General features: G+C 43.6%; 6 protein-coding genes and 2 long non-coding RNA genes across 15 annotated transcripts; 4 read left to right on the top strand and 4 right to left on the bottom strand.

Moving 5' to 3' along the window:
• Positions 1 to 58,549: 58,549 nt before the first annotated feature.
• LOC115151811 (uncharacterized) lies at positions 58,550 to 61,710 on the bottom strand. The gene is made up of 2 exons (XR_003867360.1): positions 61,502 to 61,710; positions 58,550 to 60,446 (listed from the first exon to the last, which is right to left on the bottom strand). It is a non-coding gene; the product is annotated as an uncharacterized LOC115151811 (long non-coding RNA).
• A 476-nt stretch (positions 61,711 to 62,186) lies between these two features.
• On the bottom strand, positions 62,187 to 91,937 carry LOC115151810 (midnolin). The gene is made up of 8 exons (XM_029696059.1): positions 91,632 to 91,937; positions 88,925 to 89,153; positions 87,397 to 87,484; positions 87,111 to 87,173; positions 76,499 to 77,035; positions 75,208 to 75,340; positions 74,059 to 74,388; positions 62,187 to 65,807 (listed from the first exon to the last, which is right to left on the bottom strand). Exons 1-8 carry the CDS (start codon positions 91,705 to 91,707, stop codon positions 65,545 to 65,547), a joined length of 1,719 nt encoding a protein of 572 aa, XP_029551919.1. The 5' UTR covers positions 91,708 to 91,937; the 3' UTR covers positions 62,187 to 65,544.
• A 15,511-nt stretch (positions 91,938 to 107,448) lies between these two features.
• Positions 107,449 to 122,368, bottom strand: LOC115151812 (ATP synthase subunit delta, mitochondrial). Its single transcript, XM_029696060.1, has 5 exons — positions 122,120 to 122,368; positions 120,975 to 121,128; positions 113,777 to 113,865; positions 109,755 to 109,898; positions 107,449 to 107,585 (listed from the first exon to the last, which is right to left on the bottom strand). The coding sequence occupies exons 1-4, from the start codon at positions 122,234 to 122,236 to the stop codon at positions 109,776 to 109,778; spliced, it is 483 nt and encodes a 160-aa protein (XP_029551920.1). The 5' UTR covers positions 122,237 to 122,368; the 3' UTR covers positions 107,449 to 107,585; positions 109,755 to 109,775.
• A 686-nt stretch (positions 122,369 to 123,054) lies between these two features.
• Positions 123,055 to 143,236, top strand: LOC115151813 (voltage-dependent calcium channel beta subunit-associated regulatory protein). 2 transcript variants are annotated; one of them, XM_029696061.1, is made up of 10 exons: positions 123,055 to 123,194; positions 126,049 to 126,121; positions 127,872 to 128,020; positions 130,615 to 130,676; positions 134,425 to 134,596; positions 137,477 to 137,648; positions 138,030 to 138,200; positions 139,030 to 139,264; positions 139,981 to 140,182; positions 141,212 to 143,236. In XM_029696061.1, the coding sequence occupies exons 2-10, from the start codon at positions 126,074 to 126,076 to the stop codon at positions 142,722 to 142,724; spliced, it is 2,724 nt and encodes a 907-aa protein (XP_029551921.1). In that variant the 5' UTR covers positions 123,055 to 123,194; positions 126,049 to 126,073; the 3' UTR covers positions 142,725 to 143,236. The 2 variants fall into 2 exon arrangements, with proteins under 2 accessions (XP_029551921.1, XP_029551923.1); XM_029696063.1 differs by lacking the exons at positions 123,055 to 123,194; positions 126,049 to 126,121 and having other exon boundaries at positions 127,886 to 128,020; positions 134,430 to 134,596.
• Positions 143,237 to 145,824: 2,588 nt separating this feature from the next.
• LOC115151814 (uncharacterized) lies at positions 145,825 to 147,439 on the top strand. The gene is made up of 2 exons (XR_003867361.1): positions 145,825 to 146,882; positions 146,930 to 147,439. It is a non-coding gene; the product is annotated as an uncharacterized LOC115151814 (long non-coding RNA).
• A 3,226-nt stretch (positions 147,440 to 150,665) lies between these two features.
• LOC115151815 (serine/threonine-protein kinase stk11) lies at positions 150,666 to 186,947 on the bottom strand. 5 transcript variants are annotated; one of them, XM_029696064.1, is made up of 11 exons: positions 186,656 to 186,947; positions 184,778 to 185,672; positions 184,292 to 184,375; positions 182,236 to 182,325; positions 180,407 to 180,539; positions 180,104 to 180,240; positions 179,882 to 180,009; positions 179,319 to 179,376; positions 164,324 to 164,523; positions 155,849 to 156,129; positions 150,666 to 151,239 (listed from the first exon to the last, which is right to left on the bottom strand). In XM_029696064.1, the coding sequence occupies exons 2-10, from the start codon at positions 185,056 to 185,058 to the stop codon at positions 155,891 to 155,893; spliced, it is 1,350 nt and encodes a 449-aa protein (XP_029551924.1). In that variant the 5' UTR covers positions 185,059 to 185,672; positions 186,656 to 186,947; the 3' UTR covers positions 150,666 to 151,239; positions 155,849 to 155,890. The 5 variants fall into 5 exon arrangements, with proteins under 5 accessions (XP_029551924.1, XP_029551926.1, XP_029551927.1 ...); XM_029696065.1 differs by lacking the exon at positions 150,666 to 151,239 and adding an exon at positions 161,510 to 161,622 and having other exon boundaries at positions 155,923 to 156,129; XM_029696066.1 differs by lacking the exons at positions 182,236 to 182,325; positions 184,292 to 184,375.
• Positions 186,948 to 188,991: 2,044 nt separating this feature from the next.
• On the top strand, positions 188,992 to 196,567 carry LOC115151816 (follistatin-related protein 3-like). 2 transcript variants are annotated; one of them, XR_003867362.1, is made up of 6 exons: positions 188,992 to 189,251; positions 190,040 to 190,225; positions 194,019 to 194,234; positions 194,402 to 194,629; positions 194,777 to 195,561; positions 195,625 to 196,567. XR_003867362.1 is itself a non-coding variant. In XM_029696069.1 (5 exons), the coding sequence occupies exons 1-5, from the start codon at positions 189,179 to 189,181 to the stop codon at positions 194,827 to 194,829; spliced, it is 756 nt and encodes a 251-aa protein (XP_029551929.1). In that variant the 5' UTR covers positions 188,992 to 189,178; the 3' UTR covers positions 194,830 to 196,567. The 2 variants fall into 2 exon arrangements, 1 of the variants encoding a protein (XP_029551929.1); XM_029696069.1 differs by having other exon boundaries at positions 194,777 to 196,567.
• Positions 196,568 to 222,709: 26,142 nt separating this feature from the next.
• LOC115151818 (E3 ubiquitin-protein ligase RNF126) lies at positions 222,710 to 229,506 on the top strand. 2 transcript variants are annotated; one of them, XM_029696071.1, is made up of 9 exons: positions 222,710 to 222,892; positions 226,232 to 226,290; positions 226,497 to 226,557; positions 226,825 to 227,075; positions 227,257 to 227,325; positions 227,449 to 227,518; positions 227,685 to 227,778; positions 227,964 to 228,079; positions 228,311 to 229,506. In XM_029696071.1, exons 1-9 carry the CDS (start codon positions 222,818 to 222,820, stop codon positions 228,458 to 228,460), a joined length of 945 nt encoding a protein of 314 aa, XP_029551931.1. In that variant the 5' UTR covers positions 222,710 to 222,817; the 3' UTR covers positions 228,461 to 229,506. The 2 variants fall into 2 exon arrangements, with proteins under 2 accessions (XP_029551931.1, XP_029551930.1); XM_029696070.1 differs by having other exon boundaries at positions 222,711 to 222,892; positions 226,777 to 227,075.
• The last annotated feature ends 1,029 nt before the right edge of the window (positions 229,507 to 230,535 follow it).

Raw genomic sequence — 230,535 nt, forward strand, 5'->3', positions numbered from 1 at the left:
AAAGGCAGATTACCTCAGACCTTGTAAATTCCAGCAAGAGATAGCAAAGCATTGTTTTCCATAGTATCCAGTGTAGTTATGTGTGTGGTTTATGCTCGGACCATTAGGTGTGAGTAGAGCATGCTGAGCATCTGCTGAATGCCTTTTAGATCGCAGGATGGGGCTTGGGTGGGTGTAGTGGTGGGGGTTGAGCCTGTTGCTCTGCTCACGGACTGGGCATATGTGTGGCTGTGTAACGGCTGTCTTCTTCGTCAGACGAAACAGAGAAGTCATCGTCTGAGAAAGTGGACCAATACGCAGCGGAGTTAGTGTTCATCTTTGAATTTAATTACAGAAAGAACACTATACAAAACAAAACAAGAAAACCGACAGCCAAACAGTCCTGTCAGGTGCAAAACACTAAACAGAAACAATCCCCCACAAAACCCAAAGGAAAAACATGCTCCTTATGTGTGACTCCCAATCAGCAACAACGAACTTCAGCTGTGCCTGATTGGGAGCCACACACGGCCCAAAACAAAGAAATACAAAAAACCTAGAAAACGAACATAGAACGCCCACCCAATGTAACACCCTGGCCTAACCAAAATAAAGAACAAAAAACCCCTCTCTATGGCCAGGGCGTTACAGGCTGACATGTTGAGGTCCTTGTTGCAGGGTTGGGGGGAATAAATGCATAAGCCTGATTTGGGGGGGCCTATCTCTCTCTCTCTCTGCAATCATTTTGGTGCAGTTTATAATCCCACCACCACCTCCACTCACACACACACACACACACACACACACACACACACACACACACACACACACACACACACACACACACACACACACACACACACACACACACACACGCACACACGCACGCACGCACGCACGCATACACTCTCTCTCTGAGTTTTCTACTACTACATCAATCAACTCCCAAAGGCACAATGAGATGACCTTGTTTGGAACATCCTGGCCAGCCTCACAGAACGGGTTTCAAAGGCTACAGGAGTCAGGAAGAAAGATTTGAGGGAACACAATGGATGTGTTTGTGTATCTGGGTGAAACACATGGCATAACAGCGGTTGGATATCAAACAGGCCCAAAGTGTACTGTAATCAAACATTTACTCTGTGGGGTGACAAGGTAACCTACAATTAAGGAACATGGACTAGCATGTCATTTGTGGAAGGACACAGTGTCAGAGTTATACGTACATCATTATTTTGCCAGGAACAATCTGTTGTTTGGTAGTCTTTACCATACATTTACATGTTATGTTTTATGGATGAACTGTAACTGACTTGGAGACAAATTAGAGACTGTACAGTACTGTATAGGAAACTGCAAAGGGAGTATTTCAAAAACACAAAGCAATGTGACAAATATGTCCTCTACGTGCAGTGTCTTTTCTTAGTTTGTGAGCTGCTAGGAGAGGGATGTTTTGGACAGAAGCACAATGGTCCTTTTTCTAACGGACTGAGAGGGGGCGGAAGTGTGAAGGGTAGGGGTTGTGGGGGTGGTTTTGGGAGGTGTGTGTATGCCTGCCTGTCTACGTATATGTGTAGGAGTGTGTATTGTAGGTGTGTGTGTCAGGTAGGAGTGTGTACTGTAGTTGTGTGTGTCAGGTAGGAGTTTGCTTTGTTCTTGCTGACATTCAGGTCCTGCTTTAGTTAGCGTGCGCTGTACACTGCAAGCCTGAATGAGGACTGCGTGGGTCTGATCTGCACTCTCCCCACCCACACAAACACACACAGCCCGCCGGTTGGAGCTGTCTTTATTTTCTCCTTGGCAAACGTGCAAGTGTGTGTCTGTGTGTATAGCAGAGACTGAGTTTCTATCTCCCGTGTTTGTCCAAGGCAAATACAATTCATACCTTCATGCATTGTTTTACATATTCCTCAGGAGAAAGAAAGGCTTCAGCTGTACCTATGACAACCTCAAACCATCTGTCAATCAGCAAGCTTACCTAATTTTCTGACTATGTGTCTGTCTCTTCAGGGTTGACCGGTGTGCAATTGGCGCCACACAAAAACAATAACAAGAACATGGTAACGTACATACAGCACTGTACACTGCATTCTATGTCACAAACATTCATTTTTTGATTCCTTTATGAGCTTGACTCATAGTTCTATGAGGCTAGTATCATTCAGCCAAACCCCATTGGAATAAACAGGATCTTTAGAAGCCCTGAGACAGGACAATGATAGGACTTGATATGACGCACAGCATCACGCAGAACTATACTGAACATGCCACGATTTCAACAATTTTACTGAGTTACAGTTCATAAGTAAATCAGTCAATTGAAATAAATGCATTACGCCCTAATCTATGGATTTCACATGACTGGGCAGGGGCGCAGCCATGGGTGGCCCTGGGAGGGTATAGGCCCACTCACTTGGGAGCCAAGCCCACCGACTGGGGAGCCAGGCCCAGTCAATCAGAATGAGTTTTTCCCCACAAAAGGGCTTTATTACAGACAGAAATACTCCTCAGTTTCATCAGCTGTCCTGGTGGCTGGTCTCAGACGATCCCGCAGCTGAAGAAGCCGGATGGGGAGGTCCTTGGCTGAAATGGTGGCTCCCTGCAGGGAGACAGCGTTGTGGAGCCGGTCCGAGTCTCCTGGGTCAGTCATGACCAGTTTGCACTATAACGACACAGGGCGAAACCCAGATGCAGACACAGGAGGCAGATGGTTCGAGTCTCTGATATTTATTGAAATACAAGGGGCAGGCAATGGGCAGGTTGAGGACAGGCAGAAGTTCATTTGTGGCATTGTGCTGTGTGACAAAACCTTTTATCGTCCCCAGCACAGGGTGCACCTGTCAAATCAAATCAAATCAAATCAAAGTTTATTTGTCACGTGCGCCGAATACAACAGGTGTAGACCTTACAGTGAAATGCTTACTTACAGGCTCTAACCAATAGTGCAAAAAAGGTATTAGGTGAACAATAGGTAAGTAAAGACATAAAACAACAGTAAAAAGACAGGCTATACAGTAGCGAGGCTATAAAAGTAGCGAGGCTACATACAGACACCGGTTAGTTGGGCTGATTGAGGTAGTATGGACATGTAGATATGGTTAAAGTGACTATGCATATATGATGAACAGAGAGTAGCAGTAGCGTAAAAGACGGGGTTGGCGGGTGGTGGGTGGGTGGTGGGACACAATGCAGATAGCCTGGTTAGCCAATGTGTGGGAGCACTGGTTGGTTGGCCCAACTGAGGTAGTATGTACATGAATGTATAGTGAAAGTGACTATGCATATATGATAAACAGAGAGTAGCAGCATCATAAAAAAGAGGGGTTGTGGGGGGCACACAATGCAAATAGTCCGGGTAGCCATTTGATTACCTGTTCAGGAGTCTTACGGCTTGGGGGTAAAAACTGTTGAGAAGCCTTTTTGCCCTAGACTTGGCACTCCAGTACCGCTTGCCATGCGGTAGTAGAGAGAACAGTCTTTGACTGGGGCGGCTAGGGTCTTTGACAATTTTTAGGGCCTTCTGACACCGCCTGGTGTAGAGGTCCTGGATGGCAGGCAGCTTAGCCCCAGTGATGTACTGGGCCGAACGCACTACCCTCTGTAGTGCCTTGCAGTCAGAGGCCGAGCAATTGCCGTACCAGGCAGTGATGCAACCAGTCAGGATGCTCTCGATGTTGCAGCTGTAGAACCTTTTGAGGATCTCAGGACCTATGCCAAATCTTTTTAGTTTCCTGAGGGGGAATAGGCTTTGTCGTGCCCTCTTCATGACTGTCTTGGTGTGTTTGGACCATTCTAGTTTGTTGTTTATGTGGACACCAAGGAACTTGAAGCTGTCAACCTGCTCCACTACAGCCCCGTCGATGAGAATGGGGGTGTGCTCGGTTCTCCTTTTCCTGTAGTCCACCATCATCTCCTTAGTCTTGGTTATGTTGAGGGAGAGGTTGTTATTCTGGCACCACCCAGCCAGGTCTCTGACCTCCTCCCTATAGGCTGTCTCGTCATTGTCGGTGATCAGGCCTACCACTGTTGTGTCGTCTGCAAACTTAATGATGGTGTTGGAGTCGTGCCTGGCCATGCAGTCATGGGTGAACAGGGAGTACAGGAGGGGACTGAGCACGCACCCTTGGGGAGCTCCAGTGTTGAGGATCAGCGTGGAAGAAGTGTTGCTACCTACCCTCACCATGTGTTGCTACCTACCCGGGCCGCCCCGTCAGGAAGTCCAGGATCCAGTTGCAGAGGGAGGTGTTTAGTTCCAGGATCCTTAGCTTAGTGATGAGCTTTGAGGGGACTATGGTGTTGAACGCTGAGCTGTAGTCAATGAATAGCATTCTCACATGTGTTCCTTTTGTGCAGGTGGAAAAGGGCAGTGTGGAGTGCAATGGAGATTGCATCATCTGTGGATCTGTTTGGGAGGTATGCACATTGGCGTGGATCTAGGGTTTCTGGGATAATGGTGTTGATGTGAGCCATTACCAACCTTTCAAAGCACTTCATGGCTACGGACGTGAGTGCTACGGGTCTGTAGTCATTTAGTCAGGTTGCCATTGTGTTCTTGGGCACAGGGACTATGGTGGTGTGCTTGAAACATGTTGGTATTACAGACATAATCAGGGACATGTTGAAAATGTCAGTGAAGACACCTGCCAGTTGGTCAGCACATGCCCGGAGCACACGTCCTGGTAATCCGTCTGGCCCCGCAGCTTTGTGTATGTTGACCTGTTTAAAGGTCTTACTCACGTTGGCTACAGAGAGCATGATCACACAGTCGTCCAGAACAGCTGATTCGCTCATGCATGCGTCAGTGTTGCTTGCCTCGAAGCGAACATAGAAGTGGTTTAGCTCGTCTGGTAGGCTCGTGTCACTGGGCAGCTCGTGGCTGTGCTTCCCTTTGTAGTCTGTAATAGTTTGCAAGCCCTGCCCCATAAGATGAGCATCGGAGCCGGTGTAGTATGATTCGATCTTAGCCCTGTATTGACGCTTTGTCTGTTTGATGGTTCGTCGCAGGGCATAGCAGGATTACTTGTAAGCTTCCGGGTTAGAGTCCCGCACCTTGAAAGCGGCAGCTCTACCCTTTAGCTCAGTGTGAATGTTGCCTGTAATCCATGGCTTCTGGTTGGGGTATGTACGTACAGTCACTGTGGGGACAACGTCCTCGATGCACTTATTGATAAAGCCAGTGACTGATGTGGTGTACTCCTCAATGCCATCGGAAGAATCCCGGAACATGTTCCAGTCTGTGATAGCAAAACAGTCCTGTAGTTTAGCATCTGCTTCATCTGACCACTTTTTTATAGACCGAGTCACTGGTGATTCCTGCTTTAATTTTTGCTTGTAAGCAGGAATCAGGAGGATAGAGTTGTGGTCGGATTTACCAAATGGAGGGCGAGGGAGGGCGAGGGAGAGCTTTGTACGCGTCTCTGTGTGTGGAGTACAGGTGATCTAGAATTTTTTTCCCTCTTGTTGCACATTTAACATGTTGATAGAAATTTGGTAGAACTGATTTAAGTTTCCCTGCATTAAAGTCTCTGGCCACTAGGAGCGCCGCCTCTGGGTGAGCGGTTTCCTGTTTGCTTATTTCCTTATACAGCTGACTGAGTGCGGTCTTAGTGCCAGCATCTGTCTGTGGTGGTAAATAAACAGCCTTGAAAAGTATAGCTGAAAACTCTCTAGGCAAGTAGTGTGGCCTGCAATTTATCACAATATACTCTACTTCAGGCGAGCAAAATCTAGAGACTTCCTTAAATTTCGTGCACCAGCTGTTGTTTACAAATATGCACAGACCACCCCCATCGTCTTACTGGAGTGTGCTGTTCTATCTTGCCGGTGCAGCGTATATCCCGCTAGCTGAATATCCATGTCGTCATTCAGCCACAATTCCGTGAAACATAGGATATTACAGTTTTTGATGTCCCGTTGATAGGATATTCGTGATCGTACCTCGTCTAATTTATTGTCCAATAATTGCACGTTGGCAAGTAGTATTGACGGTAATGGCAGCTTTCCCACTCGCCTTTTCCGGGTCCTGACCAGGCATCCGGCTCTTTGTCCTCTGTACCTGCGTCGCTTCCTCTTGCAAATAACGGGGATGTCGGCCCTGTGGGGTGTTTGGAGAATGTCTTGTGTGCCCTCCTTGTTGTAGTAAAAAAATCTTTGTCTAATCTGAGGTGAGTGATCGCTGTCCTGATATCCAGAAGCTCTTTCTTGCCGTAAGATACGGTTGCAGAAACATTATGTACAAAATAAGTTACAAATAACACGAAAAAAAACCACATAATAGCACAATTGGTTGGGCGCCCGTAAAACTGCTGCCATTTCTTCCGGCGCATTTTAATAATGATCATGCTGTTTAATCAGCTTCTTGATATCCTACACCTGTCAGTTGGATGGATTATCTTGACAAAGGAGAAATTATCACTTACAGGGTTGTAAACAAATTTGTGCACAAAATTGGAGAGAAATTAGCTTTTTGTGCACATGGAATATTTCTGGGATCTTTAATTTCATGAAACATGGGACCAACACTTTACATGTTTATATTTTTTGTTCTGTAATAGATGCATCCACAACCCCAGTGTGTTTGTACTGACTGACTGCCTGCCTGCAGAGTGTACTCACTGTGCCTAACTGTTCTGTAATAGATGCATCCACAACCCCAGTGTGTTTGTACTGACTGACTGCCTGCCTGCAGAGTGTACTCACTGTGCCTAACTGTTCTGTAATAGATGCATCCACAACCCCAGTGTGTTTGTACTGACTGACTGCCTGCCTGCAGAGTGTACTCACTGTGCCTAACTGTTCTGTAATAGATGCATCCACAACCCCAGTGTGTTTGTACTGACTGACTGCCTGCCTGCAGAGTGTACTCACTGTGCCTAACTGTTCTGTAATAGATGCATCCACAACCCCAGTGTGTTTGTACTGACTGACTGCCTGCCTGCAGAGTGTACTCACTGTGCCTAACTGTTCTGTAATAGATGCATCCACAACCCCAGTGTGTTTGTACTGACTGACTGCCTGCCTGCAGAGTGTACTCACTGTGCCTAACTGTTCTGTAATAGATGCATCCACAACCCCAGTGTGTTTGTACTGACTGACTGCCTGCCTGCAGAGTGTACTCACTGTGCCTAACTGTTCTGTAATAGATGCATCCACAACCCCAGTGTGTTTGTACTGACTGACTGCCTGCCTGCAGAGTGTACTCACTGTGCCTAACTGTTCTGTAATAGATGCATCCACAACCCCAGTGTGTTTGTACTGACTGACTGCCTGCCTGCAGAGTGTACTCACTGTGCCTAACTGTTCTGTAATAGATGCATCCACAACCCCAGTGTGTTTGTACTGACTGACTGCCTGCCTGCAGAGTGTACTCACTGTGCCTAACTGTTCTGTAATAGATGCATCCACAACCCCAGTGTGTTTGTACTGACTGACTGCCTGCCTGCAGAGTGTACTCACTGTGCCTAACTGTTCTGTAATAGATGCATCCACAACCCCAGTGTGTTTGTACTGACTGACTGCCTGCCTGCAGAGTGTACTCACTGTGCCTAACTGCTTCAGTAATTGCTTTTTCTTCTCTAAATTTATCATCATCATCTGCCTGGCCTGTCATGTTAGCTGAGCTGAAGTACTGGACGACGAAGGAATCTGCTAGTGAGCCGGCACCAGGGTAGAGAACCGCTCTACTGCCTGAGGGGAGGGAGGGGAGGACTGGTTCCCCAACAAAATCTAAGTGACGGACCTCCGTAGATTACGGATAGTCATGAATGTATCGTTAATAGTGATGAGTGATGCTAGCATCCACATTAATGTAGAAGTGTTCAGAAAAATATTATATTCATATTTACAATGAAAGTGACTCCAAAATGACACAATACACTACTTACCATCAATTTCTATTGGGCAAAACATAATTAGAAACAGAACCAAAACAAACTGCAAATGCATCCAACAAGTTTGAAGAATCACAAACTGGATGTAATCATTGTGTTTAGGAATATGGGACCGAATACTAAACTTTTGACAAAATGTTTTACATTATCAGTGAATTTGTCCAAATGCTTATGACACATTCATATCAGGAGACTAGATACATTAAGTGATTTCATTTCTAAACATATATCTATGAAAATACCCTCAAATAAAAAGGTGGGTGACATTCCACATTTCTGGATTTTTAAAGTTTTTTTATTTAACCCTTCATTTACCAGGTAAGTTGACTGAGATCACATTCTCATTTACAGCAATGTTACAGGGGAGAGGAGGGCGGATGAATGAGGAGTATAGAGCCAAATGAAACATTTTAGCTTCACTGTCCAAATAAATGCGCAGGGGAGTGTATGCTGTTTGAGTGTGTGTAGACAGAGCGTCTGCCTGTGGCTGGTGGGGGTTTGATGCTGATAATGCTCTTTAATAGGAATGAACAGGGAAGACAGAGCGTCTGCCTGTGGCTGGTGGGTGTTTGATGCTGATAATGCTCTTTAATAGGAATGAACAGGGAAGACAGAGCGTCTGCCTGTGGCTGGTGGGGGTTTGATGCTGATAATGCTCTTTAATAGGAATGAACAGGGAAGACAGAGCGTCTGCCTGTGGCTGGTGGGGGTTTGATGCTGATAATGCTCTTTAATAGGAATGAACAGGGAAGACAGAGCGTCTGCCTGTGGCTGGTGGGGGTTTGATGCTGATAATGCTCTTTAATAGGAATGAACAGGGAAGCGTGAGGGGAAGAGATTGGCAGTTCATTTGGAGCCAAGCCATCTATGAGCAGTGTGGTGCGCTCTCCTATTTATTCCCCCTGCCACCGTGGCTCGGCTCTGACCTTTCTTATCCAATGACAGTAATGTCACATTGACACTAGGGCGTTTAACCTTTGTGTGGTGTTCATGTTTTTGTTATTCACCCAATGTTCGCGGGTCTGATAAACCCACAACATTACTGGGTTTTTAAAACAATACAGTCATAACAATTTACGTAAAAATACTTAATACTTCGATGTTGACTTATATTAATTACAAGCAATATAGACAGCATACATGGTTAATATTTGTCATTTACCTCTGCTAGATCACATGTATCAATAAAAGCACTATTCGTATTTTTTTTATATAATGTTATTTAAAAACATGTTTTATTATAATCAAGACATGGGTGAAATAAATCATGTTAATCTTGAACAAATATAAATGAAACAAGGTTTTCATCACTATTGATTGTTTATTTTCTTTGAAATGAACTAATTGGAAGGATATTTTACATACAGTATTTTCTGGAAATGGAAATGGGCCCCACTGAACACAAATTAAGGCCTGTTTACACACCAGATGAGGGACAGAGTTTTAATGTGTGTGTGTTGCAAATATATTTCTTACACTTGATGCATGTGTTCTGTGTCTTCCTGTCCGTCTTGGGTCCACACACATCGCAGTGCTTCTTCTTGTTGCTACCAGCTGCAATCTAGAATGATGAAAACACTTAGTTCAGGAATTTTACTAACCTCTCACTCACTCACTCACTCACTCACTCACTCACTCACTCACTCACTCACTCACTACTCACTCACTCACTCACATATTTAGTTACAGCAGGCCAAGGTAGGAGAGTCAGACACACACACAAACACAAGCAACAACATCCCTCACATTTACTTCCGGTATTGGTGTTGTTGGTTCTGTGGGTTGGGCGGATGAGGCACCAGCATCCTCCTCCTGAATCCTCCTCACGATGGCTGCAGAAGCTGGGGTCCTTGGGATGTTGCCTCCTCTGGATTTGAGGTCTTACCAATGCCTTGCCCAGCTCCTTAAGAAAGAGTCATCTCCTCTGGAGCTTCTCTCTGTTCCAATTTGGGTTCAATGCCATCCAGATGACAAACGCGTTGCACGTCAAGATGTTGAAGAATATCAACATTGGCCAGCGTAGGGTTCTTCTTTTGCAGCTGTAGCCAGTCACCAGCTGGGCTAAATTGTCCACCCTTCCTTAGTGGCATTGTAATCCATTATGATTTATGGTTTTTGATATTCCTGGCCACAGATTCTCCCATCCACATGCAGAGTACCACATTTTTGCCTTACTTTGGCACGTAGGACACTCGTGCCAACTTAGAGGAATTGATAGGCCTGTTCCGTGTATTCAACAGCTGAAGTGGGAGCGCTGGCTTGTTTTTTCGTACTGTTCCTACCATCGTCAGCTTCCTCTTGAGGAGTTCCTGTCCCAGCTTGTGCGAAGTAAAAAAGTTATCACATGTGATGTTACGGCCACTGAGTCCCTGTGTCACGTCCAGGACAACCCGCATCCCTTGGTTCTTCTCCCGAGTGAAGCAGCGGTCTACGGAAATCATGTAACTCACACCAAATACGTTGTGAAGAAAATCGTGTAATACACGAATTTCACAACTTTCGAATAAGTCATTTGGGTGGCACGGTCCATGTCTTCAAAGTGGGCTCCTGAGTGGCGCAGCGTTCTAAGGCACTGCATCTCAGGGCAAGAGGTGTCACTACAGTCCCTGGTTTGAATCCAGGCTGTATCACATCCGGCTGTGATTGGGAGTCCCATAGGGTGGCGCACAATTGTCTGGGTTTGGCCGGGGTAGGCAGTCATTGTAAATAATCATTTATTCTTAACTGACTTGCCTAGTTAAATTGAGGTTAAATAAAATAATTATCAGGGGCTCCTCCCTCTGGCTTCCCCGTACAGACTTGCAAGTTCCACGCATATGATGAAGCAGCATCGCAGTCCAGGTCTTGATTCCCTATTTTGCGGGTTTAGGCGGTATGTACTGCCTGAAGGGGCACTGGCCCCTAAATGGCATAAGCTGCTCATCAACAGTAATGTTGGGCCCATGGTTGTAGTACAGGGGAAGGTGTTCCACCCTCTTGTCCCACACTGACCTGATTGCAACTAGCTTGTCTCTCTGCCACCAAGCTGGTCTGGTGTCTCAGTTATTAAAGCGAAAATAACATTGTGCAGATTCCAGCAAGACATTTTGCAGTTTCACACATTACAAAGTGTAAAGAGTGCGAGAAAAGCAGGAGACAGGCAGGGTGACAGACAGGTTCTTGGTGCTATGTTGAAAGAGCAGGCACAGGGAGCAGGAAGATAGAGTGAAGGCACACAGCAAACCTTTTTGTTTCATTATTACTTGCTTTGACCTACACACACACACTTTTAACACCACATATGTAAAAGAAATGTGTTGGGGTGTATACAGTGTGCACTCAATGAAAACTTGTTATTTTACACAATCTTCACAGAAAATGAACAAGGCCAATGAGTCTCAGGTTGAACAAATTATTCATTGTATCATTTTTCTTTTAGTAAACAATGAAAATGGGTCCCACAGAACACCACACAAGGGTTAAGATCCCATTGACACTAGGGTGTTTATAAGCCTCAAAGCCCTCATACGATTTTCAAAATTCAACAGCCATATCTTGTCACAGCCAGACAGAGACAGACCAACCACCCTTCAGACAGGGCCGGTAAACACTCCCAATTGAAATGAATTGTGCGCATGTAAAGTATTCCAGGTTTGACTATGCAAAACCAGGGATTAGGAAAGAGAAAAGGAAGAAAGGAAAGGGAGGGAAATAATTGTGTTGGTTATCGGGAACATCAACTGTATTTTCAAGGCTTGAGCCTATCTATACATCTGCACGTAGCAACGACAAAGACACGAATAAGACAAAAGCAAAAAAGAATGACAGTGCTATGTAAACATTGAAGAACCGGCAGCCATTGTGTACTACTACTCCAGATGGCCAAAAAACGACCATATACAAAAAAACAGACACGACGTCATACATGAGACATCAAAATTCCAACAAAAAGCACACATTCAGCCAAAACAAACAGATAACACTCCCTCCTCCCTCCTTCATCCTATACCTCTCCTCCCTTCTTCCCCCCTCTCTTCCCTTCTCCCCTCCCTTCTTCCTTCTCCCCACAAAGCCATCGTCCTATGCGGTTGGCTCTGTGGAAGCAGTGTTCACCCAGAGAAAAGACTAGAATGAAAGCAGCCCTGCATTATAAGAAATCTAAAAATAAATGAGTCCTTGGTTGCCGGAGAAGCAGGAAGAAATGTTCTGCAGCTTAAAATAGCTGGCCAAACACAAAGGCATGAATAAGCGAGAATTCCTCTCTCTCTCTCTCTGGCTTTCTCTAGGGCTCCCTCTCTCACAGCTTCCCTGCGGTTGCTAGGTTACGTCACTTGCAGCCGTCCGTACGCTGGAGGTGCTTGACAACGGCGAGAGACACGAGAGGCAGCCTGGCTTTTAATCCATCATTTGAAACATAGGAACACATGGATCTCAATTAGGGGAATGCCAGACAGTCAGTGACACCCAACACAACTATTTTTACAAACACATCTTGGTTTTTAGATGGTGTGGAAGCATATTTTCTAGCACTAAAGCTGTCTTCACAAGGATTGGTGATACATTTAGTGGTGCCAAATTAAAAAGCTGCAGTCAGTCCAATGTGTTTTAACTATGCAGTGTTTATTCGTCTTCATGGAAACCATTTTCTTAATGAAAACCCTATTAAACATCATATTCTCTGTTTAATGTTAATACCAGTGAATTTCTTCCAGTTTCAGAATGTGGCTCTCTTTTAATGTGAGATTCCCCTCAAAGCCTCAAATGTTTATTCCAGTGGATTCCTCATTCTCTACTTTGTCATGTTATTGTAATAACGTCAAAACACTGAGAAGTGATCACTACCACTGGCCGAAATGATCAATGAACAAAAATGAATTTAGGATGTTTTGGAGGTAATATACTCTGGATCAGTGAAGCTATTCTATAGACATGCTCCATTGACTAACACAATGGTCTGCCTGAAAGCAAGATGCCCCAGTAACGCTTCACAAAAACCAAAATGTCACAGTTCAATTTGACAAAGCAATTTTAATCAATAAATCTTCTTACATGAATGGATATTATTGCAGCTGTATTACATTGTGCATTGTTGACTGATCATCACGTCTCATTTGTTACAAAGTAAACCTCATGTCAGTTATATCAGCATCAATCTGCCCTGTGCACACGTACCCTTATCCACCTCACCCTCTCACCCTGACTTCCCCTCTCAGTCATGACACTTTAAACATACAGTCACATGCAAGCACACAGACACACACACCCATTAAAGACTCCATCCTGTTCAAACAAAACCATGCCCCAAACCCAGACCTATAGACCTGGAGCCCACATTTCATGAGGCAGGGGTCAAAGTTGAAGCCCCAAGGACATGGTGCTTCCCTTTCCTCCCTGGGAGACAGAGGGAGTAGCGGACATTGTTTGCAGGATAGGAGGTCTCTGGCCTCACTGGGACTGGTGGGAGTGTGCCTTTGCCTGCCTCCTTTAGAGCACAGAAATCAAGGTGATTTAAAACTCCTAAGTCCCTAGCAATAGGATCCAGGCCCATTCCCCATTCCCCCAGTTCCTGCCTTTCATTCATCCCCAGTAAAATGATCACAGTGCCTGTCACCCAGTGTTTTGGGGGCTGTTATGGTGTCCTTGAGCAGCTGATTTACAGGGTAACCTTGTGTGCAGAATTGCAGAGAGCTGCTGTGGCTCTCCATTAATTGTGGGGCTGAAACAGAGACACAAAACTCTGTTTTTTGGGGAAGGGGAGAGGCTTCTCTGGCCAGCAGGCAGGAGATGAAATGTCTTATTAGGGAGTCAATAGAAACCAGACGGGCCTGAGCCGAGCCAGGGCCTCCATTAACCTGTCCTCCAGGAAAGGGGCTCGTAAACAAGGCTGTGATGGCAGGAAGGGCATGGGGTGCTGGGGGTACGGGGGCAGGGGGCATTTAGGGAGGTCAGAGGCCTACAAAGAGTAGACTGAGCGGAGGCTTAGAGGAAATCCTAAGGGTAGTGAAACTACTAGCAGTCATTCTTTGAAAGGGAGACATGAGAGCGACAGAAAGAGTAATTGATCTTCTCTCGTACTCAGATACCTACTAAACCTAAGCCAAAAAAGTAATGCTAACAGAAGCCTGTCAATGCCAAGCTGTTGTATTCTCATGCTACTGTGGCACTGGCTGGGAGATATATTCCCTGAATGCTAACTAGGACCCCTCCTACACTAGGCATGGCTGGGCCCCCTCCACAGCCCTGAGGCACTTCAGGGATGCGGGCCAAGGCTGGGTACGGAAACGGGAACAGGAGTGCTGCTCTAGCCCCCACAGCCTCCGGAGCTCAGCTGTCTCCATGGCTGGGCTGTTTTCTCTGACAGGCGGCGAACGCCAGGAACAGGAAGACACAAGGGACCCGGACACCTCGACAACACGCGCCCCCTCAATCTGCTCACAGCGACCGTACCCCCACTCTCCTTCTCTCGCCCTTTCTCTCCTTTAATCACTTTCTCTCTCTTTCCCAGACTTATTTCTCTGCCTCGCTGTCATCTCTTGTTTTTGCTACAGCCATAAATCATTTCTTCAAAAACAGCAACGAGAGAAAAAACCTGTGGCTGAAAGAGCGGAGGAGGTTAAAAAAGCATGTGAAATGAGATGGAGGCAGCGTGAATAACCTGCCTATCAACTGGCTGCAGAGAAGCAATTGATAGGCTGGCTGGGATTTAATAAGCACTTCTCTGGCATTAGTAGACTCTGTTTGCCTCGATGTCAAAGCAGAAACATTGCATGGTTTCCACCATTCTCAGACCCAGATGGGGGAGAGAAAATGGCTGAGGGCTATGGGGGGCTTTTTACTTCTGCCTTTTCCCTGGCTGGCTGAAGATGGAGCTTGGGACCACGGTGATGCTGAGTGCCTGAGGGGGAGCGATGGAGCTGGGGGACAAGGTTGGGAATGAACTCCCCTGGAAGGCCTGGAGGTGGGAAGCTTGCACGGTAAATAAACAGCCAGCTCTCCCTGCATGATGTGTATGTACTCTTCTCTCCTCCTCTCTCTTCATTTTAAACCCAGAAGGACAGTTTCACATCACCGTGGACTCCCCCACTCCCTCCTTCTCTTTCCCATGACACACCTCTACACATACACCAACATCCAAACACACTAGATCAAAGGGGGTTGAAAATGGGATCATTGTAATTCAATTTTTTTCCTGCCAACCCACACCATTGTGAATTTTTTGTGTGCCTTTTTTAAAAGGAGAGGAGAACAATGAACAATGTGGGATCTGTCACCTAACCTTGTACCCTGGGAGAGCACTTCAGAGGGGCTCCTCTAAGGATGGGGGATGAAATGCTACAACACTCCCAGTAAATTAACAAGCTTTAAAGTGTAACACTGGCACAAATTCAGGGGTGGTAGCCAAAACTTGTGTGCATATTAAACTTCTGTAATATTAGATTTGTAAGGATTTGTGATGGGTTCAATATTTGTTTGACAATATTGAACCAAGCAAAATGTTCTCAACCCTCCATTGCCATATTAGATTTGGTAGAGGATTTGTGACTGGTTCAATATTTTCAGCAACATTGAAATAAAGAAAATGTTTGCAAAACTCACTATTAGATTCATTTATTTTCATTACATACAGGTCTTTTCAAAATCATTTGTCTTATCCATTACATCAAAACAAGTTATTTGTTTCCCAAACCCCTTGTGTCCTTCAAAACACATCTTAGTCAGACAACCACTGACTCTGACAGGGCATTGGGTTTAGATGCACGAAAGTGACAGACATCAAAATAGCATTTCTAGGACATAGTTATACAACCTTTACTTCACCATAGACAAATCACATCCGATCAGCCCATTTCTCAGCCTACCCACACAATGTACAGAAGCTATACCCTAGTCGTGACTGTCATATTGTGTATGAATCTAAATAGCATCTCTAATATAGCAGTTGTATCTCTGCATGGCTTTATTTCTCCAAGTACTCCTAGACCTGTCACTGTGCTCCTCAAACTACACGAGACAATGGGCTTGACCCAGTTTTTGATGGTGACGTCCCCCACCCCCACAGTGTCTTCCTTCACTACACACCATCTACTGATGAATAAAACATGTCATTATTTGGACTTAATAATTCTATAAATTAAGCATGTTCATGAGGACCTTTCACGTCACTGAAGATCGCTGCACCTGACAGGCAGCGCACACACACAGGCTCACCACACCGTCTCTGCTAGACTGGCCTCATTTTGCAGTCACTTCCCTTGTGCATATGCTGTCAATGTGCGGGGGAGGCTGTGTGTGTGTGTAAGTGCATGTACTGCTCGCTCTAACTATCCGCTGTGCATGCCCACTTTCTTTTATATAGTGTTCCTATTCCACTTCACAATAACATGTCAAACAGGTTCAGCGGATCCCAGGCCACCACGCAGACAGTTTTAAAAAAGGCAATAATGTTAACTGTAAGACTTGGAAAGGTTACAAATCTTAAAAAACACAAAAGAGTCTCTCTCTCTCTCTCTCTCTCTCTCTCTCTCTCTCTCTCTCTCTCTCTCTCTCTCTCTCTCTCTCTCTCTCTCTCTCTCTCTCTCTCTCTCTCTCTCTCTCTCTCTCTCTCTCTCTCTCTCTCTCTCTCTCTCTCTCTCGCTCTCTCGCTCTCTCTCTCTCTCTCTCTCTCTCTCTCTCTCTCTCTCGCTCTCTCTCTCGCTCTCGCTCTCTCGCTCTCTCGCTCTCTCGCTCTCTCGCTCTCTCTCTCTCTCGCTCTCTCGCTCTCTCGCTCTCTCGCTCTCTCGCTCTCTCTGTCTGACATTACAGAAAGAATTCTCGACCCCGCCACCTCTCTGGCTGTGTCTCCCCCCGATAGAGAGGCTTCTCCTGGCCTGAAGCCTAGTGTTCTGAGCTGAACTGACAGAGCTTTCCCCCAGGGCAGGTTTAGCTCCAAACACACACTCACCACAGAGAAAATGCACCGCATCACACACATTCTCACATGGCACAGACACACAGCCATGCCCCCCAGAGACATGCAGCCCTATACGGCTCTATATCGCAGAGGGCAGTGTGTGTGTGTGTGTTGTGTTGGGGGCAGAGAGTGCATTGGGTGTGCCAGGGGAAAGGTCACTACAAAGGCATCCATGCGCAGCTAAGGCCTTCCATGTACTGAACCACTCTTGAGATGTGGCCTACAAACAGGAGGTGGGCCACAACTAAAGAGCGGTTCAGTACATGGAAGGTCTTAGCTGCACACGAGAAGAGAAGAGCCTCTCATAAAGTGTCTGCTGTTGAATGTGTAGGCTTAAAGTGAGTCTAGCGGGGTGCTGAAGATGGCTGCGGGTGCAGACGAGATTTCAGCTTGCTCCGAGTAACCTTAACTTATATCCCTCTCAAACTGACTTAAATGTAACGGAACTTCGCTTATAGTAAACACAATGGAGAACAACGCTTAGTTAACCGTTAATTTGATCTGAAACTTCGAGAAATGGAAGGAAAAAATGTGCAAAAGAGCAAAGGGAGGAGAAGGCAGTTGCTAGCTGAGCACTCATAAGTTGGAGAAAAACCGCCACCTGACTCCTTAGGAGAAGAAATGGAGGATTCTGGACACTCGGTTGATTCTGAAAATCCAGTCAATAGTCCCGCACCCAAAAAGACACAGAAAGAATTGTCTTTGCGCGAACTACAGGTCAACATAATCGATGCTGTCTCTGCAAAGATAAACGAAAGAGCCGATGGTCTGGAGAAAATGATACGCGAAAACACATCAAAAATAGTTGACCTCGAGACCTCTCTGAATCATGCATACAAGAGTATCGAAGAGCTTAAACTTGCAAACCCTGCTACTTCTGAGAAATGCACTGCACAGGAGAAGACCATTGCAGACATGCAAGAGGACTTGGTAAAAGAAGAGCGATACCGGAGAAGGTGGAGGCTATGGCTTTACGGTGTCCCGAGAGAATGTGAAGTGCTTAGTAAGAGACATCTGTAACCGTGTGGCACCGGACTTCCCCGATGGATATATGGATATGGCGGTGGATGTCGCTCATCGTATTGGGAAGAAACAAGATGTCATCGTCAGCCGCTTGATCATCATCCAGTTTGCTTTTCGCACAGCGAGAGATGCAGTTTGGAAGAAAGCAAAGGAAAGCGCCTTTTTAGATTTGGTGAGGACTTGACTGCAGCAGACAAGGCAGCAAAGGCAAAATTGTGGCCTCTTGTACAACAGACCCAAAATCAAGGAAAGGGTGGATACTACAGGGGAATCAGAGCCTTTTTCGCCAACGGTAAAGAAATACGACCGGGGTGATTTGTTCTGTCGGTAGGTTTACAAGGTAGCTCCTTCCCCACTGCAAACTGAGCATTCTAGTTTTGAATTATGGTGTTACTGTTTACAAGTTAAGACTTCTGTTAATAGATATATGAAGCAACTTTTTATAGAGGGTAGAGTTGAGATTGCATAGGATTTTTCTTTCTATTCTATAGATATGGACTTGAAGTTTATGTCAATCAATGCCAGGGGGATATGAAACCTGTTGAAGAGAAAAGCTTTTTTTTGTAAGGACTGCAACGCAGATCTTGTATTCGTTCAAGAAACACATTCATGCAAAGAGGACTATACTTATTGGAAAAATCAGTGGGGCAACGGACTAATCATTCAGCTGGGGTTGCAATTTTAGCACACAATTTCAAAGGGAAATTTGTGTTTACGCAAATGGACTCCAATGGACATTGGCTAGTAGCGGTCATCAACCACATGGACAGATTATTTGTCTTGTGTAATGTATATGGATACTGATCTAGTCCTCCAAATAACTTACTTCTAGAGGAAATTGAAGAAATTCTTAAAAGTCTTCTGAGAAAATATCCATCCAGTCAGATTATAGTTGGTGGAGATATTAATATGGCTTATTCTAATGAGACTGATAGATTGCCCCATAGGCCTAACATTGGTGTGAACAAGTTGGTGAATTTCTGCCAAAGCCTGGACTTAATTGACATATGGAGAGTTAAAAACCCTGGAGAGAAACAATACACATGGAGTAATAAAGATCGTTCTTTACAATCAAGAATTGATTTGTGGGTGATAACCTCTAGTCTTGAGCCCAACACTGTAGAGGTAAAAATACTGCCTGCAGTCCTGACGGATCATAAAGTCATATGGTTGACTGTAAGAAATACTCTGGTGGTTATTGGAAATTAAATAACTCATTGTTATTGCATGATGATTTCAAAAATGTGAACAAGAATCTAATTTCTGTTTACTGGAGTTTAGCTACATCTAATGCAGAATATGGGAAATATTGGGAACTGCTGAAATTTAAAATCCGCTCAGCCTGTATTACTTATGGAAAATGGCTTACTTTAAGAAGGAGATGTGAGGTAGCTGAACTCTCTAAGACAATTGCGGATATCACAGAGATTGAGCATCTTGATCTTAATGAGAAAGCTAAATTGAATGATTTACAGAATCAACTAGATACATTGTATGAGGAAAAGGCTAGAGGAGCTTTCATAAGATCTAGAAAACAACGGCTTGAAAAAGGTGAAAAGAACAGTAGATACTTTTTTAATTTGGAAAAGAGGAGAGGGGAACTCAACACACTTCGGAAATGTAAGATTAATGGGGTTACCACTGAGGATAGAGAGTTGTTATCAGACTTTACCACTAAGTTTTATGAGAATCTTTACTCCTTAGATAACAATTTGAGTGACTCTAAGGATCTCCTTGATTCTATAGAGAATGTTAATTCGGTTAGTGAAGAGTTCAATCGGTCTTGTTGTCAAGATGTATCCATTATGGACATCCAGTACGGGGTTGCTCAGTTAAAAAATTACAAATCTCCAGGTTGTGATGGATTAACCTCTGAATTTTACAAAACCTTCTTTGAAGAAATAGCACCTTTTTTACTTGAAACCTTTAAGGAGGCTATAAAGAAGGGAAAACAACCTGCCTCTCTGAAGCAAGGGGTTATTACTCTTATACCTAAACCACACAAGGATCTCTTAAATATTGATAATTGGCATCCAATCACACTCCTACATAACGACTACAAAATTATAGCCTTAATCTTTGCAAAAAGGTTAAAGTCTTGCTTGAATGATCTGATTGATGAATGTCAATCAGGGTTTATGAAAGGGCGCCATATATCTAATAATCTGAGGCTGGTGTTAGACTTGGTTGAGTATTGTTATCTATTGGATGACTTCCCTGTTATCCTATTTTTGGATTTTCAGAAAGCATTTGAGTAAGTCACAATTTTATCTTTGATTGTCTTAATCATTTGAAATTTGGTCGTTTTTTTGTTGATGCTATTAGAACTCTGTATAATGGTGGCAATGGCTGTATCAAACTCTGTCATGGAACATCCTCAAGGTTTAACATTTAGAAAGGAATATAACAAGGTTCTCCAATTTCACCTTTTTTATTTTTGTTAGTATCTCAAATTTTATGCTCATTAGTTCATAAAAGTCCATTTGAAGGCATTACATTCCAGGCCAGAGAGATCAAGATATCCCAACTGGCGGATGACACCTCATATTTTTTGTAAATGTGTCACAAGCTAGATTAGCATTGGATATCGTGAAGCAGTTCTCCAAAATCTCAGGTTTGGCATTCAATCTTTCCAAATGTGAGATGTTTGTTTTGAAAGAAGCTGTCAATCCAGCAGATTGTAACATCTCTGAAAAAGGTACTGTAACCTACCTTGGTGTAAAGATCACCAAAAATCTTAAGGCTGTGAATGATCTTTATTTGAACCCTGTAACTGAATCTGTCAAAAAAAATATATCCTCATGGTTAGGGAGGGATTTAAGTCTTCAAAGAAGGGTGCTTTTATCCAAAGCTGAGGGGCTATCTCGTGCATCCTATCTTTTTTCATCTATTGACATTCCCAAATCCACTAGCTGTACTTTAGATAGACATTTAGATAGGCTTTTGTACAACTTCATATGGAAAAACAAGCCACATAAGATAAAAAGAGACAGGGTTTGTGATGGCGGTCTAAATGTCTTAGACTTCACTCTCTTCAATCAAATATCAAAGGTCAACTGGATTAAAAGGTACATAAAAAATCCTCATAGTTTCTGGGATATTATACCTCATTTTGTTTTTCAGAAGTTCGGAGGGCTTAATTTTTTACTACAATGTCCATATATTGTGGGTTAACTTCCTGTGAAACTGGCGGCTTTTCACAAGCAGTCTTTAATGTGCTGGGCTTTGTTGAAAAAAAAAAACTTTTCACCTCATAAATGTTCAGTATGGAACAATGGGTCGATATTACATTGAAACAAGATGTTATTTAACCATAAATGGTTCTCAAAAAACATTGTCCTTGTCAGCCAATTAGTTAATATTAGTGGGAATCTATTTACACGGAGAGAATTTATGGAAAGATACAACTTTGAGGTTTTTATTTATTTTATTTTATTTCACCTTTATTTAACCAGGTAGGCAAGTTGAGAACAAGTTCTCATTTACAATTGCGACCTGGCCAAGATTAAGCAAAGCAGTTCGACACATACAACAACAGAGAGTTACACATGGAGTAAAACAAACATACAGTCAATAATACAGTAGAAACATAAGTCTATATACAATGTGAGCAAATGAGGTGAGATAAGGGAGGTAAAGGCAAAAAAGGCCATGGTGGCAAAGTAAATACAATATAGCAAGTAAAACACTGGAATGGTAGATTTGTAGTTTAAGAAAGTGCAAAGTAGAAATAGAAATAATGGGGTGCAAAGGAGCAAAATAAATAAATAAATACAGTAGGGAAAAAGGTTGTGGTTTGGGCTAAATTATAGATGGGCTATGTACAGGTGCAGTGATCTGTGAGCTGCTCTGACAGTTGGTGCTTAAAGCTAGTGAGGGAGATAAGTGTTTCCAGTTTCAGAGATTTTTGTAGTTTGTTCCAGTCATTGGCAGCAGAGAACTGGAAGGAGAGACGGCCAAAGGAGGAATTGGCTTTGGGGGTGACCAGATAGATTTACCTGCTGGAGCGCGTGCTACAGGTGGGTGCTGCTATGGTGACCAGTGAGCTGAGATAAGGGGGGACTTTACCTAGCAGGGTTTTGTAGATGACCTGGAGCCAGTGGATTTGGCGACGAGTATGAAGCGAGGGCCAGCCAACGAGAGCGTACAGGTCGCAGTGGTGGGTAGTTTATGGGGCTTTGGTGACAAAACGGATGGCACTGTGATAGACTGCATCCAGTTTATTGAGTAGGGTGTTGATGTACACAGAGGAAAGAGTTGGCCCAAGAATTGAACCCTGTGGCACCCCCATAGAGACTACCAGAGGCCCGGACAACAGGCCATCTGATTTGACACATTGAACTCTATCAGAGAAGTAGTTGGTGAACCAGGTGAGGCAATCATTTGAGAAACCAAGGCTATTGAGTCTGCCGATAAGGATGTGGTGATTGACAGAGTCGAAAGCCTTGGCCAGGTCAATGAATAAGGCAGCACAGTATTGTTTCTTATCGATGGCGGTTACGATATCGTTTAGGACCTTGAGCGTGGCTGAGGTGCACCCATGACCAGCTCTGAAACCAGATTACATAGCGGAGAAGGTGCGGTGGGATTCGAAATGGTCAGTAATTTGTTTGTTGACTTGGCTTTGGAAGACCTTAGAAAGGTAGGGTAGGATAGATATAGGTCTGTAGCAGTTTGGGTCAAGAGTGTCCCCTCCTTTGAAGGAGCAAGGAATATGACACTGTTATTAAAGCTATACCTAGTGGGATAAAAACTTTACTTCAGAATAATGGATATTTTGGAATATCTCCGATTGTAAGCGATATCCAGGTGAATGGCATTGGTCTACTAGATACGAAATTCAACAATCGTTTATTAAGGGATATTTTCTACAGGAAGTCTATTCCCTCTGTGATATTTTGTTGGGCTTCATTGTTTGATGTCAACTGGCGCCGTGCTTGGCTCACTCCACACAAATTTATGGTGACCAATAAAGTAAAGGAGATCTCCTTTAAGATTATCCATAGATTCTATCCGTGTAATAGCTTGATTTGTAAGTATATACCTGATGTTACCAGTGAATGCATTTTTTGGGAACTAGAAACTGAATCTATTGAACACTTATTCTGTTGTTGTTTATATAGTGAAGTGTTCTGGACTGATGTAAAACTATATCTTGGCCTTAAATTGCATACAACCATTGAAATGTCTAAGTTTGACATATTATTTTACTACACTGATTCCACAATTGAACGTGAGTATGTCATAAATCTCTTTATTTTATTAGGAACATTTTTCATACACAAATCAACATTTATGAAGAAAAAGCCCCTTTTCTTAATTTGTTTATCTAATTTGGAAAACTATTTAGAGTTTTTAAAATGTATACAAAACAAAATGTCCAAAAAATGTATTCGCTATATGTCTGTATGTAACGGGCGTCGTACGTAGCGGACCAAGGCGCAGCGGGTTGAGTGCTCATCTTAACTTTTATTGGAACACGTAACAAACAAGAAAACAATCGAACGAACAGTGTTGCATGCTAACACACAGCAGTACAACAACAACTTCCCACAAAGGGACAGGTGAAACAGGGCTACCTAAGTATGACTCTCAATCAGCAACAACGATGTACAGCTGTTCCTGATTGAGAGCCATACCAGGCCAATACAAAGGAATACACAACATAGAAAACCATAGAAATACAAAACAAGAACAAGAACATTACCCCAAAACCCCGGAACACATAAAGCAAACACCCCTACTACATAAATACATATACCATTAAACCCCGAACCACATAAAACAAATACCCCCTCCACGTCCTGACCAAACTACAATAAACAATAACCCCTTATACTGGTCAGGACGTGACACTGTACTTGAATTGATATAATGTGGATTCGTTTTTTTTCTCATTTCTTTGTGGAATCCCTCTGGCTGTTATGTTTATGTTTTGCATGTTACTGTTATTAATTTTTTTTTTTTAAATAATACTTTTTTTTTTTAAGAAAAAAAAAGTGAGTCTATGATGAATCAGGAGAACAACGGTGATCTGACCGACCTCAACATACGTGACAACTATTTGTGCTTGGCAGCCTACGCAGCCAGAGACTTTGTGAGGGGTGACTAACAAATACAGGATCGAGAGAGGAGATGAGAGGAGAGGGAGTAGGAGGGAGGTAGGGCACAGGAAATGGACAGAGAGAGAAAGAGAGCTAGAGAGAGCGAAAGAGGGGAAGGAAACAAAGAGGATGACTACAACAACAATCACTTCCTCTAATTGTGTGTCTCCCCCTTGGCTGTCTGCTGAGAACTGTGGCATTTCAGTTCTGTCTTTATCAGTCAAAAAAAGAGAGGCTAACTAATTTAGGTCCAACGCCCCACTCGTTAGCGATGAGGGGTCAGAGAACATCCTGCTTTCTCAGAACCAGTAGTTACGCCACTATACCCCTCCTTCCTGCCTGACGGGAAGGAAGGATTATTTGTGAAAAATGGAGAAGTACTGAATGTCAACACGCATCTTACCCCGCCCACACAGACTGTGACAGGGCTGAAACCCACAGCCGATTCTGCTTGAATGATCCCATCAAACCAACCAGGGGCAGGCTCCCTACCAGCAGGCCAGCCTCCAGCTACTGCCAGCAGGCAGCCAGCCTGGTATGTCAGGTATATAGGGAGGAGAGAGATGGGGGACCATTCTAGAGCTACAAGCAAGTCAAGACGATGCAAAATTGGTTCACATTTCAAGAATCCATGGTGCAATTACATTGTACACTCTATGCAATTATATGGTCACACTATGATCTACAGATGGTCATACTATCAACAAACTATCTGTTGATAGGCATCTGCTTGCTAAGATCACGTTTAGGTTTAGAATAAGGTTTAGGGTAAGTGTTAAGGTTCGGATTAGGGCTAGGGCTAGGGTTAGTGTCTACTTTGTTGAAATGTTTTTGACAGTTACTGAACATCTATGGAACATCTACCGTACTTGGGACTATCCAAAAGAAGTGCTACCTGACAGGATATTATTCACTCACAGTCCAAATTAACGTTAGATTTTTAACTCAGTGAGTCAGTTTGGACAAATGTTAACTTTGGTTCAGTTCTGCAACATTAGGTAAACATTGTTTCAGGGTCACGGAATGACCGAAGTATTTTCTGATTAATTATGGAAAATATTGAGCTGTCAGATAGGGTTTGTGAAGTTTCGATAACGTGCCGTTTGCTCCTCACCCAGTTCCCCTTTGCGAGTCTCAGAAAAGGGAACTTGGCCAACAAGCACTCATGCATTCTCAAACTTAAACAAAGGAGCCAGCCTGCACAAGAAATTTGAGGAAGCACACAAATGATTGCATCTATGAACTCCAAACAAACCAAATTGCAGGTGTGTTATGAATTTAAGAATGCTATCGAAATGTCATTTGGAGTCAAACGTTTGTTTTGGAAGCTGTCAAACAAATCTCCCAATCAGTATTTCACTTTTTGCTATTTTCCATCCTGGACTTTCCATTCAAATGTGTTTGTTGTTCTCATTCCTATACTTCCCCCAGAAAACTCTTCCTCACTTTAAGATGCCTGTGGAATTTACAGGGTAAGTTCAATAGATGTGTGGTATATTGATTTATTCAAAATCAATAACTTTATATAAATATTATTCAATGACCCCATGCATCATGAATACGTTGTAGAGTATTTTGCACAAGGCAGATGAGTCAATGCCATGTGAAATCTATCTCGTTTTGAGAACATGTAGTATTTGATATCTATTACGCAGGTTCTCCATTTTCAAGTGGGAGAGGAGGACAAGGGTTTAAAAAGCCACAGAGGCATGTGCCTAGCAAACTATCACACACTCACTAGAAGCACTCTACTGAGATGGGTGTGTAATCCCTCGCCACTTCACTACCCCTCCATACACTCGCACACACACACACACACACACATGTTTTCTTCTGGATCAAATGGAGGCATGACTATGGGCATTGCCAATGGTGCAGTTGACGACTGAACACTTGAGGCCCTCATGTTGACCGCAGTAACAAAAATGAACTGTTTTAAAGCTAGTTTCCTGCTACACATGTTGCCATGTGGTGGATATAAAGTGTTTAAGTTTTAAAGCTAATTTTGTGCAATTCTACACATTTTGCCGTGGCTTATGCCATCTGAGTGACTCAAACATTATAACAAAATCAATGGGGGCCACATTCAATGACAGAAATACTCCGGAATGCATAATTAAAAAAAGATATATTCTCCTTGACTGTCTAGCTTTTATTTTGGTGATTGTTAGTTCTCAAAGTTTACATTATAAAAAAGTATATAGGTCCATTATCTTTTCTACACACTTTATATCTGGTTTTAATCATTTACAATTACACTGAAAACGTTTTACCATCCGGAAAATATTATTTTTCAAAATCATAAAAACATTTTTACTGTTTGGACTTTTCTGTGCAGAAAAAACCCTGAAACACACACATACGCACACACACACTATGTACGCCAAAATCATTAGTTAGAAGTGCTCACAATTTACGGAACCTTCAGCTCCCAGCTTTCAGCATAGGCTTTTTCCATTTGTGGTGGCATGTTTGGGTGAGCTGAGCCCCTTGTTAATGTAAAAAATGTACCCTTACCTTTATCCTGATGGAATCTTAATTGTGCTTCTCTGGGCCGCCTGAAAGCCATTCATCAGCGTCACACTCGCCCAGGAAAAGAGACAGGTCCTGTCGAAGATAATTTTTTTGATCATATCAGTCTCTGAAACATGAAACAAAGTGATATACACTGCTCAAAAAAATAAAGGGAACACTAAAATAACACATCCTAGATCTGAATGAATGAAATAATCTTATTAAATACTTATTTCTTTACATAGTTGAATGTGCTGACAACAAAATCACACAAAAATAATCAATGGAAATACAATGTATCAACCCATGGAGGTCTGGATTTGGAGTCACACTCAAAATTAAAGTGGAAAACCACACTACAGGCTGATCCAACTTTGATGTAATGTCCTTAAAACAAGTCAAAATGAGGCTCAGTAGTGTGTGTGGCCTCCACGTGCCTGTATGACCTCCCTACAATGCCTGGGCATGCTCCTGATGAGGTGGCGGATGGTCTCCTGAGGGATCTCCTCCCAGACCTGGACTAAAGCATCCGCCAACTCCTGGACAGTCTGTGGTGCAACGTGACGTTGGTGGATGGAGCGAGACATGATGTCCCAGATGTGCTCAATTGGATTCAGGTCTGGGGAACGGGCGGGCCAGTCCATAGCATCAATGCCTTCCTCTTTCAGGAACTGCTGACACACTCTAGCCACATGAGGTCTAGCATTGTCTTGCATTAGGAGGAACCCAGGGCCAACCGCACCAGCATATGGTCTCACAAGGGGTCTGAGGATCTCATCTCGGTACCTAATGGCAGTCAGGCTACCTCTGGCGAGCACATGGAGGGCTGTGCGGCCCCCCAAAGAAATGCCACCCCACACCATGACTGACCCACCGCCAAACCGGTCATGCTGGAGGATGTTGCAGGCAGCAGAACATTCTCCACGGCGTCTCCAGACTCTGTCACGTCTGTCACATGTGCTCAGTGTGAACCTGCTTTCATCTGTGAAGAGCACAGGGCGCCAGTGGCGAATTTGCCAATCTTGGTGTTCTCTGGCAAATGCCAAACGTCCTGCACGGTGTTGGGCTGTAAGCACAACCCCCACCTGTGGACGTCGGGCCCTCATACCACCCTCATGGAGTCTGTTTCTGACCGTTTGAGCAGACACATGCACATTTGTGGCCTGCTGGAGGTCATTTTGCAGGGCTCTGGCAGTGCTCCTCCTGCTCCTCCTTGCACAAAGGCGGTCCTGCTGCTGGGTTGTTGCCCTCCTACGGCCTCCTCCACGTCTCCTGATGTACTGGCCTGTCTCCTGGTAGCGCCTCCATGCTCTGGACACTACACTGACAGACACAGCAAACCTTCTTGCCACAGCTTGCATTGATGTGCCATCCTGGATGAGCTGCACTACCTGAGTCACTTGTGTGGGTTGTAGACTCTGTCTCATGCTACCACTAGAGTGAAAGCACCACCAGCATTAAAAGTGACCAAAACATCAGCCAGGAAGCATAGGAACTGAGAAGTGGTCTGTGGTCACCACCTGCAGAACCACTCCTTTATTGGGGGTGTCTTACTAATTGCCTATAATTTCCACCTGTTGTCTATTCCATTTGCACAACAGCATGTGAAATGTATTGTCAATCAGTGTTGCTTCCTAAGTGGACAGTTTGATTTCACAGAAGTGTGATTGACTTGGAGTTACATTGTGTTGTTTAAGTGTTCCCTTTATTTTTTTGAGCAGTGTATTAGGCTACACACACTGGCACACACACACACTCACATCATACACACAGATGTGAGGATTCACGTACACACAGACATAAGCAATATAAGCAGTTGCTTAGGGACGCAGGCCACTAGGGGAGAGTTAGAATAGTAGAAGTTGGACATTTGGTTGCATCGGCAAATGTTCTATTGTTACATCAGTCAGTGATAGTCACTCAATTGGCCATGTCAGCTAACAATTTTGTTGATTGGGAAGTTAGCTGGCAAGTCTTTTAGTAATCATTGCCGAATACGAAGCGGTCAAGCAGGGCAAGTGCCCAGGGCCCCTGACCTCCAGGGGGCGCCCATTGATTTTGTTAGTCACTCTCACTCAGATATCATTAACATGGCACAAGTCATGGAAAATGTGTAGAATTACAGGAAATTAGCTTTAAACTGAAAAAATTGTCTCTCCACCCCATGGCAAAGATAGTAGAATTGCTTGAAATTTTACCAAATCTCGCTTATTGCCCCTAAAAGTCTGGAGCCGGCCCTGCGGGTGTACACACATTTCTCCCCAAATGAAATTAGTGTTTGTTGTTTCCATTCGATTCTACTGGTCATCTATTGTCTTTTGATATTGATCTTGATTTCAATGGATCGAACAGAGAACACAACACTGAACAATATCATTACAAAGGGTCCTGGGCTACGTTAGTCAAGGAAGATTTGAAGGTTTACTGGTGAATCCAATTCATTCACTCCAGTGCAGTTTATTCAATGTAGCCTGATATTGATAAATGCAAAGACGAGGGCTGCGTGCACATATGGGCTGTGGAGACTTTCAGAGGGTAGTGGCTGTGTGTGTCTGTCAGGGGAGGGACTATTTTTCATGTTTGCCATATCAGCCAACCACTGAGGACAACACCACAGTGGCACTGTAAAGAACCATGCATCTGAATCATGCGACTCTGAGGACAACACCACAGTGGCACTGTAAAGAACCATGCATCTGAATCTTGTGACTCTGAGGACATCATCACAGTGGCACTGTAAAGAACCTTGCATCTCAATCATGTGACTCAGTGTAATTGATAGCCTGCCTTTCAGCTTCGAAATGAAAGTAAGATTTGGCCATTTTTTAACACAGAGGGCTAAAACGAGACTGCAATCCACCACTTCCCTTTGTGAGAAATCTCCCCATACAGCGTACACCCACTTCTGTTTTACCAGAAGCCATTAAGCAAAAGCAGCAGTCACTAAGTAAGGTGCTATAGGCCTGTCCTGCACCTGTACAAGTAAATATACTGATGCTTACACAGCCAGGTTCCCTGCAGTCTCTTCTGTCATGCCAATGCAGATTCACTGACTGATTCTTATTCTGTTGTATGATTGTTTTTGTCATATCTTGTAGCCTACAGCTTCACTAAGTTATTCAGATTTCAGAGAAAATATACATTCTGCTTTTGCTTATTGGGAGAAAAATAGACAACCATTGTATTTGTGACAACCATTGTAAAGCAATTGCCCTTTTTCTTTTGGACGTTGTTCACTTTCTGTTCCGACTTCACTTCTGCCAGCCATCTGCAAGCTCAGGGGGAAATGACCAATGTTCCCTCTAAGCTGCGCTCGTGCGCGGTGTGCGCAGTAGACTGCCGTGCAGAAGAAATATCAGCCCACAGAGAGAAACACTACAATGAGTTTCACTCAACTTTCTTGAGCAGTGGTCATCAACTGGTCAATCGCAATCCAAGGCATTGCTAGTCGATCACCCAACCTTTCTGTAAAAAAAACAACAATAAAACCTGTTGGCAGTAGGTGTACCCGAATTCAGCTGCCCTGCATGCCGGGTAGGCGAACTGTTGCCATTTTGAACCATTTCATGTGTCTGAAGGTACAAACTCTGCCTTCCCAGCGGGCGGGCCCGGAGAGCAAATCAAGTGCACTATAGGCCTATCGCTGGCCAATCGGATGGCTCAGATTACCGTGTCTGCAGTAATGTAGCAGGCATAACAAAAAGCTATAGAAAATTTGATACTGAGATTTCAAAACATTTAAAACCATTACTAAGAGAGAGAATGTCAACAAATACAGCAAAGAGCTTCTGTTTTTATTAGTGAGTTCATGATTAAGTTTTTACTCAGCACTGTCAACACTTTGTATTCAACACTTTTATAAGCCATAAAATGCGTGTTCTTTCTATTTCAACAGCGCTACAACAAGCACTGCAGCAGTAATGAATGAGTAGGAAAGTGTACTTATAGGCTTGCATTGTTGTTATTATTAGCGGCTTGGGTTTTTTTTAAATATATTTAACTTTCTCTCTTCATAGGAGTAACAACATGAATGCGCGCATGAGGCAGAATGAAAGTGGTGCGACTCGAGTTTCGCAATCAGCTGGAAGACAGTGTCCCTTTTTAGTCAGTGTCAGTGGAGGAAAGGGAGAGCGGAGGGATGCTGAGGGTCCTGTTCTCTCCCTCCATTGAGACTGACCATCAGATGCAGGCACCATCAGCCCAGTAAAATCGAGTTTTTAATTGTTAACACTCAACATGCCCTTTTACTGTGAGAATTGTGATCGAATCAACGCAATATTAGCAACTTTCAATGCAACATACCGAAACAAAAATAACTAGGCAAGAAATGTTGTTGTAGGCAGAACGCATTGGAGCAGACTTCTATTACACTGACACGCACAACTCAGCCCATACTCTACACAGACCTGTGTGACATAAACAAACAGAGCTGCAGTAGACCTATATGCAAATAGACCATTGTCATATATGGATCTGTCCCATTTACTTTGAACTGGACTGTGTTTACAGCATGAGCCGTCATGAGTAGATGCACTTGTTTTGAGATCAAAGCAAGAGATGCATGTAGCCAGGTGTGCACATTGTGTTCATATCCATTGGTGGTTAGTGAGTTATTAGCCCAGTTATAGATCATTAGTAGTCAGCAATAGGGAAGTGATTGCTTCCGACAAAAGCACAAAACGTGTATATTTCTAGACATCTTTGAAAGCAGGTCAGGTAAAGAGCTTTTTTTGTCTTGAAGGGGCAGTGTTGTATTTTGAGACAGGCTTGATTAAGCTAAGTGGCCAATAGGCAGATGTTAGCATAATTTGTCTGATTCACTGTAATAATGACATGGGAATAATAATGCATTGAATTTTGTAAAGTGGTTTCTTGCATCAAACAACACAACAACATTTGCAGTCAACTCCTTGTCTGAAGGACAAGTGAATAAATTGGTTAATGTTTTTTTCAAAAGGCTCATGGAATGTAGGCCTACATTGAACACCACACATTGGCTGCTACTGTAGGCTGATGCATGAAGTGAAAGGTTGAGGTGAGTGTCTATGCATGCATGCGTGCCTGTGTGTGTGTCCGTGTGTGGGGAAAACAGGTGACATGGCAGGAGTCCTGATGAGGGCCAGGGGAAAGTCAGCCAGATCAGGTTAAACACCACATGGGTTCCCATTGATCCAATCAGCCATCCACAACCTCTCTGATATACTGTTGTTTCGCAATTTAACATTTATCTAAACCAGGGCTCTCCAACCCTTTTCCTGGAGAGCTACGTTCCTGTAGGTTTTCACTCAACCCTAATTTAGCACACCTGATTCTAATAATTAGCTGGTTGATTAGCTAAATCAGGTTAGTTTCAACTGGGGTTGGAGTGAAAACCTACAGTACGGTAACTCTCCATGAACAGGGTCGGAGAGACCTGATCTAACCTCATGCTCAGAGGCCCGCAATCTTTCTGTGTCAGAGTTCCTTATTGAGCTGTATGAGAAGGGTTCATCAGTACTTGCCAGCAGGCCTGCATGCCTCTCCCCTCCACCTGCTCTGACCTCTACTCAGACTACCTGCAGCCATGTGTGCTGTCACCAGGCTCTATCTATCTATCTATCTATCTATCTATCTATCTATCTATCTATCTATCTATCTATCTATCTATCTATCTATCTATCTATCTATCTATCATCTATCTATTTATTTATTTATTTATCTATCCCTCTCCTGACTACCACTCCCTTCTTCTCCTCTCCTCCCCTCTTCCTCCACTCCTCCCCGCTGTGCACACCTGCTTTGGGAGCCTCTTGCCCAGGCAGGGTGGAGGAACAGACACTCTCTGTTTTCTTCCAGATAATCATCACATTGCTCACATGCTTACTCTTCTCTTGCTACCTGGCCTGCCTCCAAGCTTACCTCAGCCAAGACCGATGCTGCATCTGCCCCGCCATACACGGGCCCCACTAATAGCCTCTGAGAGCACACAATACAGCCTCTCTCTTTCTGTCTTCACCTCTACTCCACCTCTCTTTCTCAATGTTTCCACCTCCTTCCCACTCCAACCACACCGCTGCATCTCCTACCGCAGGTGTCCCCAGGCTAAGGGAATAGCAGGGTTCATTACGCTGTTGAGGTACAGCTAGGGTTGTAAATCCACCCCCCCCCCCCCCACCTCCACCACTTATATACTGTAGCTATTCAAAGAAAAGAATGCAAAGAGATAAAGAGATGCAGTTCTTCCCCAACACACATGGCAGATCATCCACCATGTCTCATACCCACAGTACATTTGGAGGGTATATCATCAATCGTATTGTCACTATCTGACCTTATTCTCAATGGTCCAGGCATGTTTGGTGTTCAAGTGCCTCTTATCCAGGGGTCTGTTCATCTCTTCAGTGAACAACTAGCCCTATGGGCTCCAAAACAGCCATTGTGACTGTGTAAGCAAACCCCAGTGGAACAGAGTGGCCCAGTGTAGAAGAAATAGGAGAAATTGTTCATTTATTAATTAATGCTATCAGGTTGCCCAGTTCATGTTTTACAAAAAGCCAGGCAGAGGCAGATTAGTTATCAGTGCCAGCTGTCCAGTCTAGACTGGCCTCCTTCTCTCGCTCTCTCGCTCTCTCTCGCTCTCTCTTGCTCTCTCTCACTCTCTCTCTCGCTCTCTCTCTCTCTCTCTCTCTCACGCTCTCTCTCTCACACTCTCTCTCTCCTTCCCTCCCTCACTCCTTCCTTGAGTTTTACTGTGGCCAGAGTCTCAGTGCAGATGGATAGGGCCCTGATCAATCAAGGAGGATCAATAGCTCCAGACTGGTGTGGGGTGAAAATTGTGGGCTGACTGACATGTGAATGGTTGTCTGGGTGCAGAGGGGAGGGGACTAGGGAGTGGAAAGGGGAAGGGCCCGTGTCGGGTAGTGCCACAGACTGTATTCTCTCAGCAGGGGACATGAGTGAGATGGATGGAGAAACAGTGGAGCCAGTCGACACTACTACCTACCGACCTGACTGTCACTCCTCTCTGTTCACGATTCATTAAGTCAACAACCAGTTTGGTAAATGTCACCGTGCTGGAGGGGGAAAACACAGAAAAAACCTCTTTAACTGTTGTGCTTTCTTAGCGTGTGACACCGTGCACTGTACTTTCTAAACATGTAGGGAGGGAGTATTCTTATGTTTGGCACATAGCCAAATTACTAAATATTAGTTTTTCCTATTATGTATTCCTTTTTCTGTTATCCTAGATTACATAATGTGTTGATCTAAATGACCTGATTTATGGTTAAGTGGTATCCGACCCTTATTTGTTATCAAGCACTTCGACACTTGAAGTCAACATTGAATCTGGTATTTCCCTCCCCAAAAACAAAGTTCAAACGAAGCACAACAGAAGACCCTGGCACATTGAAACAAACCAGATATGACTTAACAGCTTAAATCAGCATAGAATCCCATCCATCTAGCTGAGAGGCGTGAGGCCTCTGTGAGGTGATGGTGGTGGACAGGGTCACTGCTCTGTACTCTGCTTTATTGTTTCTGCTTGTCTTCCGGCCGGTTGCTGGCTCTGGTCTATGTATGATTCAGTCCAGACTCTGCCGTGTGTGGTGTGTGTGCCTCATACTAAGCCCTGTGACACTAGACACAGACAGTCACCAACAAGAAGGAAGGAAGTACAACTCAGAGTCCAATCAGCCAACTGGCCGACCAGCAGCTGGCACGCACTAGTGAAGAGTTCAAGGGGTTCGTTCTGCTTTCACAGGCCACCTACTGTAAAAGAGGAAATGGTTCAAAAATGGGGAGTCAACAAAAATAAACTCCAGGTTAAACTGTTAACTTATGAAATAAGGACCTAAAAACTAAGGACAGAAAAATCCAGTAAGCCAAATCTCCAAGCTACAAATCAGATACATCTCACATTCACACACCTACTCACAGACCTACTTCTGTATATATTGGGTATGAGCTGAGGGTTGAGTTTTGGGCGGCAGTCAGTCAGAAGTCATGGCGGTGTTTCCTGTTGTAGGGCGAGGAGGTGCCTCATGGTTGCATGCAGAGACAGGAAGTGGAGGGTAAATAGAGAGAATCCCATCCCTGCCGCCACCTCACACCAGTGCGGAGATTTCACAATAGCTTCCACTGAGGGATCCCGTCCCCTGGCCTCTCGTAATGACAAAGGAAGTTTGTGTGTCTGTCTGTCCGGCCAGCTCAGCCAACGAGACAGAGAGGAGGATTTAAAACTTATTTTGTATTCAGATGTTGAAATTCAATCAAACCATATGTATATGCTGTGTATTTGTTTCCAGACTAATTGTAAACCTAAAGAGGGTAAAGACCTATGGCGTCAATGTTGCAATGCAAGTTTGATTGAATTAAGCCCCAAGTTTTTCCTGATGCCATCATATGAAACTTTCAATCACAACAAAGAAAACACAGCGAAGAGATATGTTTCATTCTAACTCTACAGGTTCAGGGTTATTATTTGCGGGCCCTTTGGTGTGGTTCGTAAAAATGGACAGTGTGCAGAACGATGACAGATACAAGACTAAGAGAAAGTATGTGAACATATCATTATGATGCAATGGTGTGTAACCATGGAATGTTCTGGGGAATTAGCCTAGTTTGGGAAATGTCATAGTCATTGCTCACCTCCGCACAAAGCACTGGCTTCCCTTAGATGGTGACCTTATTTTTTCTTGTCTTTGCCTTCCATGTGAGACCTTGGGTTCACACATTTATAATTCAAAATTATTTCCCGAGGATAAATATTGCTCTGAACTGCCATCCTGTACGACGGTAGCATCATTTGTATTGACAACGTTGTAAAACCGCAGATCTGCTTAATGGTGAAGTGATATGCTGCTCCTGAATATTTGATGTCAATTTTATAGGAAAGTCATAAAAGATTTTCAAATCTCAATTTATCCTGTCAAACAAATATTGATTTAACCTGTGAATTTACGGAACCTTTCCTCCAGTTCCTGGAGGGCTAAAGGATGAATGGTTGGACCGTAAATAGCATGTCGAACTCACAATTACATTTTTTTCACTTTTTATATTCCAATAGGGCTTAACTATCTCATTTGAATTTATTTGCGAGTATGATGGAGTGCCTCAGGGAGAAATATTGATTCCACAGATTTAGAACCTGCTGCCTGGATAAATGGAAGCCCAATACCAGCAGTTGACGCTATTGAGTCGTTTAATCCTACCATCCAAAGGTAATACATGCAGCTATACACTCGTATCTCCCGTGGACCAGTTTATACATTCTCTATTCAGGCTGCAAAGGTGACAATTTCCTCCTTCACTGGATTTAATGGTGAGAATACAGGTAAAAAAAATATGCATTCTTTCTAAATGAAATACTATTTTCCACCACAATGCTAGAGTAGCAAATGTTAGTCCTGGATGTTGCGTATCGCATTCAGCCAATCAGGTGAAAGTCACCCAGTAAAATACTACTTGAGTAAAAGTCTAAAAGTATTTGGTTTCATGTATACTTAAGTATCAAAATTAAATGTCATTGCAAAAATATACTTACATTACCAGTCAAAAGTTTGGACACACTCATTCAAGGGTTTTTCTTTATTTTTTACTATTTTCTACATTGTAGAATAATAGTGAAGACATCAAAGCTATGAAAAAAACATATGGAATCATGTAGTAACCAAAACATCCGACACTACGGTGTGCCTGAGGATATAGTGTTTGATCGGGGTCCCCAGTTCACGTCTAGGGTCTGAAAGGCATTCATGGAGCGTCTGGGGGTCTCGATCAGCCTTACTTCAGGTTTTCACCCTGAGAGTAATGGGCAGGTGGAGAGAGTAAACCAGGATGTGGGTAAGTTTCTGCGGTCCTATTGCCAGGACCGGCCGGGGGAGTGGGCGGCGTACGTGCCCTGGGCCGAGATGGCACAGAACTCACTCCTCCACTAACCTCTCTCCCTTCCAGTGCGTACTGGGGTACCAGCTGGTTCTGGCACCTTGGCATCAGGGTCAGACCGAGGTTCCTGCGTTGGACGATTGGTTCAGGTGCGCAGAGGAGACATGGGAAGCCATCCGTGTCTCCCTTCAGCAGGCCGTGACCCGTCAAAAGAAGAACGCAGATCGCCACCACAGTGAAACCCCTATGTCCGCACCGGCGGACCAGGTCTGGCTCTCGTCCCGAAACCTGCCCCTCCGCCTGCCCTGCCGGAAGCTGGGCCCGCGGTTTGTGGGGCCATTTAAAGTCCTGAGGAGAGTGAACGAGGTTTGTTATAGGTTACAGCTTTCACCCCATTACCGTATTAACTCCTCGTTCCATGTGTCTCTCCTCAGGCCGGTGGTGGCTGGCCCGCTCCAGGAGTCTGAGGTGCGGGACGTTCCTCTGCCCCCTCTGGACATCGGGGGGCCCCGGCGTGCTCCGTTCACTCCATACTGGATTCGAGGCATTGGGCGAGGGGCCTTCTGTATCTCGTGGAGTGGGAGGGGTACGGTCCAGAGGAGAGGTGCTGGGTTCCGGTTGAAGACATGTTGGACCCTTTTATGCTGCAGGAGTTCCACCATCTTCGTCCGGATCGCCCTGCGACTCACCCTACGGGTCATCCCCAAGGCCAGTGTCGACGCGCGGGTCGGGGGGGGTACTGTCACGACTTCCGCCGAAGTCAGTCCCTCTCCTTGTTTGGGCGGCGTTCGGCGGTTGACGTCACCGACCTTCTAGCCATCGCCGATCCACTTTTCATTTTCCATTGGTTTTGTCTTGTCTTCCATCACACCTGGTTCCAATTCCATCAATTACATGTTGTGTATTTAACCCTCTGTTCCCCCCATGTCCTTGTCTGTAATTGTTTGTTGTCAGTGCTTGTGCACGTTATGTTCTGGTGTGCGTCGGGTTATGTACCTATTTATTTTCATTGTTCTGTATCCAGTGGGTTTTGATGATTAAACGGAGCCGTTGGAAACACAGTTTTGCTCTCCTGCGTCTGACTTCTCTGCCGCCAGTACGCGCCCCTGACAGTTTCTGACAAGCAGGGCCTGACCCAGGCATAAGCGGTCGCTTAGGGTGCCAGGTTGCTAGGGGGGCCCCCGACAACTATTGAGAGTAAAAATAGAGGAATACACCTGGTGCAATTTTGAAATGTGATTTTAAACTGCAAAAATGTCTCTCCACTCTGTGGCAAAATGGGTAGAATTGTAGGATATTAGTTCTAAAACTGCATATTTATCTGTTTGCCCCATGGCAAAATGTGTAGGAAGTGCAGAAAATGTGCTTTAAAACTGCAGTATTTCTCTATGCCCAATGGCAAAATGTGTAGAATTGCAGGAAATTAACTTCTTGGCGTCAAATCTCGCTTAGGGCCCCCAAAAGGCTTGGGTCGGCCCTGCTGACAAGCAAGAGATCCAATCCAGACCACTCATTATATGTTCCAGATCGTGCCTGTTCAAACAACAATATTAATCCACATTCAAACGGACAGCTGGATCTTGTTTAGTATCCGTTCTGTCCATGTATCTGTCATCAACAACAACTGTATCATAATAGTGTAGCAGAAGGAACATCACTGACCTGATCTGATCGAGAGTTAAGATGGAGACTGAGACACTGATGATCAGGCCAGTCACACTGGTAGGTCAAGGATCGTCCTTCCTGTGTGGGGGCCAATGCACACAGATCAATACATAATATCGTACAAATTGAATTTGACCTGGATCGACCCAGACGGCGTGTGCGGCTGGCTGTGATCTGTGGACGAGTGCACAGTAAATCCTAATGATCAGCATGCGGAGGGGGAGTGAGGCGCGGTTGGGGGTGTAGTATCAGTCCATCACATCCAGCCAGGAGGTCAGCCAGATTCCCTACTATTACCTTCCAGAGGGTTTCACTAACATACAGCTCTGGAAAAAATTAAGAGACCTCTGCAAAATTATAAGTTTCTCTGGTTTTACTGTTTATAGGTATGTGTTTGGGTAAAATTAACATTTTTGTTTTATTCTATAAACTACTGACAACATTTCTCCCAAATTCTAAATAAAAATATTGTCATTTAGAGTATTTATTTTCAGAAAATGACAACTGGTCAAAATAACAATGCAAAGAAAATGCAAAGAAAATAAGTTCATATTTTAGCTAACTCCCATATTTTAGCTAACTCCCATCTCCAAGGGAGAGGAGTCTACAATAAATCAATTAGAAAGCACAAAAGGAGGGAGAGGCAGTGCAAACCATAGAAATTCATGCAAATTAGAAGTAGGCACGTATAATATGGTAAATAAAGATCGACAAATTCCAAATAATCATTTAACACACAAAAAGGGCTGGTCTCCATTTGGGGGAAAAACAAGGTAGGGCAACATGTGATACGTGTCTGTTTGTATTACTTTTACCCCCATCTCTACTGGAAATAGCTGACAGGGTCAGTTGTAATCTTGTGCTTTTCAAACAGGCCCCCAGACCATGGTATGGCATTTTTGTATGTAAGTAGAACAGTAATTCCACATAAATGAATAGAAATGAAAAGGCTGGTTGTTTTTATCCAAGTAAAGACAAAGGAGATGATTGTGGACTACAGGAAAAGGAGAACCGAGCACGCCCCAATTCTCATCTACGTGGCTGTAAAGGAGCAGGTTGAGAGCTTCAAGTTCCTTGGCGTGCACATCACCAACAAACTAACATGGTCCAAGAACATCAAGACAGTCGTGAAGAGGGCACGACAAAACCTATTCCCCCTTAGGAGACTGAAAAGATTTGGCATGGGTCCTCAGATCTTCAAAAGGTTTTACAGCTGCACCATCAAGAGCATCCTGACGGGTTACATCACTGCCTGGCATGGCAACTGCTCACCTCCTACCACAAGGCACTAAAGAGCGTAGTGCGTATGGCCCAGTACATCACCGGGGCCAAGCTTCCTGCCATCCAGGACCTCTATACAAGGCGTTGTCAGAGAAAGGCCCTAAAAATTGTCAAAGACTCCAGCCACCCTAGTCATAGACTGTTCTCTCTGCTACCGCACAGCAAGCAGTACCGGAGCGCCAAGTCTAGGTCCAAGAGGCTTCTAAACAGCTTCTATCCCCAAGCCATAAGCCTCCTGAACAGCTAATCAAATGGCTACCAAGACTATTTCCACCCCCCCATGCTGCTGCTACTCTCTGTTATTATCTATGCATAGCCACTTTAATAACCCTACCTGCATGTACATAATTATCTCAATTACCTCGACACCTGTGCCCCCACACATTGACTCTATACCGGTACCCCCTGTATATAGCTCTGCTATTGTTATTTACTGCTGCTCTTTAATTATTTGTTTTTCTTATCGCTTACTTTTTGTTGTATTTTCTTAAAACTGCATTGTTGGTTAATAAGGGCTTGTAAGTAAGCATTTTACTGTCAGGTCTATACCTGTTGTATTCGGCGCATGTGACAAATACATTTTGATTTGATTTGATTTAAATATGTATTTGAACAAAGCTTTACTTCTGTTTTTTCTTAGCAAGATTTGTTTGTCTTGCTGTATGTAATAATCTCGTTCAGTAGAGATAATATAGATGTGTTTGTCTTTGCTGTATGTAATAATCTCGTTCAGTAGAGATAATATAGATGTGTTTGTCTTGCTGTATGTAATAATCTCGTTCAGTAGAGATAATATAGATGTGTTTGTCTTTGCTGTATGTAATAATCTCGTTCAGTAGAGATAATATAGATGTGTTTGTCTTTGCTGTATGTAATAATCTCGTTCAGTAGAGATAATATAGATGTGTTTGTCTTTGCTGTATGTAATAATCTCGTTCAGTAGAGATAAAATAGATGTGTTTGTCTTTGCTGTATGTAACAATCTCGTTCAGTAGAGATAATATAGATGTGTTTGTCTTTGCTGTATGTAACAATCTCGTTCAGTAGAGATAATATAGATGTGTTTGTCTTTGCTGTATGTAACAATCTCGTTCAGTAGAGATAATATAGATGTGTTTGTCTTTGCTGTATGTAACAATCTCGTTCAGTAGAGATAATATAGATGTGTTTGTCTTTGCTGTATGTAGCAATCTTGTTCAGTAGAGATAATATATACAACAGTTTGGGTGCTTTTTATCCCTTCCTAATTTAATTTATATCTGATGCAACATAACATAAATGTATCATAATTGATGCTGATGAATAACTCAGTGAATGTTAACGTTTATGTCAAGATTTCCACGACAGCTATGACAGGGGGCCACATGGTTATTTAAAGTTCTGCTGAAAGTTGTTTACTAGAAAAGTCAGCAGTAATCATAAAGAGAATGAACCGAGTCTCTTTACCAGGAACAAAAACACACAGCTAATTTGGCCAACAACAGATGACTACGTGTGTTTTTACAGAATCTGCGTCTGTTAAAGCAGTAGGCGAATATATTTGTGTATCTGACAGCCTTCACAGGGTCAAAGTGAAAAACAATCTGTGGAAAAAGCTCTCATTCAATTCCACCCGGCAACACAGCTCTTGTGAAGGCTATTGTGTTGGTGTCGTTTACATGGACAGTTTCTGCATATACTGGGGGAGTTTAAGGGCACATTTATTTGAGTCCATCTAATTGACGTTTGCAGATCGATGAATCAGAAAGCTTCTCTGCAGAGCCCGCCAATACAGACCTATTCCCCTGAGTGTCCCGGGTCCCCCCCAACATGCGTACGAGGCCAGGCACATCATCAGTCACAACTATTGGTCCAGTCACAACATTCTGCACCTGCCCCACCACACAATCCCCATTGATCAGCAGGGGCACCTACCCCTCCTCCATGAGGCTCCATATTGTTGGAGGGACAGCTCACCGGCATTAGTGGATGTGTCACTGGTGGTAATGCCTTGTCTATTGTCGACCAATTCCATGGGTATACGTCAGCTATGATAGAATGAAATCACCTTGTCAGGATTCCCTACGATAAGTCATAAGAACCGCTGGCCCTTTGATGATTAGTGGGCCTGTGTAACCTGATGATGTGGACTAGTTCTAATGACAGTCCATTTGGCAGTACCAGCTCTGAAGCATAAGACCATGCTGAACAGAACACACAGATGTTTTCTGAAGATTGGTCTTCTGAGTGGAGTTATGTTCGTGGTTGGAGCATAACTGACAGTCAGTGTAACACTTGTCACAAGACGCAGGCCTCCTAATTGTCCCTAGAATTTCTAAGCAAACAGCTGGAGGCAGGGCTTTCTCCTATAGAGCTCCATTTTTATGGAATGGTCTGCCTACCCATGTGAGAGACGCAGACTCGGTCTCAACCTTTAAGTCTTTACTGAAGACTCATCTCTTCAGTAGGTCCTATGATTGAGTGTAGTCTGGCCCAGGAGTGTGAAGGTGAACGGAAAGGCTCTGGAGCAACGAACCACACTTGCTGTCTCTGCCTGGCCGGTTCCCCTCTCTCCACTGGGATTCTCTGCCCCTAACCCTATTACAGGAGCTGAGTCACTGGCTTACTGGTGCTCTTCCATGCCGTCCCTAGGAGGGGTGTGTCACTTGAGTGGGTTGAGTCACTGACGTGGTCTTCCTGTCTGGGTTGGCACCCCCCCTTGGGTTGTGCCGTGGCAGAGATCTTTGTGGGCTATACTTGGCCTTGTCTCAGGATGGTAAGTTGGTGGTTGAAGATATCCCTCTAGTGGTGTTGGGGCTGTGCTTTGGCAAAGTGGGTGGGGTTATATCCTGCCTGTTTGGCCCTGTCTGGGGGTATCATCGGATGTGGCCACAGTGTCTCCTGACCCCTCCTGTCTCAGCCTCCAGTATTTATGCTGCAGTAGTTTATGTGTCGGGGGGCTAGGGTCAGTCTGTTATATCTGGAGTGTTTCTCCTGTCTTATCCGGTGTCCTGTGTGAATTTAAGTATGCTCTCTCTAATTCTCTCTTTCTCTCTTTTTTTCTTTCTTTCTTTCTTTCTCTCTCTCGGAGGACCTGAGGCCTAGGACCATGCCTCAGGACTACCTGGCATGATGACTCCTTGCTGTCCCCAGTCCACCTGGCCGTGCTGCTGCTCCAGTTTCAACTGTTCTGCCTGCGGCTATGGAACCCTGACCTGTTCACCGGACGTGCTACCTATCCCAGACCTGCTGTTTTCAACTCTCTAGAGACAGCAGGAGCGGTTGAGATACTCTCAATGATCGGCTATGAAAAACCAACTGACATTTACTCTTGAGGTGCTGACATGTTGCACCCTCGACAACTACTGTGATTATTATTATTTGACCATGCTAGTGATTTATGAACATTTGAACATCTTGGCCATGTTCTGTTATAATCTCCACCCGGCACAGCCAGAAGAGGACTGGCCACCCCTCATAGCCTGGTTCCTCTCTAGGTTTCTTCCTAGGTTTTGGCCTTTCTAAGGAGTTTTTCCTAGCCACCGTGCTTCTACACCTGCATTGCTTGCTGTTTTGGGTTTTAGGCTGGGTTTCTGTACAGCACTTTGAGATATCAGCTGATGTAAGAAGGGCTATATAAATACATTTGATTTGATTTGAACACTCTGGTACTGTTGACTTACATCCCTTCCTGGTGGACTCCCAGAGTGTCTGGTTCTTCAATGGTGGGGATGTTTTGAGAGTGGAAGACATGTTCTGAGAGGAGTGAAACCCAGGCCACCCCAGCACCCAGAACACCCCTGGCTGTTTCAGGAGAAAGAGGGTCTGGGTGGGGAGGAGAACTGTCTGTCTGGATGATTATAGGAGGCAAACAAGCAGACGTGCAGGGGGTGAGTAGTTGAGGGGCAGGGTGTGTGTGTCTGTGTGTTCTGCGGGGTGGGGGGTTCCTGGAGAGATTTCGGTGGCATTTCAGAGGAGGCTCAGCGTGGGTGGCTCAGGGTTAAGTCAACCCCCCCTCCCCCCTCCCCCCCCCCCTCCTCCTCCGCACCCCAGACCCCCCCAGTCCCTCCTCTGCACCCCACCACCTCCACTGCATGCCCAATTCACAATCATTTCCTCCACTCTACCCCTACCAACGATACCCCCCGCCCTTTGCCTAACACACAATCTAAGTAGAGTCTCTCTCATGGATTCAGCCTTGAGAGCCAAACAAAGTCTGAGCCCCATCTCCAAGCCTCCATGCTAATAGACCAGTAGCCTCATCAGCATTAGGGCATAATTACCATCAGTGAAGCCATAATTAGTGAGGAATTTTTGTAGCGTTGGTGTGAATGCTGCTGGTTTAATGAGCCAGTGGGGAGAGAGGTCAGGCGAGGAGAGCAGATACAATAGGGAGCATCAGCCTCAGAGCAGGCTCAACCACTCAGGGTCATACAGCATACAGCCGCTCTAAAGGGGGGGGGGGGGTTGATCTGCTTTAATATTGCAGATAGATTGTGGCTTCCATCAATGTAATATATTTCTTGGTACAAATATAGATATGCACTACCGTTCAAAAGTTTGGGGTCACTTAGAAATGTCCTTGTTTTGAAAGAAGGCCAGCATCCCGGAGTCGCCTCTTCGCTGTTGACGTTGAGACTGGTGTTTTGTGGGTAGTATTTAATGAAGCTGCCAGTTGAGGACATGTGAGGCATCTGTTTCTCAAACTAGAGACTCTAATGTACTTGTCCTCTTGCTCAGTTGTGCACCGGGGCCTCCCACTCTTCTTTCTATTCTCGTTAGAGCAAGTTTGCTCTGTTCTGTGAAGGGAGTAGTACACAGCGTTGACGAGATCTTCAGTTTCTTGGCAATTTCTCGCATGGAATAGAATTAATTTCTCAGAACAAGAATAGACAGACAGGTTTCAGAAGAAAGTTCTTTGTTTCTGGCCATTTTGAGCCTGTAATCGAACCCACAAATGCTGATGCTCCAGATACTCAACTAGTCTAAAGAAGGCCAGTTTTATTGCTTCTTTAATTAGAACAACCGTTTTCAGCTCTGCTAACATAATTGCCAAAGGGTTTTCTAATGATCAATTAGCCTTTTAAAATGATAAACTTGGATTAGCTAACACAACGTGCCATTGGAACACAGAAGTGACGGTTGCTGATAATGGGCCTCTGTACACCTATGTAGATATTCCATTAAAAATCATCCGTTTCCAGCTGCAATAGTCATTTACAACATTAACAATGTCTACACTGTATTTCTGATCAATTTGATGTTATTTTAATGGACAAAAAAATGTGCTTTTCTTTCAAAAACAAGAACATTTCTAAGTGACCACAAACTTTTGAACGGTAGTGTTTATATATTGATAAAAGTCACCTTGTCCACAAGAGATTTACATGGTTATCAAAATGTCACGCAAGGTAAGACTACACGAAATACAGCCCTTATTTTAAGTGTTTCTAAAATGCTTTCCTTTCAAAAACAAGGACATTTCTAAGTGACCCCAAACTTTTGAACGGGAGTGTATACTGGGAATAGTGCCTTTCCTCAGCCACAGTGTGTTATGTTTGCAAAAGTACTATCTCACAACTCAATGAAACCTTCACTCTTGTGCAGACATTTAGAAACAAAACATGCCAATTTGAAAAATAAACCGCAGGAGTTTTTTGAGCGAGAATTAAGACGACTTTCAAGTAGTAAGACATGTATAAAAGCAACAGATACCATTAATAAAAAGGGCAAGAAACGTCCGAGTGGCTAGGACAGGCAAACCCCATGCTATTGTGGAGGAGTAAATTCTTCCTGCTACCGCGGATATAGCTGGGACAATGGTGGGGGAAAAGGCCAAAAAAACTACACAAACAATGCCTTCATCAAACAACACTGTTTCATGATGCATCAGTGACATGGCAGGAGATGTTTTGAAACAATTACTGCTTCGCATACAAGCCAGTGAATTCTATGCGTTACAGATGGATGAGTCAACAGACTTGGCAGGCCTGTCACAGCTCCTGGTATATGTCCGCTACGTTTATGGGGGTCAAATAAGGAAGACATCCTCTTCTGAAAACCACTGGAAACCAGGACAACAGGAGAGGATATTTTTAAAGTACTGGAAAGCTTTGTGACATCAAATGGACTTTGGTGGTCAAGATGTGTTGGTATCTGTACTGATGGCGCCAAAGCCATGACAGTTCTACATGACATCTTGTAGTTCCAAGATGGTGTAGCAGTCGGACGTGTGTGTTTGTCTTTGTCTTATACCGTGTCTTATCCAATGTAAATAGCCGGTCTTTTTCATATATATCTTAATTTCACTTTCCATCTACGAACTAAAAATACTTTCCTGCAACCCGCCTCACCCAATGTGGTATGGATCTGCTATTTTTATTCCATATAACTGGAACTTCCATCAGGAGCTAGCCAGCTAACTAGCTACTAGTCTTTGTTAGCCACGGCTAGCGGTCTTCACCTTTTTCTCGGTCACCAGCCAGCCTTAGCTCAGTCAACACCTGCCAGTCTGCACAGCGCGATTTTAACCCAGAGCATATCGGATTGCTTCTCTCTACCTCATCAATGGATTCCTGCCTCTCTGGATCATAACACCGGATCATCACAGCTAGCTAGCTGCAAATGAGTGGCTACTGTTAACTAATGCCTCTGTCCCGAAGCAAGCACCAGCTAGCCTTGAGCTAGCCTCGAGCTAGGCACATATAACAGCTAATTCTAGGGTTATAATACTTCCTTTGCCAATTGGCCTGTACCCTTTATTGTCGACACAGAGTCCTGCCGATCCATCACGACTGGACTGCCAACGTGATCGACAGATGTGGTCTCAACAGGCTATTCTGTTACGATGTTTCCGAAGAACCATCTACTATTCCCGGCCCGCTAGCTATTCTGAATGCTGTGTCCCCTGCTCGCCTAGCGTATTAGTGACTACCGAACGGCACCCTGACTCACCTATTGCTACTCTTTTGACCCTATGATCACTCGGCTACACAGTTGATGCCCCCTGGACTATTTCAATAATATGGTACCTCATTTTGTTTACCTGTCGGCCCCAGGCTCAAACTCAGGTCCTGTATGTATCTAAGTGACCCGCTCTGCCCATTCATCGCCATTTACCCGTTGTTGTCTTAGCTCTCCTGATCAACAACTGAGATTGCTTTATGCCTCTCTCTAATGTCAATATGCCTTGTCTACTGCTGTCTTGGCTAGTTCTTACTGTTTTATTTCACTGTAGAGCCCTCAGTCCCGCTCAAAATGCCTTAGATAGCTCTTTTGTCCCACCCCACACACATGCAGACTTCACCTGGTTTAACTGGTGCCTCCAGAGACGAAAACTCTCTCATCGTCACTCAAGACCTAGGTTTACCGCCACTGTACTCAGATTCTACCGTACCATTGTCTCAACATTATGCCCTGAATCTATTCTACCACGCCCAGAAATCTGCTCCTTTTATTCTCTGTCCCCAACGCACTAGACGACCAGTTCTTGTAGGCTTTAGCCGTACCCTTAGCATACTCCTCCTCTGTTCCTCTGGTGATGTAGAGGTTAACCCAGGCCCTGTAGCCCCCAGTTCCACTCCTATTCCCCAGGCGCTATCATTTGTTGACTTCTGTAATCGTAAAACTCTTGGTTTCATGCATGTTAAAGATAAACTTCTCCTTAATATAACCGCTGTGTCAGATTTCAAAAAAGCTTCACGACGAAAGCACACCATGCCATAATCTGAGTACAGCGCTCAGCCACCAAAACAAGCCATACAGATAGCCGCCATGTTGTGGAGTCAACAAAAGTCAGAAAAAGCATGTTCTTCATCGGAATGCACTCCCAGGAATTGTTTGTTTTGTTCGATAAAGTTCATCTTTATGTCCAAATACCTACTTTTTGTTTGCGCATTTAGTTTACTAATCCAAATGCACAAGGTGCGGGCACAAAGTCCAGACAAAAAGTCCAAAATGTTCCATTACAGTTCGTAGAAACTTGTCAAACGATGTATGTAATCAATCTTTAGGATGTTTTTATCCTAAATCTTCAATAATATTCCAACCGGACAATTCCGTTGTCTTTAGAAAGTTAAGGGAACGGAGCTCGCGCTCACGGCTGCGCACGATCAATAACTAAAGGCTTTCACCTGGGCCATCTGCTTAGAGGGGACTTTTTCGCTTCCCTTTCACAGTAGACGCCTAAAACAACGTTCTAAAGACTGTTGACATCTAGTGGAAGCCTTAGGAAGTGCAATCTGACCCCATTTACACTGTATATTGGAAAGGCAATCACTTGAAATACTACAAACCTCAGATTTCCCACTTCCTGGTTGGATTGTTCTCAGGTTTTCGCCTGCAATATGAGTTCTGTTATACTCAAAGACATCATTCAAACAGTTCTAGAAACTTCTGAGTGTTTTCTATCCACATCTACTAATAATATGCATATCCTAGCTCCTGGGCCTGAGTAGCAGGCAGTTTACTCTGGGCAAGCTTTTCATCCGAACGTGAAAATACTGCCCCCTAGCCCAAAATAGGTTAACATCAGAAGCCTCCTCCCTAAGTTTGTTTTATTCACTGCTTTAGCACACTCTGCCAACCCTGATGTCCTAGTTGTGTCTGAATCCTGGCTTACGAAGACCACCAAAAATTCAAAAATGTCCATCCCAACTACAACATTTTCCGCCAAGATAGAACTGCCAAAGGTTGTGGAGTTGCAATCTACTGCAGAGATAGCCTGCAGAGTTCTGTCATGCTATTCAGGTCTGTGCCCAAACAGTTCGAGCTTCTACTTTTAAAAATCCACCTTTCCAGCAATAAGTCTCTCAATGTTGCCACTTGTTATAGACCCCCCTCAGCCCCCAGCTGTGCCCTGGACACCATATGTGAATTAATTGCCCCCCATTTATCTTCAGAATTTGTACTGTTAGGTGACCTAAATTGGGACATGCTTAACACCCCGGCCGTCCTACAATCCAAACTAGATGTCCTCAATCTCACACAAATTATCAGGGAACCTACCAGGTACAACCCTAAATCCGTAAACATGGGCACCCTCATAGATATCATCTTTCCCAACCTGCCTTCTAAATACACCTCTGCTGTCTTCAACCAGGATCTCAGTGATCACTGCCTCATTGCCTGCGTCCGTTATGGGTCCGCAGTCAAACGACCACTCCTCATCACAGTCAAACGCTCCCTAAAACACTTCAGCGAGCAGGCCTTTCTAATCAACCTGGCCCAGGTATCCTGGAAGGATATTGACCTCATTCCGTCAGTAGAGGATGCCTGGTTATTCTTTAAAAGTGCTTTCCTCACCATCTTAAATAAGCATGCCCCATTCAAAAAATGTAGAACTAAGAACAGATATAGCCCTTGGTTCACTCCAGACTTGACTGCCCTTGACCAGCACAAAATAATCCTGTGGCGTACTGCATTAGCATCAAATAGCCCCCGCAATATGCAACTTTTCAGAGAAGTTAGGAACCAATATACACAGGCAGTTAGAAAAGCAAAGGCTAGCTTTTTCAAACAGAAATTTGCATCCTGTAGCACAAACTCCAAAAGGGACACTGTAAAGTCCATGGAGAATAAGAGCACCTCTTCCCAGCTGCCCACTGCACTGAGGCTAGGAAATACTGTCACCACCGATAAATCTACGATAATCGATCATTTCAATAAGCATTTTTCAACGACTGGCCATGCTTTCCACCTGGCTACCCCTACCCCGGCCAACAGCCCTGCACCCCCTACAGCAACTTGCCCAAGCCTCCCCCAATTCTCCTTCACCCAAATCCAGATAGCTGATGTTCTGAAAGAGATGCAAAATCTGGACCACTACAAATCAGCTGGGCTAGACAATCTGGACCCCCTCTTTCTAAAATTATCTGCCGCAAAAGTTGCAACCCCTATTACTAGCCTGTTCAAACTCTCTTTCATATCGTCTGAGATCCCTAAAGATTGGAAAGCTACTCCGGTCATCCCCCTCTTCAAAGGGGGACACACTCTAGACCCAAACTGTTACAGACCTATATCTATCCTACCCTGCCTTTCTAAAGTCTTCAAAAGCCAAGTTACCAAACAGATCACCGACCATTTCGAATCCCACCGTACCTTCTCCGCTATGCAATCTGGTTTCTGAGCTGGTCATGGGTGCACCTCAGCCAGGCTCAAGGTCCTAAACAATATCATAACCACCATTGATAAAAGACAATACTGTGCAGCCGTCTTCATCGACTTGGCCAAGGCTTTCGACTCAATCACCGCATTCTTATTGGCAGACTCAACAGCCTTGGTTTCTCAAATGACTGCCTCGCCTGGTTCACCAACTACTTGTCAGATAGAGTTCAGTGTGTCAAATCAGAGGGCCTGTTGTCTGGACCTCTGGCAATCTCTATGGGGGTGCCACAGGGTTAAATTCTTGGGCCGACAACTACAAATACCTAGGTGTCTGGTTAGACTGTAAACTCTCCTTCCAGACTCACATTAAGCATCTCCAAGCCAAAATTAAATCTAGAATTTTCTTCCTATTTTGTTGCAAAGCATCCTTCACTCATGCTGCCAAACATACCCTCGTACAACTGACCATCCTACCGATCCTTGACTTCGGCGATGTCATTTACAAAATAGCCTCCAACACTCTACTCAGAAAATTGGATGTTGTCTATCACAGTGCCATCTGTTTTGTCTCCAAAGCCCCATATACTACCCACCACTGCAACCGGTATGTTATCGTTGGCTGGCCCTCGCTTCATATTCATTGCCAAACCCACTGGCTCCAGGTCATCTATAAGTCTTTGCTAGGTAAAGCCCCACCTTATCTCAGCTTACTGGTCACCATAGCAGCACCCACCCGTAGCATGCGCTCCAGCAGGTATATTTCACTGGTCATCCCCAAAGCCAACACTTCCTTTGGCCGCCTTTCCTTCCAGTTCTCTGCTGCCAATGACTGGAACAAATTGCAAAAATCACTGCAGCTGGAGACTTATATCTCCCTCACTAACTTTTAGTATCAGCTGTCAGAGCAGCTTACCGATCATTGCACCTGTACACACCCATCTATAAATAGCCCACCCAACTACCTCATCCCCATATTGTTATTTATTTTTTTGCTCCTTTGCACCCCAGTGTCTCTACTTGCACGTACATCTTCTGCACATCTATCACTCCAGTGTTTAATTGCTAAATTGTAAACATTTTCCCATTATGGCCTATTTATTACCTTACCTCCCTAATCTTACTACATTTGCACACACTGTATATAGATTTTTCTATTGTGTTATTGACTGTACATTTGTTTATCCCATGTGTAACTCTGTGTTGTTTGTGTCGCACTGCTTTGCTTTATCTTGGCCAGGTTGCAGTTGTAAATGATAACTTGTTCTCAACTGGCCTACCTGGTTAAACAAAGGTGAAATAAAATAAATAAAAAACTTGGAGACATAGTGGAGAGGTAACGCGCGTGCAAGCAGTTGCTTCCGATGCCACTTGATTACACTGCAGGTTCCACGAAGAGGCTCTTGCTGCCAAGGGAATGCTTGACAGCTTGAAATAAGTTTTGGTCACTACAGTGAAAATGGTTAAAGCAAGGCCTCTGAACTCGCATGTATTTTCTGCACTATGCAATAATATGGGCAGCGACCATGCAACACTTTTACAAAATACAGAAGTGCACTGGTTATCAAGGGGCAAAGTATTGACCCGTTTCTTTTAAATTGAAAGACGAGCTTAAAGTTTTCTTTACTGACCATAATGTTCACTGACTGCTTGCATGATGACGAGTTTCTCACACGACTGGCCTATCTGACTGATGTTTTTTCTCACCTGAATGATCTGAATCTAGGATTACAGGGACTCTCCGCAACTATATTTAATGTGCGGGACAAAATTGAGGCTATGGTTAAGAAGTTGGAGCTCTTCTCTGTCTGCATTAACAAGGACAACACACAGGTCTTTCCATGATTGTATGATTTTTCTGTGTGCAAATGAACTCAAGCTTACGTTCAATGTCAAATGGTTGCGCAATTACGCAGGTACTTTCCCGAAACGGATGACACAAACAACTGGATTCGTTATCCTTTTCATGCCCTGCCACCAGTTCACTTACTGATATCTGAACAAGAGAGCCTCATTGAAATTGCAACAAGCGGTTCTGTGAAAATGTAATTTAATCAGAAGCCACTGCCAGATTTCTGGATTGGGCTGCGCTCAGAGTATCCTGCCTTGGCAAATCACGCTGTTAAGACACTGATGCCCTTTGCAACCACATACCTATGTGAGAGTGGATTCATGGCCCTCACTAGCATGAAAACGAAACACAGGCACAGACTGTGTGTGGAAAACGATTTAAGACAGAGACTGTCTCCAATACAACCCAATATTGCAGAGTTATGTGCATCCTTTCAAGCACACCCTTCTCATTAACCTGCGGTGAGTTAGTCACAATTTTTGATGAACAAATAAGGTTTTATATGTAAGATGGTTAAATAAAGAGCAAAATTATTGATTGTTATTATATTATTATTTGTGCCCTGGTTCTATAAGAGCTCTTTGTCACTTCCCACGAGCCGGGTTGTGACAAAAACTCACACTCATTCTTATGTTTAATAAATGTATTGTATAGTGTGTGTGTGGCAGGCTTATAATGATGGCAAAAAAAAACATTTGAGAGTGCGCTGACCCTGGTGCTAGAGGGGGTACGCAGCGGGAGGTTGAATGTTTGAAGGGGTACGGGACTATAAAGTTTGGGAACCAGTGACTTAGAGGAACCAAAACAATATGCATCCATGCCAAGTACATTCTACCCAGGCAGGTCTGGACATGTATTCACATAGAGTCAGGATAGGAATGCTGAAATAGAATCAGTTTAGCCTTTTAGATCATAATGAATAAGATTACATAGCCGTGGGGACCTGATCTCTAAGACGGCTAAATTACTTCTTCTGCTTAGTCAGTACTTACTGTATGAAGCCAATGGAAACAGCAGAGTTGTATTGGCTATATACTATGAGATAAGAAGTAGGCCAGGGGAACAGTCTCACTAGCTACGTTTCCATCCAACTGGTGACAGATTTTCATGTGAATATTCTAAAATCTGTATAAAGAAAATATGTTCATTTTCCCAGCAGTGGTGTTTCCAACAAACTGACTTGTTGTGGATAAAAATCAGTGTATGATGAGGTAGTGCACACAAAATGGAGTTTTCCACTTAAGATTTAATGTACTGAATAAAAATCTAAAGTTCAGTGTGTTTCCATCGCATTTCCAACTCTACCCTTAGTTTGGTCACAAAAACTGTTGCGTTAAATAGCAAATGTGTCACTCTGGTCATGGCATGTTCACTCTAGCCAACAGCTCACAGATACAGTGCGGGCGACTGTGCAGGTAGGCTAATCTACAGTTGAAGTTGGAAGTTTACATACACCTTAGCCAAATACATAAAAACTCAGTTTTTCACAATCCCTGACATTTAATCATAGTAAAAAATCCCCTGTCTTAGGTCAGTTAGGATCACCACTTTATTTTAAGAATGTGAAATGTCAGAATATTAGTAGAAAGAATTATTTATTTTAGCTTTTATTTCTTTCATCACATTCTCAGTGGGTCAGAAGTTTACATACACTCAATTAGTATTTGGTAGCATTGCCTTTATATTGTTTAACTTGGGTCAAACGTTTCAGGTAGCCTTCCACAAGCTTCCCACAATACGTTGGGTGAATTTTGTCCCATTCCTCCTGACAGAGCTGGTGTAACTGAGTCAGGTTTGTAGGCCTCCTTGCTCGCACACACTTTTTCAGTTATTTTTTTAACCTACTTTTGTACCTGCTTCCTCCAGCATCTTCACAAGGTCCTTTGCTGTTGTTCTGGGATTGATTTGCACTTTTCGCACCAAAGTAGGTTCATCTCTAGGAGACAGAACGCGTCTTCTTCCTGAGCGGTATGACGGATGTGTGGTCCCATGGTGTTTATACTTGCGTACTATTGTTTGTACAGATGAACATGGTACCTTCAGGCATTTGGAAATTGCTCCCAAGGATGAACCAGACTTGTGGAGGTCTACAATTTTTTCTCTGAGGTCTTGGCTGATTTCTTTTGATTTTCCCATGATGTCAAGCAAAGAGGCACTGAGTTTGAAGGTAGGCCTTGAAATACATCCACATGTACACCTCCAATTTACATAAACTATGTCAATTAGCCTATCAGAAGCTTCTAAAGCAATTACATAATTTTCTGGAATTTTCCAAGCTGCTTAAAGGCACAGTCAATGTAGTGTATGTAAACTTCTGACCCACTGGAATTGTGATAGTGAATTATAAGTGAAATGATCTGTCTGTAAACAATTGTTGGAAAAATTACTTGTGTCATGCACAAAGTAGATGTCCTAACTGACTTGCCAAAACTATAGTTTGTTAACAAGAAATGTGTGGAGTGGTTGAAAAATGAGTTTAAATGACTCCAACCTAAGTGTATGTAAACTCCGACTTCAACTGTACATGATGAGATTATTATGGATAAGAGCAAGAATGTTTTTATTTGTCAAATGGCAGTCAAGCATCGATCATCACGTCACCAGAATCAGACCCTCAACATTTATTGGAAAGGAGCATCAAGATCACTGTGCACTTTCAACACCCTGCGAAGTTCACCATCATTTATTTCATCTGTAGCCTAATTTAGACTGCAGTAATCTACAGTACGTGGTTTCCCGAGTCGTAGTGTGAGGATCACGCACCGTATCAAATCAAATCAAATTTATTTATATAGCCCTTCTTACATCAGCTGATATCTCAAAGTGCTGTACAGAAACCCAGCCTAAAACCCCAAACAGCAAGCAATGCAGGTGTAGAAGCACGGTGGCTAGGAAAAACTCCCTAGATAGGCCAGAACCTAGGAAGAAACCTAGAGAGGAACCAGGCTATGAGGGGTGGCCAGTCCTCTTCTGGCTGAGCCGGGTGGAGATTATAACAGAACATGGCCAAGATGTTCAAATGTTCATAAATGACTAGCATGGTAAAATAATAATAATCACAGTAGTTGTCGAGGGTGCAACAGGCCAGCACCTCAGGAGTAAATGTCAGTTGACTTTTCATAGCCGATCATTGAAAGTATCTCTACCGCTCCTGCTGTCTCTAGAGAGTTGAAAACAGCAGGTCTGGGACAGGTTGCACGTCCGGTGAACAGGTCGGGTTCCATAGCCGCAGGCAGAACAGTTGAAACTGGAGCAGCAGCATGGCCAGGTGGACTGGGGACAGCAAGGAGTCATCATGCCAGGTAGTCCTGAGGCATGGTCCTAGGGTTCAGGTCCTCCTCGGAGAGAGAGAAAGAAAGAAAGAAAGAAAGAGAGAAAGGGAGAAAGAGAGAATTAGAGAGAGCATACTTAAATTCACACAGGACACCGGATAAGACAGGAGAAATACTCCAGATATAACAGACTAACCCTAGCCCCCCGACACATAAACTACTGCAGCATAAATACTGGAGGCTGAGACAGGAGGGGTCAGGAGACACTGTGGCCCCATCCGATGATACCCCCGGACAGGGGGGGGGCATATCATCGTGTGACTTCAAGTTAACTTCAATATGATGGTTACTATATCAATACTTGCACATAAAGGCATTTCCACCTCCATTTCTCGCATTATACATTTGTCAAACAAACAAATTATCTGTCGGCATTTAAAAAATTGGATGGAAACTTCCTGTTTCCATCCCAGCTGTCGTGATTTTTTTGTAATACAGTATGACTTTACTCGCATTAAACTGTGGATGGAAACATGGTTATTAACTGATATCCAGCAACACTAACACCAAGCCAGTGAACTTCTCAGTTTGTGATGCATCATTTTGATAATGGCTAGCTGGATATGTGTTTTCAATACAGATCACAACACCAAAACTTTGGGTGACAAGGTCATAAGGTTACTTGAACAATACATTTAAACAATGACATCAGAAAATCGCAATGCATTGTTATTATTGCTTTCCTATCGTGCTGTTACACAAGAACATGTTTGTAGTATTTGTCACACTTGAGCAATGGCTGTCATTATTTAGACTGCAGTACTTAAACACTGTCCTTGATTGCATACAGTACATAGTGAACATATGGCCTTTGCCAAGAGAGACATTTTCTTAAAAGGACAATGCTGTCAAAACATTTGGCAGTGCTCTCATCATTTTCTATAAGCATTTGAAAATTCATCCGAGACTGTTTGTTTTATGTCTCCCGCAGCTGCTCCCTCTTTGTCTCTCTGTACTAGAAATGACGTCAAGATAGCGATAAAGGTGAGCCTTCCTCGCTGCTTATGGTTTCAGTTTGTTACCATGGAAGCACTCTCCACTTCCTGCCAGAGTAGGGCTTCCTGTGTTCATTCATTTTTTGTGCGTGTGCTCCAGAGGAGTTACTAAGAGGTGTTTACAATACCATATAAGGGGTTTAATGAACAACGAGCTCAGGGCTTTCCCTAAATAAAATAAACATGGTTAAGGACATGGCTGTGATTATCATAAGCATGTCTGTCGTCCTGATGACGAGCTAAGTGAATTCCTTTCATACACGTGAGAATATACAAACGTGTGTGAGTGTACACACACATACACATACATGCACACACCCATGCACACACGCTTCTGTCCCTTTCCAAAACTCTTTTCCGACATTCCAATCTCCACCCATTTGCAAAGCAACGAATTATCCCTACTTAAAACAGGCAAATGTTTAGACAGCTTGACATGTTATTTCAAGAGACTGTGAAATTGTAGCTACAAAACCAGAAAGTGGTCTATCTTGGTCAAAATCTGCTCTTTCATGTGATTGAAAGTGCTCTTTGGCATTGCCATTACATATATAAACACTGGTCGCAAATGATAAACCATGTTTTAGGTGTGTTTTCAAGGGTGTGAGATTCTCTGTGCCTGTCTGTGATGTTCACCAGAGATCTGTGTCATAGGTACTTAGGACCATCTGTCCTCCCAGCCACCTCCTCTTCCTCTGATAATATAAAACTGCTGAGCAGACAACCATTATGTCATTAAGACAGGCCGTTCTCTCTTTCTCTCTCTCTCTCTCTCTCTCTCTCGCTCTCTCTCTTGCTCTCTCTCGTACTTCAACGCCTAGTCAGAGACCTTTGAGCAGGGTGCAGCGGTTTGGCCATGAGTGGGTTTATCATATTTTCCACTGAGGCCAGCCTAGCGAATGTGAAAGCAGTGCATACACAGCAAAGAGCTCGTAGCGAGACTACTTCGAGGTAGACACCCTGGTAAAGAGTCAATGCTGCATCTAAGAATGCAGCAGCGGTGACATTCTATTCTTGCAGCTGTATGCTCTTTTATTATGCTATCTCACATATTTTGGGTTGTTTGCAGAATCCCTGCCCTGCTGTCAGAGAGGGAGGGGCAGACAGGAGAACCTTCCTTCCTCTGCCTGGGCCTCGGCTGCAGTGTGGAGCTGGAGTCAGGCCAGCTCCCTTATATCCAGCCCTGTGCTGTGCTATATATCAATGACCTCAGCTGTTTCTCCCCACTGTAATGCCATTAAATGACTCATAGTGCCACATTTACTGATGAGGGTGGTAAATGTGGCACTATTCTGGGCAAGAAAAATGCAAATGAATTCGGCCTACGGTACTGTACTCAGGCTGCTGAATAGCACCTGTTGGAAGGCAACCAAAACACCACCTGCCTCGCCCTGCCCTTTCAGAAGAGCAGTCCACTATATAAAACACATGATTTGTACAGCAGGCCTGGTCAGCTCGGAGCAGCAGTACACATTACAATTAACTTAGACAGCTTCCTAATTAGGCAAGGAGCCAGAGTGTCTAACAGAGGTTCAGCCTACACTGAACACGCTGTGGTGGGAGTGTTAAGGGCTGGTGTGTAGGTCAGGTTAGGGCCCGTGTCACAGCCAGTAAATGGGAGGATGAGCAACAGGCGAGCAGCCTGCCAACCAGCCACTGATCATTCATTTGTAAAGGCACCCTGTGACTGGCTGTGGCTTTGTAGGCGAGAGGTGGTAGCAGTTAGGCGGGCAGAGTGTAGAGGAGGGCGGATGGGAGCAGGGCCTGCCGAGGTGAAATAAGCTCAGCTCACCATCTTTCTCACCACAGCTGCTAAAGGTCACCGGAGCAACTACATGCCAAGCCAAGCCCTGCTCTTTACTAGAAAGAAACGCCTCCAAATAAAAAGTGTTCAGCACAGTCGCAGAAGAGGCCACCAGCTAATTCTACTGTGAGCGACCACAACACCTTTAGCAGGTGGGGACGTGGAGGACCTCACACAAACTAGAATGTCAAGCCTGAATGTTAACCCAAATTACCATGAGAAGCTCACCTTCACTTTGTGGTACTTTTGAACTTTGCATAAAGGAACAGAAGGCTCCACAGTATATTATCCTACAGTATACTCTGACTATCCTGCCGATCCTTGACTTCGGCGATGTAATTTACAAAATAGCCTCCAACACTGTACTCAGAAAACTGGATGTAGTCTATCACAGTGCCATCCGTTTTGTCACCAAAGCCTCACATACTACCCACCACTGCGACCTGTATGCTCTCGTTGGCTGGTCCTCACTACATATCTGTCGCCAAACCCACTGGCTCCAGGTCATCTATAAGTCTTTGCAAGGTAAAGCCCCACCTTATCTCATCTCACTGGTCACCATAGCAACACTCACCCGTAGCACGCGCTCCAGCAGGTATATTTCACTGGTTATCCCCAAAGCCAACACTTCCTTTGGTCGCCTTTCCTTCCAGTTCTCTGCTGCCAATGACTGGAACAAATTGCAAAAATCACTGAAGCTGGAGACCTATATCTCCCTCACTAACTTTAAGCATCAGCTGTCAGAGCAGCTTACCGATGGCTGTGTACAGGTACAGTACATTTGTAAATAGTACACCCAACTACCTCATCCCCATATTGTTATCTATCTTTTTGTTCTTTTGCACCCCAGTATCTCTACTTGCACATCATCATCTGCACATCTATCACTCTAGTGTTAATGCTAAATTGTAATTATTTCGCCTCTATGGCCTTTTTATTGCTTTACCTCCCTAATCTTCTACATTTGCACACACTGTATATAGACTTTCTATTGTGTTATTGACTGTACGTTTGTTTATCCTATGTGTAACTGTGTTGTTTTTGTCGCACTGCTTTGCTTTACCTTGGCCAGGTTGCAGTTGTAAATGAGAACTTGTTCTCAACTGGCCTACCTGGTTAAATAAAGGTGAAATAAATAAATAAATACTGCTCCTATACCCTTTTTAAAAGTGAACATGACTAAATCTGATGTGGATCCTTCTCAGAAACATTTGAACTTTCCTTAATCTTTCTTTCCCTAGAAATGAGACATAGTGATATATCTGTAAAATGTTATTCTCCCACACCTATCACCACTGACAGTTGACAGTTGAATAGTGGCCGCCACATGGTTGTGTTGGTCCACATCCTGTTTATGCAAGGTCTATTTTAACCTTGACCCCTTTGTCATGCGTGGGCATGCTTTAAGGTCAGCTCTGAGAGGTCAGGGCTCATTGATGTGAATGAACAGCTGCCCCCACTGTTCAGCTGACCCTCCATGTGCTGTTCAGTGCAGCTCATTACGGAGGAAGAGAGCCTGAACAGATATCAAAGGTCCCCTCAGCTCACAGCTGCATAAATATCCACCAGGTATTATTTCAAACAGATCACCATTCTTCTCTTTTGAGTGGGCAGAGACAAACAAGAATGGGACAAAAGGCAATGGAATCCCAACAGTAGAAGCCATGAGAACTATATCCGTACACGAGAACCTGAGAGGATTTTAGTTCCGTTCTAATGTTTGTTTGTGCTTCATTACCCAGACGCAGGTTTCGGCCAGGATTTCATCACAAGAGGTTGTTCTCATTGTAGACATAATTCTTATGCAACACGGTATTCACAGAGATGAGTAACCATCAGACACAAAGGAAGACTTCATAAACAGTTGAGTTGAATCAATTATTTTTGTTGTCTTCAAAATGTATCCAATCACCTCGAACAAAGTAAGCCTAGAGTTGTAAACAGAAACACAACACAATATAAAGGATGTAACATAATGCCCTTTCATCAATTTTGTTGTTTAGTGAGATGCCAAGGTTTTTCCCATTTGTGCGCTCTTCTCTGTCACACGTGAGGTATACAACTGAGGCTGACTGGTCTGACCACAGTTAAAAGTTTGAAAACCGACCAACAGTACTGAACTGCATCCAGAGATTCCTGTATCCCAGAGCCACAGGAATTTCAGTTTGTGGTGGCAGCTGTGGTCTCGGTGAACACACACGGTCTCTGTCTTCCCCTCCTGCTCAGTTTCACTCTCGACTCAAACACACACACACACACACACACACACACACACACACACACACACACACACACACACACACACACACACACACACACACACACACACACACACACACACACACACACACAGTAACATCAGGCCTGCCGTCAGCAGACTCAAAATGTGGAGGCAGAGAAGTTCACCAAGTCAGCGTAAAAACAGAGGGCCTCTTCTGGGAAATTCATCAACCCATGGTTGTAACATTACTGTAAACATCCAGTATGTGTGAACGTCAGAGTTCTCTCTATCTCTGCTCTCGCTCTCTCTTTGTTCATTTAGTACAACACACATGAGGGTAATATACGTATACAGTGGCAGGTGAATATGTCACAGGTGTGACTCATTTGCATGTTTAACCGAACAAGATTTTCTATTGGTTAATTGCCTGGTCATGTGACTTGAGCTGCATGCATTTAATTCCCCTGTTGTGTGTTTCTTGGTGCTGCCCATAAGATGTGAATGGAATCTGGAGGCATGCTGGAGCCTAGGTTTTGCCAGAGCATGGGATGGGATGTCTTGTTTTGGTAAAAGCACATCGCTAATGGATTTTGTTTGACCTGAAGTGAGATCTTTAATAAAATGGACGCCTGCCTCCTGGGCTGCATTGCTTCCTGTGACCCTTTCAGTTTTTTGGGTTTGGTTTGTATGTCTGTATTTTAACTAGCATGGTTTTAAAAATAAAGAGGAAGATAAATTCTATTCATGAAAACTTTGGAAACAAAGCAAAGGAATGGAATGGAGAAACTGAAATGTGTTGAAATGGAACATGCCTTAAAATAAATGTTAAACTGTCTTCTGTGTTCTGCCTCTGCTTCCTGATGCCTGCTCAATCCCAGACCTTTCACCTTTCAACTTCGTGACAAATGCACACACTGTAAAGACATCAAATGTACAGGGGGTGCAATTGGGTGTGTGATATTTTCAGCAAATGTATGTCAGCATCTTTTTTTGTCAGATGTGTTTTTGTTTGTTTACAGCTATGGGTTTCTCCTAACTGATCAAAAGCCAGAGCAGACAGACAGTTATGACAGTTATGTTATGGTAACACCTGCACCAAGGAATGTCTGCCTGCTAGACGTTTGATGCCACCAATTCTACTCTACCCGGTTACATTATCATCCATACATTCTATTGTTTTCTGAGGGGTGACCAAATCAATAGCTCTGGGGTACCCCAGGGTTCAATCACTGGGTCTCTTTACATTTCTCCCCCACATGGACTCACATACTGTATATCATCGGAATAGTTACTTCTCTTATTATGATAGAGGTTTCCCTTTTTTCTTCTGAGTTCTAGTCCTATTCTCAGCTAAAAGTGTCAATTGAGAGTTTAGTACTGAGAACTGAACCCGAATCAAATGGGAGGACGCTGATCAATGTCTGATCTTTCGTCAATATTCTGCATTATGGGCTTCCTTATTAAAGTGGTATGTCGAGGATTTATTCACTGCTGTACGCCGTGTACCTGCTGGGTAGAGAAGGGCAGCAAGTGGGAGGGTTTGATTATCTGCATCTATCATCATGGAGAAAGAAAGGGGTGAGGGATAGATCTCTACAGTCCTTTGCTATTATCTTCACCATCAACATGGAGGTGCAACCAAGGCTATACATCTGCTGGCTGGAGGTTGGCACAGTTGCTATTTATTGCATTCTAATCAGAGAGCAAAAGCATCCCGCTCTGATAACACGTCAGAGATAAAAGAAGGACCAGATATTTGGTCAAAGTAGATTATTAGTAATTGCTAAAGGACTCCGAACTTCATAGTACTACACAGCACTTTAGCACTTAATGATAAAATTAAACAAAATTGCTACTTCCTCTTAAGTGTTACTCTACTGTACCCCCACCCACAGGTATTAGCTCAAAAAAATTAGCGTCCATAATTTTGCAGACCTCATTACAAGATCACTATAGCAACACACATTACCAATTCCAAAAGATCCATTTCCAAAATGTCCCCAGCTTTGATGCTTCTGCCCTGTAAATAACATCCATCCAGGGACTGTGTTGCAGCATTAGCCTGACATATTCTGAGCAGCAATGCCTTGACATACAGTAGCTTTGTCCTTTCAAGTGCAAGTCTTTCAGGCATTTCCGCATCACCAAGTCATGCCGTTCTGTTCTGAGCAGCCTTCCTTCCCCAATCTGAGAGTGTGTGCTTTAGAACCTGGCGATATAACTGCAGGCATCAGAGAGCTCGCTGCACATGTTCCACTTGCTTACTGCTCTTATCTCTCTCCAATCTGTCACTCCTTTTCTCTTCTCTACTCCCTCTCATCCTCAGCCTGACTGACAGATAGGGAGATCTCATCTGTCTGTTCTTTCAGCCCTGGGAGCTTCTCTCTCTCTCTCCCCGTCTCTTCTATCGTTTTCCCTAGTGGGAAAATGAGCCAGCAGATATACAAGCTAACATATTGCCATTCTATATGATGGGTAAATTGATACTTTATTAAATGTACTTCCTAGCTCTTCTGCTTTTTCATAATGTAACTGCTATCTCATTACCTTAAGAAACAGACTCTCGTACGAAATACAACTCTTATTTGGTACATTTCATTCAATACTCAAAACTCAATATTCTTCAATAAGGATTTGAACACCGACACGGACGATTGGGTCTACTCATTTTGTATTTTTATTTATTACCTAAAAAAGAAAAATGTTCTATCACAAGTCACACTGAAATGTATTGCTTAAGAAAAAAATATATTGATATATTTTTTTGTTTTTTTTGGGAAACATGATTTCCGTTATATTCCATCAAATAGGACATAGGAATTAGTCATTGCTATGTCCCAACCACCTTGTCCCACTTATACAAATGCACAAAGAAATACATCATTCACAGTTACCGTTTTGGTTTCATAAATTAATACAGTCACACATGTGCTACACCGGTCTATAGCTAGAACATTGTAAATTGTATTCTTGACTCTTGTCATTATTTTCAATGGTTGGCTACAAGAAATAACAGGCAACTTAAATGATGTGATCAGAACTCCACCAACAAACTGTTTTTTAAATGCCCTCCCCACACCCTCTTTTGTCCCATCTCATCCCATGTCATCTTTTAATATTTCGGTTTTTTTTGTTTAAATTTCACACATAAGTGAGGCACACACAGAGTATATTTCATACATGTATACAAAATTCTATTAAATTTAGGGGGGAGTAATTTGTCCTTTGAAATGTCTTATCCAAGGAGACAGGAAGTGCATGTTATGTCATCTCACGTCCTCAGAGGACACCTGCCAAGTCAGTCAGGCCACTTTGTTGCCATAGTTGCACATTGCAGTCAAAACTTCCACCTCAGGTACTTTGTTTTGTTAATGTGTTGATTTTCAGCTTGTTGGTGGGCAGGACAGAGTGGAGGATTTGGACAAAGTAGACCAACAAACATGGCAACACAATGGAGAGAAAATGGGAAAACAGATTGGAGGAACAAACACATCAATATTAATTCACTCAACGTGCTTACCCCTAAAAACTACAGCTCTCGTGTGGTTACAGACTCTTATATGAATTAATTCATTAATCAAAGGAAATAATTTGTTCATCTTATATCTGACACACTCTGCAAGGGCAACGTTTAAGGCACAGAAGCCTTGACATAAGACTCCACCCTTTAAAAGCACACACAAGAGATGCCCGAATCCTCAGTGACAATAGCGTTGTGACAAAATACAGGTAAAGAAAGAAACCGTGTCCCCCAGTCCACAACTGTCTTGTTTAGTGAAAGATAAGGCCACTTAAAAAAAGAAGAGGTTCACCAAACAAGGTAATCTCTCACTGCAAACTCTTTGAGTGCAATCATGGTAGGGTGGTCAGACGTATGTTTCTCCATACAAGTTTGGGTTCGGGGATGTGTATGCTGGTCCAAAGGGTTTCCCTGTTAGTTAGTCCCAAACATGCACCTTGTTGAACACTATGTTATTAAGTAGGCTGCGTGGGGTTATAGTTGGCTGCTGCCTGGGTACTTGTCTCTGTGTTGAGGAGATCAGTGTTGGTTGAACTAGCGTTCAGGGAGGAAAGTCAGTTGCTCTTTGCTCATGATCATCACAGTCCAGGGAATGTTCAGTTCAGGGTAAGATGAGTCCAGTCTTCTGTTTTGGTTTGTTTTGAGAATACTTGGAGCAGGACACTGCTGTTGTTTTTCAGAACAAAAAAACCTAGCCAACAAAAGCAGCTGATCATTATTCATGCATGTTTTACCTCCTCTTCAAAGCACCCATTTCTCCTCCATTTGTTTTCTTCCAACAACAACAAAAATCAGGATAATTCACACTTTTTGCATGCAAAGAAAAGTTACTCTTTTCCCCGTCTATCAAAGTCCCATGTAGCAGCAAATCTCTTAGAAAGTCTGTCAAAGGCCTAATCTGATATGTGAGGGAATCCACTGGTGGAGGCACTAGTTGATGAAAGTGGAGACAGGTTCCCTGCTTGGGATTTCTTAGCTTTCTTCCACCTCTCCTTTCCAATAGTAGAACAAGGGCCTTGGTTAAAAAGTGTGATGTAGGTTCAAAAAGGAATATGGGACATGTGTCTACATCATCTCCATGGTAAGGAATGGAGAGAATCATCTGTACCGAACCTCCATGGTTTGAGTGACAAAAGGGATGAATCAGCCCTCGCAATGAATATACACAAATGTCTCACACACACACACACACACACACACACACACACACACACACACACACACACACACACACACACACACACACACACACACACACACACACACACACACACACACATTTGTGATCCCCACCTATAAGTGAAATAGGTCTGTAAGACACAAGTTGGATTCAATGGGATTTTTTCTCCATTATTTGTTTGTGGCTATATGACCCTAATGAGTGAATGAGCTGATGAATGATTGGATGAATACGTTTGTTAGTTATCAATTTAATGAATGGCTTGACCCAAGCCAAACTGGACTAATGTTTTTTTAAAACAGCAGATGAAAAGTTAAATAAACAGATTTCTTTCCAAATACATTTTTAAATCATGATTTTAAAATCCTCTAAAGCACTCCATTAATATTATCTTAGTTTATTAATTAATTAATTCCTATTAATATCCTACTGTATGTCACTGAGGTTGCCGTTCATGTAATAGTCTGAACTTTAGTCAAATGCCCATTTCCCATGAGTCATTGCTCCTCATATCCTACTTCCTGCACACTCTGACCTGCTGTTCCAAAATCATGAAAAATTGGCAAATCAACGACTACTTTTGAAACTGTCGATGAAAACCTGAATGCTTTGTGAACAATGCTACATAGTTCTTTAGATAAAAATAAAATAACAATACATTTCAAATGAAAATAAAAAGATAACCCTATAAGTAAAAAGTTGACTCTGGTCGGTGAAGTGGAGACCTAGAATGCCCATTAGAGTAGGCCAGGGATGGCTCTGGGGCCAGGGGTTATCTGTCTGTCTGTCCTGTGTAGTTACACCACGGCCCCAGCCACCATCACTCCTGCTCACAAGTCCAGTGTGGATCTCTCTCCAGAGTTCTGCTTGAAAAAAATCTATGGAAAAAAAAAACACACCAAAACATCACCATCACCACCATCCAAGTCTGCTATGCTCAGTTCAGTTTTTTTTCTTCTCATAGGCAGTACGTATTTGCAGTCTATATGCATAACTGTAGTCTCGTAAATCCAGACATATCCGTTCCCAGTCTAAATGTCAAAAATCTGTTTCTGTTGTTTATTTCTAATGGTAGGAGGCTGTGGGGGACATGACAAGATGAAAGTCAGCAGGGAGCCTTTTGGTGTGACAGTTGGTTGTCCCACCGAGAGAAGACCATGACCAGCTTTCTTCCCTCTCTCTTTTTTTTTCATGCTCCACACTCGGCTCCAGCCTGTTTTCCACACCTCCGAAACCATCCCCAACTTCCTCTCACTTAATCCCAGAGTCTGGCTCTCCATTATCCAGCCAATCGGTATCCTCGTCTTTATCATTACGCCATGACGAACTCGGACTTCATGTCGGCCTTGACGTCGGGCTTCCACACAGAGTCGTCGAAGTCGAGGTCCATGGATCCCTCGCTGGACACACTGCTGTGGCTGTTGCTGCGTCCCGCCTTGCGGTTGGGCAGCCAGTGGTAGGGCGCTCTGGAGTCCCGCCTCGCCTTCCTGCGCAGGCGCTTCTGCTGCATCAGGAGCTGCAGACGCTCCACCTTGCAGCGAGTCGCACGGTTCTCTGTCTGACGCACACGGTCACCTGGAGGAGGGAGGAAAGGAAAGCAGAAGGTCAATGAACAGACCAAACCAGCTTTTTTCAAACAGTCATACTTTTCCATTACCTTTTGATACACCCTGCTTTGCAAGATGTATAAAGTACAGTAAATAAATAAAGCATTGGTAGGAGAGGTTGTATATGTGATGGAGGGGAGAGGGAACAGAGAGCTCTGTTCAGTGTGCATCCAGTGTTATCTAAGGCCAGGCAGAGGAGAAATAAACTCAGACTGGCGTGATGGCTATGCTGCGACTCAGACAGAGAGAGACAAAAAGACATGCTGCTGTGGTCATTCTTAAGCGCCTAAAACACACACACACACACACACACACACACACACACACACACACACACACACACACACATGTACAACTAATCACACACAGTGGTTAGTGTCTGGAATGTGTAGTGAAACGCCCCACTGTGTTCTATTAGCTCTGTGTCCTTCTTCACAACCCCCTTAACACTGTTTGGGAGAAAATGACTGGGACAGAAGTCTCCTTGAAATCTCACAATCACAGAGAGAACACACTCACTCATTCTTGCACAGACACACACACACACACACACCCTCTAATTTCTGCCTATCATATGCAGACACATAACTACGACTGGCAATCCAAATGAGTGCCATTGTCAGAGCTGTGTGACTAAGTCCATTTATAGCTGTTGATGTGCTTATATGAGAGGCTGATCTCCAGGGAGAGGCCTTTGGTTCCATTGTGAATGGCTGCCCACACCACACAACTCAACCTTCATTTCATTTAGAAATATATTCAGGAGCTGGAGAGGAAGACAAGCACAATCTATTAGCTAGGTCCATTAGTATCTGTCTCGGAATGAAAGAATGGCCTAGAATGTCAATAACCTGAAGCCCTCTCTCTCGAAAACACACAAACACGGAGAAACACACAAAGCACGCACGCACACACGCACACACAAGTGTGTACACACTAACACACAAACACACACAGCAGCCGCAGCAGCAGTAGCTTTTAACATGGATCGATGGCAAATGAAAAAGACCTATTGATTAAACCTTAGCTCTAGTGCAGCCATCCATCTCCAGCCGAGGACACTGCTATTGGCTTTCAATAGAAAATGCAAGCGAATGGAAATTGTAAGCGAAGAGAGCTTGGCTTCTTCTTTATGGCTGCAGCATCCTACTCCCAGCTCATTGATCCATCACCCTCCCACTGCCTCCCCTTACCCCTCTACCCCCAGCCCACCATCCCCCTTCATGGGCCAGTCTCCCCAGAGAGGGCTAGGTGGGGCGGAAGGGTGGAGGGGAGGGCGCGGGCAGTGGAATTACGCCCCACGGGTGATGGGGAATGGGGGAGGCGAGGGTAAGGGATCAGATGTAGCTGGCAGTTTTTCACAATCAATTGTGCCCTCTCTCCTCCTCCTCCTCCTCCTCCTCTTCCCCCATCGGAATGAATTCCTGACTGTGTGTGGGCTTAATTTACCTCTTCCCTTCATTTGCTTATCAGATTGAGCAGAGCGATTCTCTGGCTAGAAATATTCACTACTTCTGGCAATGCATGCTAACTAACTCTCAGCCCTGCTGGAGCCTCAGAAAGAATGGAGCTGAATGGAGGAGCACTGAATTAAATAGTACAAGGTCTATTTTGCACACGTTATTCTACGTTTTCCTCACTAGATAACACTGTGTGTCTACATGAGGTCCTATGCCACAGGACTATATTTCCTGCCTGGTATATATTATAGGGGGTAACTAGTGGGTTATTGTGTGTTAGGGGCATTGTTCAGCTGCCTGCATGTGAAGTCTATACATTCTGCCAGGGGCTTTGTTCCCCCTGCGCCCCCCCCTCCTCCTCTCCCCATCCTCTCCTTCCCTCTCTTCGGCTAAGTCATTACAGAGCTCCCTTCAATTACACAGAAAAGAAACCCCACCACATGCCCTCTACTTTCTCTCTCTTTTGCACTCTCTCTCAGAGAGAAAAGGGATTTCTCTCCTCTCCAGCTGCCCTTTATTTACCTCTCTCCCTCGCTCTCTCCCTCGCTCTCTCCCTCGCTCTCTCCCTCGCTCTCTAGTCTAAAGCCACAGACAAACGTGGGGTTGTCTCCTGCACCTCAAAGCTGGTCAGGGGAGGGTCACATAGCTCAAGCCCTGCTTAATGAGGAGTGACTGGCGCCTGGGGCGCGGACTCCTTATAGAACACACACACAGGAGGGAGGGAGAGAGAGAATGATAGAGGTGGATGGGGGCAGGGAGAAAGAACACAAAGGCATAGCGCAAACACTAGCAGGGTGAAACCCTCCACATCTTCCTTATTGTTGGTTTCTCCATTGTCTGACAAACACAGCTCTCTGACGCACTCAGCACAGAGGAGGAAGTAATAACACATATTTTCTTGGAAGCCACCACAGGCAAATATTAGGCAAGGGACCGGTCAGGAGCAGAGAGAACAAGGAACATACAACAGAGGGCATTCGCTCCCTCTCTTTCTTCCTCCTTCCCTCTCTTTCTCTCTGGTTATGCAACCTTCCTGCACCCTGTGCTGCTCCTCCATCAGCACTGTATCGTCTCTATCCGTCCCCCCTTGGAGCGGAGCTGTGTGTGCGTGCGTGTCCTCAGTACACACTTTCACAGGCCCAGTAACAGCCTACAGTGACTAACGGCATTGACAGGAGTGCTCTAGTCACAGAGCTGTAGCTGACTGAGCTATGAGGACAAAACCCTCTCCAGCTCCCCCCTGCTGTCCAGCTGCTCAGGGCAGGCCACAGAGGACCACGTACAACATGGTGCAGGGACAGAGGAGCACAGCAGAACAAACCACATAAGAGGGGTGTGGGTGGTAGTAGGGGTGGTATGGAGGGGGGAGGAGGTAGAGACTAACCCAAAAGCCCCTGTGGAATCCCAGAACTCCACCCAGCCAAAAAACACTCCGCACCCTCTACTGTTTCCGAGAATGACTGCATACACTCCATAAACACACAGGCTACTTTACACAAAGTACTGCATGCAGGTTGGGGGAGGGGTATCTCAGCTGGGCTGTGGTAGTAGCAACTGACCACCATGTTGCAAGGCAGAGAGACACCGAGACAGAGAGAGACACCGAGACAGACAGAGACACCGAGACAGACAGAGACACCGAGACAGACAGAGACACCGAGACAGACAGAGACACCGAGACAGACAGAGACACCGAGACAGACAGAGACACCGAGACAGACAGAGACCGAGACAGACCGAGACAGACCGAGACAGACCGAGACAGACCGAGACAGACCGAGACAGACCGAGACAGAGACAGAGAGAGACCGAGACAGAGAGAGACCGAGACAGAGAGAGACCGAGACAGAGAGAGACCGAGACAGAGAGAGACCGAGACCGAGACAGAGAGAGACCGAGACCGAGACAGAGAGAGAAGAAAAGACAGGCTATGTGCGCCCACAAATTGGAGGTGGAAACTGAGCTGCACTTCCTAACCTCCTGCCAAATGTATGACCATATTAGAGACATTATGGAGACATCTATAATATTAGAGACATCTATTGCGTGAAATACCAGTGTGCCATTACAGCAACAAGATTTGTGACCTGTTGCCACAAGAAAAGGGCAACCACTGAAGAACAAACACCATTGTAAATACAACCCATATTTATTTTCCCTTTTGTACTTTAACTATTTGAACATCGTTACAACACTGTATATAGACATAATATGACATTTGAAATGTCTTAATTCTTTTGGAACTTATGTGAGTGTAATGTTTACTGTACACTTGCATTGTTTATTTTATTGTTTGTTTAGTATCTACTTCACTTTCTTTGGCAATGTTAAAATATGTTTCCCATGCCAATAAAGCCCTTAAAAAAAATTAAAAGAGAGAGAAAGAGAAAGAGAGAGAGAGAGAGACTGATCTATGAACAATCAATTTGTCAGTCAGCCTCCTGGCCTTCTAGAGCCTTGGCCAAGTAGGAGGGCTACAGTAGGACAAATACAGAGGAGATTAAAGGAGCTTTTCCTCCTATTGTTCCCTTATAGATTCCGCTTCATTAACAGTTGTCCAAGTGTTGTTGATTGTTTGTTTGCCTTCATAATTCTGATCTCACGGAAGGAGAGTGTTGTTTGCCGAGCATCAGGGCCCAGTTTTTCAAAAGCTATCTATCTGGATTTCACCTATCCAATAGGATTACATGCATAGAAATATAATTAATAGAATGGAAAAATCATTGACTTGAATGGGGACTCCTGTTCTATTCATTTTATTTCTGATAGCTGAAATCCGAAAAGATCTCTTTTAAAAAACTGGCCCCCGGGGGTTCAGGTAGAGCGTGTGAAGGCTCAAACTGCAGCAAAAATAGCCTGGGTTTAAATACAGGAAGAACCTTGCTTTTTAGAGTCTTGTAGTAAATCCCACCAAGATCTACAGGAGCTGAATGGGACCTGATCCTTGCATCCTCCATTTGTATACAGTGGTGGAGCCCCACCTATTCTAGAGTCACTAAAACTGAAAATGTACTACATTCACACAATTCCCATTTATTCCCCAATAATAACCTGACACTCTTAGGCCTACTACTCTGAGGAAAGCCAAAGTCATTTTCCAAAACATGACACAGAGCCAACCCTCTGCGGCTTTGCCTTTCCCCCTGTGCTCCTCTCCTCTCCTAGTCATCCATACATCACTGCAGCTACAGGCCCATCCTCCAACACAGACACATGTCATTCCTGGTTGGCTGGGGCCCTGAGCACAGCCCAGAGGGTAAACACAGACCTGGAGAACACATAGCCCTGCCTTTGTCCTGCGATCCATCCTAGCCATCCATCCTAGCCATCCATCCTAGCCATCCGGAGCCCAAAGAAGAAGATAGAGAGAGGAAGAGGTAGAGGAAACCCAGAGGAAAAGGGCCAAACTGAGGGAGTCAGACCAGTCATAAGGAGCGAACGTCCCCGTTTTGACAGGCATTGAAAGGGCATCGACAGCCCTGCAGGGGCACGAGCTCTTAAATGACTTTTAGACGCAATTAACATTCTCTTCTTTTTTTCCCCTCTCTCGTCGTTAGACAATGAAAGGGCACCTGACGCGGTTGGTTAGCTGGCACTGTTATAGGTCGAGGCTGATAGGTCAGGGATGGGGTTAGATGGCTCGGTTACTGTTGCTCATCAACGTGTGTGTGTTTCACTGGCCGGATGGCTGCTTACATGCTCGCTGACAGCCTGGCGATGCTGGTCAATGAATTATGCATAGTGCCCTGGTGCCCTAGCTTGGTGGGTCAACCATGCAGAAGCACGACAGACAGAGTGAGCAGGGTGAGGGATCAGGGCACCTGGTCAGGTCAACACTGATACCCACACACACGTCAGAAACAAGGAGAGGAGACAAACATAGTCCCGAGATGAAAAGAGGACTGAGACAGAGGTTAAATAATAGGGGAGGACCTGGCAAAGAGTTTCCACAGTAGAACAGAGCTAGCGGTTCAGAATTAGCCATGTTGACAATGCTAACGCGAGGCAGTGGCAGACTACAGAGCGTTAACATTTCAACACAGATTTGTCTTCCAGTAGAATGGACCGACTGCAAAGGCCATTCGCTCTGGGCTGGATTAAACAAGCTGGGAGAGGAATTTAGCCATTCCCACCCAATCCCTCTATCGCTAGCTCTCTCTCTCTCGCTCTCATTCTCTCTCGCTCTCATTCTCTCTCGCTCTCTCGCTCTCTTTCGTAATCTCTCGCTCTCTTTCGCTCTCTCTCGCTCTCTCTCGCTCTCTTTCGCTCTCTTTCGCTCTCTCGCTCTCTTTCTCTCCATGCACACAAAGCTCCACCCTGCCTTCCTCAGCCAGAGCTAGACTAACCTGACCTGACAGATAGTGAGGAGATGGGAGGGAGGAAGAAACAGGAGGGGGAGGAGAGAAGAGTTACCCCCTACCTTCCTTTTTTTCACAACTCATTTTGTTCCCTTTTCCCCTATCAGTTGAACCAAGCAGCTGCAGAGGGGTGGGTCTTAAAATCAGGTCTAATCCTGAGGCATGGAGGGCTCCCTCACTCCATCTTTTCCTCCCTATTTTTCTCTTTCCTTCTCTCCTTCTCTCTCCCTTCTTCTCTGCCCTACAATGGCTGAGCCTGGTTCCCTGCATGGAGCCTGGGTCACAGCAGACAGACAAAGGACTGGGCCGGGCAGCAGGCTAGGGGTCCCACTGAGCACAGGAATTCAGCTAACAATTAGCCTAACACCCCCTTCTAAAGCCCTCCCCTCAGAACCTAGCCACAGGCCCTGCCTCTGGCCCTGGGCCTAACAAAGACCTGTACGCAGCAGTCACCACCACCAAAATCAGCCATGCTGCCACCCCACAACCAAAACCAGACTTTTCTAGCTAGTTAGCTAGGCTAGCTTTTCCAGCTATCTCCAGATCAATCGATCTTATTCAAAGCCCTCTTCTATCCTCCCGTCATTGCACATTAACTTGCAGTGGAAAGGGTAAAGGCTCTCTGGAGATAGCAGAGCTATGTGACATTTTCAAGAGGCTGTCTCAACCTGAGGTAACATAACACAGACATTAAAGGTCTGGGAAGGTACTAAGCAGTAAGCATAGGTTATTCCTGTAGGCCAATGGAAGCGGGCTTCTACGAAGAGTTAAGCTGTGAAGTCTTTCACCAGGTGTTGGCTGATAAGACCGTCGTCTCAGGGTTTTACCGGAACACTTAGTCATCTGCCTTCTAAAATGTTCCTCACCAAGCATTCCGAAGTCACGAAGCTAAACGGACAGACAGCTTCCGTCCATACAGAAAAGCCTCAGCTCATTAATTGATAAGCGAGTGGATTCAGCCGGTCGCCAGTCTGACTCCAAAGGCATTTATTTAGCCCTTTGTTTTTTTCTGTGAAAGTACAAATGAATCTGTGGGCAGTTAGCAGAGGCCGGATATAAACAACAATCTTATGAAAGGAGGTTTAATGTGTGTTGTTTTTTCTTCCTCCCACTGCCCTACAAACACAATGTGCATTCTTTCAATTTTTTTTGCATAAATCTATCTATTTAAAGTCAAGAGTGAACACAAGCCGCCATTGATGGTGTCCTGGGCTGGACGAGACCAGAGAGAGATGTATTTTACAGATGAGGCTGGTTTTGGACAGCGACTGACGAAGCAGTGGAACGGCCCATTCACGGGAGAGACGGGGGGAGAGTGGGACAAAGGAAGAGAGAAAAAGCATGGGATGACGGCTCAGTGGAGGAGTGGGAGAGGGGTAGTGGTGAGGGAAGGGGGCTTCCTGGGTTAAGAAAATAAGCATGTATTATTCAACTGTGCAGAACTTTTTTAAGGGGCTCACTGGGTACTGCAGAGTTCCCTGGATGTTCGGTGAACTTTCGGTCCGTGCTTCGATTAAGTGCTCCATTCTATCGCAATGCCCAGTTACAATACAAGTGCTGATGTCAGTCCTTGTCTACCATGGAACTAATGTTTTCTTTCAAACAAAGAGACCACATAAAACTTTAATCAGAGCCATTCAGAGATCCTCCTCCACTATTCATCTCTACTCAACATGCAACAAGAGCAGACTCATGGAAGAACAGTTCAATTTCCTCTGGTAAGGTTTAAACAAGCAGAGCGTGGACAATGCGCTTCAGCACTAAGACTACCTGACACATGCCTGTGAATGTTATCAGTGGTGAGGATCTGTCCTAGCCTCTGTGTGGAGGGCGGTAATCCCCAGTCCGGCCTATCCCCTCAGCCCAGAGACAAAGACAAAGAGAAGTCTTTTGCTGCGGCTGGGTCTGCCTGACAACTGAGCCTGATGGAACAGCCCAAGAGGAGCTTCTCCTTCCCCTGTACTCCTCCTCTACTCCGCTCTTCCAACCTCTGCCAACCTCTGTATTCCCTTTCTTTCTCTTTCCTTTTGAGCAAGGTTCTGAAAAGTCATTCTGAGAGTTGAAAGAAAAAGCTTGTTTATCATAATTGTGTTTATCAGAACTGGCATCTGATCCAATTGTCTTATCGAGTCCAGAAAAACATGTGGGTATAATAAGTTGAACAGCATTTGAACAGAAACACAACAGCAGAAACAAAGCCGTTGACGAATCCTCTTATGGGCTCTACAACAGACCAGCGGCTCATCTAAATTCCTTAACAAGCTCTTGACTAGAGTCCTTTCAATCACTCTCATCCACAACAACAACATCTGTTGCTCTGCTGCAAGGGGGCTCAAAGACAGTGAAGGGCCTTTTGTGTGTGTGCGTGTGTGTGTGTGTGTGTGATGTTATCAATGCTCACCAGGGGGCTTGCACATGCGGATCTGGCTCTGGCACTGCACCAGCGGGTGGAGGGGGGATGAGATGGGGTTTCTGGCGGGCACCGAGGTAGCTTTGGCAGAGATGCCGGCGATGCCAGCGGTGGTGGCTGGGGGCGAAGGAGGGGGTGAGGGCGGCGTGGAGGCGGGGGAGGGCGAGCCACACTGGGTCTGGTAGCGGAGCTGGGTGAGGGAGGGGGGCACGCCCTGGTAGTGGCGCGTGGCACTCAGGAGGTCGTTGAGGATCTGCAGGATGGTGCCGATGTCTCGTCTGGGCCGCCCAGTGCTGTCCTGACAGTTAGGATGCAAAGTGCCTGAGGGAGAAAAGGAGACAGAGAGAAAAAGAGAGAGAGAAAAGAGAGATGGAGAAAGTGTTACAAACCACTACAACTCCCCTCAGCTCCAATCTAACCACAGATAACCCCCCCACCCAGACCCAGTAGGACATAGCAGTAATCTGAGCCGCTGACAGAGTGCTATGCCATAGTGTTAGAGTTAAAGCCTTAGTGTACCGTAATTTCCGGACTATTGAGCGCACCTGAATATAAGCCGCACCCACTGAATTTAATTCTTTTTTTTATTTTGAACATAAATAAGCCGCACATGTCTATAAGCCGCAGGTGCCTACCGGTACATTGAAACAAATGAACTTTACACAGGCTTTAACGAAACACGGCTTGTAAAAAAAAAAAATTTGCAGTAAGCTTTAGTTGTCTTTTTGCACTGAGTCAATTCCTCACGCTGCTGTTTCCAACATCTTATCGACTCATTAAGACCAAGCTCCCGTGCAGCAGCTCTATTTCCTTTTCCAACAGCCAGATCAATCGCCTTCAACTTGAAAGCTGCATCATATGCATTTCTCCGTGTCTTTGCCATGATGAGGGTGACAAAATGACTACCGTAATCAGAATGATGGGAAGTTTGAGAGCGCTCGATTTAATCTAAACAGTAAACAAAAAGGTTGTTTGACCTTAACCCGTTCGGCAATTTCATTGCCAAACGAAAAAAATGTGAAAGCGGGAAAAATCCATATATTAGCCGCATCATTGTTTAAGCCGCGAGGTTCAAAGCGTGGGAAAAAAGTTGCGGCTTATAGTCCGGAAATTACGGTAATGCTATTTGCCCTCACTCACCTGAAAAAGTCCCTGAGAAGACCCCAGGAGCGTGGTTGACGAAGCTTTCGATGATGGCACCTGGTTTACGGGAGGAGGAGGAGGAGTGCACTGAAGCACTAGTGCCGTTGCTGGGGCTCTTAGCACAGTTAGCCTGTAGAGGAGAGGAGACATCGGTCTAACGTTAGAGCTAAACCTTCAACAAACCAACACTCTCCCTGCAGTGAGTGATAAGAAATGTACAGCCACTCGACAGAAGTTTTTAGTAGTTGCATTATGACCATGAGATGCATGTATGCAATACGTGGTCATGTAAGACACACATAGAACATGCTACTGAAATAGAACAGTTTATCACAAGAGATGAGGTGGCAGTGACTTGAACCTGGTGTTGTAACATTCATGTTATAATTAAGCAATAATGCCCGAGGAGGTGCAGTATATATATATTATTTTTTTTTGGGGGGGGGGGGGCAATATACCAGAGCTTAGAGCTGTTCTTATGCACGACGCAACGTCACAAACCCCCGAGGTGCCTTATTGCTATTATAAACTGCTTACCAACGTAATTAGAGCAGTACAACTTAACATTTTGTCATACCTGTGGTATATGGTCTGATATACCATGCCTTTCAGCCAATCAAAATTCAGGCCTCAAACCACCCAGTTTATAACAGCCATGTTGTAACAGCGAGTGATGTTGTAAGTAACCCTAATGTAAACCATGTCGTTCCTCGTATAGGGAAGCATAAGACTCAGAAGAAACTGAGTCCTGGGAGCTCCTTTTACTGTCCCTGACAACAGACCTGTTACTTGCCCTGCTCGGCTCTGTGAACTGAAAACCTACAGGAGGAACAGGGGCAGCGAAAAGGGGAGAGGCAGGGGACATTTCAGAGTGAAGAACTTTCTTTTTTCATTGATCTATGTGGCCTCTAAACTACACCAACCCATATCTGGTTTGACTTCAGGCAAAGAGAGAGAGAGAGAGAGAGAGAAGAAAATAACAACCAAGTTGGTGGAAATCAGCTGTCATTAGAGTGACAGATAGCTCCTAGCTCCAGGCCTGAGAGAGGCCTGCTGACCAGCGAGACGGCTAATGATCAACAAGACAACAACCTACACAGACTAACTCATTAACTCCTCTCCCTCTTTCTTCCCTCTCTTTCTTTCATCCTTTCGTCTCTCCTGGTCTCTGGTGAGGTAATAATGGTGTGTGCTGTGTCCTGGCCCGCCTTTGTGTAAGCGTGGAATGCACTGAGTAATACAGTGCTATAAAGCAGTAGGTAGGTTGATTGGTTGGTGGGGGTCTTACCTCAGGACAGGGGGCTGCAGTGGGGGTGCTCTGGGGGTCGGAAGCGGGGCTGGGGCTGGGCCGACCCGGGGAGGGCTGGTGGGAGCGACTAAACAGACTGCCGGGCAGCTGGGAGGGACGAGGAGCAGGAGGAGGGGTGCTGCAGTGACTTGAGGGGGCGGAAGAGGAAGAGGGGTACATGGGAGGAGAGGGCTGGTGTGAGGGGGCAGGGGGGAAGGCCGCTGTGCTGGTAGAGGGGAAGGGCACTGGGTGGGCCTGGGACTGGTTAGGATGGGGGCGGGAGTGGGGGTGAGAGTGGTGGTGGTGGGGGGTGGGGGCGCGGGGGTGATGCCCGCTGCTGAACCCTCCAGACGCGCCTGTGGCCTGTCCCATGGTGCCCTCTGTACCCCCGCGGGCGATGAGCTGCCTGTGCTGTAAGTGCTGTAAGTGCTGCCCTCCAGACTGCTGGGCAGCCAACTGCAGCTGGACAAACATCATGTGATCACCTACTCGCAGCGCCAGGGTCAGAGGAGAGCGGCCAGACAGGAAGTCACTGACCTGGAGACAGGAAGAGGAGGAGAGAGTTGAGTCACCTAGTTCATGGACTATAGACTACAAAAACTCATTATATATTGAATGCTTATACAACATACATTAAATGCATACTAACTACATGTTTAATATACCAGAAATAGGTAGGTCTATACACACCAAGAGAAGGTCTGTTAGCTCTACATCATTGTTTTCCAGGCTTGGGGCTTTGTTAATGAGTTTAACAAAAGCACATGTATGGATGTGAAAGCAGAAAGACAGAACAGTGCATTGAGCTGCATTGAATTGCCCCAGCAGAGAGGCTGGTACGCCAGACTATCCCATCCTGTAATCAATCACTGCCCTGGACACAAACACTGGGCTATTAACATTTGCTGGGGGGGATGAAAGGAGCTATTGGAAAACTCACAGAACACACACACACACGCATCTAAACACACACAATCAAGCACGCACACTGGTGCACACATATACACCATGCCCACCCACTCCTGTTTCCAATGCCCCTATAGTCCAGAGTCTGAACCTCGTTCCCAGACATACAAAGGCCACCCTTCTGTTTGGCCCCCGGCCTGAAAAATCAGAACTTCGATACAGGATGCAGCGTAGACCCACTCGCCCCACAGCCTCACACACTCATAATACCCGATTGTTCGGTGGTCTGCGGCAGATCTTGAAGGGCTGCCCATTTTAGGAGCACGAGAATGGGCCCCGGAGCCAAGAATGGAGGCCCTGACCCACTCACTCCAGGCCACACCACAGAGAGCGTTGTCACGACTTGGCCGTAGGACACATTAGTGCCACACTGCTCCTACAATCTCCCTGTTGTCTCACCCTTCCAGGGACCTTGTTACTGCTCTGGTAAAGGGAGAGCATTGACGTGTCAGAAAGTTCATCTCCCCCAGGACACTGAGGTAATGACGTCTCAGGCTCTCCCCAAATAGGAACGGGAGTACAAGAGGCTCTCAGCACTAACACAATGTGACGCTTATTTTCTGTAAGACTTCAACTCCAGAGGGAGGGAGGAGAGTGCGAGAGAGAGAGAAAGACAGAGAGGGGGGAGAGAGCGAGAGAAAAACGAGAGAGAAAGACGAGAAAGAGAGAGGGGAGAGAAAGACGACAAAGTTGAGAAAAAGAAAGCGAGAGAGGAGAGAAAAAGCACAGAGAACAGAAAGAGCGCTCCCTCCAGACCCATATGCCTTTGGAGGGTGCTTGTGTGTGTTGACCTGTTGTTAACCCTCTGAATCACCAGGCTCTGCCCTCCATCATTTTCCTCTTTCTTCAGCTTATTTATTTTTCTATCGACCGCCGGCTATCTGCAGCCACGGTGACCTTTGCACATTGGTATTGACACACAGCGGAGGAGAGGAGCAAAGGAGGGGGAGGGAGGAGGAGGGACGTCACCCAACACAACACCTCTATCTCCCAGCATCTCACAATGAGCCAACACGTAGGAATATACATGTATGATTGTTCACTAGTTCTAATCACGTCATGTTAATATAGTGGGTGTTTCTCAATATGCATACTACCGTGCTCCAAACTCTCATGCTCCGAGTACATTCTCCGAGGACATTCTCTTGAGTACATTCTTGCGAGGAGGAGTGTGGAGAACGCATAAAACATTACATTTGAGAAGCACTTGCACTCACCCTAACATATTACCTCACACTGCCCTAACATATTACCTCACACTGCATCTCCCCATTCACTGAACCAGGACAATTGCAAAAATAGCGACAAATCAAGATATACACAAAGCAAACCTTTTACTTCATAACTAGCTATATGTGAATCGTAATAATGTAGCTAACCAGATAATTTAATAGGCAAAAATTACCTAAAACTAACGTTATGCAAGGCAGATGCCAATTCTTTGTGGCTATCTGGCTAGCTAACAGTAGAAGCTAGCCAGTTAGCCCTATTGACATACATTGGGCTTGTGATCTATGCACACTACAGTGGGTATTGTAAGCAGGTAAACATGCCAAAATTAACACAGCATGTATTTATTAATGTATCGACATAAATTATGTAGTCAGGCAACATATGAGACGTGAATAGGCAACATTTGATTCCGAAGTTAGAGTGTATTTTCTCTCACTTCAGCTCAAATAATGGCCGACATCGATAACAGGAAATGTTGCATCAATGCATGCTTCAAAATATGTACAAACGGAGTACGCATTTGAGAAGTGCCCTCCGTGCTCCATTTCGCGTACTTTGATTTGGACTCATACTCCCACCCTCTCGGGCTCCAATTTGCGTGCTCAGAGCAAGGTAGTACGCATTTTGAAAAACACCCAGGGACTGACTATGATGGTGATGATGACTAATAAAGCATAATGGTGCTGTTCATAGTAAGGGCAGGCATGGGAAAGCAGAGGACAAGCACGAGGTGAGATGGCTCTAGTAAACTCCTCACACAAAGGTCACCTGTGAGTCAACCAAGGGGGACAGGGAGAAAAGAGAGGGAGGGAGGCGAGGAAAGGGGGATGGAACAGAAGGAGGGGGTAGTTGATTGTATCCCTGACTGACAGCTGTCAGGAGAATGAGTAGGCAGTTTGCAAAACGCCATCACACACACAAAAGACAACGAAACACACACACACACACGCACACACACACACAAAGCCCTTGAGGGAGTCAGAGTGCTGTGTTTGATCTGGGTGGAGAAGAGAGAGGGGGATGACACATCAGTGTGGCTTTGCTGAGAGAGAGGAGAGAGAACGAGCGAGACAGAGAGGAAGAGCGAGGCATTCCATCTCCCTTTAAAGACTAGTGTGGATTATTCAACAAACACCAAGCTGAGATTCATGATGCGTTCATACTGAGCTCCCAACCCCACATGGCAGACCTCAACTTAGACCGTCATATATGCAAGCTCCGCCTCTTGTTTTCTCTCTCTTTACATCTCACTCCCTTGGTACATTTGTCACTCCTGGCCCTGGAATCTCAGTCGTTGACTCATAAAGCCAAGTCTGATTCTGAAGTTGTCACCCAAACCCCACGAACGAGTATGTGTGTCACACACACACACACACACACACACACACACACACACACACACACACACACACACACACACACACACACACACACACACACACACACACACACACACACCACAATGTTCCCATTAGGTAATAACTGAAAAGGCCACAAGCCCACATAAACAAAAGCATTAAGCCACTTAAGCAATGGCTCCAGAACTCTCAGCCTGCCCTTTAAACCGCTCACTGTCAGGTCTTTGTGGTCCATGCCTTATTTTCCCACCAGAAATAAATGAGGAACCCAAATAAGACCCTGGGCTCGGAATTCCAGCCTGGGCCTGATCAGTCTTTCCGCAACCTCACCTCAGATTGAAAGGGGAAGACAGGACGGGAAACGGGACAGGTTGCAGCTCTGAGCCCGGGGGTGGAGCCAGAGGCTGTGGACTGGAACACCTGAAATAGGTCAGTCTTTGGAGAGATGGGAGGTAACACTAACAGTTAACTGCCAGTGGGTACATGTTGCAGGAGAGGCTGTTCAAACCATCATGTAAAAACATCCATGTCTTAGATAGCGTATCACTACCAAGAAAACCTGTCCGTACACGACTTCTGCTCTCCAGAGACAAGTCAGTATTACATTGATGTCAGGAACAAAAAAATATAGGACTTCTAGAACAAAGCAGACAAAGAGCCTCTCTCAGAATCTTTGAGCCTTTAACCTCCTTCCTCTTTGGTGTCTTTACAAATTCCTAAGCCCTAGGAAGACAGTCGCTCCTGTCAGTCAGGACAACTCAAGTAGAGGAGAATGACAGAGAGCTAGGGCCCCAGTTTTGTTATGTTTAGACAGAAAGGAATGGCCTCCTCATTGTTCCTATTGTCCTGACGCAGCGAGAATGGTATGCGGAGCGAAGAGCGAGGACAAACCAGTTGTCCATTTGTCTGACAAAAAGTGTACTCTGATCGGTACATTTCATAGACAGTGCTGTGATAAGTCAATGATAGCCTATCAGCTAATTGGGTGTTTGAGAAGGAACAATAGCACTATATGAACAACACCCAGTTCTCTGTTCAGTTCAACCTGACCTCCCACCATCTTGCTCTATCTGCCATTTTGTTTTGTTGTTGGGAGAGTTGCGACCGGGTGGCATTTTGTGTAGCTGTAGCAGCAGGCTTTGGTTGCTATGCAGAGAAGGGAGAATATGATAAGCAGAGACCGGGGAGGAGGGATGGATGGGGGGGATGAGGGAGAAAGAGAGAATGTAGAAGGGGGGTGGGGTGTCAGAGAGGTGATGATGAAATATTCAGAGAGTGTGCTTCTGGATGCTTTTCTCTTTTCTTCCTCCACCTCTGGGGCTGACCGGTTTAGTTATTGGGGTCCCTGTGGTTCAAGGAACTCATTTGCAGGCGTTTTTCCTTTGCACACTAAGTGTACTGAGAGACAGGCAGAGAGAAGTGGGGAGGGAGGGAGAGAGAGAGGGAGTTGGGAACAGGACTGAGCTGAGCTGACATTCATGAACAACTGAGCAGAGTTTGCATCAGAGACCAGAGAGGACAGGGATCTGTGGGAGGGTTCAAGCGAAGGAATCACCCTTCTCCTTCAGCTGCATTACAGCTGAGAAGCTCCTGGTCAACCTATCAAACAGCAAGGTGAAGGAGGGAAGGGGAGAGGGGAAATTCAGAAACCAGCTTATTAACTCACCTATATGTGTTGATCAAACTGGGAAACAATTGATACACTGTTTGTGCAGACTGGCGCTGGGTTAAGAAGCAATAACATGATTCTCAAAAGATAAGAAAAAAAATCTATGGCGCCTGCACCATGCCCCAAATCCTAAAAGCAGGCCCCATCTTCAAAAGACCCCATCATTGGAGAGATAGCCGTCTGTAATAGTGCCTGATAGGAAAGAGAAAGCAAAGAGGGCGAATGAGAAACAGAAAGCCAGCTGGTCATCAGTGAATTTGATGAGCTGGGTGAAAAAAAAGCGACAGAATGGCATAATGACCAGGTTCCTGGTTCCAGCCCTCCACCCCCACTCCATCCCTCCATCCCCCCAGCCCTCTACATTACCTCTGATTCCAGTCAACCACAATGGCTTTGAAGGTTCTAAGGCAACAGACGCAAAGCAATCCACTTAAAAACTGAGTCTATTCGCTCGCCTTGCTGTATCACAGCACCTGCTGCTATTGCGAATGTGTCCCTCTCTAATACACACTCTCTCCATTCGCTGGGCGATCAAAGATGGTGCAACACCAATGCACAAGGCCTATGATTCCAACTGATGAATACATTCCGACCGAGTCTCTGTGATAAGAGGGGGAGACAGAGAGAGAACGAGGGCCAGGCTTAACCACATGCTGGCTACAACAGGACAGAGAAATGAAAGGAGTGTAGATGAATAAAACAACATTTGGAGCAGATTGAAACCCCATTTGTTATTTTTCCACAGCACTGAGATGTGGTAGCCGGTAGGGTTTGTGTGTATTCTTTGCACACAGGGAGATGGGCTATCTGGGCTATCGGTTTTATCTAACAAGATATTCATGGCCTCCACCGCCTCCCAGACACAAGCCCAGTCAGTCACGATCACCATGCTGCAGGAGCACTTGAAGCACAAAGGTGGCCAGCCGATGAAAAACAATGATCGTCACGACATAATACACACACTACAGTATATTTTCACTGGATACACGCTCAAGAGCTCTTTCGCTCTTACTGTCTCCCACATACAGGAACACACACACAAACAAACAAACAAAATGCACACACACACACACACACACACACACACACACACAATAGGACAAAGAAAATATCAGCAAATCCATCTCCCCCATTTCTCAAACACACCTTGACACCCCTCCTCTATGTGCCTGTCTGAATCACAAAGAGATTACACAGGTGCAGAAACACTCCACCAGCTTATTAATGCGTTCTCAGGCTAGGATTTATAGGGAACAAAAACAAATAGTCCCTCTTTTCACTATTGTCTTTCAATCAGTCAATATACAATTAGATTTATACATTCAGCTCCGAATTAATAGCCTTCATTTACGAGGATAAATTACAATTTTAAAAGCAAGATTCCTGCCTGCATTTAAAAAACGTTGATTTGAAGTAGGAAGACAGCAGGCAGGTTTTATAGATGGGCTGATGCTCTCATATTGACATGGTGACTCAGTCATTTTTTAATTCCATCCACTCCCGAATCCTCAATACAATTAAAGAACAATGATTTCCAGTAGTGTCTGACTGATGAACTACCATCTTGATGAGGTGAGTATTGGGCAGGGGTCTGGAAAAATAAACATATTGACCAATTGCATTGAGCAGTATCGTACACACACACAGGCACAAACAGACACATACACGTGTGCACGCATACACGCACGAGCACCTCACACACACACACATTTTATGATGTACTTCTAATACCTTATCTAGAAAAGAACAGTAAAATATGACTAACATGAATGGACCATATAGTTAATAGAGCTGTGACAAGACAAGGCCTTATCAGACAGAGCAACCTGCGATAGCAACGCTCCACCACCAACACACAGAACACTCCTCTACCTCCTGGTGACCTTTCCCCTCCTCCTCCTTATCACCCACCCTCCTTCTGCCCATCTCCTTATCTTTGAGTCACGCCTGTCCTTCCAAACATCCTCCCTCTGTGGCTCAGAACAACCTGTACACAACACGCCGCAACACCTTAAAACGAATGGCGTGACTCAGCAAGGCCATCTATACCTCCCTCCAGCCCTGCATTCCCCCTGCCTGGCCCGGCCCACCATGCTCCCTGGGGGAGTGCAGTGACTGGAAATGACAAGAGGGGTGACCCAGAGGTGACTCATATATTGTCAGATCCCACTATTTGCATCTGTCCATTTTCAGACACAATAACAATGCTGGGTCTTATTCAGAGACCAGTGTTGGTTGGTGGAGGAGGGTGTTGGGAGGAGGAGGTGAGAAAACGTAGAACAGAAATGTAAGAATGTACTCCTCAGGGACCTGGCCAAGACACCGCCTCCCAAAAGACAATATATGTTCTTCCTCCAGGACAACATGGCAATCTTCTCCTCCCTCCTATCCTTCCAGCTGGGCTATACATTGATTTTGAAATGGCCTCGTAGCACTGTTTCACTCAATTGGCTCCAGCCTATGTGGAAAACAGTCATCGGGGAGACCTAAACCTAAAGCTTGACTCTGGGTCATTGTTTTGTACTGGAGGGTCAGTCAGATAGGCAGGTTTTGTGGATTTGACTGGGGTTCTGCTTTAAAAGTGGAACAAAAGGGTGAGGTGGGGGAAGGGAAGTGTGTGGGGGATGGTTAGGTTAGGGGGCTTGGTTTCATACAAGCATCAATGAGCAAACACTCACTATAACATACAAAGGACTGGACAATCCTTATTTTCCAAACTAAAACATCAAGGAATAGCAGCTAATGAAGCTGACTATAAGCAGCCATGGTAAATATTACTCTTCATCGACCTAGCATATTTCTCATACACAGACATTACATCACTATACTCTGTCTGTCCAAGCTCGAGGGGCATTTTCTCATTCTTCCACCAACAGAAGAAAGCCTCTTAAATACAGTTTGCTCCACAGACAGACACAATCCCAGGCTCAGCTCAACCTAAGCCTATCTCGGGCAGACAGAGGGTGAAACCCAGCCCAGTCTTGATGGACTGTCAGGAGGTGGTGGCTTAATGCAGCTTAGATGTCAGGAGAAAATTTGCCTGGGAAGTCAAGCAGAGGAATTAAGGGAGCCAGTGCCCTTGACAGAGTCCAGCCTATTCTACCACAGTCAAAATACAGCAGGACATACAGTAGTCGACTGCAGGTGGCAGGCAGGCACTGGGCAGAGAACAAGACTTGCAAACCACAGCACAATGAAATGATAGGGCCATGGATGAGTTCCGATAATTGGCCTCCCTTTCCATAAAACACTTTCTATCCTGCTCCACGGAAGTCTGAAATAGATCTCTCCCGGGAAGCCACCCGACTGGGCAGGGTGCTGAGTACTCCTCCAGAAGCAGACTAGAACCGTTATAAGCTGGGCTTCTATGAACACACCGGACTCCTGGCACATTACCTGATCTCCAACCCCGACTAGACCACACATATTTGGGGGGAGGGAGGAGGGTGAGGGATGGAGAAGCTTAAGCTACCAATTTTCCGAATGTTACCAGCCAGCCACTGACCTGGCTATTTTGGAATACGGGGGGTATCTGATAACCTATCAGACACTCTAAGAGCTCAGAGCATTGATTGATTTTTGATAGCCCCCAAGTTGGAGGAGGAAGCGAATGGGAAAGCTTGTGTTGCTATTTTTTTTAATCTTACCCGGTATCTGTAATCTCTCCCCAATCTATATCGTCCCATTCCGCCTCATGAATTATAAAGCAGGAATCAATTCTCCCTGATAGAAACACATTAAATCAGTTTTATACTGGCATTCTTATTTTACTGGGTTTTCATTCTTGTCTGTGCATATGAGCCCATTGAATGACTCACCAGGCAATAGTTCCACCAGCTCACATTCTTACAGTAAAGTCTTGGAGACAAGAGGCGCGCTTGATGAAGAAGGAAGTCATACCAAAGTGACTCAAAATGACTATAGGTCTTAACTGCTGTATATGCCCTTTCCTGTTGCCTGCCTGCCCCCCTCGAGAGGAGGAGAGGCGAGGTCAATAGGTCTTGAATACAGAGCTGAGGCCAGTCAGAGTAGAGTCTGTTTGAGGTTGGCACTGTTGAATTATGGGAAAGCCTTGACTAGTACAAACAGCAGTCAGTGTGGGGCCGCCCAGTGAAGGCGTACCGCATGATGAGAAAGGCGTGCTTCCAGCACACCCAACTCCCACCCACCCACGCACACACACAAACACACTCACTCATCTGTCGTCACCGCTGTGCTGTGCGCAGGCAGGCTAGGCGCTGAGCTCACACACACACTATCGCCAGGATTTCCAGTGAAAAATATTAGTGGGAGAGAAGCCACACTGAGGTTTTGACTTGCTCCTATGCGTTTTACCAGTATGTGTTTTCTGTCCTCAAACTTCATTATCTTGACGTTAGTAGGGAAGTAAAACTTGCTACTTCAATAACACATTCACACAACCCCCAAATATAGGTGTGCTACTGGTCCATTTTATGACAAGGTCTTAACATTAGTAACATATTTTTACTGCAACTATGTGCATCACAGACTTAACAACAGACCTGGAGTCAGTCAGCTGCTGAGACAGTACGTCATCGCTGTTGTCAGTGCCATGGACTCCCTCATCCGCTCTGAGGTTGAGGAGGTCAGATCAGACCTGATCCCTTTACTTTCACTATTTATCATGTCAGTGACTCACACCAAACCACTGACTCATATTCTTACTGTATTTCAACAGTTCCACAAAGGTACATCAAGTTCACGGGCACTATGTACTCATGCATGCATTCTATGCTTCCAGGAACTATAGGACACTGTTGATCGAAACGCACATCTGTCAATTTAATCTCTGTTTATGAGTTGAGTCTATCTGCGTTGGCTTCGTGGAGGCAGCTCTCTATGGTGAGGGGAGAGCCAGAAGGGAGAGCCAGCCAGGGCTTTGCACGGATGGGGGTTTGACTGAACTCTCAATCAGGCCCATGTTGGGTTGGATTTGCCTGGGCTTGCCTCCACACACATACACACACACACACACACACACACACACACACACACACACACAGTAGAAGTTGCCAGGAGACCAGAGGGTGTTGGTTTTAATATCCACAGTGCCCAGTGGCCAGCTTGCTTGTTTAAGAGGCTAACATTAAACATGGAAAGAGCCTTGTGTTCATCAGCAACCTCACTCTTATCTTAGCTCTTCTCTAAACTATTTTCGACTGCTCCAGCTTGACATGCAAACAGATCTCATTCACTTTAAAACATCATTCTCCATGTTTTTCCAGGGGCAACCTGTTTAAGTTTCACATTAAACCAGGTGTATTTCAAATCAATGATTTAATCATTGTATGATCTCTAAAGCAGGTATACTAAATGATCTATTAATGAAGGCCACTTAAATAAAATGACTTGAAAGAGTTCTTACCTGAGTTTCTGTTAAACTCTCCAAAGCTTGCATCACTGACTGTTCTGGTCTTGATGCTTGAGACTTCAAAGAAAGGACAAGGAGAAAAACATGATTTACTTGTAAGCCTAGTAGACAAAGGAGAAAGACTTGTGCATTCAAAGATAGGAAGGAGATGAGATCAACACAGACTTAATTACCTACATTAACCTGTCTGATATTAATAACACTTTTATTATCTTGAGGCCAAAAACCCACCTGGGTTTATAGTACAACACACACTGTTGATGTGTCTGATTATCCTTACCATTAAGCCTGCTTCAACTGTAGGTACAAGTGTTAACTTGCTCCCATCAGATATCCCTAGGTCCTGGAGTTTTCCTGAACTCAGACGCCTGAGGGGGAGAAAAAACACCATATTAGTTTACAGCCAAACGGACATTTTAACTGACTAACTCCTACATTTAGGAACACTTCCGCCTATTTACTGGATAGACATTTCATTTGTCATTCTGAGTGGTCCTTTTCAGGACCTCCTCAAGTCAACAACAAAAAGAAGTGAAAAAAAGTGAATGTCATGTACAGGTTGATGAATGATAATGTCACCACACAGACCACTAGCATTGTCACTTTAACGTCACTCTTCTTAACCGTGACAGTAGGCTAGTGGAAGCGTTGCTTTGTGAAAAGCCTATCCTACTGTACTGTACAGTGTGAACTAAATGTCACCTCCAGCTGAACAAAGGGAGTCAGCAGCGCCGAAATTCAGCTATTTGGAGAGATGATTAAAAAAGGTACTCGGTTTTAGGGGATGATTTGATTTGGAGGCGATTATTCTAGGGGGATGTGGGATGGTTGTTATTTAAAAGAAAAACAATGAGACAGGGCGATTTGCATCAAATGACAAAGACCTCCTTTATCATACCACAGCTCTTACATTGTCATTTAACGCACGAAAATCTGACTCATGTGAAAACCGACTAAAACAGTTTCAGTTTTCTTTAAATAAAAAAATGTGCAACACACGATTGTAAAGCGTTGTTAAACTATCGTCATATACTCAAGAGCTCCCCTTTTCAAAATGGCAATTATGTTCTCTCCATTCATTTGGGATTGTCTCCAGGGGGTTTCCTCGTAATAAAACGTGAGCAGAAAACAGTGAATATGCGTTCGCTGGTATGCAAGGTGATTGTAGAAAGTTGTGTGTAACAATATATCATGAAAATTGAGAAATTAAAGGGATGCCTTGCGTTCGTCTTCACCTAACCTTCACATAACACTAACCATGGAATACAATGGCGCACCCCACTTGGGTATCGATAGCATCAATTAGATTCTAACCCCAAAGCCTCAGCATAATTGTGTATTTATTTAAGATCAAATACAATGGTCAGACGGTAGCTATATAAATTAAGTAAACATGCACCATTGCTCGTATGCATTTCATTCAGCAAATGCATAAATCTTAGCAATTAATGATTTGTCAAATATATTTAATCAGTAATGGTATTTATAATGAACGCTGAAGGAATCAATACAAGTATGCCCCACAAGTTCCTCATCAATAGGCTACGGCTCCAAACCGTGACTGACCCGTTTGCGTTTCCATGCCTAATTCCAATACTGGTAGCACTGGCCAATATCGTCTTCCCTTGAATATAGTGCTGATACCCAACCTATGCAATTCTTGATCTCCACAATGTTCTACCGTTTAAATAAATGCAAAATATTCCTGTATACATCAGATATTTTAACATAGCAAATACTATATCACGTATACATATGTATATATATGTAGGCAGATATACTGACGTTTATAGATGTAGTCTACTCACGTTTCTTTATGTAGAAGGGCGAGTCTTTCTTTTGGTACTTTGAGTCTCTGAGAAAGTCTTCTCTTCAGTCCTTCCACAGTCTCCTCCAGGGGAAGAGCGAGCTCGAAGCGTGTGCCGGTTGTGGAATGGATATACAAATTCATGGAGGGTTCACTCGGGACGGCCTCGCAGGACGGAGCCCCGCGGCTGGTGCAGCTCCGGGCGCTAGGATGTTGGTCCATTCGATAGCCTGGTTGTCAGGGGGGAGACAATGCAAGTTGAACGGGGTTGGAGAGAAAGAGCCGACCCTTTACGCAGTGTCCCTTGTTTTCAGAGAGAGAAACTGCTTGCATTCAAAAGAGAGAAAGAGGCTCTCTCTCTCTCCTGGTGCCTTTCTTTCTCTGTATGCCGAGAGGTTGAATAAACCCGAGTCCTCGCTCTTCTGATACGACCATGAGAATATTCCCTTTCTCATATAGAGAAAGGCTTTATTGCGCTTTTCTTGTGTATGCAACTTGCTCAAGAGAGGTTCCAACGACTACTCCAAATGTTCCAGGTTTTTAAACGCTTCAGAAGTGAATGAATGCCAAGCAGCAATACAAGTATTTGTTTCACAGGGAATATGCCACGGACAATCAACTACGAAAATAACTATTGCCTTTCTGTGAGAAAATGCGCAACACAGGCTATAGCTTTCTGTCCTTATTATTGTTTTAAATGCATGGGACTGAAAGCTGCCTTGAAGCCAAATACAAGACCTACAGAATGCAAAAGCCTCGTAAGATTAATACTGTATAGCTATCCACTGTGCACCCATGACCACAGCAGCTCGAATGAAAAATCGACAATGAACATTGTCTCAAAGTAGCTCACTTCCACAACGATAAAAAAATACTCTCACAGTCCGCAGACATTCTACCCAATCACAAGAGAAGTTCTCGAAGACGCTGTTGATCTAAGCCAATGGCAAAAGTAGATTTACACCCACGTGGCGAACAGATGCCTCCCATTTTCTCTCCCACACCATTTTGTCACAAATAACCAATCGGCTTGAAGGGGGCCAGGCCTTGGCGCGTCAAGCAATAGGATCGTTCCAGCACTCAGGCAACTTGAGCCATTCATAATATATTAGTCACAGAAGATAGCTCTATATGTGGTGGAATTTCAAATCCAATACCGAAGACTGCTGTAATGAAAACATCCTACCTCATATTCTTACATAGATAATGTATGTGGGTAGGCCTTTAAATTTAGGACTATGTTTTATTCTAGGTTATGCAGGCTACAATGGCAACAATGCACGTAGGTTGTACAATGCACTTAAATTGCCACATTGTCCATTTCCTATAACTATGTCACGAAATGTACTATACAATGTTGCGCAACTTCAGGTTACACACGTTGGGTATCGTCGTCATTACTAATAGTACAGTGCTGACGTCATCTCCTTCCTTCATCTGGCTGCATCCAAAACCATTAAAGTAATCGCGCACAGTATGCAAATTGCGCATTAGATGGGGTATTCCCTTCAGGAAGTGCGGTTCTTCATCAGCTCTTTGAGATGTTCTCGGGATAGAATGTACACTAGAGATATACAGGGTTCGGTTCCTACGTCATGCAATTCCTACAATCAGCTTTACAAGAAAAAGAGGCAATATTGACTACTCACTTCGACAGCACATTCTGTGCGTAATTGCGCATTGCCAACTGCTGTGAAACTATCCCCATGTTTATCCACTGACTTCTCTGAATGCACATACTATTTCTTCTGCAACATAAACTCACATACCCTACTTGTCAACCCCTAAATATCACAGACATCAGGTTACTTAAGATAAGAGTATTCTCCAACCCCAGTTTAAAGCCGATCCTGAAAAAGCTAACTTTGACCGAGTCATGGGCTACTACATAGCTTTAAGAGAAACGTTTAAAACGGGCCGCTTTGACTACTGTAAATATCGTAGCCTACATAGTAAAGTGCGAAATATGTATTCTATGTAGAGCAAACGTTAACAGAGTTTACTCTGGGACCTTAATGAAAACAAGATACTCGCTCGCCATCCAGTGGTCAATGGAGGCACTTGGGGAGCCTTAACTTGTCTATTTGTTGTTGAAGGTGTTTATAACACATTTCGAATGAATAGTAGGCTAGTCTACCGGCAATTTCCCTCTGAGTACAGCTGCAGCTGACTGTAAGGTCAGTCTGGATAATGATATAATATCACAGACTCTGCACTTCGCATCTATATAGGAGGTAGGCTAGGCGGTGGGCTAGGCTGTGTGGTCGGCTTATAATTGCATAACATATGGTTGCGTGCTGTCATCAGCTGTCCTATAGGTCAATAAAAAACACCACATTCACTGTCTGCAGATAACACCAATTCCATTGCCAATATCAATTTCATTATTAAGTCAATTGGCTACATGTAGATGCATAATTTAGAAACTCTTAGAAGTTGGCAGAACTCCATTTGAATGCAATGCATGTCACCAAAACAAACGGTGAGACAATGTATCAATGTCCGCTATCAAATAGGTGCCCCAGGTGGCCTTTTAGAAACATAACAAAGATAAGAGTTACATGTACAAATCTAACCCACTCAAATTTCTAACCTTTATTCAAAGGTAGGCTATTAAAACTTTAGAATCATCAATGTACATAGCTATCAAATATACACTAAGACTATTCTTAGGTTTGACATGAGTCCAACGTTTGAATGTAACTTACCAATTATTGTGGCGAGAACTTTAAAGCTTTGCGATAAAGCTTGGGTTTTTCCAACACGTTTCCCCAGCTTTGGCATGTAAATCTTCCCAAACTATGAGAAAGACTGAAGTAGGCTATATCCACATAGGTCAGTAGACTATCCTATCCACTGTGACAGTAAGTTCGCAGACAAATGTGTGCGTCTCGACTGTAGTAGTAATGACAGCTCTGTACTCCTCTTGCTCACTGCTTGAGTTCCAATTGTCCTAAAATGCCTGTATGACGTTTACCCACCAGTGTCTTTCGTATTACAAGTGCAATTCGGGAGGCGAGACACCTTTTAAACGAGCCCTCAGTTATGGGTGGAGAGTAGACTACGGTTCTTGCTACGTCAGGATGCCATTTAAGGTAGCCACGGAATTCTTCCTCACATGAGAGTTCGTTTCCAAGATCTGCTGCCTAATTCGTTCTCCACCTTTGGAAAGAATGTGCTTGGGCAAAGCTTTAAATCATGCACGGGATTGTCTGTGATTGCGCATCTATTGTAGTCTAAACAAGGGTAAGGACTTTTATCCCGAAGAACAAAAACATAAATCATATTCAACTGAGTTACGACCTTAACAAAAGGAGCGATTTCAGGAGGGGTGTAACCTTCCACTGACGACAGAAAAAAAACAGAAAAAACATCACTTGGCAACCAGTGCAGGACAACACAATGCATGGATACAGCCTACCTGAATATAAATAAAGGTTTATTTGGCAAGAGACCAGTTCTGTAGTTGATGACTTCCAGGTTGCTCCTCAAACAATGGCAATCCTATGCCAGGAATCATACCTTGACAGTTATTACACATTAATACAAGTGATTCATTGTTCATGTGGTAGGCCAAGACCAAGTGTTGTACATGTCAGTTTGTGTGCAAACCCTTACCTGAAGTCCACAAGTAGATGTGATACAGTAAATTGCTATGTAGATTGTAATGTTACATCATAAGTAGTTATATTCATTTGTGCCGTGTGTCAGCACGGTAGCACACTTTACAAAGATGCCAATATAGTTTGAAACACAATGACTTGATAAACCCAATGCCCCTTATTTCCTTGAAGACAGGGGACACAGTCTTGTTGAGGCAAGTGAGGCTAAAGTGTTTCAATGATGAACCCATACCCACAGGCAGAGACGTTGCAGAGATGCCTCTAAACGAGTCACAGTCCCAAACATCACAGCATGATGAGTCAGCCTCTCCCAGGACCAGAGAGAGGGGGTTGGGGGGTGAGAGAGAAAGAGAGAAGCGATGAGAGAGGGGGGATGAGAGACCAGCACCACACTGCTGGAGGAGTCTGAGAGATGCACTACATGACCAAAACTATGTGGACACCTGCTCATTGAACATCTCATTCCAAAATCATGGGCATTAATATGGAGTTGGTCTGCCCTTTGCTGCTATAACAGCTTCCACTCTTCTGGGAAGGCATTCCACTAGAAGTTGGAACATTACTGCGGGGACTTGCTTCCATTCAGCCACAAGAGCATTAGTGAGGTCGGGCACTGATGTTGGGAGATTAGGCCTGGCTCGCAGTCAGTCTGTGTTTAAATACATCCCAAAGGTGTTCGATGGGGTTGAGTTCAGGGCACTGTGCAGGCCAGGCAAGTTCTCCCTAATCGATATCGCAAGACACTTCTATATGGACCTCGTTTTGTGCAAGGGGGCATTGTCATGCTGAAACAGGAAAGGGCCTTCCCCAAACTGTTGCCACAAAGTTGGAAGCACAGGATAATCTAGAATGTCATTGTATGCTGTAGCATTAACATTTCCCTTCACTGGAACTTAGGGGCCCGAACCATGAAAAACAGCCCCAGACCATTATTCCTCCTCCATCAAACTTTACAGTTGGCACTATGCTTTTGGGCAGGTAGCATTCGTCTGCATTCGCCAAAACCAGATTAGTCCGTGGAGCTACCAGATAGTGAAGCTTGATTCATCACTGCAGAGAAAGCGTTGCCACTGCTCTGAAGTACAATGGCGGCGAGCTTTACACCACTCCAGCCGACGCTTGGCATTGGGCATGGTGATCTTAGGCTTGTGTGCGGCTGCTTGGCCATGGAAACCCATTTCATGTAGCTCCTGACGAACAGTTATTGTTCTGACGTTGCTTCCAGAGGCAGTTTGGAACTCGGTAGTCAATATTGCAACTGAGGACAGACAATGTTTACGCGCTACGCACTTCAGCACTCGGCTGTCCCGTTCTGTGAGCTTGTGTGGCCTATCACTTCGCAGGTGAGCCGTTGTTGCTCCTAGATGTTTCCACTTCACAATAACAGCACTTACAGTTGACAGGGGAAGCTCTAGCAGGGCAGAAAGTTGACAAACTGACTTGTTGGAAAGGTGGCATCCTACGACGGTGCCACAAAAGTCACTGAGCTCTTCAGCAAGGCCATTCTACTGCCAATGTTTGTCTATGGAGATTGTATGGCTGTGTCCTCAATTTTAAACACCTGTCAGCAACAGGTGTGGCTAAAATAGCCAAATCCACTCATTTGAAGGGGTGTCCACATACTTTTATATATGTAGTGTAAGAGAAGACATTTATGGCACTGAGCACCACACACACAATATGGTTAAACACTGCTCCTATTGAAGCTCTGAGGCTATAGGCTACCTCATGATTGCACACACCCACCCGTGCACACACACACATGACTCAGCTTCCTGGCACTGATACATATGTTGGTTGTCCAGTGTTTACAGGACAAAAAAAGGGTTTCATAACAGCCTGTTCTCCTCAGGGGGCAAAAAACATTCTTGGCTGAGAAGCGGGCATTTGTTTTAGAGGGAGTGACACATTCTACCATCGCCTTTTGCTTATTTCTTAAAAGTTTAATCCGTTGGGTGAGGGTGGTTCTAAGCTGGCATATGGAATTGTTTAAAGAAGGTCATACCATAGATCATTTAGCTACAATTTTAGGACCCCTTTAGCTATCTTCCAAAGATATGTGAAGTGAAGTGATATGTTTTGTTGTTGGCACAAAACTACCTCCACACTTCCATTCATTTGTATGGGTTACCTTTAGATGAGTCCCGTGACACTTGTGGGGGTCGTAGAGCAAAACGGAGAAGGGTCTCCCCTTTCTACAGTGGGGTCATATTTGTAGCCCAAATGGTTCAAACGCTACAGACAAAAGTTAGCACATCAGCGTTACCGACTTCAGACGAGTCCCGTGAAGCTTCTGGCCAAACCATTCGGATGTTACAGATGTTTTTGTGAGAAGACCGATTTTCGGGATGTCTCCTGATCTGACAAACAGCACTGTAGCTCTGCCACTTTCCACCGCAGATGCGGAAGGGCGGCATAGGCGGATGAGGTGGATTGAGACACAGCCCATGTAAAAAAACATATCTAGTTTAAATTGATGGATTTTGATGGGGATTTTTTTATTATGTTACTTAGATTTACGGGTCAATAGACTCTAGGGGCTTATAGGGCAAATATTATCATAGGGATCAGAATATCATAAGAAAACAGCCATACAGACGGATTACTGTATGTGGTTGGGTAACCATGTGTAGGCATACTAACAGAGTTACCATATACAGTATACACAGCAACTTCTCACATACTTCTGGACAGGAAAGAGTTTATTGACAAGGGAGCATGGGAGTGGTGTGGGTGGGTTGTAAACATTTCACATTTGATATCAGATGTTTGTGACAGTGAGTATGTTTGTGGGAGTGTGACACTGTGAACGTGTGTCTGTGTGTGTGTGTGTGTGTGTGGGGCCTGTGTGGGCATATTTGTGTGGGTGAACGGCATTCCAGTCCATCAAAGTCACCAGTGGACCGCCCTCGGCTTCGGAGAAAGAGACAAGCCGGATTTAAGCGGTTCACGGCTTGTTAATCTCAAGCGATGATATCCTCCTGAATCACACGGCAAGGCAGTGGGACACACCTGCCACAGCCTAATGACACTGTATATAAAGACATTAAGAGGATACACAGACACAGATGAGTGAGCCTTATAGATTTACGGTGTGGGAAGTTAACCAACCTGAGAGTTTAGAGATGAGTCAGAACTTGAGTTATTCAAGTCATAGGTGCACCTGTATACTGGAGGGCAGAATATTGGTATTCAGATCATATAGCCCATGGCAGATCATCAAACCTCTTAGAATACATGGAATTTACTTACAGGAAAGCTCCCACTCACCACTAGAACCAGTTATCTGACCCCCAGGCCTGTTTGAAGAGAGAGCCTGGGAAGTACAGTAGTAGGGCTGGAGGGCTGGGCTGGGGTACAGTCAGGGCTATGATTCCATACCTGCACCAGGAACTCCTTTCAACTGAAGTGGTTCACAGCTCAGTCACAGACCATTGATGACACATCAGTGGTTTTCCAGACGACAGCGCAGAACATGCGATTGAAAAATTGTCAAACGTGCCAACTAGGTTATTCAATGTTCACATTATAAATGGTTAGACTAGTAAGTCAAACACGGTTTCCAGAATAAGTAATCAACCCCATTTGTCATGTTTTAAAAATGTATGTGTACTGTACACTAAAAATCCATACAACAACAAAACAATTCATATATACTCTCGCACTAGTGAGTTTAACTTTGAACCAGAAACCTGGTAGCCTCTTGATGGATATAGTCCAAGCATTTCACCATCAGGCTGACATTTACTCCATACAACATATGGCAGTTACGGTGTATCTTGGCACACTGTTCTTCTGTCTTTCAACTGCCACTGAACAACATTTGAGGTGTCATCACACGATCACAGTCTTGGTCAACACATTCCTAAGTGTCAGTTATAACAGGATAAATGTACATTGTCTACTGTGTAATCAAAGAAGCCATTTGTCAATAATAGGTCATTCAACTGTTGAGTAACATGACTAGCTCTTACACCTGGACCAGTGTCTATAGGCAGGTCTGTGTCAATGAGGAAGAGAAGTGTGGAGCTATGAGCTTGGCCCTCCAGGCAGCACTGTCAATGATGGCTATCAAAACATCAATTACCTCACCATCCATGACTAAGAATTCTGACTTGAATTCTAACTATTTGGTTCAGTATGTAGTGTACTGCTGCTACATCATTGGACAAACACCAGGAAATGACTCAAAGCTGGTGGTGTTGTTTTCAGATCATGTCCTGAGCCATAATAATTTCTCTTATTTCACAGCACATCCCAGTTCGGGAGGCAGACAGTTGGACACCCTGACTGGCTCCTCAGCCAGACATCACCCCTCCATCCCAGCAGCCACTCTTACAGAGCACAGCCAGATCCAAACGTTGTAAACTTAACACCCCCACAAAGTGGACCTGATAATTGCTGCCTTTTATGGCAGTGGTGTTGTCACATTGAAAGGCACCACAAAAAGACTCCCCGCCCACCCGAGCATGATAAGAACCTTTATAGCGGTGAAATTGGTCACGCCGGGAGGGTGTTAACTCAATTTGTTTATTTGCTTGTTTGGCAGCCAGATGCAGTGTGTCATAGGGACATAGTGTGGACTGGAAAAAGGTTAAACGTCAGTTCATGGAATGGGAAGAAGTGCCCGGCAGAGTAGAACATGGGACACCTTGGCACTGAGGAATGAACTTCTGGTACATCACTCATTTCTTCTGTTAAGTCTTAGTGACTTCTTTGAGACTGGCCTTATGAATCCCATTAGTTTTACCACACCTTTCCAGCCAGCGGTCATTGACATAATAGACACTGCCATGTTGCTGTTCATGTGTTTTCTAAAGGAACAAAATACATATAATACGTCAAATCAAAGTGTACAGGTACACACATTTGCAGGTGCAGCAAAATGCTTATATTTCTAGCTTGAACAATGCAGTAATGCCGAGCAATACAAAACAATACATACATAATCCAAAAAGTTAAAAGAAAGAAATTAAGAAATATCAGAACGAGCAATGTCAGAGTCCTGAATATAGACAGTATGGACAGTATATGAATAGAAAAGGTGTGTACAGCAGTAGTTATACAGGATGACCCTTGACTAGAATACAGTATATACATATAAAGTGGGTAAAACAGTATGTAAACATTAAAGTGAAAAGTGTTCAATGACTATGTATATAGGGCAGCAGTCTCTAAGATGCAGGGTAGAGTACTGGGTGGTAGCCGGCTAGTAACAGTGACTAAGGTTCAGGGCTGAATCAGGCAGTATCAGGGCTGATGCAGATACTGTGCACAGATATACTGTGTACAGTACACAATGATCAGTACAAGATACACCCATTTCCTATCTCGGTCCAAACAAGTTGAGAAACCACCCACTCACCCTCCTCCCACATACATGCATGAACACATCCACACCTACATGCCTGGACTCTGCAGAATCCCCTGGCCACTAATCCTTGATTATCCTGGGCTTAGCGTTGGACTAGCTAGGCTAATTTAATCAGCACTGGACGGGCACCCCTCCCCCTTTTTTCTCTCGCTCTCTTCATGCAGTCTTTATTTACTCCATTTCTCCTCGCAATCTCTCTCTTTCCCTGCATCTCCCCCTCTCATGGTTCTCTCTCAGAGAAGGGGCTCTGCTCTGCAGCGACTGGCTGCAGACCTGCAGCACACTGACATTTCCCCTGTATCCTCTCCTCTCTCCTGGCTGCAGTAATCTAATCATTGATACAGAAGGTCATTATCAGTCACAGGGCCCTGCCTGCCCAGCCAGCCAAGGCTAGCAGAGCAGCCTGATTTCATCTGTGACGTCAGGGGAGTAGAGCGCGCTGGCTGCGGCCTTCTCCCTATCACACGCTTCAAATAGCACACCATCGTCACTGGAGAGAGACGTCATTCATTCCTGTCTCCTTCTGGTTCGGTCCCGGGCGCCCCCTCTTTCTCCCCGCCTCCCTCATCCTCACTGACTTTCCTCTCTCCCTCTGCCAGCTCCTTTCTCTCTCCCCCTTCTCTGATAAACGGTGGAAAGCTTCAAGTTCCTCGGCGTACACATCACTGACGATATGAAATGGTCCACCCACACAGACAGTGTGGTGAAGAAGGTGCAGCAGCGCCTCTTCATCCTCAGGAGGCTGAAGAAATTTGGCTCGTCACCAAAAACACTCACAAACTTTTACAGATGCACAATCGAGAGCATCCTGTCGTGCTGTATCACTGCCTGGTACGGCAACTGCACCGCCCACAACCGCAGGGCTCTCCAGAGGGTGGTGTGGTCTGCCCAACGCATCACCGGGGGCACACTGCCTGCCCTCCAGGACACCTACAGCACCCGATGTCACAGGAAGGCCAAAAAGATCCTCAAGGACAACATCCACCCGAGCCACTGCCTGTTCACCCCACTACCATCCAGAAGGCGAGATCAGTACAGGTGCATCAAAGCTGGGACCGAGAGACAAAAACAGCTTCTATCTCAAGGCCATCAGACTGTTAAACAGCCATCACTAGCCGGCTACCACCCGGTTACTCAACCCTGCACCTTAAGAGGCTGTTGCCCTATATACATAGACTTGGAATCACTGGTCACTTTAATAATGGAACACTAGCCACTTTAATAATGTTTACATACTGCTTTACTCATTTAATATGTATATACCTTATTCTACTGTATTTTAGTCAACGCCACAATGCCGACATTGCTCGTCCTAATATTTATATATTTCTTAATTTCATTATTTAACTTTTAGATGTGTGTATTGTTGTGAATTGTTAGATATTACTGCACTGTTGGAGCTGGGAAGACAAGCATTTTGCTACACCCGCAATAACATCTGCTAAATGTGTGTATGTGACAAATAAAATTTGACTTGATTTGATAACAGCCTAGTGTGGGCTGTAAATCTACAGCTGAGGGTTCATTGCACTCTAGACTGCAGACTGGGAAGTCAAGTGTTTCGAGAATAGTCTAACATTAGCAGGATATGCCAGTAAGTTCCACAAAGGGACTGTACTACTGTACAAATAGATGCAAATCAAATGTAGCCATCTTTCCTCACCCGTAACTTCCCCAGTTACATATACATTGCACAAACTGATGACTTACTGCTCTCAATAGATGATTTCTGAGAAGGCATGTACTGAAGATGTTATCCATCTGCAGTAACAGCATTTACTCCTGAGAGATTACATTAGAGAAACCAGGAGTGAGTCAGAGCAGCAACTTCAAACTGACCGTCTATATCTACACTATTATATCATATGACTAATGTAGGGGAGACTTGAGAGATCAAAAGGACAGACTTGAATACATAAGCAGCCAAAAAGGAATTTGTGGCTCGACTTCTTAACTACCCACTGCCAGAGAAAAGCATTCCGTAGCTATAAAACTTGTGAGGGGAGAATTCTCCACACCAAAGACACTTCTAAATGTTTTATTTCTAGGATTGCATTATTCTCTGAATAATTTATATTAACAGATGTTGCACAAAATCCTCACACTGTCTAGAATAGTCTGGGGAATAAAGACCCTAGTCAAGGTTAATACTGCAGCCTAAGTCCAGCGAGATAGCTATCTGGCTATGTTTAGTCAGGTTGGTGTATTATTTCTGTTGACGTTACTTGATACAGCCAGTCAGCCAAGAAAAACTTCAGAGTTAATTAGTCAGATGTGTCTATTTTTACCCTCCAGTTGACATCTGACATTAACTGCTTGTTAAGGATGTGTTTATCATGCAGGGCTAATATTAGCCAAATTAATTATTTAAGAAAATACTTGGCAAGGGAGTCAGACACCTAATAATGGATAATGTAATACTCCTGGTCTGACAGTATGTTCTCATAGATGCAACACTACATTATTTACTTTGACTGTCAATGAACGACCAGTACCAAGTACCACTTCAAACACACATTTCCATCTTTTATAGCATTTTGGAAAAATCCCCTGAGAATCTATTTGTAGGGAGTTCTGGAATGACCTCCGTCCTTTCCTAACGCACGTGGGGCACTGACCAATGACGGCATTTTGGGGATGCCTGACCGCCCTGGCCGGGGCTGAACACACTCATAACCACTGAAATACAATATGTCCTCTGACAAACAGATAGCTGCAATGGAAAGGGGCAAATTGAACCATATTTGTCCCTGTAGCCCTGTTTGGTCTGACGTATTAGGTCGCTAGGGCACAGGCCATAATATGCAGCGATAAGCAGTGAATGTGGTTTTCAAGACCATGAGGGTGGAAAATCCTAAATGGGCTGACGTGGGGGGGGGGGGGGGGGGGGGCCAGGGAATAGGAGGTTGACGCAGGAGGAAAGATGGATATCATTGGGAATCCTCTATGGAACATTCCCCCTTTTGACAGGGATACATTCTGAAGGACAAGCTGGTGGTGGTCTTTAAGCCTATACCAATCTGCACGTGTCTATGGGGAGCCCTGCAGTCCAAACAGGTTCACTGCTATCAATTGAGATAGTGCCAAACCCCTGCATGGGCATCCCTGACATCGTTGTTTTTGTAATTTCCCACAAAGTGTCACTGGCCAATCAGCACGTGATAATTGTGATAACCGTATTCCTCTGTGCCGGGCCGCAGCCACACGACAGGCCTCCGGAGCTGACATTGGTGCCAGCACCACTGTGCCCTGGACTGGAAGTTGTCGGACAGAGGTTGCATGCAGGCGTGAGGAGGACAGCGCTGGAATCTGGGCCCTGCCAGAGCTGGTCTAAGCGTGTTAAAGGAGTTATGCCTGCTTGCCTGCCTTGGTTGTCCTCGGTGGAAAGTAGCTCGATGACATATTTTCCAAGTGCTTCAGCAGAGAGGCATGTGATTAGGGAACCACTGAGTACTCAGTCACACATGGAGAGGAGGGTCACCTAGCTAGCCAGGGGGAGGGGAGGAGGTGACGTGAGTGACAGACCACGCATTGTGGGTAAATTCTGTTTTAAAGTCCACTGAACTTCACTGCTTGTCAAAAGGTTCCAAATAACTCATGAGCCAGAAAAGAGAAACAAGATAACCAAAAAGGTGTTCCCCCTGGTATCCGTTCCCTTTGGCGCTAACCCCCAATAAAAGTTACTTCCAATCATATAACCACATTATACTTGTCTGGACCTACCAGGCTACTAAAAGTACACTGACATGTCTGAGCCATCACTTGACTCTCTTGAGAGTCCTAGATGTCTGTGTGTGTGTGCCTGTGTATCTGTGTGACGCAAGCTTGGGTGTGTGTAACACAAATGCATTCCTTTGTGGTGCTCTGTGTTATGGAAAGAGAGAGAGCAACCAGAACAGCTTAGTACTGTAACCTTGAAACAGAGGAAAATGGACAGCTCATATGGGAGTGACTGATGGAGAGTTGGAGGAGAGGGATATAACTGGACAGGAAAGCTCCACACAGCCAAAATATATGACTAAGACAAAAGGCTAGTGAACTCAGGCACACTGAACCAGCATGGCTACCACAGCAATCTGCAGTGATACGCCATCCCATCTGGTTTGCGCTTAGGGCGACTAACATTTGTTTTTCAACAGGACAATGACCCAACACACCTCCAGGCTGTGTAAGGGCTATTGGATCAAGAAGGAGAGTGATGGAGTTCTGCATCAGGTGACCTGGCCTCCACAATCACCCAACCTCAACCCAACTGAGATAGCTTGGGATGAGTTGGACTGAAGAGTGAAGGAAAAGCAGCCAACAAGTGCTCAGCATATGTGGGAACTCCTTCAAGACTATTGGAAAAGCAATCCAGGTGATTCTGGTTGAGAGAATGACAAGCGTGTGCAAAGCTGTCCTCAAGGCAAAAGGTGGCTACTTTGAAGAATCTAAAATACATTTTGATTTGTTTAACACTTTTTGGGTTACTACATGATTTCATGTGTTACTTCATAGTGAAGACATCAAAACTACTATTCTACAATGTAGAAAACAGTACAGTGGCTTGCGAAAGTATTCACCTTCTTGGCATTTTTCCTATTTTGTTGCCTTACAACCTGGAATTAAAATTGATATTTTTGGGGGGTTGCACGCACCACTTTTCTATTGTTTGTTTTTTAGAATTTTTGGAACAAGTCATTTTTTTCATTTCACTTCACCAATTTGGAATATTTTGTGTATGTCCATTACATGAAATCCAAATTAAAATCTATTTAAATTACAGGCTGTAATGCAACAAAATAGGAAAAACGTCAAGGGGGATGAATACTTTTGCAAGGCACAGTGCCTTGCAAAAGAAAAACCCTCAAATGAGTAGGTGTCCAAACCTTTGACTGATACTCTCTCTGTGTTTTATTGTAACATACACTGGATTGGTGCAGTGAAATTTGTTGTTTTACAGGGTCAGCCATAGTAGTATGAGGGCCATGGAGAAAATTATGGTTAGTGCCTTGCTCAAGGGCACATTGACATATTTTTCACCTTGTCGGCTCAGGTATTCGAACCAGCAACCTTTCGGTTATTGGCCCAATGCTCTAACTGCTGGGCCACCTGTCGCCCTAGAAGAGGCTCTCCCAATGGACCAGGCCACCATGCAGTATAATGGTAGTAATACGCTGTGAATAACATGTAGAATTGACTGTGCGTGATCAGTAATGATAATACATCACAGGATAAAAAGGTTACTAGGACATAGAAAAACATGAAAGTGTTCGCTCATCGCAAAGTCCCCTCTCCCTCCCAACATGACATCACTGGCCAAATGGACATGAATGGCTTGGCAAATTAACAACGTTGGGGCAACGTTATATTTTTACCGCTGTTGCAAAGTAATTTTCTACCAACCTATTTATTGACTAAATCTAAATGTACATGGGCCTACTATTTTAGTGGGAGCATGAAAGGACATGCTGCTTGCTCGATGAGCGCTTGCCCCCACTTACACAGTGAATCACACAAGTGTTAGTAAGTGGAGGGGGTTAACACACTTCTAGACCCCTGTGCCCATAGCCTCACCCTGGCACTCCCCAAATCCCTCTAGAATGTGACACCCCTCCTATTGGAATGAAACACTGAAACAAAAACATTGTCAGCAGCCCCAGGAAGAGCCGGGGATATTTTACACATCGACCCCAGCCAAGTCACAACCATGCCTAGACTCAGACAGAGACACACCCTTTCAGCCATTTTGTATTGCGCAACATCAGAGAGGATTCATTAGGCCCTAATCTATGGATTTCACGTGACTGGGAATACAGATATGCATCTGTTGGTTTAAGATACCTTAAAAAAAGCACCTCACAATGGGCCTCAGGACTTCGTCACGGTATCGCTGTGAATTCAAATTGCAATTGATTAAATGCAATTATGTTCATTGTCCGTAGCTTATGCCTGCCCATACCATAACCCCATCGCCACCATGGGGCATTCTGTTCACAACGTTGACATAAGCAAACCGCTCGACCACACGCGGTCTGCGGTTGTGAGGCCGGTGGACGTACTGCCAAATTCTCTAAAACGATGTTGGTGGCTTATGGTAGAGAAATGAATATTAAATTCTCTGGCAACAGCTCTGGTAGACATTCCTACAGTGAGCATGCCAATTGCATGCTCCCTCATGACATTTGTGGTATTGTGTAGTGACAAAACTGCACATTTTAGTGGCCTTTTGTCCCCAGCACAAGGTGCACCCGTGTAATGATAATTCCATTTAACACAATTCTTGATATGCCAAATCTGTCAGGTGGATGGATTATCTTGGTAAAGTAGAAAATGCTCACTAAGAGGGATGTAAACAAATGTGCACAAAATTAGAGAAATAAGCTTTGGGTGTATGGACAATTTATGGGATCTTTTATTTCAGCTCATGAAATATGGGACCAATACTTGTTGCGTTTATGTTTTTGTTAAATGTACATTGCTTTTATACCAATAAAGAGGTCTTACAAACAAGTATCCAGTGCGCCCTTATACCCAGGAGACACTTGAACGGCTTTAGGGCTGAAAGTAGTCTGTTCATGAGATGACTTATCTACTATATAAACATCATTTGGTCATAGCTACGGTACCATTTATGCAAGATTTTAGTTGTGGGTTAAACGAGAATAGTAAATGAGTCACCATCTATCAGCATAGACTGAAATAGAAGTTCAATAAGCCTGGTGCAGTTAAGGGGGACTGACAAAACGTTTAACCAGCCTATGGCATCATATTATGACATATTGTTGAGCAATGCTATTGCAAAACAAGAACTCTATACCCCTGTTCTCGGCATTCACTTGATTCAGTTACAGTTTCCTCAGATCTCATTCATGTGCCACAGGACAAACCCCAAAATGTCCTCCCCTTCCATCTGTACAATAACTGGAATTCCCAAAAAAGTGACATACCGCTCTAGATTACATCTCGATCCACAGCATCACCACTAAGAAACTAATAAGGAGAGAGTAGTTCACAGCCAACAGACCAGTAAGGGAAGAGAATAGAGTATGCAGGATGTGGAGGCTTTAAAAAAATATCCCATGTTAATGGAAACTGGAGTTTCTACTACTGTGAATCACAGGACTGTACTCTGTATACCATTTAGTATAACCTTGCTGAGAATGTGGTTATGACAGTTGTTGAATAAACGGTGCAAGGGGGCCTCTGTCTATCAACAGATACAGTTGAAGTTGGAACTTTACATATACTTAGGTTGGAGTTGTTAAAAATCATGTTTCAGCCACTCCACACATTTCTTGTTAACTATAGTTTTGGCAAGTCGGTTAGGACATCTTTGTGCATGACAAGTAATTTTTCCAACAATTGTTTAGACAGATTATTTCACTGTATCACAATTCCAGTGGGTCAGAAGCTAACACACTAAATTGACTGCCTTTAAACAGCTTGGAAAATGTCATGGCTTTAGAAGCTTCTGATGGGCTAATTAACATCATTTGAGTCAATTAGAGGTGTACCTTTGGATGCATTTCAAGACCTACCTTCAAACTCAGTGCCTCTTTGCTTGACATCATGGGAATATCAAAAGAAACCAGCCAAGACCTCAGAAAAAGAATTGTAGACCTCCACAAGTCTGGTTCATCCTTGGGAGCAATTTCTAAATGCCTGAAGGTACCACGTTCATCTGTACAAACAATAGTATGCAAGTATAAACACCATGGGACCACACAGCCGTCATACCGCTCAGGAAGGAGACGCGTTCTGTCTCCTAGAGATGAACCTACTTTGGTGCGAAGTGCAAATCAATCCCAGAACAAACAGCAAAGGACCTTGTGAAGATGCTGGAGGAAACCGGTACAAAAGTATCTATATCCACAGTAAAACGAGTCCTATATCAACATAACCATAAAGGCCGCTCAGCAAGGAAAAAGCCACTGCTCCAAAACGCCCATAAAAAAGACAGACTACGGTTTGCAGCTGCACATGGGGACAAAGATTGTACTTCTTGGAGAAATGTCCTCTGGTCTGATGAAACAAAAATAGAACTGTTTGGCTATAATGACCATTGTGTTTGGAAGAAAAAGGGGGAGGCTGGCAAGCCGAAGAACACCATCCCAACCGTGAAGCCCGGGGGTGGCAGCATCATGTTGTGGGGTGCTTTGCTGCAGAAGGGACCGGTGCACTTCACAAAATAGATGGCATCATGAGCGTGGAAAATTAAGTGGATATATTGAAGCAACATCAAGACAGTAGTCAGGAAGTTAAAGCTTGGTCGCAAATGGATCTTCCAAATGGACAATGATCCCAAGCATACTTCCAAAGTTGTGGCAAAATGGCTTAAGGACAAATAAGTCAAGGTATTGGAGTGGCCATCACAATCCAGTATTGGAGTGACCTCAATCCAGAGAAAATTTGTGGGCAGAACTGAAAAAGCGTGTGCGAGCAAGGAGGCCAACAAACCTGACTCAGTTACACCAGCTCTGTCAAGAGGAATGGGCCAAAATTCACCCAACTTATTGTGGGAAGCTTGTGGAAGGCTACCCGAAACGTTTGACCCAAGTTAGATTTAAAGGCAATGCTACCAAATACTAATTGAGTGTATGTAAACGTCTGACCCACTGGGAATGTGATGAAAGTAATAAAAGCTGAAATTAATCACTACTATTATTCTGCTATTTCACATTCTTAAAATAAAGTGGTGATCCTAACTGACCTAAGACAGGGAATTTTTACTTGGATTAAATGTCAGGAATTGTGGAAAAACTAAGTTTAAATGTATTTGGCTAAGGTGTATATAAACTTCCGACTTCAACTGTACTTGCTCACTAGTAAAAAAATAATAATAATAATTAGAAGAGGCCTGGCGAGAGTTGATATTCATAAAACCGGTTGTGGTTGGAGGACTGAAAGTCTTGAGTCAGAACATGATCAGAACTCTGGAGTGCTCCTGTTAAGATGAAACCTATGGTTGAGACCAGAGGCCTGTTTTACACTACTTGCTGTTTTAAAAATGGGCAGCACCACAGAAACCTGAGGTAACCATATTGACTCCCAGAACATGTCCACACCAAGAGACAAAGAGGGAGTGATGAGATATTTACACGGTCAACAGCCCCCCCCCCCCAATTACAGACATTGAGTAACACCAAAGCTAACCACCTGCTGACAAAATGTGAAACACAATCAAGCATACCACTAAAATCAGTATGGACAAAAACACTTGATGCCTTCAATAAATTAATTATAACGCTTGAGAAATCACAACATAGCCAACTCAACAAAGGTGATTATAATAGCTACCCTTGGTTAATGGGTTTGTCTCACCACAATAGAACTGACTTTGCTCCATTTGCTACTTGCTGTGACTGGTCTATGAAAACACTGTCACCAAGTGGCAGAAAGGAGAACTGCATTAACTATAACCTCTAAATACAGGAAAAACACATTGTACACAGAATAAATCTATGTTTGGTCTCTTTTCCCTTACAAAATATAGCACACAATACCAGTCCTTGAATCCTACATAAAAGGAACAAAAATACAGAATAATTGGCAGGTAAATCCAAATAAATTTATTGGTCATTTCATTCCACTGTACAAAGCAAGCATGAGATCTTGCAGTTACTGACTTGACTCGTCCGGGAAACAGTTGGAGAATTTTCATTTCCTTTATACCAACACGCCACCTGGAACAAAGGCGAAAATATGATTACGATAAGTACACAGTCATCCAGCAATAAAAACAGTCTGACATAACATTGGGGTGTGCTAAATCCTTACTGAACCAGAGATAAAATGGAATAGACTCAGCTTGATCCCCTCGGTTAAGGACACTTGGACCTTTGATATTTTCAGTGGTATTGTTAACAAAACACGTCCCCATAAAGAAAACACAAATAAAAAAAAGACATGTCCAGCCCCTGGTTCGACTGTGATCTTGCAGTTACTCCACTTCTGTTGGTCTAACCCCAAGAAGTTCTGGAAAACGGTTAAAGACCTGGAGAATAAACCCTCCTCCTCACAGCTGCCCATGTCCCTTAAAGTTGATGTGGTTGTTACTGACAAGAAGCACATGGCTGAGCTCGAATCACCACTTCATTAAGTCAGGATTCCTATTTGTCTCAGCCATGCCTCCTTGCCCGTCCAATATTTCCTCATCTCCCATCCCTTCTAATGCAACTATACCCGATGCTTCTTTTTCCCCTGCCCCTCTACAAAGTTTCTCTCTGCAGGCAGTCACCTAGTCCGAGGTGCTAAAGGAGCTCCTGAAACTTGACACCAAAAAAAACTGCTATTTTTATTGACTTGGCCAAAGCTTTTGATAGGTAGACCATTCCATTCTTGTGGGCTGGCTAAGGAGTATTGGTGTCTGAGGGGTCTTTGGCCTGGTTTGCTAACTACCTCTCTCAAAGAGTGCAGTGTATAAAGTCAGAACATCTGCTGTCTCAGCCACTGCCTGTCACCAAGGGTGTAACCCAAGGCTCGATCCTAGGCCCCACGCTCTTAATTTACATCAACATAGCTCAGGCAGTAAGAAGCTCTCATCCATTTATATGCAGATAGGCTTATACTCAGCTGGCCCCTCCCCAGATTTTGTGTTAAATGCTCTACAAAGATTTTAGTGCCCAACAAGCTCTCTACCCTTAACCTTGTTCTGAACACCTCCAAAACAAAAGGTCATGTGGTTTGGTAAGAAGAATGCCCCTCTCCCCACAGGTGTGTTTACTACCGCTTGAGGGTTTACAGCTTGAGGTAGTCATCTCATACAAGTACTTAGGAGTACGGCTCAAAGGTACACTGTCCTTCTCTCAGCACATCTCAAAGCTACAGGCTAAGATTAAATCTAGATTTGGAACGCTCTATCGTAATCGCTCCTCTTTCACCCCAGCTGCCAAACTAACCCTGATTCAGATGACCATGCTAGATTACGGCATTTATAGATTGGCAGGTAAGGGTGCTCTCAAGTGGCTAGATATTCTTTACCATTCAGCCATTAGATGTGCCACCAATGCTCCTTATAGGACACATCACTGCACTCTATACTCCTCTGTAAACTGGTCTTCTCTGTATACCCATCGCAAGACCCACTGGTTGATGCGCATTTATAAAACCCTCTTAGGGCTCACTCCACGCCTATCTGTGATATATACTGCAGCCCTCATCCTCCACATACAACACCCGTTCTGCCAGTCACATTCTGTTAAAGGTCCCTAAAGCGCACACATCCCTGAGTCGCTCCTCTTTTCAGTTCACTGAAAATTGATTGTCAGATCCCTCCTGATGACCCGGTTGGATCAGCCAATGAAGTAGAAAGTCCAACCCAGTTGACTACATTAAAACGTTATAATCCGTCAATGGTGCTACCCATGCCAATAAAACCTTTTTGCTACCAGAGGCCTCTATCATTCTCTATGGTCCTACCTAGTTGACTACTTAAATGGTGAAAGTACTCAATAGCGCTGCCCATGCTGAAACAAGCTCTGAACTCACTTGCGTGAGATCAGTGATCAAGTCATGGAAATCTCTCCTTCAAACAGAACGCATGATGGCAATTCTGTTAGCCAACGTCAAAGCTTGGTAACAAGATCTACCCTGCACTGAATGGCTGAAATGTGCATAACTCCTCATCACCCATTAAGTCACTATGGGTTGTCTGTTTTCATAAAAAAATAGCTGGTAGGCAATTAGCTCAGCAACTGTAAGCCTTTAAAATACACACAGATCGCTTCAAAAGGTGGATATGAGCAAGGATTGGATGCATTTTAAAGCTTTTCCAACAGCGTCTAGGTCAGATGTGAAGCTCATATTCTCTACACTTCTACCACCTCACAGAGGAACATGGTTGCAATACGTACCACAGAGACCAGTCGCGCGGCCTACTCCAGGGCTTTGACGATTGCCTCGTTGGCGTCTATGTTGATCTGGACCTCAGCCCTGGCAGCCTCGTCAGACACAGATGCCATTTCAGACTGGGCCTTCTCCAAGTTGACCTTGGCAGCCTAAAGATGAGAGAGGTCAGATACACAACAACCATATCCATACTACAAAGTGCTGGACATCATGCATACTAAATATGATAGCACAGTACCAGTCTATTTTTTACATTCAACTAAATAACCAATTAAGGCTAATAGGGATGCGTTTACACAGGCAGCCGAAATCTGAAATGTTTCATCATTGGTCTTTTGACCAATCAATTCAACTCTTTTGCCAATAATTGGGCAAAAGAACTGGGCTGCATGAGTAAACACAGCCTTAGACAAGGGTCAGAGCTAGGCGGCGGGTCCCTGTAAGCATACTTTGGGGAAACACTGCTTCAGCTGCATAATCCAATCCTGTACAGAGGAATCTTTGAGCAAAGAACATAGTACAAAAAAAGGACAGCCTGTTCTTTATGCTTCTGCCAGGCAAACAAACTATTTTCAGTGGGTTTGATCCTAAATGAAATTGAAGTGGTATCAATAACTCATTGTTCTAGGTTATATGTAGGGGTAATGACTATTCTAATTAATAGGTGTCTTTATGTGGATAGTCTAGTGAAAACGTAAACTGGCTTAATTTTGTTTGGGGAGATTTTTTTTTTTTAATAACTCAATTACTGGATGCAATGTAGTAGTCTAGCTTACTGTAGGCAATTTGGACTATGAAACTGAACTAGGCCTATGGGCTTGTTCCAGATCTCCATTCTTGACCTAATTTAGGTGTGATTACTTCCATTCATTCTAATTGCCTTGTCATTGGTGAACTGACTATTATCACATCATTAGCAGCCGATTGTTGACATTTGCCAATTTTACAAATATTACAAAAACATGCTCCCTGTTAGCAACAAGGCACTATAGTAATGTTGCATAAAACAAAGCAAATCCCTTATTTTTCCCCTTCCATGAATAACAAGCATTATTGCCCCAAAAATACAACATTATTGAGTACCGCTCCATATTTTCAGGCACGGTGGTGACTACATGTTATGGGTATGCTTGTAATCGTTAAGGACTAGGAATTTATCCAGGACAAAAAAGAAATGGAGATAAACACAGGCAAAATCCTAAAGGAAAACCTGGTTCGGTCTGATTTCCACCAGACACTGGGACATTAAATTCACCTTTCAGCAAGACAATAACCAAAAACACAAGGACAAATCTATACTGGAGTTGCTTACCAAGAAGACAGTGAATGTTACCGAGTGGCTGAGTTTTACTAGATCAAAGTGTGGGAAAAATAAATTGTGCCTTTGGAAAATTTGTAGTAAACATACCTTTGACAAGATATTCTAAATATTAATTTATAATAGTGTCAACGTTTTTATTTAGGTCCTTGAACTGCACAACAGGCAATAAGCATGAACAAAAAATACATTAATAGAATCTATGCCGTGGGGGTGTCTACTAGGACAATATGGGATTGTGTTAAGATAGCTAAATGATCCATGGTATGACTATTGGAATTAGAATTTTAGGACCCCTTAAAAAGTATCAGAACTGTTTTTATTTGATGAAACATTGAATTTGGCCTTAGTGCTATTTGCCCATAGAAACCTTGAATAAAAGCAGGCATGGATAATTTTTTTTATTTTTTTATTGTTTGTTCTGAAGTGTCTGTCCTATAGCTGAGAGATAAGGACCACTATTTGTATTTACTTTGACTAGCATTTAACCCCTTATTTTAAACATTAAAATATCTCCATATATAAACTCAGCAAAAAAAGAAATGTCCTCTCACTGTCAACTGCGTTAATTTTCAGCAAACTTAACATGTGCCCAATCTGTTCGGACACTACATACAGAACTTGGCAGATCGGCTGTACCGACTACAAAACGTGTCCCATGATGCTTGTGGGGGTCATAGAGCACTATCGTGAGGCTCTCAGACATCGTGTTCATGGGAGCTAAATCTTTCCATTTGTGGGCCAAACCTTTTGGACTCTACAGACTTTGTGAGAACACCGCACTAGTTCTGTCACCCTTCACCGCAGACACGGAATGGCAACGTCGGCAGATGTGGTGGATTGAGACGCAGCCCATGTAAAAAAAAATCTTTCAAACTGACAAGATTGATGGGGATTTTTTTATTATGCTAATTAGATTCCCGCAGACAGCGACTCTAGGGGGCTAATATTCTTCATTTTTTTAAAGGTAGGCAAATATTATTTTTGTGAAGTACAGTATCAGCAGAACAGCTCTCTGCCATGTCTGTTTCCATCCGTGCAGCAACGTGCACTGAACTATCGCAACACCACGTTTCCTTTCTCGCCAATGCGCTCGCACCGACTGCTGCAGAGATTAAGTGCTCACAAGAAAGCATTCTCTTAGTTGACTAAACGTCGTAGCTAACTACTTCGTCGTAATGATGCCTTAGCGAAAGAGACTAGTACAAAATAAGTGGTTGTGCTCGACTAAGACCCAATTATGGAAAAAGTATTTAGCAAAAGGCTCGTTGTCCATTATCCCTATCTATTTTCATCACAGTGGTATAAATGGACGAAGTGGAACTCGAGGGAGCAAAACAGTATTAAGACTGGGGGGGCAGGAGGGTAGAGCTAGAGATTTTTTTCTCCTCGCCAAAGTCTTCCGATTGGCTCAGTTCCAACTTCAGAGACAGTTGGGTCAAAAACCACAAGGTGCCAACGAGAAGCCTATTTTAGGGCAGTTTCTCATTCCAGCGTACTTTAACCTAAAATTGTGTGCATGTTGGCAGGTCTGGAAGAGAGAGACTAGCATTGCAAATTCACATTGCCTCTTTCCTGTGAAAGGCCCATTTGTTACAGTAGCGATTACAGCGTAGAAATGCCAAACATAGCTGGGAGTTAAAGGTCTCCCAGTGGGAACTTGGCACATCTGCTATAACTCAACAGTGACTGACCTTTCCTGCCTTATTAACAGCAGGGTTTCTCCTGTGCATTGTTCACAGAGGAAAAAAAAGAAGTCATCCATTTCTTTGGAGTCAACTTGACAGTGTGTGCCCTTCTCGGACAGGGTCAGAGAGAAAGAGGGAGGGGGAGCTCCTCTATGATGAACGTTTAGTCGGCTGATGGGGCTGCGAATAATAAAGAGCAACATGGCCTTAGGGACAATTCACACAAATACATATTTAGACTGACATTTGAGCCAATGCTGTGCGAGTAAGGGATTTGGTCATTTCATGGAAGGTTTCCTTTTACAAAACTAAGGTCTGACTGAGCAGAGCTGCATACAGTTAACATCTTTATAAAAGGTTGGGTTTCAATCAATGACTGGCATCATTCAGCCAATGTACTCAATCACAACTCTAGCCTAGCTTTTCAGAGAACAAAGCAATCCTAATGTAGAGGATGGGATATGTTCATGCAACTGTTATTGGTCTGATGAAGAGCATCTTGTGATTGCTCTGGTTCAATGATTTAAGGGCATTCTGCTCCCATTGGCGCAGGAAACATAAGTAGCCCTCCCTTCTTCCTGCCCAGCTCTAACACACTACACCAGGTGTGTAACCATTAGCCAAACAGTTGAAAAAAAGAACACGACAAATTCAGGTAGGTCCATCAGTTGTTTGCTTCCATTAAATAAATGTTTCGCGACAGAATTGAATACGTCCCAGGGGTGTAATCATTCCGCCGATGCTTTTGCAAAATATTTTGTCTGTTGCTAAACGTTTTGCAACAGAAACCGTTTACTCCAAAAGGAAAACACAAATGAGAGTTTCTATTTGATAAATTCAGGTAGGAACCTCTGTTTCGTTCTGGTTTTTAAATGGTAAACGGTTCCCGTAACGAACACACCCCAGTCCAAGTAGACAACTATGATTAGTTTATTACTAGAATCAGGTGTGATGCGGTGGCCTGCCCACCCGTTGCCATAGAGATAATAAATAGGTTTATGAGTGGGTGCTGGGTACTTACAGCCACATCCAGCTGGTCCAGGGGGAAAGCCTCTTCAGCCAGCAGCTGCACCGATGAGTCTGCGTTCACTGTGATTGACCCGCTGCTCACTGAAAAAGACAGAATTTGAGTAAAGCAAACCATTTCATTCAGCCACCCACCCGTCATACTGGGCCGACTCTTCTCTGTATGCATCAATGATGTCGCTCTTGCTGTTGGTGATTCTCGGATCCACCTCGACACACACACACACACACGACACCCTTCTGTATACTTCTGGCCCCTCTTTGGACATTTAACTAACCTCCAGATGAGCTTCAATGCCATACAATTGTCCTTCCATTGCCTCCAACTGCTCTTAAATGCAAGTACAGCTAAATGCATGCTCTTCAACCAATCGCTGCCCGCACCTGTCCGCCCATCCAGCATCACTACTCTGGACGGTTCTGACTTAAAATATGTACACAACTACAAATACCTAGGTGTCTGGTTAGACTGTAAACTCTCCTTCAAGACTCAAATTAAGCCTCTCCAATCCAAAATTAAATCTAGAATTGGCTTCCTATTTCGCAACAAAGCATCCTTCACTCATGCTGCCAAACATACCCTTGTAAAACTGACCATCCTACCAATCCTCGACTTCGGCAATGTCATTTACAAAATAGCCTCCAACACTCTACTCAACAAATTGGATGCAGTCTATCACAGTGCCATCCGTTTTGTCAAAGCCCCATATACTACCCACCACTGCAATCTGTACTCTCTCGTTGGCTGGCCCTCGCATTATACTCGTCGCCAAACCCACTGGCTACAGGTCATCTACAAGTCTCTGCTACGTAAAGCCCCGCCTTATCTCAGCTCACTGGTCACCATAGCAGCACCCACCTGTAGCACGCACTCCAGCAGGTATCTCTAACTGGTCACCCCCAAAGCCAATTCCTACTTTAGCCATCTTTCCTTCCAGTTCTCTGCTGCCAATGACTGGAACGAACTGCATAAATCACTGAAGCTGGAGACTCATATCTCCCTCACTAGCTTTAAGCACCAGCTGTCAGAGCAGCTCACACATCACTGCTCCTGTACACAGCCCATCTAACTACCTCACTCATACTGTATTTATTTGGCTCCTTTGCACCCCAGTATCTACTTGCACATTCATCTTCTGCACATCAGTCAATTCAGTGTTTAATTGGTATATTGTAATTACTTCGCCACCATGGCCTATTTATTGCCTTACCTCCCTCATCTGCACACACTGTATGTTTGTTTATTCCATGTGTAACTCTGTTGTTGTATGTGTCGAACTACTTTGCTTTAGCTTGGCCAGGTCGCAGTTGTAAATGAGAACTTGTTCTCAATTAGCCTACCTGATTAAATAGAATATACCGCCCAGCCCCATGTAGACAACTTACTCTATTGAAATTAAATAAATGCATTTCCTTCATGCACAGACTGCAACAGTCTCTTAAAGTTCAGTCACTAACATGCAGAAGTTTCTTTTAGCTGATTTCAATCCAGGGAAGTAGACTACAATTTGAAAGTGTTACGCTAAGTCAGATTTCTCCAGGTCTAGGATGCAGTCATCCCCACAAGACAGGACTGACCCCTGCTGGAAGTTCCATGTTAGAAGAGGTCCAATGAAGCAGTTCTCAATGTCAAATCATTTCTGGGTAACAATTAAGGCCCTTTCTGTGATTAATTGAAAACAAATTGTAAAAAAAAATAGCAAAGAACAATCAAGCAATAATGTTGCTAGGACTGGAGAAAACTGAGAAGGAGCTGTTATTAGTAGATGGGTTTGAACTGTTATTTGTTTATCAAATAATTTACCGCCTGGTATTATCACCAGACATGCCAAAACTCCATCCCACCAAAACAGGCTGAAATTTCAGGCTTTTTTTTTTTTTTTTAATACAAACAGCTTACACTAAAAAGGGGCATTGTACATTTTCAGAATTCCACAGTATTATTCCAACCTCACCGTGGATGGAGAGAGGTGTATCTCTATATAAATAAAACTGGAAAAATACAAGTTTGACTGCACTGGGACTTTAAAGTAAGGACGGGCAATATGTAGTCTTAAGGTATACTGGTATGGATCCACATAACGATATTCATACTACCGTCTATTTCTACTCCCTAACTTCGTTTCACATACACCCTTTAAAAATGTTCAGTGCAGCCACTTTTGCAAATGTGCCATTTTGTTGTAGTGGATTTCAAAGCAGGGGAAGTAGCGTAACACTTAAATGTAGGCCAAGTTAGATTTCTCCAGGTCTAGGATGCAGTCATCGTCTTACCCACAATTCGAGACAGGACTGACCCCTGCCGTATAGTCCACATTAAAGTGGCCAGTTATTGATATGGAACTGACCATTGCGATCACCTTGAAAAACACAGAAGGCATGCTCAAGCACTGTCCCCATTTGGTACGTAAGTAGCTTTGAAATCATTGCTTTTATTTAAAATCAGATATCACAAGATCATTAAAAATGTAATCAAAGCTTCCAAAATTATGTATCGGCCTACCACACACAGACACTGGTATTTGTACACATATGGGTGTCAAGAGGAAAAATCTAGCCATAGTGAATCAAATCAATTTTAGGTGATACCACTAGTCCCTCTTGCCATAAACCTCAGAAGTCAGACAGACTCACCCACCATTTCATAAAGGGTTAAAAACAGTGGAATTCCCACCATGTTGCGACACCTATCGAACTCTAACCCTTTTAGTTAGAGCTCATGCAAGGGGCTAGAGGTTAGGGTCAGAGCCTATGAGTCGTATTGTGGATTGGGCGATCCTGAACAGCATCCTGTCTCACAGCATAGACTTGTGATAAGAGATTTTACACTATAAAACAGACAAGACAGACGCACACAAACATCAACGACATCACTCCTACCCAGACCCACATGCTCCCAGCACCTGCAAGACTATTCCATATGACCTCGAACTGCTCCACTGCCTTGGTTACCCACACCCTTTTCAACAGTCAAATAATAATGCATTTGATTCTTCTACCGTCGCAACAATGGAGGATCACTTGATTTCGTTAAAAGATTCAAAATGATTGAGGAGAAAAGTACAGTCCAACCCATTTCCATCTCAACCCACCCTCATATGCCATCTCTTGAAACATACAGAGAGCTTACATTTTTGTTAACTGTAATTTTGTTCTAACACTCCATCTTCAGTTGGATAGGCTTTCTGCAAGGTTTTGTATGCATCTGACCCATCATTTTAGTATTATTTTCTGACTCAGAACTCCCTCTACATTGCTCTGATGTCCAAAGATTTCAGCTCGAACTTGTGATAAAAGTTGCATGTACAGTTCAAGTCAGAAGTTACATACACTTAGGTTGCAGTTAATAAAAATCGTTTTTCAACCACTCCACAAATGTCTTGTTAACAAACTATAGTTTTGGCAAGTCGGTTAGGACATCTACTTTGTGCATGACACAAGTCATTTTTTCCAACAATTGTTTACAGAGATTATTTCACAATTACAGTGGGTCAGAAGTGTACATATAGTAAGTTGACAGTGCCTTTAAACAGCTTGGAAAATTCCAGAAAATTATGTCATGGCTTTAGAAGCTTCTGATAGGCTAATTGAGATCATTTGAGTCAATTGGAGGTGTACCTATGGATGTATTTCAAGGCCTACCTTCAAACTCAGTGCCTCTTTGCTTGACATCATGGGAAAAATCAAAAGAAAGCCAAAAGTCAGAAAAAAATATATAAATACATTTAGACCTCCACAAGTCTGCTTCATCCTTGGGAGAAATTTTCAAAACACCTGAAGGTACCACGTTCATCTGTACAAATAATAGTGCACAAGTATAAATGGTCTGATGAATCAAAAATACAACTGTTTGGCTATAATGACCATTATGTTTGGAGGAAAAAGGGGGAGGCTTGCGAAGAACACCATCCCAACCGTGAAGCACGGGGGTGGGGGCAGCATCATGTTGTGAGGGTGCTTTGCTGCAGGAGGGAGTGGTGCACTTCAAAGTGGATGGGATCATGAGCGTGGAAAATTGTGGATATATTGAAGCAACATCAAGACATCAGTCAGGAAGTTAAAGCTTGGTCGCAAATGGACAATGACCCCAAGCATACTTCCAAAGTTGTGGCAAAATGGCTTAAGGACAACAAAGTCAAGGTATTAGAGTGGCCATCACAAAGCCCTGACCTGAATCCCATAGAAAATTTGTGGGCAGAACTGAAAAAGCGTGTGCGAGCAAGGAGGCCTACAAACCTGACTCAGTTAAACCTGCTCTGTCAGGAGGCATGGGCCAAAACTCACCCAACTTGTGGGAAGCTTGTGGAAAGCTACCCGAAACATTTGACCCAAGTAAAATTTAAAGGCAATGCTACCAAATACTAATTGATGGATGTAAACTGACCCACTGGGAATGTGATGAAAGAAATAAAAGCTGAAATAAAATCACTACTATTAATTCAGACATTTCACAACCTTAAAATAAAAGTGGTGATCCTAAGTGACCTAAGACAAGGAATGTTTACTAGGATTAAATGTCAGGAATTGTGAAAGACTGAGTTTAAATGTATTTGGCTAAGGTGTATGTAAACCTCCAACTTCAGCTGTATTTTGTAAATGTCTACATTGGTCAGTCCAAAATTCCTTTTTAATTCTGTCATTGAAATGTTATTAGGCCTAACTGAATGATGAGGGTGAAGAGGTTGATTTAAACTTAGAAAGACAAATTGTGTAATGAGTGTGTATGCCTATTAAAATCCGCAACAAATAATTTGACAGCGCGCCTTGTGGGTTGATACTGTTCTTTTACGTTTAACTTTGTAAAAATAAGCAGTTACAGGATTGTTTTATTTACTGTAACCATTACTAATCAAATGTATTCTAATGGAAATGAAAACATGCTGTGTTGCCTTTAAAATAATGCAAGACATCTTTGACTCTATCCAACTTGAGCGGGAATCAAAATATGCCAGTCAGCCTGCACATCGAAACTAATTTCACACAAGAGAGCCTATAGACAAGATAAAATTGACAATCTGATGAGTGACAATATTAGGCTTAACAGCTGTCAAATTGTACTAAGAGATGGGCACATCTTTAAATTTAAAGATGCAGGAAAGGATCATCACGATCAAATCGTCCTTCAGAGTCACATGCAGGTAAAACACTGATTTCTATATAGTATAAGAAAACATAATCTGGTGTTTCTATGACACTTACCTTTGTCATAATTCAAGAGGCGCAGCTCCATTTCCAAATGTCACTTTTTGCAAGAATGCGTGCCGCTCACGCATTCAGCACGGCCGCTCACGCATTCAGCACGGCCGCTCACGCATTCAGCACGGCCGCTCACACAGCAGCTCACACATTCAGCACAGCCGCTCACACGGCCGCTCACACGGCCGCGTTGCTCTGGCTACTAAGCAAAAATATGTCAATCATCCCTTACAATTGCTCATGCACTGGTGCTTTTGTTTAGGAAGACAAAATAAATTTCACTTGGGCACCTGTCTGGTTATATTTATACATTTGTTTCTACCATGTCAAAAGAAGCTGTAACTTGACTATAACTAATAAAATCTACAAATAAAGTTGATCAAATGGATTACGTTTTTATTGTAAAGGAAACTAAAATAAGTTAGTTATGTTTTCTAGGACTGTAGAATTATACAACACATATCCTTAATTAACAAAACTTTTTCCAAATGTGTATATTCCCACGAATAAACTCAGCAAAAAAAGACATCCTCACTGTCAACTGCGTTCATTTTCAAACTTAACGTGTAAATATGTGTATGAACATAAGATTCAACAACTGAGACAAACTGAACAAGTTCCACAGAAATGTGACTAACAGAAGTGGAATAATGTGTCCCTGAACAAAGGGGGAGGCAAAATCAAGTCAGTCAGTATCTGGTGTGGCCACCAGCTGCATTAAGTACTGCAGTGCATCTCCTTGTGGAGTGCACCAGATTTGCCAGTGTTTTGCTGTGAGATGTTACCCCACTCTTCCACCAAGGCACCTGGCAGGGGGGATGGCCCTAGCCCTCACACTCCAGAAAAAGCCCATAAAGTATTTACAAGATAAAGAAAATAACATTTCTGGACATAAGCCAGAATATGATATTTTAATTTTAAAGAGAGCCAAACAAAAATAAAACACTGCAAATAAACCTGGTAAACACATCAGACATCCCAGATTTCATTGTCATTCAGATGTCAACTCTGGAGTTCAGATAGTAATAGAAATCATGCTATATTAGAGCAAACCCGAAAAGGAACTATTATTTTGGCAGGGGACCTAAATCACAGTCGTCTCATTTGACATGGCAATAAAGGAAAATAAAATGATTGTTTATAGATAAATCCTTCTTGCCCGCTTTCACAAGCCAAACATGTCCCTCTCCAGCTCCCAGTTCTTTCCTCCTTAGCAGACAGGTCCGGGACCAATCAAATAGTCTGGCCCTGGATTTTGACCAACTTCCCCCTTGACTTTGGTCTGATAGTTCCATAGTTTGATGATACCCATGAGTGGGTATTTAGCATTCTTCTGTTTCACTCCGATCCAAAGGTATCGTTCCAGAGCCTCTGGTGATATACCCACGACAAGTTCCTCTGATATCAGTTTGACCACTTTGCTGGAAGGTCTCCTTTTTCGTTATCTTCTGGTCAGGACAATACTCATGTTACGTCGGCTTGTGTTTTCTTGCTGGTCCTAAAATTCACAACCTTGTTCCCAAAAGGCACATTTTGTTAATTCATGCACACGCCTTGTTTGTGCGCATCTGACACAATATCCTCTGTCTTTGAGCGAATCTGCTTTTTGTTCAACAATTGTAGCAGTTTTGTTGTGCATTGAGAGTATTAAAGCTATGTTTTCCTGGACAGCATTTAACTGTTCATAACTTTTGTTTGCGTCTCCAAGTTGCCATTTCCTTCGAAGGCGGCAATTGTCTGTTGGATTCATGTCGCGGCGCTGTTTAACAAATGGATTGCTCACTCTCCCAGTTTCTTGGGGACTTAATTAATCAAGAGGCTTGCTTTAAAACTTTATCTGATTTCTACATATAACCACAGTTGACAGTACAAAACAGAGCTACTCACACCCCATGCATCCAACCGGTACACTCATGCACCTCCTCTTTGCTCTTTATGTTTGATGCATAAAACCATGAGAGGTTATCAGACCACTGAGCCATCAAGAAAAATCTCACCAAAGAACTTTGTTGCGGAGCCATCATCGTTGAACACGGTGACCACTCCGGGCCGGAGAACCTGTAGCGTGGGGACGTGGGCAGGGAGGATACCGAAAGCACCAGTCAGCGTGGGCACGTCAACCTGTTTCACACTGGCCTCCTTGAAATACACCTGGGAGAAGGAGAAACATACATTACTGTACATTGACCATTATTGATTTTCTTAGAATTGAAGTTGAATATTATCTGTGGAAATATACAGTATCTGCATGCAGTACTAGATAATTGTTCTAATGGATAAAGTCCATGCATATTTACTGAGGTGTTATGTTACTATATTTTAGTTGTCAATGAGGTTCTGGTAAGGTACATTGCAGTTGTTATCATACGTTATATAATATGCCATTACAGCCTGACAGGTTGAAAAGCAAACAGAATTATCTTCAATTCATATTTAATGTTGACTTGAGTTATGTAACTAGGTAAGACTGTTTCCAACTAGCTAGTAAATTACTGTCAGATGCACTTCAGTGACATCTAGCTAGCTATAACGCTAACTTGTACCTAGCTAACTAACGAACAGAATAGCTAGCTAGTTATGTGGGGGACTAAGGTGGAGTCAGCACACCCCTGAAGATTTAGCCAAACTAATTATTAAATCAGAAATAGTTGCTAACAGTTGAAGAGTACTGTAAACCAGTTCTAGTCCCAAGGTGAAATAATAACAAAGTGCAAGGGCCTGTGACCCATTGTGGTAACTAGCTTTGACAAACAGGCTATTTATTGCAATCTAACATTAGCTGGCAAGTGGCAAAACAGTAGGGGCACATTGTTGCACAGAACAATTTAGGCATGCCAAACTGATTTGGCGAGGCTTGATTGGAAGAATATACACGCGCGAGCGTCAATTTACAAATAACTGTTACATGCACAGGTAAAAAGTAGGTAAGCTAACGTTACCAAGTTAAACTAGCTAGCCACTGAGCGGTGTGCACGCAACAGGCATTTGTCGCTAGCTAACTACATGCGTATGGTTGGATAATGTGTCTTTATTATTAAGAGAGTGACGTTATATCTGTCTTTGGCTTTATCATTGGAGATAGCTAGCTAGGAATCTACCGTAGGCCAATAACATAAGCCTTGTCAACCCCGGACTATTTTACCTGCGTTGGCGAGGCAAATGTGAAGGACATCTGGGCAGAGCCTGAAGCTGCTTCGGCGTAGCATCTTGCTTGCCTCAATACAGGGAGAGAGCGACGGAGAAACCTTGCTGCCATCATTTTCTTAGAATTAATATAATTCAAGCACAAACGAATCCCCAAGCCCTTGCGCGAAGTCAGTCAAAGTGTGCGTCTGATAGGACAAGGACATCGATTGAACCGACCCACAATGCCTTATGAGCGTTCAAAGGATGATGGGGAATGTAGTTATTTTCTAGAGGCAACACATTCAATCCAAGGATTCGTATCCATCAGTGTTCAATCTGAAAAGGTGTCTCGTTCGGTGTGATCTTTAACACGGAATATTTCACATTTTGGTTATCTGCCGTTGTAAATAGACAGATTTATTAAAAATGTGAGGCATATGTGGTAGTGTGGAACATTTCACAGCCAGGGGGTGGCGCCGTTAGAATGTCAAACAGGATCCACTGATGACATGATTGATAAAATCATCACTGGTCTGTCAGGTGCCAACTGACCCATCAAGGTGAACAAAATCAAAGTTAAAGTGTGATTCTGTTTTACCAAAAGCTGCAAAATAATACAGAGCTTGATACTACAGTATCCACTATGGTTGCTCAGATAATAATGTTCAATATAAAGTATAGCCCATATAATAAAATATTAGAGCTCTATATATAATATTATAAATAATAACGTATCAACCATTATTCTAGCCCTATTATAATTCTTTATTCCGAACATAATGTGAAGGTACATATTTGCATTCTGTTCCACCAGAAGCGTGTTCATAACGTCTCCCCCCTCCCCACCCCTCCCCCCTAACAGCCTACCTTTGAATGGAAGGATGCTGATGATCTTCAGCGCACGCCTCCTCCAGCTCTTCAATCACTTACGTCACGTGGTGCGTCCCGGGTGGTGGGTGTGTCTTAAGCCATAGGGTTTCATTCATAAATAGTTTTTGCTTTTAAATCAGACTTTAAGTGTTCGGCGAAGGTTTTGGCGCTATTGGCTTCTGCCTAAGTTCCCTCACATGGACCACCTCAATTTTAATTAGGTGAGTGGCATTTCTTTCTTTTTTTTGCAAAGTCACGTTTGTGATGGACATCAAACCTTAGCCTATCGGTTCCACATTAAAATCAGGAGATTTTAGTATTGTATTTAATCGATTACTGTCGGTATGACGATTTCAAAATCCATCTCACTGTTTTCAATGAATACCAGTTTAAATCGGTGATATTGCAGACAGTCCCTGTAGAAAGAATGGAAACAGCTGGCAGCGCAAGGGCCGTTTTTCTATAATTATTTGACATAAATATAATCAAATATAGAATAGAATAGCCTGTAGATTATCAGGCACGCACAGAGACGCGTTCTTGCTATAGGAATATGCAGTCGATACGCTATTAGCGATCGCTATACTTTTCTGTTGATCAAAGCCAATGCATCCCAACGTCATGGACTGTACAAAGGAAAGAGACGATCAATGCAGATGTTATGTGCTCTTTATAACAACAACGGCAAACAACATAAGGTAACATTTGGGATTCAAAGTATTTTGAAATGTCTATTGCGTAGCAGTTTATGAGGAATGCAGCAGATCCAGGGAGACTAGTGGAGAATTATCAATAATCATTTTCAGTTTACTACCACCAAGCAGTCAACTGAGCAGTCACACTGTAAATCATAGACATCGTGGATGATTATGCATGTAACAGCATTCAGACAGGTGGTGAACTATAAATAATGAGTGACTTATTTGCATGCATGGTTTTACAGTAGGCTACTTAACATATAGGCAAAATATAAACGCAACATGCAACAATTTCAACGATTTACAGTTCATGTAAGGAAATCAGTCAATTTAAATAAATGATTTAGGTCCTAATCTATTTTTATTTATTTCACCTTTATTTAACCAGGTAGGCTAGTTGAGAACAAGTTCTCATTTGCAACTGCGACCTGGCCAAGATAAAGCATAGCAATTCGACACACAACAACACAGAGTTACACATGGAATAAACAAAACATACAGTCAATAATACAGTAGAACAAAAGAAAACAAAAAGTCTATATACAGTGAGTGCAAATGAGGTAAGTTAAGGTAATAAATAGGCCATGGTGGCGAAGTAATTACAATATAGCAATTAAACACTGGAATGGTAGATGTGCATAAGCTGAATGTGCAAGTAGAGATACTGGAGAGCAAAGGAGCAAGATAAATAAATAAATACAGTATGGGGATGAGGTAGGTAGATAGATGGGCTGTTTACAGATGGGCTATGTACAGGTGCAGTGATCTGTGAGCTGCCCTGACAGCTGGTGCTTAAAGCTAGTGAGGGAGATATGAGTCTCCAGCTTCAGAGATTTTTGCAGTTCGTTCCAGTCATTGGCAGCAGAGAACTGGAAGGAAAGACGACCAAAGGAGGAATTGGCTTTGGGGGTGACCAGTGAGATATACCTGCTGGAGCGTGTGCTACGAGTGGGTGCTGCTATGGTGACCAGTGAGCTGAGATAAGGCGGGGCTTTACCTAGCAGAGACTTGTAGATAACCTGTAGCCAGTGGGTTTGGCGACGAGTATGAAGCGAGGGCCGACCAACGAGTGCGTACAGGTCGCAACGGTGGGTAGTGTCCTCCCTGTGGCTCAGTTGGTAGAGCATTGTGTTTGCAATGCCAGGGTTGTGGGTTCGATTCCCACGTGGGGCTAGTACAGAAAAAAAATGTATGAAATGAATTGAAATGTAAGTTGCTCTGGATAAGAGTACCTGCTATCCTTCCCTGTAGCTCAGTTGGTAGAGCATGGTGTTTGCAATGCCAGGGTTGTGGGTTTGATTCCCATGGGGGGCCAGCACAGGAAAACATTTTTTAGAAATGCATGCATTCACTACTGTAAGTTGCTCTGGGTAAGAGTGTCTGCTAAATTTAGTGTATGGGGCTTTGGTGACAAAATGGATGGCACTGTGATAGACTGCATCCAGTTTGTTGAGTAGAGTGTTGGAGGCTATTTTATAGATGACATCACCAAAGTCGAGGATCGGTAGGATGGATCACGACTGGGCAGAGGCACAGCCATATCTGATTGCCGATGCCTTGTTGTTGTTGCTTCCTAAGCAGCTGAGCTTCTGGTCAGAGCCTAGGCAAGCCTATGCTGAGAGGACAAAACAGCCCTGAGAAGGCTGGCCAGCCAGGTGGGTGGGCAGAGGCAGGCTGAGAATGCAGCAAGGGAGCTGAGGAAGAGTTGAGCAGGGAGACCCCAACATCCAGAGCTGCTGCACACAGCCCTCCATCAGGGTAAGACACTACGACAGGCAGCTCCAGCACATGTCAGGGGCGTGTGTACACTGTATGCAGTGTGGTCGGAAGCAGCAATGGCTAGGATCTGCTGTGTGTGAGGGAACGCGTCAGGCCATAGCTGAGAGAGAGAGAGAGAGAGAGAGAGAGATGCTAGGCTAATGACTCTTACCATTCAGCAGACACTTTTGGTTATGCTTTTTGCCACAGTCTTTTATAGTCTCTCATGTCTGGAGATGTTGACATTTGTAGTCATTCATGTATGGACAAATATGTGAAGCTACAGTATACGTACATATATATTGGTATATGTTCTTTACTGTATATGTTCAGTTTAAAAGGCACTTTTCGAACAGGTTGATAAAGTTGGCCTATGACTGGCCTGTATTATTCTGTTTTGCTTTTCTGCATATTCATCAATTATTTTAAAGAGGAACATGTATCTGCAGATATATTTACAGTAGATATGTGCGATATCAAACAAACATTTCTACCCAGCTGCCTGTGTTCTGACTGCATGTCTGTCAGTGAGGAGAGCAGAACCGGTGTCCAAATCTCTGTGGAGTGTTTTGTGGTGTGTTCCCTTAGCTTCCTAACTTCCTGTTGTCTGTTGTCTCAGGGGGACGCTCACGCTCGCCTGGACCATGAGCAATGAGTCTACTGTCTGGATCAGACTCACCGAGAACTCCACCGTAAGTCATTGCCAAGACCCCCTCCTCATCCTCCTTCCGTTGTGTGTGAGCCGTGTGTGCATGCCTGTGTGTTTGTGTGTGCTCTGCTAACTGCTCGAGCTGACTGTGTTCTCCTTCTATATAGCCTTACTGGCTAATAGAGAGAACATCCTGGTCTGTGCCTGAAATAATTGAATCCCTGATCTAATCTCGAGTTTAATTTCCCCTTTTAGAGAATTTACAATCTGACATCAGTGTCAGCGGTCATTAACGCTGGGGTACCATGCATATTACTGAGTGTATGGTACAGTTGTTAACCTTGGTTACTATGTGTCTGTGGTATTAAACAGATGTACTTGAGCAGCATACCACTGTATAACAGCTGTGTACTGCTGCTTCTCTTGAGCGCTTTGCATCTAACAATGCAATGGATCAAAGAAGCTGCAGAAATTCGTTTCTGATTGAACTAGCTAGTTTCCAAGCATTTGTTTTGATAGTAGGGCATCAACAGAGCAGATGCCAATGCTCAGCTATGTTGCCTTTTCAATTACCCACACATAGCACACACCCTAGAGCCAGAGTGACTTGATGTGGTGCTGGCAAGGTAAAATTTTACTATCTGGCCAGTGGAAAAGGCATTCTGCCTTGGCTGATCCAAAAGCTTTTAGATAGACTACACATAATTCTATCGAGTCCAACCTCATTCAGAGTCTGACATTTTTGATGAAACCTAAACTGTCTTAGTCAGACAGCTAGACACCCTAAAATCTTAGTCAGTTCCAGCCCACCCCTCAGAGCATATTTTCCTGTCTTAGGTGCAGACAGGTTAATAGCACAGGCCTCAATGGATTAATACCTCTGTGGCGTTTATAGATTCATGGTGCACAAACCAGTGGGGGTAAATCAATGGCTTTAAGCTGCATGCTGTAATTGGTAAGGTAATGCCTCTGCCCAGTGGGCTGTTTAGGGAGGCCTTTCTCGTAGCATTGTGTGTTTTTCACATCCAAACACTTCCTGACTGAGATGTGGCTTTTTTTGTGATCAGTCTAACCATTCCTGGTCTTACCCAATAGGTATAAGCATGTATGGAGTGTAATAATTGCTCTCTAACAAGATAAAGCAATTAAAAGAAAAACTGTTACAGAGGGAAGTGTAGAGAAGCGCAGTGTTGCTTTTTTTCTTCCATTTAGCGCTCCTGCTGCCTTGTTTCACCTGAATAGCCTGCTCACAAAGGGACCAGCGGAAGAGTTAACCAAGAGGCCCTTCTACAAGTGGCTTCTCTCTGGGCTTTGATGTTCATGTGGGAAGATGCATGGCTCTGTGTTTTTTCTCTTCTCTTCCCTCCACACACACACACACAGTCTTAGTGACTCAGGTCTCCACCCCGTCTCCCTCTCAGTAAACCCCCATACCTCTCAGGATCTTATAGCCGTGCACTTATCGTCTCAACCCCAGAACAATGAGCACACCTGTGCATACTCTCCCTCCGCCCACTCACCGCTAACAACAGTAGCATGACACACAGGCAGGGTATGATCTACCAAACCTCAATCTGAAACAATAGATTGAATAATATATGGAGATTAAATGTAATTGTCTGAAGGGGGGCATGTTTTATAGTTCCAAGGGTTCTTTTCTTTTTATCCCTGGTTTAACCACCTTGATTAGTTCTATTATATTCCATTCTTCCATCAGTCCTTCACATCCCTACAGCTTTGTCACTAGTATACAGTTCCTGCTTTCCCTCATCCTCTCTCCCATGTTTTTCCAGGGGGTCCCATTTGAGCCTGGTAAACAACAGGATGGTTACGTCCTACTGCTGGTGCTCCTGTCTATCTTCCTGGGGGGAACACTGGTCCTGCTGTCTGTCCTGCTGATCGTCTGCAGACGTTGCTGTGATGGAGACTGCCGCCATGCCAGGTCAGACCACTAGTCCAGTGGTTCCCAACCAGTGGTACTAGGACCCTGGGGGTACTTGGCCTATCCACACGGGGTACTTGAGAAGACTCATGAGAACATAGGCTTAGTGGTAAAATGCACATGAGAGGGTACTCCGGGCAGAGTAAAATTCCGTTGGTGGTACAGTAACCACGGCACTAGTATGCCTGGTTTAGTGACTATGCATGTCTATGAGTGAGATGGAGACCATTCAAATCCTGTATGCACGTGTGTCCATCCCTCTGACATAGAGTGCATGCAGAGATGTAACAATGCATGTTGTAAGTATGGTAAAAAAAAGACTGTACAGTGCATTCCGTTATTATTGAGTTCTATTGTCTGTCTACAGACCACTGTTGATCTAACATGGAAACATCATTATATTCATTTGTAAGTGATTTTTAATCGTCTTCGTTTAGAAATAGCACCTTTTCTGTATATGTTATGTCTGAGAGATACAGACTTCTATTTGTATATGATATGTTTATTCCATTTCCATGCTCCTCTCTTCTCAGTACACAGTAGCAGAGTCAGGCAGTGGCAGGCTGCAGGCTGGCCGGGATAGAGTAGTGCAGACTGGTACAAATGATGAGTGTAATGAGATTTCATAGCAGCCATCAACGCTGATTCATTTTGCGTCTCATACTGTCATAAGCTCTAGCAGCAGCGCGCACACACACACACACACACACACACACACACACACACACACACACACACACACACACACACACACACACACAGAGGAAATGAAAGCACAGAGCCGGGCAGCCAGATAAATCCCTCAAGTCATTCTCACACAGATATTATGAACTGGGTGGTTTGAGCACTGAATGCTGATTGTATATCAGACCATAAACCACAGGGATGACAAAACATTTATTTGTACTACTCTAATTACGTTGGTAACCAGTTTATAATAGCAATAAGTCATCCGCGTTGCGTCGTACCTAAGAACAGCCCTTAGCCATAGTATATTGGCCATATACCACACCCCCTCATGACTTTTTACTGAAATATCAAATCAAATTTTATTTGTCACATACACATGGTTAGCAGATGTTAATGTGAGTGTAGCGAAATGCTTGTGCTTCTAGTTCCGACCATGCAGTAATATCTAACAAGTAATCTAACCTAACAATCTCACAACAACTACCTTATACACACAAGTGTAAAGGAATGAATAAGAATATGTACATAAAAATATATGAATGAGTGATGGCCGAACAGCATAGGCAAGATGCAGTAGATGGTATAGAGTACAGTACATACATATGAGATGAGTAATGTAGGGTATGTAAACATTATATAAAGTGGCATTGTTTAAAGTGGCTAGTGATACATTTATTACATCCATTTTTTCATTATTAAATGGTCCACCCACGCTGTCTGTGTGGGTGGACCATTTCAGTTTGTCCGTGATGTGTACGCCGAGGAACTTAAAACTTTCCAACTTCTCCACTGCTGTCCCGTCGATGTAAATAGGGGGCTGCTCCCTCTGCTGTTTCCTGAAGTCCACGATCATCTTATTTGTTTTGTTGACATTGAGTGTGAGGTTATTTTCCTGACACCACACTCCGAGGGCCCTCACCTCCTCCCTGTAGGCTGTCTCGTCGTTGTTGGTAATCAAGCCTACCACTGTAGTGTCATCTGCAAACTTGATGATTGAGTTGGAGGCGTGCATGGCCACGCAGTCATGGGTGAACAGGGAGTACAGGAGAGGGCTGAGAACACACCCTTGTGGGGCCCCAGTGTTGAGGATCAGTGGGGTGGAGATGTTGTTACCTACCCTCACCACCTGGGGGCGGCCCGTCAGGAAGTCCAGGACCCAGTTGCACAGGGCGGGGTCGAGACCCAGGGTCACGAGCTTAATGACGAGTTTGGAGGGTACTATGGTGTTAAATGCTGAGCTGTAGTCGATGAACAGCATTCTAATATAGCATAAAGGAACCACAGACACTCTGACAGAGAAGAGATCTCCGCTGCTCTACTGCTCCAGAATAAGGCTGTGGTGGGAGTCAAAAACACAGTGCATCAATGAATTTAGGGCAATTACAGATAATATAATAGGGAGAATTCCTCCCCTTAGAGAAGTTATTATGAAGAGAACTGCATATATTTCATTTGTATCATAGTAGGCATTCATAGAGATCTAATTTGTAATATTTATTAGTAGAAATAATACTCTGTATTAGTATTAGAAAGAAAACCCATAGTATAGAACTGACATCCCATTCTCTACTGAAGAGGTCAAGAGGCCCATTTTCCCTGAAGGTTTCCATGTCACCTGACATGATTTACATGTGCATTGATTATGCTGCTACTAGTCAGATTGACCTTGCTGTGAGAGTATGTTTGTCCTCTCTATGTGCTCCTGTCAGCTCGCCTACAGTCTAGGGCTTAGCATATGGCTATATTTCAAATGACACCTTATTCTAGATGTAGGGCACAACTTTTGATGCGACTCTGGTCAGAAGTTGTGCACTACATACAGAATAGGGTGTTATTTGAGACGTAGCTATAGACTTCAGGGGTAAAGATATCTGTGCATTGATCGGTGCTCCTCTGTGCTGCAGGGCCAGCGACGACCCTGAGAAAACCAACACCAGCTACATGGAGGAGTCTCAGCCAGTACATGGTAAATCAAAACCCCCGTTTCTCATTTGTCAGCACTTGGAAAAATAATGTATAGAAGCTGAATAAAACACTCTTGCTTCAATGCAAATTATTGATTTAAAGTCACTAATGTTTCGGCTTGCCTCCATCAGGGTTTCTTTGTTGTCTCCAGTAAACACCCATGGGCATTGACCATATTGCTATGTACTGTACTAACCCAAGAACAAAAGGTTCTGTGAAAGTGAAGCCGTGCTCCTCTGCTACAGTATGCAGTCATGCCATGTACGGTGCATTCGGAAAGTATTCAGAGCCCTTGACTTTCTCCACATTTTGTTAAGTTACGGCCTTATTCTAAAATGAATTCAATATTTTTTTCCCGCATCAATATACACACAATACCCCACAATGATAAAGCGAAAACAGTAAAAAAATAAAAACAGTAATACCTTATTTACGTAAGGATTCAGACCCTTTGCTATGAGACTCAAAATTGAGCTCAGGTGCATCCTGTTTCCATTGATCATCCTTGAGATGTTTCCACAACTTGATTGGAGTCCACCTGTGGTATATTCAATTGATTGGACATGATTTGGAAAGGCACACACCTGTCTACATAAGGTCCCACATTTGACAGTGCATGTCAGAGAAAAAAAACAAGCCATGAGGTCAAAGGAATTGTCTGTAGAGCTCCAAGACAGGATTGAGTCGAGGCACAGATCTGGGGAAGGGTACCAAAACAATTCTGCATCATTGAAGGTCCCCAAGAACACAGTAGCCTCCATCATTCTTAAATGGAAGAAGTTTGGAACCACCAAGACTCTTCCTAGAGCTGGCCGCCTGGCCAAACTGAGTAATCGGGGAAGAAGGGCCTTGGTCAGAGAGGTGACCAAGAACCCGATGGTCACTCTGAAAGAGCTCCAGAGTTCCTCTGTGGAGATGGGAGAACCTTCCAAAAGGACAACCATCTCTGCAGCATTCCACCAATCAAGCCTTTGTGGTAGAGTGGCCAGACGGAATCCACTCCTCAGGAAAAGGCACATGACAGGCCACTTGGAGTTTGCCAAAAGGCACCTAAAAGACGCTCAGACCATGAGAAAAAAGATTCTCTGGTCTGATGAAACCAAGATTGAACTCTTTGGTCTGAATGCCAAGACTCACGTCTGGAGGAAACCTGGCACCATCCCTACGGTGAAGCATGGTGGCGGCGGCATCATGCTGTGGGGATGTTTTCAGCGGCAGGGACTGGAAACGGAGCACAGTACAGAGATCTTTGATGAAAACCTTCTACAGAGCGCTCAGGACCTCAGACAGGGTCGAAGGTTCACCTTCCAACAGGACAATGACCCTAAGCATATATCCAAGACAATGCAGAAGTGGCTTTGGGACAAGTGTCTGAATGCCCTTGAGTGGCCCAGCCAGAGCCCGGACTTGAACCCGATCTAACATCTCTGGAGAGATCTAAAAATAGCCGTGCAGTGACGCTCCCCATCCAACCAGACGGAGCTTGAGCGGATCTGCAGAAAATAATGGGAGAAAAAAACTCCCCAAATACAGGTATGCCAAGCTTGTAGCATCATACCCAAGAAGACTTGAGGCTGTAATCGCTGCCAAAGGTGCTTCAACATAGAACTGAGTAAAGGGTCTGAATACTTATCTAAATGTGATATTTTTTTATATTTTTTTGGCTTAATTTGCAACAAAAAAAATCAAGTGTCTTTGCTTTGTCATTATGAGATATTGTGTGTAGATTGATGATGAGAAAAAAACTATTTAATAGATTTTAGAATAAGGCTGTAACGTAACAATGTGGAAAAAGTCAAGGGATCTGAAAACTTTCTGAATACACTGTATATACAGACATTTCAATGTGGTTTATCTGAGGATCTCAGCTCTCTCCTGGATATAATAATTCGGGAGTACATTTACATTCATGAAGCGAGACAAAGTAATTACCTAAGGCAAGGGACATTTAGTACACAATATCATATCTGCTTTGTCCTGAATATATTAGAACAAACAAAGTTCTATTTTGAAAAGTGCATGTCATACATACAGTGACGGAAAATAGTATTTGATCCCCTGCTGATTTTGTACGTTTTCCCTCTGACAAAGAAATGATCAGTCTGTAATTTTAATGGTAGGTTTATTTGAACAGTGAGAGACAGAATAACAACAAAAAAATCCAGAAAAACGCATGTCAAAAATGTTATAAAATGATTTGCATTTTAATGAGGGAAATAAGTATTTGACCCCTCTGCAAAACATGACTTAGTACTTGGTGGCAAAACCCTTGTTGGCAATCAGAGGTCAGACATTTCTTGTAGATTGCCACCAGGTTTGCACACATCTCAGGAGGGATTTTGTCCCACTCCTCTTTGCAGATATTCTCCAAGTCATTAAGGTTTCGAGGCTGATGTTTGGCAACTCGAACCTTCAGCTCCCTCCACAGATTTTCTATGGGATTAATGTCTGGAGACTGGCTAGGCCACTCCAGGACCTTAATGTGCTTCTTCTTGAGCCACTCCTTTGTTGCCTTGGCCGTGTGTTTTGGGTCATTGTCATGCTGGAATACCCATCCACGACCCATTTTCAATGCCCTGGCTGAGGGAAGGAGGTTCTCACCCAAGATTTGACGGTACATGGCCCCGTCCATCGTCCCTTTGATGCGGTGAAGTTGTCCTGTCCCCTTAGCAGAAAAACACCCCCAAAGCATAATGTTTCCACCTCCATGTTTGATGGTGAGGATGGTGTTCTTGGGGTCATAGGCAGCATTCCTCCTCCTCCAAAAACAGCGAGTTGAGTTGATGCCAAAGAGCTCCATTTTGGTCTCATCTGACCACAAAACTTTCACCAAGTTGTCCTCTGAATCATTCAGATGTTCATTGGCAAACTTCAGACGGGCATGTATATGTGCTTTCTTGAGCAGGGGGACCTTGCGGGCGCTGCAAGATTTCAGTCCTTCACGGCGTAGTGTGTTACCAATTGTTTTCTTGGTGACTATGATCCCAGCTGCCTTGAGATCATTGACAAGATCCTCCCGAGTAGTTCTGGGCTGATTCCTCACCGTTCTCATGATCATTGCAACTCCACGAGGTGAGATCTTGCATGGAGCCCCAGGCCGAGGGAGATTGACAGTTCTTTTGTGTTTCTTTAATTTGCGAATAATCGCACCAACTGTTGTCACCTTCTCACCAAGCTGCTTGGCGATGGTCTTGTAGCCCAATCCAGCCTTGTGTAGGTCTATAATCTTGTCCCTGACATCCTTGGAGAGCTCTTTGGTCTTAGCCATGGTGGAGAGTTTGGAATCTGATTGATTGCTTCTGTGGACAGGTGTCTTTTATACAGGTAACAAACTGAGATTAGGAGCACTCCCTTTAAGAGTGTGCTCCTAATCTCAGCTCGTTACCTGTATAAAAGACACCTGGGAGCCATAAATCTTTCTGATTGAGAGGAGGTCAAATACTTATTTCTCTCATTAAAATGCAAATCAATTTATAACATTTTTGACATGCGTTTTTCTGGATTATTTTGTTGTTATTCTGTCACTCACTGTTCAAATAAACCTACCATTAAAATTATAGACTGATCATTTCTTTGTCAGTGGGTAAACGTACAAAATCAGCAGGGGATCAAATACTTTTTTCCCTCACTGTATATACATGCACACACTTAGCATGGTGCTTGCCTGGATCATAGGTTCGATTCTTCCATTGACCAACCTTCCACCAGACACTGAACTCCCTCCCTCCCTCCCTCTCTCACCCCCCCAGGACAGATCACCATCCGTGTAGACGAGTCAGACTGTCTATCGGCCGCAAGCTCCCACGTGGACATGGAGACAGAGCGCTTCCTGTCCACAGGCACCCAGGGTGGCCGCCGCGTCTCTTTCAATGAGGTGGCACTCTTCGACCACGGCAAGAAGGCCCAGGAGAAAGGCCGTAGGTCAGACAGATTCCTCCGCCAGACACCCACTCACTCCCCCGCAGTAGACTACTCTGAATACGCTCATATTCTACAATATAATACAACGATGGCCTTAGCAACAAGCTGTTTGTGTGTTTAAAACCGGTGAAAAGATTGGCTCTTACTTTGTTACATTAGAAGACATTATGGAGACACTTTGTAAGAGCCATCTGTGTAATACATAATAAAGGCAGTTGGAAGAGCTGTTATGATGCTTTATTATAAGGTAATAATAGGGACTGATGCTCTGAAAATGCATCATACACACATTATTCATAGAAAGGATTTCCAAAATGCAGACATACTTGCATAACATAATTTTGCGGTGTAGCCTACTTTCATAATGTATTATGTATGGTATGGTAACAAAGCTCTGTATGATCCAATGACTGAATATATGAATGGACAAAGCCATCGATCACATGACACCATTCATTCCTATGTGAAGCCTCAATAGCGCATTGAAGCCAAATGTTGGTTATGATGGCTTCTCAGGGAGAAATAAAATCAGAGAGGAAGAGGTGAAGCGAGAGGTTTTACTCAGCCCAAAATCTGTCCACGAAATAAGCCCACAAAGTTTTGATTTTTTTTTTATGGAGGTGGGATGACTTGGGAGCAATCAGCCAATGAAAAATAAGAAGGCCTAAATGGCACTGTCACAGATGCTATAATGGTGCAGTTACAAAGATGACTCATATATCTATCTCTATGTCCTGCTGTTCATAAGCATATCTACCCTGTCATTGGTTTGAATGGTCCCACCTGATCTTGCCTCCTCCTGCTTGCCTTCCATCTTTGAGGACATGTATTTCCATTCTTAGATCGGTCACTTGACTATCTTGTCAATATAATAGACAATCTTTGATAACGTGCAGTTTGAGCTACTCCAGGAAGTGACGTTGCAGGCTAGCACAGTGCTACCCCCTCTCAATGAGTAAATCAAGTTGAAGGGCGACCGGAGTACTACAGGCTGCCATTAGCAAATAAATTATCCTTATTACTACTTCTCTATGCAATTTTTTATTAATTGGTTTAAGGACATACACTACATGACCAGAAGTATGTGGACACCTGCTCGTCAAACATCTCATTCCACAATTATGGGCATTAATATGGAGTTGGTCCCCCCTTTGCCTCCACTCTTCTGGGAAGGCTTTCCACTAAATGTTGGAACATTGCTGTGGGGACTTGCTTCCAGTCAGCCACGTGCATTAGTGAAGTTGGGCTCTGATGTTGGGCAATGAAGCTTGGCTCGCAGTCGGCGTTCCAATTCATCCCAAAGGTGTTCGATGGAGCTGAGGTCAGGGCTCTGTGCAGGCCAGTCAAATTCTTCCACACCGATCTCAACAAACCATTTTTTTATGGATCTCGCTTTGTGCACAGGGGGCGTAGTCATGCTTAAACTGGAATGGGCCTTCCTCAAACTGTTGCGACAAAGTTGGAAGCACAGAATTGTCTAGAATGCTGTAGCGTTAAGATTTCCCTTCACTGGAACTAAGGGGCCTAGCCCGAACCATGAAAAACAGCCCCAGACCATTATTCCTTTTCCACCAAATTTTACAGTTGGCACTATGCATTTGGGCAGGTAGCGTTTTCCTAGCATCCACCAAACCCAGATTTGTCCATCGGACTGCCAGATGGTGAAGCGTGATTCATCACTCCAGTGAACGTGTTTCCACTGCTCCAGAGTCCAATGGCGGCAAGCTTTACACCACTCCAACCGACGCTTGGCATTGTGCATGGTGATCTTAAGCTTGTGTGCGGCTGCTCGGCCATGGAAACCCATTTCACGGAGCTTGCATTGAACAGTTCTTGTGCTGACGTTGCTTCCAGAGACAGTTTTGAAATTAGTAGTGACTGCTGCAACCGAGGACAGACAATTTTTACACACTTCAGCACTCCGCTGTCCCGTTCTGTGAGCTTGTGTAGCCTACCACGTTGCGTCTGAGCCGTTGTTGCTCCTAGGCGTTTCCACTTCACAATAACAGCACTTACAGTTGACCGGGGCAGCTCTAGCAGGGCAGAAATTTTAGGAACTGACTTGTTGGAAAGGTGGCATCCTATGACGGTGATATTTTGAAAGTCACTGAGCTCTTCAGTAAGGCCATTCTACTGCAAATGTTTGTCTATGGAGATTGCATGGCTGTGTGCTCGATTTTATACACCTGTCAGCAACGGGTGTGGCTGAAATAACCAAATCCACTAATGAATGGGTGTCCACATACTTGTGTGTATGTAGTTTTTATCTGTTTTTTAGAAGCAATTATTGGTACCATGATTGTCTTTGAATTTTTATTTAGTTACGTATACAAACATTGGCCATGAAGATTGCCATTTTTCCATTCACTATAATGGGGGATCCTGTTTTCTGCTAACCATGCCTACGGTACCGAGGTCGGCCTTGAATTTCCGTGGCTTCATTGAGAGGAGGCGGTCCTTCTCCACTCATGTGCTGTCTCTCTCTCCCTCTCTCTAAATCTTTCTCTCTCTCTCTCGCTCTCACTCTCTCTCTGACTGTCCGAATTCTTTGCTTGAGCCCCACCTCATTCTGATGTGCAAATGAGGGTTGAGACATATTCTGTAGGGCAAAATACACAATACAGCTGAGTCTTGAGTTTGAAGTGAGAATTCCTCAGTGTGTTCCTGCCCAGTACTAAAAGGCTTGATCCAACAAATGAAACACTTGATGATTAGTGAAATCAGGTGTAGTGATAGTTGAGAAGAAAACCCTTCACTCCCTGCAGGTCCCAAGGAGTAGGATATAATAACATTCCTTGAAAGTGACAGCAGCACTTCTATTGTGTCAGCCTCTAACTCTCTGAACTGTTTGTCATGTTTCTCAACCCCTTTCCACTTCAGGTTTACGTTGACCGAGGGTGACTTCCACCACCTGAAGAATGCGCGACTCACACACCTCCACATCCCGCCACTGGCCCTCAAGATTGTCACCATCCACGAGTGTGAGTCATCCGAGAACAGCATCGCCATGACGACCCGCCCCGCCGCCAAGTCCAGCCTCTCCATCTTCCAGGTGACAGCCGGTCTACTGTGCTGCTATTAGCAGTGATACATCATTAGTCATGACTGGGCCCATTAGGCCATCCATCAATGTGGGGCCCACAACATGTATCAAGCCTATCAAATGCAGCCCATGGATAATTCTGCTTCCTCATTCCAATGGGCCATATACATTGATTTTGCAATTATCTGAGGTTTCTCAGTCATTTTGCGATGGACTTGCTTGAACTTGATTTGTCACTAGCTACTAGGCTAACGACCGCTCCCAGTCCCGATGTAGAATTCAGTCTGTGTATTTGTATCCTCCTGGCTGTGCCTTGATGGTGTATATTCTGTGTATGTGCATGTGTTTGCGTGTATGTTTGCATTTGTGTGTGTTGGCGTGTGTGTGTAGCCGGCTTTGTGTGCCCGACGGCCCCTGTGTCCCCTGCCCCAGACAGCATTGACCAGTCTGAGTGTCAGCCCCAGCTCAGCCCTCCCTGGGGACACCCTTAACTCGGTGGTGGACACCAGCTTCAGTGAGAGTCCCCTGGCCCCGGGTCCCAAGGAGCCCAGCACCAGCAGCGTGAGTCACTTACCCCTATCTGTCAATCAACCCAATAATCAACCAATCACATTTTATATTATGTGCAATATTGAACACTACGTTAAGAGACTCGGTTAATCATTCATCATCACATACAAAGTGTCTACCTACATATGACAGGGCTGAATGGCAGTGTTGTTGGGTTGAATCTAAACCTTTATGTTTTAATTAACATTTTACTATGGAATACAGTTCGCCACTAGTCATGTGTATGATGGGTCTGAATAGAGAATATCATTTTTATTTGATTAATTTCTTGGATCAGCTTTGAAATGTGCATATAGAATTGGAGTTAGATCATTTAAATGGAGAATTGACATGATTGGAAATATACAAATGTGTTGCACACACACAATAGCACACACTAAGCTTGAGTGAACATTGAAGCCAAGAGGTTATTATGAAGCCTCTGATGTGTGAGAGGAGAAGTAAGGAGTGTGGATCCACAGTGTCCCTAGTCTCTCTGTCTTAATGACAACAGTGGTGGAGGATGATGGATAAATAAGGGAGAGCCTCTGGAACAGCCTTGTCAAGGGAGATTACAGACACCGCTGCTCCCCACATTTGCTCATGGCTCCTGGCTGCTCACTGGCCCCACTCTCCCTCTCCGTGGTAGATAGGAGAAAGTTAACAGTTGCATGGAAAATTGTATAATTTTTGTTTTTCTTAACCTTGGGAGGAAGGAGAGAGAGATTAAAATCACATATTTATATCAACTTCTATTTGTTCTTAGAGTATCTGTCATATTTTATTGTTGTCCACACAATATGGACAACTCCCTTATATCCCCTCCCTCTCTCTCCCCCAGATTGAGGTGATGGTGTCTGGCTCCAGGAATGGGGGAAGTCCGTCTTTGAGTGAAGGGGCGTCGGTGACGTCTGTGACGGGTGCATCTCCTGGCACAGGGGTGGGGCAGGGCCCTGTGCTGCAGTTCTTCACCAAGCTGAGGCGCCATGCCAGCCTGGAGGGAGCCAGCCCATACTTCAAGATCAAGAAGTGGAAGCTAGACAGCAGCCAGCGGGCCTCCAGTCTGGACACCAGAGGTACAGGACACTTGGCTTTTAATATCTATTATTATGTTATGATGATATGCTTATGTACAGATTGATGGAGCATCAGCTTGGATTTACATGATCGTTTGTTTTTTGGATTTAGTGTACAAATTCTATTTTGATCTGGGCCTGGTTTAACAAAAGCATCTTAAGGCTAAGTTCATCATTAGAACCACAATGAACTTAACCTTAAGATGCTTTTGGGAAACCGGCTCCTGTTCCGTTGTGGAAAAAGACAATGCCTCTTAAGAATGAGGTCCCACTTTAAGAGGCTTCACCATACTGGCAAGGTGCATAGTGCACAATAACACACAAACATGTACACAGGGCTCTCACACTGTGCTCACACGCTAACAGATGGTTTTATGACGTAGGGCTCTTCTCTTCCAAGGCATTGTGAGTCTAACTGAAGCCTCCCCACAGATCCCCTCATACACAAACACACATACCACTCCCTTTCCCGCTTCCCCTATACTCAGGGAACAACAGAGCACACAGGACTAACACCCCCAAAATATCTCAAAGCCTGCTGGGATCTCTTCATGACATCATTGTGACACATATGTCACCTCCAGATAAATTTTGATGCTGTCTTCAGATATGCTGAACATTCACTATGGTGAATGTTTGTGCCAACGTCCTTTTCCATCCCATGTCCCTCTGTACCCTCGGACTAATGTGTAAGGTCCTCTGTCTCTGTGTGTCAGGGTCCCCTAAGAGGAGGCAGTTCCAGCGGCAGCGCGCTGCCAGCGAGAGCATGGACCAGGAGGATAGCGACGACCACCACATTGACCTTATCCAGTACATTGCCAGCACCCAGGACGCCACCTATCACCCCTGCCGCCCCTCAGCCTCGGCCTGCCTCCTGCCCCCCTCCTCCCCCCCCACGCCACCACCCTCCCTCGGCAGGTATCTTTAATTCCCTCACCATCCTTCCACCCCACTGCTTTGCCTCCGTCATCACTACAGTAGATGGTGCCTCTCTCCTTAACGGAAGAATTAGTCACAGTTGCCTCTAGACACTGATAGGTCAGTTTTGCATATTTTTTCCTGTTAAGGTCAGGATTTGGGGAGAGTAAGCTGATCCTAGATCTGTGCCTACTGGCAACTTTTACCCACAGCTGCTTAACAAGCTAGCCCATTCCATCGCTGACGCAGAGTGATGGACAGGAATAGTTGTCAGGGTCAATGGCTGCGTTTCAACTCATGAAAGACACACCCTCGTCCGCTTACCCTCGCTTACGCCCTTGGGGGAATCCCCGCGGCCATATCTGTCGTCGGTCCAAATGATTAGCCAAGCAAGGGAAGTTTGCAACGTAAGCCCCTCAGCCCTTGTTTTTAATGGAGTTTGCGAATGTACAATTATGTTCACTTTGGGGCCTGAAATGCCTCATAATTCAATTTGCGATGATTGTACATCCTCTAAGAAAAGTCAGTCAAAACTTAAAACCTCAACGTCAATATGGAGTCAACATACAAGTGTAGGTAAAAACGAATGTAAATAAGTTCAATTGTGCTACTAATGCACATGGCGGCACAAACACATCTCGTAAAAGTAATGATGTTTTTGTTTGGTTATCTTTCGGAAATTGTACAAATAAATTTTTTTCCTCCTAAATAACCGTGACCAGTAAGATCACAATGTAGGGAGGTTCAACACATTTGCAAAGCACATGACATTGGTGCATTGCAATTCAGTGGTTCGTGGACAACATGCTAATACCATTGCAAGTCATGGTGACCACTTGTAATCACAGCGGCTGCAAACATCAGACATCAGATGTGTGTATGGGCGTCATGAGAGTGCTCTGTGACTGACTCTTGTACTGTGTGTGTGTGTGTGTGTGTGTGTGTGTGTGTGTGTGTGTGTGTGTGTGTGTGTGTGTGTGTGTGTGTGCATGCGTGCGCCTGTCTTCGTACTTGTGTGTGTCACCACAGGTTAGAGGTAGAGGTGGTGGTGGAACCCAGCTGCAGCAGGGGCCAGGGGCTGGAGGTGATCGGCTTGTCCCCAGAGCCCCAGGACGAGGCAGCGAGCCTGGGGGACTGTAGACAGGAAAGCTCGGCATCAGACCACCAGGCCCTGTACAGAGACATCTGGACGCTCCGGGCCTCCCTGGAGCAGTACGGCTCCTCAGACCAGATCAACAACAACGACAGGGACTCTGTCCGCAGCGATGCTGACAGTGTCTGCTCTCTGAGGGGGCAGACCAAGAGGGGGGGGCTGCCCAGTTACCTCTCCCAGGACATCGGGGATGGGCCCAAGGGGGATGTGGAGCTGCCCATGGATGAAGGGATGGGAGAGAAGGAGAAAGGGGGGAAGCAGGACAGTGTGAAGTCAGAGAGGGGCAGTGACGGGGAGTCAGGGAACCGTAAGTTAATGCAGATGGACAGTGGCTATATGTCTATAGAGGCTCCATCACGGGCGCCAGAGGAGCTGAGACTGTTTGGCAGTAGTGGCAGCAGTGGCAGTATAGACAGGTCGGCCTTGGAGAAGAGACACTACTTCACCAGTGCAGGGCGCACTGGCACGGTGGTCGAGAGCTTCGAGGTCCGCATCTTCGAGGAAGAGCCAGACGAGGAGACGCCGGCGGGTGCAATGGGCGGCATGACCATAGAAACGGCCAGGTCTCCCCTGGGCTGGTCTCCGTACGGTCAGATGTTCACCCCACGAGAGGTGCAGCCGCACCCCCACCCCCCCTTATCAATTCACCACCGTGACTACAGCATCGACGAGAAGACGGACGCGCTCTTCCACGAGTTCCTCCGCCACGACCCCCAGTTTGACCAGCAGGAGACGCCGAAGAAACATCGCTCGCGCATCCACCTCCGCAAGCAGTGGCAGCGCCACAAGCAGTACAGTGACCCAGGCGTTCGCTACCAGTACCACTCCTTTGAGAGGCAGCGGAACCCCCTCCGACGAGGCGATAGCGTCAACTACCCGCTGGACACAGGCTACCACAGCACGCTTCCACGCATCATCAGTGCGCCTGACGAGGAGGCCAGCGAGGGGACCCCCAGCACCCCCCAGACGCCCAAGGCTGAGGCAGTGGTGGCGGGAGGGGCAGAAAGTGCCGAGGTGGAGGAAGGAGACAGGAGAGAGAGTCCCAGCAGTAGCTGTGGCAGTAGCACCGTGACCATCACAGACGACAAAGGGATGGCGTCCTGTTCCCCTCCCCCTGTCCCAGAGAGAGATGGTCTGCTAGGGGAGCAGCCCGACCCCCAGGAGGACACTAGGCAGGCAGAACACCCCCTTGAGCCACCTGATGAGCCCCCCCAGCCCCCTGACAAGGGCTACGGCCCACAGACCATCACAGCCGAGCTGACGGACAAGCTGAGCGCCACCCTGGACGAGCGGCTGTACACGGGCCTGCGACGGACAAAGGACCCGACGGCGGTGACTGAGTGTATGGTGACAGTCACTCACGCCTCCCCCGACCACAGCCCAGTGTAGCATGTCTCCAGTCCTCCACCACTCCTCCCTGATCTTTGTGTTTGATTTGATTTCAGTCTGTGCCAGGTAACTGCGATGTCTCTGTCTGAATTAGCATGTTCTAGACCCGTAACATGAAAACAGGCTACACTATACAGTATCATGTAGACTAGCTGAAGAATCCACCCCTAGATAGTGTCTACAGTACCGTGGTGTCTCTGACTGCTATGATTCCTTTCTCCTCTGAGAGAAGTGACAATGTTAAAGGGACACGCCACTCAAACTATCTTTTGGTATTTTTTTTCATTAGTCCACTGTTGATACAGTACCAAAAGGTTTAGCATGTCAGCAGTCAGGTTTCCAAGATATTGGACTTTCAAGAAGCAAAGTGTCACTGGCCACATCATCATGATGACACTTTGCTTCTTGAAAGGCCAATAGCATTTTGGGACTGTATAAATCATTAATCAGCCGATTAATGGAAAAAAAGTGTAATAATTATGGATTCTTTTGGGGGGGGGGGGGGATTTTCCCTTTAAGAGCCAGTATGCCCTCTGCACTAGTCTATCCACTGTGAAACCAGGTGCTATTAAACATCTAAAGATCTGGATACAAAGTTTACCTGGGCCCTATAGACCAGTCCTGGCTGAATATCAAAATAGGTTTATCTATGTTTCCATGACTTTTTCATCACTTCATTTGTTACATATGGCTCCGGATATATGTTGTCTTTGGCCATTGACATATGTCATATTCTTTCCATGTGGCATTTTGACTCTTGAAGTCATCATAATTGTTTTACAAATGATTAGGTATCCCTGATATTTTTTTAAGCCAAATTTCACATTGTCCACATATTAGTTTGAACATGTTTCTCGGGACATATGAATATAGTAATCTACTACTTCAGCACCGTATTGGTCATTAATTGAAGCAATTCCGTAAATTGTAATGTATGATTGAATGTTTTCGTCCAGATTTCTGTTGAATCTTGATGTAATTGAATCAGAATCTATGGGACTAGGAACAGATGACAGTCGACCATGAAGTTGATGGAGAAGATGAATTGTTTCTCATACGCTGTCATTAAATGGATATGACGCGGGCCGAGGCTCTCCTAATTTGGACACTGACTATATTACAGCATTTATATAATTACAGCCTCATCATATCCACTCTGGATCAGAGCATTATCCTTCATCAAATGTCCCTGTCGCTGAATGTCTGGACTCATGTTTCTATTCAAAGATGTTCTTAAAGGGGAAAACTGCTTTCCAGAAAAGTTATGGTTGTTAGGACATGTTGTTCAATGCCATTGTATTAATTGTTGACAGATTTGATTTAAATGTGTCTATGCTCGGTTCATATTTCCTCTGCTTGTGACAATAAGTGGCTTACAGGAGGCCAGGGTGAGAGTTAAATTCCAGGTTTTTGACTAATTTCTGTGTCAGAAAAACCTAGTCTGCAAATAGAGGGATTGTAGTAGTGTTACTGACAACTCTGTTAGGAGCACATATCAAAGGCAGGCTCCCTTGGCCTCCCCCAACAGTGTTGGTTAGTGCAGGTCTATAGCTATAACAGTTTAAATTAAGGCTTTGAATGGGGCCAATGTTGCTCTCGCAGACATTTGCGTTAATTGAATTTCTTCATGCTTTCTCGTGCATGGGTTCACCGAACAGGCTTTTTTTGTTTGCTTATATTCTGTTGTTTCCCCCTCCTTCTGTGAAAGTAGACAACGCAGCAGCGATCCCCCTGGGCTATAAGGACTGCACTTCCAAACCAGAACAAATTCCACATTTTCTCCTCTGACTTCCTCTGTATAGACTTTGCCACCCAATGCTGCCATTCAAGTATAACCGCATTATCAGATTATGTTTTATGGGCCAAAAGAAGGCAAGGAATGGCATGCCCGTTCCAGAATTACCTTGGAAACTATTTTGCACTTAGCTGTGTAATGGATGGGAGTGTGCTGCTTCTCCCACATGCTACAGTCAGCAGCAGCAGCTCTGGCTCCCAGCTCTCTGACCCAAACTGTAAAAAAATCCTGTTGTTTTTACGGTAACTTGCTGGCAGCCAGTTACTGTACCTTTTATTACAGTAACTTACAGGTATGTTATCGTAAATTCAAAAGAAACTTTGGTTTAACAGTACTGTAAACTTTATCCCCAGTTTCCTCAGAAGCTAGTTATTGCTTCACGTTCAGAGGAAAATGCTGCAGGAAAAGGTGCTGAATATGAATCAAAAAACGAAGGGGTCCCCCTCCCTTAGTAGTCCTCTCTGCTTGGTCTCTGGCTGAGGGTGTAACACAATTAAGATTAAGATCACTTTATTGGTCAATTGTACACAAGGTCCAACCGAAATTTGACTTCTGCTTTATCCCAACCCCTCCGAAAGACACGCATACAGATAACTGCCAAAATGATGGATTCAATGTATATTGAAAGCAGGTGCTTCTGAGTTAAACGATTAACATCCAAGCATGCTTAGGGTCATTTATCTGACTTGCCTAGTTAAATAAAGGTTAAATAACAATTTAAAATAAATAAATGTATAAAAGTGCTGGGGAGGCCATTATTTTGGCTACCATGGAAACGCTCCCATAGAATGACAATGCCCCCATCCACAGGGCACGAGTGGTCACTGAATGGTTTGATGAGCAGGAAAACAATGTAAACCATATGCTATGGCCATCTCAGTCACCAGATATCAACCCAATTTAACTCTTACAGTATGGGAGATTCTGGAGCGGCGCGCGAAACAGTGTTTTCCACCACTATCAACAAAACACCAAATGGTGGTATTTCTCATGGAAGAATGGTGTCACATCCCTCCAATAGAGTTTCAGACACTTATAGAATCTATGCCAAGGTGCATTGAAGCTGTTCTGTCTCATGGTGGCCCAATGCCTTAAGACACTTTGTTGGTGTTTCCTATGTTTTGGCAGTTACCTGTACACACACCCATACACACACACACACACACACACACACACACACACACACACACACACACACACACACACACACACACACACATATATATATATATATATATATATATATATATATACATACATATATACATATACATACATATGAATACATATATATATATATATATACACACACACACACAGGTTGGTGCAAGGGGCTGCCACACTGGGCACCTGTGGAGCAGTTGTTGTGGGGGAGTTAAGTGCCTTGGTCAAGGGCACAACGGCAGGCAATGGCATCTAGGATTTGATATTAGCAACCCTTCGGTTGCTAACTCTGTTCCTGACAGATTTTTCCCAGCAGACCTGGGACACAAACTGGCAACCCTCCAGATGCTGGCTCGCCTCTCTAACTGCTAGGCTACCTGCCATTGCAATAAAGATAGACATTTCTGTAATTGGAAAAGAGGGAGATATTTCTAGCTGTCATTTCCCTATGTTTGGGTGTGATTGTGCTACTTCACAGTCCTGGGGAATCAGATCTGTTTCCTCTAACATGGAGATCAGACAGCTCCTTGTTATAGCAGAGTGGACTCACAGGCAGAAGGCACCTTCCCTCATTAGACAAACAATGCTCAAGATGAAAGGTGGTGAGAGGGCTTGAATTTGTCTTCTAGTGTGGAGAGGCTAGTGACTCCTTCACTTAGCCCACACATCAGTGCACATTACGTCACCATGGGAAACCCAGGGGCTTCACGTTTCAGCACAATATTGTGTCATTACCAGGTGCCTTTATGGAGGTGTTGGAACATCATCAAGGAAGGAAAAAGACCAATCCTTCAGCCAGTCACCTTAGGAACAAACAAGATCAGATGCCTTTGAGGTTACTGGTCACTTAGCATTCTCTGATTATTGTCAGAAATTAGAGGTATAGTGCATCATTTCTGCCATTTAGTTGAATTGATGGAAGAAAGGGGGTGAAAACTCCAACTTAATGAAAAAGACTAGAGGGGCGAACAAATTAGTACATTTGTACAGAAATTAACTTTGTTGTGAGATACAAGCACAATGTTGGAGGAGCTAATGTAGTCTATGCCTTTTATTAGGTGTAGACATAACTGGAGGAGATAATGTAGTCTATGCCTTTTATTAGGTGTAGACATAACTGGAGGAGATAATGTAGTCTATGTCTTTTATTAGGTGTAGACATAACTGGAGGAGATAATGTAGTCTATGTCTTTTATTAGGTGTAGACATAACTGGAGGAGATAATGTAGTCTATGTCTTTTATTAGGTGTAGACGTAACTGGGGACACTGGTCAAATACTTTTTGTATACTAACAAGTAGCCTGTCCAATGCATTGATGCATTACGGTGCATAGGTTTGCATGACAATTAACCATTTTAATACATATCGCCATGTTTCTCAGAACTACTGTACCAAATGATTCCATGGTTGTTGGTCGACACTTTGTTTGAGGCAGAACATAGACATTTAAATCAGCACTGGTACTTCTAGAGGTTTTGTATTCTATGACATCTACCTTTGTTTAGGAGTCATGCAATGCTAACTGATATGCTATGATTGTGAAATTTATTTCCATGAAAGAAAAATATATATATTTCTGTATTCCTGCTTGTTAGTTATTACTGCTCAATTTCTCAAAGAACTAGTTAAAAAAGTAGAGCTTTATAAACAACTTAGCCTTTGTTGACCCAGACCTATTTGAGCCTTGAGGGACCAAACAATTTAAAATGTTATTTTGGGGTTTTCCAATCAGTAAATAAATGAATGAAGCATTAATGATTGTGGTTTGTCTCATTTCAACCTTTTAATGGTACTCAGAGGAAAAAGAAGAGGAGGACGAGAAGAGGAGAAAGGCAAGGTGACTGCAACTCTTTCCTTCAACCTCCCTCACTTCTTTCTCCCATCTTTCCTTCCCACTCCAGTGTGTTGTTCCCTCCAGGTGTTGAGGGTCGACACATGTTGTTACGTTACAGCCTTATTGTAAAATGGATTAAATTATCATGTTCTCATCAATCTACACACAATACCCCATAATGACAAAGAGAAAACTGTTTTTTAGAAATTTCAGCAAATTGAAAAAACAGAAATACCTTATTTACCTAAGTATTCAGACCCTTTGCTATGAGACTCGAAATTGAGCTCAGGTGCATCCTGTTTCCATTGATCATCCATTGAGATGTTTCTACAACTTGGAGTCCACTTGTGGTAAATTCAATTGATTTGACATGATTTAGAAAGGCACACGCCTGTCTATGTAAGGTCCCACAGTTGACAGTGCATGTCAGAGCAAAAACCAAGCCATGAGGTCGAATTGTTCGTAGAGCTCCGAGACAGGATTGTGTCGAGGTACAGATCTGCAACATTCAAGGTCCCCAAGAACACAGTGGCCTCCATCATTCTTCAATGGAAGGAGTTTGGAAGCACCAAGACTCTTCCTAGAGCTGGCCACCCGGCCTAACTGAGAAATCGGGGGAGAAGGGCCTTGGTCAGGGAGGTGACCAAGAACCCGATGGTCACTCTGACAGAACTCCAGAGTTCCTCTGTGGAGATGGGAGAAACTTCCAGAAGGACAACCATCTCTGCAGCATTCCAACAATCAGACCTTTATGGTAGAGTGGCCAAACGGAAGCCACCCCTCAGTAAAATGCACATGACAGCCCGCTTGGAGTTTGCCAAAAGGCACCTAAAGGACTCTCAGACCATGAGAAACAAGATTCTCTGGTCTGATGAAACCATGATACAGAGTACAGAGATCCTTGATGAGAACCTATTCCAGAGTGCTCAGGACCTCAGACTGGGGGCGAAGGTTCACCGTCCAACAGGACAATGACCCTAACAGCCAAGATAATGCAGAAGTGGCTTCAGGACAAGTCTCTGAATGTCCTTGAGTGGCCCAGCCAGAGCCTGGACTTGAACCCAACCGAACATCTCTGGAGAGACCTTAAAATAGCTGTGCAACGACGCTCCCCATCCAATCTTCCAGAGCTTGCGAGGATCTGCAGAAAATAATGGGAGAACCTCCCCAAATACAGGTGTGCCAAGCTTGTAGCGTCATACCCAAGAATACTTGAGGCTGTAATCGCTGCCAAATGTGCAAAGTACTGAGTAAAGGGTCTGAATACTTATGTAAATGTCCTTTTTATTTTTTTTTCATACATTTGCAAAAATGTCTAAACCTGTGTTTGGTTTGTCATTATGGGGTATTGTGTGTAGATTGATGAGGGAAAAAAACGATTTAATACATTTTAGAATAAGGGTGTAACGTAACAAAATGTGGAAAAAGTCAAGGGGTCTGAAAACTTTCCGAATGCACTGTATGCACCAGAGCCAAAGCACATCAATTAATAATGATTCCACAGTGATAAGGATTCCCTGTCTATAGCAGAGCGGAGGGAAAGTATGGTAGCAGTCTCAGGCAATCAAATTCAGATTTATTTCTCACTAATTGGTCTTTTAACCAATCAGATCAGCTCTGGAAAAGAGCTGATGTAAAAACATCTGATGTGATTGGTCAAAAGACCAATTAGTGGAAAAAAATTGGGCTGCTTGTTTAAACCCAGCCCATAAGAACCTTATAACCATCAATATCAGCAAATATGACAGAATGATAAATGCCAGCATTCAATCAGATTCCCTGATAGGTTATTTTAATCATTGGAGTAAATCTTAGTCACATTATCACTATAATAAATAATAAACCACTAGCACTAGGGTTGCTAAACTACTGGTAATTTACCAATTTACCATTTACCGGAATCTTCAGTAATTAATAGAATCTATGGTAACTTTTAAAACATGTATTCATATATACTATTCATTTATTAAATCTGTTTATATTGTCCATGAGTTTCTAGTAGATAAACCATACTGTATGATTTAAGAAAAATAGCCAAATTAATTTAAAAAGCATCTAGTCAACAATGGCATTATTTAAAATTAACACTGGAACTCTTGCAACGGTTGACTTTTTTCACAACTGCCACCAATTTGGCGCCAAAACATTTCAAACAAAGACATATTTCTATAAATAAATAAAAGTGCACAAAAAAAAAGATATTTCATGCTGAGACCCTCATATTTAAACACCAATGGTATTCACTAAGTTTATGGTTTATATTTAGGATAATATTTTACAGCTTTGACATTCTATTTTTTAAATTTTAGAATCATCTTATTTGATTATTGTATATATTCTATATTTGATAGAGCCACAGAGGGCCAGAGATAATTACACCACACCTGTTATAATCTGAAGAACCCAAAAAGGCCTCTAGATATCTGATAAAATTCCCCAAAAACTTTAAAGTTACCAAAATGATGGTCGTTTACTGGTAAACTTAGAAAGATTTCAGTAATAAACCCTCCCTTTGCAACCCTAGACTAGCACTAATGTGTGGATTTATTTACCACCCTACAGCAAAGCTATAACTTCTGTTATTTCTATTTTGCTCTTGGTTTTATTGAAATTCTATTGTTGCATAGTTTGAGAAGCATGTTGGGTCTGTGTGAAGATTCCTCTGTTGTGCTCCAGTTCAGGATAAAGTAACACCCTGGATCAATACCTTGGCCAGGCCAGTTCTACTAAAACAAGCCCGTCACAGCAGGAGCCACATATCATCTTATCAAAGTAGGCTGCAGCCAACCCTCCCACCAGCCAATAGACCAGTAAGAATAATACATCAAAGTCAAGGTGAAGCGATCTGCAGTACAGTGCTGTGGCTCTAGAGCAGCCTGCAGGGTTGACTGCAACAGCACACTCATGTAACCAATTACAGCTGTTCTTTAAAGAAGCTGGAGAAGTGAAAAGCAGACCAAATGAATTTATGTCAGTGAAATGTCATAAGGTTTGTAATCTCGCCCATCAGTCAGCTCTCTTTCTCTCTCTCTGAACCTAGAAATTGAGCCTGGGGACTAAAGTTTAAAACTGCCTATTGTTTGATTGACCAGATACATTTATAATACAGCCACAAATAAAGAGAAATCACTGAAGAAACACAGCTGGTGAGGTTGGGGTGCATTTTATATAAATAATAATGATAAACATATTGTGGGGAATAAAACCCTGAAACAAAACCCAGACGCAAAATTAAAAACCAAGCCAAGACATTCCTGAATAGTTATGTATGCTTGGAGTATCTATAGATCCCTTTCTTTTAGCCTGCATAGCATGCAGTTTATGCATTTTATATAAATGATCATTATTATTACCAATATTGTAATTTATTGAAATGATCAATGTCATTCAATACATATCACGATGTGCGCTTTAATACAGAGTAACTGTAGGATAAACAGTGTAGTAGTCTAAAACGAGCTACATTAATACAGAGGGATCCCAGAATATGATTTGCAGAGAGGGGGAAGACCTAGTCCTCCTACCCTCTTCTTCTTCTTCTTCATTTCTTTCTGGTGCTTCACTCTTGGATCATCATCATCATCGTTATGTTGTCAGTCTTCAGACAGGCAGATCATGTGAAACAAACCACTGTAGTACAGCATGTCCTGCCATCGCATCCTGTTGGCCAGGCTGTCAAAACATTCATCTCCCCAACATCAGGGAGCAGGGAATTAGAGACCTACGAGGGAATCAAAACACACAATTAGCTCAAGACTTTTACAGTATTACTCAGTCAGTCATTTAACATGTACACAATACAGTTAGAGATGTCTGAATAATGGAGGATTCACATAGTATTACAGTCTATGACACCAATGGAACCAAGGTTTTATGGATAGTGTCCTGCATCTGTATCTGTACAGCCATTCAGTTGGCGCTGTAAGCCTCCCTGTGGCCACTCTCAGTGAGTGGGATGCCGCCCACACAGAATCAGCCAGCGTGACACGCAGAGACGGATGTGGAGGATTTCCCTCTGTGAACCAACCAGGCAGCAGGCTGTTACTGCTGGAATCTGCTGGACGTTCTGTCAGGCAGCAGGCTGTTACTGCTGGAATCTGCTGGACGTTCTGTCAGGCAGCAGGCTGTTACTGCTGGACTTTCTGTCAGGCAGCAGGCTGTTACTGCTGGACTTTCTGTCAGGCAGCAGGCTGTTACTGCTGGACTTTCTGTCAGGCAGCAGGCTGTTACTGCTGGACTTTCTGTCAGGCAGCAGGCTGTTACTGCTGGACTTTCTGTCAGGCAGCAGGCTGTTACTGCTGGACTTTCTGTCAGGCAGCAGGCTGTTACTGCTGGACTTTCTGTCAGGCAGCAGGCTGTTACTGCTGGACTTTCTGTCAGGCAGCAGGCTGTTACTGCTGGACTTTCTGTCAGGCAGCAGGCTGTTACTGCTGGACGTTCTGTCAGGCAGCAGGCTGTTACTGCTGGACTTTCTGTCAGGCAGCAGGCTGTTACTGCTGGACGTTCTGTCAGGCAGCAGGCTGTTACTGCTGGACTTTCTGTCAGGCAGCAGGCTGTTACTGCTGGACTTTCTGTCAGGCAGCAGGCTGTTACTGCTGGACGTTCTGTCAGGCAGCAGGCTGTTACTGCTGGACTTTCTGTCAGAAAGCAGGCTCCAGACTGCAGCCAGGACCTCGATCAGTCCGACTTTTACCAAACACAATATCCTGTCCAGTCCATTACGCCCAGTCTCAGCCGGGCTGTGAGTCATTCATTGCACAAACTAATATAGATTGGATGGTGTCCCCCTCCTCCCCCACGTCCTCCATTCCACCCTTCTCTCCCTTATTGTGAAAAGGCTTCTCAGTATTCTCGGATGTCTCTTGGATGATGCTGTGGAGGAGTGATCACCCTCTCCCCCTCGGCAGACTGCGTGGGAGATGCCTGCATGCCGATGACTCAGAAAGGATGCCGCTCGGCTCGTTGCTGCTATTGGACAGCTATTCCATTTCTCACTGATTAGCTGTGGTCCCAGATCCATCCATGTGACTGACGGCAAAAAACAAGTTGGAGATGATGTCATCTTATCAGTCACACTCAATTACATACAGTACTGTAGATGATGTGGCATTTCAAATATGACAATACAATTAGTTCTCCGGTCTATTTTATTTTAACTCTTTATTTTTGAACAAATAGTCAGACAAATAGTTATTTTCATATAGCACCATCACAATGTTGTAAACTATGATAAAATGCCCAAAAACATGTGGGTTAGGAAGGAATATTCTTGTCAGAAGTATTCTTCAAATCAGCATCAGAATCCCCTATTGGCTCGGGTGATGGTATTTGTGTTGGAACACAATGCATTTGTATGATCCTGTTAACCAGGCAGGGGTACAGCAGCACATTTGATGGGATCCTTAATTTCTCCTTCAGAAAGAGGAATGTGAGGCGTGAGGCAGGGGGAGCTTGTTAAAGAGTCAGAGCGCGTACTCAGGAATGACTCATAGAAAGACACTGAGGGAGAGAAAGAAAGGAGTGAGAGAGGAAGAAAGAGAGGAACCCACATGAATAAGCAGGTACCACAGGGAGAACACGGAGAGAGGGAAAGAGAAAAATAAAAAGGGCCGACAGAGAGAGAAAAATATATAGAAAAAGAGGGAGAGAAGAGAAAACCCTCGAAAAAGCTGATTATGCTACATCTCCTTTCCACGCAGTCCGCCCACACACTCCTCCTATCCTCTTCGACTCCTCTCCATCCATACAGAGCATCAGCGTCAGTCAGGGCTCTTCCTGCCTCCCCCACCCCTCTCAGTACCCTAAACTGCGTCATCCAGCCCCCATTCAGGCTCTCCACCAAACCAGCCTGCCTCTCCTCTTCTCTCTCTCCCTGGAGACACCCAGGCAGCACCACTCCACTGTTCTATTTGGCTCCATAATTACACTCACACTCTTCTGGCCTGTTGTTTACATTGAGCGGCTGAGAAGAAAGAAATCAAGGCACTGATGGATAATTACTCCAGGCAGACTAAATCAGAATCTTATTTCCCTGATATGTTGGGTGGGGGCATACATTTTCAATTAGCTGTATGTTTCAGTAGGGGATCAAGGGATCAGTTCATCCTTGTATTTGTATTTATTGAGGATCTCAGAGAAGAGAACATCTCAGATAAGACAACATCTTAGTTGGATTAAGTAGCATCATCATCTCAAGGTCACTGTCACGCCCTGACCATAGAGAGCCCTCGGTTCTCTATGGTGTTTAGGACAGAGCATGACTAGGGGGGTGTTCTAGTCATTCATTTTCTATGTTGCTGTTTGTATGGTTCCCAATTAGAGGCAGCTGGTAATCGTTGCCTCTAATTGGGGATCATATTTAGGAAGCCCTTTCTCCGACCTGCTTTGTGGGATATTGTTTTGTTTAGTGCATTGTGTGCTACGAACGGCACATTCATTTTGGTCTTTGTTGTTTCACTTTGAAATAAAACATCTGGAACTATACGCACGCTGCGCTTTGGTCCCGTCCTTCCGACGAGCGTGACAGAATATCCCACCAACGCAGGACCAAGCAGCGTGTGTTATGGAGGTTAAGGAGTTTTGGACATGGGAGGAAATCATGTCCGGATGTGAGACCCTTCCTTGGAAGGAGACACCGAGGAAGGTGGAAAGACAGCGACGATGCCGAGGAGGGGGGGCACGAGGGGTGGTCGGTGGAGCAGCGGAGAGTGGAAGAGCGGGTCATCAGTCCGGTGCCATCTGTGCCAGCTCCCTGTACTCACCCTGAAGAGCCAGAGACCGTCAGGGAGACGATGGAGAAGTTGGGAGAGAGAGAGATGTTGGTCAAGTGTGTTCTGCTCAACATTCGACCTGAAGAGCCTGTCAGCAGTCTGGTGAAGTCTGTGCCGGCTTCACGCATCTGGCCTCCAGTGCGCCTCCCCAGTCCGGTACGTCCTGTGCCAGCTCCCCGCACTCGCCCTGAAGTGCGTGTCACCAGTCCGGTGCCACCTGTGCTGGCTCCACGCACCAGGCCTCCAGTGCGCCTCCCCAGTCCGGTACATCCTGTGCCAGCTCCCTGCAATCTCCCTGAAGTGCGTGTCACCAGTCCGGTGCCACCTGTGCCGGCTCAACGCACCAGGCCTACAATGCGTCTCCCCAGCCCGGTACGTCCGGTGCCAGCTCCCCGCACCCGCCCTGAGGTGCGTGTCACCAGTAAGGTGCCACCTGTGCCGGCTACACGCACCAGGCCTCCAGTGCGCCTCCCCAGTCCCGCTCCTAGGCCGGAGCCTTCCTCTGCGCCGGTGCCCAGTCCAGGCACGGCGTCCAGTCCCGCTCCAAGGCCGGAGCCTTCCTCTGCGCCGATGCCCAGTCCAGGCACGGCGGCCAACCCAGCTCCATGGCCGGAGCCTTCCTCTGCGCCAGTGCCCAGTCCAGGCACTACGTCCAGTCCCGCTCCAAGGCCGGAGCCTTCCTCTGCGCCGGTGCCCAGTCCAGGCACGGCGTCCAACCCAGCTCCATGGCCGGAGCCCTCCTCTGCGCCGATGCCCAGTCCAGGCACGGCGTTCAGCCCGGCGCCATGGCCGGATCCGGGACCTGGGCGGCGACCCGCACCGGAGCCACCACCGACACTAGTCACCCCCCCTACCCTCCCCATTTGGTTTCAGGTTTTGCGGCCGGAGTCCGCACCTTTGGGGGGGTTCTCTATGGTGTTGTAGGTCTGGCTGTGACTAGGGGGTGTTCTAGTCAATTATATTTCTATGTTTGGGTTTGAGTATGGTTCCCAATAGAGGCAGCTGATTATCGTTGTCTCTAATTGGGGATCATACTTAAGGAGTCCCTGTTCCCACCTGCATTGTGGGATATTGTTTTTGTGTTAGTGTGTTGAGCGCTACGACTTCACGTTCATTGCATGTTTGTTATTTTCTTAGTTTCACTGTATATTAAAGATGTGGAACTCAACTCACGCTGCGCCTTGGTCCGTCCTTTCCGACGAGCGTGACAGTCACAGAATCAGTCCCAAAGGGTGTCTCCATACCCTTAAGTAATAAGGCACGAGGGGGTGTGATATATGGCCAATATACCACGGCTAAGGGCTGTTCTTATGCACAACACGGAGTGCGTGGATATATTGGCCATATACCACAAACCCCAGAGGTGCCTTATTGCTATTATAAACTGGTTACCAACAATTAGAGCAGTAACAAGAAATGTTTTGTCACACCTGTGGTATACGCGCTGATATACCACGGTTGTCAGCCAATCAGCATTCAGGGCTCGAACCACCCAATTTATAATTAGATGTAGACCACAACATTGTACAGGTGTCCTGTATGACTACTCCTTCTCCTCACCTGTCCAGTGTGTGTTCAGGGCTGGGGGTCTCGGGGCTGCTCTCACTGCTGCTTACAGTTGGACAGCTTGCGGATGCGGCTGTAGGTGGACACTCCTTTGCGTGAGGGGTTGGAGGAGGAGCTGGAGAGACGTTCTGATCGGGACCTGGTTCTGCTGGTGGTTGGGTAGTGGTCCTGGTCTGTCTCTGTGCCGCTCACACACAGGGTCCTGAGCCCCAGGCCCGGCCCCACACACCCACCCTGGTACCCGTTCTGCTCCAGCCCGTCCTCATGCACTCGTCCTGGGGAGAAGACACAGAGAGGCAGGGGTTAGAGGTCAGCGGTCTGAGATGGCTCACTAGAGAAACATACAGTATGCTGTCAGCCATCTTGTTAAGACTCCGGGTAGAAGTCGGCTTTATGCACAAATCTAGGATCAGCTTACTCCCCCAAACCATTAGGGGGAAATGACAAATTGACATTAGATCTGTGTCAGATACTGTAAGTGTCTAGTAGGAGGAACTTTTCCTTCTCACCTCCACACACTGTTAGAAACAGGTCAGAGTAATCAAGATAATGTGGGAGGTGAGCACAGAGCAGCATTGAACAACAGTTTGTAGACAGACAGAAAGTCCTGGGAGACTTGCTAAATGTAAGCCTATTTTTACTGTGTGCTTTTACAAAATGTAGGCTTATTTTTAACTTGTGCTTCTGTGGTTTGCATTTTTACAGAGATGGTTGATGACAGGCACTTTTGACTAACTGGCTAATTTCTAAGATTCTTTTATTAGGACATTTTGCATACAAATAAAACGCTGCATTCACAAACACAAGAAAAAGCACATTCACACATTAACTGTCGATGAAAATTAAAATGTCTCGCCTACAGAGAATATATTTAATTTAAAAGTGTTTCATGCTATTTCTGTGCTCTTCACTGTGTGAAAGCACAACCCAAAACAGCCTGCTTCATTTACAGCTGATATAGTTCTTCTGGAGTAAAAAAACGAAATAAAAACAAACTTGCCAAATCAAACCCTCCAGTAGCAAACAGTATTTCCACTAGCACAGAGCACAGCTATCTACATATAGGGCCAGTTTCTCCTGACACAGATTAACACTAGTCCTAAACTAAAAATCATGTTCAATTGAGATTCTTAATTGAAAAAGTGTTTTATTGGCCAAGACTAGACTTGTGTCCTAGTAAACCGTCCCGTAGTGTAGAGTAGCTGATCCAAACTGAAGTTGTTCAACAACAAAACTTCAGACAGGAAACCCACGTATTAGATGACAATACATGTGGTCTTGGCATTAGGCTCTGCTCCTTCAGGGGAGCTTACTGCCAGAGCAATGCATCAATTATTACCATTATTAATCAACTACAGGCAGTGATTGAGATATATACCAATCCCCCTCAGAAGAAAAGCAGCCAAACAGGAGCAGGCTGGGGTACAGGTGAGCTAACAGAAAACAGACTAGTATAGAGAGTAGCAGTAGTTACAGCAGCAGCAATAAGCAGCTGGTTTCACTTCATTATAGAGAGCAGAACATGTTACATCTGTCAGTCATCTGTTGCTTGAGGAACCAAGATTACAAAGTGTCTAACAGGTAAGTAAAATATGCCAAGTAGAAATAGGAAAATAAAACTCAAACTACATGACATTAATAATGAGTCATGATTTTTCATGAATTGGGCGATGAGTTGGCCTGATGTGAACACAAAGCACCAGATGACTAAAGCCACACGCATAACAACAATCATCCCCTTAATTAATCAAAATGTACATCCGCACATTATTAGACTTGTTCAATCAGAAATCCAAGCACTCTGGGCATTCTCAGCAAATGAAGACCAGCTAAATGAAGTCTGTCTGGGCGCGCTCTCTCGTCCTTTATCCCCCGTGAAGCTGTCGACACTGGGATTACTGATTAGCCTGGACCATAAATAAGTAATCAAAGGCAGCACAGTGACACTCGGGTTGCCCTCATCAAACTCCCCGTCACAGCGCCTCTCTACCATCCTTGACTCACGACTCTAACAGTGGCTGAACTGTAAAGACCTGCATCTGCCACCCCCTCTTTGACGACAGCAAAGGTGACAAAAGAAAAGGTAGAATCATACAGTGTCAGAGCGAGAGGGAGGAAAGGAGGGAGAGAAGGAAGAGGGAGGGATATACAGTGCAAGTGTGACTAAACTGACCGCAGCGGGATGACTCACCCAGTTGCCATGGCAACTTAAACACTTGCTACTCTCTAATCGGCAATTTCAAACTGCTGCTTCTGGAGCCGGCGAGCGGAGGGAGGAGGGGGGGTGTATGTTTGCGGAAATCATTGAAATAAGTGGTGGTGGTGTTGTGTGTGGGCACAAACTGAGCAAGAAAGGCTGATACGGGGGTCACAAACCAGGACGTTTGACGTCAAATACACCACAGGCCATATGCACACCTCCCTCTCTTTCTCAAAAACACCTCACCGCTCTAATGTAGTCAAGCTATGGCTCCCTCTATAGTGGGATGCATTGTTGCACAGTAAGAGTTGGTGCTCCTGGGGTGGTTTTTAGTCTCTAGATAAGCAGCGGTGGTATACTGAGCTTCCCTACACACATATAAACCCCTTAGGAATTCTAAAACCTCTTAATGCTTCAGCCTTCAGCAGAATGACAAAGAGAGAGAGCGAGAGAGAGATACAGAGATAGAAAGATATGGATTAATGGAGGAATGATGAAGAATACTGTGTGTTGTGCAGTATAGGAGGCTCAGACTGGGGAGGAGATGGGCTGGAAAATAGATTATTATGAACAAATTTAAACTCAATTGAATTTGCACATTTCTATCACACTTCTACATACTCACACTGTAGTTCTTCTTTCTCCCAAATCAGCCTCCCAACAGGCATTGCCCTACAAAGCCACGCTAGTACAAATGATTGTGATTCCAGTTATTTTTAAGCTCTATTCTACATGTTTTAACAGCCACAGCATGGCACAGAGAGCAAACACAACAGACTGACGGCAGCAAGGGAAAATTAAAGTATAGTGGGTATAACTTCACAAATACCTTCCACAGGCCGCCAACAGCGGAAGCAGCTGTGAATCAAATCGAAAATACAAATCATCTTTTTGTGCTTCCCTTTGAAGGGGAGAGGTGGGAATGACATTTTCCCCCAACATAAACAAGATTCAGGTTTAAAAATGGGCTTAACTTTGAATAATTGGCAACACATACTGCACAAGAAACCCCAGCAGACAAATGACAAAATAAAAGACTGCTGTGTAGGGGAGGAAAGGTAATTGAGGGAAAGAAGAAATACGTGATGGATAGTCTCTCTCCATGTTGTCCTCATGTAATTGGGTAAGGCCAGATTGGACACGTTATAAAAGTTCAAGCAAGCTCATAAAACTCTATTGTGGAAAGATGAATAATGTAATCTACTTGAAAGCTAATATAATAAAACAATTTCCATCAATTCTTATCTCTAATATAAGACAAGAAAGAAAAACTAGGAATGATTGAATGAGTTTTGATTTTGAAATTCACTGTGTTATCAGAGAGGAGGCAGTTTGGGCAGTCTTTTATATGGTTTGGGCAGTCTTTTACTTTTATGGGTGGCAGCGTAGCCTAGTGGTTAGAGCATTGAACTCATAACCGAAAGGTTGCAAGTTCAAATCCCCGAGCTGACAAGTTACACATCTGTCATTTTGAACAAGGCAGTTAACTCACTGTTCCTAGGCTGTCATTGAAAATAAGAATTTGTTCTTAACTGACTTGCCTAGTTAAATAAAGGTAAAAAAAAAAATTATGACTCAGGTAGGCTAAATCACTGCAGTCAATAGGAAAAATTAGCAAATGAACCCAAAACTAACACACTAGCATGAGTCATTAAAACAGGCAAGTAGCTGTATGGTCTTATGGCATCTATCAAATGTACTGCTATCAGTGAAAAATCTGAAGATTACAGGGACATCTAGGAATCTCCATTGTATCTTTTGATGTCAAATGCCTGATGTGCTTTTTGTATTCATTCAATACTGGATCCCTCCCGTTTTGAGGTTCTGAAACGCATAGAAATACATTGTTTTGTGTGTAGTGTGCCCTAAAACACAGCCAGTGCCTAGGGCTTTAGCAGTGGGCCAATAATGACTATACTGTGTCTCTAACCAGAGCCATGACACCAACAACATGCAGTAATTAGCCAAGGCAGGCGAGGACATATTGAGTGCTTCTAGCACCTTATGTTACAAAACAAGTACAAGACAGCAACATAAGTCTACCTTCAGGCCACAACTACTGCTATACCAGCCTGTCACATTCAACAATGTTAGTGCCAATGTCATCAAATATAATGAATCAGATATCATGTGAAAGTCCAGGCGAGCACATCACAGCATCTGCCTTGTGTTACTAAGAGAGAAGTTGACTGAGTGATTAGAGAAAGAAATGAGCTCTACTATGGAAAGTGGAAATCAACCCCACGTCCATGGATATTCTGAACCTGTCGTAGTCAACTTTACCTGCTCTGCTCCCTCCTCCATGGACATTCTCTGAGCCTGACGTAGTCAACTTCACCTGCTCTGCTCCCTCCTCCAAGGACATTCTCTGAGCCTGACGTAGTCAACTTCACCTGCTCTGCTCCCTCCTCCATGGACATTCTCTGAGCCTGACGTAGTCAACTTCACCTGCTCTACTCCCTCCTCCATGGACATTCTCTGAGCCTGACGTAGTCAACTTCACCTGCTCTGCTCCCTCCTCCATGGACATTCTCTGAGCCTGACGTAGTCAGCTTCACCTGCTCTACTCCCTCCTCCATGGACATTCTCTGAGCCTGACGTAGTCAACTTCACCTGCTCTGCTCCCTCCTCCATGGACATTCTCTGAGCCTGACGTAGTCAACTTCACCTGCTCTGCTCCCTCCTCCAAGGACATTCTCTGAGCCTGACGTAGTCAACTTCACCTGCTCTGCTCCCTCCTCCATGGACATTCTCTGAGCCTGACGTAGTCAACTTCACCTGCTCTACTCCCTCCTCCATGGACATTCTCTGAGCCTGACGTAGTCAACTTCACCTGCTCTACTCCCTCCTCCATGGACATTCTCTGAGCCAGACGTAGTCAACTTTACCTGCTCTGCTCCCTCCTCCATGGACATTCTCTGAGCCTGACGTAGTCAACTTCACCTGCTCTACTCCCTCCTCCATGGACATTCTCTGAGCCTGACGTAGTCAACTTCACCTGCTCTGCTCCCTCCTCCATGGACATTCTCTGAGCCTGACGTAGTCAACTTCACCTGCTCTACTCCCTCCTCCTCCAGAATCCTCTCCTATCAGCTCTGACCTTGTTCAATCACTACCAGCCCACAGTTCAATCACTACCAGTGGCTACCAGCCCACATACGCACTAGGCTGACGCAATCACAGACAGACTGACAGACAGCAGCTTGAGCAGATCCTCTGCAGAGATGGACACACCAGAACACACACTCAGAGAGATAACAATCCAATCCATACGAAGGAAAAAAGTTTAGTGAGAAGCGAGTAAAACTTTGATTTGAGGATGTGGGCATGACATAACTGTCGTGTTAATGGCACCACTACAGAAGGCTAACTGACAAAGGATTGTGCATCCATGCCAAACAGTGCTTTTGTCATTCAAAAAAATAATAATAATAATCCAAAAGAAAAACACTGACATTTGTCTTCGTGTGGGTCCCCAAGTAGGTCCTAGTGCTGCACAATATCAGCAGCATCTGGTTGGCTCCACCAGGCGTGGCTGTCTCCTCTCCTGCACTAGATAAGGCTCTGGCTATTGGCAACATCACATTATTATGACAAAGACAAAGAGGAGAGGGGAGGAAAAGAGAGGGGGTGGAGGGACTTCATTAACTCCATTCCTCCCTTAAGGTGAGACATTTTGGGAAACTAATAGGTCTAGCAGGTCTAGACTGAAGTAAGAACTGGCTGACACAACACTGCTGTTTGATGTGTTGCTCATATTTTAAACATCCTTCAAATAAAAAAAATGTGCTTTGATGTGAATATGGCATTTTAACAATCATATCCTAAAAACAGGACAGGTCAAAGTAAAATGGACAACACGTAATGGCGTTTGTACCCGTACATTTATGACGAGATGATCATAGGGAAAAACACAATACTTCTGCATTACCCGCTGTGTAAACACATTGATTCTCATTGCAAACAGGCTCAGGATAACTCCTGATACAGTTGGATAGCTGACATTCAGAGCTTAAAGCTGCAATATGTCACTTTTTGGGTGATTCACATAGAAAATATGAGTTACAGATCTGCCATTCTCATTGAAAGCCAGCCTAAGAAGCGGTAGATCTGTTCTATGTGCTCAATTTTACTGCTGCCCGTTTTTAAATTCTGTTTTGGAGTCTTTTACTTTCGGGTTTTGTACAGCAATTTCAAACTGCTAAAATACAATATTTTCATTTATGGAAAATATATTTCACAGCGGTTTAGATGTTACAATGATTCTCCACACAATGACTGCTTGTTTTGTCACATACAGTAAACTGAAATTTGGCGCACTACTGGAATTTTAACAAACAGGAAATGGAGAGATTTCTGCATATTGTATCTTTAAATAGCCAAATCGATTAGTCACAGGAATCAGGACTAATAAAGCCAATGCAACCATTCCACAAACGTTAGGCCTACCACATGGATGGCCATTCATAAAATTCTATTGTGGTTCGACACTGTAGGCTACACCACAGTAAGCCCGAACCGACGCCGACATCTTTTGGACGTAAAAAAATTAATAAATGGTGCGGTCTAGACCTTCCTTGAGTTCAACAGCCAAACCGGACCAAATCTGAACCAATCATAGACATCCACATTGATTGAACTGGCCAGATATTAAAATACATTTTTTAGGCTATATTATTATCCTATTATTTCAAGGCTATAGCCTACAAATAAATCAACTGAAGCATTTGCGAGTGCGACACACTAGGCTGGCAGGAACATTATAGTGCTCAGCATTTAAACATTGTATTAAATCATTATAGTCCATAAATTGCGCATATAGGCTGTGACTTAGACTTAAATAAAAATGAAACGAAAAAAACGCCTTATTAGGCATGATTTTGGTCACAGTCTGTAGCTTCAGACTCATGTGATGGTGCCTGGAGAGTAGTCCAGCAGCAGAGAATACCCTCTCCGCACTTGCAAAGCCACTGGGGATGCTAAATACCCTTCGCAGAATTGCTTCATCCGATATTGGATCGTTTTCATTGTCGCTCTCATCACTGTTTGACCTTAACCCGTTCGGCAATTTCATTGGTCTAATGAAAGCTTCATGCTGCCAAAAAACTGAGCACGTCACAGAATGTGTTTTTTTTTAAGAAAAAAAAATGAAAGCGGGAAAAATCCATATATTAGCCGCGTCATTGTTTAAGCCGCGAGGTTCAAAGCCTGGGAAAAAAGTTGCGGCTTATAGTCCGGAATTTACGGTACTCATATCATATGTATATACTGTATTTTATACCATATATTGCACCTTGCCTATGCCGCTTGGCCCTCGCTCATCCATATATTTATATGTACATATTCTCATTCACCCCTTTCAGATGTGTGTATTAGGTAGTTGTTGGGGAATTGTTAGATTACTTGTTAGCTATTACTGCACTGTCGGAACCAGAAGCACAAGCATTTCGCTACACTCGCATTAACATCTGCTAACCATGTGTATGTGACCAATAAAATTTGATTTGAAACTCTGTTGGAAAAGCATTCCAGGTAAAGCTGGTTGAGAGAATGCCAAGAGTGTGCAAAGCTGTCATCAAGGCAAAGGGTGGCTACTTTGAAGAATCTCAAATAGACTATTTTGATTTGTTTAACACTTTTTTGGTTACTACATGATCTTTTACATTTTATTTAACTAGGCATTTCATGTGTTATTTCATAGTTTTGATGTTTTCACCGTAACTCAACAATGTCGAAAAGAGTAAAATAATGAAAAACCCTTGAATGAGTAGGTGTGTCCAAACTTTGACTGATACCGTAAATGTACATCGCTACCTCAATTACCTCATACCCCTGCACATCAAACTCGTTACTGGTAATCCCTGTATAGAGCCATGTTATTTTTACTTGTTATTGTTATCCGTTATTCACTGTGTATTTATTCCTGATGGCACTATTTAAAATTGTTTATCTTTAACTCTGCATTGTTGGAAAAGGACCCGTACAGTAAGTAAGCATTTCACTTTTAGTCTACACCTGTTGTTTGTAAAGAATGTGACAAAGAAATGTTATTTATCACTCAAATTCTCTCTCCCAATAACCCTCACTCTCCACCTCAACATCTCTCCACCTCCCTCTATCCCGTGTCTCTCACCTTGCATAGCAAAACCCTGGTTGGAAATGTGGTTTTCTCCATAGAGCAGCTTGTCATTATCCTCCTAGTCCTTATAAACATCACTCTATTAAGTCATGTCTCCATCCTTCTCTCCCTCCATATCTCTGTATTTCACCTGGCATAGTGAAACCCTGAGAGTAGATGTCTCCAGCGCCATAGAAGAGTTCATCATCATCCTGGTCGTCCTGGTCGGTGTAGCCGTGCAGGTTCTCCAGGTAAGGCAGTACAGTCATGCTACGCCACGCGTCCCTCCGGTCAGCACTGGGGGGCATTGGCACCAGAGGCTCCATGGCAGGGTGCTTCTTCCTCACCCAGCTGAAACCACACAAAGATTGATTTTAAGGTTATACAGTTGAAGTCGGAAGTTTACATACACCTTAGCCAAATACATAAAAACTCAGTTTTCACAATTCCTGATATTTAATCCTAGTAAAGATTCCTTGTCTTAGGTCAGTGAGGATCACCACTTTATTTTAAGAATGTGAAATGTCAAAATAATAGTAGAGAATGACTTATTTCAACTTTTATTCCTTTAATCACATTCCCCAGTGAGACAGAAGTTTACATACACTTAACTAGTATTTGGTAGCATTGCCTTTAAATTGTTTAACTTGGGTCAAACGTTTCAGGTAGCCACAAGCTTCTCACAATAAGTTGGGTGAATTTTGGCCCATTCTTCCTGACAGAGTTGGTGTAACTGAGTCAGGTTTGTAGGCCTCCTTGCTCACACACGCTTTTTCAGTTCTGCCCACAAATTTTCTATGGGATTGAGGTCAGGGCTTTGTGATGGCCACTCCAATACCTTGACGGTGTTGTCCTTAAGCCATTCTGCCACAACTTTGGAAGTATGCTTGGGGTCATTGTCCATTTGGAAGACCCATTTGCGACTAAGCTTTAACTTCCTGACTGATGTCTTGAGATGTTGCTTGAATATATCCACGTAATTTTCCTCCCTCATGATGCCATCTATAGCACCAGTCACTCCTGCAGAAAAGCACATGATGCTGCCTTTCAGGTTATGTCGATATAGGACTCGTTTTACTGTGGATATAGATACTTTTGTACCTGTTTCCTCAAGCATCTTCACAAGGTCCTTTGCTGTTGTTCTGGGCTTGATTTGCACTTTTTCACACCCCAGTACATTCATCTCTAGGAGACAGAACGCGTCTCCTTCCTGAGCGGTATGACGGCTGCGTGGTCCCATTGCGTTTATACTTGCGTACTATTGATGGTACAGATGAATGTGCTACCTTCAGGCGTCTGGAAATTGCTACCAAGGATGAACCAGACTTGTGGAGGTGTACAATTGATTGTCTGAGGTCTTGGCTGATTTCTTTTGATTTTCCCATGATGTCAAGCAAAAAGGCACTGAATTTGAAGGTAGGCCTTGAAATACATCCACAGGTACACCTCCAATGGACTCAAATGATGTCAATTAGCCTATCAGAAGCTTCTAAAGCCATGACATCATTTTCTGGAATTTTCCAAGCTATTTAAAGGTACAGTCAACTTAGTGAACGTAAACTTCTGACCAACTGGAATTGTGATAGTGAATTATAAGTGAAATAATCTGTCTGTAAACAATTGTTGGAAAAATTACTTGTGTCATGCACAAAGATGATGTCCTAACCGACTTGCCAAAACTATAGTTTGTTAACAAGAACTTTGATGACTGGTTGAAAATGAGTTTTAATGACTCCAACCTAAGTGTATGTAAACTTCCGACTTCAACTGTATATGTTGTAAATACACTACGGTTCACAAGTTTGGGGTCACTTAGAAATGTCCTTGTTTTTGAAAGAAATGCACATTCTTTGTCCATTAAAATATCCTCAAATTGATCAGAAATATAGTGTAGACATTGTTAATGTTGTAAATGACTATTGTAGCTGGAAATGGCTGATTTTTAATGGAATATCTACATAGGCGTACAAAGGCCCATTTTCAGCAACCATCACTCCTGTGCTCCAATGGCACGTTGTGTTAGCTAATCCAAGTTTATAATTTTAAAAGTCAGCATGCCAATTGCACGCTCCCTCAAAACTTGAGACATCTGTGGCTTTGTGTTGTGTGACAAAACTGTACATTTTAGAGTGCCATTTTATTGTCCCCAGCACAAGGTGCACCTGCATAATGATCATGCTGTTTAATCAGCTTCTTGATATGCCATACCTGTCAGGTGGATGGATTATCTTGGAAAAGGAGAAATGCTCACTAACAGGGATGTAAACAAATTTGTGTACAAAATTTGAGAGAAACATTTTTGTATGTATGGAACATTTCTGGAATCTTTTCATTTTAGCTCATGAAACATGGGACCACTTTACATGTTCCGTTATATTTGTGTTCAGTGTATAAAGAAGGCTAACCAATGGAATAAGCAGTTACTTAAAACAACTGATACGTATAATTGTGGTGTGCAGTTAAGAGATGGCCGGTAAAATGTGTCTGTAGGATAAGAAGCTGTGTGTAGGGTATAATAGTAAGTGGGTGTGTGTGTGTTTGATTGGACTGTCATTTCTCTTTGCTTATTTGAGCTCTTCTTGCCCTAATATGGACTTGGTTTTTTATCAAATAGGGCTATCTTGTCACAACACAACCGATTGGCTCAAACACATTAAGACCTAAATACATTTCACAAATTAACTTTTAACAAGGCACACCTGTTATTTGAAATGCATTCCAGGTGACTACCTCATGAAGCTGGTTAAGAGAATGCCAAGAGTGTGCAAAGCTGTCATCAAGGCAAAGGGAGGCTACTTTGAAGAATCTCAGATATAAAATATATTTTGATTTGTTTAACACATTTTTGGGTAGTACATGATTCCATGTGTCATTTCATAGGTTTAATGTCTTCACTATTATTATAATGTAGAAAATTGTGGAAATAAAGAAAAAACATTGAATGAGTAGGTGTGTCCAAACTTTTGCAAGGCACTGTAGATAGTTTTTGTCATTTGGGGTTTTTGAACCCACAAGTCGTCGTGACATCGTCTGCCCTGTACGGACATTGCGCACGCCTAGTATCCAAACATGCAAACACGCATGGCTTGAGATGCAGTCACTGGTCGAGAGTGTGTAGCTAGCTACCTAGTTTCAATATAAACAGTAGTGCCAAAGAAGCATAACGTTTGAGTAGCATTTAAAAACACCTCATTTAAATCATCATCATCAATATTCGATCTGGTTGGCTGAAATGCGCCGCAGAGAGAGGAGCAGCTGCATCAACGACCCTCCGACCCAACTTCATCCCTCCTTCAGTCAGGAGTTGCACGTGTGTGTCAGGGCAGTAGCAACACAGCTAGTCTAGACTCTAGCTAACCACCATACGCTAAAATATCCACACACGTGGCCACTAGCCGGCCAGCAAGCGATATATCATGAGTTAGAAGATTATTAATAATAAGAAGTTATGTAAGAATTTTAAGAGCATTGCAGATAAATCACCCAAAAACAAAAATCTACAATCAGCTGATAGCCCAATCTCTTTCCCCAATGTCAGTCATGTCTTTAGGAGACTGTAACTAGCTTGCTTACAATTTGTGATGTGTGTTGTTGCAGAAATAAATAGGCCTACGCGCCAAATTTTATTTACTACAGAGGCAGTTGGTAAGTTAGGAATTTAGATATACAGTATGAATTATGACAGTAATTTTCTTTCAAGCGCTGAGTGCGCCCTGTTTTCGTTTTGAGCACTTGATCCCGGTCTGTGCACGGCCTTGTGTGTGCGCGTGTGGGATAATAAGTGATCAAGCCTCCATAATGCAGCCTAGTGAAGCTGCTACACCTTAAGAATAGGGTGCACCTCAAGAGTCGGGACATTAAAGTTGCATTGACTCAGCATGGCTACTCTACCCATTGTAATTCCCCTTAATGTTAATATTTGCAGAGCTTGGAAATTAATTTTAAAGACCCATCTGCCCTTTTGCCAGGTGAAATATTTATACAGCTCTTTTTTCCCAGCTTCTATTTACTCCTCCTTATCCTTCCTTTCGCCTTTTGGCATGACCACACGTGGAAGGACCACATGTTAAGGAGAGATTGATTCGATTCTGATTTATTAATTGTTATTACCTTTTGGTATTAACATGCACTAAAATAGGTTAGGTGACACAGGACGCACCACATTCTATCATGGTGTCTAATCTATACCTGGAACTGAAATAAACTTGTTCAAGTTAAACTCATTACATTTTAGTCATTTAGCAAACGCTCTTATCCAGAGCAACTTACAGTTAGTGCATTCATCTTAAGATAGCTAGGTGGGGCCATTACATATCACAGGCATAGTAAGTACACGTTTCCTCAAAAGGGGGGGGATTATTTAAGATACTCTTGGAAGAGGTAGGGTTTTCAGGTGCTTTTCGAAGATGGGCAGGAACTCTGCTGTCATAGCTTTAGGGGGAAGGTGGTTCCACCATTGGGGTGCCAGGACAGAGAAGAGCTTGGACTGGGCTGAGCAGGAGCTACCCTCCTGTAGGAGTGAGATGGCCAAGAGACCAGAGGTGGCAGAACAGAGTGCTCGAGTTGGGGTGTAGGGTTTGAGCATAGCCTGAAGGTAGAGAGTGGCTGCAGCGTTCTGGATAAGTTGCAGTGGTTTGATGGCACAAGCGGGGAGCCCAGCCAACAGCGAGTTGCAGTAGTCTAGAAGTGCCTGGACAAGTGCCTGGATTAGAACCTTCGCCGCTTCCTGTGTGAGGTTGGGTCGTACTCTACGGATGTTGTAGAGCATGCTTTGATGTTTGCGGAGAATGACAGGGTGTTGTCCAGGGTCATGCCAAGGTTCTTTGCACTCTGGGAGGGCGACACTGTGGAGTTATCAACCGTGATGGAGAGGTCTTTGAGCGGGCAGGCCTTCCCCGGGAGGAAGAGCAGGTTGAGCTTGAGGAGATGGGCTGACATCCAAGCTGAGGTATCTGCCAGGCATGCAGAGATGCGTGTCGCCACCTGGGTGTCAGGTGGAAGGAGGAAAGTAGTTGAGTGTCATCCGCATAGCAATGATAGGAGAGACCATGTGAGGATATGACGCAGCCATCTGACTTGGTGTATAGAGAGAAGAGGGGAGGGCCTAGAACAGAGCCCTGGGGGACACCAGTAGTGAGAGTACGTAGTGCAGACACAGATCCTCGCCACGACCTGCCAGGTAAGCTGCAATCCAAGAGTGTGCAGAGCCTGAGACACCCAGCCCTGAGAGAGTGGAGAGGAGGATCTGATGGTTCACGGTGCCGAAGGCAGCGGATAGATCTAGGAGGATGAGAACAGAGGAGCGAGAGTCAGCTTTGGCAGTGCAGAGCCTCCGTGACACAGAAGACCTGTCCTGGTTAGGGTAAAGAAGATTGTTTTGAGAGAGATAACAAGAGTTTATCAGAGACAGCACGCTTAAGTGTTTTGGAAATAAAAGAAAGGGATACAGGGCTACAGTTTGAGGTCAGATGAGTCATATTTGCTACCATGTAAAAAAACATGAATAACCTATTTTAATAACTGAATATTCAAAAAGCATATATTAGACATATCTAAACCATGAGAAACTTCCAATGTAAAAAGTACACTACCATTCAAAAGTTTGGGGTCACTTAGAAATGTCCCTGTTTTTGAAAGAAAAGCAAAATAAAATTGTCCATTAAAATGACATCAAATTGATCAGAAATACAGTGTTAATATTGTAAATGACTATTGTAGCTGGAAACAGCAGATTTTTTATGGAATATCTACATATCAACACAACTCCAAGATGGCGTAGCAGTAGGACGTGTGTGTTTGTCTTCGTCTTATACTGTGTCTTATCCAGTGTAAATATCCGGTCTTCTTCGTATACATCTTAATCTCACTTTCGATCTACGAACTAAATATACTTTCCTGCAACCCGCCTCACCCAATGTGGTACAGATCTGCTATTTTTATTCCTTATAACTGGAATTAACATCAGGAGCTAGCCAGCTAACTAGCTACTAGTTGTTGTTAGCAATGGCTAGCGGTCTTCACCTTTTTCTCGGTCACCAGCCAGCCTTAGCTCGGATAACACCTGCTAGACTGCACAGCGCGATATCAACCCAGAGCATATTGGACTGCTTCTCTACAACATCACCGGATTCCTGCTGCTCAGGATCATTACACCGGATCATCGCAGCTAGCTAGCTGTTACTGTTAGCTAACGCCTCTGTCCCGAAGCAAGCACCAGCTAGCCTTGAGCTAGGCCCATATACCAGCTATTTCTAGGGCTACAATACCTCCTTTGCCAATTGGCCTGTACCCTTTATTGTCGACACGGAGCCCCGCCGATCCATCACGACTGGACTGCTGACGTGATTGCTCGATGTGGTCGCAACATGCTATTCTGTTACGATGTCGCCGAAGAACCATCTTCTAGCCCCGGCCCGCTAGCTTTTCTGAACGCTGTGTCCCCTGCTCGCCTAGCGAAGTAGTGACTACCGAACGGCACCCTGACTCACCTATTGCTGCTCTTTTGACTCAATGATCACTCGGCTACACAGCTGATGCCCCCTGGACTGTTTCAATAACACGGTACCTCATTTTGTTTACCTGTCGGCCCCAGCCTCAAACTCAGGTCCTGTATGTACCTAACTGATCCGCTCTGCCCATTCATCGCCTTTCACCCATTGTTGTCTAAGTTCTCCTGATCAACACCTGTGATTGATTTATGCCTAACTCTAATGTCAATATGCCTTGTCTACTGCTGTCTTGGCTAGTTCTTATTGTTTCATTTCACTGTAGAGGCCTCAGTCCCGCTCAAAATGCCTTAGATCGCTCTTTTATCCCAACCTACACACATGCGGAGACCTCACCTGACTTAACTGGTGCCTACAGAGATGAAACCTCTCTCGTCACTCAACGCCTAGGTTTACCGCCACTGTACTCACATCCTACCATACCATTGCTGGATATTATGCCCTGAATCTATTCTACCACGCCCAGAAATCTGCTCCTTTTATTCTATGTCCCCAATGCACTAGACGACCAGTTCTTATAGCCTTTAGCCCTTATCCTACTCCTCCTCTGGTGATGTAGAGGTTAACTCAGGCCCTGTAGCCCCCAGTTCCACTCCTATTCCCCAGGCGCTATCATCTGTTGACTTCTGTAACTGTAAAAGCCTTGGTTTCATGCATGTTAACATCAGAAGCCTCCTCCATAAGTTTGTTTTATTCACTGCTTTAGCACACTCCACCAACCCTGATGTCCTAGCCGTGTCTGAATCCTGGTTTAGGAAGGCCACCAGATATTCTTGATATATTTCACCAGATATATTTCCATCGCCAACTACAACATTTTCCGCCAAGATAGAACTGCCAAAGGGGGTGGAGTTGCAATCTACTGCAGAGATAGCCTGCAGAGTTCTGTCACACTATCAAGGTCTGGCCCAAACAGTTCGAGCTTCTACTTTTAAAAATCCACCTTTCCAGAAACAAGTCTCTCACTGTTGCCGCTTATTATAGGCCCCCTCAGCACCCAGCTGTACCCTGGACACCATATGTTAATGAATTGCCCCCAATTTATCTTCAGAGTTTGTACTGTTAGGTGACCTAAACTGGGACATGCTTAACACACCGGTCGTTCTACAATCTAAGATAGATGCCCTCAATCTCACACAAATGATCAAGGAACCTACCAGGTACAACCCTAAATCCGTAAACATGGGCTCCCTCATAGATATAATCCTGACCAACATGCCCTCTAAATACACCTCTGCTATCTTCAACCAGGATCTCAGCGATCACTGCCTCATTGGCTACGTCCGTAATGGGTCCACGGTCAAATGACAACCCCTCATCACATACAAACGCTCCCTAAAACACTTCAGCGAGCAGGTCTTTCTAATCGACCTGGCCCAGGTATCCTGGAAGGATATTGATCTCATTCCGTCAGTAGAGGATGCCTGGTTATTCTTTAAAAGAGCTTTCCTCACCATCTTAAATAAGCATGCCCCATTCAAAAAACGTAGAACTAAGAACAGATATAGCCCTTGGTTAACTCCAGACTTGACTGCCCTCGACCAGCAAAAAAACATCCTGTGGCGTACTGCATTAGCATCGAATAGCCCCCGCAATATGCAACTTTTCAGGGAAGTTAGGAACCAACATACACAGGCAGTTAGGCAAGCAAAGGCTAGCTTTTTCAAACAGAAATTGCATCCTGAAGCACAAACTCCAAAAAGTTCTGGGACACTGTAAAGTCGAAGGAGAATAAGAGCACCTTCTCCCAGCTGCGCACTGCACTGAAGCTAGGAAATACTGTCCCCACCTATAAATCTACGATAATCGAGAATTTCAATAAGCGTTTTTCTACGGCTGGCCATGCTTTCCACCTAGCTAGCCCTACCCCGGTAAACAGCTCTGCACCCCCCACAGCAACTTGCCCAAGCCCCCCCCCATTTCTCCTTCACCCAAATCCAGATAGCTGATGTTCTGAAAGAGCTGCAAAACCTGGACCCGTACAAAATCAGCCAGGCTAGAAAAATTATCCGCCGCAATTGTTACAACCCCTATTACTAGCCTGTTCAACCTCTCTTTCGTATTGTCTGAGATCCCTAAAGATTGGAAAGCTGCCGCGGTGATCCCCCTCTTCAAAGTGTGACACACTCTAGACCCAAACTGATACAGACCTATATCTATCCTACCCTGCCTTTCTAAAGTCTTCAAAAGCCAAGTTAACAAACAGATCACCGACCATTTCGAATCCCACCGTACCTTCTCCGCTATGCAATGTGGTTTCCGAGCTGGTCATGGATGCAGCTCAGCCAGGCTCAAGGTCCTAAACGATATCATAACCGACATCGATAAAAGACAATACTGTGCAGCAGTCTTCATCGACCTGGCCAAGGCTTTCGACTGTCAATCACCGCATTCTTATCGGCAGACTCAATAGCCTTGGTTTCTCTAATGACTGCCTCGCCTGGTTCACCAACTACTTCTCAGACAGAGTTCAGTATGTGAAATCGGAGGGCCTGTTGTACGGACCTCTGGGAGTCTCTATGGGGTGCCACAGGGTTCAATTCTCGGGCCGACTCTTTCCTCTTTTCTCAATGATGTCGCTCTTGCTGCTGGTGATTCTCTGAACCACCTCTACGCAGACGACACCATTCTGTATACTTCTGGCCCTTCTTTGGACACTGTTAACAAACCTCCAAACAAATGTTAATGCCATACAACACTCCTTCTGTGGCCTCCAACTGCTCTTAAATGCAAGTAAAACTAAATGCATGCTCTTCAACCGATCGCTGCCCGCACCCGCCCATCTAGCATCACTACTCTGGACGGTTCTGACTTAAAATATGTGGACAACTACAAATACCTAGGTGTCTGGTCAGACTGTAAACTCTCCTTCCAAACTCATATTAAGCATCTCCAATCCAAAATTCAATCTAAAATTGGCTTCCTATTTTGCAACAAAAAATCCTTCACTCATGCTGCCAAACATACCCTCGTAAAACTGACTATCCTACCGATCCTTGACTTCGGCGATGTCATTTACAAAATAGCCTCCAACACTCTACTCAGCAAACTGGATGTATCGATCACAGTGCCATCCGTTTGTCACCAAAGCCCCACATACTACCCACCACTGCGACCTGTATGCTCTTGTTGGCTGGCCCTCGCTTCATATTCGTCGCCAAACCCACTGGCTCCAGGTCATCTATAAGTCTTTGCTAGGTAAAGCCCCGCCTTATCTCAGCTCACTGGTCACCATAGCAGCACCCACCCGTAGCACGCACTCCAGCAGGTATATTTCACTGGTCATAACCAAAGCCAACTCCTCCTTTGGCCGCCTTTCCTTCCAGTTCTCTGCTGCTAATGACTGGAACGAATTGCAAAATCAAAGCTGGAGACATATCTCCCTCACTAACTTTAAGCATCAGCTGTCAGAGCAGCTTACCGATCATTGCACCTGGACACAGTCCATCTGTAAATAGCCCACCCAACTACCTCATCCCCATATTGTTATTTTTTTGCTCCTTTGCACCCCAGTATCTCTACTTGCACATTCCTCTTCTGCACATCTATCACTCCAGTGTGTAATTGCTAAATTGTAAATATTTTGCCACTATGGCCTATTTATTGCCTTACCTCCCTAATCTTACTACATTTGCACAAACTGTATATAGATTTTTCTATTGTGTTATTGACTGTATGTTTGTTTATCCCATGTGAAACGCTGTGTTGTTTGTGTCACACTGCTTTGCTTTATCTTGGCCTGGTCGCAGTTGTAAATGAGAACTTGTTCTCAACTGGCCTACCTGATTAAATAAAGGTGAAATAAAATAAAAATAGGCGTACAGAGGCCCATTATCAGCAACCATCACTCCTGTGTTCCAATGGCATGATGTGTTAGCCTTTTAAAATGATAAACTTGGATTAGCTAACTGATCATTAGAAAACAGTGAAGAGGCGACTCCGGAATGCTGGCCTTCTTGGCAGAGTTGCAAAGGAAAAGCCATATCTCAGACTGGCCAATAAAATAAAAGATTAAGATGGGCAAAAGAACACAGACACTGGATAGAGGAACTCTGCCTAGAAGGCCAGCATCCCGGAGTCGCCTCTTCATTGTTGACGTTGAGACTGGTGTTTTGTAGGTACTATTTATTGAAGCTGCCAGTTGAGGACTTGTGAGGCATCTGTTTCTCAAACTAGACACTAATGTACTTGTCCTCTTGCTCAGTTGTGCACCGGGGCCTCCCACTCTTTCTATTCTGGTTACAGCCAGTTTGCGCTGTTCTGTGAAGGGAGTAGTATACAGCATTGTACCAGATCTTCACTTCCTTGGCAATTTCTCGCATGGAATAGCCTTCTGTTCTTAGAACAAGAATAGACTGACAGGTTTCAGAAGAAAGTTATTTGTTTCTGGCCATTTTGAGCCTGTAATCGAATACACAAATGCTGATGCGCCAGATACTCAACTAATCTAAAGAAGGCCAGTTGTATTGCTTCTTTAAAATCAGCACAATGTCACGGATCCCTCTGGAACTTTCATTGCGCACACCTGGCCCCTATTTCCACTGATTGTATTTGTATATATATATATATATATATATATATATATATATATATATATATATATATATATATATATATATGCCCTTTGTTCACCATGGTGCTGTCGATTATTGTTACAATGTCCATTGGTGCGTGTGTGTACCTGTGCTGTGCGTTTTGGGCTTTCGTGCCCTTGTGGATTGCGCAGATGATTACGGGTCTCACCCCGTGTGTTAATCATCGTGTGCATGTGTTATTTATTCGAGGTACTCCTCGCTCATTTGTTTGGGTTTCAACCCTGTATTTTGTGAACGTGTTTGTTTGGTCTTCGTTCCTGTGCCTTTACACACCACGCTGTAATTTTGGGTGTAATAAAAAAAACGATTACGCATTCCTGCTTCTGTCTCCCGATCCTTCATGCCAACGTGACACACAACAGTTTTCAGCTGTGCTAACATAATTGCAAAAGGGTTTTCTAATGATCAATTAGCCTTTTAAAATTATAAACTTGGATAATCTAACACAACGTGCCATTGGAACACAGGAGTGAAGGTTGCTGATAATGGGCCTCTGTACGCCTATATAGATATTCTATATATATAAAAAGAAAATGTAGTTTCCAGCTACAATAGTCATTTACAACATTAATGTCTACACTGTATTTCTGATCAATTTGATGTTATTTTAATGGACAAAAAATATTTTAAAAAACAAGGACATTTCTAAGTGACCCCATACTTTTGAACGCTAGTGTAGTTCATTACAAGTGTGTGTGTGTGTGTGTGTGTGTGTGTGTGTGTGCATGTCTACACTCTACAAGAATCTGCCAGTTTTCATCATTTTCTCTCATTCCATTTAGCACCCAATACAGTGAGCCAAAATGAAATATGATTTTAAAGCAGTTTCGAGACGCCCACGGCCCCTCCCTCTCTGTTCTCTCTCAGTGGTCTAACATCACACCAGCACACAGATATGCTTCAGTCATTTGTTGCCATGGTAACTGCAGCCGACATTCGCAAAAGCAACAGCTCGTGTAGTCAAGAGTCTTTAAGGGCTGTAAAAAAAGACTGGAAAGTTAGGAGAGAGAGAGGCAGCGATAAATAGGAAAAATTTCTCAGCCCAGCCAGTCTGACTGATGCCTAGCCAGTCTGACTGATGCCTTTTTAAAAGGTCCAATGCAGCAGTTATCTCAAAATCCTTTATGGGTAACAATTAAGTACCTCAGTGTGATTCTTTTTGACCATTTGAATGAAAACAAACTAAATAGCTTCTTAGCAAAGGGCAATTTCTCAAGCAAGAATTCTGCTACAACTGCCTTGGAGTGGTCTGAGTGGGGAGAGGAAAACTGAAAATTAGCTGTTATTGGCAGAGAGGTTTGGAATTATCGTTCTTATTGGTCAATTAACTAATTTATCACATGGTGATGTCACCATCGAAAGCCAAAACTCCATCCTACCAAAACAGGCTGAAGTTTCAGGTGGTCTTTTCAAACAGCTCTTACCCTAAAAAGGCATTATCATAACTTTTACAATATCACAGTACTATACCAATCTCATAGTGTGAAAAAAAATTATATATATACATACACACACACACACACACACACACACACACACACACACACGGTCTTATTTTTAATTTTTTCTACATTGTAGAATGATAGTGAAGACATCAAAACTATGAAATAACACATGGAATCATGTAGTAACCCAAAAAATGTATTAAACAAATCAAAATTCATTTTATATTTGAGATTCTTCAAATTAGCCACTTTGCACAATCTTGGCATTCTCTCAACCAGCGTCACCTGGAATGCGTTTCTAACAATCTTGAAGGAGTTCCCACATATGCTGAGCACTTGCTGGCTGCTTTTCCTTCACTCTGCGGTCCAACTCATCCCAAACCATCTCAATTGGGTTGAGGTCGGGTGATTGTGGAGGCCAGGCCATCTGATGCAGCACTCCATCACTCTCCTTCATCAAATAGCCCTTACACAGCCTGGAGGTGTGTTTTGGGTGATTGTCCTGTTGAAAAACAAATGATAGTCCCACTAAGTGCAAACCAGATGGGATGGTGTATCGCTGCAGAATGATGTGGTATCCATGCTTGTTAAGTGTGCCTTGAATTCTAAATAAATCACTGACCGTGTCACCAGCAAAGCACCCCACACCATTACACCTCCTCCATGCTTCACGATGGGAACCACACATGCGGAGCTCCGTTCACCTACTCTGCGTCTCACAATGACATGGCGGTTGCAACCAAAAATCTCAAATTTGGACTCAACAGACCAAAGGATAGATTTCCACCGGTCTAATGTCAATTGCTCGTGTTTCTTGGCCCAAGCAAGTCTCTTCTTCTTATTGGTGTCCTTTAGTTTCTTTGCAGCAATCCGACCATGAAGGCCCGATTCACGCAGTCTCCTCTGAACAGTTGATGTTGAGATGCGTCTGTTACTTGAACTCTGTGAAGCATTTATTTGGGTTGCAATCTGAGGTACAGTTAACTTTAATGAACTTATCCTCTGCAGCAGAGGTAAGTCTTGGTCTTCCTTTCCTGTGGCGGCCCTCATGAGAGCCAGTTTCATCATAGCGCTTGATGGTTTTTGCGACTGCACTTGAAGAAACTTTCAGAGTTCTTGAAATTTTCCAGATTGATTGACCTTCATGTCTTAAAGTAATGATGGAGTGTCGTTTCTCTTTGCTTATTTGAGCTGTTCTTGCCATAATATAGACTTGGTCTTTTACCAAATAGGGCTATCTTCTGTATACCACCCCTACCAACACAACTAATTGGCTCAAACGCATTACAAAGGAAAGAAATTCCACAAATTAACTTAACAAGGCACACCTGTTAATTGAAATGCATTTCAGGTGACTACCTCATGAAACTGGTTGAGAGAATGCCAAGAGTGTGCAAAGCGGTCATCAAGGCAAAGGGTGGCTACTTTGAAGAATTTCAAATATATTTTGATTTGTTTAACACTTGTTTGGTTACTACATGATTCCATATATGTTATTTCATAGGTTTGATGTTTTCACTAATATTCTAGAATGTCGAAAATAGTAAAAATAAAGAAAAAACCTGGAATGAGTAGGTGTATCCAAACTTTTGACTGGTACTGTGTGTATGTATGTATGTATGTATGTATGTATGTATGTATGTATGTATGTATGTATGTATGTATGTATGTATGTATGTATGTATGTATGTATGTATGTGTATATATATATATATCTTTTTTTAAGACAGGAAATCATGTTTTTACTGCACTGGGCCTTTAACTACAGCTCATCAGAAGCCCTCACATCCCAAAAAATACTACCACATGAGTTCTCTGATGTTAGATAGAGGCGTACAAAAGGTTGGAAGATGAATTGGTTGTAACAAACTACAGCGTTTGTGCTAACTAGCAAATGTGAATATTTCCTTTTGGTGTGTAAATTAACACCACGTCATTCCCCATTTGTCCCCACAACATCACAGTATAGCCTAATGAAATTTGCCAAACTATTGTCTACTTGGTGTTCCAGACTAGTAAGTGCATTCCTTGGGCAAGGCCAAAGAAAAGCAAGGTTAACATCATGAAAAGAGATGAATATGTGAATCTGTAAGCAGCAGCATGTCGTGACTGAGATTCAGAGAGGGGAAGGTTGTTGACCTTCTGTAGCTCCTATTTACCACTGGACAGGAGTCCGCCTCCACACTGAGCTGAGGGCTTGGTCAAGCGCACACACACATGCAGATAAAAGAGACAGAAAACAAACAGATATGCGCTAAATGATCATAAAAGCCTGTTCCAACACAATGGGCCTCACATAAGAGCTGCAAATGATAGAGCGAGGAGGTGCATTTTCTTTTTTCTCCTCCAGTCCCCTGTTACCCACCATTATCAAAATGAGACAATTTGGCATTCAGCGGAGCTCAGATGCAAATGACAACAAATCTATCACAGAAGAGATGCATATTACATTCATCATCGTGTGCTGAAAATAAATAGACTGGACATCGCTCATCATCGGACTGCTGTTTTCCCCAAGTCATCTCCTGTTCAATTTGTACTTCTAGCACTCTCTTCAGCACATATTCTGCTTCAAAGACAAAGGGAGTACGATGACTTACTTGTGTTGTCTAATGTGTTGTATTGAGAACCTCTTCTCAGGGTCATACTCAAGCATTCCTGGAAGAAAAATACTAAATAAAATATTGACAGCTTTGTAACCATTTGATGAGATGCATTTATTCCTTTCATTATTTCCTTATTTTTGCGCTGTGTTCAAATCAGGGCTTTTTGAAAACAATGAAACAGACAATTGTGCATAATGACCATTTCCATCAAGGAAAAAAGGGTGTCAATTAAAGCCATCTTTACCTTAGAAATGCATTTTCTATCAACTGCATATTCATGAAACATCAAAATGATAATTGTTGTGCTAATGTAAAATTACCACAGTGCCATCTACAGCCCCTAAAGAAAAACCTCCAAGATTGAATCACCGCTACTTACTATAAAGTACATCTGAGTGGACGAATTAAGTCCAATAAAGAGGAAAATCTATAATTCTGTGGTCATACCCTTCTTGTAATACTCTTACTACTGCAACTAATGCTTTCATCTCTAATAAGGTTTAATACCATGAAATAGAATATCGGGAGTGCCAGTGTTAGTCAGTCTAGACTCTTACCTCTTAGCAGGCCAGAGAGCAGAGGGCCACACTCCTCTGGAACACTGTAGTGTCCCTTCCCAATGTTCTCAAACAGCTTATATATGTTATCCCCTTCAAAGGGGTACAGGCTGGTCGTTATGTTATATCTGAAAGGAAAAATTCAATACATTCCAAAAAAATAAAATCTGGCATGAAATAAATATGCCATCTGAAACCATTAATCTGTGAGTGGCCACTCACAGTGTGACACCAGCAGACCAGATGTCCACTTTGAAACCCGAGAAGGTGTCCAGGCCATTGGCAATCTCTGGGGGCTGGAAGGCCGGAGAGCCCTGGCTCGTACAACATGTGTCGTCCTCCGCAAACGGGTGCAGCGCCTGGGAGGGAGAACACCAGGGGGACACAGACATCATCAGAAGGGCTCAGAGCTTTTCTTGGGCAAGTCTCTTGTTTTGGAGTTTGCAAATGTAGCCCACTGATGTTGAACTATGCCCAAATTGAAATGCAATAAAGTTGACATAAACTATTAGAGAATATAATTACCTCCGCTACACCCAGGTCAGAGATTTTTAGTGCACCGTCCGTCGTCAGCAGTAGATTCCCTGGTTTAATATCTTTGTGAACTATTCCCTGGCTGTGCAAATATCCCATGCCATCTAGCAGCTGACAAAAGTACCTGGGTCAAAAGAGAAATGTATACAGTTGAAGTCGGAAGTTCACATACACCTTAGCCAAATACATTTAAACACAGTTTTCACAATTCCTGACATTTAATCTTAGTAAAAATCCCGTTTTAGGTCAGTTAGGATCACCACTTTATTTTAAGAACGTGAAATGTCAGAATAATAGTAGAGAGAATTATTTATTTTAGCTTTTATTTCTTTCATCATATTTCCAGTGGGTCAGAAGTTTACATACACTCAATTAGTATTTGGAAGCATTGCCTTTAAATTCTTTAACTTGGGTCAAACGTTTTGGGTAGCCTTCCACAAGCTTCCCACAATAAGTTGGGTGAATTTTGGCCTATTCCTCCTGACAGAGCTGGTGTAACTGAGTCAGGTTTGTAGGCCTCCTTGCTCGCACAAACTTTTTCAGTTCTGCCCACAAATTTTCTATAGGATTGAGGTCAGGGCTTTGTGATGGCCACTCCAATACCTTGACTTTGTAGTCCTTAAACCATTTTGCCACAACTTTGGAAGTATGCTTGGGGTCATTGTCCATTTGGAAGACCCATTTGCGACCAAGCTTTAACTTCCTGATTGATGTCTTGAGATGTTGCTTCAATATATCCACATAATTTATCCTACTCATGATGCCATCTATTTTGTGAAGTGCACCAGTCCCTTCCTGCAGAAAAGCACCCCCACTCTTCACGGTTGGGACGGTATTCCTCGGCTTGCAAGCCTCCCCCTTTTGCCTCCAAACACAACGATGTTCATTATGGCCAAAACGTTATATTTTTGTTTCATCAGACCAGAGGACATTTATCCAAAAAGAACAATCTTTGTCCCCATGTGCAGTTGCAAACCGTAGTCTGGCTTTTTTATGGCGGTTTTGGAGAAGTGGCTTCTTGTTTGCTGAGCGATCTTTCAGGTTATGTCGATATAGGACTCGTTTTACTGTGGATATAGATACTTTTGTACCCGTTTCCTCCAGCATCTTCACAAGGTCCTTTGCTGTTGTTCTGGGATTGATTTGCACTTTTCGCACCAAAGTACATTCATCTCTAGGAGACAGACCGTGTCTCCTTCCTGAGCGGTATGATGGCTGCGTAGTCACATGGTGTTTATACTTGCGTGTTATTCCTTGTACAGATGAACGTGGTACTTCCAGGCATTTGGAAATTGCTCCCAAGGACTTGTCTACAATTTTTTTCTGAGGTCTTGGCTGATTTCTTTTGATTTTCCCATGATGTCAGCAAAGAGGCACTGAGTTTGAAGGTAGGCCTTGAAATACACCCAAAGGTACACCTCCAATTGACTCAAATTATGTCAATTAGCCTTTCAGAAGCTTCTAAAGCCATGACATTATTTTCTGGAATTTTCAAAGCTGTTTAAAGGCACAGTCAATTTAGCATATGTAAACTTCTGATCCACTGGAATTGTGATACAGTGAATTATAAGTGAAATAATCTGTCTGTAAACAATTGTTGGAAAAATGACTTGTGTCATACACAAAGTAGATGTCCTAACCGACTTGCCGACTTGTTAATAAAAATTTGTGGAGTGGTTGAAAAACTAGTTTTAATGACTCCAACCTAAGTGTATGTAAACTTCTGGCTTCAACTGTATCTGTATTAACTTCGGTGTTTGGTCAGATATCTTCAAGACACATATCTACAATTATTGAATTGAGATTAAAGATAAACATACCCATGAGCTTGAAAAACTGGAAACCTTTTCTCATCAACACTGTCCAACATCTCCTGCATTCCACATACACAATATTCCATCACCATATACGTAAGCAGAGTCAAGGAAAAGAGACAAGGTGGCAATTGTTTCATACTGGTTACCTACCAAGGTATCAAAACGAAAGTGCTATATCTTCATCACCAAAGGAGCTGTATTAATTCAACACAAATGACCTTGAATCCTGTCTACATTACTCATCAATATGTGGTTGACTGACTAGTCACTAATCCATCAAACTAGCTAGACACACAAAATATCACACAAAAACTCTGGAAAAATACAATTTGTCCTTGAGAATAAATTGATCTTCCTGAATGGACCGAAGATGAGACAATGAAAGTGTACAAATGGATTGTGAAATTGAATGTCAAAACAATACTAAATTCTGTATTCACAGTTCTCAGGGTCACTTATAGAAGGCACTTATCTAGCCAGCAGCCCCAGCCAGAGACAAAGGAGAGCAGGGAAAGGTGGGGATATTTCCATCCTGTTGGATTGGGGAGGGTTGGTTGGTTGGGTAAACAGGCAGGTCTATGACAGTAGGAGCCAGTTAGTCACGACTGCGTCAGTGTCCCTCTCTCCCAAGGAGGGGGCGGGAGCCCAGTCAGCCCACAGTATGAGCTTCACACCCATATTAGAACCCCCATTAACTAACCGCTGGAGGGACTTCACATGACCGTTGAGAAAGGCACAGGAAGGAGCGGGAGAGAGGAAAAGGGAAGGGAGAGGGGGGCTGCCCTCATTGCCGGTTCAATCAGTAACACACATTAGGAGTAAATTGAGTGAATAGATGATGCAGCTGGGCTGCAGTCAGACGAGGCTGAAGGAGCACTCACCACTGCTGGGCCCATCTGACGTAGGAGCAGACAGGGGGTGGGCGGGCGGGCGGAAAGAACATTTTTGAGAGGCAAATGATTTATGTTTTTAAAGGTAGAATTCTACGTATTCACACTTCTGGCTCTGTGCAAAAAGACAGGTAACAAAAACATATGGTTTAGTGTTGCTTTTAGAAACTGTGATGTTCAGTTTGCAACTATTCTCAGAGTTTTTTTAGAAGCAGAAGCCAGAGCTCTCATGCCCTTAACATATGTGTTCCACACAAATAACTCAGTCACGTTTTTCATCACTGCTCTTTTACAGCCGCAATGCAAAGTGACCTGTGAGCCACAATGTTCCAACAGAGCATGCCGCGGATGAACAGAACAGACCCCTTCACACTAAATTATAAACACAGAGCGTTCACAAACACGTGTCGCTAGTCTAAGCGGAGAGATTCCATTAAGTCAATCTAGCTAGTATGACTCAGCAACTAAAATGAAAACCATGTCATAACTTCTTATAATATGTTCTCACCTCAACAATTACGTAGTCTAAAATGTAAATTGGGATTTTTTTTTTTACCTGACTGAACATTGGCAGAATCATTCATGGTCTTAACTGTACTAAATCAATTGGGGAGACCCTTTTAATGTCAGACACAAAGGGTAATGAGTGTTTTATGTGGTGTAGTGCGGCAGACTTCTAAGGACAAGCCAGAGATTATTAGAATCAAAGAGTGAGTGAGTTGGGGGGAGGAAGAGAGCAGAAGGTAAAGGCCTTGTGAAGTTAGTTAGTCCATCTAATACTGAGCTTCATGTTGCCGTATTCCCCCAACAGGCCAACAGAGACCTCGTGTGGTCATACCGCTGAATTACAGCATGATGACATTTCCGGTGAAAGTGACTATTGGTGCATTCAAACTCATTTGAAGGACAGTGCACACTTGTCTTTACAGTTGATCTGCATAGCTTACTCTACTGTTCCATGGGAAAACAATAATTCCCTAACTGTGAGAAAAGTAGCCCCAAAATAGACTAGCTTATCCCACTTTCCACACATTATTATGCTTGGACAAATCTTATGCAGTGCTTTGAAGGCTTCGTTAGTACAATTTGTACAACTAGTGAGACATCTCTATGGTTTAGATAGACTCCTGCTAAAGAATAAAAACACATTCATCATTTTTAAAGGATATATCTTTTGCTTCTCCTCATTATACAAAACTTCGACCAACTGGATAATATTATTGTGCCTCAATCTTCTTAACAGCTGAATCTCTCTGTAAGGAAAAGGTTTTTTTCAACTGTTTAGATATATGGCATTGGGAAAACTGAATTAATTTCACTACGGAATAACTTTGCAGTTTCATCAGCACTGATAACAACAACAAAAAACACAGAGGGCCAAAGTAATTTGAATAACCTCAAAGTTGTTTTATCTTCTGACCTTTTAAAGGCAGGATTTAGTGAGAAAACCATAATTACTCTTAAAAAGCTCAACTTAATCACTTCAATTAATAGTGGTTAATATTACTCTCAGTGATTCTTAAAAGGCACAGTAACGCCTGAGGTACATGCACTGATTAGAAGCACATTCACACACCAAAAAAACACAACTAGTCTATTATGCATCTATCAACACAAAAATTACTGTGAAGACCATTGCAAAGCGTCTCACATACTTTTTGACATTTTGCTCCCCGTTTGGGATGCGTCTCAGTTTCTTCTTCTTCAGGATCTTGACAGCCCTCCTACAGAGTGTCTCAGAGTCCAGCATCTCCTTCACCTTCCCATAGGAGCCCTCCCCCAGCAGGTCTCCCATCAGGTACCTCCCAATCAGCTTGGCCCTCTTCCTCCGCGGCTCGTAGATGACTTCTGTGGAGTCGATGCGATGGATGAAGGTGTCCATGGTCAGGTGATTCTCCAAATAGTCCATGTGTTCATGGAAGTCCCCGTCTCTCATGGTTTCCCCTTTCAGCGATGTGACTGTTTTTAATACTTATGTATTGTATGTTCCTGGATATCCTGGGTCGGACAATACTCCAACACTGAATACGAATGCAGACTAATGTATTGAAATGTGGGATGCTGCAACTGCAGAAATGCAACAGAAGGTTCTCCTTAACCTGCTGACAATGTAGCACTGCTTGAGTTGTTGACCAGAGAGGTGAGTGGACTTGGTGTCCAATATTACAGGTCTACAGAGTTTGGCTCTGATAAGAGGGAATGTTTGGTTCTCTGTCTATGTTCTCAGATGATACAGGCTTATTTCATCCTTCTTAGCCATGTCCTTGTGACACCTGGAAACTGCTGTGATGTGTGCTTTGGTTGTTGGTTAATGTCATCATGTTTTGGGCAAACCATGTAATTACGTTCTGTTTGCATAATTGCTATTATTCAAGTGTAATAATGAATTGTGAATGTGGTGTACATGATAGATTTTCAATGAGGTCTTTTACAAAGCTTGGATAATCGAATGTTCTACTTCCATCCATGTTCTGAATAAATCCTGGGTACTTGCCAAGCCTGCACAACTGTCCGTCCAGTTTCAATGAATCATTGTAGGGATCCTCAGATCTGCAATACAAATTCACAATCACATGCAAAAGCATTTTGATGAAATTCACGAGACTGAAATGCATGGAAAGTGTAAATGCACTTGTACACTGCCATGTCTATCCACACTACGATACTACCATGTCAATACACACGACCAATGATACGGATGTGCTATCATAACGGTATACATTTAAATACTAGTTAACTAGCTCCTATCATTACAACAAACAATGCTGAATATTTTTATGAACATCACATCCACTCAACAACATAGCAGGCCATGAATAGCATAATCAGTGTCAGTGAGTGAGGTCAGAAAGTGCAAACCAGCGGTCTTTGTCTGTCGTGACTAGCTACAACATAGCTGATTAAACTCAATTTCACGATTTGAGCGGCGACAACAGTTAGAACTGGAGTTTCCGCGTCTCAAACAATCTAGTTTTTATCCCAAACTAGTGATTTCAGCACCCAAAGAATAGCCCGCAATTACACACGACATTGTTCTGTGTAATTGCTGGCTATTCTTTGGGTGTTGAAATCAATAGTTTGGAGTAAAATCTTCATTTTAGATGTGACGTCGGAGCACCAGTCCGCCCACACTGGTTGCCGCTCAACTCCATCGTAAATCGTTGAGTTTAGTCGGCTAGCTACAACACAAAGCATATTGAAACAGCAAGGCTAGCAAACGTTAGCTAGATAACGTTCATTGTTTTGCTATAAGGGCACACATATAAATGAACAATAACAATTCTGAGAAGACTCATTGTAGCAGCCGACTCTTGTGCAATAAACATCTCCTCAACGAGCCTGCTTGCCAGCTAGCTATCTTATCTACTGCAGTCGCATCCACAAACCAAGCAATGTTACAGTATTAGTATTTCCCTATCTCTTAGTAAGCTATTAAGTTAGCTAACGCTACATTCATTTCCTGTCCTGTCATTTTGCATTACATTTTCAGGTATGGGGTATATTGTCTGTATGTTGAAAGAGGTCAACTGTACCTTGTATGCTCCTTTACCGGTGTCATCGATTGCCTATGAATAAGTGTTGGCTGTCAGAAACGCCTCCATCTTGTTTACATTATCTATGGTCCAAACATAGAAATTCACAATGCAGAAATCTATAAGGCTGCCTGCTACTAAGGTTGGTTATGGTACAAAAAAACAAGATTTAAAAACTGCATTTTTACAAAATGTGTAGTTTCTTGTAGAAACAGGACGGTTTCAGTGAGTTGACCTCAATGCAAACTTCTGTCTATGACCACAGGACCATTGAGGTTAAAATTTCACTCTGATTAGTCAGTGTCTCAAAGCCACAAAAGGGTAGGACATATTTCAAACGTTGTTTATTAGGGGGGGATGGGCCCTGTCATGACATGGGCCCTGTCATGTCACTATCACAAGTGATTATTGTTTCTGAGGCTGTGTGAACGAATTATTGGATTATGCTAATAATTATAAAAACATTTTTATTCAGCCTTCCCTTATGTGGCTGTGATGTTAACACTCACCAGTTGATGGCAGCACTGGTAAATAATATTTTTCTGGACCAAATGTATAGTCACAGCAATGATACAGTGGCACATTAAACAGAGAAAGACAGACAAATACAAACAGAATTATGATTGATAGAATATGTCCTTAAACTATAGTCATATAACTTTTAGAAAACCCTAGATTCTACACATGCTTCATAGTCATGTCGTTTTACAACATTTCTCCAACTTGAAAGGTCATAACAGTATTACATTGCCATAGATACATAAATAATAGAGATAAGAAGTGGTTAGTCTGGGTTGCCAAACCGTAGCCTATTCATCTGTGTGGCCCAATGATCCAAACCATGTGAGCTGCTGCAGTGACCCAGTTCTCCAGCCCACCCACTGCACCACTCTGCAGGGTCAGCATTCCAGCTGTGCCCTGGGGATCTCTGTACAGCAACAGAAGGCAACATCATTCACCACGACTTACAGAAACAGCATATGCTACTTTCATTTTCTCCACCACCAAAGGGACTACAAGCCGGAGACAGACAGATGGGAAGATTGGCACAATTTTGGCTCCCAAGCAATATCATACTCCACAGAAGAGAGGCGGTGATAGGGGACAAGAGAAAGAAAGGGGATGAAAGATAGATGGAGGTCTACATGTGGATGAAATAACACTCAGGCTCACTCTGTCATTCTCACGTAGGGGTTCTATCAGTGAAATGAGTGCCTCCTAACCATCGCAATCACCTGCCATCGCTCTCACTGATGCTTTGCATCTGCTTCTGCTTCTCTGTGTTGGTGGCCCTGCTGCTGTTGAAGACTGACTTGGGGCCACAAATGTATTTTATCACTTATTAGCTTTAATGTGTCCTCTCATAAAAATTTAAAAAGCATAAAAATTTAAAAAGCCTATCCCCTGGCTCGCCTAAAGGCTTATACCCCATCTCTAACATGTTGGTATTTATCTAACCACATCTAGCTTAGTGGTATTGAGACTGTCTATAGGCTGGATGTATCTTACTTCATATCTTAGTTGATGATATGGATTAACTTAGTATATTGTTAAGGTTCATCTACATTGCAATAATAGTGTGTATAGTTGAGGAAATTAGGCATGTCTGCACTGAGGGAAATTAAGAATGATTGATGTTTTGAATTTTTGAACTGTTCCTTATTTTTTGTTAATTAATCCATAAGAAAAGTCTAACACACATCCTCAAAGCACAATGTACTTATACAGCAACAGTCTCCCATAATCACATCTCACACTCTGTGGATTTCAATTAGGAGGAGAGGACATGCAACCTAAACCAGACAGCACCTAGACAACAGAGCCAGACAAGTTTAAAGAAAATATGATTCATAAGTCACTATGGTCACTACAGATTTAAAACAATCTAGGCTATAATCAAAGCTGCAAGTCATATATCCTGTTATCAGTTAAAACATAAAAAAATAAAAATAAAACAGAATTGTGATATTGTTCTTTTTGATTATAGCCAACATTGTCTAGAGAGATAATTATTTCCTTGTAATACAATTGAAAGCTATTTGATATGGACTGAAAAGTTCTGAAGTGGTTCTACATAATTTGAAATATTTGATTGAAAACATTGTTATTATCTATTCGCATATAATAATTTAAATGATGTAAAACCAATTCGAAATATGCTAGGCCTACTCTACGTTCACAATACCACCGTAATCAGAAGACGCATGGTCCAGTTGCGTTTGTTGCACTCTGGTGAGGGGACGTCTCTTGTCTGGAAATTGAGTCCGAACGTAGAACACGTAGAACACTGTCCGTTCCAGCCCTGTTCCAGCATTATAACTGGCTGAGAGCATCGCCCATCCCAGCAGCATAATTTCGTCTGGGCAAAATATTTATATAGAGGGGAACGACCTTCATTTACAACACATTCATTCACGTGAGAGAACTCTGCGAACTTCATTGCCAAGTTAACATTATTTGAAAACATTTGGAAAAGTTTTGCCAAAAGTTTTATTTTACAATTATTTTTACTTTTTTATCACCATGGGCTTTTTGATTGCTCTTTTCGCTGTGACAGTTGCTTTGAGTCAAATGTTTGGAAGATATACTGTAAATGGTGAGTAAAGTATAATTGTATTTTATTTATCAAAAATTGCGGTTTGATATGTAGACTAATTATGAAATAATTATGGAACCAAGTTTTGCTTTAAGAAGTCTAGCTTGATATCTTAATTTAAAACGCTTAAAACATTCGAAAGTACTTGATTGACAGGATTTGTGAATAATGACCATTAACTAAGTTAAACCATAGTTTTGCTGGCTTGATACTGAGAATTACATAGTGCAGGTGCGCATTGTGTTACTACGGCGTAATAACATATGTATTACGTGCAAACAGTTACTTAATCACTGGTTGGCATTAGTATGCAGAACTGCATGTTTATTCCAAAGTAACCTTATTCTCTCATTTAGGTACGTTAGAATACCTTATATATTACAAAGTAATATGTGAGCGTTTATGGGTTGTGGCAGTGATACCTCCTAAAACCTTTAAACAAAACTCCACGATTGTGCAAAAGGTCTCTCTCTATTCTCCTGTATGAATTGGTGGATTAGATGCTGCTAAAGTGTATTGCGTGTGGACAGAGAGGTCAGCCAGGTCTGGCTACGGACTGGTCTGGTCCATTCAGCCCAGTTTGATGTAAAGTAAACAGAGTCCTGGCTATTGTACAAGTGGGCCAGAGCTATAAATCTATATTATGGCTCTGAAGAGGACTATTTGTATTACCAGTAGGCCATTGTATCCATCAAAGTATATCTACTTTAAATATGTCAATCATGTATATCAATTATGTAGAAAAACTCCAACTAGATGCGTTGTTGTGTTTGTTGTGGTGTGTTCAGCGGGGATGTGTTGGCTGCAGCAGAGCCAAGAGCAGCGCTGTGACATGGTGCTGATGCGTGGGGTCAGCAGGGAGGAATGCTGCTCCGGGGGCCGTCTGGACACGGCCTGGTCCAACACTAGTCTGCCTATCAATGAGGTCAGCCTGCTGGGCTTCCTGGGAATCGTGTCCTGCAAACCCTGCAAAGGTAACAACGCAGTAGAACTTGCAGAATTACTTGCTGTGAACCAACTAACAAAATTACAGTGTCATATCTCTATCATTAATACGGCTGTTTTGCTATTTCTCAAACCATTTGACTAACAGAAGTAGATGCTGATTTCTTGACTCTTGTTATGGTAAACCACCATCGCTGGTAGTGTACCAAAGGTGCCTCAGACAAGTTAGATGGTTTTAGGTTCTCCATATGGTCCCCTCATAACTGGCAATGAATGAAGCAAAGACGTTAAGGGGTCACATTTTGATCATAGTTCCAAATGGCAGCTCATTTGGCTATAACTAGACCACCTGTCTTCTTCTTGGGATAACTTTGATCCATATGGAATTTCCAAGTTAAGTTAGTTTCCAGAGATTTCTAACTTTTGTGAAATGTGGATCTCGGCCAGTCATTCCATCTAACTCTGTCCAGCTGTTTTGAGTGGCTTCCACTATTGGAAGCCTTCACCATGGGTATTCAGGTTCACTCAAGTATATAGTCCTGTTTTTATAAACTAAGGTTGCGGTGGCACTTTAAGAAGTCCATGTGATCTCTTGCCAGGGTAGTGGATTATTTTAAACCGTGTGAGGATGATTAGTGTCAGCAAGGCTGAAGCCAGCATGTACCAAATAGCAATGTAATTCTAGTTTCAAAATGTAGTAGCATTCCTGCTAACTACTGTATGATCGATCATGTTTTCACTTCTATGGAGCAGTCTTATTTTAAGGGATATAAAGGCTATTCCAGCATGCTGTTGATTACAAAAAGGTATAAACCAACTAGTTGAATTAACAAGCATAATTGTATGATGGCAGCAAAAGTAAATAATGTAATGTTCTCATCAATTATGTTCTTAAATGATAAGTGTATAACCTCAAGTGATCTAGAATGACAAAAGTAACAAGACAAGTTGTAAAAGCTATACACTTCAATAATTTATCTACATTTGTACAGTGCCTTCGGAAAGTATTCAGACCCCTAAACTTTTTCTACTTTTTGTTACGTTACAGCCTTATTCTAAAATGGACTAAATAAGTAAACATCTCAGTAATCTACACACAATACCCCATAATGACAAAGCGAGAACAGGTTTGTAGAAATTTTAGCAAATTTATTTAAAAAAAACAACAACAAAAAAAACAGAAATATCTTATTTACATAAGTATTCAGACCCTTTGCTATGAGACTCGAAATTTGGCTCAAGTGCATCCTGTTTCCATTGATCATCCTTGAGATGTTTCTATAATTTGATTGGAGTCCACCTGTGGTAAATTCAATTGATTGGGCATGATTTGGAAAGGCACACACCTGTTTATATAAGGTCCCACAGTTGACAGTGCATGTCAGAGCAAAAACCAAGCCATGAGGTCGAAGGAATTGTCCGTAGAGCTCCGAGACAGGATTGTGTCGAGGCACAGATCTGGGGAAGGGTACCAAAAAATGTCTGCAGCATTGAAGGTCCCCAAGAACACAGTGGCCTCCATCATTCTTAAATGGAAGAAGTTTGGAACCACCAAGACTCTTCCTAGAGCTGGCCGCCCGGCCAAATTGAGCAATTGGGGGAGAAGGGCCTTGGTCAGGGAGGTGACCAAGAACCCGATGGTCACTCTGACAGAGCTCTAGAGTTCCTCTGTGGAAATGGGAGAACCTTCCAGAAGGACAACCATCTCTGCAGCACCACCAATCAGACATTTATGGTAGAGTGGCCAGACTGAAGCCACTCCTCAGTAAAAGGCACAAAAGGCAAAAGGCACCTAAAGACTCAGACCATGGGAAACAAGATTCTCTGGTCTGATGAAACCAAGATTGAACTCTTTGGCCTGAATGCCGAGCATCACATCTGCAGGAAACCTGGCACCATCCCTACGGTGAAGCATGGTGGTGGCAGCATTATGCTGTGGGGATGTATTTCAGCGGCAGAGACTGGGAGAGTAGTCAGGTTTGAGGGAAAGATGAACGGAGCAAGGTACAGAGAGATCCAGAGCAGGTTCACCTTTCAACAGGACAATGACCCTAAGCACACAGCCAAGACAACGCAGTAGTGGCTTTGGGACAAGTCTCTGAATGTCCTTGAGTAACATAGCCAGAGTCCGGACTTGAACCCAATCGAACATCTCTGGAGAGACCTGAAAATAGCTGTGCATCAACCTGACAGAGCTTCAGAGGATCTGCAGAGAAGAATGGGAGAAACTCCCCAAATACAAGTGTGCCAAGCTTGTAGCGTCATACCCAAGAAGACTCGATGCTGTAATCTCTGCCAAAGGTGCTTCAATAAAGTACTGAGTAAAGGGTCTGAATACTTATGTAAATGTGATAGTTCATTTTTTTATTTGTAATAAATTAGCAAAAATTCCTAGAACACTGTTTTTGCTTTGTCATTATGGGGTATTATGCGTAGATTGATGAGGGGAAAAAACGATTTAATCAATTTTAGAATAAGGCTGTAAAGTAACAAAATGTGGAAAATGTCAAGAGGTATGAATACATTCTGAAGGCAATGTATATCCCTATCGAGATGTGTGTCCATCCCACCTTGGATCTGGTCCCCAATATGTCCCTGCAAGTTGCAGTGCAATTGAATAAAATCGAAATAATCAAATAAATGGAAAATAATCCTCCTCCTTCTCCTCCTCCCTCTTCTAATTCACTCTGCATTAATTATTTCCCAATGCTGGCTGAGACACAGGCCTGGCTGCCTCCCCTCAGAGAATAAAAAAATGAATTCCTGTTTACCACAGGAGAAATGTTTGCCACATGCCCAGACGTCTGTTTCTCATAATGTGGAGCACTATCTGGATCATTAAGCAGACTGAAAGAACAAAACTACAGCATCAATGTACATGTGATACTGTGGGGAAGTGCTGGTCTATTATCATAGTACTGCCTGTCAGAGTCAGACTGGGCCCAACAGTTGATCCTCCCCATTGGGGCTACTGATTTCCAGTGCTTCAAAGCATTCCTGGGTGTTGACTAGTGCTCCATGTCTGACCTATATTTAAATCTGCATTGATTTGTGAAAACGTATATGAATTGCAACGAGCTGCCAGTGAACCGGAGAAAAACATAACAGAAAAAGGGATTTTCTTGGATTTCCCTGGGAGGAATGGGGACAAATCTGATACTCATGTGAGAAATCCAGAAGTATCAGAGTTGGCCTCTCTGGAGATGGAGAATAACAGGATATTAAAGCAAGCGCTCGCAGAGAAAGGCAATAAAGTCCTGCTTTTTACAGGATCAGGTCTGAATATCACTCTCTATTAGGATCAAACAGGTCCTGAGAAGCCTGTTGAAAGGTGGCGATGGTTTATCTGTGTTGTTTTAGGGTTACAGTACTGGGTGACTTCCTATTGACCTGGATGGGCCTTGGAGAGTCAACTAAAATCAGTTGATCCTGCGTTTCCTCCTGCCACATCTCTCAGCCTGTAAAACCCAGTGACAGGCCTTTGAACTGGTTGGTCTGCTCAAACACCCTTCCATCCATCTAAGACTTAGCCCTGCTTTCATCATTACAGGGATCCTACAGTCATGGAAACAGGCACAACCTCAGACACATTCTTACACACTTGACATCCTTGTGTATGACCATAAACAAAGTATGCGTTTATTGTAAATGTTTTGCTGGATAAATCATGCTGCGGTTAAAGACAACAGTTTTCAGCAATTTGTTCTGTTTTGTTGAGAATTAATCTTAAGCAGCAGTGGATATGGATCACTTAATGACAGACCATTTAAGATGAGTAAATGCTTCGACAGTAATACTGACTTTTTACTCTATGTTTTGCAGAGACCTGTGATGGTGTGAACTGCGGCCCAGGGAAGGTGTGTACGTTGAAGGCTGGACGTCCTCAGTGTGCGTGCTCTCCCGACTGCACTAACATCTCCAAAAAGCATGCTGTGTGTGGCAGCGATGGGAACTCCTATCGTGACGAGTGTGCCCTCCTGATGGCCCGCTGTAAGGGACACCCTGATCTGGAGGTCATGTACCAGGGAGAATGCAAAAGTGAGGACACGCCTGTACTTCAAGAGTTATCTTGCATGTCTGCAGTTTGGTTATTTCAAATACTAATTGTGCTACTGCAGCAATATTACACACATTCTTGGATTCAAATCAGTATTCCTTTGTAGCGATACTATATTACTAATGCTCTATGTTCATGTTCTGTCCAGAGTCTTGCTCCAATGTGGTGTGCCCAGGTACCCACACCTGTGTGACAGATCAGACTAACAGTGCCCACTGTGTCATGTGCCGCACAACCCCCTGCCCAATACCGCTGAAGTCCGAGGTGCCTATCTGTGGCAACGACAACATCACCTACCCCAGCGCCTGCCACCTCCGCAGAGCCACCTGCTTCCTGGGGCGCTCCATAGGAGTGCGTCACTATGGAAACTGCTCTAGTAAATCCCCTTCACCGTTCCTGATCTGTCAACACATAGCCTCAGTATAATCAATAAATTAATAAACAACCTAAATTGAATGGATTTTCTAACTTTCGATATTTTGGCATGTGTTGGATGTGTTTTGTCTTGTGTCCTCTTTCTCAGGTGTTCCAAGAAAAACTCTGGCTTTGGAGGGCAGTGAGGAGAATTCACTCTAAAGGGACAGTTCTTGTGTGGTCCAACTGGTTCTTCAGTTCACCTGGCACTAGACTTAGCTTAGTCCACCCGGTATGAAGATTTCCAAGAGATCTGCTTCGAAACGTGAACCAACATTGTCCCGATGTTCACTCACCAAGTTCTGATTTATGTTGACTACTTTTTTTACAATCACTTATCCCCTCTATCCCTACCCCCTGTACATAGAACAATGATACATTTGATGTGGGGGAACCCGTTGGAAGTAGCAGTTTGTTCTTCCAAAAGGGAACCAATACTGTATTTGTTGATGCATGCAATGTATGTTAAATAGGATAATTTGCTCATGAAACTGTGGAGAAATATGTAGGGGGCTTTAAGTATAGGAAAATATGTGTATATTGTAAATAAATACTGCTACTATTTATTGAAGAAGTTATCAAATCTGTTCTATTTATGTTTTGACCCTGTATACAAATCCATATATCAATAGGTCAGCTGTATTTATTGTATTTTGTTTTAAGGCACATGGATTTGGTTTTAAGGTACATGTATTTGGTTTTAAGGTACATGTATTTTGTTTTAAGGCACATGCATTTGGTTTTAAGGTACATGTATTTGGTTTTAAGGTACATGTATTTTGTTTTAAGGCACATGCATTTGGTTTTAAGGTACATGTATTTGGTTTTAAGGTACATGTATTTTGTTTTAAGGCACATGCATTTGGTTTTAAGGTACATGTATTTGGTTTTAAGGTACATGTATTTTGTTTTAAGGCACATGCATTTGGTTTTAAGGTACATGTATTTGGTTTTAAGGTACATGTATTTGAATGGCCACTGCCATTCTTTTATTTTGGCAAGTTGTTTTTATTTTTGTGTATTTTTCATATCCCTAAATAAAGTGCTTTGTCCCCTTAAAAGCAGCATGACAAAAAAACTAAATTTGTTTGGATACTGGATAGCACATTTAGAGGATGACAATATATATGGTTTCAATTCACTCTAAGCAAAACAGGATAACTGCTGTCTGTATTTCGGTGTTTGTTTGGAGGTGATGAGAGACTTACCCAAAACAAAAGTGCACAGTATGTCTCCTCTCACTCTGCTTGCACAGAGTACGAAACTGTTTACGCTGGAGCCCAATCAAATTTATAAACCTCCCACTGATCACTCAAATTAACAGTTTAGTTCAGTGTGCAGCAATGTTATTAGACTGTTGATTCAACTCCAAGCCTTTACAATACCTCCACTGTTGAAGTCTTGGCTTTGTTTATTTTGTATGTTTGTGGGTAATATGAGTCCAATATAATGCCATTTGGGTTGTTGAATACACCTGTGTAACTGAAAAATCTGACAAATGTTGTTAGCCTTATTAAATTGAAAACATGATAATGCCAAATTACATTAATTTACCCAAAGTTAACTCACCGGATCCCCAGACTGTGCAGCCTAATGTATCTGTTCAATGTTTAAGTACTAGTGGCCATTTGAACCATATGGGCAGATAGCTATTTGCAAATAGCTATTGGTTATTGTGATGTGAATGAATAGTGCTGCACACCCATTTATTCTAGATGATTTAAGAGATTTTTATTTAAAACAAATACTGTTTTTGAACAATTTACACTAGTTTCTTGTAAATAGAACTCAATTTCATGTACCTGTGTTCCTACTGTGAAATTTGAATGACAAATGTATCTACTTATTTTTGTATTTTTGTACTGCCATTTTATCTCAACATAAACTATAGTATTTGTCATGATGCCTCTTTCATTTCTGGTGCAACTTTGACAGTCATTAAATTTGTGTTATACTAGTCAGAATAGTCTCTCTAGTCTAGTGCATAATTCCAGATAGGCTTTGTCCTACCCTCTGTTATTAATTCTTTATCATACAAAATATCACTTACAGTACAAACATACTGCATGCACAGTAATTGCCATTCTAAATTCTAGACTTTTGTCAGTCTAAAAATACACACAATAGTAAAGGCATTTATCAATGGAGTCATTTCAAGCCTCAAGGGGCTGTCGTGACAAGCTTATATGCACATTGTCTATCCCTTACTGCCTAAAGAAGATCATGGCCATGGTTATGAAATTTAGTGAACCGTCTACCTTAACTACCCACATAGAGGAGCAGCAGGTGGGCTAGAGTGATGGACGTCTTTTACTATGCTGCAACCTCTGTGCGTGCAATGGCCCTGGCGACTGACATCCAAATGACAAGCCTCAGAGGAGGGGAGAGGAGACCAGTGAAGAGGGGCGGTGGAGCATTAAAGCAAGTCACCCCATCTCCTGTCCCTGAGGAGCCCCCTCTGGAGGAGAGGAGGTGGGTGAGGTAAGCGACAGAGGGCCACTGACTGACTCACTTTCCTATATGAAATATTGTCCTTATTTTCCCTGCTCTGACTGAGAACCACTCCTAGACTGACTGGGCCAGCATCTGGCCTGACTGGGTCAGCATCTGGCCTGACTGGGCCAGCATCTGGCCTGACTTGGCCAGCATCTGGTTTAACTTTGGGATATGTTTATATTGTGATCCAAGCACCCTTTTAATACATTGGGAATGGAATTAAAGGTTTGCTCGAACATGCAATAACAATGCTATTGAAAAGTGATTGTTTTTCTGATATGCATGCATCTTATTTCTGCTTTCTGATTCTACCATTTCTCTATTGTAAATGCTGTTGTTTTGTTTTCTGTTTTGTAATTAAATGCTACATTATCAGATGGCATAGAGGGAACCCACCCATTCCCTAGTTTCTAGAGTTCTGGTACAAACTGTAATGGTCTGATGATCTCGTCAAACCTGACCTCAATGTGGTCCAATGGCATGCACTACTCTTTTCTTTTTATCTAATTGCTCCAATTCTTAGGAAGAAGGAGCTCTCATGCCAGCTCAGTTTTTCATATAGTGATAATCGGCATATAAAAGTACAGTATATGAAAGATCCTCCCTAAAATGTAAGGAATTTAAATTAAAGTTTCATTATGGAGAATGCGTGGGAAAATTAAATGTTTAAGGCATGGTTCCCAGACCATTTTGGGGATATGAGTAACCCATGTAAAGCCTTTTCAATTGTCTTGTGACACACCCAATAAACAAAACCAATGTTTAACCATTCTAGACTAAACTGTGACCCAAAGGAATATCTGTGACCCAACAGTAGTATAGAATACAACTTTATTGTAACTTGGTTAGAACTTAAATGTTAATTCTGCCTTTCCCAACACCCCTAGATACAAACAAACACACACACACACACACGCACACACACACACACACACACATTGAGAGGCACAGGGTCAACAGCAGTACAGCACCCCCTGGATGGAGAGCAATTGTGGGGGGGTGAGTGCCTTGCTCAAGGACACAAAGGCAGGAAATGTTACATGGGATCAGAGACCAGCAGCCTTCCAAATGCCAGTTCATGTCCATTCCCATTTTTGTGTTGCCCGGCCCAGGGCTTGAACCATGGTCCGCCTCTCTAACTTCAAGTCTACTGCCATCTCCGGTCCCCCAGTAACAGCTTTAAAGGGATAGTTTGAGATTTTGGCAATGAAGCCCTTTATCGGTTACATGTGTAAGTCTTCATAAACCATTGTGGGCCACCGTAACAGCCATCCCTGTTTTGTAATATACATTCAGGAAGAACAACCTAATCCCCAACACAGTGTATTATTACAGCTAATGTCTTCTGAGTCACAACGGAAATGATGTTCCCCAATCCCAAAGTGGAGGTATAACTTCAGGGTGCACGGACCATATGAGGCATTTCAAAGCAATTGTAATTAGGTTTAGCGTGAGACTTCTGAGATTCGTAGCACACTATGATCAGAAGGTCCACAGTGTCATCTGTTTTCAACACGTAAGGGGGCAGTTCTGAAGGCCATTAAGTATTCCCTTCACTTCCTGAATTGAAGGAGTCTGTAATCCTGCTCTAGATTGTGTCATGCACTGCCGTGGGTTTTACCAGAACACACTGATTTGTTGCTCTGAATCCAACAGATGCACACTGCACAAACCTCTCTGTCATGACTCATGAGCTCCAAGTAAGATGTTTAGACATTCAAGCAAACACTTGTAGCAACTCAAACACTCAGGTTTGAGAGATCTATTTTGATCAGAAAAAGTCCTCATTGCTCACTCTCCATGCCTCTTTTTGTCCATTTCTTGTCGTCCTGTTGCTGCAATTGACTGACAACTTCCAGTAAGTTACGCCCAACAGTTTGATAGGCGTAGACGTCCTGACGAAAACATGCTGGGGTGCTCCCAAAGACCACCCACTCTCCACATCATGCCTTGATTTAAACAGTCCCAACCCCACATCTGAAACTGATCAATGTGACTTTCTTCCAATTTATTTCCTTTCCATATAGGTCTCCAAAGTTTATAGATATCATATGCAAAAATCTCCTTCAAAAAAACTATTTATGGATCCAAATAAATTAGCCTAATATAATTTATGTGGCCCAATACATTTACAATATTAGCTTTTTGCATTAGTAGCATAGCAGATGGCTATTTTATATAATGAGGAGTATGCACCTACCTATCTTTGAGTCTGTTTGCAATTGACTTGAAGTACAGCAAGGGATGTATCCCTTTGATTCCATCAACAAGCCCATCTGTAAATAGCCCATCCAATCTACCTACCTCATCCCCATATTGTTTTTTATTTACTTTTCTGCTCTTTTGCACACCAGTATTTCTTGCACATCATCATCTGCACATCTATCACTCCAGTGTTAATTTGCTAAATTGTAATTACTTCACTACTATGGCCTATTTATTGCCTTACCTCCTCATGCCATTTGCACACACTGTATATAAACTTTCTTTTTTCTATTGTGTTATTGACTGTACGCTTGTTTATTCCATGTGTAACTCTGTGTTGTTGTTTGTGTTGCACTGCTTTGCTTTATCTTGACCAATTCGCAGTTGTAAATGAGAACTTGTTCTCAACTAGCCTACCTGGTTAAATAAAGGTGAAATAAAAAATACATAGACCACTGGGCCTTGAGATCTGTCAATAAGTGGTCAACATAAACTTGTCATCCACAGTGCCAAAAAATAACATATTAGCAATTGAGGGCCATGCTTTCGATTTTGAGGGGAAAATCAGACCATCAAGACAAGAGAGCAAAAGATTTAGGAAGTTGCGCAAAATAAAATTGTCCCCAATTATGCAACTTGTTTTTTCCTGTATGCGTCTACTGGGACAGACTGACCTCTGGCTGTGTCTGTGTGTGGCTTGATGGAGTCAGTGAAGACGGTAGCTGGAGTGTGATATAATGTGTGATATAATGTCCATACAGATTCTTAGCAATACATTACAGCAGCGACAGAAAAACATTTGTTTGGTCTAGGAATGGCATAGGATTACTGTTGACCTCTGCACCCTGTGATGACAAGGTCACTGATTGAACCCAGGTGTGGGCACAGGTTGAATGTGTCATTGGGGGAAGTACAGTATGTTAACTGAATGTTCCCAGTCTTACCCAAAGTCAACTTACGTAACTGAGTAGATCTGTACATATCACACCATCAGCAACATCACCGCCCTACTTTCAGGTGGGCTAACTAAGACATATGCAGTAACTATATTATAAGCAAGAAATTGCCAAAATGCCTGGCTATTTATCACCGAAAGTTGGTTGTATATTTTGCATAACCTTTTGACAAGTGAACATTCAGCATCACAAATCAACATTTAGAAGATGCAAGTAAAAGATGCCAATTTATAACAACTTGATAGCTTAACGATAAGAACACTAATAGCAAAAGCAACTGCAGAGAATTCCCTTCTCAGCACGAAGGAACAATATACCCCCAGTGAACTCCTGGAGACATATGGGATCTATTTCCTCTGACTACTCAAAACTCCAAGATGGCGTAGAAGTCTTTTTTTTTGTCTTGTCCTGTCCCGTCCCATGTATATATTGTTTTCTTCGTATATATTTCGTATATATTTTTAATATTTGTAATCTCAATTTTCATCTACGGACTGAACATACTCTCCTCACCCAATGTGGTACGGATCTGCAATTATCTACACTTTAGAACCAGAACCCCCATCAGGAGCTAGCCAGCTAACTATCTACTAGCTAGTAGTCAGTTAGCCACTGCTAGTGGTCATCACCGTTAACTCGAACATCAGCCAGCCTCAGCCCGGTCAATTCCTGCCAGTCTGCACAGCGCTATATCAACCCAGAGCATATCGGACTGCTTTTTCTCTACCACATCTCCGGATTCCTACCCCAAGCGCTGAACCTTTACACCGGATCATCGCAGCTAGCTAGCTGCTGTCCGAGTGGCTTCTCCTGGCTAACGTCTCTGTCCCGAAGCAAGCACCAGTTAGCCTGGAGCTAGCCTGGAGCTAGGCCCATCTCCCAGCTAGCCAAAGAGGTCCTTCAGCCAATTCTTGGGCTACAATACCTATTTTGCCAATTGGCCTAGACCCTTTTACTGCCAACATGGAGCCCCGCCGATCCATCACGACTGGTATGCCAACTGTCCTGGGGGGTTTCAACAGGCTCTTCCGTTACGACGTCCCCCAAAGGCCAAACTGCTAGCCTGCTAGCCCTGGTCCGCTAGCTGTCTGAATCGCCGTATCTCCAGCTTGCTTAGCTACTCACTGGACCCTATGATCACTTGGCTACACATGCATCTCCCTAATGTTAATATGCCTTGTCTATTGCTGTTTTGGTTAGTGATTATTTATTATTTCACTGTAGAGCCTCCTGCCCTGCTCAATATGCCTTAGCTAGCCCTTTTGTTCCACCCCCCACACATGGGGTGACCTCACCTGGCTTAAATGGTGCCTCTAGAGACAAAACCCCTCTCATCGTCACTCAATGCCTAGGTTTACCTCCACTGTACTCACATCCTACCATACCCTTGTCTGTACATTATGCCTTGAATCTATCCTTCCGTGGCCAGAAATCTGCTCCTTTTACTCTCTGTTCCGAAACGCATTAGACGACCAGATCATATAGCCTTTAGCCGTACCCTTAACCTACTCCTCCTCTGTTCCTCTGGTGATGTAGAGGTTAACCCAGGCCCTGTAGCCCCCAGCACCACTGCCAATCTCCTGGCGCTTTCATTTGTTGACTTCTGTAACCATAAAAGCCTTGGTTTCATGCATGTTAACAGTAGAAGCCTCCTCCCTAAGTTTGTTTTATTCACTGCTTTAGCAGACTCCGCCAACTCGGATGTCCTAGCCGTGTCTGAATCCTGGCTTAGGAAGGCCACCAACACTCCTGAAATTTCCATCCAAACTATAACATTTTCTGACAAGATAGAACTGCCAAAAGGGGCGGAGTTGCAATCTACTGCAGAGATAGCCTGCAGAGTTCTGTCATGCTATTCAGGTCTGTGCCCAAACAATTCGAGCTTCTACTTTTAAAAATCTACCTTCCCAGAAACAAGTCTCTCACCGTTGCCGCTTGTTATAGACCCCCTTCAGCCCCCAACTGTGCCCTGGACACCATATGTTAATTGATTGCCCCCCATCTATCTTCAGAGTTCGTACTGTTAGGTGACCTAAATTAGGACATGCTTAACACCCCGGCCATCCTACAATCTAAGATAGATGCCCTCAATCTCACACAAATTATCAAGGAACCTACCAGGTACAATCCTAAATCCGTAACCATGGGCACCCTCTTAGATATCATCCTGACCAACTTGCCATCTAAAAACACCTCTGCTGTCTTCAACCAGGATCTCAGCGATCACTGCCTCATTGCCTGCATGCATAATGGGTCCACGGTCAAACGACCACCCCTCATCACTGTCAAGCGCTCCCTAAAACACTTCAACAAGCATGCCTTTCTAATCGACCTGGCCGGGGTACCCTGGAAGGATATTGACCTCATCCCATCAGTAGAGGATGCCTGGTTGCTCTTTAAAAGTGTTTTCCTCACCATCTTAAATAAGCATGCCTCATTCAAAAAATTTAGAACTAAAAACAGATATAGCCCTTGATTCACCCCAGACTTGACTTCCCTTGACCAGCACAAAAACATCCTGGGGCACTCTGCATTAGCATCAAATAGCCCCCGCGATATGCAACGTTTCAGAGAAGTCAGGAACGAATATACTCAGTCAGTTAGGAAAGATAAGGCTAGCTTTTTCAAACAAAAATATGCATCCTGTAGCACTAATTCCAAAACGTTTTGGGACACTGTAAAGTCCATGGAGAATAAGAGCACCTCTTCCCAGCTGCACACTGCACTGAGGATAGGAAACACTGTTACCACAGATAAATTTACAATAATCGATAATTTCAATAAGCATTTTTCTACGGCTGGCCATGCTTTCCACCTGGCTACCCCTACCCGACCAACATCTCAGCATCACCTGCAGCAACTTGCCCAAGCCCCCCCCCCCCGCTTCTCCTTCACCCAAATCCAGACAGCTGATGTTCTGAAAGAGCTGCAAAATATGGATCCCTACAAATCAGCTGGGCAAGACAATCTGGACCCTCTCTTTCTAAAATTATCTGCCGAAATTGTTGCAACCCCTATTACTAGCCTATTCAACCTCTCTTTTGTATCATCTGAGATCCCCAAAGATTGGAAAGCTGGCGTGGTCATCCCCCTCTTCAAAGGGGGAGACACTCTAGACCCAAACTGTTATAGACCTATATCCTTCCTGCACTGCCTTTCTAAAATCTTCAAAAGCCAAGATAACAAACAGATCATCGTCCATTTCGAATCCCACCGTACCTTCTCCACTATGCAATCTGGTTTCCGAGCTGGTCATGGGTGCACCTCAGCCACGCTCAAGGTCCTAAACGATATCATAACCGCCATTGATTAAAGACAGTACTGTGCAGCCGTCTTCATTGACCTGGCCAAGGCTTTCGACTCTGTCAATCACCACATTCTTATCGGCAGACTCAATAGTCTTGGCTTCTCAAATGACTGCCTCACCTGGTTCACCAACTACTTCTCAGACAGAGTTCAGTGTGTCAAATCGGAGGGCCTGTTGTCCGGACCTCTGGCAGTCTCTATGGGGGTGCCACAGGGTTCAATTCCCAGGCCGACTCTTTTCTCTGTATACATCAATGATGTCGCTCTTGCTGCTGGGGATTCTCTGATCCACCTCTGCGCAGACAACACCATTCTGTATACATCTGGCCCTTCTTTGGACACTGTGTTAACAAACCTCCAGACGAGCTTCAATGCCTTACAACACTCCTTCCATGGCCTCCAACTGCTTTTAAATGCTAGTAAAACTAAATGCATGCTCTTCAACCGATGGCTGCCCGCACCCTCCTGCCCGACTAGCATCACTACTCTGGACGGTACTGACTTAGAATATGTGGACAACTACAAATACCTAGGTGTCTGGTTAGACTGTAAACTCTCTTTCCAGACTCACATTAAGCTTCTCCAATCTAGAATCAGCTTCCTATTTTGCAACAAAGCCTCCTTCACTCATGTTGCCAAACATACCCTCAGAAACTGACTATCCTACCGATCCTTGACTTCGGCGATGACATCTACTCAGCAAACTTAATGTAGTCTATCACAGTGCCTTCCGTTTTGTCACCAAAGCCCCATATACTACCCACCACTGTGACCTGTATGCTCTCGTTGGCTGGCCCTCGCTTCATACTCGTCGCCAAACCCACTGGCTACAGGTCATCTATAAGTTTATGCTAGGTAAAGCACCTCCTTATCTCAGCTCACTGGTCACCATAGCAACACCCACCCGTAGCACGCGCTCCAGCAGGTATATTTCACTGGTCATCCCCAAAGCCAACACTTCCTTTGGCCGCTTTTCCTTCCAGTTCTCTGCTGCTAATGACTGGAACGAATTGCAAAAATCACTGAAGCTGGAGTCTTATATCTCCCTTTCTAACTTTAAGCATCAGATGTCAGAGCAGCTTACCGATCACTGTACCTGTATACAGCCAATCTGTAAATAGCACACACAACTACCTCATCCCCATATTGTTACTTAACCTCTTGCTATTTTGCACCCCAGTATCTCTACCTGCACATCATCATCTGCACATCTATCACTCCAGTGTTAATGCTAAATTGTAATTATTTTTGCCTCTATGGCCTATTTATTGCCTTACCTCCCTACTCTTCTACATTTGCACACACTGTACATAGATTTTTCTACTGTGTTATTGACTGTACGTTTGTTTATGTGTAACTCTGTGTTGTTGTTTTTGTTGCACTGCTTTGCTTTATCTTGGCCAGGTCGCAGTTGTAAATGAGAACTTGTTCTCAACTAGCCTACCTGGTTAAATAAAGGTGAAATAAAATAAAATAAATGAAATTACACACATCTCAGCAACAGACTTATGGTGTGTGAGTTCTAGACTGGAGGACTGCCTGCCTGCCTCTGCCCTGATATCATCTGCCCTGATATCATCTGCCCTGGCTCAGCGCAGGGGCGTGTCGACAACAACAGTCTGACACACTGGCCCCACTCTCTATCTATATTGTTTTTGCTTGTTTACTCCTCGGCAAAAACGTCAAAATTAAAGACAGATTTTTTGAGTTATCTTAGATTAATTCTGACTATTTTGAGGAAGTACAGTATATACTGGCTACCCAGCCTTGACAAAATCCATTTGACACATCTGCTGCGTCTAATACCTTCCAGCAGACGATAGGGATCTGAGTCTGTCTGCCGTGGCTCTCTACCACCCTTCCTCACCATGGTGACCTGATTCTGGGATAAAGGACGGGTGCACACTTTGTGTTCACGCTCATGTCTGAAACATGTAATAATATGAAGCAATGGGTCATAAATTCACTATCAAACTATCATTATATCAAGATTTCTTGGGTATTGCAAGAGCATAGAGAGAGTGACTAAGAACCCTTCACTATGGCAGAGGAGATTGGATTGTTACTGCTAATTGTGCACACACGTTATTGCCGACTACACTGGCATCTATATTTCCGTGGCTTCGTAGTGATGTAATCGGCAAAGCTAATGGACTATTGCAGTGCGGCCAGTGTCTATGACACATAGCCTAGTCACACAATCACAAATGGAAAAACACTGTGGATGAGCTGACCAAAGAGAAGATCTCATGACCTGGAATTGATTTGGCAAACAATACACACCTCCTAATGTGTGTTTAATTTATGTGTTGAAAAGTTTTATGTTTGTCTTGACTTCTTGGGCAGATATTTTTTCCATTACTACTGAAATCTTTACAACTTTGGCACTCACTTCTGGAATTTTAGAGTGTGATGCTTAGCTCTTATGATGCATAGCTATAGCCAGCGTGTGTAGGAGAGGGACCTCGTTAAGTGGGAGCAAAAATAAGTGACGCATGATTAAGAGGCCCAGGAAGTTTGTTATTGCTGTGCGTCTGAGTACTCGGGGGCCGAGCGGAACTGTGCAGGCCATTCCCTGCTGGAGTGTCTGGAACAACTCTATGGGGTGACAGCTGTCCTACCAGCATGCCCAGGACAATGCCTGTCTAGTGCCTATACACACAAGGTATGTTATGTTCTATTCTTATGACTGCATCATCAGGAGTGGGCCATGCTGGTCCTAAAGGACCATTCTGTCTGCCGATTGTAGTTTTACCATTTGTACTTATACAGATAACACATAGAAACACACATTCAGTACTATATACATTTACAGTGTTTATTCATCCCATTTACTCTAGGTATATACACATTTTGAGCAATTCACTAATACTGTATTTCATATTGAACTGCTGACTGTCACCATATCTTACTTCTACATGACTGATGGATAGCCTCAAATACTCCAAAGGTAAGCTCAGTTCTATTTTCAACACTTATTAATTCAATATCTTAACCCCAGATTACTACGGTGACATGAGTGGCATGATCAGAGGGCTTGCTCAGTCTTGCATGGTTATTTCCAACAGCTCACATGACCTGTCTCTGACCCTGGTCTGCTCAGGCTGCTCATAGTCACTCCCCAGATTTGAGTGCAACAGTGAACATTGTACTGCAGCGGTGACCAGAGCCATCATTCACATAGGGTGGCACGTGCCCCTCAGATTTGTGCAGTTTATTATTATTTTGTTTGTGATACTATTAGCCACCTAGCAATTTTATGAAGTTGGCTTAGCTAGCCCAAGTAGGTTCCCAATCTCCCAACCTCATAACAAGCTATCAAGAAGCCACTTCAGGCTATCAAGTTAGAGTAGCTAGCTTTTCTAGCTATCTTAGCTGTTTTTCCGGCTGCCAAGGTCGGTAGACTTTAGAAAAACAAGCAATTTCTAAATGTACTGAATAAGACTCTAAATGTACTGAATAAGACTCGCATTACTTTCAATCGTTTATCCAGATTTTAGCAGAGAAATATATTTAGTTTCTTTATAAAAAATAACCACTAGTTAGGAGAATACAGACAACTCAAGAGGTATGCTTAGACATTCAGAAAAATAAACATATTGTTGACATAGAATTAAGCATAATGATCATGGCTCCAAATTGCAGGAAAAAGCTGTTTCAGTTGTTTGAAAAATGCTAAATTATCAGACTTAAGGACTGGGGTCCTAGCCCCCGTCCGGACTACCCTCCAGCCATACTCACATACTTGTGCCCCCTCAGATCTTTGGGGTGCTTGCCACCCCTGGCGGTGACGCACTTGGGAGCAGGGAGGCAATAGCTTACCTCAGCAACCAACACAAGCTTACCTCAGACATAGCAAGCTCAGTGCTATCAGACCTCTCTAATCACAGCCCATGGGACAGCAGTGCCCTTTCAGCTCCCACAGTGATCAGACACAACACAGGCTACAGAACAGGAGCTGTGGACTGACTGACTGGGTTACTAGGTGTCTCCTATGGGAATAACATTCCCCCATCCACTCCAATGGGCGCAAACTGGTAGAATCAACGTTGTTTCATAATAATTTGTCAACGTATTGTTACGTGGAATCTACGTGGAAAATACATTGATTTGAGGGTGAAATTTCAACCATAGGATTATGTTGTCAGGGTAACCAATTTTCAACATAGACAAACCTTGTATAAAATATATAGAATTTTTCCTTTTAAACAACGTCAGATTTTTTATGTTATATACACTATCAGAAAAAATATATAGGCTGGACAGCACCTCCTACTGGAGTGCTAATCGATCAACAGCTATCCCTTTTAACCAAGCCCAGCCCGTCCTAGCTTTGATTTAAAAAAATATATATATATTTAACCTTTATTTATACAGGTTTTTCTCATTGAGATAACATTTCTTTTCCAAGTTAGACCTGGTCCAATAGCAGCAGAGGGAACAACGTTTCAGACAAAACAACTTACATACACTAACACAACATTAAACACAACTATAAACACACATACAGTACAACAATTACATATTACGTTAAAAAACACGAAGGTCTTGACTAAAAAACAGCTGTCCTAAAGACAATTACACTCTTCTATGATATATACATCTATCAAGTGTTTAAACTCCACCAACAAAGCTAGATCATCAATTTTTTTAATGTTCAGGAGAGAATTACAGGACACGAAAGTGTGCATGTTCAAGATAGCAGGTCGCAGGTCTGTGGAGATTTTCACAATTGCTATAATAACCTGTGCAGAATCTTGAACAGAATCAATCAATTGTACATGTACTTTCAATGTAATATCAACTGCAATCCAGATCATGTTATTAAATGATGCACAGTGATAACACATTAATCTGTTGCATAAATAAACAATATATTTGACATAGTATTCCCATTTGATCTTTGCTTGCTTTGGATGGTTGAAAGCATATTGATAACACATTGAGAATTCAACAAACTTCTGTCTGTCCTTTTTCGTGGGTGAATAAAGGTTGAAATCTCATTGATCAACATCTCAACAAGATATTACCTAAATGTCCACGTTAAAATGAAGTGGTGTGCCCAGTGCGACATATTATTATATCACTGTGAAATGTTTTCAGCTGATAAAGAGAAATAGTCCTGATGTTGGACTAACTAATGTGATGGAAAATATTTTTAAAGGCGTAATGACCCACAAGGCCATGGTAATTTGTATATTAGGCGAGGCAATTTGTACATAATGTGTTTACTATGCCATTTTTCTAATTAGCTTTAAAGGTATGTTGGCAACAACATGTTGTATTTAGTCCAAATCAATAAAAAGTACCCTACTTTGGCCTCATTCTATTCTATGCTTGGTATATGGATTCTGTATTTGCTAAAAATAATGGTTTCGGCATGGCAGGAGTATGAAATAACACATCAAAATCAGTCGAGCAGATTGGAGAGCAGAGATTGGCTGCAGGACAGTCAGGCGGAAACTCCTACTTACTCTCAACATTTGGTGCCAAGTACTGGAAATACTGCGTGTCTCAAGGTAGCACAGCAAACTCAATACCCCTGGAAGCTGGAGTGATATCTTACAAAGCGACCAGAGCTGACCATAAATCACTTATGTTATGTCTCTCTGGAGATAATATAAAAGCTACTTGTGAAAAAGGGAAATATCAAAGGACATGTATTTTTCATCTCCAAAATAAAAACAGACCTGCATGGTGCACTGGGTCTTATCAATCAAGCTTCCCGCTTTTACATAACTACAAGACCACCTGGGCAGTACAATCTTGCTTTAAAAAGGTGATGTTTGAACTATTATGTGCATTTATAACAGATAAATACTATCTGCATATCAACTTTGTATATTTAAAATATCTCTGAAACCCACAGCTTGTCAAATCCCCAAAATATGTAATATAACCTTTTTCTGCAGTAGGCTAAATCAGGGTCACAGAGTGTTTCTTGGTAGTCTTAAGCAAATCTACTTTGAAACAAAAGTGTATACCTCAAACACATGGTTATAAGCTTAAAAAAAAGATAACACCTGTACCATGTCATATACAGAGTTGAAATGTATAAAATGTTGAGTTTGCATCCCAGTATTAATGCAGTTGGATTTGGTGGACTGTAACATTCTTTAGGGTTAGGTTTTACTTAGCCCTATGTGTTCCATCCCAGGTGCTTGTAAGGGCACAGATGACAGACTGGTAGGATTCCAGTTGAGGTTGTTTAATGACGCTGATTCACAACAGTAAAGGAACAGCACCGTGTACGGCTTGACAATTGTGTTAACCAAGAGTGTGTGTGGTTCTGAAAAGGGGGAAATTAAATACAATAGTAAATGGCAGGTATAGGCTTAATAATACAACCTCCAATTACATAAGCTATAAATCATATGGCTACAATAGGTCACCTGCTGCAGTGGGAAATACAATCCTAACAACATGGCTGTGACTTCACTAATGAATGACCAGAAGAGCGCAACTACACAACACTACAGAGCAGCACCATCATCCTCACACAACTGCATGAACTTGAATGTGTAATGCATCCACAAGGCTCAATGCTAACAAAATACCCACATAATCTGTACAGTATACATTCATATAACCACAGGGCATATAAGACTAGACACTGAAATGCTAAATATCTGAAATTAGATGACTTACAGTTCCTAGCGCTAATTAGCTAAAAATGCTAATTAGCATAACAACGAAGTGTGTCCACAACACATGAATTGTAAGAAATATGAACTCACATTTCTGAAGGACGCACACTGGCCTTGGCTAAAACAAAGAATGCTAACTAAAGGTAATCACAGGAGATGGCTGGAACTTATCACGGCTTGTGTACTTTCTCTAGTTACTTCTTTCACCTCAGAGATCACCCAACATGCTCTGCTCCATATCACCGGTGGGCAGAGCTACATCTCTCCTATGATGAACGAATATTTCCTCTCAATAGTCGTTCTTACAGCTGCCCCCAAATTGCGACATCAATTTGCTCCTGAGAAAGGCTAAGGGCTCTTGGGAGGGGTTACGGCATGCGTACTGTCATCGTCCTCTCTGTCAGCGAGAGCTAGGAGGACTACCAATCGGGCCACAGGCCGTGTGTATGTTCTGTCCTTGATCTTGACCTCGGCAGACCTCACATAACTGTCTGCGCTTGGGTGAACTTTAATGACACATCCGATGGGCCAGAGGGCTCTCGGAAGCTGGGGGTCCACCAACATTTTACATTTTAGTCATTTAGCAGACGCTCTTATCCAGAGCGACTTACAGAGCGACTTACAGTAGTGAATACATACATTTCATAAATGTTTTTCTTCGTACTGGTCCCCCGTGGGAATCAAACCCACAACCCTGGCATTGCAAACACCATGCTCTACCAACATAACCACAATATCCTGTTTGATGTCTGCAGGGATAGCATGCCACTTCTGGTGGGCTTTCAGGCTGGGTAGGTAGTGCCTGATGTAGCTGGAACAGAAGTGATCTGTCAGGATCTGGCAGTGTCTCCATCGATGTCTGCTGCTCCGGGTACACCACTTGAGGCAGGGATCCATCTGACCGCCCCCTCAACAGGAGGTTAGGGGTCACGGGGTCCAGGTCTGCAATACTGGAGGACACGTAGCCCAAGGGCTTCGAATTCAGGATACCTTCCACTTCAATGAGGACAATTCTGAGCACTTCTTCGGTCACTGACTGGGCACCCACTGTAGTGTAGAGGGTAGTCTTAACAGAGTGAATCTCTCTCCCCCAAACTCCTCAGAAGTTGCTGCAGGGCGGTTGAAGTGGAAGGCAATCTTCTGTTTTGCAAGCTGCACTTGCAGGTTGGGAGACAAATCAGCGAAAGCCTCACGCAGCTCCTTCTCGCCTCCCCGGAAGTTCGTTCCTGGTCACAGAACAATTCAGCCGACGTCACTAGGCGGGCGATGAATCTTCTCAGGGCCATCAGAAAGGAGTCGGCATTGATGTTAGTCAGGAGGTCCAAGTATACACCCCTCGTGGTGAGACACTTGAAGATTATCCCCCATTTCTTCTTAATGCGCAGCCCCAGTTTGACCTGGAAGGGCCCGAATCAGTCCATGCCTGTGAAGTGGAAGACTGGCTTGAAGAGGCACAGGCGTGCAGCTGGCAGGTCAGCCATCTTGGGGATAGCAGGTCTGGATTTCCACCTACGGTATTCCGTGCAGGTGTGCTCGAAGCAACGGATGGCTTCCCACCCGCAGAGGATCCAAAGGGTGCGGCGGTTCTCTGCAAACACCCTCTCAGGGCCGGGATGGCACAGATAGTTGTCGTAATCTTGGATCAGGAGTGTAGTGGATGGATGACCAGGGTTGGAGCAAAACTGCTCCAGATCCTTCAAGTTGGATGAGTTCCGCTGGTGTACAGCAATCTTTAAGTCATACCACAGATTCTCAATTGGATTGAGGTCTGGGCTTTGACTAGGCCATTTCAAGACATTTAAATGTTTCCCCTTAAACCACTTGAGTGTTGCTTTAGCAGTACGCTTAGGGTCATTGTCCTGATGGAAGGTGAACCTTCGACCCAGTCTCAAATCTATGGAAGACTGAAACAAGTTTCCCCTCCCTGCATTTAGCGCCATCCATCATTCCTTCAATTCTGACCAGTTTCCCAGTCCCTGCCAATGAAAAACATCCCCACAGCATGATGCTACCACCACCATGCTTCACTGTGGGGATGGTTTTCTCGGGGTGATGAGAAGTGTTGGGTTTGCGCCAGACATAGCGTTTTCCTTGATGGGCAAAAAAGCTCACTTTTAGTCTCATCTGACCAGAGTACCTTCTTCCATATGTTTGGGGAGTCTCCCACATGCCTTTTGGCGAACACCAAACGTGTTTGCTTATTTTTTCTTTAAGCAATGGCTTTTTTCTGGCCACTCTTCCGTAAAGCCCAGCTCTGTGGAGTGTATGGCTTAAAGTGGTCCTATGGACAGATACTCCAATCTCCGATGTGGAGCTTTGCAGCTCCTTCAGGGTTATCTTTGGTCTCTTGTTTGCCTCTCTGATTAATGCCCTCCTTGCCTGGTCTGTGAGTTTTGGTGGGCGGCCCTCTCTTGGCAGGTTTGTTGTGGTGCCATATTCCTTCCATTTTTTATAATAATGGATTTAATGGTGCTCCGTGGGATGTTCAAAGTTTCTGATATTTTTTTATGACCCAACCCTGATCCGTACTTCTCCACAACTTTGTCTCTGACCTGTTTGGAGAGCTCCTTGGTCTTCCTGGTGGCGCTTGCTTGGTGGTGCCCCTTACTTAGTGGCGTTGGAGACTCTGGGACCTTTCAGAACAGGTGTGTATGTATACTGAGATCATGTGACACTTAGATTGCACACAGGTGGACTTTATTTAACTAATTATGTGACTTCTGAAGGTAATTGGTTGCACCAGATCTTATTTAGGGGCTTCATAGCAAATGGGGGGAATACATATGCACGCACCACTTTTCCGTTTGTATTTTAATTTTTTTTGTAAAACAAGTTATTTTTTGTATTTCACTTCACCAATTTGGACTATTTTGTGTATGTCCGTAACATGAAATCCAAATAAAAATCCATTTAAATTACAGGTTGTAATGCAACAAAATAGGAAAACCGCCAAGGGGCATGAATACTTTGCAAGGCACCGTAAGCTCTTTCTCTATCAGCTTGGCAAGCTGGGATCTAGTCTTGGCATGGTAAGTAGCGGCTAAGGAGTAACTCTGGACCTGGACATCAGGAATGAATGGTCTTGTTCTGACTATCTCTGTCCTCAGGTATGCGACAGACCCGTAGGCATTCTCTGATGGGTCGCAGAACACATTAACCTCTCTGGTGACACTCGACTGGTAGACATCTGCAGGTATGTAGCACCTAGGCAGGGTGATGCGTGGCAAGATCTGTAGCTCTCCTTCAAATTGTTCCAAGTCTGAAGAAGATCTTGAGGGAGAAGAGGGTCATCCCAGTCCCGATGTTTATCCCAGAGGCACTGGACCAACACTTTGGCTCGGGTGTTGTACAGCAGAATGAACCCATGGGCATCGTACTGGCTGGTGAGAACCTTGTACACATTCCGAATGGTCGGCACTCCGTAGTCCACAGCTCAATGCTTGTACCCCAAGGTGTCTGACTTGCAGTGCCAGCTGTGGCCTAGGGTAGACTCAGGTGAATCTTCTTTCTCTTGGGCAAACCAAAGCCCAAGGTTGTCTGATCTGGCCTCCTTTGGTAGGCGATTGATGATGCTTGGCATGTTGCTGGCCCACTGGTGTTGCTCGAACCCTCCAGATGCCAGGAGCACTCGTTGCTTGTCCACTAGCTGTCTGGCTTCTGCTGATGTTGGCACGCTCTGGGAGCAGGTGTCAACGCAGAAGCACCTCTACATAGAACCAAATATCTTCGCCAGGCTCGCTATTTTCTGTGACATGCCTCTGGAGGGCAAAGATTGCGCAGCATGGGCTGCATCTGGTGCCAAAGGGAAGCACCTGCCACTCAACGACATCAAGGTGCTCTTCTCTCTTCATGTCGCACCACACAAACCGTAGGAAGGGCCTATCTTCAGGCAGGAGGCGGACCTGATGAAACATCGCCTTGATGTCACCACTGATCCCGACGGCATGCTCGCGGAATCGCAATACTCCCAGGAGTGACGCACCCAAGATATGTCATGGCAGCAGGGACTCATTCAGGTTGAGACCCTGGAACTGGTAGGAGCAGTTGAATACGGTGCGATTCTTGCCATTGCAGGGTAGCCTAGTGGTTAGAGTGTTAGACTAGTAACTGGAAGGTTGCAAGATCGAATCCCTGAGCTGACAAGGTACAAAAAATCTGTCGTTCTGCCCCTGAACAAGGCAGTTAACCCACTGTTCCTAGGCCATCATTAAAAATAAGAATTTGTTCTTAACTGACTTGCCTAGTTAAATAAAGATAAAATGTAAAAAAAATTGTGACTCACCATGTGGTGTGGGATGTACCACCATTCTCCATCTTGAGTGAGCATCTCAGAGCTTAACTTCTTGACTGATCCTGCCTGCACCAGCTTCTGTATCTCAGCACTGTAGGCTGCAGCTCTCTCTGGATCCTTAGCAAGCCGTCTCTCCATTCTTCTAAGGCTTTGCATCACAGCTTCCTTAGGGGCTTGGCAGTAGCTGGGTGGCATAGCGAAACACTCCGTCTACCTCTATGCATGCAGTCTTGGTCTTGAGCAGGTCGACGACTTCCTGGTCCTTCCTCGACCGGGTCATCTCTTTCTCATTCCGGAACGGTATGGACGATATGGATGATGGACGTCACTAAATATTGCTGTGGCCAGAGGTGTTGCTCCACCAACCTTGCTGGACTCTGAAGCGTCCATCCAAGTCTGGTCCAGACAGCTGCTGGCCCGCCCGGAGGACCCAACCTCGCAGTGAAGGACCCTTTTATATGGAAACTGGTCTTTCAAGGCAGGAGAGATGTGGAAGGTCACTGACGCACCATGGAGGGTTTGGATGTCCTGGCGATTGGTTCTGAGGGCTAGTTTTTCTGGGGTCCACTGTAACCCAAGCTTCTGTGCAGCATCTGGAAGGAGCATGATACACTCTAACCCATCGTCCAGAATAGCGTAGATGTTGAGGGTATGGTCTCCATGGTGTAGGAGCACCCTGATCACCTTCAGTAGGATGCAATGACAGTCAGCTGGTCTGTCTAGGTAGAGCATGTCTGTGGCTGTACTCACTAAGCAGCTCTCCACTTTTGGTGCCTCTTTGGGGGTTCTGGCATTGACCTTGTGAAGGACTTGTAGATACGTTCCCTTGCAGAGACCACAGGGCTTCTTGAGGGTGCACTGGGATGCCTGATGGTCCCTTCCACAACACCAATACTCCTTGTTGGTCTTGATCCACTCTGTTACTTGCTCCTTGGTGAGTGTCTGGATGGCTGAGCACTGGTTGAGATAGTGCTCAGGGTTGTTGCAATAGGGACAGTATGGCTTCGCCTTGTCTTTCTTCTTGCCGGCAGCCGAACTGTTGAATGGTGAGGCAGCGGCTCCACTCTCCTGGTTGTCTTTAGCTCCGTGAAGGATGGATCTTGCACGTTCCCATGGTGACCTTCTGACTTCATGGAACCTGACCTGGTCGGTGACCTGGTGGGTGCTCTGGTTGCCTTTGGCTGGCGGCTCTTCATGGCTCATTGGCTGCTGCAAGAGGGTGAGCCCTAGGAGGAAAAGACTGCCTCATGTTCATCTTGTAAATAAAATAAATAAAGAGAACACCAAAATAACAAAGAACGCACGAACAACAAAACAGTCTTGTCAGGCTCACACAGGCAAAACAAGAAACAATCTCCCACAAACACTACACCAAACAATTACCCATATATAGGACTCTCAATCAGAGGCAACGAGAAACACCTGCCTCCAATTGAGAGTCCAGCACCCAAACCTAAACATAGAAAACCTAAACTAGACAGAATGCAGAAATACAACCTAGAACATACTAACCTAGAACATACACCCAAAACCCAGGAACACATAAATCAAACACCCCTCTACAACACACACAAAACCCCCACCATACAAAACAAACATCCCTCTGCCACGTCCTGACCAAAATACTAAACAACTACTCCCTCTGCTGGTCAGGACGTGTCAAACCAGACAGCTAGGTATTTGTAGTTGTCCACATATTCTAAGTCAAAACCATCCAGAGTAGTGATGATAGACTGGAGGGCGGGTGCGGGCAGAGAACGGTTGAAGAGCATGCATTTAGTTTTACTTGCATTTAAGAGCAGTTGGAGGCCACGGACAGAGTGTTGTAAGGCATTAAAGCTCATCTGGAGGTTTGTTAACACAATGTCCAAAGAACGGCCAGAAGTATACAGAATGGTGTCGTCTGCGTAGAGTTGGATCAGAGAATCACCAGCAGCAAGAGCGCCATCATTGATGTATACAGAGAAAAGAGTTGGCCTGAGAATTGAACCCTGTGGCACCCCCATAGAGACTGCCAGAGGTCCGGACAACAGGCCCTCCAATTTGACACACTGAACTCTATCTGAGAAATAGTTGTTAGGCAGTCATTTGAGAAACCAAGGCTGTTGAGTCTGCTGATAAGAATGCGGTGATTGACAGAGTCAGAAGCCTTGGACAGGTTGATGAAAATGGCTGCACAGTATTGTCTTTTATCGATGTCTGTTATGATATTGTGTAGGACCTTGAGCCTGACTGAGGTGCACCCATGACCAGCTCGGAAAAAAACAGTTTGCATAGCGGAGAAGGTACGGTGGGATTCGAAATGGTCGGTGATCTGTTTGTAAACTTGGCTTTCGAAGATCTTAGAAAGGCAGGGCAGGGTGGATATAGGGCTATATCTGCTCTTAGTTCAACATTTTTTGAATGGGGCATGCTTATTTAAGATTTACATTTACATTTTTAGTCATTTAGCAGACGCTCTTATCCAGAGCGACTTACAGTAGTGAATGCATACATTTCATACAATTTTTTTTTCTGTGCTGGCAATCGAACCCACAACCCTGGTGTTGCAAACACCATGCTCAACCAACTGAGCTACAGGGAAGATGGTGAGGAAAGCACTTTTAAAGAATAACCAGGCATCCTCTACTGACGGAAGGAGGTCAATATCCTTCCAGGATACCCGGGCCAGAGCGATTAGAAAGTTCTGCTCGCTGAAGTGTTTTAGGGAGCGTTTGACAGTAATGAGGGGTGGTTAGATGCAGGCAATGAGGCAAAGGTCGCTGAGATCCTGGTTGAAGACAACAGAGGTGTATTTGGAAGGCAGGTTAGTCAGGATGATATCTATGAGGGTGCCTGTGTTTACAGATTTAGGGTTGTACCTGGTAGGTTCCATGATAATTTGTGTGAGATTGAGGGCATCTAGTTTAGAATGTAGGACAGCCAGGGTGTTACGCATATCCCAGTTTAGGTCACCTAACAGTACAAACTCTGAAGATAAATGGGGGCAATTAATTCACATATTGTGTCCAGGGCACAGCTGGGGGCTGAGGGGGGTCTATAACAAGAGGCAACAGTGAGAGACGTATTTCTGGAAAGGTGTATTTTTACACCTCGAACTGTTTGGGCACAGACCGGGAAAGCATGACAGAACTTTACAGGCCATCTCTGCAGCAGATTACAACTCTACCCCCTTTAGCAGTTCTATCTTGTCGGAAAATGTTGTAGTTGGGGATGAACATTTCAGAATTTTTGGCCGTTTCTAGGCCAGGATTCAGACATGGCTTGGACATCTGGGTTGGTGGAGTGTGCTAAAGCAGTGAATAAAACAAACTTAGGGAGGAGGCTTCTAATGTTAACATGCATGAAACCAAGGCTTTTACGGTTACAGAAGTCAACAAATGATAACGCCTGGGGAATAGGAGTGTAACTGGGGGCTACAGGGCCTGGGTTAACCTCTACATCACCAGAGGAACAGAGGAGGTGTAGGATAAGGGTACGGCTAAAGGATATAAGAATTGGTCGTCTAGTGCGTTGGGGACAGAGAATAAAAGGAGCAGATTTCTGGGCGTGGTAGAATAAATTCAAGGCATAATGTACAGACAAGGGGATGGTAGGATGTGAGTACAGTGGAGGTAAACCAAGGTGTTGAGTGACGATGAGAGAGGTTTCGTCTCTGGAGGCACCAGTTAAGCCAGGTGAGGTCTCCGCAAGTGTGTGGGGTGGGTAAAAAAGAGCTATCTAAGGCATTTTGAGCGGGACTGAGGGCTCTACAGTGAAATAAAACAATAAGAACTAGCCAAGACAGCAGTAGACAAGGCATATTGACATTAGAGAGAGGCATAAAGAAATCACAGGTGTTGATCAGGAGAGCTAAGACAACAATGGGTACATTTATTTTTTATTTTATTTATTTCACCTTTATTTAACCAGGTAGGCAAGTTGAGAACAAGTTCTCATTTACAATTGCGACCTGGCCAAGATAAAGCAAAGCAGTTCGACAACATACAACAACACAGAGTTACACATGGAGTAAAAACAAACATACAGTCAATAATACAGTAGAAAAATAAGTCTATATACAATGTGAGCAAATGAGGTGAGATAAGGGAGGTAAAGGCAAAAAGGCCATGGTGGCAAAGTAAATACAATATAGCAAGTAAAACACTGGAATGGTAGATTTGTAGTCAAAGAAAGTGCAAAGTAGAAATACAATTAATGGGGTGCAAAGGAGCAAAATAAATAAATAAATACAGTAGGGGAAGCGGTAGTTGTTTGGGCTAAATTATAGATGGGCTATGTACAGGTGCAGTGATCTGTGAGCTGCTCTGACAGCTGGTGCTTAAAGCTAGTGAGGGAGATGTGTTTCCAATTTCAGAGATTTTTGTAGTTCGTTCCAGTCATTGGCAGCAGAGAACTGGAAGGAGAGACGGCCAAAGGAGGAATTGGCTTTGGGGGTGACCAGAGAGATATACCTGCTGGAGCGCGTGCTACAGGTGGGTGCTGCTATGTTGACCAGTGAGCGGAGATAAGGGGGGACTTTACCTAGCAGGGTCTTGTAGATGACCTGGAGCCAGTGGGTTTGGCGACGAGTATGAAGCGAGGGCCAGCCAACGAGGGCGTACAGGTCGCAGTGGTGGGTAGTATATGGGGCTTTGGTGACAGAACGGATGGCACTGTGATAGACTGCATCCAGTTTGTTGAGTAGGGTATTGGAGGCTATTTTATAAATGACATCGCCGAAGTCGAGGATCGGTAGGATGGTCAGTTTTACGAGGGTTCGTTTGGCAGCATGAGTGAAGGATGCTTTGTTGCGAAATAGGAAGCCAATTCTAGATTTATCTTTGGATTGGAGATGTTTGATGTGAGTCTGCAAGGAGAGTTTACAGTCTAACCAGACACCTAGGTATTTGTAGTTGTCCACATATTCTAAGTCAGAACCGTCCAGAGTAGTGATGCTGGACAGGCGGGCAGGTGCAGGCAGCAATCAGTTGAAGAGCATGCATTTAGTTTTACTTGTATTTAAGAGCAGTTGGAGGCCACGGAAGGAGAGTTGTATGGCATTGAAGCTCGTCTGGAGGGTTAATGACAATGAATGGGCAGAGCGGGTCAGTTAGGTACATACAGGACCTGAGTTCGAGGCTGGGGCCAAATTATTGAAACAGTCCAGGGGGAATCAGCTGTGTAGCTGAGTCATCATAGGGTCAAATGAGCAGCAATAGGTGAGTCAGGGTGCCGTTCGGTAGTCACTACTACGCTAGGCGAGCAGGGGACACAGCGTTCAGAAAAGCTAGCGGGCCGGGGCTAGTAGATGGTTTTTCGGCGACATTGTAACAGAATAGCCTGTTGAGACCACATCCGGCGATCACGTCGGCAGTCCAGTCATGATGGATCGGCGGGGCTCCGTGTCGACAATAAAGGGTCCAGGCCAATTGGCAAAGGAGGATTGTAGCCCTAGAATTAGCTGGTATATGGGCCTAGCTCGAGGCTAGCTCAAGGCTAGCTGGTGCTTGCTTCGGGACAGAGGCGTTAGCTAACAGTAGTCACTCGTTTGCTGCTAGCTGGCTGCGATGATCCGGTGAGATGATCCAGAGCGGCAGGAATCCGGTGATATGGTAGAGAGAAGCAGTCCGATATGCTCTGGGTTGATATCACACTGTGCAGACTGACAGGTGTTGTCCGAAGACCGCTAGCCGTGGCTAACAAAGACTAGTAGCTATTTAGCTGGCTTGCTCCTGATGGAAGTTCCAGTTATAAGGATTGAAAATAGCAGTTCTGTACCACATTGTGTGAGGGTTGCCGGAAAGTATATTTAGTTTGTATATAGAAAGTGAGATTATGATATTTCTGAAAAAGACCGGCTATTTACACGGGATAAGACACGGGAACAAAAAAAAGACAAATAGACACGTCCTACTGCAACGCCATCTTGGATTTTTTGGGGGGCTATTTGACCAAGAAGCAGAGTGATGGAGTGCTGCATCAGATTACATGGCCTCCACAATCACCCGACCTCAACTCAATTGAGATGGTTTGGGATGAGTTGGACCGCAGAGTGAAGGAAAAGTAGCCAACAAGTGCTCAGCTATGTGGGAACTCCTTCAAGGCTGTTGGAAAAGCATTCCAGGTGAAGCTAGTTGAGAGAATGCAAAGACTGTGAAAAGCTGTCATCAAGGCAAAGGGTGGCAACTTTGAAGAATCTTAAATATAAAATATATTTTGATTTGTTTTACAGTTTTTGTGTTCTACGTAATTCCATATGTGTTATTTCATACTTTTGATGACTTCGCTATTATTCTACAATGTCGAAAATAGTAAAAATAAAGAAACACTTTTGACTGGTACTGTATGTAAATATGATAGTTCAGTTTTTTTTCAATACATTTGCAAAAATGTCTAAAAACCTGTTTTTCCTTTGTCATTATGGGGTATTGTGTATATTGATGAGGGAAATCAATTATTTAATCAATTTTAGAATAAGGCTGTAACATAACAAAATGTGGAAAAAGTCAAGGGGTCTGAATATTCTCTGAATGCACTGTACATCACAGAAGACTGAAATATAACAAAACCGCTTGACATAGAAACACCAGATTTTCATAGTTGTTTTTTAAAAATCATGTTTATTAATAAGGAAATTATGGAAAACATTCATAACATTCTACCCATGAGGATACTAGAGGGCGATTTGGTAATTTAGACCAGCATGATCTCATTGCGCCCTGGTTCTTTTAGCATCACATAAGGTGAAAGGATGGTTTCCAATAGGTTCTCAACTGGTCACTAAATGTACCACAATCTTGTGCATTGATATGAAGAAATTAGGAATAGAGTATTTTACCTGCTGAACTGCAATATCTGCTGGAGATCATCTGTAAATAAATATAGTACACAAAAGCACCACCATGTGGTAATAATGCATAGAACTGCCATCAGAAAAGTGAAATATACATTGGTCATTTTATAATTCCCCTAAACGTCTTTATAAATGTGTCTTTTGCTCATTTTAATTTCTTAAAAAATCATGAGAAAATGATATATGGGGACCGGTTACAATAGCTCAACTTATGCCCATGAGTTAAAGAAACATCCAAGTCATATTTTAGCCATAATTCGAGTCCTTCATGGTTTTATGTAGGACACTGCTTAGAAACACTTAAAATGGCTAGCTAAGTTTCTTACCAATCCAACAAACATAATTTGCAAAGACATGAAGATGTTGTATTGCTAATTTGCTTGTTCTGGCTAGCTAATGAGAGAACTAGCCTAGTTAGCTCATATTTTAAGCTGGAAAGATAGCTTGTAAAATCAGACTGACTAGCTTGCTAGCTAACTATCTGTATCTGATGTGCTTCTCTGTTAAAATGAGTGCAACTTTGATAGGAGAGAAAATGCTAATTTAGGCCTACTTCAGGATTGCATTTTTTATTTTGCTAGCTTGAATATGTGGAATAATATAAATTGTAGAAACAGATTCGAAGAGTTTGAAGTATTTCATTCTATGCGTTTCGTATATTCTTGTGAGCGAATCATTCTTGTCCCCTTCTTTACTATGTACTGTCTCCAATGTTGTCAGTAGTTACCACAGCCACAAAGTACAAATTGGCTATATCATAGAGTTTCTAAATTGAGAGGCGCAACATCGCTATACTTCCGGGAACGCTTGCGAAACAGTGCAAACAGATCAGACTGTGGTTTTGGGGTTTAAGAAGTAAATGAGAGAAGTCAAAAATTCTTCCTTATTTGTTAATTTTCTCGAAATCCAAAGTCACAACCTAGATTGGACCCAATGTCTTAAGTAGTTGATCTTGTTTTTACTCCAAGCTCATGAAAGTGATAAACTGACACGTTTTAATTTCTGTCAAAAATAACTTTATATCGAAGGAGTGCCTTTGATTTGACGGCTGCACATGCGCAGTTTGTGGCGAGACGACCGTTAGACCCGATTAAGTGTTTCTACTCATGAGTTTAGCTAGCCAGCGTCGCCATGACATCGTCTACCAGTGTGATTGGGGATTTCTATTGGAGAATCATACTGCACTAACTTTGGCTATAACGTAAAAATGTATGAAAACAAATATTAGCTTTTTGGTCTTAATTTAAGATTAGGCTTGGAAATACGCTTAGCAGTGTGGTTAATGTTAGGTTTAAAATCAGATTTGAAGAAGATAATTGTAGAAATAGTCTGGGTTTAGCCATAATTATGACTTTGTGGCTGTAGTAACTAGTGACGACCCTCCAACTGAATCCTCTAACAGAGAACCAAAAAAATGGCGGAAGCACCTCCATGGCCCAGCCGGTTTTTCTGTCACAGATGTTCGGAAGAGATCAGCCCTCGTCTCCCCGTAAGTAACGTTGACAAGAAGCGAAAGACAATTAGTCGAGGAGAGTAGATCAATTGTTGTTGGTCTTGAACGTTTGAACGAGTCCTTAAAAATTCTAGCTAGCTAAACCCCATCATATATACAGTCATTGAGCTAAGCTAACCATATTTTCAACGTCTTGCATCTGACTGTTAGCCAGCTAACGAGAACTAGCCTAGTTAGCTCATATTTTTAGATAGAAAGCTTGTAAAATCAGAGACAGATTAGCTCGCTAGCTAACTAACCGCATCTGATGTGCTTATCGGTCAAGCTAGCTAGCCTGTATTGTGTTGCGTCGTTTGTAGTTAACGTTAGCTAGCTAGTTATTCTGGTTGTGTGCGCGTACTAACGTTAACCAGCTTGATTTATAGCTAGGGCATGAAATTACCTTGACAGCAATTATTGTATACTCACGGCTCATTATTCATGTGTGCAAGATATAAATGGGAATAACATAGCTAGCTGCCTATAAATCTGACAACACATGGGACAAATAGTCTTAGCCAAGGAATGCATCTGAACTGCCTGTGATATCAGCAATGCTTGACAATGGCATGTGCATCCAAATTAGTCATAAATGATTCCATTCAGTAACCAAACATCATGTAGGCTTCAGATTAGCTAGAGGGAGATTTGTATTTAGCTAACGTTAGTCATATAATATGTTGATTTTTCCTGCATCTTCAAGGAACAATTTATTGTAATATTTCCATGATGATGGCATTTATGTTTTCTGTAGAAAGCATAGACATGTAGAGGAGAGAGGTTGTTGGCAGATTATAATGCCAAACCTAAAATATTATGTCTAGTGTTAATTCTAGTCACAGTGACAATGGCACAGTGCATTCTTTCTTGGTGTGTGTTTGCGTGCCATTCAGTAAGTCACACCAGCATAGCAGTCAGGTGCTGGAATTATCTGTCATAGAATACTAAAGGTGTCTCTCACAATGAAACATGTTAATCAGTAGGCTTTCCACAGTTTGCTGGTAATGAACACTGAATTAAATACCGAACACAATTCAACTCCTTCCTTCTTGACTGTTCTTAACCGTGTAGTTCAATTGGGTTATCTCCTTTTTGTCAACATTTTCTCTCATATTGGCCACACACATATAGTGCCAGTCAAAAGGTTGGACACCTACTCATTCAAGGGTTTTTCTTTATTTTTAATATTTTCTACATTGTAGAATAATAGTGAAGACATCAAAACTATAAAATAACACATAGAATCATGTAACCAAAGAAGTGTTAAACAAATCAAAATATATTTGAGATTCTTCAAACTAGCCACCCTTTGCCTTGATGACAGCTTTGAACACTCTTGGAATTCTGTCAACCAGCTTCATGAGGTGCATTTCAATTCCAAATGAAATTGTATTTGTCACATGCCCCGAATATAACAGGTATTTTCACCTTACAGTGAAATGCTTACTTACTTGCAAGCCCTTAACCAACAATGCAGTTTTAAGAAAATACCCCCCCCAAAAAGTAAGAGAAGAATAACAAATCATTCAAGAGCAGCAGTAAATCACAATAGCGGGGCTATATACAGGGTACAGAGTCAATGTTAAATCAAAATCAAACTTTATTTGTCACATGCACCAAATACAACAACTGTAGACTTCTCTGTGAAATGCTTACTTACAAGCCCTTAATCAACAGTGCAGTTCAAGAAGAGTTATTCAATGTGCGGGGGTACCGGTGTCAATGTAATTGAGGTAATATGTACATGTAGGTAGAGTTATTAAATTGACTATGCATAGATAATAACCGAGAGTAGCAGCAGCATAGAAGAGAGAGAGGGGGGGGCAATGCAAATAGTCTGGGTAGCCATTTGATTAGCTGTTCAGGAGTCTTATGGCTTGGGTAGAAGCTGTTTAGAAGCCTCTTGGACCTAGACTTGGCGCTACGGTATTGCTTGCCGTGCGGTAGCAGAGAGAACATATTTAATTAACAGGTGTGCCTTGTTAATTTGTTGAATTTCTTTCCTTCTTAATGCGTTTGAGCCAATCAGTTGTTGGGACAAGGTAGGGGTGGTATACAGAAGATAGCCCTATTTGGTAAAATACTAAATCCATATTATGGCAAGAACAGCTCTAATAAGCAAAGAGAAACGACAGTCCATCCTTACTTTAAGACATGAAGGTCAGTCAATAAGGAACATTTCAAGAACTTTGAATGTTCCTTTCAAGAACAGTTGTAAAAACAATCAAGCGCTATGATGAAACTGGTTCTCATGAGGACCGCCACAGGAAAGGAAGACCCAGAGTTACCTCTGCTGCAGAGGATAAGTTCATTAAAGTTAACTACACCTCAGATTGTAGCCCAAATAAATGCTTCAGAGTTCAAGTAACAGATCCATCTCAACATCAACTGTTCAGAGGAGTCTGAGTGAATCGCGCCTTCATAGTCGAATTGCTGCAAAGAAACCACTACTAAAGGACACCAATAAGAAGAGACTTGCTTGGGCCAAGAAACACGAGCAATGGACATTAGACCGGTGGAAATCTGTCCTTTTGTCTGATCAGTCCAAATTTGAGATTTTTGGTCCAAACCGCCGTGTCTTTGTGAGACACAGAGTAGGTGAACGGATGATCTCTGCATGTGTGGTTCTCACTGTGAAGCATGGAGGCGGAGGTGTGATGGTGTAGGGGTGCTTTGCTGGTGACACTATCTGTGATTTATTTAGATATCAAGGCACACTTAACCAGCATGGCTACCACAGCATTCTGCAGCGATACGCCATCCCATCTGGTTTGTGCTTAGTGGGACTATCATTTGTTTTTCAACAGGAAAATGACCCCACACCTCCAGGCTGTGTAAGGGCTATTTGACTAAGAAGGAGAGTGATGGAGTGCTGCATCAGGTGACCTGGCCTCCACAATCACATGACCTCAACCCAGTTGGACTGAAGTGTGAAGGAAAGCAGCCAACAAGTGGTCAGCATATGTGGGAACTCATTAGACTGTTGGAAAAGCATTCCAGGTGAAGTTAGTTGAGAGAATGCCAAGCGTGTGCAAAGCTGTCAAGGCAAACGGTGGCTTCTTTGAAGAATCTAAAATATATATTTTGATTTTAACACTTTTGGTTACCACGTGATTCCATGTGTTATTTCATAGTTTTGATTTCTTCACTATTATTCTACAATGTAGAAAATAGTCTAAATAAAGAAGAACCCTTGAATGAGTAGGTGTCCAAACTTTTGACTGATACTGTAGTTGAATGTAGTAAAGTAGGGATTCAATAGCTGATTGCTAGTCTGTTTTGTGGTAGAGTGAATGCGAAAATGACACTTAAAGGTGTTGTAATATTTGTTTGCAGGATTACACGTGTCCTCGGTGTGAATCTGGCTTTATTGAGGAACTGCTGGAGGAGAGACGGTTTGTTGAATGTGTGACATCAACGCAAGCATTCTGTTGACAGTCTGATTAAAGATGTCAGCAACCTTGTCACTAGATTTTGTCACTTGGCATCACATAACTTTTCACCTATGATTACAGCACTCTGGTCAAGAGGGTGTGCGTGCACATTTAAATCAAATCCCTCTCCAAAAATGCTAACTGTTTATGTTTGTCTTCCTGAACAGCAGTGAAAATGGGTCCACATCCACCATCTCCAGCGGTGACCAGAACCAACATCCATTTGAGGTTTCTCAGCTTATTTACTCTGCTTATTGAGAAACAAAGGCTTTACCATGATATTGTTATCTTAGCAAACAAACAAACACACCTTGTAAAATCGGAACCTGGTTTTTGACGTAGGCCTAGTTGGGATTTCTGTTGACTATAAACATTGAATAGTATGTACAGAAAGAACTCCAAGTAATTTATGAATGCATCTGTTTGTGAAACGTCCATTTCTTGTAGAATGTGGACCCTTCAAATATATTTACATTCCCCTCGGGTTACGGGCAGTTTGCTATGGGTGTCTTTGACGACTCCTTTGACTTCGGAGCGGGGCTGGGAGGAGCAGGGCTAGGAGGAGCTGGGTTGGGAGGAGCAGGGCTAGGAGGAGCTGGGTTGGGAACAGAGGACAACCGCGACGCAGAGAACCGGCGAGAACGGGAGTTGGCATCACGGCAGCGATACGGCGCCAGGCAACCTCGCGGTCGCCATGGCGTCAGGAGGCAGGCAGGGAGACCGGAGGGAGTGCCCACTTTAGAGGGGTAAGCTCAGTGACTTGTGGGACCTTTTTAAATGTTCCATGATTCACATAGATGTTCCCAGTGATAGGCTTGTCTCTTTTCTTCTGAGCTTTGATGACATGTTCTATGTAGGCAATGATGCAATTAGGTCTTATTTTTGGACGCATGCAGAGCATAACCAAAATGTTTTGTCCTCTTGTAGAATCATTCAGCAGCTAGTGAATGGAATAATTGCCCCTACGGCAGTGCCAAATATTGGTGTGGGACCCTGGTGAGTTCAACTTAGTACATTCCAGTATCTTGGGACTATGACCAATTGTTTTTATGTAAAACTTTGTAGAGGTTTCCTACTGACTCTTTGTATTACAGCTGACTTTTGTTTCTTCATTTATAGGGGCGTGCTTCACTCAAACCCCATGGATTACGCCTGGGGTGCCAACGGACTAGATGCAATCATTACACAGGTATTTAATGACTGTTTACCACTCACCTTATTAAACATTTCTAAATTCACTGTCGAACTCAACAACAACAAAATACCTGCATTTGGATTGTGAAAATATTATTTGTTTGGTTAGCATGATCCACACAGTATCAAATATATAAATATTTTTTTTGTGTGTCCCATAGTTATTAAATCAGTTTGAGAACACTGGCCCTCCGCCAGCTGATGGGGACAAAATCATGAGCCTTCCCACAGTCCTAATCACACAGGAGCATGTAGGTAAGTGACCCTGAATATCAACACACACACACAGCACAGTCAAGTTCATCACCTCAGGCCCTGTGGGCTGGACTTGTTGTGGTCTTGCTCATTTTCTATGGAAATTAGAAGGTCATAGGTTTTGGAGGTGTTTTTAAGCCTTTGTTGAACACATTTACATCTTGAATTTGTTTTTCTGTTTTAAGGCTCCGGTCTAGAATGTCCAGTGTGTAAAGAAGACTACAGTGCTGGAGAAAACGTTAGGCAACTTCCATGTAATCATTTGTTTCACAATGATTGCATAGTACCCTGGCTTGAACAGGTAAGACCTTTCCACTCGTATGTACCTTTCTTTTAGTGCTATCATTGACAAAACCTAGATTACCTTTTCCTGACCCCTTCTGACCTTTTCCTGAACCAGAGTTTCTCCTGGTCAAGTTAAGTTGTCAATAAAAACTGTGGGCTCTACTTTCCGGAAAATAAAATCTTGTTGAAGATTATTGATTATATATAATGATGTCTTCTGTGTTTGTGCTCCTGTGTGTTTCCAAAGCATGACACATGTCCAGTGTGCAGGAAAAGCTTAAGTGGACTGAACACAGCCATGAATCCTCCAGGTCTATCAGGGATGAACTTTGCCTCTTCCTCTGCACCCCCGTCCTCCAGCTCAACCAGCAATGAGAACTCGGCCAACAACTCCTAAAAAACATTTCCCTTCCCACACAACCCAGTGAACTGCCCCTCCTCAGCCAGTTGGGTGCCAGTCTCACCCTGTCAAGGGGAGCTGAGAGCAACCACCCAGTCTCCTCCTCACCTGGATCACTGTCTCACACTGGATCGGAGCCAGCAGGAATCCAATTAAATGAAAGTCAGTATGTTTCTGCCCCACCCGAGGCTCTCCTCAAGCCTTCAGGAATGTTGCTTCTTGCTGCGTGGAAGGATGGATTTGGCCCTCTGCCTGGGGAAGATATGGAGGATAGGAACATTAGGAGGGTCACTCTCTGGATAACCTCAACATGCAACAACAGAACAAGCCAGTTAGTCCTGCATTCTGAGGGGGGACTCGGGGAGAGATTTTTCTGGTCTTCTCTCACCAAGTCAGTTGTTTTTTATAAATATTTTTTTTGACATGTTTTATGAGCATTCATATTTGTACTGCTAAAATTCTTAAATGAAAACTTTCAGGAGTTAAGGAGGCTGAGTATAGGATGTGTACTTTGTTTGGATTCTGCAGCTATTGTTTCCATGGATTGGAAACATCTATCAAATTTGAAGTGTTTTTCTCAAACAGAAAAGTGTTTACCCTTCATACAATGTACTTTTACATTGAATGAACCAACCCCCAATCAGTTTCTTATTGACTGAAGTTGCATGTGCACCATTGTTTTGCCCTTTGAATTAAGAAACAAACTACATTTGGCTTTGTGTTTTTTGGAGAACTGACTTGGGTGCTGGATTAAGTCAAACCTTACTACATTCCTCTTTGTAACGACAGAGGTAAAGATCCAGTAGTTAGAATCTGTCTAGCAGGTTAACAGCCTTTTCTCATTCGATCATACAAAATCAGCAAGTTTCAGTGAATTGGTTGTTTCAAAAAAATCTATTATTCTAAGTGAATTCAATGTTTTTGTACAATTCACAGTAGACAATTTAAGTGAAATATATAGATTTGCAGATAATGTAAAACCCTGAACAAAACATGAACTGATAAAATAAAGATGTTTGGGTGCTACCACTCAATATACAACTGCCAATACTATCAGACCAATATCTTGTTAACCTCTCTAGGGGGTGTCCACCTGGCCAACATCCAGTGAAATTGCAGAGCGCCAAATTCAAAAACAGAAATACTCATTATAAAAATTCATGAAACATACAAGTGTGATACATCTGTTTAAAGATGAACTTCTTGTTAATCCAACCACGGTGTCAGATTTCAAAAAGACTTTACGGCAAAAGCAAACCATGCGATTATCTGAGAACAGCGCTCAGCAGACAAATCATTAAACTGTAACCAGCTTAGTAGACGAGAAACAAAATTCAGAAATGGCGATAAAATTAATCACTTATATTTGATGATCTTCTTTTGTTGGCGCGTTTTGTTCAGTAATCCACTGTCTCAAACAACATCTGGTGAAATTGCAGAGCGTGAAACTCAACAAAACAGAAATTCTCATAATAAACATACATAAAAGATACAAGTGTTATACATCAGCTTAAAGATAAACTTCTTGTTAATCCAACCGTTGTGTCAGATTTCAAAAAGGCTTTACGGTGAAAGCAAACCATGTGATTATCTGAGAACAGTGCCCAGCAGACAAATCATTACAAACATCAGCCAAGAAGAGGAGTAACTAAAGTCAGAAATAGTGATAAAATGTATCACTTACCTTTGATGATCTTCATATGGTTGCACTCTGAAGACTCCATGTTACACAATAAATGTTCGTTTTGTTCGATAATGTCCCTCTTTATGTCCAAAAACCTCCGTTTTTTTTGTTGGTGCATTTTCTTCAGTAATCCAATGGAACAAAGCGCGTTCACAACAGACAGACGAAAAATCTAAAAAGTACCATAAAAGTTCGTAGAAACATGTCAAATGATGTTTATAATCAATCCTAAGATTGTTTTTGTCATAAATAATCGATCATATTTCAACCGGACAATAACTTCGTCAATAGAAAAGGAAAGGCACACTCCCGGTTACGCGCTGGACTCATGTCTGGAAATTTCCACTGTCCTCTCATTGAAAGTGCTGTTTCTCCCTCATTTTTCAGA

Source organism: Salmo trutta, chromosome 17 (assembly GCF_901001165.1).
Source record: "Salmo trutta chromosome 17, fSalTru1.1, whole genome shotgun sequence".
NCBI classification, from domain to species: domain Eukaryota; kingdom Metazoa; phylum Chordata; class Actinopteri; order Salmoniformes; family Salmonidae; genus Salmo; species Salmo trutta.

Bases quoted from the DNA above. Each gene is read 5' to 3' on its own strand.
- LOC115151810 (XM_029696059.1), bottom strand. From the start codon at position 91,707: ATGCCAAAGCTGGGGAAACGTGTTGGAAAAACCCAAGCTTTATCGCAA. The intron at 74,389-75,207 runs GTGAGTGAGGGC...TTTCTCCCTCAG, and splicing joins CTTCTCAGGGACTTTTTCAG to GCACTTTGCATCCTAACTGT. The intron at 65,808-74,058 runs GTGAGCATTGAT...TCCCTCCTCCAG, and splicing joins CCGCATGTGCAAGCCCCCTG to GTGACCGTGTGCGTCAGACA.
- LOC115151812 (XM_029696060.1), bottom strand. From the start codon at position 122,236: ATGATGGCAGCAAGGTTTCTCCGTCGCTCTCTCCCTGTATTGAGGCAA. The intron at 121,129-122,119 runs GTAAAATAGTCC...TCCTTCTCCCAG, and splicing joins CATTTGCCTCGCCAACGCAG to GTGTATTTCAAGGAGGCCAG. The intron at 113,866-120,974 runs GTGAGATTTTTC...TGTCTTTTTCAG, and splicing joins CTCCGCAACAAAGTTCTTTG to TGAGCAGCGGGTCAATCACA.
- LOC115151813 (XM_029696061.1), top strand. From the start codon at position 126,074: ATGAGCAATGAGTCTACTGTCTGGATCAGACTCACCGAGAACTCCACC. The intron at 134,597-137,476 runs GTCAGACAGATT...TTTCCACTTCAG, and splicing joins GCCCAGGAGAAAGGCCGTAG to GTTTACGTTGACCGAGGGTG. The intron at 138,201-139,029 runs GTGAGTCACTTA...TCTCTCCCCCAG, and splicing joins AGGAGCCCAGCACCAGCAGC to ATTGAGGTGATGGTGTCTGG.
- LOC115151815 (XM_029696064.1), bottom strand. From the start codon at position 185,058: ATGAGAGACGGGGACTTCCATGAACACATGGACTATTTGGAGAATCAC. The intron at 184,376-184,777 runs GTATGTGAGACG...TTTTCCTTACAG, and splicing joins GGGGAGCAAAATGTCAAAAA to AGAGATTCAGCTGTTAAGAA. The intron at 180,241-180,406 runs GTAATTATATTC...TCTCCCTCCCAG, and splicing joins CTGACCTGGGTGTAGCGGAG to GCGCTGCACCCGTTTGCGGA.
- LOC115151816 (XM_029696069.1), top strand. From the start codon at position 189,179: ATGGGCTTTTTGATTGCTCTTTTCGCTGTGACAGTTGCTTTGAGTCAA. The intron at 190,226-194,018 runs GTAACAACGCAG...TATGTTTTGCAG, and splicing joins GTCCTGCAAACCCTGCAAAG to AGACCTGTGATGGTGTGAAC. The intron at 194,235-194,401 runs GTGAGGACACGC...TGTTCTGTCCAG, and splicing joins GTACCAGGGAGAATGCAAAA to AGTCTTGCTCCAATGTGGTG.
- LOC115151818 (XM_029696070.1), top strand. From the start codon at position 222,818: ATGGCGGAAGCACCTCCATGGCCCAGCCGGTTTTTCTGTCACAGATGT. The intron at 226,291-226,496 runs GTTTGTTGAATG...CTTCCTGAACAG, and splicing joins GAACTGCTGGAGGAGAGACG to CAGTGAAAATGGGTCCACAT. The intron at 227,326-227,448 runs GTGAGTTCAACT...CTTCATTTATAG, and splicing joins AATATTGGTGTGGGACCCTG to GGGCGTGCTTCACTCAAACC.